General features: G+C 36.7%; 1 protein-coding gene and 1 long non-coding RNA gene across 7 annotated transcripts; one reads left to right on the top strand and one right to left on the bottom strand.

The window, feature by feature from the left end:
* Window positions 1–7270: 7270 nt before the first annotated feature.
* Window positions 7271–135002, bottom strand: OTOGL (otogelin like). 6 transcript variants are annotated; one of them, XM_034644027.1, is made up of 59 exons: window positions 134794–135002; window positions 133714–133753; window positions 132696–132744; window positions 128015–128081; window positions 126254–126352; window positions 124535–124689; window positions 120226–120347; window positions 116762–116967; window positions 111058–111185; window positions 110588–110694; window positions 106057–106163; window positions 105503–105628; window positions 104140–104248; window positions 102924–102970; window positions 102317–102462; window positions 101088–101211; window positions 99179–99356; window positions 95618–95742; window positions 92426–92635; window positions 90224–90389; window positions 89309–89383; window positions 86886–86938; window positions 85137–85299; window positions 81019–81126; window positions 79338–79476; window positions 68801–68935; window positions 63579–63728; window positions 61278–61397; window positions 58323–58418; window positions 57839–57955; window positions 56808–56964; window positions 56140–56166; window positions 52067–52234; window positions 50122–50400; window positions 47810–47927; window positions 43049–43128; window positions 42696–42737; window positions 40456–40535; window positions 37463–37640; window positions 37047–37189; window positions 36799–36822; window positions 36612–36704; window positions 33856–34045; window positions 30916–31130; window positions 27608–27749; window positions 25881–26066; window positions 24062–24274; window positions 23486–23590; window positions 21880–21987; window positions 20384–20485; window positions 19780–19884; window positions 19654–19694; window positions 17465–17528; window positions 16218–16396; window positions 15667–15771; window positions 13100–13219; window positions 11720–11765; window positions 8899–8978; window positions 7271–8231 (listed from the first exon to the last, which is right to left on the bottom strand). In XM_034644027.1, the coding sequence occupies exons 1-59, from the start codon at window positions 134867–134869 to the stop codon at window positions 8031–8033; spliced, it is 7134 nt and encodes a 2377-aa protein (XP_034499918.1). In that variant the 5' UTR covers window positions 134870–135002; the 3' UTR covers window positions 7271–8030. The 6 variants fall into 6 exon arrangements, with proteins under 6 accessions (XP_034499918.1, XP_034499917.1, XP_034499920.1 ...); XM_034644026.1 differs by having other exon boundaries at window positions 40456–40532; window positions 134794–134888; XM_034644029.1 differs by lacking the exon at window positions 52067–52234 and having other exon boundaries at window positions 134794–134888.
* A 69663-nt stretch (window positions 135003–204665) lies between these two features.
* LOC109489225 lies at window positions 204666–212048 on the top strand. Its single transcript, XR_002142179.1, has 3 exons — window positions 204666–204799; window positions 207708–207809; window positions 211949–212048. It is a non-coding gene; the product is annotated as an uncharacterized LOC109489225 (long non-coding RNA).
* The last annotated feature ends 35632 nt before the right edge of the window (window positions 212049–247680 follow it).

Genomic DNA, 247680 nt, shown 5'->3' with positions numbered 1-247680 from the left:
GAGCATGGAATATTTTTCCATCTTTTTATGTCTTCCTCAATGTCTTTCAAGAGTGATTTATAGTTCTAACTCTCCTTCTGGTCTTTCTGGATCTCTTGAGAGATAGTAGCTCCCAGGAAACAAATTTTAGCAGTACTCCACTGTATTGTATGAGTGGTCATTACAAGATAAACATTATAGATGAAGAAGGTGTCAAGAAAAATGAACAATAAAAATGGTAGCCGTGAACAAAAAAAAATCATAGTTTTTCCTGAATTTTGACAATTCGGGATATCGGAGAAGCATGAAAGGAAGTAGAGGAATCTGTCACCTTTGTAGTTGAGAACATTTAGGACATGCTCTCCAGAATATGGAAAGAAAAATAGGAATCGACTTTATCATCCTGCCCTGTAGCTGGAATTATGGGAGTAAAATTCTTACCATTCCTGAAGTGGTAATAGAGGACAACCATAGGCAATCCATATCTAATATGAACAGCCAAAATGACATGAAAATAAGCCATGAGACCTATGAAAAAGTACTACAATGCAAAGAGAATATCTCCTTAAAATTGAGGAGAAAAAGAGATTAGCTATTATAAGCACTCTGATGCAGAATTCAGGGGAAGAAATCAGGAAATTTGTTATTTTTGTCTAAAGTACACAAAATACATGATTTCCATGTAACTGTGGAAAAATATTGAGAGGGAAGAATAGGCTTGTATAAATAAAAATAGCCTGAAGTTAAAAAAAAAAATTAGAGGAGTTAAAAAGGGAATCTGATAAGAAATAAATACGAGGAAACTAAAAATGCATTTGCAGATTTACAGTCTACACTGATGGAAGTAAAGCAAGTATGAATATTATGGAAGAAAATAACTATTATGGAAGAAAAATTTAATATACAATTATACAGAGCAAAAAAGACAAGTAGATGAAGACATAGACAGAAGATGTCATAGGTATCGAAGAAAAACAATGTATACATAATATTTCTGAATGTAAAACCAGATTAAAAAGAAAACATATCAAATAAAAATATACTAGCAATAGAAGAAACATCTTTTATATATTTAGAAAAAGATTGTGTGAAGATCGGAAGATCCAAAAGAATATCAGTAAATAGAGAACCATACCTACACACACTTTCACAACAGTATTGAATTCAAAACTTGAAGGAAAATTATCATCATTCAAAGAAAAAAGAAAAGAAATATACCTATAATGGAACCAAATACTAAAAAGGAAACCGGACTTTTCTTTTGCAGCACTAAATGTCTAAACACAGTGAAGCAATGTCTAGAGTTTTGAAAGAAAACTATGACCTCAGATTTTTATACTCAGCTTACATATATATCAAGTCCTCTCTATGTGTTAAATACTCTAGTAAGTACTTTACCTGTATTAACTCCATTAGCCTCACACAAATCCTATGAGAAATTTGAAAACTGTGAAGTACAAAATTATTATTTAGAGTCGCACAGAAAAAGATATTAGGATTTGAACTTATACCTATTTCATCTGAGGGCCTGAGATCTTAGCTATCATGCTACAGTATGAGTGAAGCCCTAAGAAACATATAATCAATATGCCTTTCTGCAGAAAAATTTCTTGAAGACATAATCAAGCAACCAAGAAATAAAACAAACATAAGAATTCAAAAATGGAGATATTAGGACTGGCAGGAAGGACTACGGTTAATTCATATACGGAACTATTAGGTTACAAAACTGAATTTCTTTTTTTTGTGTGTATTTATGTGCATGCATATATAGCTTTTAATAGAATATATAGACAGACAAAATTTAATTTTGGCACAAAATAAATATGACTGAGAAGGCAGAAAACTTAAATTCCATATCTTTAGTAAACAAAATACAAATTTAAAAAATTTTTATCCATCTCAAGTCTTCTGTGATCTATTTTCTGATAATTGAAAACATTTTTTGTAATATGATGGAATTTTGACTTTAACCAGAACATCCATCTTTCTAGTTAGCAGTTGTTAGTGAAATAACTCTGAAAAGTCAAGTGTTCCCCCCCCAAAGATGCAGTGTAGAGGCAAGATTTCAAGTATCATAGCCATTTATACAACGTTATTAGGAAAAAAAAAAAAAAGAATGCTAAGTCTAAGAACAAGATGATTGCTAACCTTTGAGCAAATTAGCAAAAGATGCCTCCTCATGGTAGATACATTAGGAAAAGGCATAATGTCTGGTGGATAAATTAGAAAATACCTCAGGAATTATGAGAAACAGCTCCTCCCTCTGGGAAGATGCACTCCCAAACGGGTGTTTGGCTTGGCGAGAGGCCAGGGTCTTCACGCAAAGAAAAAGGCATGCCTTTCTCTCGGCAGAAACAGCTTCTTGTCAGGGTACATGACCTGGCTTGAGAAACCTCAGCCAGATTTCAGTATTCCCTCACCCCTCAGAGGAGCACTTCTGTACAGAAACCAGACTGCTGGACCATTCACAGTGACCTTGTCTGGGAATATTAGCACAAATGTGAATCCTAATTCACCTGAGCTGCAAGCCCTCTAGCCAGAGTCTTAATCTTTGTGTATCCTGAAATCTTCTAAATCTGCATATTGTAACCACAAACGTTCTCAAAAGATTAGTTTTAAGAAATTGTTGAGATATCTTGATTTCAACAGTGTTATTTTCTATGTAATGTGAACATTAACCTTGAAACATTGTGTGATAGTTATTTGCCTAGAAAAATTTCAGAAACCTTTTAATTCCTATTAAGAGCCTCTATTTTCTTTTGGACATTAGAGCCTCAAGGTACTATGTCTGTCTTCTCTCCTTTTCAGCTTAAATTGAATGGAATATATCAATAACTTATTCATATTCATCTCTTACAACTAACATGAGTAAGAGGTTTTGTTTTACTACTAACAATTTAATTTTTAAAAACAGAACGAAAAGTCCCAGGGTATATTAACTATAGTACTTAGGGTGGAGACAGGTGAAATAAAGCTTGCAAGGTCATTTGTCCTGAAAGAGCACTCTATAAAATTACCACTAAGAAAATGGACAAAGAAAAAATAGACAAGAGATAAAACGAGTCTACAAAAAGGTTTGAATTCAGTGGCACAGTCAGATATCCATTCTACTATGAGCTGACCTTTTTTATTATTATATCAATAAGGACTTTTGTCTGCTACTACCTAGGGTTGATGATGATAAAGGATAAAAGAAACAAACTCATAAACTTCTTGGGGGAGGAAAAAGTTGATCAGCAGTTATGGAAGACAAATTAGCAAAATGTATGGAAATTCTTCAGCATGTTGATGCCATTTGGTCCTTCAATTCCACTTCATGCACAAGGGTTTATAATAGGGAAAATGAGAAACAAATTTAATATCCATTAATAGACTGGTTAAATAAATCGTGATATTCACTTACAAAAATACTCTATAGCATATAAAATTTCTACTGCTTTTGAGAAAAAGCTGAAAAGCTTTTGAGAATATAGAAATTCTTAAAGAAATTGAGAATTAAAAAGTTATATATTCAATTTAATCCTGGATCAAGAGAGGCAGGGAGAAAAGCGAAAATAAAAAAAATGACAATAGAAATTATTTAGGTAGATGTTTTATATTCATTTTCTCCTAGAAACTGCATGAGTTGGTTTTTCACTCTTCTCCCTTCCACCAGGACATAGTAAACAGCTCAATCTTTATTGATTTAATAAGCTAAAGTTAGCATTTTGTAGTTTTAATGTAAATTTCTGAGCCTGTCAGGAAATATGTACGTGGTTCAAGTACATGCTGACATAGCACATGCAGATATTAAAATTGTTATCTACTGACGTGGGGGAGACTCTGCAAGGAACTGAACTAAGGGAAGTGGGGCAGGAGAGAAACAAAACTAAATACAAGTCAAATTATTCGAGAGTGGGCCACAGCTCACATAGAATACAGATGTATCTGGAAAGGCCAAAGGAACCGAGGCACTGGGAATCGTCCGTGAGGATGAGGAGTGACAGTGAGCCAGTTACCTGCTGGCTCCTGGGCCTGTCTTCATTGCTCAGAGTTTACCTTACAGGATATTTACTCCCCCTTTATTCCAGGCTGCGTTACCCGATTTATCAGGGTAGTCCTGGGGTTTATGGTGCTTCTTCCAAGCCCAGAAGTGGTGTGAGAAGCCAGAGTGCCTATGGCAGGCAGAAAGAAAACGCTGGTCAGGGGAAGACAAGGCGGCCAATGGCTTTGGCTGGTCCTCTGCACATGCGCTGTGCCGTTCCTGCCTCGCTGTTTCAGGCTGCCCGCATTGAGAATTACCATGAAGGTGGGAGCAGGTTCAGGACCACCAGCAGCAGAAACATGAGCGTGTGTTTGAGTGAATCCGGGCATGAGTACATTAGGAGGGGTGTATATATGAGCTCAGTTTACCACTCACTAGTCACCTTTCAACCTACTTGGTAGAGTCTGAATTTTGTATCTCCCACTCCCCACCCCACGTTAAATTCATATGTTGAAATGCTAACATCATGGGTGACAGTATTCGGAAGTGGGCCCTTTGGGAGGTGAATAGAACATGAGGGTGGAGTCCTCATGAATGGGATGAGTGCCCTTAAAGAAGAGACCCCAGACAGCTCCCTCATCCCTCTTGCCAGGTGAGGAAACAGCAAGAAGACTGCTGGCACCTTGATCTTGGACTTCCCAGCCTCAAGAACTGTAAGAAATAAATGTTTGTGGTTTATAAGCTGCCTAGCCTAAAAAATAAAAGTATAATTAAACTTTTAATTGTTTACCATCTTGTAGGTGAGAAATGGCTTTTCAGTGTAAATTGAATGTGAAATGCTTTTATTAAAAGTAGGCTCCATCAGGTGCCTGGTTAGTGCAGTCAATTGAATGTCCAACTCTTGGTTTCACTAGGATCATGATCTCGAGGTCATGGAATTGAGCCCTGCGTCGGACTCTGTGCTGAGCTTGGATTCTGCGTGGGATTCGCTTTGCGTTTCCCTCTGCCCCTCCCCACCATTTTCTAACTCTCTTTCTCTCTCTCTCAAATAAATAAATAAATCCTAAAAAAAAAAAAAAAAAAAGTATGCCAGATTTCTTCCCGTGTCCTCAAGTATTATTTCTTTTTCTCTATAACATCAGTATAAGTTATTGGCCCATTTTTCTATTAAGTTGTTCATATTTTCCTTTTGTGATTTTTTTAGGAGCTCTTTATATAGAAGACTAGCCTTTATCAGTCATACACTGTGAATATTGTGCTTTGGTTTTACATTTTTCTTTTGTTGACTTGTTTTGTCTTGCAGAATTTGTTTCCAGTTTTCCTGCTAAATTTATCAATCTTTTCTTCGGGGCCTTTGGATATTGAGTCAGAACGACTCTCCCCCACTCTAAGGTGTTAGTCAATTTCTCCCATGTTTTCTTTAGAAGTTCTACCCTCCCCCTTCCTTTTTGAACATTTAAATCTCTAATTCATGTAGAATTTATCCACATGTCAGTGGATGTATGAATCCAAATTTCTCTTTGCCCAACTTATTATCCAGTTGTCCCAACACCAAGTTATTGTCCAGGTTATTATCCAGTGTCCCAAATCATCCTCTCTGATGATTTGAGGGCCACCTGTATCATATGCAACATTCCAAAGTTTTGGGCTCTCCTTCTGAACTTTCTCATAGGATGTTTATTTAACTCATGACTACTTTCTCACTAGACTTTAAACTACAGGAGGGTCCGTACTGTGTCTGCTTTATTTTACCTATGTGCTCGGAGCTCAGAAGAGCACCTGCCACATAGCCGGTGCTCAATACCTATCTGTTGTATTGCAGAATGCTTATGATGTTCTAGGACACTGTTTCCCCTGTTCCCCCACAAATAGGTCTAAACTTGATTTAGATTTCTAATTTAATAACATGTATTTTACAGAGGATGAAAATAAAGAAATGTGTGGCACAATAGCCAAATCATGGAAGGAGCCGAGATGCCCTTCAACAGATGACTGGATTAAGAAGCTGTGGTCCATATATAACAATGGAATATTACTCAGCTATCAGAAAGAACGAATTCTCAACATTTGCTGCAACATGGACGGCACTGGAGGAGATAATGCTAAGTGAAATAAGTCAAGCAGAGAAAGACAATTATCATATGATTTCTCTCATCTATGGAACATAAGAACTAGGATGATCGGTAGGGGAAGAAAGGGATAAAGAAAAGGGGGGTAATCAGAAGGGGGAATGAAACATGAGAGACTATGGACTATGAGAAACAAACTGAAGACTTCAGAGGGGAGGGGGTGGGGGAATGGGATAGACTGGTGATGGGTAGTAAGGAGGGCACGTATTGCATGGTGCACTGGGTGTTGTACGCAACTAATAGCATCAAACTTTACATCGGAATCTGGGGATGTACTGTATGGTGATTAACATAATATAATAAAATAAAAAAAAAAAGAAATGTGTGGCAGACAACATACAACTTATGTGCCTCAGCTGAGGTATGTAATAGTTTCTCTCAAGCAATGTTAATTTATTTTAACCAAAGACATTTGATTCAACCTATATGTTAACAGGAGTCAAAGAATACTGAAATGTTAATGTCTAGATGAAACACTTTTATTAAGCACAAATAAGATAAAGTCAATTTTTATAAACAGTAGACACTGGGACTTTGCTGATGCAATGTTCATTTCGTTCTTTCACTCGTTTTTTAGTAACCCTGGAGGTCCAAAATATCTAATAAATTGCATTTTTTTTTCTGGGAAGCGTGATTTTGAAACCAAGCAACTCACCTAGCTGAAATTTGAAAGTAGTCCATCAGGCCCCGCATTTGCTTTTCAATGCACCTTTACTGTTCTCTTGTTGCTATTTGACTTCGTTTGATCCCCACAACAATCATACCAAGTAGGGCATTCTCTTTTTTACAGATGAGGAAATGCCCTACTCAAATAATTCTATACTCTAAGTGGCAGAAAATTTGGGGATTTGCAAAGATCTCAAGATATGTTCCTTGCAAATGTCAATACTAATATTTAAAAAGTGCAGCATTCCATTGCAGAATTATTAATACATTCAAATAATTTTATTTCATTCTTCATTGGCAAAGCAGCAGCATGAAAAGCAAAATAGCACGCAACTTCGATCAAATGCAAATACATATCAAAAACCATAGGTCCATGAGATAGCAAATAATTAAATGTTAAATAGTAACACCATATTTAACAACCGTCGTAATGGTATAAAAAATAAAAGTCCAAGATATCCCTCCACTATTTAGCAACTGATGCAACATTTCTCCATTTTCTATTATTGGGATTACTGTTATATGTATGTATATACCTACATATGTGTGGCATTTTTTTTTCATTTCTTTAAAAGGAATTGAATTTAAAATTCTTGCTTCTATGAAAAGCAAACTCTTAAGAATCAAAGATTCTGTGACAGACACCTTACTATACCATTCAAAAGAAAAGAGCATAGGGCCGAATGCACAAAGACATTTGGTGTAAGTCACACGGCTTCTCCAGTGACATGATACACCTGCAAAATGAGAGGAATTTGCAATAACAGCCCTGATATTCATTCAGGCTTTAAATAATCTAATCCTGTAGTTCTATGTTCTGTCTCTAAGTATCCTACTCTTTATGACTATCCAGATGCAAATTTTAACTAATTACATTTACCAGACTAAACGGTAGCGATGAAAGCGTACTGTTATCTTAATTTGGGTAGCTATGGCAGACTTTGTAAAGCAAAAAAATCACTATTGAGTGCAACTGAAAAATTCTGCAAAAGACTTTTCTAATTGATGAGAACATCCCAGGGCTATGGAAGGTTGCATTTATATACATAACTGCATTTCAGCTGAACAACTTAAAATCATTTGATTCTCTAAAATAGAGTAAATCAATAAATCTATTTTTTCTAGGAAATTGCATATATTTGTACCAAGTGTTAAATTGCCATATCCCAAGAGTGTGAATAATACCTTATTGTTAAATAGTATAAATCTTCCAGTGCCTAAATAATAGTGTTAGAAAGTAACTTCACTTGACATTATGATTATTGCATAGAGTTCCTAGAATCAAAAGTTTAATTCCACTGGCATGTGCAGTCTATAGGTTCCTGGAGGGCATGCATGACTTCAGTGCCATTTCCTGAGCAATACAGAGGCACAGACAAGTTTCTCACTCCATTTTCACGACAACACTTGCAGAATCTGAGATGGCTCTCAATATTGATGTTATATATGGTAGCAGATGGGCATTTTCCATCACAAGATGCAACATTTACCTTTCAGGAGAGACAATGAGAAAAGAATTCTTAAAATTTTTAAAAACTGGCTATTCAATTCTTATGAGAAATCAAAAGAAAGCAAAACTTCATTATCACTATAATAACTCTCAAGCTTTATATGTTAGAAGACTGCAAAAAATACCAGGTTAAAACTTAGTAACTTGAATAAGTCCAACAGATGTTCCACAGTGATGCCCAAGACTGTAAGGCTGACATAAATCGAACTCTGAAATAAATGTGCACATATAAGTAGTCAGGTATATGTAAAATGTTCACAATGATTCTATTGTAATCTGTATTATATCATGGCTTGTGTAGACTGTAGCATTGGATAGGTCATATTAAATGGGGTAAAGTTAGAACTAAGACTATTTCTGCTGAGTAAAATTGCATAGTTATGAAAATATGTAGTCAAATATATTTGGCTTTAATTTCATCTCTCTAGATTGCTATTATGATTCATAACTATTGATTATTTATGCTAAGAATAGTTCACACTTCTTCACAAACAGAATATTTTAATATTAAGATGTATGAATAATCTCAAAGATAAATATTGTGACAGTCAGCATTTTGTTGACTTACAAACGCATTAGTGCTGTGACACATATACTTTTGGAAAGACGCATGCCCTTTATGTAACAAATTACATTTTTCCACTTACAGGGTTTTGACTTATACAGTCTTGTTTCCTTATGATTGATTTAATGATCACTTTCTGGCATATTCTTTCTTCTCGTTTGCCTGATAAAATACAGAATGTATTTTTTCATCAGAAGGCCCATGGCAGATTGTTTCTTAACTCAATTAAACAAAGGCATATATTTAAAATAAAAAATATCTATATTTATATAAAAATATTCCTGTATTAAGGTACACTTAAAATTTCCCTCATATATTTTATGTTCAACATTTAGGTTCACTTTCTAAATAGATTTTCTCATATTTTTTAGCATTATACTTACCTCTTTACCTTATTGTCCTAGAATAATCATAATCATAAATCAAAACATTCTACACATGTAGTAATGCTAACATCAACCTGTGTGTATCATATATAGAGAGAAAATATATATTTAAAAATCTAAAAATGTGAAATAATTTTTAGAATGAAACATCGTATGCAGAAGTAAATATACATGTACATAATTAGGCTTCTATACATATATACATAAATCTATTTTAAAGTTAAAAACAGTTTTAAAACCACTTTATCTTAATAGATTTTAATATAAAATCATACATGAATGTAACTGAATTATTTAGCAACCATTTTGAAATGTACGGATGAGTCATATTATAGTTGATATTTATGACTCTGAAATGATCTCTTAGGACTTCACATTAAAATACTTTGTATTAATTAATGATATATTAATATGCCTCTGTGTGTGTGATAGATGACCACTTAATAATACACCTAAGAATAGATATTTAAACTATATGATAGTGAATGTAAATAACCCCTGAATCAGGATGCAAAAAGACCAAGGTTCTTACTTCACTCTGACATTACTTGCTTTGTGACTTTAGGAAAGTCGGTGAACTCATTCTGCTGAGTTTCCTTGTTTGCAAAAGACTGAAATTAGATCTCCAGTTTCCAAACTAGTTTGGCCACAAAATCTTTGTTTAAGTGCATATATGAAATTCCAACATGTAACATATCTAAAAGTTAAACTACTCCAGTTAAAGCAGAGATGTGTAGTAAAGATTGCCTGAAATTAAACTGTCCTTCTCAAGGTCACTCTTGACCTTCAAAGTGCTAACTATGGAGTTCTCATCCTACTTAACTTCTCAGCAGCATTTGACCTAGTCTATCACTCTCTCCTCCTTGATAAGACTTTCCACACTTGGCTTCTGAAACACCGTTTTTGGTTTTCCTCCATCTCATTCATGGCTCCTCCTCAGAATCCTAATCTTGTCCCTTCTCCTTTCCCTGGCGTCCCAACCATAGCCTGGTTGGAGGTTGAGAGTTGGTGATAGACGGCAGGCTGGTGTGTACCTTATGGTGCTTTCCCTCAGTGGTTAGTTACTTTATTAGCCTTTCTATTCTCATGTAAGGAGAAAGACTTAAGAAAGAAGTCATCTTTAATATGACCTGTAAGGTTCCTATCCTCTTCTTTCTGTCACCTTCATCCCCGTGCTTAGCCAAACTTTGCTACTTCCTCTGCTTTCAACGCTTGTTATCCTTCCTGGCTGGCTTCCCAAAGACATTCAGTCTCTACCCAGATGACATGTCATCACAGAGGAATTCTCTAGTCACTCACTTAAATTAGCAACCCAGCTCCCCACTCTTTATCCCTTTTAGTCTGTAATTATTTTTCTTTATATCACTCATCTTTACCTGACACAGTAGTATGTATTTATGTGTTCATTCTTTCTCCCCCTTCTTCATAATATGCACTAGGCATGCAGGTATTGTTTCATTCACTATCATAGTCCCAGTGCCTAAGAGAGTGCCTGATACATGGCAGGCACTTCATTAAGATCAGTTTGATTAGCTAATTCATGCAATGAATACAACTGGGACAGCATAAATTATTGTTAGCTGGCTGAACTTATTTGTACCAAGAGACATTTCCTATTCATTCCTTAAAATCTAGTGTAACATATTTAGTTTAGCACAGCATCTGCAATAGTATCCAACATCCAGTCTCCCCAAGATAGCCCAGTCACCCAGAAGCAAAGACTGCAGACAAGGATTTTGTGATACCAAAGCAGAAACTATTTCACAAGTTCTTACATGTCAGATGGGAGAAACTGAGGTAGCTTGGTATTATTCTGTAACTTCAGAGAGCTTGGCAGAATTGAAAGGTCCTGGACCCAGGCACTGGATAGGCCTTCGTCCATTACTAATTAGTGCAATCATATTTCTGAAACTTCATTTCCTTATCTATAGGAGAAACCATACCTACGTCCCCATCTACCTCCCAGAACTGTTGTGAAGATTGGTTTCACTACTGTCTGCAGGGGGCTTAATAGTGCCAATGTATGGCAGGCAATAAATGGTAGGATTATGGTCAGTTGCATAGATCTTTCTCTGGCTGCCCTCAAATATCAAACTGTACTTACTTAATCAACGTGGAGCTATAGAATCCAAGGTCTTTATTGAAGTCACAATGCCATTCTCATCATTACCTATTTAATTTTGTATAGCCCCGCACATTCCAAGCAAATTTGACCATAGAGACCTTTTAAATTCAAAACCTATTAAAATCCTATACAATACCTTTTGGGAAATACAACAGTAAAGAAATTTCTGATATTTAGGTTAAAATTCGTCTAAAATAAAAATACTTTATTCATACTCCAGAAGACTAAATTACAAAATAATTAACCACACAACAGACATTTAAATAATAACATTATAAAATGTGCTTCCCTCCTTGCATCATAAGATCTGAATTTTATTAGAAAAAGCATAATCACCATGAGCAATTAAAACTAATCTATCAAATTAATGCATGTAATATGTCCTCACTTACAGATCTTGCAACAGCCTTCATTATAAAGCTTTACAATCCCTTCATTCTAGGAAGAGAGAAGGAATAAAGTCAAAACTCACAATGTTTGTTCATTTCCTCTTGGACTAGAAATAGAAAACTAACTCTCTCGGCATTTTATTTAAATATCACAAAACCTTTATAGGAAACTAAGAGAAATTTAACTATTTCTAACGAGAATTCATTTGTTTTTAAAATTAGGAGCTAATATTTTGTTTAAACTTTTGTTATTTCTTCACTAGTAAGAAAAAGTGCAAAAAGATTAACTTACTTAAAAGAATATTTTTTTTATTTTAAAAAATATTTTAAACAACACAAAAAAATTCTTACCAAAGCGAAATACTAATAGGTACTTTAAATAGAGGCCATTATGTTTTTTTCAACTCCTTGAAATAACCTAAAGTATTCTATGAAACAAGACTAAGGTCCTGAATATAATTGAATGTTAAAATGATGTATCTTTTTCTTTTACATTTTAGTCAAAAAAATCCCCCACTTCAGGATGACTCTTGCCTAAGACTAAATTAAGAAAATTTTATTGATTATCTTTTTGAATTCTTACAGTAAGCCGCTAATGTTTTTAGTAACTTGATAATTGCAATTCAAGTAAAAGAATTTACGCCATAATAATGAATCTGTGAAATAAGATGAGGCCTAATATTGTTTCCAGAGCTGAAATTCTATTACTTTATTATATATGATATCTACCTCCCCAGCCAGCTAGCCACCATCACTAAACGGGCACATCTTGAGAAGAAAAAAATCAATGAGACTATGCTATTTCTGTACACGTAAGAAAAATATTGCCTATACAATAGAACAAAGTTCACTTTTCATCAGGGATTATTATCTCCTGTATAGTTAAATCTACAAAGGATCTTGTAAGAAAAAAGTATCACCTCCAAAAATCTACTTTCCCAGTGGACTCTTCTCTGAGAGAATAAGGAATCGGGGTATCTAAGCTAATGGACCAGCAGTGCTGTGATATATGCCAGGTTCCATCATGGCCTGTGATCAGAGATGTTAAGACAAATTTAGGCCAGCATGCATTAAAAAGGGAATGGTGTCATAAATCTGGCTATGTGTTTAAGAAATAAAATTGGCCAACCTCTAATTGACTATTAATTCATACTGAAAGAGAGGCTAGGTCTGCTGATCACGGAGAATCAAAGTTATTTGGAGCACCATTTAAACTCAAAATGGCAAACTGAAGAAATGTAATAGAGCTTTTATGTATACATGAAAATAAAACATACACCCAAATAAATAAGCCACAATGTATGTGCGTATGACCTTCAAAAACATACTGTTTTCTAAATTATATGTAATACTGCATTTTCTTAGATATGATAAAGTACAAACCATTTTGCATTCAGTCTCATTAAAAGGGGGACAGACCATACTGTAGTTCAGAATCATTGTCCCTTCGTCAGTCTTAACACATTCATATGTGGTACAATTATAATGCCAGGTCCTCCCCTCCTAAAAATAAGAGAAAGTTACTGTTTTGCTTATTAAAATCTGATATATTTCTTAAGTAGAATATTTCCTTTCCAAGTCAAGATGCAGAGAACTTCCGGTGGCATACAATGTCCATCTGGAAATATCCCCAAATTTATCTAAAAGGATTAGAATAGATGGTGTGTGTGCATGTGTGTTTGGTTTCATACTAGAACTGAGATGTAACCGTGAAATAAAGTGATGAAAACAAATAGATGTCTGTTTCTACTACAAGATTAATTATCCAATTTGGTCTAGTGTCAAAGGTCTTGTTCTAAAATTCCCTTACTAATTATAAAACAACAAATCATATTAGTTAATATGCCTCCTTTCTTGAGATTTGTTTATCCTTCCTTCTACTCCCTTATCCACAAAACTATTAAAAAATCTTTGGATGACGGTGACTGTTGACTTTTGCTTCGAGTTTTATATTCCTTATCATTGTTTTAAAACATAATCCTATTCCTGTAACAAATTTTTAAACATAATCACTGTTTATTTCATTCCTGATTTCAGAATTCTTATTTAGAAATAAAAGCAGCTGGACATATTATAATTATCGGGCTGTAGTTGTCGATCTATATTTTTATTTTATAATCCACATTTTAAAATGTTAGCCAAACTCTGGCTTGAAGATTCCTGTGCAGTAAGGAATTTTGATGAACTTCTTTTTCTCCAGATTCTATTTTAACTTACGAATATCTTTAGATCTTCTATGAACCTCAATTAGAAAAGATCTACAAGTTCAGGTATAAGAGAAAATAAAATATTTAAATTCAAATAGTAATTCTAATATTCAGTTCAAATAGTACTATCTTGTTTATCTGAAATCAAAAATCAGTTGTTCTGTAGAAATTAGATTTCTAGATAAGTAAAGCTTATCTTCGAAAGAGCGAGGAGTTAACGATCTTGATGTATATTTACCTTGATTGCATTGCCTGTTGAGTTCTCAAAAAATATCCTGGACATAATTTAGTCTTTAATTTACATTTCAGGCTATCATAATGAATACTAGTCATATACATAGATGGTTCCTGGATTATTGTTTATAGAGTTTATGTTGCCCTTTTACTAAAATTTACCCCAAATTTCTGTGTTTTTCCAAGTAAACTCTGATTCCTTTTCTCTCACTGACACCTATGTCTTCCTCATCATTTTAGAAGCTCTGTTTTCAAAACCCCTTCTTTAAAATAATATATTATAAAACAGAAATATCGCTAGGATAAAACAGACAAACAATATCAACAACACTATTTAAACCGGTAACACTAGTTTGCACATAACTGTGAAACATAGGTTATGGCACAAGAAGACAATTTTTCATCTTTCTTATTTAATAAAATACACAAGTTTGGAGAAATCTGTTTTGGGGGTATGTGAGTAATCTCATGTAATTAAGAACACCAGAAGTAAGACCTCTAGATAATTAAACTTCTAATGAAAAACTTAAAAATGGCAACAATAAACTGGAACGAGTTTCAGATAATGTAAGTTATAAAGAATTAGTGATACTCTTGAAACTGATGACATCACTAATAACTGCATTAATAATAGAAAGTTCCACTTTTCTAGGAAGGAGTAGGTCAGTCTATAAACCTATATGGAGCTATTATGAGACTATAGGAGAATTCTGAATAATTATTTTATTATTTTTGGTGGAAAGATGCAATGTAGCATTACTGACTCTTGAGGTCTTCTTTGTAAAAAAAAAAATTGGCAAAAATTCTAAATCTTTTCTCTTATTTATCCACTGAAATCTTCAATACCTGAAATAACAAAATGTTACCATTGTGAATTTCAGATTTCTGTTAAAATGCTTCATTTTTAAAATTTCTTTTAAAGTTTTTATTTATTCATTTGAGAGAGAGTGAGCGAGTGAGAGCACCAGAGGGGGGAGGGGCAGAGGGAGAAGCAGACTCCCCACCAATCAGGGAGCCCAATGCGGGGCTTGATCCTTGGACTCCGGGATCATGACGTGAGCCAAAAGCAGACATCCAACTGATGAGCCATTCAGACGCTCCCCCTGCCTTTTTTTTAAAGATTTTCTTTTAAAATGCTTCATTTTAAATGAGTGAATAAAATAATGTTTTTTTCCCTTTGTTCTAAGGATTAGAAATAAGCAATTCTCAAAGCCCATTTTTGCTCACATCTGGGGAAAAAATGAGGATCTATACTAAAATAAGTTTGAGAAATGAGTTAAACATACTCCTTTACAGCAGGAATTATCAGAAACTTTAAAGTGTAACAAATAAAACTATGTCTTGTGTGCTGTATATGAGTGTGTTTATTGTATGTAGAACCCTGTGTGTGTCTGTGTGTGTGTGCATGTGTGATATTTTTCAAACTTATTTGACTTAAGAACCTCTTCAGAAAATAGTACAGAAAGCTAGCCTCCAAGGAACTTATATTGGGAACTAAGGAATTCATACCTCATATATAACTGATGTTCCATTTTCCATTTGAAATTTACAGGACACATTTTTGCAGGTACCACAGCAATCATAATCACTTGGAGATGGAGTGTACATCTGGTGCTGGGTATAATGAGAGTACATTTAATTAGCCACATAACAATACCAATATTTTTAATGAATCCATCCTGGAAGTGCTTCCCAATATAACTACATGCTCTCTCAGAACACCTGTAAGCATTTTAAGTGTTGAATTTGAGACACTTCAAATAATAATTGACTGTATATGACTGTATTAGAAAGTGAAGTAAATATTAACCTTTACCTCTAGCAGCCAAGATTCATCAAGCAGATCAAGCAAGCTATATAGATAAATAGATAATAATTCTCAGGATCATACACAGGAAAAGGAAAATATGCATTATATAGATATATTACACATTGATAGATTATTGAACTATTCAAGGGTATACTTTAAACTTATGCAGTATTCACTAGTTAAAATTCTACAGCTGCCATTTTATGATTAATTTAACTCTCCACCAGAATGACTTAAAAAGAATACTTACAATGTCACATTCTTTTGAGCAATTCACCATTGTAAAATTCAGAGTGTGAAATCCTGTATGGTTATCTTTTTCTTCCAGACACTCCACTGTGTAACAAAAGTCCCCTTCCACATACTTGATCATAGACTGGCCAGGATTCAATACTGATACTTCTTGAAATACACACACATCATCCTTTTCTAAGAGAAGAAAGTCAATGAAAAGTACTATTTTGAGTTTTTTATTAATCAATAAATGGAACTTTTATTGATATTTATGTTTTCATTGTGATGTGCAGTTTTTCAAAACCAATAAAGATTTTTACCTCTATATATTGTTAATAACTCAAGAGTTTACTTAATAATGAATGTATCACATTTATTCCTTAACATACAAGAAAGTGATCTGTAAACTCAACTCCTCTTTACTGTTTTAACTGCCTGCAAAAACTATACTTCATAGCAGATTCCAGAATTTTAGAATTATCATCAAGCTACTTGTTATTCTCTCTTCTGGAAACACAACATGGTAATTTGGGGGAGTAGATATAAATGGAAGCAAAATCTATATCAACACTAGTAGGGCTATTCATGGTGGCAGTAACATTTCATGGTTTTTAATGGTTCTTTTGAGAGAAAATTTTCCATTTTGTTGTGATGCAAAATAAATAGTCTTTGTTATCATACTCGATGACAAAGGTAGATGATGCAAAGTAAAAGCATGTTAAGTTAGGCTAGGAAAGTGATGAAGATTCAGCTCAGAAGCTCTTTGTGCCTTGCCAACAACTGAATTTAAACTTTCTTGCATATAAAAATGCAAAAGTTTCAAGCTGTTGAATAAAAGGTTTTTTATTAACCCACTAATACGTAATATGAAGATTTGTTATTTTATAGAAAAATCAATTCTATGCTTTGCAATGTTAACATCCATAATGATAGATCAGTGAGCAAAAAGTCTCCCTTTTAGATGTCTATTTTTTAAAATATTAAATGTATATATTAAAAGAACCATAGAATCAACTTTAAATTCTGCAAAACCTCTGAAAAACACATTCATTTTTCTGTCCCGTTAACATTTTTGTCAGAACATTTAAAGATATTACAAAAGAGGCAACTGAAAAATTATAGTGCATTTTTATACTCAAAAACTGGCAAAATGGCTTAAAATGTGTAATACAACTCAAAGAAAATAATTTATAATTTATTAATAGTGAACAACAGATACCAATAATACACATATCATTTAAAAGCTAGATAAAACATAGTTACCACAGAGATACTGTATGCATCCACAGTCACTCTGAAAGTTACGGTCTATTGCAGTAAATTCTCCCTGTTAGAAAGATATTATTATTAAATATGACTTATACAGCTTATTATACGACAACTATAAAAATATATACACAGTATAACATTTAGTAAATTCCCTACCACACAGCCAGACACATATCAGGTGCTTAATAAATATTTGATAGTGAACAGGCTTTGATTAACCCAGTGGTCATTTAATTAGCAGCCTACAGAAAAAAATCACAATAAACAATATGATTATGGATCACCTAATCTCTCTAAACTTTAATTTCTTTATCTATTAAATGGGTGAAAGTAGAGAAAATGATCTTTATAGTCTTTACTAACTTGAAAATATTGTTGGATTCTGGGCTTCTAGTGGATAATTGGAGATAAGAGAATATGTGCTAATCCTGGAAGTTTTGGTTGGTGCAGATGTTCTTGATCTGTACAGAAGTGGTCCAAGGTTCAGATGTTTGCATGGAGCAAGGCTCCTACAGCACATAAAGCAGGAGCAGAAGAGTATAGCGGAGCGACTAATAGCATAGACTCAGGAACAAGGCTGCTGTGTGCCCATCCTGGCTTTGCTGCCTACTAGCTGTGTGATCTCCGGAAGGTTACTGAGCCAGACTTCTTCTCACTTCCCTCATCTGTAAAATGGGGATAATAACATTGCCTACCTCTTAGGTTTATTTAGAGAAATAAATGGGTAAATTCAGGTAAAGAACTTACAATAAGGAGGACACAAAAGTGTGGTATAATCGTTAGGTGTCAATAAATTGCTATCATACCAATGCTTAAACATTGCCCTGTCAAAAATGGTATAGGTTCCTCTCAGTGTAGTACCAGATGTAAAGTTTCAAGAATTACATTTTTAAGTATTAATTTTTCCTGTGTGCATTTAATTTTCATATGATATCAGTAATAAGATTAATTTGATTCCTTTTTCTGTTTTTTAAAGGTTTTATTTGTTTATTTGTTTGAGAGAGAGAGTGCAAGTTCAAGTGATGAGGCAGGGCGGGGCAGGGGGGAGAGGAAGAGTGAGAAAATGCCAAGCAGACTCTGTGCTGAGTGCAGAGTCCAACGCGGGGCTTGATCTCATGACCCTGAGATCATGATCTGAGCCGAAACCAAGAGTTGGATGCTTTTTCTCAAGGCAAGATAAAGGTCTCTATCTCTCAGCCTACATATCTTACCTCACACTTTGGTGCATTTATTCATGTTCCACCTAGCCTCTATCTAGAATAGTTCAACTCCTTCCATCCATTATTTTAACCTATCACTTTCTTCCAAACTTTTCTTGATGGTTAACTTCCCTAGAAAATTCTCCATGAAGATCTGTACCTTATGGTTAACATTCTGAGTATTGTGTTTATTTTATCTTAATAATTATAGCTAATACTTATTGAGCTCTTTCTATGTGTCTGGTACTATCTAAGTACTTAATTTGTATTAACTTATTCATATGATATAGGTATTGTCATTCTTTTTATATTGCAGATGAGGAAAGTGAAGCACAGGTAAGAAGACTCCAGGCCAGGAACAAAAACAAGGCAGCTTCAACTTGCTTTTGTTCTTGTTTTGTTGTATGCCTGGGCTATAGTTTCTAAAGGAAATGAAAGAGTTATGACAGAGTAGAAAGAATAAAGAAATACACAAAAACACACATGGACATAAAATAACCCTTGGTTTGAGTCCTAAAGATCTCCATCAATCATTTGCTCTCTCTAGACCTCAACGTCCTTATTTACAAAATGTTCATAGATAACTCTTAAGAAAGTACCAACAGTTACATGTTTATAACCCTTCCTCCTTCACAACAGATGCATCACTGGCACAATTTCTTGAAGAATCCCTGGGGACACCTGTCAATATTGAGATAATCTTTCTTTCAATGTTTTGCTTCATTTAAGACCAGTGAAGTGAAGTAGATATAAGGCTAGTAGATTCAGTCACTAGTGGGGAGGAAAATGGATTGCATTTTCTTATCTCAAGTAAATAAAAATGGTTCACTGCTCCCTGATACCAGAGCATGTTACTTTAATCTATTTCAGTATAATTTAATGAGGATAATTTCATTAACTCTGAGAACTGAGAAATTAGAGGGATAAAGGAAGAACAAACTAATTTAAATAATATGACAATTCAATCAAAATATGTGTTCTTACCACTTCACAAGTTGGCATAACAAGGTTTTCACAGCTACATTCTAAAAGGCAAAAATCAACATAATTATATTGGTCAGAATATATCACTGTACTGTGATAAAACTTCAAAGTATGAAAATTAGTTACCACAATGCCATGTTGGACAACATTGACCAGATACATTTTCTTTGACAAGCTTCATATCCTCTGCACAGTTGAGTAGTGGTGCAGGACAAAGATTTGGGTCACAAACTAAATAGAAAAAAATTCCATGGATAAAGATTAGCTTCTCGTAAAAGCTTGTCCTTGCTACCTACAATTTAGTTCACTGCCATTGCTGATATAATGCATGGACTCCTATCTCTCCCACCACTCACCTGCCATATATTGTTGGGAATGGAATATATGACTCCTAAGCACGTACAACAATAGTAGAACTAGGACAGCTCAGCAGGTTAAAAGCCCTGAGAAATGCCAGGTGTGCAAGAAGAGAAAGGAAGTAGAGAACCTATAGAATCACCTGGAAAGCTAGAAATCCTAGGATGATGAGAAAAGTCATAGTAATCTATCTTGAGGTAATGATATTATCCAAGAAGAGCTCTTAGACGTATAAAAACATTATATATACTTAATATATATTTTACATGCTAGAATTCAACAAACATCTGATATAACAGTGTAACTAAGATTCATGGGGCTTCTCAAACATTGGACACATCTCAATATTTTAAATTAGTTAAGATATACTTACCACAATAATACTGTGGACAACAGAAATGTGTGGTATTAAGATCCACAGTGAGAAATTCCCCATCAGTACATAGTGGAATAGGTTTGGTGCAAGATTCACAAACTGAAGGTAAAACAAAAAGCCCGAAGTCACAGCTGAGCTAAAAACAAACTAATTATTAATTTGGATTACTACACACATATAAAAATCAACATGAAATAATGTTTAATAAAATAAGAAACAGGGAAAATAAGGCTTTAACAGACAGATCTCCTTACTTGGTCATGAAAACAGTACTACTAAGTATATCACTATATGCTTCCAAGCTCAGGGACAGAGAAAAACACCGTCTTACCAGAAATACAGAGCAGTAAGATTTCTAGAGCAACTTTCTTTTTCCTAGGATCAAAATGTCATTGGTTTATTTACTTCAGTTTTCTGAATTCGCTACCCTTGATAACTCCAATTTACAGAAGAATAATAGAGTAGGCACCTGTTCTTTTGGGCTGTTCAGTGTCCCTTTCCCACTTCGATGACACTTCTCTGAAAGACCTTGACAAAATGTCCCACCCACACTGTCTTGGAATGACTCTTAATAAAGGTGCCTGACTCTCAGCAGGCCTCTGTGTAGGAACAACCCACATTAGACAAATCAGAATCTCTTTCTATGGCATTTGAATCATAAACAGAGGCACACTGGGGCAGGAAAGGGATGCTGCTGACTCAGTCATTAATGACCGCCATCTGGAGTAGCTGGTGTCTCTCCTTCCCAGGGCTTGGTTGTTCTGCTTCGTCTTGATCTTACAAAATCTTGATCCCCAAGCCTTCCGGTAATTGGTTGTGGGTAAGCTAGCCCAAATCAATCATTTTGCCACCTGAACTCAAAAATCTTAACTGGTACAAAGAGATGTGTTTTGATTTCCATAGGTACATCTGAAACCTACATTAATCACCAGTCTTTGATATGAAAATTCATTGAAATGGAAAATAGAGAACTTTTTATTTTTCAACGTCCATTTCATCAGACAGTCTGTATGGCTTTTGTATACTCTTTTCCCAGACACCTTTCATTTCTACCATTCTCTTCCATCATCCCCATGCTCACACATATATCACACATGATACATGAAATGAAGTTTTAAAGAGGTACTCCAATGGCTTAGCAGAGTCCATTATTTTAGTTGGCTTTTCAGGGAAAGCCAAGGATAAATTTTTCTTTAAAAACAACTGGTACTAGCCTAATTAAAGAAAAAAAACCTTAATTATATTGTCTTGAGAATGTTTTGACTGATATACATAGTCCATATATATAATAAGGGAAAGTAGTGCTAACTGTGATAATTGTCGAGTCATTTAAAATGCCATACCTTCTTTTCAACTGTTCTTATTCAGTTGAATTCCTATCAGTATATCAGCAGAATATTGGTTAGCATCAGTCCCATGAAATTCATATCAAATAAGAAATTTTCCCTACATTCTCTCTTTGGTTCAAAAAAGTTATCTCACAGAACACTCACCACAGAGAGGAGAAAAACAGCAAGGCTCTTCCTGTTGAACCTGAATCATGAATTGGTCTTCTCTGCATTCTGGTATTGAAATACTGGGGCATTTCAATGGGTCACACTCTGCGGAAACACCAAGATATTTGGAAATTTGTATAGAGTGAAATGATAAGATAAATAAAGTAGTATGGTTTAGTTCTCTTTGAATTTATATATGTCCTGCTAACTCAGTGTGTGTTTGGTGGAGGAGGGTTCCCACACAGCACCAAGGAATTCTCTAGACACCAGCTGGGTGTCTTACAATTCGACCCAATTCTGACACTATCTACAGATGCCAGTTACAAGCCCCCCTTGTTACCTGTATTCCTTTCTGGCTGACTGGCTATATCAAACTCTTCCACAACCTCTTCCTTGGGTTTGATTAATTTGCTAGAGCAGCCAGCAGAACTCAGAGAAACATTTTACTTACCAGATCACCAATTTTTTATAAAAGAATATAACTCAGGAGGAATAGCCAGATGGAAGAGACGCATAGGGCGAAGTATAGGGAATGGGTAGAGAGTTTTATGCCCTCTCAGAGCCCACCAGTCCCTGAATTTCCTTGTGTTCACCAACCTGGAAGTTCTCTGAACCTCACTCTCTTGTGGGTTTATTATAGAGGCTTTATTACACAGGCATGACTGATTAAATCCTTGGGACTGAAAAGTTCTAACCCTCCAAATCACAGGGGTGGTTCCCCTGGCAACCAGCCCCCATCCTCAGATTAGCTAAAGGCTTTCCAAAAGGAATCATTAACGTAACAAAAGACACCTTCCCAGATCTCCTCATTTAGGAAACTCCAAGGATTAGGAGCTCTGTGCTGAGAATGGGGTGGAAGACCAGATACCCAATTTCTTATTATAAATCACAGTATCACATCTGCTATTTCCTATATATTTCTGCTAATAAGATTTTTAAGATGAGTTAATTATCTAAATCCATGTGTTAATATAATATATAAACTTAAAATTTATATGTACATATATGTATAAAGAAATTACAAATTAAAAAAGTATCTTGGGGCACCTGAGTGGCTCAGTCAGTTTAGTGTCTGCCCTTGGCTCAGGTCATGATCCCAGGGTCCTGGGATCAAGCCCCAAATTGGGCTCCCTGCTCAATGGGTAATCTGCTTCTCCCTTTCCCTCTGCTCCTTCCCCCAGCTCTTGTTCACTCCCATTCTCTCTCTCTCAAATAAATAAAGTCATGGGGCGCCTGGGTGGCTCAGTTGGTTAAGTGTCTGCCTTTGGCTCAGATCATGATCCCAGGGTCCTGGGATCAAGCCCCATGTTGGGCTCTCTGCTCAGCAGGGAACCTACTTCTCCTTCTGCCTCTGCCTCTGCCTGCCTGCCTGCCTGCGTGCGTGTGTGTGTGTGTGTGTGTGTGTGTGTGTGTGTGTGAAATAAATAAAACCTTAAATAAATAAATAAATCAGTAAATCTTGAAAAAAGAACTATCTTTAGCAAGACAACTCCACAATATTTTATAACAAATCACTTTCTTGTAGACCCAAAGAATGAGAATCTAATCCGCTATTCTGAACAAACAATAAACCTCACTCTTATTTTTCCTAGTTATTACTCACCACATTGATACTGTGGACAACAAGAAAGAGGACTATGGCCAACAACCAATTTTTGACTATCTGTACATGTTGGAATGGCAGTTTCACACAAGGTCATGTCACATCCTGGAAATAAGAAACAGAAGCACTAAAATATTAGTGAATATAACTAAAATCTGGGGTCCTAACTCAAATCAGGGAACTGATTCTCACATTGCATGTTTTTACACTGCAATTAAACACATTCAACTTATAAATGGGTCCTATGTGAAAAGGTAGCAAATTTAAGGTTTATTAAGGATGGTCTTTCACCCTCAATTGTCATAAGTCAAAGATTCCCAGAACCTTTACCTTGTCACATATTATTACTATTAATTGCTTATAGCCAGAATTTTGCATGTGTGTTTGTAAAATCAGCAAAATCATAATGAGTAAAGACTTGCTTTGAGAAGGTAGAATGATATTTATGGCCCTATTTCTGTTTTTACCTCAGCCGTTTTGTTTACTAAACATTATGCATGCCCTGTTCTTTTCACAAATAATATCAACATATTTTGTGGCATTGACGGATGGGAAGGCTTCAGCCTTCACACATACCACAAACTTCCTTTGAACAGCAGGTCCACTTGTCAGTGATGCTCAGGACAACTTCAGCTTCTCGTTCACAAACTGGAGAGGGCTCTTCATCACAATCCGGTTCTATAGGAATAATACTTCCATTCTCCAAACATTTGTAGAGGGCACATTCATCAATGCCCCCATTCCAAACCTCCCCAGCAGTGCGAGGTTGGTCTTCACTATCTGTGCATGCTTAAAAAGATGGACAATGTTACATCACTCATAACCCGGACACTAAAATAAATCAGGCTGTGATGTTTGGATTTCAGACCATGACTTGGCTCAGTGACATAGATAACATGTCACAGATTTATCCTTTCTTATATTCCTCTTTTTATCGGCCAGTAGCTTACATTTTTCTTCCCTGAAATTTGTAATGTAGTCTACAAAACTATTTTGCCCTTCTACAACTTTCTGTAAATTTTCATGTCCTCTTCCATACATAAGATAACCTGTTCATTATTTCTTATTCATTTTGTCTTTTAATATGACTTATTTCACTTGAACAAACTCAGTAAAACAAATGTAAGTTAGTTTTAAAATATTAACTATTCAAACTGAGTGGTATTAGGAAAAAAAAAGTCCCTACCACACAGTTATCATTTTTGTCATATGAAAATTCAAAACATGTCTGCTTTAAAATCTAAATGTGGGAAGTAGCTAATCATTTAGTAACTTATTATTTAGTGATTATGTAGTTTTATTATTGAAGTTTTACTTAATGATAAATACAGTCCACTGGTAGTTCTTTTAAAAATGATAGAGATGAATACAGTGACCACCATATCCCCAGCCTCAAATGAACTTCTTTTGTATTATTCTCCTTACTATCAAACCAACCTCACAGATTCCTAAAAAAACAAGCATGCCTGTTTATTCTCAAAGTCTTCTACAAATACTTTTCTCAATGGCAAACACAAACTTGTTTCTGGAACTATATTTGCATTTCATTTCAACTTGCCCATTCTCTTTCATTATTAGCTTAATCTCTTTTCCTCTAACTGCAATGTTAAGCTCTGTACTGCAACTTTCTCAATTTTGCACTATTTTCATCTGCAACCACCATGGAGACAATGAGTCAGAATGAAACGTTTGAAAATGAAAGTAGAAAAATTAAATGTTTTCTCCCATATAATAACACTATCTGACATTTCTTGAGAGGTTATTTTTCTCTAGGCACTGTGGCAAAATGCTTTGTATTATTTATGTATCCCCACGCTAACTTTATGGGATAAATGCTATTATTTTCCCCATTTTACAGATGCTAACCCAGGCTCAAAGAGGTAAAGATGAATCACTATTACATGAAATGATTGGAATTTCAATTCAGTTCACATCCTATGCTCTTAATTCTTAATTTATCATACCCTCGCCTAGTTATTATAGGCATAGGTAGAGATTAAAACACATCATCACTGCATCACTGTAAGGGGGGTGTTAAATGGGTGATGCGGATTAAAGAGGGCACTTGTAAAGAGCACCGGGTGTTGTGTGTAAGTGTTGAATCACTAAATTCTACACCTCAAACTAATATTACACTGTATGTTCACTAACTGGAATTTAAATAACAACTTGGGACAACAACAACAACAAATCCACATCACCACCAAGGCATCTAATTTGGGTAACTTCAACTGAAATCATTTTAAAATCAAACTACAAACAAACTGGTTTTCTTTCCAACACCTAGGGGACCTGCTGATCAGTCTTTCTCAGCACATGTCCCCAAGATCTAAAAAAGCTTTATTTATTTGCCGAGTCCCTAAGCAGTCATTTTGCACACCACTCTGCTGCTTACCGCATTCTTGCTCTGGAATGCACTGAATTGAGTCTGGCCTATGAAGGATGGTTCCATTTTTGCACACACAATCTTCTCTTAAATTCAGGCATGAGGAATGTCCATAGAACCATCTGTTCAGACATGTTCTTGCTTCACAAGTCCTCACACAGGGTTGATATTCCTTCCCCTCTGGGCAACTCAGAGCTATGAATAACAGAGGACAGAATTTGCTAATGATAAAAGCCACCTATTTGGATTATAGTAAAAGGAAGAAATGTCAGATTTCTTTCGGAAAATGAAGTTTGCCGATTTCCATCTCTTCAAATTTCATTTTTCATTTATTATGTAACCAAGAACTAGAAACAAAATAAGCAATACGTATTTTTGAATATCTTCCAGGGGTCCAGCTAGCGTTATATGTTATGTTATAGTAAGAAAAGCTCATCTGATTTGTAACAAGTAAATATGATCAAGAGGCAGCCCAAATATGCTTGGCATAAATACAGAGTCAACTAGTATGAAGTTACTTCTCTGCGTAGTGAAGAGATACAACAGTTCCACTCAGAATAAGCACAGAAATATGCTTTAAGTATGTGACTCAAGCAAGCCATAAAAAAGAAAAATGCTGTGTGTTTAGGTTTAATCCTTCACTGTCAAAAGAAACTACCATTGCTGAACAGTTTCTAAATGATGTTTTAGAAAATTCTTTTGATTCTCAGTGATCTTAAAAAATCATACTGTTAAAAAATGAACACACAGCTGGTAGGGGTGTAAATTGGTTAAATCTCAGCGGGAACAATTTGATGGTGTCTATTAAAATTAGAAATGTCATACATTTCCTATGAATCAAGCAATACCACTCTTGAATAATGATTACCTCTGGGAGCAAAGAGAGGTAAGGGATAGTAGAACACATCAGGAGCTGCTTTATTTCTGAAATGAAGTCATGTAACTGGTATTTGTGATATATTTTCCTTTCTATATGTATTTTACTTTTTCTTCTAGGGAAAATGAAAACTTTTATTTTATTTTGGAATATTTCACTAATATTCATTTTGACCATATTTTTACCACTTAATCCATTTAATTGCTATTTCTTAAATTAAATTAACAGTATTTTCTGTGAAATGTACCCAGGACTGGATATAGGTTTAATAAAGTTTTTATGAAAAGAATTATAACTCAATGAGAAAACATGAGCCTCATAGATAAAAACTGTCAAAGAATACATACAAAAGAAAAAGGATTCACAAACATGTATTTGGTAAAAGACTGAACCCAAATACTGATCAAAGAAAGCCAGAAAGATTAGTTTCCAGGAAGTGGATACTATGTCAGGAAAGGAGGAAAAGGGAACAGAAAAATATGCATCTTCTTCACAAGCTAGGAGACAAGCAGGGGGGCAAATGAGGCAGGCTGAATTGAGACCAACAAAATGTGCTTTGGGATACAGAATTAAAATCCCTGTTCAATCCCCTGTGATTTCTTCAATATTTCCATTGGTTTTGCTGACTCATATTTTGTGGACTAGGTTTTCTTTTGGGAGGGTTGAGGCTGACCTTAGATTTAGATCAAAATGAAACTAGACGTTGTCCGTGTGGGAGAGCTGACCTCTAACTTCTAGGTTACATTTATCTGCATTTTATTCTTATGAAATTATTTTGTCCTGAAAAAATGAAAAGGGAATGCAAAACATGGAGTGCTATTTGACTGTTAGAAAATATTATTGAAAATGTACTACTTACAGCAGTAATCAGGTGTTCTCCACTGAAGACAGATGTCAAACCTGTTGCAGAGAGCCACGTATGCAGAAAGTGCATCACATTCATAGTTCCAAAAATAGGTATAATTGATCCACATCTTTTCACAAAAGTTCTGTGGTGAAACCTAGAGACACATTTTGCCTTGGGATAAGTTATGTTGTTTTATTTCTCTAAAGACCCTAAGTTAGTCTAAAACTATTCAGAGAATCCAAGGGTAGCAAGTTCATACATATTATGGATCTTCCTTGACCTTAGATTGCAAACTTCAGAATCCTAGACGTCACCTCTGATGTGACAATATTTTTAAACACATTTTAGATAAGGTAAATATTGTCTGCACTAATCTACATAAGTCTATCTTATAAAGATGAAAAAGAAACAAAGTATGTGGACCTATCAAAATCTATTTCTGACATTATACTTTGGGTCACAATCATCTTTTCCATATACTGAATGGGACTTTAATCTATGATGATAAAACCAGAATTTCCTGAAGCATTCCATAATGATACATGGCATTATTTATTAAATGAGGTCATAAATGCTTCTCAAAAACTATGTATTAATATTGAACATGGAATAATTTACATAATTTGACATGCCTCAATTTAAAGACATTTCTCCCTACAGATTGTTTCATTTTGATTTAGAAATGCCTGAAATCTAAATAATTTAACTTGTAGCAACATCTATTCCAATTTTTCTCTCTACTCGTTCATTCAGCAAACATACCAAAGATCTATGTGCAGATGCCAAATTCTGACACAGTTCAAAGGGCCAGATAAAAATACTTCATATTTTTCATATCCCATCCTTTCCTCTTCAAGGTCCATATCTATAAAGACCAAGATTCTACATTCTTTTAGTCTTCTTTATAGCATTCCCTTGGTTTCCAATACTTCACTTCACATGGAATACTTCTGTGGTCAAGAGCAGCGTCATTGTGGAACCCAGGGAACACAGAGTTTCCTTCCTAAAACCCCCTCCTTGGACCTTGAGTGTACTTCATTCTATTGCCTGTTCACCTGTCCAGTGTCAGTTCCCCTGCTGCCTCTTATTCTGAGTGTTTCTCTAGACCTCATCCTCAATAGTCATGTTTACTAGCTACAAACGTTCTTCCTGGACTCATACCACTGTCTTGGGCATGTAAATCTTTTCCTCGGTTTCTTCATAAGTTAAAGAGTTAATCATACACTTACTACTTAAGATAGCTGTGAGCTCATATACAGTAAATGTACAGGGCAGACTCTGGCAGTTGTTGTTATTTTTAAAAATCCACACACAAATAATTCCCCAAACCTGATCCCTGGCCTCCACTTACCTCCTCTGAGCTCCAGAATTATGTTTCTGAGCTTTTTCTGGGTATTTTTGCTTTGAAATCCCATATGACTTAATTTACCCAAAGTTAAAAATTATTTACCTTTCCACTTAACCCACAAAAGCTGACTCTCCTGTATCCCCCATTCATATGTTCACTTATACAGGCTTTCATAATTTATTGAACCCCAACTGCCTATCAGGCACCGTCCTATGCATGAGGAGCATAAAGATCAAAACACAGACCTATTCTCTGCCTGTGGATCTCATAGCTAAAAAAAGTCTTTGAATAGAATCCAAAGGAGTCACCATACTAAAATCAATCAGAGGCGGGAAGTATTCTGGCCGGAAAAACTAGAAGCTTAAAAGCCCACTGGCAGGAAAAACCTTGGAATATTCGAAGAGTTGAAAGGAGACTGGAGTTTAGTAAGCAAGAAGAGTGTAGCAGAGAGGAAGCTAGAGAAGTGGGTGGGCCAGAGTGTAGAGGACCTTGAAAGCCTTGATAAGATGGTTTGGCAGCAACTTTAAGTGTAAGTGAAAGAAACTTCAAATAAATAAATAAAATCTTTTAAAAAATCATTGTTAAAAAAAAGAAAATCGTTATGCTTTTTTTAAAAAAAAGATTTTATTTTTATTTATTTATTTGTCAGAGAGAGAGCACAAGTGGGGGAGGGGGTGGCAGGCAGAGGGAGAAGCAAGCTCGCTGCTGAGCAAGGAGCCTGATGCAGGACTAGATCTCGGGACCCTGGGATCATGACCTGAGCCAAAGGCAGACCCTTAACCAACTGAGCCATGCAGGTATCCCAAAAATCGTTATGCTTTAAAAAGACATTAAAATGATACTAAACTGAGTTTTAAAGTATTTATGTTTTTCATTTTTATATACCTGCTTTTTAAAAACCCATCTGCATCCAAATCTCCAAGTAAAACTGAAGCTGCCAAAAGATCTGCCGTTTTTATCCCATGACTTGCCATCCTTTGCCTTTCCTTGAGGGAACACTTGGGACAGGCTGAGAATTACGGAGTGTAGAACTTCATAGTCTAGCATGGGCCGTGCTGCGCGGGAGCTCCTTCCTGCTTTGACAGTTCCCTCAGCTTCCTTTCCAGGCTCTTCCCCTCCATGTGTCTTACACTCAACCATTTCAACGTCTTCTTAACACGCCCTTTTACACAAAACTTGTTCTTGCACATATTGTTGTATCTGCCTAGGTGTCCCTTCCTCCCTCTTCTTTCCTGGGAAATTCATCCTTCTCAAAAAATCAAATATCTAAAGCTATGAGAAGTCTTCTCCAAACCTGGGCTCCCATATACCTCCAGACTCTATATTGTCATGTATCTGTCCACAGGCTTACTTTCCCACCAGACCTCCTGAGAATAAGGGAGAGTCTTACTCGTCTTTGGATTACAGGAGTTTAACACGGTGCCTTGTAAGTGCTAGATGCTCACAGACTTTTCATTAAATGATTCATGAAATGCTGTATTTGTCTGTCCTGTGTCCCTAACAATGGATTTTTTTTAATGATAGAGATTACTTAAAATATCTACTAGTCACATAAAGTCAGAAAGTTAAAGACAAATAAAGAATGTTTAAATTGAATATATGACAGGCTCTATTACAAGTATACGCCTAAGATGCGAGGATCATAGAGAATGGATAATATCCTCACTGTCTTGGTTTCTCTACTGGGTTATCAAGTGACATTGATTCTTTCTCCTAGAGGCTTTTATTCACAGGACATCATTTCATTTTTCTTGAAAGCTGTAGATACAGCTCTGAAAAGCAAGGTAATTATCCTTCCTATCTCTTTAAGTCTATAAAAGTAAATGATTCTGAATTCCAAAGCACACGGACAGAAGGTTTGGGGCTAAACTATTCTCAGTAGAAGAACATCATGGCAAGAACAGGAATTTATTGGTCTTACTCTCAACATGTCCAACATGACAGTTCTTATTTAGGGTTGCCCTTAACTTACTTTATTATGGCATGGAATGAAAACTCTTCTATTTAATAACTCAATGCATTGACTGCAGTCATGCTCAGTGCAATTCCTAACAGGTCTTCTTGTTGTTACTTCAAATGATTTCTCAATTTCCCAGCTCTCAATAAATAATTCTATGTCTTCCATATTTGTAATAATTGTGCCATTTTGCATCCTTAGATCATCATCTGGATCCTCATTGCAAATTCCTAGAAAGATATGTGACATTTAGAAGGAAAAACTTTTTTCACTAAACCAAAGGTAGGCAGCAGAAATAAATCATCTTAATAATTGATTTTAAAAGAATAAATTATTTACTGAACAAGGTGCCAAATGAATATCCTTTCCCTTTAATGTTGATGGATTTTTTAATTATGTATCTGATTCTTTGATAAAATAGTACAAAGATGTCTTAACCAGATAAGAAAGAAACCACGATCCTAGAAGTCAACAAATGTGTTAAGATGATGAAAATGAAGAAAGAGGAGATTGACTCTGCTCCCACACTCCTTCACTATTACCACTATCTCCTAATTGAAGAACTAGTTCTTAACCTTTCCAAGATATTCCTTAGAGTAGTGGTCATTTGGTGATTGCCTCCCAGGCATCCATTCCCCCAGGAAAAGCCTGCCTGAAAACATTAAATTCTACCTTCAGGAAGTATCCCTGCCCCATCACCACTACAGGAGAGGGCCATGATCTGTGTAAAGGTAGTCCTTACTCCTGTGCATTAACAACTGTTACAGGTAATAAACCAGTCAGGTCAGGCAGTCACCTACACACGTGGATACATTCAACATTTGGACAACCACTGCCAAACAGGATTTGACCTGGGAATTCTAAGACATAGACAATCTCCCTTCCTTAGGATGATGTGGCCTGTTGATCGTTACCATGCTTTGACCTGCCATACCCTCTAGCTTCCTGAGGAAGGCCAGAATGGGGACAGAGCTTACTTTTCATCCAGTGGCATGCAGAGCCAAGGGAAGTGCAGAGAAATAGCCCGGACCCTGATCATACTTGAGCTGAATCCCACTCTACCTTAAGACATATTTTTTCTTAGTCCCCAAGGCTCCAGCTATAAAAGATACAACTTGAACATTTTCTTCAAGTATCAAATCATAATCCTCAAGTGGGCATATTAAGATCATAAAGATTGCTGCTACCATAATTGCCTTGTCCTTGTAAATGTACAAAGGACTGAAGGCAATGCAAAAACAAACAAATAAAAAATAAAACTCGAGTGAAGTGAACTATACTGTCAAGCAGTTACTATTTTTTAAGTCTAAACTTTCCTGGAGAAAAGGTATTGCTAATAAAAAGTTGTTTTTATTGCAGCTCCAGCCACCAGCCCTATAAACTTCACAGTGCTGTATAGAACAAGGTATTTGTACAAACCTCTCCTTCTGGTGTCCCTGCTCAATTTAGGTCATACTCATGGTCACTGCAACTTTTTCAGACCTGACAGCACCCAGATTTCCCTTTTACAAAAACCATTCTTCACCAACTATGGAGGTCATGAACTTTAGAGGGTACCCTCGGTTAGCAAAAAGGTGATCCTACCCCTTTCTCTACAGTGATTACTTAAGAATCCAGTTAGCAAAGTATGTCTGTAAAAGCATGAGCTGACAATAAGTGAAGGAAAAAAATCCACAAACTCAAACAGAAATCATAGCACGTAGAAATGATAAATCATCAGAGAAAATACGCATTCCTAAAGTCTCTGCATATTACTCAATAATAATTATTGATTTATTATATATACTCAATATGATACATACTCAAAAATAACTATTTCCACAGTGATAATCTTCAGTCTCCAAAGAACTCTGTGCTATGTTTAGCATCCTATAAATAGGCAAGGAAATACCTAAACCCTTTTAGCCACATTTTGCATTAAATGCTTTAAGGAAGAAATCTGGGTGTTTTATGTAATTTGTTGAGGGATAGGACTTAGTTTTATTTGTTTTTGCATTGTCAACACCAAGCACTGAGTCTAAACACTCAGAAGGTGATCCATAAACTTTTACTCAATTAATGTTTGGTGAGATTAAAGTAGATATATTTTACTAAGCTAACATTTATTGATCATGTGTATTAAGCAATGTGTTAAGTGTTGACATTAACTTTCACATTCAACCCTAACAACAATCTTGAAGGGAGAATGCTGCTATTCCCATTTTAAAGATGAGGAAACTGATGTTCACTTCAGAGCACAGAGCTACAAAAAGAATAGCCTCCATCAGATATCAAAGCCAGTATTATACTTTTTTATTTTGTTGTGTAAGTAGAGATATTTCTAATTTGTTTCCTTTGGCTTATAACTCTTTATGTGTCTATGTAACATGGTGTGACATTAACCTAGTTGTAAAGATACATCTAGACATTATACTTAATAATAAAACTGGGACAAATATTGAGAACATTGTGTTCCCTGTAACTTTCAAGGTAGCTTAAACAACTAAGTTTTCCCTTATTTCAAATTTTAACATATTAAGGAAGAAACAAACTTTTTTAAGCCTTTAATCTTTCTGTAACTCATATTTCTCACTTATAAATTAATACCAACTTACGAAGGCTATTGTTAGAATTGAATAAGTTCAAGTATATAAAATAGTGTTTGGCACTTTATTAATGATTAATAAAGATGAATATAATAGGATATATATAGAATATAGAACACAGTAGGAGTATAAACAGTATTGCAATAGTAGTAGTAAATATGTATTTCCATTAAACATGCAAATTGAACTGTTCTTTCTTGCTTCTTAGCCCATGTATTGAAAGTCACTGCTTTCTTTAGTATTCACGTGAGGAACTGGAAGTTAACATCACACCTCAAATATGAAAAGTGGGTCATCAGGAGCCAAAACGGTGTCATGTGAATAGGAAAAAAAAAATTAGAAGAAATTGAGATTTGAGAGCAATGCTCACCACAGAGTCCTTCTGTGTAAGATGACAAGTTAAATCGAAAGCCAAAATGGATGTCTATGATCCCTGTAAGGTGAGCCCACTTTATGATTAGTCCAGCTGGAGTTGTGATAACATACATGGTACCAGAATCTTCTATGGACAGTTCTTGACTTGAAAAGGGCAGAGGCACAGCAATAGAATCCACTTCTACCTAAAATAACACAATGAATTTACATCTGTTAGAAAAATATTTATAGGGGCACCTGGGTGGCACAGCAGTTAAGTGTCTGCCTTCGGCTCAGGGCATGATCCCAGCATTATGGGATCGAGCCCCACATCAGGCTCCTCTGCTATGAGCCTGCTTCTTCCTCTCCCACTCCCCCTGCTTGTGTTCCCTCTCTCGCTGGCTGTCTCTATCTCTGTCAAATAAATAAATGAAATCTTAAAAAAAAATTTATATTTCAATATACACTCATTAAAAGTAGAATTTGGATGATTCCATTTCTTCTTGTTGAATATAAACTATTTCCCAAGTTTTTAAATATTTATTTCCCCGCTGCTGCCTCAGCTTCTCACAACTTCTAGTTCCTTTATTATTCCTTTGTTGTATCTTGCTATGTTCAGTGTTTGTTCTAACCTTGTTGCCCCTTATTTTCTTTAAAACTTAACTTTCTTTTGTATTACGTATGCTTTTCTGTCTGTTTCCCTCAATACATGTTGATTACACCATTATCTACCAATATGAACTTAGGGTAATAAAGGTATTTTCAGGATGTTTTCTTTAATCAGGTCCTTTCTTTGATCTTCTAAATCAGTGTTCAATTGTAATGTTCCTCACAATCATCTGTCAAGCTTGGTAAAGATTAAGTTTCCCAGAGATTCTATTTCCGAGGTTTGGATGGGATTCTAGGCTCTGTATTTTTAGCACGTACTCTTGGTAATACAAATGTAGGCAATCTGATGATTATATTTAGAAAAACACTGTTTTAAATAATGACAGAGACATAGAACCAGCAGAAACTTTGTTGGTCGTGTCTCACCAACCATCCAATTTCTCATCTTTATCTCTTCCTCATACTGCCACCTGCAGGCTGAAATATCCTTACTCCTGCCTGGTTAATTTCTGCTTTCTTTTAAGATTTCTCTTAGGTGGGATGTCTGGGTGGCTCAGGGGGCTGGGTTAAGCCCCTGGCTTGAGGAGGGCACATATTGCATGGTGCACTGGGTGTTATATGCAAATAATGAATCACGGAACACTACATCAAAAACTAAGGATATACTGTATGGTGACTAACATAACATAATAAAAAATTATACAAAAAATAAAAAATAAATGAAAAAAAAAATCCACCAAAAAAAAAAGAAAAAAAAAGGTGCCTGCCTTAGGCTCAGATATGATCCTAGGGTCCTGGATTCGAGTCCTACATCGGGTTCCTTGCTCAGCAGGAAGCCTGCCTCTCCCTCTGCCTGCCGCTCCCCCTGCTTGTGCATGCTCTCTCTAACAAATAAAAAATAAATAAAATCTAAAAAAAAAAAAAAAGATTTCTCTTAGGTGTCACCTCCTCCAAAAATACCTATTTGACCTTCCTATAAACTGCATTAAGTGACCTCCTTCCATGACACATTAGTCAAACTCTATCACTATACCTCCTATTGCTTTCTAATTGGTAGACAATTATATTTAAGCCCCTCAAATACAGCTACAAGTTACTTGAGACCAGGACCTTGTTGTTTTATCATTTAAACTCTCAATAAATGATTCTTAAAGATTTAGTTTTTAACTGAATACATGACCAGAGGTGAATTCAACTGAAGCCAAAACTAAGTGCTTTGGCCCAAATGCTCACTAATAGCACTGACCAGATGTGAGTTTAAATTTATTTCCCACCCACTTCCTGTTAATGTATCAACCTGATCAAATCAAAGGTACAAACAAATGCTATCATCCAAACAATTTCCCCATTCATATATTTTGCTTTACTTAAAATTAAGCTTTTAACACCTTACTATATTTTAGGTTCATTTTAATAATTGTTTCCAGTCTAGAATGTTTGGCCTGTGTTAAAAAAGACAGAATCATTTCTAGAAAGCATGTAACATCTCATTTTAGCAAAATCTTTACACGTTATTTTCTTAGATTTTTGAGAGAACCATATAGGTGAAGGACCCAGCTTGTAACTCAGTCTTCTCCAGTAAATATAGATTCCTTGGGATAAAGGCTTTTTGCTATAAAACTAAATGGCTTTTTTCAATCTTTTGATAAAATATCCCCTTTCTTCAGTTTATTTCAATTGTTAAATATTTCTCCATTTTTTCTTATTTTAGCTATCACATATTCATTGCAAAATTAACATCAGCACTTCAAAACTATTTTTCTCTTGGTGGTCTGCATTCTGGTATTTTTAGTTACTATGTTTTTCAACCTTGTGATTCCTCCTTTTTTTACATCATTTCCACTTTGTCTAATTTAAAACACTAATGTTAGCTCTGCAACTAAAAGACTCACATTACCCAAGAGGGATTTCATGTTTTTGACATGGCTGTTATAGTTAATCTCACAAGGGGAGAAATATTTGCAACACTTGTTACATTACGGAAGGAGAAATATAATATTAAGAAACACCATTTTTTACTGTCCATGAAAACAATGATTAAACACAGTAACAATGAAACTCCACTGATATGTTTAATTTCCGCTGTTTTTGGAAATAATTGTGTTTAACATAATTTCTTAATTTTCTCCAATGTGAGGCTATCTTTTAACTTTGTGCTCTTACCTTTCTTGCTGCCCGATTAACAAGTATTTTATGTATAGATATTGTCAAATTTAACTTCTTAAAACAAAGTCCATACATTCTTCCGGAGGATGCCTTAATTTGAAAAAAAAAATTAAAACTTTATGAAGTTAAACAAAACTTTAGCAATGAAGAGAAGGGATTTATGAAACATTTTGCAAATACTCACTAGCTTTTTAAGTGAATTTCCATTCTGAAAAAAAATGTATAAAAAACACTTTAAAAAATATATTGCTTGACTTCTTAAAAACATTATTCAAATTAATATTACATGCCTCTAAATATATTCACATGAAACGTTTTTTAAGTACTAGAAGATAAATCTCAGTGAGTTCTTGAGCCCCTTCTTGCTCTGAGAATATCTAATGTTGCAGTGTACATCATGAGGAAACGACACGAGAATGGATTATGACCTACCTGATTCATGGAACATTTTTCAATATGAGCAACTATAATTTCCCCAGGAATTCTTACTAAGATATAAGAAGCCATACTATACAATGCTGCATTGTTTCCATCAAATGTAATAATGCTCAGTTCTGACAACATGGAACACCGACCTAAAAATAAAAATGATAGAGAGTCGATCATTAACGAATTATTTGTAGTTGTAGTAATGATTGCTCCTTAAAAAAAAAAGCAACTTTTAAATTAGGTTATTACATTTGAAAAGAAGCAACTCTAAAAGTTGTATATTGGAAAATCAAATCATAAATTCAATGGAGAAAGTTCAGCAATAACTTTGGTGTGATGAGTGAGGTGATCGGTTAAAAAAAAATAACAATCTCCTCCTGATTGGAAAATTGCCTGCCATTTCAGAAACGCAAACTTACAAGGACATTCCCACTCAGGGCAGCAGATATCACTGTTCACTTGCATGGGCCTTCCCCGGAAACCACAGTCAGGCATTTCCAAGGCCTTTGGGCAATTAAGAGACCAGTTGTACAACTGCCACTCCATATTAAGGCATATATACTGGCTACAATTATAAACAGGATCAAATTGTTGAGGCTGTTAATAGAAAAGAAAATTAGTTTCCTTTTTTCTATTTTGAACAAATGTTTTCAATTAATTTTTTAATTCCCCATTCACATTGCCCATAGTGTACATTCGCTAAGTATGAAAGCTTTTGAAAGATAATTTAAATGTCACTACAATTTTTGTTGATGTATTCTCTCTAAAATACTCGGCTTAAACTTAAGCTTTACCTTAATACTGATTTGATATCAGAATTGCCCATATACTCAGACATTTGAGGAAACTGAAATCTTTTTCTAAATTGACTTCATTAGTGTTTGCAAAAAGACCTATACAATACACGTCAAGCTTTCATATGTCCTGTAAAGCTAGAATATCATTATAACTTCTGTTAATATCAGTTTTAAAAAATCACTACTTCATACTATAAATATTTCATTAAACATTCAACCCTCTGATTGAGGTACTATTATTTTTTCCTTTTTTATAGATGAGGAAATCAGGAGGATGAAGGTCAAAGTAACTTGCCCAAGACCCCATAGCTAGTAGGTGGTGGAGTGAGAATTTAAGTTAAGGACTGTTACTCTGAAATCTGTGATCTTGACAATACCGCATCTCAGGGGATAGGGAAGAAAATCTAACATCTATTTAGCATCTATTATATGCTGTGTACTAATAGTAGATTATATCCTTTGCTTCTCCCTATACTTTGTGAGTCAATTTCTATCATTCCAATATTATACGTGATCAAAAACAGGGATAAGAGAGGCTAAATACTTTTCTAAACAGTGAGACTATTAAGTAAGTGCTTCCAAATTTAAGAGCCAAAAGGAGGCAAATAGTTGAGTCTGATTTTCCAAAATTTTCTGGGTGCAATTGTATCAACTCCCAGTATTGACCCTGCTTTCCATTTAACCAGGAAAATGAAAGCAGTTAGACAAAAACTAAAGCCCCTATGACATCTAAACTGCCTAAAAGAATCTATTCCTTCCACTCTACTGAAACTGTCTGAACAAGGTCACCAATGAACTCTACATTGCCAAATCCCACGATCAGTTTTCAGACCTCAGCTTCCTTGACCTACTAACATAGTTAGGATAGCCTAGTACTCCATCTTCTTTAGTATTTTCTTTCCCTGGAAAATCTGCAGCTTTCTGATGTCTAAGAGCTATCTCAGTCTTTATGTGGCAAAACTGAACTCTTGATGACACCCACACCAGACCCTCACTTCCCACAATTTCCCCATCCTGATGAATGCCAACTTTATCCTTTAATTGCTCCAGGGAAAGATCTTAGAATCCTTGACGCCTCTGTTTCACTCACACCCCACATCTAATCTTTCAGCAAATTCTGTGCCCTCTATATTCAAAATACACCCCTAACCCAGGCATTTCTCACCAACCCCACTGCTATACCCTGGTCCATGCCACTGTCATCTCTGCCTAAATTCCTACAACAGTCCCCTAACTGCTTCTGTTGACCGTTTACACCCTGCTCGCCACACAGCAGCTAAAATGATCCTAAAGCAAATCAGATCGTGTGATTTCTGTGCTCAAAAATATCCGGTGTCTTCCTATGTCTTTTAAAATAAAAGCCACGGTCTTTATAATCGTCTACAAGGCTTTAAATAATCTCATTTATTTATCTTATTGCTTACTTACTTAATGGCCTCCTCATTATTCTTTTAAAATGTCGGGTACTTTTTTACCTCTGGGCCTTTGCACTTACTGGTCCCTCTGCCTGGAACCCTGTTTCCCGGTTCCCACAGCTCTTCCCACTGCCTTAGTTCTCTGCATGGCTCTGTTTTTGAACTTCTTCAGATCTTTTACTCTTAAGTTACTTTATCCGTGAGGTTTTTCTGAGCATGTCGGTGAAAATAGATTTATGTTTTCCTGAGCAATACCTTCTAACATTTTATATAACTAGTAACTTATTTTGCTTACTGGCTATCTTAGAGCCTCCAGTAGAATAAAAACTCCATAAAGGCATGAATTTTTGCTTGCTTTTATATTGTTTAATCTATGGTACTTAGACAGTATCTGGCCAAAAATTGTGTTAAATAAATATTGGTGGAATGAACAGTTGGCTTATCAAACAAGTGGCAGGTTTGAAGTAAGAAGATAACTAAGTGTTCAAGTCTCAGCCAAGATAATTACAAGCTCTGGGGTCCAATGAGCTTACCTTTTTTGCCTGCCAATGCATCTTTGTTATCTGCCATAGTGCCTAGTGTATAATAGCTGCTTAACAAATGTTTTTGAATGCCCGTCTAAAGAGAAGCCCACATCAGTTAAATTTTTATTAAAGGATCACACTTAAGACCTCATTTGAGGGGCACCTGGGTGGCTCAGTAAGTTAAGCTTCTGCCTTTGGCTCAGGTCATGATCCTGGGGTCCTGGAATCGAGCCCCGCACCGGGGCCCTGCTCAATGGAGACTCTGCTTCTCCCTCTCTCCCTCTCCCTCTGCTCCTCCTGCCTGCTCGTGCATGCTCTCCCCCCAACCTTAAATAAATAAATAAATAAATAAATAAATAAATAAATAAATAAATAAAATAATAAATAAAATCTCAGGGGGAAAAAAAGACCTCATTTGACTTTTGTTTTTCTTAGTGTGACCAGAATCTAATTAGTAAGGCATATTTAAACCAGTTAAGAAAATACAATTATGTCTGTGCCTCAGAGAGGGCACAAAAAAATTGCCAAAATGTAATGCATATTTCTTATTATCTTTGGCAAAGATAGACTAGAGAGCATAGCAAAAGAAGTTTAAGAGCATTTGGATAATGATATAGAAACTTGAACAGATGCAAAAAGGAAATGCAAGTAGCTGGAATAGATTGCCCAGCCATACCTCACATTCCAAACCTGTTGTTGTTGGCGTTAGCATGTCCAATACAGTGAAGTCTGATGGAGTAATCGTTTCTGGACCTGCTAGAAATGAAGATATCCTTTCCATTAGGAGAATGGTATCCATCAGGTATGGAATTTACATGAAGTAGAAACTGTGCTAAGGAATTTTATACAGATAATTTCATTTATTCCTCTAAGAACTTTGTAAAGCAGATAGCAATACTCTTATCATTTTACAGATAAGGAAATGAAGGTATAGACAGGTAAGCTAGGAAGTGTCAGGGCCAGAATCAAACTTGGAAAGTCTTATTCCAAAGCTCAGATTTTTTAGCCACCATTCTGTAGACATCTTCACTGTCTTGATAGTGTCAACACAATTGTGTGAACAGGTAAAAATATCAGTATCACTAAAAAGTGCTCAGGAGTTACAAGTTTTGTAGATGTGATTGGTAAACACATGTGTAAGGCACCTTCAAAAGCTTTTTGTTAGGACTAAAGTTATCTCTAAAGTAGTCAAAGTCTGAAGGACCACAGAACAGCGAAAATGAATGGTTGAACTTTTGTTAAGATATAATTAGTATCCATGGTTGATACTGCCTAAAATGACTATTTCATTTCTTGTTGCTGCTGTAACAAATTATTACAGATTCAGTGGCTTAAAACATCACCAATTTATTATCTTGTGGCCCTAGAAGTCAAAGTCCTAAAAATCAAGGTATCAGCAGGGTTGCATTCCTTCTAGAGGCTCCAAGGGAGAATCTGTTTCCTTCCCTTTTCCAACTCTTTGGATTGCCGGAATACTTTGGCTCATGGTCCCTTTCTCCACCTTCAAAGTCATTGCACGATATGTTCAAATTTCTCTCCCTTCCCCCCTTCTCTGATTCCGTCATGCTGTCACCTTCTCTGACTCTGACGCTCTTGCCACTCTCTTATCCCTTATCCCTTGTTACTGCATTGGGTACATATGGATAATATAGGATAATTTCCCCATCTCAAAATCCTTAACTTATTCACATTTGCAAAGTCCCTTTGCGTATAAGGTCATATTCACAAATTCTTGGGATTAAGAGGTCTGGAGGGCCATTATTTAGTCTATCACAGTGATGTAAAAGAAAACTTACTTTTTCAGTGAAATAAATTCTCTAAGTAACCTTAATTTTGTGCTTATTTTGTAGTTTCTAATGTACAGAATAAAGAACAAAGATCCCCATTCCTTAGTCCTAGGAGCAATGTTCATGATATACAGATGTTGCATCTTCTAGAAAATATGAAACTTAATACAGACTTAAATATTTTTATTCTTATCATCATAAACATTTAACCCATCAAAAAGGAAACAAAGTTCTAGTCCAAAACAAGCACAGAGTCATGGAAAATTCTAAAGACTTGTAAGGATTAAATGTTTGCCAAGTGGTTAGTCTAATGCCTGGCAGGTACTAAGTACCTGATAAATGGGAGCCAATAAGAATAGTGGTGATAGTGATAGTTATAGGGAAGTTTATATATGTCAACTATACTTCAATTTTTAAAATTTTGTTTATTTAGATAGTTGGTTCAGAACATTGTCATTTAAAAATTCTCTTAGCATGGGACTACAAAATCTTAAGTCCTACATAATGTCACAACAGCCACTTGCCTTTTTTAGCAGATAATTTAATTAGAAATACAATTAAACTATGATAATATAACCAAAAAAAAAAAGAATAAGTATCTGAACGTTTCTAAAGTATAGTCTCAGGAAAAATAATATATTATGTTTGTCAAGCTTTACTGCGAATAGATTTGTCACACTCTTTTCTAAGCCAAATTTCATAGAGAGGGAGAGAAGTGAGGTAGCAGCTGGAATGCCTACTCCAGAGGCTGGGACAGAACACAGGAATGGGAGTGGAAGTGCCAAAGGATGACTTCATTTGCATTAACACCTCTTTAGAGTCAACTTAACCCCTGTGATTTAGTGACACCCAAATCCTAGGTTTAAAATGTGAGGGGAATTCCTTGTTATCCATACTACCGAAATGGAGGAAGAGGTGAACCAAATGAAGAAGCCATTCAGAAAACCTGGCGCTCTGAGCCAGTGAGCAGCTACGGAATGAAACGAAGTGACTGCTGGGTTTTCTAGTCAATGGGCTAGTACTGATGTCAGTTAGCTGTTATAAGTGTGCCAAGACTTAAATTACAAAATGCTAATTTCAGGGTCTCAAATGGTAAAAACAGCAGTAAGCATGGGCAGAGATGGCTTACCTGGTGGCGTTAATGCTGGTTCTGTGGGAATCAAAGGTATGCCTACAAAAGAACACAGAGATACACTTCCTTAATCTGTTGTGCTTAAAATGAGGCCCATATATACTTCCTATAGGGCTCTTTAGCATCAAGAAAAATGTTTTGGGAGTGACAACACAGGAGGGATGTTAAGGGAAGATTTATATGTTTTAGAAAGTAAGTAGAAACAAAAAAAAAACGTGGAAGGGATATTAAAGAAGAATCTTATAAAAGTCTTTGTCTAAAACTTCTGTTTACAGCCACTTGTTATCAGTAGAGAAAAAATGTTCAAGTGTGTCATTTTTCAGAATAAATTAGGTAAGGTTCCCACTTACAGTCTCCTGGATAAACACATTTGAGGGTGGTCTCATCAAGGATCATATTTTTAGGGCAGTAGGGCAAACATCCTTCAACGCTTTACATGAAAAAAAATCAAAGTGAAAAGTTCAAAATATAAAAAAAATACTGCATTTAATATATGCAACTAGACATATTCTTCCCAAAAGTCTTCTTTTCTACTTGTCAAGCAGTAAGGAGTGCTCCATTTGCTGCCATTCCATCATACTTCATTTTACAAAATCCCAATCCTTAGGGGATGATAAATGGATATCATTCATGATTAATGAAGAATTTGAACACAGACTTTTCAAAGCATACACTTACGTTTGGGACACACTAAAGACATGCTCTATAAATCACTGGAAATGGAAAAGATCATTTATTGTGTTTTTAATCTACATTTGTTGAACTTTCCACTCCTATATTCCCCCAAATCTCAGCAGATAGAGATCCTTTTTAAATATCCTTGCCTTAAGGACACTGGTAGCACAGCGGCTCTCCCTGACTATTATTAAGACCTGAAGTCATTGAAAAGATAGAGGAATCTCTGGGTCGAAGGTATGGAGGTGGAACATGGTTGTTATTCTTTGAGGACAGGGATGGGGAGGAGCAGAAGCCGTAGTTCTCAAGGGCCCAAATGTTCGGCAGTGCCTTGGAGGATATGGTTGTATATGACACCATAGAGATTGGATTTCAAGTTACAGGATGTTTGGTTTTCCTAAGGATCTCCACTTCTCATGCATGGCACAGAAGCAAAGCAAGGGTGCCAAATTTAAAGAAGCTATGGCTTGGATATCATGGGCCAAAGACATCTGAAGTGCTTTTATCTAAGGGAATGAAGTCAATATAAGAAAGAAGGTTACATTTTCTTTCTTGTCCAATTGAGGCTGAGTCTAATTTATTCTGATTCAAAGGAAATAAATGCATTCTTTTGTGTATAACCAATTATTAGATTCATGCATGCTAGAGAGAATTAATGCAAATATTTTTATACAAAGCCTTGCTTATATGCCTTTCAAATACACTAGATGTTAGTAATAATATTTTTAATTTTTAGACATTTCCAACTGCCATATCTGTAAAGTAAAGAATTTGAATTAAAAATACTCAAGACCTCTTTCCCGTGGAAGATGGAGACGAACTTGACACTAAGAGCAAGTATAGCCACCAGAGGGCACTAGTTTGCGGAAGGAAATCCAGGCAACACTTTAAAAAGCAAGAAAAGCTAATTTCTCTTTTTTTTTTTTTTTAGATTTTATTTAATTTATTTGAGATTTTATTTATTTGACAGAGATAGAGACAGCCAGCGAGAGAGGGAACACAAGCAGGGGGAGTGGGAGAGGAAGAAGCAGGCTCACAGCAGAGGAGCCTGACGTGGGGCCCGATCCCATAACGTGGCCCGATCCCATAACGCCGGGATCACGCCCTGAGCCGAAGGCAGACGCTTAACCGCTGTGCCACCCAGGCGCCCCGCTAATTTCTCTTTTAACATGAGACACATTTAGCCGTCTCTTGGATACCTCCCTCACAGATGATTTTTTTTTTTTACACAAGCGGCTTAGTTTATGTGATCAATTGTTTATTTTATAAAATGAACTTAAATAGTAAAACTTTAACTGGTGTACGATATTCCTATTCTCTAAACTTTGTTAAACAAAACAGAAAAATTAAAGTTACTATATGGATGAAGGGACTAGAGCCAGTCGGTTATCATTAAATTAAATAAACCACTTTTTTGTGCAACTCAATTACTCTGTGATTGTTTTATGCAAGTCAAAACCACAGCCACTTTCTTTAAATGTTTTGCAAAAATCAGTAACTTATTCCTTTAAAAATGCCTTCATGGTCGCACACAGCAGATTCTTCTTTATTTTGTCATCCAACTGATAATCTATTCAACTCCTGACTGATAAATAAACGCCTCAGATGTAGACCATGTCTTATAATAGGTATATTACATAACAGGAATAACTGTATTTACATATGGGTTCTATGGTATGCTAGTTGGCATCTTGTCTCATAGAAGTTCTCATTTCCACTAGATATTTTTGTTTTTAACACTTGCTGTGTGCCAGAAACTGCATCATCTAGAACGAGGGTGGTGGTTCTGTTGGGAACTTGCAGGAGGGGTGTAGAGCTATGTTAAAGCCCCAGCTCCGTACTTGAGTCTCCCCTGCAAATCCAAGAGTGAGCAATAATTACGCACCTTGGGGCAGGGCAGGGGGAAAAGGTGAAAGAAGATAGAGATGAGAAACTGCTTGGCAGAGGCAAAGTTTCATCCTGAATCTCTTCTCTGTATCCTAACCAAAAGAGAAGCTTTGGAATAGCTACAGACCAAGTTATGGAAGCGTTGAAGATCTGGGTTCAGCCGCCTCGGAGACTGGTTATACCACAAGAAATAATAAAGTAGCTAAATGCCACTTCAAACTATAGCTCATTTCCTCCCCTGTGCCAGGCTGGCCGTGCTCTCTGCCCTCTGTCTTCCTTCCTTCCTTGCCCTGGTGCCCTCCTCACTATGGAACGCCTGTTGTGTCCCTTCCTCCTGCTGGCTACTGGAAGAGGCAGGAAGAAGGTGTGTGAACTTGAGAGATCCAAGTGAATGCTGAAGATGTCTCCTTTTCATAAGAATTGGCTGTTCTTCTTTTTAAGAAAGTAAATAGAGGGGCACCTGGGTGGCTCAGATGGTTAAGTGTCTGTCCTCCTTCAGCTCAGGTAATGATCTCCAGATCCCGGGATTGAGCCCCACTTCTGGCCCCCTGCTCAGCGGGGAGTCTGTTTCTCCTTCTCCTTTTCCTCTCCCCGACTTGTGTGTGCTCTTTCTCTCTCTCTTTCTCAAATGAATAAATAAAAATCTCAAAAAAAAAAAAAAAAAAGGAAAAGAAATAGAAATAGAAATATTTCCTTCTCTCTGGCTCCCATTGCACTTCATACCCAGTAGAGGTTCAATTCCTGGCCCCACGACTGCCTGCAAACTGTGTCATAGACAGCAAATTGTGTCACCTCTCTGTGCCTCCCCTGACAACGGGGATAAAGAGATGACCCAATTCACAGCACTCGGCACCATGTGAGTCACACTACAAAGACTACAGTGTGCTAGTTGTCATGAGTGCTTTAGCCTTCTTACCACTGTATTATCAGTGTGGGCTTTTGTTTCTGTCTTCTTCCTAACGGCTGGGAGCTCCCAGAAAGAGGCGCTGTGTCTCATTCACTCACACACCCAGGGCCTTTTGTAGGCCCGTTGTCTATCACAGAAAGGAAGCTCGCAAATGGCTCATGGAAAAAGATCCTTTAAAAAATATTCCCTCCTATTATTGTTCCATCTCTTTGTTCTCCCTTACAGCAAAACTCCTTGGAAGGAAGGAAGGAAGGAAGGAAGGAAGGAAGGAAGGAAGGAAGGAAGGAAAAAGAAAGAGAAAGAAAGAAAGAAAGAAAGAAAGAAAGAAAGAAAGGGAAAGAAAGAAAGAAAAAGAAAAAAGAAAAGAAAGAAAGAAAAAGAAAAAGAAAGAAAGAAAAGAAAGAAAGAAGCTGTTTATACTCTGTCTCCAGTTTGCTTCTTCTTATTCTCTGTTTTGCCAAATCTAATGAACAATTTTCGGTCTCAAATTTAAAATCCTCTGAACTAAATTCCTGACTTTTCCTGCGGATTGCTCCTCCTAACAACCTCCATACCTCAATAAACGGCTACTAAGTCACCTAGTAAGTGGAATCATTTGAATTTGCTATTATTGACCAGTTTTTACTATGAAAATGGTAATTTCATATGGTTCTACCTATAATTTGTTGAGGCCTAACCTTGAATCTAACTCTTTTTTCTCTCATGATTGATATTAAATCTGCAAAACCACGGCCCTAAGTTCAAAATATATTCAGAATCTTCACATTCTTCACAACTTTCAAGGCTATCAACCTAGTCAAATCCCTTTCAAGTCTTATCTGAATTCCTGACCAGTTCTGCCCTGTTCTTCACCTCCCCAACAGTCGGTACAACAGCCAAAAGAAACTTTTTAAACAGAAATCAAATCATGTCACTTCTCTGTACAAAATATACCAGGGCATTGCTCAGAGGAAAAAACAAAGTCCCCACATGGGCCACAAGGCCTTATATGATTTGCACACCACTGTGATTCTCTGGTTTCATGTCCTACTTCTTTTAGTTTTGTTCACTTTGCTCCAACTAACTGACTTCCTTGTTTATCTTCGAACACACCAAACACATTCCCATCCCAGGACATTTGCACTGTTCTCAGACTGAAAGACTCTTTCCCCAAATATTCACATGAGCAGTTCCCATACTTCCGTTATATCTCTGACCACACACTACCTTATTCATGAGTTTTTCCCTAACCACCCTGTGTTAATAGCAAAGACACATATATGCCTTCTGCTCTCTGTCTTCCTTACTTTCCTTTCTTTTTCTCCATAACACCTATCTCCATCTAACAATATATTGTATTACATACTTATGTTTTTATTGGTTTATTCTCTGCTCTAACCCAACAAAGTGTAAGCTGCATGAGGGGAGGTACTTCGTCTGTTTTGTTCAGTACTACACCCATATCAGCCAGAATTCCTGCTACGTACCAGCCCCTCAATAACTACTGCTTAAATAAAAGGAAGTGAATTCTTTAATAGGTATAGAGCACATACAAATTATTCTCAAGAATTGTTTTTTAATTTTAAAATTCTAAAAAAACAATCCATCGATAGAAGAACCTGCTAATGCTGGAAGTTGCTCATTGAATGGTTAAACGACTTACGGTGGAAGAAATTTACATGCTTGTGCTTCAGGGTCACTGCATGTTTTAAAACAAGGAGTGGCACAAGGTTCATATTTCCACTCACACATCCTCCGGTAGGGCACTGCTGCCTGGGTTTCTGGAGAAATAAGACAGTCTCTATTGCACATATTTTTAATGTACAGCTTGAAAAATAATGATTTATTATAGTAACCCTTCTAGGTTTCACCCCTCCTTGACCATAATGTTGTAGAAAAGACAGAGCTAGGGAAAAAGGCATTGCAATTGCTTGGTGATCAAAGTATTTCATGGTTAGGCTGAATATCTAAATGTTAGTTTCCCTTCCAAAGGCTTTAAAAAGCCAGCAGTTGGAGAAAGCCACGAAAATTCAAAATCTTTTCCATTTACGTTCGGTGGGTTCTCATGATCTACATGTCATAATAATACTGAACACTTGTTTGGAATTTTACTTTTTGCAAAGTAATCTTTTGTCTATTATTCCATTTTATCCTCAAGCCTGTTGAGTATTATTTTCATTTTATAAATGAAAAAAGTGAGGCTCAGAGGAGCCAAATGACTTGCCAAGTTCAAACAATTAGGAAAATGGCAAGACAAAAGACATGTTTCCTAACATCAAAACTAGGGAGAGCATTGTTCTTCCCACAGAACTTAGAGCATTACCTTGTACATGGTTAAGTATTACCTGATGACAAAAATAAATGAATGGGTTTTAATAATACATGCTTACAGTTATAAAACCTCCCCTGATTGAAGAGTTTTCTCTTACAAACTCTGCTAGTACTCTCCCCTTCCCACAACAGAGAACAGTCTTTCTGTAGCAGTCCAAAATTATCTCTGAAGAAGAGAGCTCCATAAAGGACAAAGTTAAGGGTAGAGGTTATGTTTCTTAGATTCTGGATACAGAATGCATTCCAAAGTGTATGTAGGAAAATAAAACTTTTTGGAAGGCATCTGTGCATCTAAAGATAAGAGTGGCCATTAGACCTGGGTCACTGGAATTGTGAGTCCTGACAGAGGATTGGTTCCAAGACTAGAGTAGACCCCTAGAGAGTCCTAGTTTTACGAAGCCCACAAAGATCAGTTTCTGACATTCTGATGATGCCATTGGCAACAGTTGTCCAAAACTCAGGTGGGGTCACTGGGTCTGATTATAACAGAGCAAATTTCTAGATTGGAGAGGAAACAAAGAGTCATAATATTCAACTTTTAAGTAAACTCGAGTAAAAATATCATATCTATAGAATGTAGTATAGGCATATCAGTGACTTTTTCTCATGAGTACAGGAACCCTTTTTAATAGGCAAAACCTTGAAGCTCGTCTAAATTTCTATAATCCAAAGACTATCAAGGTTTGCAGAAATTTATCCACAACAGAAAAGGCAAATGAATAAATAAAACAAATGATAGGTTGAAATGAAATAATTTGTTTGGGAGGTCCAAGGCATATGTTAAGCTCCTAGATTTTGAAAATAAAACATGACTTTTAAACATCAGATGAGGCAACGAAGATTCCTCTCTGAAATTCAGAAAATTCAACAGCTATAAAGCTGTAAGGATCTCTAGAAATAAAATCAGGCTTCTGCTGAACCAGGGAAATCTTCCAGAGGTCAATGGAACCAGAAACCCTACTATTCAAAAGACAGAGATAAACATGCTGTCTTTATCATTAAGAATCAGGTTATTGAGAAGCTGCCTTCTAGGAAACAAAAGGTACAAACAGTAGCCCCAAGAGATGTGAGGAACCTCGATTTCCAAAGTCCAGTAGCACTGAAAGTAATAATTGGGGCCATAATTAAAAATAACATTATTTAAGGCTGTTCTAAGCTATTTGCCAATTAATTTATGTAATATAATAACTCTATAAAGTAGGTATTATTATTTTCCCCTTCCTAATTTCACATAAACTGAAGGACAAAGAGGTTAAGAAACTCGCTCAAGGGGCGCCTGGGTGACTCAGTCATTAAGCGTCTGCCTTCGGCTCAGGTCATGATCCCAGGGTCCTGGGATCAAGCCCCGCATCGGGCTCCCTGCTTCACTGGGAGACTGCTTCTTCCTCTCCTACTCCCCCTGCTTGTGTTCCCTCTCTTGCTGGCTGTCTCTCTCTCCGTCAAATAAATAAATAAAATCTGAAAGAAAGAAAGAAAGAAAGAAAGAAAGAAAGAAAGAAAGAAAGAAAGAAACTCGCTCAAGGTCATACAGTTTGATCTACTTGGACTCCTTTAGGAATGACTTAAAAATTAAAATTTGATAAATATTTTGCCATAACGTAAATTGTCTATTGATTCTCCTTTTGAACACCTCAGGAACCATACCTTCTATACTGAAGCTACTTGAATGTTTGAATTCTTCGGAATCATCATATTTTGATGCTTTGACACTAGCATCTGTGAGGATGATGAAAAAGCCTTTCTTGCTGTATAACTCAAATGCACTGTAACCAGGAATCCAGAGACTCTGATGGTGGAAAAATGTGGCTCTCCGATGGAAGGCTGAATTCGCCTGCCATAGTTCCAAACGAAGAGTGTCATCGTCGTGGACGTAGAGAAAGTAGTTTGGCCTTTCAGCAGATTCCAAGGAAACAAGTGCCAATGCTGTAAATCATAAACAGTGTGTTTGACACTCCCCTGGGTTCTCTGGAGGAAGCAGATCATCATCACCAACATTGTCAAATGTATTTAGAAAGTGGACAAAAACAGAGCTGCATGACCTCCATACGTAATTAATACCAATCTCCAAGATTTCAGAAATGAATTCTAAGATCTCTAAAAGGAAAATTAATATTTTAATGTAATGAATTGTTATTCAGCTCAAAAGCTCAAAAAGGTCAGTCTTTGCTGAGTTCTATTTTTTAAATAATTTCTCATGTCCCTGGGGGAAGAAAAGAAATATCAGCTTAGGACCCCGGAACACACAATTTCATACAAGGAATTGAATGATTGATTGAACACATATTTGTATTTGCAGGCTTTAACATTTTCAAATGCACAGAATCTCCAAATGGCTAAATTGGATCTAAAAGAACAGGGAAACAGATCAATTTAGGCATGTCATTGCATTTCAATATCACTGGGTTCTTAACAAGTAGATAGTCTTGCAAGTGATTTTCCTGCATTAAGAAAAAGCTATTTGCTCAACTTTATTGTCTATTACCCAATAGATGATCAAATGGCTAATGAACAACTATAAAACATTTGAGAAATGTCATCCTTTTTTGTTACATGCTTTAAAAAGATTTCCTCATATTTGTAAAACCCATGATGAAGTTTCTTAATTGAGATTTTAGGTTTAATTTCTTAGACCTTAAATTTTTAGGTTTTAATTTTTTTAGTTTAAATCCATTAGGATTTTTCTATTAAAAACATTAATTATTATAATTCATAAAATGAAGAGCTCACTCAAATCCAACATATAACTCCAAAGGCATTGATTATATCTTAAAACTTGCAAGTCCTTCTGCTGAGCACTGGAAGATGCAAAAAAAGAATAAAAGAAATCTTATTCAGAGGGAAGATATATAACAAACATATGAATTGGAACTTCAGACTGTGATAGGTATTTTCATAGATTAAAATAACTAAAGGAGTTCGTTTGACAAGAAAAAAGCAATTCATTCTAGCTAGAAAATCAGGAGATTTCTCAAAATAAATATAAAATTTAAGTCTGATTCATTTAATAAATATTTTCTAAGCTTATACAACACCTTACGCATGATTCTAAGTAGGGCTAGTATAGCAACAAGTAGCCTGATTATCACCAGATCAGAAGAGGACACTAACCACTAGCTAAAACAGGAGCCAAGTGGATGGAACCAGCATAGATCTGCAGATGCAAATCAGTAAGTGTGGGACCAGGTACCAGGACAGACAAGGCCATATAAGAATAACAGACTGTCTAGACTCTGATTTATTTCCTCAATATTTAACTTCTTTGATAACAAATCAAAATTTTGAAAATTGCAAATCAAGTCTATCGTGGTTACTATGAAAATTTAAGTTGTGCTTTATTTAGGACCAAAAGTTCAATCAAATAATTGCAATTCTAATGTACATATGCCAAGAGATATACAAAGAAAGATTTTATATACAAAAGAGATAGTTGGTTCATGTACCAGTGTCTTATTTTATTTCATATCCTTTAGGACACCTAAAAAATGCCATAAACGTATTAGATCCCCAATTAATAGCTACTGCATGAATAAATGAAAAACAATGTAAATGGAAAAAAAAATTCCTATTTTCAATTGGAAATTATACTTACATGATGCCTTCTCTTTAAAAAGGCCTGGAGTGATCATAAAATTAAAAAATAAATTGCCATGAATACTACTCCTTGGCAAAGAGAAAATGCTCCTACTGGTCATATTGGCCCCCAGAACAAGGCCACTCTGTCCATAACTTGCCAGCATGTATGGCCCTTCTCCAAGCCCTAGTTAAATGCAGATAAGAGAATTATATATTGGCATAGGAGTTTTACATTTCCAGCTATCATTTCAATGGGATAGATGTTAATAACAAAGAAATACTCCAAAAATTATTGTGCATTGAAGTTATTTATCATTAATAAAATAAGTGAACTATTTTCAAAACTAATATACTATAATGAATTGGAATATATGCATCATATTTAGATTATATAATTTAAAACATATATGTTTTGTATATGTATATACATATATGTATACACATTTACATATATCTCTATAAAACAGTGCTCCTTAGAAGATTGATTTAAGCTTTCTGGATCTCAATTTTTCTCACCTATATGAAGAAGGTTGTCCAGGTTACTTTCCACTCTAATATTCCATGATTTGAATCTATTCTCAATAAACATAAATTTATCTCTATCCATGGCCAGGGATTTTGATTGTCTTCTAAAAATCATCTCTCCCTAATAGGTTGCATTGCATGAAAACAGAATTCACAGACATGATAGACAATATTTTACTGTTTGGGGAATTACTGATTTTACCAGTGAGGCATGTCTATAAAAAAGAAAATAGGATGAAGCTCAACAAAGAAGTCCAAAGTCTTTTTACTTCTGCTGTTGTTTCTCATGCATTTAACTAGCTCCATATAAAGTAGAAAATATTTACTATAGTAAAAAACTTAGTAGTGTAGAGCCAAACTTGAAACTCACTCAGAATAACTTTTCTGCAAACTTTATCTTATGAATTATAAATAAGTTCACTGATATTCAAAAAAAATTATGAGTTAGGTTTTGTGATAATAAGTTCAGTTTACCTTCAGCCCAATCTCTATGACATTTAAGGGTCTTAGTATAACTGAGAGGTTACAAAACTTTGAAGTTTCTTTTGAATCATCAAAATAAAGTTACATAATTATCAGCTGTATGCTTGGCATACATATATGTATATTTTCTATGTTGTAGGTTATGTAAAATGCTAATATGTATGTAGAAAGTGCTATCCTACAAGATCAATCCAGTTGTTGTCAGTGAATTTCTCATTCCTTCCTTCCTCTAATTTTTATCTCAAAACAATTTTCCTCACCAAGCCCACTGTTAAGATGGAGGGGGAAAAAATCTAAAGAAATGAGAGAAATCCATTTGTATAAAAATCAAAAACTTCTGAATTGTCTCCCAGTTGATTGATGCTTGTGTCTGGATAGTCATGCATTTTCACTAGCAATTGAGACAAAACCATTGACTTTATCATTAATTTTCTTTAGGGAGAAGTATAATTTCACCACCTACTAAAAGCAGTCATTTCCTTCAGTGATTATTTAAACACAATATTAAGCATATCCTACCTAATAAAATCACTCTGAGCTTAAAACTTGCACAACAAATTTTGGTGGAATATTGAAGTCCTTGCTCACTGACAGCAATCACAATAATAAAATCTTAGTATTTTTAGTAAATGCCATAAAATGAACATGAAGATATTACATACACTCTTTGCATTAAAGATTATTGAAGTGATATCAACTGTAACCTCTGAATTCTCCTACTTCTTAAAATTTTCCTCCTATAGAATCACAATTATTTACTTCTGCATTAGCTTGAAATGTTAATAAGTATCTTGATAACACAGTGCCCGATATGTAATAAATAAAGGAAGAAATATATCAGTGCTGAATATCCAAAGAAGACTAGGTAGGTTTAAAATATCTATGGGAGCGCCAGCGTTATGGGATCGAGCCCCACATCAGGTTCCTCCGCTATGAGCCTGCTTCTTCCTCTCCCACTCCCCCTGCTTGTGTTCCCTCTCTCGCTGGCTGTCTCTATCTCTGTCAAATAAATAAATAAAATCTTTAAAAAAAATAAAAAAATAAAATAAAATATCTATGAAATTATTTGGGATGAAACAAATTAAAAATAGTCATTTAAAACAGTTTTCTTTTCACAAGTACTATCACCAATCTCTTCAATTCTATATTGCCCTTCAATCATCTGTCTTCCTTGGATTATTTTTACAAACTTGTACTCTCCTTTGCAGGTTAATGCTTTTGCCTATTATTTTGATCAGAGGAAACAGACTCCCCTGTCACCCCACTGAGTCGATCAGTGTCTCATGGGGGCTAAATGCCCCCTGTTCGCCCTCTGAATATTACCCATATAGTGTTATAGATGACGCCAGAGGAACTGGCTGGGAGAATCCTGTAACACATTAGAAAAAGAACCATCACTAGGAGTGCAGCAGACTTGTTGACAGAAAGCAAAATGTACCAAGAAGCAAAATGTAGAAATTCAATATTCATAGAAAATTCTGCTTTGGGAGCCAAAGGACTGCAGAAGGAATGCCAGAAAGTACAAAGTCACAGATGGAGATTTTTACAGCAGAAGCATGTGAAGCAAGAATTCTTAAGTAAGGAAGATACTGGAGCATTTTTTTTTTCAAACTGATGTCTGTGTACATTGTCTAGAGCATATGATAACAGTGCATGGCAATCTTTCTGAGACTGGGATGTTACAACAGGGCTGTGTAGCCTGGAGGTCAAGCTCCTTGATTCCGAACTCAGATTGCTTACAAATCTCAGTTTACTTTGTTTTTGACTAAGTGACTTTGACCAAGTTATTTTAACCGCTCTGGTCCTCAGTTTCCTTCTCTACAAAGTGTTAATAGTAATACCTTATAAGCATATTTGGAGCTTAAATTATATAATATAGGTAAAGTAGTTAACAATAAAAGCTACTGCTATTATTACTGTTATTAATATTAGGGAATCAGTGTCAATTTAAGCATGACATCCAAAGGATTGATGTGGAGTGTGTGTGTGTGTGTGTGTGTGTGTGTGTGTGTGTGTTTGTGTGAAGTCCTCAACAGGAGATATTTTTGGTTTACATTTTCTTTAACTACCAGTGAATTTTTTTTAATGTTGGGGTTTTTTTCTTCCATCAAACTTCCATAAATGTAACAAAAACAACCCAAAACTAAAATGTCAATTTTCCTTTTAATCCATCATCTCTATTTCTCTAAAATTATCTAGCTTTCTTTGGATATTTATGGCTGACAGATTTCTCCCTAGCTCAGTAAGTCACCAAAAATGCCTTTGATTAGTTGCTTGGGGTTTTTGTAATGGCCCACTTTTCCTGTAACTATTACTCTAATTTATCCCATCATGAGTCCAGAGTTTGTCCAGTCACCGGCAAAATGAACACTGAACACCGTCCTGGATCACCTTACTTGTTTGAATTAGGTTTAAGTGGTTATGCTTTCCTCAATAAGTAGGTTTGACAAAAAAGCAGGCTCCAATTCTGCCATTATGTGGCATTTTCACTGCGGATATAACACTGTCTCTTCTTATATCTATGCCTTAGTTTAGGTAGCACCTATACTTCGACTTCTCACTGTAAACTTGGTTGCTTGATGGGGCTATGAGAGATCCATTATTACTATTAAATCAATAAATTCTCATTCCGATAATATGTAAATAATTATTTTTGCCTACAATGATGGTGAAATAAATTCCTTACATTCTTATCACAGTTTGATATCTATGACATAATGTTGGAATAAAGTTTATATTTATACATAATGGTAAAAGATAAGCGTTTGGTATATGTCTTTCAAACTTTTTGCCTAAAAAGTTATCTATCTTCACTCATTAATTCATTCATGCCATTCAAAAACTATTTTTTGAGGCCTCCTAAATGCTGAGAACTTAGTTCACACTCTTTTTACTTTACAGAGAATAAATTTTGACTCAAATACTTAGAAATTTAGATAAATTTTAGAAAGTAAAGGCTTTTATTGAATTATATACCAAATTATGAACTGTTGTTCCCAGCCACATTGTTAAAAAACTTTTAATCTGAAAATACATCCCACAAAATGCTATAGTAATAGTCTTTATTTAAATGTCACATACCTTCATTGTAATATTCACAGTCAAGTGCTAAAAAATAAAAGAATAAATATTAAACTATATAAGAATCTGACCATTTATCTCAAAGTATGCAAAATATGGCTTATATGTTTATCAATGAGCAAGTGAAAGAACTGTGATGACATCATTCTATAATGACATCATTATTTGGGAACATCCTCCGAGCAAAGAGGATTCTTTAAGAGTGATGTGTTGTAATTAATTAAATTTCGTAAGATTATTTTATAGGTAGGCAAATATATCTGTCTACTTAGAAATGTGAACTAAAGTGTTAAAATCTTTAGATGACTTGCCATCTACCTAAGAAAATTAAAAGTTTAAAAACTCAAATCTGTTTCTTATAATCAGAACAGTGAAATTTCACAGGCATAAGGGGAATAAGTCATAAACAATTTGAGGATGGTATACAATTTATAGTTCAAATGTTAAAGTGACAACAGGCAAATAAAATAGAAAATTTTACCTTGATTTTTATTTTTATAAATCCTTTAGCTATACTACAATTTATCGGAATTGTCAAAGGAATAGAAAATTTAGTTATCTTGAAGAAATTCTATTTGCATGAATTCCATGGTATTTGTTCTGTGATAAGACAAATTAATCTCCTTATAAGGTTCCCACCATGATGGTGTTCTAACTAGGGTACTCACAACAACTAGTGGATGACCGCCAGTGAACAGACACCCCTTCCTGACAACATTTGTATGCATATGCTGCTACGGTTGTGCATAAACATTCACAATCCCCACCAAGATTACAGTTACACGTGTCTTCGTGGCAATTTTTAGCAAAAGAAGTAACATCAATCTGAAAATGAAATGAAAAATGGGTTAATTTCAATAAGTAATTGATTGAAATTCAACCTTCTAAAAGAAAACTGGTAGATTTTCAAAATTTGGTTATTATCAACTTTACACTGCCACCTAGAGTTCACAATATCTCAAACCTCTATATGGACCAAAGGAGAAAGGAATTTATTAGGCAAATGTAAGATCCAAGAGCCAGCAAAACAGGTAATGGGTCTGACAAAATATATAATTTCAACACCTGCAATATAATAACATTTTGATATTTTGTAGAAGCTCATTGTTTCATTATTAGCATATTCACATGGCATTAAAAAAATATTCTGTTACCAATTGTACTTCTAGTGACTTTTATGAATACCTTAAACTATTTTTTTAAACCTCTATTGGGGTCTAAAATTATTATGTTGGGAAGGCATTTAGAAATGTAAATTTCTGAATAAATTACACCCCATCTTGGCATATGCTTTTAAGACTGTTTTAAATGTGCCACCGCTATGAGTTTGAAACTCTACACTGGGTTGAGGAGAAGAACGCCCATGCAGCAATGTTCTCTGAAGAAAAAGAAATACTTATGGCTTCGACCAATCATTTCTGGCTTTGAGGATGTATTAAAGATGCTTCATAAACTAGCACAGAATATTACAAATAATATGTACAAATGTAGGCTGTTAAGTTGGATTGAGGGAGAAAGTCAATCAACTGAATGCATCACTTCTACAGAGAACCAAACTACCCAATTTGTCTTCCTGACAACGGTGAGGTAGTCCACCTGAAAAACCAACTGTTCCTTAAATCATTTGTCCCGTTCATCTCGGTGTTACAGACACAGCAGTACCATGTAAATACAGAAGTTTAGTAAAGTGTTCATTTACCACATTGCGACAAGGAGCAAAAACATCGCTGTACAAAATGGCGCACTCTTTCTTGGCATAAGGAAATTTGTTTTGATGTGCCTCACAGGGTTTAAATAATTCACTGGGGGTTTCACACTGTTGAAGAGAAATAAAGGAGAAGAGAACATTTTCAAAGGGGTGACTTCTGAGGCTGAAACCAGAGTAAACTATTCTGACTCCATCCATTGCAATCACATCTCATATATTCTCCTTCTTTTAGACAGGTTTTACCTGAAGCATCTGTGCTCAGCCAACTCAAAGTATATAGTATTTTTGAAAACAATTAAGCATACTATTAAAAGTCTGGCACTATTAGAGGTAAACAGGTTTTTAATTTGTCTCAAGTGCAGTCATTAAAAAGTTATGTGAGCAAATGATCCTCTTTCCTTTCATTTTCAGCTCCTCCGTTTCTGTCACAGCCTTCCTCTGAGGAGTTGTGCATGCACACGTGTCTCAGGCTCACCTCCCACGTGCTCAGCGATTTGGTCTCTGCCTCTTCTGATCCACCTCCCTGAAACCGCCCTGGAAATGTCATCAATGATCTCTTCATTAGCGTTGCCTAAATATAAAGGCAATGTTTCGGTCTTCATCTCACCTGACCTTTTGCTACCTTTGACTCTGTTTATTACTTTGCCCTTCTTAAATATCTCTCCTCATTTATTTCTTGTGACATCATTTTTTTCTGGGATTCTTCCTAATTCGTGAGCTGGTACTCCCCATTCTTCTGCCACCTCCCTTCTGTGCGAAGCTTGATCCTTAAACCTCTATTTTTCTCATTCTGTACACTTCTCATGGCTTCAACAACCTGTATATACTAGTAACTGCTAAATCCATATTTCCAGCCCAAATCTCTTTCCTGAATCTCAAAACTGGGTATCTCCACATAAATTTCTCTGTAGCTTCTCTCTCAATGCATCCTAGCCTGTACTTATCTCTACACAGTTGGCCTGTCCCCACTTTCTTCCACCATCTCCTCTCCTCTTTGCCCTGCCTCAGGGAAGGAGTACCAGCAATTACCCAATAAGCCAGGGAGGTAGGAGACTTTCTTGAATTCTCCAGATTCATCCTTCCTAAGTGCAATCTTTCAATAGACGCTGATGTAATTTTAATCTTTAATGCCTCTCAAGTTTGTATAGTTTTCTTTTTCTTTTCTCTTTTTTTCTTTTTTTTTTCTTTTTTTAAAGATTTTATTATTTATTCGACAGAGAGACAGCCAGCGAGAGAGGGAACACAAGCAGGGGGAGANACTTTAATGCCTCTCAAGTTTGTATAGTTTTCTAAATCTTCACTGACTCAACATTACCAGCTGGATTATAAAAGCCTCCCAACTAGTTTAGGGCCTTATATCCTAGCACTCATACCTTGCAGGTCTATAATTTGCATTCCAGCTATTGACTACTTCAAACCCTCCAGAACCGCCATATTGAATTTTTTTNTAACCGCTGTGCCAACCAGGCGCCCCTGTATAGTTTTCTAAATCTTCACTGACTCAACATTACCAGCTGGATTATAAAAGCCTCCCAACTAGTTTAGGGCCTTATATCCTAGCACTCATACCTTGCAGGTCTATAATTTGCATTCCAGCTATTGACTACTTCAAACCCTCCAGAACCGCCATATTGAATTTTTTTTGAAATTTGCATTCAGCATCCATCTTCCTGACACCTTTTAATGGGCCTCTCTCTCCTTGCCCTGTTTCCCAGCATTTTCACTTTTCCAGCTCCTGTGTCTTGTAAGATTCAGCCCAATGGCACCTTCTTCCGGAAACTTCCTTTGACCATAATGAAGTCCACACTGTATTCACCTCTATTAAAGTACCTATCTCATATTTTCATTGTTAATTTTTTTACTCCAACTACTGATCTAGACTCTAAATTCCTAATGACAGAGGCTGTGTTTTAATCATAAGGTAGCTTCATATAACTGGAAAACATCTAAGTGCTAAATTGAACTTACCAAATAAAAAAACTTTTTTTTTTAATTTTTAGTTTTGGTCATTAGATATGAATAAGAATACACATAATAATGAGTCTAAAATTCTTTGATTACTCCAACTATTTAAGTGTTATTATAAATTGGTTATTCCTTAATTCATTTTAAAAGGACAAATGTAAGNGCTAGACTCTAAATTCCTAATGACAGAGGCTGTGTTTTAATCATAAGGTAGCTTCATATAACTGGAAAACATCTAAGTGCTAAATTGAACTTACCAAATAAAAAAACTTTTTTTTTTAATTTTTAGTTTTGGTCATTAGATATGAATAAGAATACACATAATAATGAGTCTAAAATTCTTTGATTACTCCAACTATTTAAGTGTTATTATAAATTGGTTATTCCTTAATTCATTTTAAAAGGACAAATGTAAGATAATTTCTTCAAAGACTTCTAAATGCAACAAGATATATGAGAGCCATAATAAAAAAGATTTTGTATCTCTCTATAGAGTAGACAGTTCATATATTAAATAAAATGTTTGTACTTTTCAGCTTAGCACACACTGAAATATGCTGCCTAAATTTTACTGAATTAGGTGAATGTTTTATCCCAGACCCCTTTTGTGTTTTTAAAGAAATCTAGATATAGTAGGTAAATTAGGTAAAGTGGAAAGCAATTAACCAAACAGTAACCAATCAGAAAGCTATAGTTGTGGACACCACTTTCACCTAGGAAGAAAAATAGGCTAAAAAGAAAAAGGAGAAGAAAAGAGTAATACAAATTTCCAATTTGACCTTATTTTCTGAGTTAGTTCAACATTTCTCAAAGTGCGGCGCACAGGACACTACTTCCTTGTCAACTAATACATAAAAACAGGTTTTGTGTCAGTAAGTTGATAAACCCTTCAGATTCATCCCTCCCTTGGAAGCTTATAATTCCTCAAGAAATCCTCCAAAAAAGAAATATGTCTAACTTAATTTATTCAAGTTGCTCCCAGAGGTGGCCAACCACAGATCCATTCCCTACCTATCCCCACCCCACACACAACCATGTCTGGAGAACAAATGTTAAGAAATTCTGCCTTCATTTATTCATTGCTTTGAGTTGGCAAAAGTTACATTATTAGAAATACAAATACATTGATAAAGCATTTGCTATGGAAGGAAAAGTATGAGATTAAAAGATGTGAATTTGAATGTCACCTCTGCTTCTTTCTGGATATATAATATTAGGCAAGTCATTCCTGAGCCTCAATTTCCTCATCTATCATATAGAGGCAACACCCTTTACATTACAAGATTGTCCCAAGCTTTACAGGAGAAGGTAAATGTGAAAGTAATTTGTCAGTTATGAATTACTATACAAATATGACATTAAATAGCATTATCTAAATAAACTTTCCTGTAAGAATAAAATGACTGAGAGAATAAATATACCAAAAAATATTTGTTAAGATCTATAATACATATAATCTACTTACCTGCCCTAATGCCCAACTATCTCCAAATACTTGGGCATTTCTCACTTCTAAGTTATTGGAAGTAGTCATATCATTTGAAGTACATTTGTCAAAGTTCCCACATAATCCTGAAAGTTTGTTCTAAAGTGAAGGAAAATTATCATGAAATATGAATATTCTATTTTTACTTCAACATTTACGGTCTCATTCACAAAAAATTTAAAGCTTTAAAACAGACATTTTAAGAATTTCCACAACCATGTAAATATGTTTCAAGATAATTTCATATCCTTTCAATTATATTTAACACTTATTTTAAATTCTTAACAATGTTTTACCATCTCTCAAACTTTATCTATTCACACTTACATTGATTAGCATTGATACAAGTAATAATGTAAGTAACTTGGAGAAGTATAACGTAGACACCACTGTATGTGTGTATGTATACATATATATTTTGTATATATTCATATACATATTCATTTTTATGATGAAAAACCCACCTCCAGATATGCTTAAGGTTTTGAAACACTATAAATGTTGAAACAATAAAAATAATAAATTTTTCTCTAGGTCATACTTTGAAAAGCCAAAACATTCAAAATATAACTCCTAAAGAAAAAGTTAACTTTAATATTCATGTATCATTAGACACAATAAATAAAAACCACATGTTACCTCACATTTCTAAAGGTTGTTATAGGTTATGAGACGGTTACTCAAAGTACCATATGAATTACTCACTTCAACATTACCCACTGCATTTTCTCAAAGAATGTGAAATACTTTACTTTTAGGGGAGGAAGATAAATCAAAAGTACAAGGAAGAATGATCATCCTTAAACAATGGAAATCCACCTTAAAACATTGAAATTCAACAGTCTACGTGTTCTCTTCATGTATTGAGGAATGGAATGCAGCCCTTAGCCGATGAAGTAGGCTGCCCATGTCTCCAGCAAAACTGACAATAATCCTGGGATTACAACTGTCATGACCATTCTCTCAGAAGCCACAATAGCTATCCAAAGACAATGACCACTTCCACCACTGGTCACCCAACAAGTTAAGGCACCAGTAAATGGGGAGACGTAGAAGAATAATTGGTTAATTCACTCCAAAAAGTAGGGAAGAGAGGATACATAATAAAGAATGGCAGAGAAACATGGTTGAAGAAGTATGGCAATGACTAAATTATTTCACTTGCATCAAAGAGATGCAAGAAGGCAGCAAACCCTTAGTAATAGATTTATGGGCTTTATCTCACTTGAGGGTTGAAAGAAAATTACTTCAATATACAATCATATCTTAAATTTGCAACGTATTAAAATCTTTAAAAATATGTATCTTTTCCACAGTCTTATAAGAGTATGTTGTTACTAGCCCAATTTTTCCCCAACTTGCCACACATTATATCCATGACTCTGAATTTCAATTTCAGATAAACTGGATTTTTAAAAATCTATTAATGTTTCAAAAACAACTTCCATATATAAATTTACAATATTTAATATGATTTAAAATATTTAAAATAATATACATACTTAATAATATTTATACAATATTTAACAAAAAACAGTATTTAAAACAATTTAAAACAGAAACTGCCAAAAATTCTAAACATCTCAGATTGAATTTTCAACCATGAATGAATAAAAAAACTAGCACATCCATACAATGGAATACTACTCAACAGTATAAAGGAACAAACTATTAACTCATTAGACAGTATGGATGAATCTTAAATGTATTTTGTCAAGTCGAAGAAGCCATAAAGGCAAAACTATAGAGATGAAACATAAATAAGTAGGAGTTGACAATAATAATAATAATGGGGCAACATGGGAGAAATCGGGGAGTTGAGAGGTGTGTTCTATACAGAATTCTGATGGTAGACAGACAACTCCATTCATTTGTTAAAATCCATAGAACTCTAGACGGTAACATTTTATTTTATTTTTTTTTAACACATGCTCTGTGGGAAAACTTAAAAAAATCCAGAATGTGGAGGAAAAGATGGAACGCAGAATGTAATAAATGAATCTAACTGTATGACAAACATATTACACAACCACGCTAAAGGGATGTGAAGAAAGAAGCTGACATAAGTAACTCTGGAAAACTGGTGACTCTAAGGTACACAGCACTGTATGCTATAGTAAGAGTTTTCTTCTCTGGGTTATGAATTAGCAATTCTGATAATATAACTTGTTTCTTAAATAAAATATCAATTATTTTATTTCCGTAAAACATCTAAAGGTAAATGTAACTTCATTTCTTACATCTCATTTGGATTGGCCTACCAATCCAAGGTTGACTTACCTTCCACTGGGGTCCAACTTTGATATGAATGGTCGTCTTTTTATCCCAAAGAATAGTGATATCGTTCTCTGGAAAGTATACTGCTATGTAGTACCCTGCCTTCCAAAGCTGGTATGTAGGTTTATTTTCCAGAAAAAAAACTGATCGTTTCTTTAAAAAAAAAAAAAAAAAGAAGAAGAAGAAAGAAAAAAATTAATTCCTTGTTCATTAACCAAAGTGTAAACATTAATTAATATCCACCAATAAGTATCTATGTACTAGTATTTTTGCTTGGCTCTGTCTTTTCCAAATTCTGTAGTAAAAGACAAATAAATGCATACCATATGCATAAAATAGGAAATGCATAAATTGGTAATGAGACACAATCTGATAGATGGGCTTAATATGGATAAATAAGCAAAAGTCTGCTATAGAAAAGAACATAACCAAAGTATGGACACAGAGTACATTAAGGGTAAAGGGATATACCTGCTGACTCAGAAATTCTATGCTGATGATGACTAATATGATTAAGTACTAAAAATATATGATGTTACCTGCATAACTGAAAAACAAAGACACAGGGCATTTGTGTACTCTTTCTCTGTATACGTATCTATATAGAGATAGATTAATAGATAGATCTATAGATACATGGATCTACCTATAGATAGAGCCATCTATCTCTATCCATCTATACCTGTATCTGTATCTATCTATATCGAGAGAGAGAAAGGGGAGATGAATTTCCATTAAAGGGACTTGGAAAGGAGTGGGATATGAATGGATCTGTAAGAGGCCATACATAGGAAGGTATACAGAGCTGGAAATGAGAATGGAGAAGAAATCATTCCAAGCAAAAGTAATAACTTGTATTGAGACTTAGGGGCAAGAAAATACACAATTTGTTCAGGACTAAGGAGAGCACCAAAGGGCTAGAGCATGGATTCCATGGCAAGCATAGTCAGAGACCCTTTTGCAGCCAAGTTATCCCGACAGTCAAGGGCTGCTATTCTATGTGCAAAATGCATTCAATAAGAGCTTTTGAATAGGAAAGTGAGAGATGATGTTTATATTAAAGGAAAATAATTTGTGTGTGATAAATAATAACCTTAGAGAGAAACTAGAGATGGAACCCATTGGGAAAATTAAGAGTACCTTTAGCCTAAAGAGCAAATATGCAGCATTCCTTATGAGCAGCAGCTATATTCTATAAAAGATTACATTAAACCTGACATTGTAATGAACTCATATAATAACTTAAATCAAAGTAAGTAAAGCAAATTTAGCCAGAAGTAAAATAAAAATTTTGAAGTGGATATATAATCCTTTGATTATACAATAACAAATCATAGTTTGGAAATAGTATTTTAGAAACATTCCTTAGGGCAAGGTAAGTAAACTTAGTCATATACATAAAGAGTTTTCAGTCTTCTAGACCAAGCTCAAACTTAGAAGGACTCAGTATATTATATGTAATAGTATATATTAGGTAAACATACATGTGGTTAACATATATATGGTTAACGGACTCTACTTAACCACTTTTCCTTCTATTCCCAAGTGCCAACTTGGAGTTATGGGGCAAGGCCCCGGGTGCCAATGAGGGTCTGCTCTCAACCTGGGAGTATCCTTGCTCCTGAGGGAGCAAGGCCTTAAAAAAAGAAAGAAACACAGAAACACACACACACACAAACACACACACACACACATACACACACACACACACACACACACACGACAGGTCAAAAGAGAAAACAAAACAAAGGGAGAAAAAAAATTTCCTGTTTGAACAAGGGGCATCACATTTTCACTTTTCACTAGGCCCATACAATATGTAGCCTGTCCTGCTCCCAAGTCACTCTCTGCCATAGGACCTATTTTTACTGTTTTGATTATACTTTTCAGTACTCTTCTATTATATGATTTGTCTCTGGCTTTATTATCTGTCTTCTCCCCACCTGAATGTTAGCTCCTTGAAGGATGTACTTTGTCAAGTTTATAGCAGTATCCTCAGCTTCTAGACCAAGGTGTGATTTATATATTCTTAAAACCTTCCTGCAATGGCCTGTTCACAGGTCTCACCTTCCAGCATGATCAGCAAGAATTAAAGCAAGTAAGCGGAATATATGTGGCTTATAGCTCCTTTAAATCCATAAAATGCTTTTTCGTGTATTTTCCTATTAAAGTTCCCTTGGACTGGTTGACATAGCTTTAGAACCTAAAAATAATTTTTGGATAAGGCAGGCAGCTTATCATTAGATTTCTTTCGGGTTGTTGTTGCATCCATTATCCTGATGTAAAAGAGGTATTTTCTATTTGCCTGTAGAAATAAAAATCCTTCATTTTTACTAAACAGGGCAGTTTACCACAAGAAAAACAGTTCTCTTTGGTCAACAGGGGATAGTGCACTCCTTTCTTTTCAGATTAGGAAGTAAAGATGCTTTCCATTAGAAAAGTGAGGGTGTTGTGAATTGCCCAAAATCGAGACCTCTACTTAGGATGAGAATTATAGCACTTTCAACAAACTCTAATGATGTTAGAAAGATGTTATAAATGTGGGGGATGAAAACTTTTAAAGTGAAGCTTAAATAAATTCATAAAACATTTATATCTTAGATGTTTGACAAAACAAAATTGTGTGTTTATTGAAAGAATAACAGTTTTTTTCTTTCCCTCGTTGAGCAATCCATCTGCCAAAAATAGTGGTACTTATTTTCACTTCTGATGTTCAAGAAAAAATATTAGCAGGGGATTTGTTAGGGTCAAACTATTTTTATGACTTTCCTTTATCTTACTTCATCCTTTACAACTGATATGGAGATTCGCCGACACCTGCATACAGGTGAACCCTGGAAGTTGAAAGTTACACTGAACTGTAATTATCACTTCAAAAATGTGCCAAATTGTCTCTACAAGAGCATTTACTATTTTATTTTCAGTTTTCTCTTTAAAAAAAAATATTCTCGTTCTTAGAACCTTCACCTATAAATGAATACCCAGCTACTGGCTATGCCAAACTGCAGTAATTACTTTCAAAAGATGTCAACATGACATAGCAACTCTGTTTTGCCAAAAGCTGGAATGCTGCCTTGTTGGTCTCAATATTTCTGATTGAAATACAAGCTGTGATCTATGGCCCTGATTCTCAAACTTTAGTGTGCAGAAGAATTGGGGCTACCATTAAAAATACTGATCTTCATTCTCAACCTCAGGCATTCGAATTACTGAGGTGAAGCCCAGGAACCAGCTTTTAGAGTAGATATTCCAGATGATTTTAATGCCCATTTACAGACCAAACTGTGAGAAACACTATTCTAAAATCTCAAAGAGAGGCCACTTTTTAAAAGCCATACGTCAGATCATGTCCCTTCTCAGTGTCAAAATTTCTTACTTGTAAAATAAGTTCAAATATCTTACACCATTGAAGAGCTTCCATGGTCTGAAACCAGCCTTCTGTCTACTGCCCTTGTTCCCATGCCCCCTGCTTTAAAGTCGGTCTGGATACTCCTCCCTGAATCTCTTTGCCACACCCTCCCTCCACTATCTCCATATACTTCAACCAAAATCAATCACTTGCAGTTCTCCAAACAAGCCATTTTATCTTTCAACTAGGTTCCTTTCAACATGACCATTCTTCTGTATTAATTGCCTTTCTACTCTCTCTCTTTACCTGGCTAATACCTACTCATCCTTTAAGACACAGTTCAAATCATTTAATCCAAAGCATATCTTCTGAGCCTTGAAAATATAAGGAAGGTAAAGGAGAGGAGAAAGTCATTTCTTGAAATCCATTATCTCATTTAATCCTCCCATGAACCTAAGAAGTAGATTCTATAATCATCCCAAATTTGCAATCAGGAAAGCTGCAGCTTGAAGAGGTGAAGGAAACTTGCCCAAAGTGACACAACCAGCAAGTGATAGAACAAGGGTTCTAGGTGAGTACTGACTGACTCCAAAGTTTTCACCCTTAACAACTACCTAAACATCCAAGGTTGGCTTCTTCTCAGGGATTCCCACACTGTCCTATATGCACTCCTGCTATAGCACAGTCCACGGCACATTCTTGTTTATTTGAATGTCTCCCTCCCCGAGCATAATTCTTTAAAGGCAAGCACAGTGTCTTTTCACTGTTTTAGTCCCAATAACTAACACAGATTTTGGTAGACAGTAGACGAATGAATGAATGAATGAATGAATGAATAAGATGTATTCATTCTCTCAAATTGGGCAGGCTCCAAGAATACAGGAATAAATAAGGGAGACAGTGGTCCCACTTTTCACAGAACTCGTAGACAAATGGACAGAAGACAGACAACCGCACAAGTAATTTCACTAACGTGTGCTATGTGTCCCAACAGGGTGCTTGAAGGTATGAAGAGGATCTCCTGAAGGAGATAAGATGAGACCTATCACAGAAGAATAAGTTAAAGAAAAGGCATATCCAGGTAGGAGCAATGATATTCATAAAGAAACAGAGGTGAGAAGAATACACCATCTGAAGAACTAATGAAAGCTCAGACTTCCGGATCATGGGCTCGAAGCAGAAAGTGAGGAGATATGAGGCAGGAGAGGTGACGATGGTCAGACTGGTAAGGCCTTATCAGGGAACTGGGAAGTCATCTGAAAGTTTGAAGCACTAGACTGATGGGAGATTAGATCCCCGTTTTAGAAAAAAAACCGCCATGGTTGCAGTATGGCAGGGTAAGGGGAGAGGAACCAATTCGGGAAGCTAGGCTTCTAGTGTGAAAGATGGTGCTGAGTCCTCCAGATAACTGGTGATGGCTACTAGGGTCAGAATGGTGACCACGGGTTTGAAGAAAAGAGGAAAGAATTGGAATATGGAGAAGTGGAAAGGAGACCGGGGCGCCTGGGGCGCTCTGTCGGTTAAGCATCTGCCTTCAGCTCAAGTCACCACCCCAGGTCCTTAGGATGGACTCCTGCTTAGGGCTCCCTGCTCAGCGGGGAGTCTGCTTCCCCCTCTCCCTCTGCTCCTCCCCCCTCTCCACTGCTGCTCCTTCTCCGGCTTGCACTCTCTCTCTCTCTCAAATAAATAAAATCTTTTAAAAAAATAAATAAACAAAAGAGAAAAGTCACGTATGATTTACTGAAGCCACATAAAACAACAAAGAAAATCTAAATTTAGTAACCACTTGCGGAAAAAGTACCCTGAATTGTTTCTATTTTGTTTTCAGTATTTTCAGGACAAGTTACAATGATCCTAAAAGAAATAATTTACTAACCTGTTTGTAAGGAGTATCATTCAGGTAAACTTCTGTGTCCCCAACTGAAATCAAAACACTTTTGGAACAAACAATATCGTTGTCAAAGCATTTCTTGTTCTGGGCAATGACAGATATATCTGAATCATCTGCACTCTGAAATGTCAAAAATAACGCATTAATACAAGTGTATACTATCTGTAATTTTTGGCTATTTTTTATGAATAAACCTTAAAGAAGACTACAATTAACAATGGATTGTATTGAAATTAAAATACAGCTTATCTCAAAAAATTAAATAAAAGAAAATACAGCTTATCTCTAAAATAAAAATCATTTTGATCTAATAATGTAGAAAATTTATAAAAATATACCAAAATAGTTCAGTATTTAAACATTTATCTTCAATATCTTCTGTTAAAATTTTGTTCTAATAAAACTTCTTTTTTTCTATTTTATTGTTATAGCTCCAATTTATCAACGTGTTTCTTTTCAACAAATACCCAATGTCACTTAGAGGAATTTTAAAAGAAATATTTCATTTTAGGCAACATCTTTTGTTATATTTTTTAAAAGTTTTCTGGCTAAACAATTATCTGCCTACAGGTTAAAATTGAAATAGATACAAAACTTTGGTAGTGTTAGTAAATAGAATAATGCGTATTATTTGAGGGCTTCCTTTGAACATTACATATGATATTTAATTCTTAAGATAATTTTTAAATTAAGTATTATCTCCACTTGACAAATCAGGAAGTGAAGTGAAGTAGGATTAACTGATTGTCCAAGGTCACTTAGTTAAGTAAGAGCAGAGCCAGAGTTCAAAATCCTAATGTTGTTGTTGTTGTTGTTGTTGTTGTTACACCACTTGTAGAGAAATTAGGAAGGGTCTAGCAATGATTGAGGAGAAAAGTCAATTGTAAGTTGAAGGGAGTTCTTTGTTTTGGAGAATGTTATTTAACCCTGTACACTCTCACCTGGACCCCCTCACTTCCCACCTCACCTCCACCATCCTTCAGCCACTCCCAACTGCATCCACTAAGAATACATTCTCTAGAATCAGGGTTTCTTTTTTGGTATCAGTTTCCCGGCTGGGTTTCTGTGGCTCTAGAGACCTTGGAAATTCATTGTAAAATGTTGTTTTTGATGATCTGTATTTTTCTAAGAAGAAAGGCCATGGTTTTCATCAGATTTTAAAGTGATCCTTATCCCTCCAAAAGTTAAAAGCCACGCCGCTCTAAGAGGGCTCTCACTAACTTGTGAAAGGTGGGGCTTTCACCAGAAAGAACGTGGCATTTCTCTTTGAACTCGATGTCCAATTTTCAAAGGCCCGCACACATTTCATGAATTCTTCTCATTTTTAGATACATGGGTCAGTGTTTATTTTCAAAGTGAAAAAGTCTTTAAATATCTGGAAATCATACAGGTCTTATAAATTCTCTACACTTAGTTTTTCATATCACCAGTAATATGAACACTCACTCAATATTTCTTTTGGTTTGGCCAAATTCTTCCTGTCTTTTAAGTAATTACCATAGCATAGTGCCAAGAGGATAGGTTTTCAATGAATGGTGTTGGCAAAGTAATTAATGTGTCCTTCTGTGACCCATTTTTCCTTCCTTCTTTCATAGGAACTGAAAGCGTTTGCTTCTTCTTAAACAATCCTTTTGCAAAGCATAGCCCAAATTTTGAAAAGGAGAATAATAAATGTCGTTAACATGATTATGGCATTGTACTTCTCAAAAACATCATGCCACATTTTCTGCCTTTACGAACGATTTTCAAAGAAGAAAAAAATATGTAATTCAGGGTTTTGTTTTGTTCTTCCTCTTGAGGAAAGTCATTTAGATTAAAGGATGTGAGAAGCCAGCTGAAAGGCTTTCTATTGTTATTATATTTCAATTATTATTAATTAAAGTTCCTCAATGTTAGATTATTTTTTATATTAAACTCAGAAATGCCATGAAATATTCTATATTGTATAGTCTGCCTTGTAATATCATGTTATTGCTGACAGTAATTTGAAACAATATCAATTCCAAAGAGTCATATTTCTATAATTTTCATTTCTAATGTATTTCAAGTTAATATTAGGTTTGGAGATAGTGGTACAGAGTTGCTAAGCAACATAATAAGTAATGATTATAAAGCTAGAGAGAAAAGGTCAACATCAGTGTACCACATGGATTCCTCAAACCCTTTATTCTGAGGTACTGCAAACATTTATAGAAAATATTCTCCCAAGTGATTGCAAAACAAAATGTCAACACCTCTCAAGGCAGAATATTATTTTACTCAAATGTCAGTCAATCTAAGCACCTGTCATAGCCCCTACCCCTTAAGGGTAAGTATCCCACACAAAGTTCCTGCTAATACAGTAGCCTCAGGAAGCCATGTTTTATGTCCCAAAGCAGTACATTCACCAATGGGCCAACAGAGTTCTGTTCTGTTTTTTTAAATGTGAAAAAGATTTATTGGGGAGACGTTTTGAATTATAAAGGGGCAAAGTAGGCAGAGTCTGACACCTGTGAGGGGGAAAGAGGAAAAAAGGAGGACTGGGTAGGAAGAGTCTCTAACAGCAGCACAGTACCAAGAAAATTCTGGGGAGGCTTATGGGGAGTCCTTGAGCCAAAGTCACCCACCAGGGAAGTGGGCCAGCATACTCACTTACTGCAGCCCCAGCATACTCATTCATTGGCTAATAACAGCTGGGGGGAAGTATGGCTTCAGAAGGAACACAGTGGGGGATCCCATGGGGCAACAGGTGGGGTTCTCTGTCAACTCTGCTTCCCATAAGAGGAGATCTGAATGATGCATTTCCATTGCTGCTACATCAGTTTTTGGAAGTCTTCAGGTTTTTTCATTAATGTTTGGTGGATATAAAGACCATAAATGTTTTCATGCCACCAAATTTTATCTCTATATTTGATAGCTGTCATGAAACTTGTCATGAAGTTAATAATATGTGGCTTAAAAATCAATACGGCATCCTTTTCATTTCCAAGCTCCATTTTGGGTAGGTTCTGGGTCCCTGGGTCCACCTTTTTCTTTGGTTAACAGGATTAACATAATCTGGAATTTTGTCAATGGTACTTTCTCTAAATTAGAATCTTCTGGTGCATCAAAATGACCTTCTGGTAACTGTGGCTTCTTGAGATTGTTTGATGAGTTCAGATTTCTCCTTGAGAACTCATTTTCCTCACACAATGACACAGGAGGGGTGATCCCGCCACCCTCCCAACGGTGGCCGGGACGCAGCCAAGCCACTGAGCTAGACCTGATATGGTCATGGTGCCAACTCGGGCCAACAGAGTTTAATGCAAACATGAAAAGAGACAACTCTAGTCTGTTAGATTATCTCTCATGCTTGATCCAGAAAATGATGGGTTTTTTTTTTTAAGTTTTTTTGGTGTAAGATTTGAGAGTGATTAGACAGAAAGAAGATAGAAGGTAGAGGGGTGCTGAACAGATGAGAGCAAGCTTAAAATATAAGGAAGCAGAAACAGTGATTGAACTGATGCAAAGATAAAAGATACAGAAAATAAGAGTTATACAAGCAAGCCTGAGAAAGAAGAGAATAGAGCAGTCGCACAGAGATCGTCCCAGTTGCATGAATCACAACAGAGCATCGATGAACTCCTGCTGCCTTGGAGGCAAAACTATCCTTCAGGTGTCATCTTTGTGAGGTGTATAGTTTTGGTCAAAGATTTCCTTGGGATGGTATTTCTCTTAGGGTTTTGCATGGAGATTACCACAGGACCCCCTGCTGCTGGCTCCCTGAAATAGAAGGCACTTAACCAGATGCCATGAGAAGAAAACCACTCTGAGGTGTTTCATTACCAAGGAAATCTATCTGAAAATACACTGAAAAAGAAGTGGGTTATAATGGGGTGAAATACTCTAGTACCAATTCCTCCCTCTTCCATGAAACTTTCCTGCTTGCTCTTTCTCTAGTCAAAATTAGTTACAATTCCGCAAGAGGGCTTTCATTTATCCCAGCCTGTTATCTTCTTGTTTATTAATGACTCCCCCAAACATATAACAATTGAGGGTAAAGCTAATGTCTTAGTAATTGTACCCTTAACACATCCTAGCATAGAGTATAAAATTAAAGAGAAAGAAAGAAAGAAAGAAAGAAAGAAAGAAAGAAAGAAAGAAAGAAAGAAAAAGAAAAAAAAGAAAAAGAAAAAAAGAAAAGAAAAAGAGAGAAAGATACAAAAATAATTACTGGAAAACCTATGCTATTCTTGTGGTACTGAGTGCTTTAGAAGGTTTTAATATATAGGGTGTATCATTTAAGTAGGTAAACTATTACAATGCAAAGTAAATACTGAACCTTAACATCTAAGATTAATAATGGAAATCAGTCTTATGGACAAAATATCACAATCATCTTTCCTGAAATTTCCAACAAGGATACAATATTTAAGACTTAGCTTATATGGATGAAGCAGAAAATTAATTAAACACTAATTTTTTGAAAAGACACTGACAGGGACACCTGGGTGGCTCAGTCAGTTAAGCATACAACTCTTGATATTTGCTCAGTGCATGATCTCAGGGTCGTGAGATCAAGCCCTGAATGGGGCTCTGCACTGGGCATGGAGTCTGCTTAAGATTCTCTCTCCTTCTCCTTCTACCCTTCCCCCCAGCCTCACTTGCTCTCGCTCTCTCTCTCCAAAAAAATAAAAAAATAAAAAGATACAGAATTAATTCCATAAACTCCAAGATTTTCACCTTTCTACTGAAATAGTTTAAAAAATACACCGGAGCTGTCCATAAAATTTTGCTCATATAATTTTAAAAATGAAATAAAATTAATATATTTTTCACTTCCATTTAGCTTTGGCAATATTAATGTATCAGAGGTAAAGGGGAATTTTCTTTATATTTTTATCATATAGTTTAATTTGATTATAAATGTTTCTGATTTTCCTGATATAAAAATGTTTAGGAAACTATAAAAAACTGATCGGGTTGAAAATATTCACCATAATATAGACAAGTTATTATCCTAACTATGAATAAAGGTCTAAGGTATTGTCTTTCTGCCTCTGACCCCTTGGTCCTCAGCATGGTTGTCACAAATAAAACCTGCACCTGGAAGACAAACCACACTAAGAAATTCATTTCAGGGAATAAAAATGATTGACTTAAAGATGGTAAATACATGCAAATGATTATTAGTTGGAGAAAATTTTAAATTGGCTGCCTATCTCCTAAGTCTGTAACTTTAAGGTCCCTTTAGAGTAGTTTTTCTTCTATGGGACTAAACTGGAAATAAAGATCGGAGACAATCAGTTTGCTAAACAGGAAGTCAATCAAAATCATCAAAAGATTTTTGTAATAGGGAATACTTTTCCAGTCACCGTTAGGATGGCCAGAGGAAGTGAAAGTAAGTGAAAGGTAGTATATTTATCATTTTTAAAGAAATACTTATATATCAACTCTCTAATGTTTTTAGGATCTCAGTTCGTTGCTTAATTAGAGTTTTGAGGAGGAAACAGACATGGTAATATGGAACTGGTGAGCCCTAGTGTCTTAAGAAATTCTTGAAGAAAGGAGCCACGGAGAATATTGAGGGGTGATCAGAGAAAAGGGACCATCAGAAGCAGTAGAATCACAAAGCACAATTTACATCAAAGGAAAAAAGAAGACAAACTTCTAAAAGTTTAATTCGATTTTGCATTCAGGTCATCACTGACTTTTTCAGTTGAAATTTTATGAGTTTTGTGATTAGGTGGTTATTAACTAACCCCCCCCTCACCACACCCCAGTCTCAGGTTCAGAGGCAAAACCCATCTCTATTTTTGCTTGTCATCATACTTGTACTTCTCAGCGTAGGGCCTGACACATAGAAGACGTACCAGAAACATTAATGGGACAAATGATGGAGAGTGATTAAATTAGAAGGGTTTTCAGAGGCTTAAGGAGAGCGCTAAACATTTGAGATCTGACCTGAAGAGGATGTTGAAAACCTACTCTGAAACAAATTATAGGAAGAAATCAAGCAGTGACTGGGGCTTGTCATAGATTGATAGAAGTAGAGTTTAGCTCTGAATCTGGGTAGTTGGAGTGTTGTATTTCCTATTTTTGCTGAAGACATCCAATGTTCTCTCTTTCTCTTTGAGTTTACAGCCTGGTCAAGAGGTCATTTGGTTTCTCATGTCTTTTTACTATTAAACAAGTCTTACCTCTGGATATACAATTATACCTCTGTCTTAAATTTGCTTCAACCCACTTAAAAAACAACATGCTATCTATTCCATATGCTATTTACAGTAAAGGGTAAACAGCCTCCAAAATGAATAAAATATCAGAGAACCTGAATTTTTAAAGTTTGACAAGCTTTGACAAATGTATGGTGAGTAATTACTTTGTATCTAAAACTAGATTACGTTGAAAACTCCACAATCCGGAGATGAAAAAAAAAGGGGGGGGAGACTTTCATATCTCTTTCAATGTGAGGGTCAAGTGACTTATAAAATAAAGGTAAATAAGTATTAACTTTTAGAAGTCCAATTGGCAGATGAAGAGACATGTTTATGGATAAAGGTACTAGATCCAGTGTAAGGCCCAAGGAAATAAATTAGTTCCACCAGATTAAAATGTGTTACAAATAACAAAAATAAAACCTAGAATTTGTAATACAGGCAGGAGGAAAGAGAGCTGTTTGACAAGGAAGAAAGAATTAAATCCGTACTTCACAGAAATTATTCCTGTCACTGAAAAAAGAGTAAGTAAATGAATGGGCTGGCAGCAATTCTATCCTTCCCAAAGGAAACGCTGATTCTTTCCTCAAAAGGGAAGGTTCTGCTATGAGAGAGCTAGGCATGTGGAGTAAGCAAAGAAATCAAAACCAAAACCAAACCAAACCAAACAAAATTACTAAAAAAAAAAACTGAAGCAGGAAAAAAAACCAAGCATTACGAAATTTACTATCTGACATGAAAAGATTTCAAAACCATGAAAATTAGGTTGTATTGTTAATCACTAATCCATCTTTGATATGAAATAATTATCTGCTCCATGGTCAAATAGAGTATTTCTTGGTTTATCAAGTAAGTGTTGATCAAACTATCCTAATTACTTTGGGGTCTGGTACTGGTTTTACTAATTTTTGTAAAAATGTCCATTACAATATAGTAAATAATTCTCCAGTATAATTCCAATTAATTTTTAATAGTAGTTTTTCTTCTCTTTAATTATCAAATTGAAATTCGTGAAAGTTACATTCTGAAGTCTATCTTTTGTAAACACTTTCTATTTTAAAGAACATTGTTAAAGTACAGGAAGAATACTTCTGCTTTGGCAGAAGAAAAAAAAAGACACATACAATTTATAATTCTAGAACTTGAACATTTAGACTTCTAATAGTCTCCATATCTTAATCTTACTACATGAACCCTAATGACAGATCTTAATCCAGATACTAAATTTGGGATCTAAATTCCATTGCTTACTAAAAGATTGTAAGAATATTTCCTGTGACATGTCTTCTCATACACAGATGGGCATATGTTATTAAAATTTGAAATTGAACATGAGATATTGACTTTTAACAGAAGGATATAGTAGCAAATTAAAGTGATGACTGAAGTCAGGTTTTAAAAGCCTAAAAGCCAAGCTTTAATGGCTCTTGCCTGCTAAGTGGAATGATACTGTTATAGTGAAGGACCAGTAAATAAGTAAATAAATAAATAATTTTTTAAAAGGCTGCTATCATCATTCAGCATCAAATACAAGCACATACTTTCATTTTACCGAGAATCAGAGTTGAGACAAATATTCTACTCGAAATGCTTTCTGCACAATCACTGTTTTAAAATAGGCTGGTAAATACTATGATTTCTCTACTGTGAAGACAAATGAGGGGTTAAGGAAAAGCCAGACAGACCATACAGCTCAAATAAGTAGTTAGTAAGAGTTCACCAAGCGCTCAACATTTTGCAAAATGACTTGGGGGAGGAAAAAGAAATGTAAGGCATGATCCCAATCTTCTCAACTTCAGAATTTTCTTGGACAAATTTGGATTTATTCTTTAAGAAACTTAAAGTTGTTCATAATGGAGGCTGAGAATAGTACCAAATGGGAAATTCAGTGGTTTAAATCATAAACAGGAGTTGTTTAAGTCTGGAACACAATGGATTTCACCGTTTGTTTTTTATTTAATAGAACTAATACAAAATAGGAATGTGTCTACTTTGTTGATATATGCTTAAAAGAACAGGAACACATACACACCTCTAATAACATAAAAGCCTTACCCAGAAATAAGACATGCATTCAAGATAATCACAGGTTACCTTGCTGGAAGAAAAGATGTTATTTTGTTTATTCTCATACTACATTTTTCTGAAGCTTACATTTTACATTTATTTCTTTTTTAAAGATTTTATTTATTTATTCGACAGAGATAGAGACAGCCAGCGAGAGAGGGAACACAAGCAGGCGGAGTGGGAGGAGGAAGAGGCAGGCTCCCAGCGGAGGAGCCTGATGTGGGGCTCCATCCCAGAACGCCGGGATCACGCCCTGAGCCGAAGGCAGACGCTTAACTGCTGCGCCACCCAGGCGCCCCACATTTTACATTTAGAAATTTAATTTTGGGATCAATGATGTCTAAATAAAATTTAGGTATAAAGAAAACCCAAATGCATTAAACATATGAGAAATTTTAAGGATTTTGTTAGGTATACTAAGCCCAGGGTTGACTGCAGTATATCATCAAGATAACCCGTCTAGAATTAAGAATAATGTCTCTTTATTGCTATAACCATAAATAACACATATTGCCCAACTCATGGTTTAATGTCTTGTATTTGTATTCACCAAACTAACTCACTTACTCTACATCAAGCACTATCTAAGAGCTTTACACATTCTTATCTCATTTAATCCTAAAGACTACCCCAGGAGACAGGTACAATGATTATCCCCATTTTACAAATTAGAAAACAGAAGCATAGACACTTTAAGAATTAGCCCATCACCTGTAAGTAATAAAACTTAAGAATGAGTCAATGAAATGTTTACAATTGCTATAACCTTTGTACGTTTTGTTAATGACACGTGGATTTGATAGATTACGTATCAGCCTATTGTTTCTTACATTAAGCCTTTAGACAAGTGCAAATAAAAATACTGAATCATGACATACCTTTATCAAAAATACCTGGCAATCACTGACATAGTCATATTCCAATCCGTCAAAAGAATTATAATGCCGGTCCCCATATATTGTACACACAGCTGGGCATGGGTAGTAGGTGCAATTGAACATCCCTCGTCGACAAACACTAGCCAAAAATAACACTAGTTATCTAAGACATTTGGCGCTAATTAGTGTTTTTCAAGTGGTAAAGACATTGTAAGGTTTGTATTCAAGAACACTCGCTGAGCCAAGAGCCCTTTGTCATATTGCCAATTGGTTCAATAATATTTATTGCACTGACAAGTTAGGCCTATATTTATCACTTTGCTTAAATATATTATCAGACAGCACAACCAAGCCTAAAAAATGGTGCTTGGGTCACCTGAAAACAGATGACAGAATTAANATTTGTTTTTTATTTAATAGAACTAATACAAAATAGGAACGTGTCTACTTTGTTGATATATGCTTAAAAGAACAGGAACACATACACACCTCTAATAACATAAAAGCCTTACCCAGAAATAAGACATGCATTCAAGATAATCACAGGTTACCTTGCTGGAAGAAAAGATGTTATTTTGTTTATTCTCATACTACATTTTTCTGAAGCTTACATTTTACATTTATTTCTTTTTTAAAGATTTTATTTATTTATTCGACAGAGATAGAGACAGCCAGCGAGAGAGGGAACACAAGCAGGCGGAGTGGGAGAGGAAGAGGCAGGCTCCCAGCGGAGGAGCCTGATGTGGGGCTCCATCCCAGAACGCCGGGATCACGCCCTGAGCCGAAGGCAGACGCTTAACTGCTGCGCCACCCAGGCGCCCCACATTTTACATTTAGAAATTTAATTTTGGGATCAATGATGTCTAAATAAAATTTAGGTATAAAGAAAACCCAAATGCATTAAACATATGAGAAATTTTAAGGATTTTGTTAGGTATACTAAGCCCAGGGTTGACTGCAGTATATCATCAAGATAACCCGTCTAGAATTAAGAATAATGACTCTTTATTGCTATAACCATAAATAACACATATTGCCCAACTCATGGTTTAATGTCTTGTATTTGTATTCACCAAACTAACTCACTTACTCTACATCAAGCACTATCTAAGAGCTTTACACATTCTTATCTCATTTAATCCTAAAGACTACCCCAGGAGACAGGTACAATGATTATCCCCATTTTACAAATTAGAAAACAGAAGCATAGACACTTTAAGAATTAGCCCATCACCTGTAAGTAATAAAACTTAAGAATGAGTCAATGAAATGTTTACAATTGCTATAACCTTTGTACGTTTTGTTAATGACACGTGGATTTGATAGATTACGTATCAGCCTATTGTTTCTTACATTAAGCCTTTAGACAAGTGCAAATAAAAATACTGAATCATGACATACCTTTATCAAAAATACCTGGCAATCACTGACATAGTCATATTCCAATCCGTCAAAAGAATTATAATGCCGGTCCCCATATATTGTACACACAGCTGGGCATGGGTAGTAGGTGCAATTGAACATCCCTCGTCGACAAACACTAGCCAAAAATAACACTAGTTATCTATCTAAGACATTTGGCGCTAATTAGTGTTTTTCAAGTGGTAAAGACATTGTAAGGTTTGTATTCAAGAACACTCGCTGAGCCAAGAGCCCTTTGTCATATTGCCAATTGGTTCAATAATATTTATTGCACTGACAAGTTAGGCCTATATTTATCACTTTGCTTAAATATATTATCAGACAGCACAACCAAGCCTAAAAAATGGTGCTTGGGTCACCTGAAAACAGATGACAGAATTAAAAAATTGAATATAGCCCTGATGGGAGCAAAAAAAACAAAAAACAAAAAAACAAAAAACAAAAAACAAAAACCATAATGCTGTCTCCTGTATTTGGAGCAGTTTAAATATACTAGACGTGACATTGTTCATGAGCTTGGAATTTTTTTCCCCACATTCTAAAGAAATCATATTTCAATTTTGTTTTATGGCAGTGTTTTGGCTTATTTACAAACAGAAGACCTTGTATTAAATGTGATCTTCTCTTTGGACTGGAGCATGTATTAATTTCTTATAAACTTGAGATATTTTTTCTTATTAAATTTTCAAGTTTTCACATTTCACCGTTTTTTTTTTCCAGGCTAAACAAATATGCCCCCAAATAATGGTATGATTCCCCTGTAGGTAACAGCTCTCCACCAACTCCTGAATGCCTTTAAAATCTTATTTACTTGGGCTTGATTTGTTTTTTGCTAAAGTCAGTCACATTAAGTAACTACAAGATGATCGAAACTAATACAATTGCNAAGACATTTGGCGCTAATTAGTGTTTTTCGAGTGGTAAAGACATTGTAAGGTTTGTATTCAAGAACACTCGCTGAGCCAAGAGCCCTTTGTCATATTGCCAATTGGTTCAATAATATTTATTGCACTGACAAGTTAGGCCTATATTTATCACTTTGCTTAAATATATTATCAGACAGCACAACCAAGCCTAAAAAATGGTGCTTGGGTCACCTGAAAACAGATGACAGAATTAAAAAATTGAATATAGCCCTGATGGGAGCAAAAAAAACAAAAAACAAAAAAACAAAAAACAAAAAACAAAAACCATAATGCTGTCTCCTGTATTTGGAGCAGTTTAAATATACTAGACGTGACATTGTTCATGAGCTTGGAATTTTTTTCCCCACATTCTAAAGAAATCATATTTCAATTTTGTTTTATGGCAGTGTTTTGGCTTATTTACAAACAGAAGACCTTGTATTAAATGTGATCTTCTCTTTGGACTGGAGCATGTATTAATTTCTTATAAACTTGAGATATTTTTTCTTATTAAATTTTCAAGTTTTCACATTTCACCGTTTTTTTTTTCCAGGCTAAACAAATATGCCCCCAAATAATGGTATGATTCCCCTGTAGGTAACAGCTCTCCACCAACTCCTGAATGCCTTTAAAATCTTATTTACTTGGGCTTGATTTGTTTTTTGCTAAAGTCAGTCACATTAAGTAACTACAAGATGATCGAAACTAATACAATTGCTTAGGAAAAATTTTGTGAAATAAGTGGATCTCATTACCAGGTATAACATGGTGTAGCAATCACTTCTCCTGAAAGGTACTCCCAATCTTTCCAGATACACGGACAGCTTTCGGGAATATAACACTTTCCTTTGTGCTCTGCCATTCTTCCAAATGAAGAAGTAAATGCTGATTAGTTTAAGTTTTTTTAAAAAATCAGTAATCTTGTCCTATTCAACACCATCTGTATTTATTACGGCTGCCCCAGGCATGTTTTCTCTGACCTATGGAGGCGATGGTTCTAATCCTTCACTCCCTCTTTTTCACATAGAACCTTGCATATCACAGGAGTAAATACAATGCCAGGCAAGTGATCATATGCAGTATTTTAACCTTTGTGTTATCACTTAGCACAACAAACAGAAGCTTAGATTTCTGGGTACAGTGAGCTATTCTGAAAACAAATTTCAAGAATAAGTGAGGGCCCCTTTTTTCAATATTTACTGCCTAAGAGAAAAAAATCTGTGGGGGTTAACAATTTTTCAATAAAAGAGTAAATTATGAAATAGATAACATTTTCTGTTGCAGGACAGAAGGAATAATCAAAAACTCCTTATGTAAGTCCTTAAATTTAAAATCCTGAGAATTTAGTTAAGATGTGTTTTGAATAAAAAGCCATTGTATCAAGTGTCTCACATTCTTTATTATTAACACATTTTAAATGTTAGTGTCCTTTGATGTGTTATTTCCTTCTTGAAAGATTATCCCATAAAAAAGCACCTTAAAATATCTATGAATATAAAAATTAAATATCATAATCTCAGAAGAGAATTATCTTTAGTGTATTTTCAAAATATTTTGATTTGAAGATTAAAAAATTACATATTATATATGATACATATTCCCATACCCTTAACATAAATATATACATATATTTTTCAAAATTCCTTAAATCTTTTCTCAAATTTATCTCATAAACAATAATAAAATACTACTAATAAATAAAATTTAAATTATAATAACTAATATAATAATTTAAAATAATAATGATAAAATAATAAAAGCTACTAAAAATAGAGAAAATTAATGAAGTTTTTCCTGAATTTGCTTTAAAATGTTATAATTCAATGCTATCAAACTTAACATAGAAGTCATGAATCCTGGATTCTTGCCTCTTCTCTAGAATAGAAATGATCCCATATGTTTCCTTTTCTGCTTTCCCTCTCACGGCTCCTCAGCACAGCACTGTAATTCCTTATTTAATGTATACGCTGTCCATTAAACCCCAAGCCCCACTCAGGGAAACCATGAATATCCTGATGGCTGTGCCCCAATGTCTAGCACATAGCAGACACTCAATTGTTAAGTAAAGGTGACCGAATGAACTTATCTATATAAACACTGCATTATCTCATTGAGATTTCTTCCTTTCAGACAACAGAATCGTAGAGTCTATATTTTCTCAGCTCAGCCCTCCCAAACTTCTCTCCTTTTCCCCTGGACATCGCCATTTCTCCTCTGCCTGGGAAACCTTTCTCCTTCCCGGCTCTGCCTGAAAGACTTCTCACCATTTAAGACTCAATTTAATATAATCTTTTATGTCCCACACTCCCCATACATAGAAATGTGCATAAACCTTTACTGGAGGACTCATCACAATGAACTGCAAGTACTTCGTTACCTGTCTCACAGAGAAAATAAAAACAACAGCAAGAACCAATATTTGTGAGTGCTCCTATGGCCCAGCCACTATTCGAACCACTTTAAACACAGCACTAATTCACCTATCCTAGTGAAAATTCCATAGGTAGATTCTGTTGTTATCGTATAAACGTATTTTAGCAGTGCCCCCCCTCCCTGTAGCTTAACACAGTGTCCCGAACATTAGCACCATATGACTGGTGCACTGCACACACTCGACCCCCATGAAATAGACATCTGTAGATATACTTTAAAAAGAGGAAGCTGAGATTCCCAGTGGTTAAGTCACTAGCCCTAAAGTACTTCAGCTACTAAGAAGAGGAACCAATATTTGAACCATTTCTATATGACTCTTTTCACTGTATTACTTTCCACTTCTTTAATCCATAGTGATTTCTTTTTTAAAAAAGATGTATTTATTTATTTGAGGAGGGGGAGGGGCAGAGGGAGAGGCAAAGAAACTCAAGCACAACCCCCGCTGAGCTTGAGCCCTAAGAGGGGCTCAACCCCACAACCTTGAGACCATGACCTGAGCCAAAACCAAGAGTTTGACACACAACCAAATGAGCCACCCAGGAGTTCCAACAGTGATTTCTAAACCGAGGTATGAGGATCCTTCATACACGATGAACTGCTGTCACGCTGAGAAGCCCCATAAAACAGGTAATACTGGGCTTATTGTCCTAAAATAAGCCAGCCAAAGTCATACGGAAGACAATCCAAATCATATTACCACGAACAACTTCATAACAGAAAGTTCTCTATAATAAAATTATTTCCAAATCAGTCAGAGGCCTCTTAGGTAATTCCAACTATATTTACTTCAATATAATAAGAGAAGGTGGGAGAGAATTTCTTTAGTTTTTGTAATGAAATTAGAGCAGTAAATAAATAAATCATTGTTGAACTAAAGTCAAAGGTGACAGCAACTAGATATTCTTAAAAAACAATAATAACATCAACTGCAAGCCTATGAAACAAAATTAGGATGCAGCTTTATCTAATCAGCCTTGCGCCCTTGAGTCATCATCAAATCAGGTAAATTAAGCAACATTGTAGGTTTCAATTATTTTACCATAATAAAGGTCATATTTCCCTTGCCCTTTTTTCTAAAATGTCTTCCTCACTCACCTGCTTTATGGCCTGATTTCTACCTGCCTTTATTCTCCCATGCACGGGCCCTTGTTCTTTCAAACTCCTCCCTTTCCAAAGAGATTGGTACAGTCCCAAGTCATTTGGCTCTTCTACCTATTCCAGATGGAGACCATTTACACAAATGCAATTCTCCTGAGAAACAGACTACAAAGCCTCTCTCTTCTTTACTCATGGTTTAGATGACCTGAGCCCAGGAATCCCTCTGTGTGAATATGTTCACCAAGGAAGACTAGGGGACCTGTTTCCCTCAGATGCCCTCTCTCTGTGCACTGCCTCCATTCACTACCAGAGGAGGGAGGGCCAGTGAGGTCAGATGTTATGTGCCCGCAGGAAAGCAGATAGCATCAGATTCTGTATTTAACTTCCCCGCATACGAGGCATTCCTGCTATTAAAGGAAATTTACAAAAATAGATTATTCTGCCATAAGATAGTGATTCATATTTATTGAGTACACATACACACGCACACACACACTATAACTCGCACACCTAATAGGCTTAAAAGAAACTTGCAGAAAAATCACTCAGCTAACATTAGCAGAGCTGAGATTTGAAATCTGGTGTGCTCGAGGCCGGAGTTCCCGCTGTTACCCACTGCCATATATAGCCTCAAAACACCATTTTTTGTAGCAACCATTAAGTAAAGCGGTTGGTGGAATGCCTGGGTGGATCAATTCCTTAAGCATCTGACTCTTGGTTTCAGCTCAGGTTGTGATCTCAGGGTCGTGGGATTGAGCCCCGCATCAGGCTCCCTACTCAGGGTAGAATCTGCTTAAAATTCTCTGTCCCTCTCCCTCTGCCCCTCCCTCTGTTCATGCTAAATAAACAAATAAATAAAATCTTTAAAAAGTAAAAATAAAAAAATAAAGCAGTTGGCATCACTATTACAACTTAGCTTCAACAACAGTAACAGCCCAATATACAAAACATATGCACTCCAAGTATTTTAAATGGATACTGACTCACTATCACTTTCCCAAAATTGCAGTTAAACCAGGAGATAAATGCCAAGTCCATCCTGAAATGATTCTCTCTTCAATTCATTGCACTACTTTAATAATATTGTACATACAACATGTGTGACGTATTTAATCATGTTATATATCATACATCATATTTCAAATATAACATGATATTTACATGACTATAGCAAAATAAGTACAATAGTCTTCTCGTTACCAACTCAAAGTTAACAACAGAACAATTTTAGCTATTTCTGTAAATAATGTTTTTAAGAGCTCTTGCATTTTCTGTCATTTTCTGTCAAATTCTGAATATTTTCAAAAAAAAAAAACAAAACACAACGAAACAAGAGGCTTACCCTGGAGCACAAACACAGCCACTTATACAGGGTGAGGATGGGGCACAAGTGAAGTTCATGGCCAGATTTGCACATGTAGTCTCACAATTTACACCACCAGCTGGTAATTCAGGGTCAGGAAGTCTGCAGTCAAAATACACTTTTCCTTCGGGACAGGCATGAACTTCAGGGAAAAGGCACAGATAAAACACCCTTAACTTTGTATTTGCTCCATAGACAGATAATCATCCCGACAGGCATTTGTCGTCAAAGCAGAACTCACCCAAGAATATGCTACCAGGGATTACTAGCCGGTGCTCTGACTCTGTAATGTTTGGCTGAGGAACTTCCAAACTTTCTGCAGGAAGGTTTTCTATTGTCTCCTGCATTTCAAAAACCTGTTCGGAGTTGGAAAACCTTAGCTGCCCTCCAAAAAGCAATAACTAGACAACTATTATATAATTTTCTGAGGTCAAGAAACAGGGTATTTTGATTAATCCAAACATACACTTTCAATGTTTTGAGGGCTGGTGAGAGAGCAACTAACACTCTTACAAAGCCTTGTGTTTACAATGAATACATGACAGTTTCAGATCTTCACCTCTGAGTCATTATTTACATCAGTCCTCACTAGTGGGTAGAAGTGCAAAAGTAGACATAATTATAGGCAGTGTAGGGGCTACGTAGTCTTCCAGAAAGCTTTTGGCCTCAGAGGGATTAAGTAACTTCCCTTATTGGGGCCAATGGGATCAAATCTTGTGGATTCCTCTGTGAGAAGTTTGGCCACCTGGATTTTCCCCTCTAAATTCGAAGCCACCCTGAAGCAAACAGGACAGGGCAAGGATGGCCCCGTTGCTTCGGAATATGTGTGTGGTCCCTGAACATTGCCTGTAAAGAAGCCTGCATAGTTTGAATCCATATAAAGCAAATCCAGGTCATATAAATCAAAGCTAATTTATAATAATATATAATATATATATATAATATATAATATATATATAATAATATATATATATGCAAATAAAGCAATAGCGCCGTTTTATCGGCCCACACTCTTTCTGTCCATTAAAATCAATGAAAGCCTTGTTGTTTGTTATTTGTCTAGAGTTTCTGCACTGCAACTAAAAACTTGAGGCTTTTTTATGGTGAAAATAAATCATATGTAGGGTACTCTAATACACAGGACTTTCAGGAATGATACGCAAGTGTAAAATAACATTCTAAAGAGAGATGGCAGTAGATGTCATCTTGCAAGCCATGTTTAATTGATGGCTGCTAGTCCTAGAGTCCGAAAACCAGTGGCAGTGGCATTGTCTCAGCCATCAGCAGGAATGTAGAGTCTCGGGCATCATCCTTGACCTGCTGGATCAGAATTAACGTTTTACCAAGGTCCCCACGTGATTGCGTACACATTAGTTTCCCAACTGCCATTCCACAGGCAGTTTTCAACAGATGCCTGGATACATGAGCCTTGACGCACCTGAGGTCGTTCTGGGGCGGGGAGCATGAAGGCAGCATCCCTGGGATGGTCAGCTCTGCCCCCCAGCAGCCTTGTCACCTCACCCCAGGATGTTCTACAAATATTATAATTATCAATGTGAAAAAAACTAAGGAAGCACAGGAGCATTGTTGAGGAACATCCCCAAAGCTATATTCATGAACATTGGCAAGGAGGGCTGTGATGGATTTATGAAAAGTCTTTTCGCAGAAAAATGGGAACAGTGTTAAGAGCTGCGTTCTCTTTAAGGAAAACATCTATCTCGATCTTACCAGTAGAGGGCGTTGCTGGTTCATCACATTTCACGGTCCCGTTTGAACACTGGCTAGTAGAGGTAAACAAATAGTTAATTTATGAGGCCACACCTCAGTTTTTTTCTGTATTTCAAAAACGATCTATTGTGCAAGAATTGATGGGTACATATACAAATGGTATTTTTTCCACATAATTTTTTACAAATTAGTTATTGGCTAAGGTCCAATTTGAAAAGAACTATTTCAGTTCAATTTTTATCAAACATATATGTGTGGGACACTGCAATAGGCATAGAGGATACAAAACCCAAAATTCATAGTCGTCACCCAGGGGTTTATATTCTAGCAAGAAAGACATACAAATAAATAATTTATGCAGTGTGACATATGCAACAGAGAAATATGTTGAAGATAGAAAAGTAAAGCACAGAAAAATGTTTTAAAATCTCTTGGCAACCGACATCAAGACAGTCAAGAAGGTAAAGTCTGGACAGTCTTAAAGAATGGATGGAGGTGATGATATGGATAAAGCAGTAAGGCTATAACACTCAGGGGAGATGTGGTACAGAGCAGTGTTCTGTGTGACAAAGTACAAGGCAAGAAGCGACAGGAGATTCAGATGGCAAAGAGGCCAAGGCCAACTCCATTAAGATGCTAAGACTTTATCCCGGAGACCTTAAAGGGAGAGGTAATAAGGTTGGTTCCAATTCCAGAAAACTCATTCTGGCAGCAGTGTTGAAGATAGAGTGGAGTCACATTTTCCTTGCAACTTAGGATCTAAATTCAGGGCATAAGGCAAACCAAATCAAGCAAGATTAATCTTGAAAATCCCTTAAAAAGATATTGTTTAATTATATCTCCATTAAAAAAAAAAATCAAGGTAGGAAACAACATACCAGTTCTCAACAATTCCAGCATAAACAGCGTTTACTTTGGCTTTGGACCAGACCACGTATTCTATATTTGAGCCCAGAGGAAGAAGCTGAGTCACGTGCAAGGACCATGTTACATGAAACGTATGCTTATGCATCCTGTAACACTGAGCTCACACCCAGAGGAATGAGTCACTCACACTGTGCATGGCAGAGAGGAACTGAGGCAGTCGGGTCTCAGGGCACAGATCCAGATTTTCCAAATCATACTCTCTCTGGGACATAGGCTTTTTGAGAAGAATGGTACAGGAGGTCGCTATACTAATAGAATTTTTTTTTCCTCATTGAAGTGGGATGGTTGCTTTGCTTTTGCCAACTTTACTTAAATAAATCCAATAGCATTAAATTCTAGAGAGATATAACACCTAAGTAGAATGGAAGGGGGCAAGACTAGAGACAAGAAAACCAGGTAGAAAGGTCCAGAAAAGAGACAGTGAGAGATGTGCCTTGGGAGTAGTGAGGGGGGAATGAAGGACTGAATTTCACCTATATCTAGAAAGCAAAGTCTGCTGTGGTTGGGGGTTTCCTGGTTGAGCAGGAGGAAAAAGTCCAAAATGACTCCTAAATTTCCAGCTTGGGAAACTGGCTAGTAGTCCAACCTACTAGAGAAAGATTCAAGAGCCGGTCGCCTTGGTGTCTTGATGGAGTGGTGGAAGGGGGGCAGATAGAGATGAGAATAAAGGGAAATTGACCATGAGCAGAATTCTGCCATATATGCCAAATGAGCTGCAGAGCAAGGTAGCCAATAATGCAAGCGCCACAGAGCCAGGTTTCCTGGAATTGAAAATCAGCTTCTTTACCAAGTTGCTCAACTGCCTGGGCCTCATTTTCCTCACCTGTAAACAGGGACTAGAGCCACAGGGCCTATCTCTTAGGGTTACAGTGGTGAGTGTTTGAATAATAGAGATCGCATACTTAGAAGGGTAACGGGACTGCAGAACGCGCACGGTGATGGTTAGATATCATTATTACCGCGACTGTTAACTATTATCTGCTGTCTATTATTATCTGTGGGTTCCCGTGGTGCAACTGAAAGAGGGAGATTAGGAGTTGAAAGAAGATCAATGCGGACTGTTGCAGGGACATGCCTGCGTTTTTAACAAACAGGTCAGGACAGGAAGAGTGTTATCCCATGAATAAGTGTTATCTCGCTAGGATCAATGTCACTAGGGAGAGGGTTCACTGACTTCCGCGTGTGATACGGGCAGTTCAGTCCAACTAAAACCCCTCAGCAACTTGCAGTATTTCTGTCCGAGAACCAAATTCACCAAAGGGCTTCCATTTTGCTGCATGACACTTAATTCATAACTGTTTTTTGCAGTTATGAGACTTAAGCATTCTATGCTGAACTGTCATATATATATATGTATATACATATATGGTTGAAAAGGCCACGTAAAGGTTATCTGTACATTTTCAATTACAGAAGTCATATTTAAATTTGCAGTTTGGGTTAAAAAATTCTATTAGTACATGTTGTCAAGTACAAGCCCCATCACTGAAATCTACCATAAGCCCGACGGTGTTGGGATGAGCTCCCCAGGTTGATAAACGCTGCCTCTATAATGACACCGGCAGTGAAATCTATAAAAAAAAAAAAAAAAAAAAAAGGGGGGGGGGGGGTTAAGTTAAAAAAAAAAAAAAAAANAAAAAAAAAAAAAGTGGGGGGGAGAGTTAAGTTAATAAAATAAGATATAAGTTTTTTAAAAACACTAAAATTCAAGCAGACCTTATGCTCCACATTGGTAATATCAAGGCACACACTAAAGATGACACTATTCATTGCCTACATGCAATCCTGTTACGTGAATGGCAGGAACCATCTACATGGGGAGTATCGTGTAGCTTCAGATTGTGTTTCTACATACAGATGCTGTGTCGTGTTAGTCGCAGTACAGACTGTGTTGTTTTAGTCATAAAAAAAGTCCCTGAATGCACTTCAGAGAAATATAATCAATATATCACCTCGCCCTCTGTACTAAAGTCTTTATCTCACGTGAGATTTGAGGAAGTTCTGAGCGCTGATAGACAGTCCTGCTACTGAAATTTATCACATGACAGTGAAACATAAACCTTGTTATTAATTTTGACATCAAACAAGTAGAAGTAAACTTTGGGATTAACCATCACATTCCTTAGCTGTTCCTACAGCTATTTGTGAACATGTGCAGGGTTAAAAATAAGTAAATAAAGGTAAAGATACCAAGAAACATTAATGACACAGCTCACAAGCAGATCTTTGCATATATGCACACTGGTCGTAGGGGGAAAGTAGCTGTTCAATAATGGAGACAGTTTATTGTCCAGTAAATGGTACTGAGTCAATTAAATTTGAAAAAAAAAAAAAAGAAACAAAAGAAGCATGCAAGCCCATCTAAGCTGTAAGGACACAGAGAGAGACACCGGATCCCATCAGTGACTTACATGGGCACACAAAAGCTGAGCGTGTCTTCATAGTATTTGCCTTCAGGGCAGTTGCAGCCCTCAGCACAGTCGTCGTTACACTGCTCAGGGGCGGCAAGGGATGTGCAGGAGCGGCGACAAAAGGAGGAGCAGTGATGGTACAGCATGCCCTTGTGGCACACGACACCTAGGATGAAGGAGCATCAGGTGAGAAGGACTGCCACAGGGTGCAGGGCGCTTATGCTGGGTTATAGGTCTCTGATAGACAGTAGCATGAAAAACAAAGATATATTACGTCAGTAAAACTTAGAACATTCCAGAATCCTATAACAGAAATAATAAGGGCACCTGGGTGGCTCAGTCATTCAGCATCTGCCTGGGGCTCAGGTCATGATCCCGGGTCCTGGGATCAAGTGCCGCATCAGGCTTCCTGCTCAGCAGGGAGCCTGCTTGTCCCTCTCCTTCTGCTTCCTCCCCCCTTCTTGTGCTCTCTGTCCCTCAAATTAGAATAACAAGCAAATAAATAAATAAAATGCTTACAGCTGACCCTTGAACAACATGGGTTTGAACTCCGTGGGTTGATCTACCTATACTTGGATTTTTTCAATAAATACATAATTAAATGTATTTTCTCTTTTTAATGATTTTCTTAATAACATTATCTTTCCTCTGGCTTGCATTAAGAAGATACTACATAATACATAGACAAAATACATGTTTATTGACTATATTATCATTTAAGGCTCTGGGCAACAGTAAGCTATTAGGAGTCAAGTGTTCAGGGAAGTCAAAAGTTATACATGGATTTTGACTGTGTGGGTGGGTGGGGAATCAGTGCCCTCAACTCCCACATTGTTCAAGGATCAATTGCATTCGCCTCAATAGAAATGTAACAGATGTATAAAGTATCTATTTTGAAACTTTTTTAAGCGTGACGTTTCGTAAGTCTTTAACAGCCTGTACCATATTTTTTTAATATTTAAGGTATTTTGCATGTCCACACAAACTTCCTGTCCTCACATTTTAAATCTATTACTGCTATACTGACATCATCTTGTTTGTGACATTCTTTAAACCTAAGTAAACTTTAAGTCTTCTACAAATAAGGCAAAACTTCGCTTAATTGATCCATACTCACAGCTCTTATTTTTCACTTTCTGAATCATGTTCATAGTTTTTTCTAAACCTTCCCAATTTCTTTTTAGACCAACCCAAACTGATGATAGTAGGCAAACTAAAATAATCTAAAAACACACTTGTAAAAACAAAAAACCCAGAGGGGTGTCTGAGTGGCTCGATCAGTTGAGCATAGAGTCTACTTGAGATTTTCTCTCCTCTCCTTCTGCCCCCTCCCAGCTTGTGCTCTGTCTCTCTCTTAAATAAATAGATAAAATCATTTTTTTAAAAAACCTAGAAAATGCTAGATAAACATAATTGAAATTATGTTAAATGAAGTATCCTCTGAGAAATTAAATCCCAGATTTACATCCTGTGCTGCTTGATATATGAATTTACATTACTTTTATATTTACATTATTTTGTCTTAGAAAGCCCAAGCTGAGAAATTACTATCAAACCTGGCCAGTGATACCCCTGCAGTGATAGGAAAAAGCTTAATGAAACCTGTAGCAGGGAAGAGGGGGAGTGGAGAGGTAGAGAGAGTGAGGTTCCTGAAACCCAGGCCATAAAAGATTCTAACAGGGGTGGCACATGGGTAGCCCTGATACAGATTAACTCATCCAAAAAGCATAGAACACATAAGAAAGGAAACAGTCTACCATGAATGAGACAAGAGACACTATAAGCCATGAGGTTGAACGGGAGATAATTACCTGTTGTGTAATTTACCTCCTTAACTACAGCTCTCCTGGGCCACCATACCACACCATGCTTTTCCTTACTTTCCAATACTTAGATATGACATTTCTATGATAAAAATTTTTTCAAATTTTTCATATTATTTCTGTTGCATATCTCAAACCATGCAGTTACAACTCTAATTTTGCTTATAAAAAATTGGTTAAAAAAAAAAAGATTGGTCTTATTCAATATAGCTCCAATTTTAAGAAGTGAAGTATTTAATTTGTTTTTCATGTTTGCACACTATAATCATATTCCAGATAACTTAAGCAATATTGACCTTTCTTTTAAAAAAATGCAGTTAATTATACAAAAATTCTAAAATGTCATCGGATCATCTTTACGTGTCATCATCATACTCACCACAGAATGAAATCTGAGCTCTGAAATCGATGGTAACACCGCGCTGGCCACAGAGGTAGGCATAGTGGGCAAGAGCATTGCAGAGACAGGCGCTTCCACACTTGCAAGTGTCATGGCGGCACAGCTGATAGTACAGTCCAGGGCTGATGTAGATGTGGCAAGGAGCAAAGAGCTCTTTGTGGATAACATCACAGTGTGCTGCGTATCCAACTAACAGACAAGCCCCCCCCCCAAAAAAAACTCCATTAGCACTTCATTTACCAGTCTAGATCATACCCCTAAGTGCCAAATTCCAGAACTATCTAAGCATCTTGCTTTCCTAGATATATACTGAATTGCATATTATTTTCAACAAGAATCAATATTTTCCATTTACTCTGTTTTGTTGGTTTGTTTTTACTTTTAGTAATATTGGTCACAGCCCTTACTCCATGTTTAATAATCTTTTAGCCAAAAAAACAGTATTGTGTTATAGCTGAATAATAGGAGCACAGAAGGGTCCATAGAAATGGCCTAAATCACCCCATTGTCTGCAGATCTTCATAGAAAATTGCCCCAATTCTGTTGTAAAGAATTGGTGAGTATTGGAAGGCTTATCTCCAGACAGCCACACACAGTGAGAGTGCTGCCAGATTGTGGATGCCATGGCAACTCCCTGGAATACACAACTATCCAGGAAGGATTGGGAAACATCTCATTCCAATGAAGTCTCCGGGGTAAATGTCATGTGGCAGTTACCATATAATCATCAAATACAATGTCTGCACAAGGCACAGTGTCTGGCCAATATCAGGAGCTGAATAATGTGTGATAAATGAATCTATGAATGCATGAGTAAACGAATAATGAATAGAAATTAGGGATTGGACCACATGCTAAAGGCCATGAAATATAACTACCAAGCCATTTGGGGAGGTTTGGGTGATCATTTCTTGAAATTTATTGACTTTGCCCTAGAATAACTGATCAGATAGAATTATGGAAGTAACCAAGTTTGACAAAACAATCTAGACCCCATCTATCTTAAAAAAAACCTGAACTCAGCCATAAAAAAAGAATGAGGTCTTGCCATTTGCAACGACGTGGAGGGATCTAGAGAGTATTATGCTAAGCGAAATAAGTCAGTCAGAGGAAGACAAATATCATATGATTTCACTCATATGTGGAATGTAAGAAACAAAACAAATGAACATGGCGGGGGCAAGAACCAAGAAGCAGACGTTTAACTATAGAGAACAAACTGAGGGTTGTTGAAGGGGAAGTGAGTGGGGAATGGGTTAAATGAATGATGGGTGTGAAGGAGAGCACCTGTGATGAGCACCAGGTGTTATATATAAGTGATAAATCACTTCTACACCTGAAACTAAGATTACACTCTATGTTAACTAATTGGAATTCAAAGAAAAACAACCTGAACTTATTCTGTTAAGTATTTTAAATATATTTATTATTGGTAAGGAACACATGGTAATTATCTGAGCATTATATTTTGCATTGCTATCATATGTATATGAAAACAAGTAACTTAGACTATAATGACTATAACAGCCTTCTATTGGCATGCATTCTTCTAATCCCCAGGAACTCCAAAGCAAAGGAATACATCAGTGTGCCCTGAAGATTTGTAGATCAAAAAATATTCTTACTAACATTAAGTAAAAGGGTGCCTCAAGAAGATCCTTGTGAAAAAAAATATCCTTCAGAATCCACTTCAGAATTACTAACTTTTATCTATTTTCTTTTATGGGGGATTTTCTATGTTTACCTATCTGAAATTTTTTAAAAAATGGATCATGGCAAAGGTTAAGAAGAATAATATCTAGAATATGTGTCATAGAAGACATGAGATGGGGATAAAATGATAAAATATGTATAATAAAATGGCAGGTAGTAAGGGAGATCATAAAAGACCAGAGGGAAACTAAATTTATCCTTTATACTCTAGTCCAACTTTTACATGTCATTAAAAAAAAACAAAAAATAAAGTTACTGCAATATCAAAGAGGGAATCAAGAAAGTTAGAAACAAACCGAGCAAGACTAATGGAAGGAGAAGGAAATCTATTAGTAGAAATTCGAGGATAGAATAGGGGAGAAAGTATCATTAAATGGGAGTGAGATTAAAACTATTGAATTATGGAGACCACAAGACTTTAGTCTAATCCCCTTATTATATATAGGAAAAATGACCAAAGTGTTAACAATCTTCTACAAGTTTAGAAGCTAGCTTAGATAGAACATCAGCAGCACTGAAGCATTATCTTGTGTTCTTTCCAGGATACCAAAACTGTAAGTAATAATAAGGACCATATGATAATCAACAAAATCCTTTCAAACAACCACTACAAAATCCAGAGACTGTACTGGATTCTTATGGGTACTCAACCAATATTAATAATATATTAAAGACATACATAGAAACAGTAAGTTAGCCAAAATAATTAAAGGAACAAATTAAAATTATAAAAATATTTACTTAAGCACGGTATTAATTTTTTCACGGTGATTTCACTATATATATATAAATATATATATAAATATATATAAATATATATATAAATATATATAAATATATATAAATATATATATAACTATATATATAAATATATATATATATAAAATATGTCTTCTTTTATTGATCAGTGAAATAGTCTTTCACATAAGTTTGCTGTGGCTTTAGTAAAAAAACACAGCCAACATTTCTTGGCATGTTTGTTGCACTGTCATTGCAAATTGGAACTCTGGAGCATGACATTCTCAAATTGTTGCACACTTGATGGTACAGCCTTTCTTGGATCACTGGCTTCTGCTTATGACGCCATAATATGCAGTATGAGAAGGAACTGGTAATGTGATAGTAATAGAAGAATCTGTATGAGCCGTCACACTATGGAACTGAAGTCGAACATTGCAAGACTGTAACAGCATTATTACAGTATTTCCCAAGATTTTTCTGTAGCATTTAAAGAATCTGAAATCTCCAAAATGCTAGCCCATATGTGTGAAGAATTTAGGGATTTGTTAACACCTACAATAAGTACATTGGTAAATGCAAACTAGTAAATAAAATAGTCATTTTCTGGAGTTCTTTTAAAAAATAACCTAGATTAGATAAAGAGGCATATCTAATTCTCTAATTTTATAAGATCACAGTAACATATGGAATTTTCCTCATGAAGGAAGAAGGACTTACTGTTTTGTTGATTAATGTTGCAGGGGTCCACCATAGGAACATGAACAGGTGCAAAACAAGTGGTGGAAACTCTCCAGGCGTTGGCATGAAGTTGTGGGGTACCTTCTATCATGCCTGATGGAGAACTAGAGAGCAAAGATAATATGCATCTTAGTCTTTTCCATTCATTTCATTTGTTCATAGTCTTCAACTATTGAAAAGGAGAATACTATTCTTTTTTAATTTACAAAGAAACTTAGAGCTTAAAATGTTCTATTTTTTAAAAACACACTAGGCATTAGCTTCCTGTTATTAAGACTTCGTAAGGTGTCCCATTATGGTTATCCATGGTTTTATTTCATAATCACCTCAACCTTGTGAAGAAAATACAATTTCCATTTTTAAGAGAAAGCAAAGTAGCAGCTCAGAGAAATATCAACAGTCATTCAGCTGATAAGTGTCAGAGCCAAGATTCAGATTGAGTTCTAACCGTTGTAATGAAACATCATTCACACAACCAAATCACTAATGAGAGTGTGGTCTAGGGCTCATGGGCAGAGGTAGAGGTGGGTAGCTCACACGATTCTTTTTAGTTTAAAGACGAATGTCCCAAGTATAAATAGCTTATATTTCTGATTCAATATTTTGTTTCCATTATGAGCACGGAAATACTGAAGTTACCATCCTGAAGTTACCAAACAAAACAAAAGAAAAGTGAGGGAAAATGGTAGAAAAGCCATACTTCATTCGAGGTTGCTCACTTCTTCAGTTTCCTCAGAAAAACAAAATGGAAAAGGAACATCTGTCCTTCTGAAATCAGGCTTATAAACCACAACAGCATTGAAGAGCCAAACTAAGATGCCCCCTCCAGCAGCCATCAAGATTTACTAACTCATCAACCAATATTTAGCAAGCGACAATCCCTAATGGACACTGTACCACCCACTGTCAAAACTACCTAGAGAATCAGGTTGGACTAGTCTCCTGTAGGAAGCTCTGACCAGGCAAAACTTGACTAATGAAAGCCCCAACAACATGCCCAAATAGTAGAGTAGGCTTTATTTCAGCTTTCTAACTTGTCCTAAATTAACTGCTTTGGTTACCATTGACCTGCCACTAGGAATTATATGGAACTTCTCACCACAGTGGCTGAGAAAGGAGAGTAAAAAGGAGCTTCACAAGCCATTCCACAACACTCATCCCTTGTCCCCACTCTTGCACCTCTCCCTCTCCCTCAAAATTAAACCATTCAAGAACTGTAAAGAATTACGGCAAACACCTAATGGCAAATCTCACTTTGTTCAAACAAGAACACTGAGACTCAAAGAAATTGAAGAGCACTTGCTCTTTGCTTCCTTTCCCTCTCCTTCCCTCTTCACCCCTACAAAGGACAATAAAATAGGTCAAGGTGATGGGTGTAGTCGGGGTTCCCAGGAGGAACTGACTCAGAGCTTGGCTCTCGTATTTCATTGAATTGGCTTGAAACAATAAATACCAAAAAAAGAGGAGGAACTAAAATGTAGACCCATTTACTTATCACATTTTATAAAATACCCCATGGCTCACCATATTTAACTTAGTGTAACAAGATTTTCAAGTAATTAATATTTTCCATTCTACTATGTTTGCAGATTCGCATTAACCTTTATGAAGCAAGGAATTTTACCTGTTTTTTTTGGATAGCTAAACATTGTTCAAAAGTTATCTCTGCCTTTGAAATATTATCCTGCGCTGTTATCACGCCTGAATGTTTATACAGGGAGGAGACTGGTGCCTAATAAAAAGGCAGACAGATCTGCCATCTGTTAAACACTGACTGCTAACCCATTCTGATAAACAAAGACGAGAAACAAGGCTTCAACTTCTTTTCTGCACATCTTAGCCGAACCACTTAATATAGTCTGTTTCATGAGTGTGATAAAGATATTGATATTCTGAGCTACAAATAAATGAAACATAACTAAATAAGCTGAAAACAAATTAGTCACACAGAAGAAAAAATAAAATAAATTCTCTTCTGAACTTTAGAATTTTAAATGCCAGTTCTTCTTGTCCGTCCAAATTCTCTTCTTGGTGCCCTATTAAAAGTCCTACTTCCAAAAAATAAAACATGACAAGACCAGATACACAACCCATAAGAGATCTTGATCTCTTACACTGGAGGGGAGGGAGTGGAGGTATGGGGAAACTGAGCGAGGGACATTAAGGAGGGCACGTGATGTAATGAGCACTGGGTGTTACATAAGACTGATGAATCACAGGCCTGTCCTCTGAAACCAATAGTACATTATATGTTAATTAATTGAATTTAAATTTAAAAATTTATTTTAAAAAAGTCCTACCTCGATGTAGTTCAACTATCTACTGCATATGAGGCTCTACGTTAGTTCCTAAGAACAGAAGGATTGAGGAATTGATCGTTACTCTCAAAGCCCTCATAGTTTCAACTGGAAACCAGACAGAAAAGAGACAGATTTTCATAGATAAGAGAGTCAAAGTTAACTTCGTCTGATGGGATATGAGCTCATGTTTTGAAGCAAATAAATTCTGAATTGGGTTGAACAATATGTAGGAATTCACAAGAAAGATTAGGAGGCGGAAGAAATCCCAAATAGGAAAAATATGCAGAAGGGTTTTAAAAAAAATAGGATATTTGAAAAAAATATATTTTTTAAATGGTATTTGAGGAATGGCTTGTCCATGAAATGTTCCCTAGCTTCCCAGCCCATACTGACCTCAAAATCCCTGCTGTGTTTCTAGCCACCACCACACAACTCAACATTTAACATCTTGAAATTACCTCAGTGTTTTTATATGTAGTTGATTAATACCTTAGGTCGACCTAATTATTTCTTGAAGGCTGTTATCCCCTCCTGACTTGCAATACAAGCTGTCTGGTGATGGAAACCATGTGATCCTGCTTAAATCGCCCCACAGTGCTTAGCACAAGAACAGGTGCCCAAGCATTTTCATTAAATTACACACTGCGTCTTCTCACAGGTGGGTGAAACTGCTTTGCCAGTACAAGGGGTACAACTGTCCTGTATTGCTTTTCTTCTGATGAAACACCAACTATCATAAAGTCCAGTTGACCTAGATGCCAAAAGGTTGCTTTAGAGGTATCATTCATACCAAAGGATATTCATATTTTTAAGGTATAACTTACTATCATTAATACCCAATGATATTGAGTTTTTTTAAAAAGCAGTGCATGTTCAAAAATAAAATACTGTTAAGCTTGATAGGCAACAGGGGAGACAATCAAGGGGTGGTTATTCTATGTGTTACCCCATGGACTCTGAGTCACACCACCCAAATTCAAAGCCCAGCTCGACCATATTTGGGCTAAATGACTTTGAGCTATTTACTTGCCACTTTGGTGCCTCTGTGAGTTCCTTTATCTATAAAACAGAGCTACTACTCAGGGGTTTGCTATAAAATTTAAATAGATGATCACGTGAAGCTCTTGGAACAGTGATGACTAAGCTGTTATTAGTTAAGTAAACGTTTTCAATGAAAGAATTCGTATCCTCTAAATTACTAGACATTAAATCATGTTAGCTGTCCAGAAATCATACTTACAGGAAATCATCCCTTATGTTCCCATTAAAAGTGCCACACAGACCTAGTGTTCTTCTTTTCCATGCACTGGTGAGCTGAATATAAATTCTTTCGCCATCTACAGCAAACAGAATCTTTAAACCAAATGTGGTTTTTAGAAGAATAAATAAGGATGACAGAGTTTGAATTTCAACAATTCCTGTGGGAAAAGAACATACATAAATCAGCTTTGAGATTCATAGGTAGTGTTGTGAAATGCTAGCATACAACACCAGAACTCTTCTTTCAAGAGACCAGGAACTAGAATTTAAATAAAAACTTCAAACATTTTTTAAAAGAGCGAGGAGGGCACAGAGCAGAGAGGCTCCCGGTTCCTGCTCCTGTGCTCCAGGGCCAATTTTTGCCACCTTGTGCTTTCTTTTCTAATGTTTCCTTCTGCCTCTCCTTTCTGGATCTTCAGATCTTTTTGATAGATTACCATGTCCACAGGTAATTTCCGCTGGCAAGCATCTCTTGGCAGGTCTGGACAGTCCTTAGCATTTGAAATCTGTCCTCTTTTTTTTTTTTTTTAACGTGTGTGTGTGTGTGTGTGTGTGTGTGTGTGTGAACTTTTCCACACACTGGTCATGATTCAATAAGGAAATGGAACTTTCCTCAAAACTTCCCCATTCCCTTGAGAATGTAAGCAAAAAGAGGAGCAAAGGACTGGAGATGTAGCGTTTTACGAGACACCTTTAGAGACAAGAAACTTCTGTCCAAGTCTGAACTGATGAGTTATTGCCAGCACAATATATAGGAACAGTTGCTCCTGTATCCGGACCGTAATTTCTACCATCATTCTGGTCACCACACCCAGAAATTGGAGAATCATTCTTTGATCACTTTGTCCCCCTTGTTGCCCTTCCCCAACTGGTCACCAGGTTCAGACCACTTTTTTTTCTAAGTAATTTTTCAAGCTGTCTTCTTTCTATCTCCATTGTCACTGCCCTACATCAGTTCCTCCTCCTTCCCTGCATGCCCTACTTCAGAATCATCCTAATTACTGTCCAGGTTTCCTGCCAGCATCTCTTAAAGCCATTTCCACACTGTTGCCATAGTAGTCTACCAAAAAAAAAAAAAAAAGACTGTATCAGTCTTCCCATTAACACTTATTATTTATTTGGTTGAACCATATGAGATTGTTATCTTTGTACATAAGAGTGGTCAAATAATGATAATGTCATATTCAATTTCATATCAAGTTCAACTTCTTAGCACGACAATGAATAGCATGACCATGTAATTCATAACACAAATTGGGACCTCTCTGGGAGTGAGAGTATTAACAATAACTACGCTGGAACACAGTCAGGAACAAGAAAACCATAACGATGCCCTGCATATAAGGCTTTCCCCAGTCTTCATCCCCACCTATGTCTCTCTTCTCATGGCTAGACAATCTCCATGACCCTCTTCAGGCTTCAGCGGTCCCAAAGTAGCGATGGTTTTCCCTAAACATACCACACAGTTCTACACCTCCTCGTTTTGCATAGAATGGTTTCCCCTCCTCCTTCATCCTGACAGTCCTCAGCTTTGAATGCTGAACAAGACATCACCTCCTTCAGAAAACTTGCCTGACTATTCCTGCACACTCCTGCCCAAGGCGGGATGTGCTGCACTCACTTAGACCCCCAAAGTCCCTGTGCATATCTTTCAGTTTATCATATCTTATGTAAGTGGCTGTTTGCTTGTAACTCTCCTCTTGCAAACTCTAGGCCACTTGAGGTGAATACCAGTTCCCACAAACATGGTCATCTCTGAGGTGCCTAGCTGAGGACCTGGCAACACATAGGCACTCAAATGTTAGGTTAGTCAGCCAATGGGAGAAGACTTCATTCAGCTTGTTTTATTGTTGTTGTTAATGTAGAGAAAGTACATCATTGCTTCTTACCATTCAGATTGAAGCCTTGGTTAGGACTGGTAAGGATCTGTCCTCCCCTACTAAGGGTCACTTGTTTGTTAAGATCATCCTCCAAAATCAGAGTTATAGACTGAAGACAGACCAAGCCAAGGTTCTGCATAAAAATCAAATCATCAGTTAAAAGAATGAGAGGGAAATAGACGTAGAAAGAGGCAGTGATAATGGGAGAGGGGAATGAGAAAAAGCAAGGGAGAGACAGGGGAGAAGAAAGGAGAAAGAGAGTGCACGTAGATAACAATTTCTGGCATGTAGAAGGCTTGCATATAAGTAATATAATAAAGTAATTACCACATTATCTTATATAGCCCCATTCCTAATAAAATATGGATTTATATGGTACATTAAGTATACCATATACATACCTATATTTTACATAGAACATTAAATAAAAATGTTCTCAACAAAGTGCCAATAATTATGTTTTCCATAGCGCATTAAGTACCTCTCCAAATTCACGTAAGTGGCATATTAGACATAAAAAATTCAATAAGGAAAAGAACAAGGAGAATTATGATTCTATATGGAAAGCTTATTGAGATTCTTGATGTATTGCAAAGGAAAAAATCAAACTGTAAAAGAAAGCCAATAAAGAGCTCAGAATTTTTGTTGGAAATAACCATTTCACATTGGAATAAAGCTAGAAAATTAAAGATTTCTGCAAAATTTTGACTATCTGGCTGAAGGAGAGGAAAACCTGTGTATCTTTACAAATAACTGTTGTGTTTATTTGAAGAAAAGTTGTAAAATATTTTAGTATGCTAAGAAATTCATGTCTATTTAGAATATATGAGGTCTACTCACTCCTGTCAAGAATCACCTCTTAAAAGTAGTAGTTTTTGAAATAACCAAAAACTTAGGTCCATTGTGCAATCATTCATGAAATGTTCAAAAAACTATACATACAAATACCATTTTTAGGTAAGAAAATACAATTAAATACATAATATTTAATCTAAAACACATACATTTTCACATTTTAATATCAAATTAGGATGCATCATATAGTCAATAGTAAAACATAGATTACCAACATTTTTTCTTCCTTTGTGAAATGTAGAATAATGATGCATCTTAACAATCATTTTTGAAGAAAATAACTGTACCCATTCATATTATCACTCTTAACCTAGAATTAAACTTGAGTAAAAAAACAAAACAAAACAAAGAACATTCCTCTGGCCATTTTGAGATGTTCCTACCTGTTCACAGTGAGCTTTCTGTAAAGTAATTGTGAATTTATCTTTTCCAGTTCCTTTCACAAGGATGTATTGGCACATTCCAATAAAAGAATAATGTTGACCATCAAACGTTGTAAAATGAGAATCACCCACAACAGAGCATTGAACTACCAAAAAAATAATCACAAAAATAAGAAAAGATTAAAAGAAGAGGGAGAGAGAGAAGAAGAAGAAGGCGGAGGAAGAAATCATGTTTATTGTTAAAAAAGCAGAAAGTTGACTTAGGGTAAATAATCATGCATCAAAAAGAATAACTAAAGTGTCTAAAATGTACTAGTTTGATGAACTTACTAGATTATGTTATTATATTTAACTTAAAATTTATTAAATGACAGCTCTTCCATGTAATTTTTAGGTACTGTAATATTTATACTACTTGAATAAATCTTTACCAGTTTCCTACTCAAAGTTATCCTTTATTCAATTTTCCATTTATGCTCCGAATATCTGGATTTATTCATCATTACATCTCTTGTTATACATGAGATGTGCATAAAAAATCATTGCTATCTTCCTTCAATTTAAAGAAAATTGAGACTTTTTCTTTAAAAACATTTAAAAGATTTACCTGGACAGTCATGCTCAGTGCAGTTCCAAACTCCACCAACACATACACTAAATGAAATTATAAGTATATTAATTACTGGTATAGAGAAACTATATTAATGTTTGCATCAATGTATTGATTGATGTACCAAAACATACCATGTTTATAGATTCAGAATAATCTGACTTGAAAAATACATCGACAGAAGTTCGATTAACTGATAAATTTGGACTGACCAGTACCTAAATTTTCATTTATTGTGAGTCTTACTTAAATCACTAAAGATGATACAAAGAGAATACAGAATGGTCAAGAACAAAAGTCCTCTGCAGACAGAAAACTTCTGTTTTATGTTCTTTTCTCATTGCTTAAACTAAAAAAAGCCACACACGAAAAGTATTTACCTATATTCTTAGAGAAATATTCATGAACAGTTAATATATTATCTCACCTATTACAAATTAAGGAAGTTTCTTTTGAGGATCATCAGACATTAAAGAGAGAAAAGATGTCCTCTTCTGTAAGATAAATTCTGTCTTCTGGTAGCAAAAAGAGTTGGAGGAGAGAAGGATGGAAACAGAGTCTCTGACAGGCAGGAGCTTGAATCTGTATCTAAGAACATGGCTGGTAATCTACCTGCATGTCACTTACGATACACTGACAGCAAAGGGAAAAGGGCCTGATGACATTTATACCTGCTTCCTTATAAGATTTCCCTGGAGGGATTCGATGCTTTCCTAGAATAGTCTTAGTTAGCTAACATAATAAGAAATCCTAAATGTCTCTAATCATGGCCAAGTATTGGCAATATGGAGAGTCACTTTTTCAAGTACCCAATAGAGAAGGCCAGGAGCACCATCAAGTTCTAATAGTAAAAGTACATGCAAAGTATGGGTTATAAATACGAAGAAAATGCAACAGAGAGATGCATTACAGGGGTATATGGTTTGATGGAATTATTACTAAGGGAAGTGAGATGAATTAAATCATAAAAGAAATGGTAGGTATTCTATATTATTTCTAGTTTTTTTTTCTGAACTTGCTTTCATCTTTAAATTATGAAAATATGTATGGCCTGCTGCCCCACTACCTTATAGACTTTAAATAAGATGCAAACCATGTCTTGGAATATTTGGAAGAAAATCAGTGACAAGTATATTCCTTTAAACATATACCATGGTAAAGATATCAACTAGCCAGGTGCACAGAAATAATTGGCTGTACATTAATCACATACCATTCAGTACATTCTTGTTCAATTTTTGAACCAACTGAATAAGCTAATCCATGAAAACTACATGGGCAGTTTTCCAAGGAGATGCAAGTCCCATTGTCCATTATGAGGCCTATTTAAGAAAAATATATATCAAATTCTCAAAAGCAATAACAAAAAATGTGTTATTTGAATATAAGAATTCAACAAAGTTTCATTGAACACCTGCTTACACCAGGTGCTGAAAATAATTATTTTTATTTTTATTTTTTTTAACTTTTAAGAGGTTACTGAAATCTGGTTCTATCTCAATCAGTAGCTACCTTATAAGGGTCTATTTCAGTGATTTTCAACTTTCTCATCCCATGACTTGCCATTAAAAACTACACAAAATAAAGGCAACTAGACAGTATTTCCTTGCTTTCAAGGGCAAAAGGGAGGGAAGGAGAGAGAACATATATTCTTGGTTTAATTTCTGTTCATGTCAAAATGAGAGATTTCCACTATTGCCACACAGATAATAAAAAGCCAGGGAGTGCTACTCAAAGGACCAGTGCAGAGGACCAACCTTTGCTACCTCTCTAATGAGGAAAGGTGGTTGAGCCAGAATATAAGTGAACCATGTTACCGAGAACGTGTTTTGTTCAGCTGATCTTTTTTCAAAGTAAAAATTCCTAGGTGAAGGAAGCATTTACTTATATTTTGGCACATGGATTTTTATTCTGGTTCAAACTTTTTATTGTATCATTGGTAACAAATGGTTCAGGCCTGGCACTGGTCTAAAGATTATGCTTTGAGTAGAAGTGACAGACCAATGGACTGTGGTCAACAGATCTGACTCCAAGTAGTCCTCGCTCATATTAAGTGAGGAAAGACACTTAACATCTCTAGGATTCTATTTTTTTTTAATCTGTAAAAATAAAAGGGTTTGAGTAAATGCTCAGTGTTCTTTGTAAAAGTCGATCAGTATAGCAGTCATTCCTAATTTTAAATCTCACCTGTATTACTTGCTATGTTTCTTCTAATTTCAAATATTAAAACTACATCAGGACTAAAATCTTACACTGCCAAAACATGAGGCTTTTTTTTGAACTTGCTTTCATCTTCAAAATATGAAAATATACAAATTATTAAGTGTCCTTAAATATCCAAGAGAAAAAAGCTTTGTCATGGTTAACTTCAGGACTCTGGATTCCAAATTTCCTGGGAAATGTACAAAGTAGAGAAGCAGCCATCCTTCCTAGTCACTTTGAGGGCCAAATCCTACAAGGGTAGAAAATTGCAACGTCCCTAATGTCCTGAGACAGGACGTTATGATATGATTCTTAGATCACTGGATACTAGTTTCCGTTGAGTACAGACATCATTTCTCTGATGAAGTGCTTACCATCTGCGCAGTAACATCCATCAAGACAATGGAGATTGCTCCCGAGACACTGTTTCTCAAATGTGCAGGTTGGTGGACAACAACTGATACAATCCCGATGGACAAAGCTATCATCACATTTATCAGCTAAAATGGGCAAACAAGGGAGCTGTAAGTCAAATCTACTCACCTCTCTTTCAAAAAAAGTACAGTGTTTCGAAAAGTATGCAAGTTTACCAATGTTACTGTGTCAATGACAAATCCTTGCCAATCATTAAAGTACTAAGATAAACCTGAAATTAACAAAAATACACAGGGTTTAGAAAAATAAGAAGGGGCGCCTGGGTGGCACAGCAGTTAAGCGTCTGCCTTCGGCTCAGGGCGTGATCCCAGCGTTGTGGGATCGAGCCCCACATAGGCTCCTCCGCTAGGAGACTGCTTCTTCCTCTCCCACTCCCCCTGCTTGTGTTCCCTCTCTCGCTGGCTGTCTCTATCTCTGCTGAATAAATAAATAAAATCTTAAAAAATTTTTAAAAAAATAAAGAAAAATTAAAAAGAAAAATAAGAAAACATACTGCATGCTGGAAAGTCATCTCTCCAGTCTTGAATAGGGTACCCGGCATGGGAACAGGCTCTCGCATACTCGGTGGCTGCTCGGCAATAGGTTTCATCATCATCAGTTCTGGAAAGTGAAAAGACAGAACCATAGTCACACGGGAAATATTGACAGAAACCAAGCCTTTGAGCTCCCGCTCTCTAGAAATGCTGAGTGCGTGGTGAATATTTGAGTAAAAATTGATGTCAGCATGTGCATATTGTGTACGATAACACAGAAAACATATAAGCATGAGATCCCAGCTTTAAAGGGCCTGGGCGAATTGCCTTCATCAAACTATTTCAACAATTTGGCCACTTTTCTTTTGATGCAAAAGAGTACCTGTACTGAAGAAATTTTCTATTTTAATTTTGACATTCTGCCCAGAATCTTTGTATGTATCACTTTGCTCCCACACAAAGTATCCCAGACCTTTTAGAAAATCCTATTAATAAATATAAATAAGTTTATATTTAAAATTTACATCTAGAAATCCCATTATAATAGACAAAATTCTATCACAATAAAAGCATCAAATATGGAAATCGTTTCCAAGATCCCATGCTGTTAATAGTCTACATGCTGGAATAAAACCAGTACTCATAAAACAACAGTTTTGAAAGATTGAATAAACAGCATTTAACTTTAAGATTTAAAAGGTTTTTAAATTTTTTTGTTTTTTTTTCTATTTTTAATTCTTTCAAGCTTAAATTGGAAAGCTAGTTACTCTTATAATATTGCCAAGAGTAAATAATCTATCACTGTTTTTTTATAATCACCCTAGAAGTTCCCCCAAACAAATATAAGAGGTCTGCCAATTCCCAAAGCAGATTAACAGGACATCTATAAAATAAGCAGGTTTATAATAAGGGAGTGGACTTGTTTTTCCACCCAATTCAAACTCAAAATTGAATAGTTAAACATCTTACAAGATAATGACCTTAAGAATGTTGTATTTTGTGAACCTTAGCATTTTCAGTATCTGTTGTAAAAGCCACACATCTCAAATTGCACTTCTCCTGTGCCACTGTAATTGGAGCCACGCAGCTTATCTAGTCCAATTAACTGAGCTTTAGAGGGAAAAAAAAAGGACTGAGCATATAAACTTCAGAAGCTCAGAAAATATCCTAAACCTCCAAACAAGCAAATTCTCTGAAACACAGGGTAAGCTAAAATTGTTGAATTCCTAGAAAGATAATAAGTTTCTGATTTACATTAAAAGATGTGTCTTGTTCCTACAATTTCAAAGCCTAATGGAGGCTTTGAAAGTTAACAAAGTACCTGAATATTGGTTTCCCAACCCCATGCAACTATTATTAAAATAGCTACCATTTCTTAAATACATATGTTAACTCTAGGATCCATGCCAGGCCTGAGACAATATGGCATCACATGAAAATTCACAACAATTGGGCAAGAAAGAAATTATTATTCCAATTTACTGAGGGGAAAATGAGTTTATTTGCTCCATTTTGGATATTAACTTTAATAATGAAAATGAGCATTAAATAATAATTGTTTTTAAATCAATTGACTTTGGAATGGCAAAGTTAAGAGCATTTCCCTGCTGCTAGGTTTATCATTCTTTGTTTCAAATTTTTATTTAAATTCTAGTTAGTTAACATACAGTGTAGTATTGGTTTCAGGAGTGGAATTAGGGATATCATCACTTACATATAACACTCAGTGCTCATCCCAGCAAGTGCCCTTCTTAATGCCCATCACCAATTTAGCCCATCCCCCACCCCCACCCCCAGAAGGAAGGGGGAAAAAAAAAGAAAGGGGAGGCAAACCATAAGAGACTATTAAGTACAGAGAACAAACTGAGGTGAGGTTTATCATTCTTAAAAGCAGAAACAGGAGGGCATAAGATCAAAGACTGATATTACAGCATCCTTTCAATTCCAACTCAGATGTCATCTCCTCTGTGGAGCTGTGATAGGCGTTCCCTGACACAGCCAGCAACCCTCTCCTCCACAGCCACAGCACTTCACATTCAGAGCATGAGTCATCACTGGAGATCTGTTTCTGCCCCATTAGAATGTGAGTTCCTAAGACGGGGTCCATATCTAAACTGTTTTTGTTTCTCCAAGAAGTGGCACAATGCTCAGCTCAGAATAGCTGCTAAGCAAATGTGTGCTGAAGCGAATTCAATAGATTATCATAATACGAGCAGGAAATTAATTTCTGTTCAGCAAATTCACAATTCCATTCTCTTGATACAGGATCTTAGTGGTGTCGTCCCCTAATATAAGAAATGAAGAGAATCTCCTTTAGGGGAAAAGGGATGTAATAAGCCTAGTCCTGGATGAAATATTGAGACAAATAAAAGGCTAACTCTGCTAGCTTCTCACTTCCGTTTAATCGAGGCCCACTCACTTGATTTACAATGCCCTTCTTTTGGTAGCGCATGCCTGCTCTGCCCCCAAGCCCAGCCTCTTCACCTCAAACACATCACTTAAGATACCTGTTGGTTTCAACCAGTAAAAGACGTTTCTCTATCCTGCTACTTTTATTTGCCTTGGAGAAAGCAACTGCATGGCAAAATCTAAAGCCTACAGATACCATAATTTCAAAAGACAAAAATGTTAATTCCTCAATGATGAAATTTCAGATGAAGTGAGTATAACAGAGGCTCTCTTTTTGTCTCCAGAGCCTGCTTCTCGTCAGTATTAGAACTCCCAAGTTCTCGCTGAGCATATGGCTGCCCAGCCAAAGACAATATTTCCTACCTATCTTTGCATCAAGGTGTGGCCATGGGGGGCAGGGGGGAATGACAGAGCAATAGCAAAACTGTGTCATTGGAAAACTCATGTAGCAGGCACATGGTATGATCCCAGGACCATGTACAAGCTTGGACTTTATATGAGAGAAATATAAGCTTCAATGTAATTTAAGCCACTGATACTTTGGCAACTGAAGCAGCCAAACAATATCCTAACTAATAAATGGAAAATGACTTTCCCGGATCTGCCAAATAATATTTCATCTCAGTCGACCTGAGAAGTGGGCGCTAAAGATGATAATGCCGAAGGCAAGTGAGAAGACTACAGGAGAATGGCCAAAGAATGAGGTTGTGGTGGACTAAGAACACTTGTTAATTCCATATGCATGGCTAAATCAAACCATCCCCCCTGTAGAGATCCTCAAAAAAGGGACTGAGTAAAAGAGCAGAGATGTAACAATGTAGCACTTAAATAAAAAATAAAAGCAAATAGGGAACAGAATATTGTAAAATACTAAGTTAGGACAGTCCCCAATATTTTAGGCAGATGAGCTCTTTCAAAAGTCCTGCATTAGTTCATAAGTCTCTAAAATTAGAGACTATATATATATAAATATATAACTATACTCCACATTAACAAGTATCCTAAATAAGTTTATTTTAACATCTGAAAAATATCATATTTATTATTTTTATAATAATCTCCATTAATTAAAGTAGAATAATTATAAATAAGACAACTTCATCCTATTTCAACTTACCCTCTTTGTTCTCACCTTTGATAAGTTTAAACTTCTTAACAAACTACAGGCTATAAGATGACAGGTAAGTGGTTTTACTCAATCAAAAATTAGTCTAATCTTTTACAATAAAGTTCCCATGTATCATTTACACTTCTTGACCTTCTTTAAAATATGCAGATTTATTAAAATTTCTTGACATATTCTTGAACATTCAAGATGGTTAATCAAATACTTTTGGTAAATTTTTGAAAAAAAATGGTAGAAAAGACTTCAATAATAGGTAATATGTAGAACATATTCTGATGGTCTCCCTAAATTTGTTCCCTAGACAACCATCTAGTCTAGGTGTTCCTAATCTGGGAGAAAATGTAAGGGTCGGGTGACCTTCTATGGGATAAAGATTACATGCATATTTTCACTAGTCCCCAACTGACATTTAGCATTTTCTTCAATTACTCATATAGAAAACACATCACAATGTTCTTAGCAATATCCAGACCTTGTCAATAATATATCTCCCATCTCAGTTTTTAATGTTATCATTTATTACAGTTGTTACAAATATCCTAAATATTGTTTACACTCATCATTACATCAAACAATAGTAGTTACAGTTAGACTTGAAAGGCATATAAAAAACTGCATGTATCATAAATTCATTTCTTTTATATTCATTTCTTTTATATTTTTTATATTTATATTGATAACTCTATTTCAATATCATTTCTTTTGTAACTTTGTGTGCTTGATTTTGTGCATTTCAAAACATTATTTTGAAAGAACCTATTGACATCTCTAAACCCCAAAAAAACATCAGTGGCACAAACCATATTTAAGAATTGCTATGTCCTGTTCATGCTGCTTCTATAAACCATTTAGTCTGTACATATTATCCAGCAAGTTTTAATAGCTGCTAGTACAGTTTATGTTTTACATTTCCATTAAACTTTGTGAACTGCTGGAGGGCTACATTACAGAAGTGTTGTTTGCGCTTCTTTTTGGATAAAGAAAATTCAATTACAAATACTAATTCTTTCACTTACTTGCAAAGATCATTAACACAGCTGGCAATATACAAATATGGATCAATGTACTCATGGCAGCTCAGAAAAGGGAACTGCAACAAAATCTGACACTTGAAGAAGATGGCCTGTGTGGAAAAAGACGGCAGTCAGCAGGACATATTTAATGACACACGTGTGTTCTCATTTTTTCTACTTATCTATTGGCGGGACCTTCCGTTCTTACCAGGAAAGGGAAGGTAATTTATCCTTATAAGTTTTAACCACCATTTCTCTAACTACATATTTGCACAAGGAGCACTGCTCCCATGAAACTCTTGCATTCACAATTTCTGAAATATCTTCAAGTTATTCCCATAGCAGTTACAACCCCTGAATTTTACAGGGTTTAATTATGTTCTATTTGCACTAGAAGTACTTAATATTAAATATGCAAATACAATATATGTGCATTATATCCACCATGCCCAAACTTTTCACATCAAATTTACCTCAAATGCTGGCATTCCGCTGGAGCACGGATTTGGAAAATCTGAGGGTGTGGGTACACATTTGGTGTCCTCTGGAATTTGCACCGACCAACTATTTGCAAACATAGCAATGTCTTCTGTATAGTCCTCTATTTCACGCAAACACACACACACACAAATATTTGTATTAGCATCACTTTACACAAACACACTTCATCAGCATAAACTGCCGGGTCAAAAAGTTAAATTCAATACCTTTATAATTACCAATGATTGCCAGTTATATTAGACTATAACATTACTTTAGCATAACAACAATACATTGAACAAAGTGTAAGTACCAAATAAAAGTTCCTGTCATTGAAGGCAAGAAAAAGCAAACATCATTGAAGCCAAATGAGGAGGGATTGAAAGTGAATGGTACAACATACACACCAGTAAAGCACTAATTAGCCTAAGTGTGTTGTAGAGAGGAGAAAAATACACCTAAAACCAAGAAACATAAGTAAAAGTTTGGTATGAAATTTTTCTGACAGCCCTCTCATTCTATTTAACATGAGTCAGAACCTTGCTAAAATCGTGGTTCCATTTTTGAGGTACACAACAATAAAAACAAAAAAAAAATCTTTTGTGGATATTTCAGAAGACAGCCACACTTCAGAAAGACTGGAAAAGACACCCAGAGAAGACCAAGAAGTGAATCCATCTCATCTGAATATGATCAGCAGTGTTTCTAAACGTGCTCCGGCCAGATTGTTAAAGAATCGTGCTACTATCCCAGCATTATGTAGGGGCAAGACTCAGGAGCTACATGCAAGCAGCAGCAGACTGACGGTTGGTGGTGAGCATTCTGGGCTCTCTGCTTCAGATCAAGGGGAAGTCATTTTAACACCTGGCCTGAGAACAAGTGCAGGGCCTCATATGACAATTAGCCCTGGCCACATTCAGACAAAGGTTGAACCTAAAATCTCAAAGACGTAGCAGAACCAACTAGGCAACATCTCGACGTTTCATCTACGACCACAGTCAGATGTGAGCTTTAGGTTTCTTGCCACTTAGGTTTATGCAGCCTGCCCCTGATGACAAGCTTCTGCACCCCTAGAATGAGCAATCTCAAGCCAAATGTTTGACCACGCTCTCTCTTGGCATCTTCGAGATACAAACATGCCTGTTCGTTAATACCAATTATTGGGGAGATTGTGGGAGTTCATCTATAAGAATGCTTCACTCTCTTAGTGTAAGATCCCAAACTTTACTGTGGCCTGGAAGACTTCTTTGATCTGGCCCCTGGACTCTTCTCACCCTTCACCTCCTTCACCCACCTCTCCCCCACGGACCCCTCTATATCCTCTACTCCTATCCCTGCTCAGTCTACTCCAGTCATACTGGCATTATACTGTTCTCAACTCAGGCTCATTCCCACATTGCTCTTGCTTTTGCTACCCATCCTTCAAAATTCCCTCCAATCTTTCCTTGGCCCTTACTTCATCTAGGTGCCTGTTTAATAGGACCTCCTCAGAGACATCAGCTCTGTCGCATGACCTGGACTACCACCAAACAAATACTCTTCTAACGCTCTTAATCTCCTTTCTCAAGTTCTTTTTTTCATAGCTGCTATTGCTCACAAAATTATATTTTAATTTGTCTCTATTTCTTTTGTCTTCTACATACAGGGCAACAGTTCGTCAAAGCTGCCCCTATTGCTTACCCCTAGTTTTGTATCTGGCATGTAGTAGGTGATCAAAATACATATGTTAAATTAATGAACGAATAAAAGGGGGGTTGCAAAATGTAAATGGGTTATTAGAATCCTAAAGCTTTCAAGTTTGTCTGGCCCACTTCATTATCTCTAATATTGTTGGAAATGTTACACACTAAACCAAGCATCGGCCTGGTCTGATACACTTTTTTAAAACATATTTATTTGTTTATTTGAGAGAGAGGGAGAGAAAGAGAGTGAGTGTGAGCAGGGGGAGGGGCAAAGGGAGAGGGAGGGAGACTCTCCACTTGACACCCCACCGAGTACAGAGCCCCAGTCTATGCTAGATCCCTGAGATTTTAAGTGATTGTCTAGTTGAGATTCTGGTTCCATAATTCATGTTTATAGCTAGCTACACATCAAAATAGAAGCCCTGGTTTACTCCTGTTTGGAAGAGCTGAAACCAAGGGTCGGATGCTCAGCTGACTAGAAACTGACTAGAAAACGCTGAAATCAAGAGTCAGGTGCTCAACTCAAACCTGAGCTGAAACCAAGAGTATGATGTTCAACTGACTGAGCCACCCAAGTGCCCCTAATATACTTTTTTTAAACAGGAAAAGCTGATGTTCTTTTTTTTTTAAGAGAGGGAGCCCATTCTCATGCTCCTGAGGGAGAGCTGGGAGTAGGGAGGGACAGGGAGAGAGAGAATCTCAAGCAGCCTCCCTGCTGAGTGGGAAGCTGACTTGGGGCTAAATCTCACAACCCTGAGATCCTGACCTGAGCTGAACCCAGGAGTCAGATGCTCAACAAGCTGAGCCACCCAGGTGCCCCCGATGGTACTTTTAGGTAAATTTAGTGCCACATTTCATTTCGAAACATCACCATTTTTGAAAAGTCTATAGGACAGAAAATATTATCCAAAGGCCCATTGATTGCAAGAGCTATGTACAAATTTTAATGTAATTAAACAACCTGGACAATCCCTTAGAGCTCACTTTAATTCCAGTTTATAATCACACACTTAGGTATTTTTATGACAACACATTAATAAAAGAGTCACAAAAGTTGGTTATTATGAGACTTTAAATCCATATCAATTGGTTGTCTGGAAGCCTGCAAAATTAAATTTAAAATGTTTCATATAATATTGCTACAAGTAAAGTAATTTCTCGTACATATGGGAACACTTTCTAAGAGTGAAAATGAGGCATTATTAATTACTACATTGGGAAAAACAAGAGTAAGTCAGGGCAACTATTTTGATGTGTAGCTAGCTATAAACATGAATTATGGAACCAGAATCTCAACTAGACAATCAATTAAAATATTTCTATATCCACAGAAATTCTGAAAAGCCTCATTTCTTTGGGAAGTCATCCCTGAAGGATAGTAGAAATGCAGGAAGAAATACAATTTTTTTTAAGAGCTGAAATTAAGTATTTTATTTTTTAAATTTTTTTTATTATATTATGTTAGTCACCATACAGTACATCCCTGGTTTCTGATGTAAAATTCGATGATTCATTAGTTGCGTACAGAAATACAATTTCAATCACTGTTAAGAAACTATGCATTCAATGGCTTTCAATCAAACTACCTCAGTGCCTCCAAAGTTTTATCTAATCAGCAAAGGACAGGCTGAGTTTCAAAAAAAATACTAAGTACGTTAAAGCTAAAGGAAATACAGCTCATTTTCTTGCATTATTACGGAATGGGAGAAAATCGGAGGGCAGGTTCTGGTCACATCCTTATAAGTTATTGTGCTTGTTTTTTTTTTTTTTTCCTATTACTCTGCTTTACACTGTGCACCAAATTAAACTATGAAAAATCTCTCTTTAGGCTCTTCCTACCTACTTTCCAGTGTCCTTCTTGCCTTCTGCCCATTCAGCCATAATTCAGTCCCCTTGCCTCCCACTGGTCTTCTCCCACCTAGAATCTGCTAACACTCTTCTGCATGCTGCTCAGTTATCTCTCTGAGAGCAACCATTTTATGTTCCAGGTTATTAAAGTCTGTCTGACCCTTAATTCAAATCCTTAGCTGAGTCCCTCTGCCTCTAGCAAGAGCAGATGCTATATTCTATCCTCACCTCTGTACCATGTTCCCCAGACATCCTGGGAGAAGTTGCCCACAGCTGTCTTTTCTAACTCTAACACTGAGAACTGAATTGAATATTATTTTTTTCATGAGGCTTAGATACTGAAGAAAAAGAAATCGATAATGACCATGTCATTGGGCTGCCCGAGTCCAAAACCCTACTTCCTAATATAGTCTCAAGATTGCAAATTTGTGAATCCTTTCATTCTAAATTTCCCACTGGATACACAACACTCATTCATGATGGTCTCAGTACTTGCATCTGTACGGTGCTCACAGACCTTTGAACACTTCCACTTGCATTTTCTCATTTGATCCTCAAAGGCTAGGAAGCTCTCAGCGTCATTACTATTATCTTCATTTTACATAGAAAGAAAATCGACTGCTTGAACCCTGTTCCTTACTCTCAGTGCCAGTAAACTAATCTTGACGATGCATTATCCACCTTGGGTAAAATGTTTGCATTTTAACAAAGACCTCTTAAAGCAATGTCTTTAGTCAAATGTTTTCCTGTTAGCTCCATTCTAGGGTTATTGAGAATACTTGGAGATGATTATAAATTAGCTAAAACATATTCAGCATTAACTATGTGTCAGACACTGGATTAAATATTTTATATGGATTATCTCATTTAATCCTTGCAACTCCATACTATGATTATGTCATTAAGCTTAGGAAGTTTAATATGTGGCAAAGCGGAACTTGAACCCCACAGTCCGACTCCAGAACCCACACTCTAGGACTTTCACTGCCTCTTAAAATATAATATACGCATGACACTTCTCTATGAATTTTATACTATAAAACAAAAATTTGACACAGCACTTTTACAGGTTAAAATTCAGTTTCTCACACATTTATCTAAGCATGGGATTGGAAGCCAGTCAGATCTATAACCCACCCCTGGCAATACCATTTACAAGCTGTGTTACATTGGGCACATGACCTTGTGTCCTCCTTGTACAATTAAGAAAATACCAGTCACCTTCCAGGATGGTGTAAGGGTTGGGAATAATATAGCTACAGGTTCATATTAACTGTTACTGTAAATAGTATCAAGATATTTAGTATTATTACTATTATTATTATTATTACTGACAATACTGTGAGAACAATTATATCTCTATTTTACAGCTAAAAAATTGAGCATCAGAGAGATTAAATGAGTCGCCTCAAGTTATACAACATGTAAGAGTTGGAGCGAGAGTCACAGCTCGTGTGCTGGTATTAAGAACAGTACTCTTTATTGCACCTTGAAGTGTGGACCTAAATCATAACTGTGTCTTGTCATTCTCTTATTCCATTGCCACTGCATACTAGTATCTAAATTGAAACAGAACCCATTTTTAGTGGCTCACTAAGATTAGTTTCATGACTTAGAATGAATAGATAAGTGATGATATGTACGTCATTATACATGATTAAAAAAACTTTCCAAGTTCTTATTCAACTTTTATAAGTTCTGTTCACATTATTACCTTTACAAAACCATTATTTGGTAGTCAATGAATTCATTCCCATGAAGACTGAATGCAAAATATCTTTTTTCTAAAAGTAGATAAGTTTGTCTCAAATAGGTGTGAATCACTAAAACATAAGCTCAGAAAAGTGAGGAGTCTTTGCTTTGTTCACTGATGTATCCCAAGCTCCTACAACGGCATTGGACACAAACTCAATGCTCATTGAATATTTGCTACATGAGTAAGACTTGTATCTTAATTCAGCAACTGTAAATTAGCTTACGGTTTTTAAGAATGACACAAACATTTTTCTATTCAATCTTCACTTAAAATCGCTATAGCAGGCAAGTGATAGCTACCAATTTTACCCAACCTAGGATAAGTTGCACCCTTCTGGATACAAATAGCTTGATCAGTGAAGGAAAGAAGACCTCAGAAGTACCACACATTTCTTTCACTGCACTCACTTACCTTGTTGAATGATGAAATCATCAGATTGAATGCCATTGTAGTTTCCACATAAACCACACGATTTCCCTTTATGCTCCTGAGACAGTTTGAGGTAAATTCCAGATATTCCATCCCAAGCCAAAGAAAAACCAAAGGTTGTTTTCACCAGAATATAGTCAGCTAGTTTCTCAATGAAAACCTGCCCAATAGTCTGAGGCAACATTAAACTTGAAAAATAGAACAAAGGCAATTTAAGAATTATGATGAGGAATTCATTACAGATGATCAGTTTCTTTCTTGAAGTGACTGAGAATTAAATAAAAGATCATTATTATTCTAAATTATTGAATAAACTATACAGCTAGATTTCCCAAGAAACCATCTTTCAGGAAATCTCAACATTTTGAAAAAAATTCAAAATTGAAATAAAAAGACAACAAAAAATGGTACCTGTTTCCCCCACTGGTAAAGATTTTCTACATATAACTGGATGCCTTTTCCAACCAGCGAAAAATAAATTTCTGCTAAATATCAATGATTTTATAAATCTGGAAAACAACCTTGTCTATTTAGAATAATGACAGCTTAAGCGTATTTATTTTTATCTAGAGAGTACAAGATAATCTAATGCTGGTCAATGATGTTGAAATAAGGAGAAACAATGGTGAATATACCTAAACACAATGAGTTCTGATTTTGTTTAATTTTGTTTTAAACTTGGTTGTAAGAAAATAGGAGCATCTGTTCCCAAAATGTCACCCTGGTAGAAGTCATTGTTTTCCAAAAGAAAGATTACTGGGCATGATTAATTATAACTTAGGTTTTTAATACTGCGAAGTACATTATTAGGAATATAAAATACTTTGTCATAGAGTATTGCACAGGGGTTATATTCATATTTTTTAAACTGGATATAATTAGGCCTATTTAAACAAGAGTCACACTGAATATTTGAACTCCTGATCCAATGTCTAGCCTTTCCACTTTTCACAAACATGGACACATAGAAAAGAAGTGGGAAAATGAGAGCATTGAAGAAAACTAAGCAGTTGGACATTTTAAAAGCACAGTAAGTCGCCTAAAATACTTTTGAAAGGTCACTGATGTCCTTCTATCCATGAGTATTACAGAAAAGAACAGGTGCTGATAATTAAGAAAATGGAAAGGAAAAAATCATTTTTACTAAAATAGCCATGCTAAATGAAACGTACAAACTATAATATGAGTGAGGAGGGAGGCTAGTTGGTATATTCATACATTTCTCTCAAAAACTTCAAATTGGTGAGTTCCTTTCCAGAAAGAGCATGTTCCATGGAACAAAAACTATAAAATCAAACCTACTCATTAACAAAGTGATAGTCCCCAAAGAAACAATTCAAAATACGTGCAATGACTCATACAGAGCTGTTTCTGGTAATTTTTTTAAGGAGAATTAGTTATAAGAATAGAAAAATAACTAAACTTTGCACTGGAGGATAAATATGTCTCTAGTGAACTACTACCATAATCTATTCTTATTAAAAATTATAAGCATGAGAAAGTCATATTAAATTCACAGTAAAAGTCAGTCTGAGTAATATCATTTAAATTTGCAAGTTTATAAAAGCTATACTTGAAAAAAGTAAATCATGTTTTTTTAAGGTATTTCTTCACTACAGGATAGTATGTGTATGGAGATGCAGTTGTTCTGCTGTGGCTATTTTTTGGTTTGGTCCTTTGTCATTTGATTCTTTCACAGCAAATCTGATGAAATACACAATTTTTGAAAATAAAAGATGCCTGTGATTATTCAGCTGTGTATAACATAAAAAGATACCAGTAGAGATGGGGATAATAGTAAAAATTAGGTTATCTCCCATAAATATAAGAAAAACTCCATGCAACCTAGCCGGGAAACATTCACAATGCAAACTAAAATGAATGTACAAATTAATGCTGGAAATTATTCATGGGTTCATATGTACCAAAACCCTTCATTTCACAGGTGAAAGAACCAAAGTCCAGAGAGGTAAGGTGCAATTTGCAGAGCCTTGCACGTTTGATTTGATTTGATTTTGGCAAATATTTCTCTAACACCTGCTTTGAGTTAGGCCCTAGGCCAGGTGCAGCATTATTATAAGCAACTTAGCTGAATAATAAGAAAACCATCCTCTTTCCATTACACAAATCATACAAATGGAATCCATCACATAAATGGAAATCCTCAAAGAAATGTTTTCTCTGAGATTTAACAAAGAGTTAACATTCCCAAAAATCTACTTGAATGTCATTTTTGTTTTATTAAACATAATAATTTTTAAAGGGCCCATTATGTTACCCCAAAACCCATATAAGGAATTCTAAATCACTATTTAAATTCAGCTCCAAGAAATACATATGCAATTGCATTATTGTCCCATTCAAAAGACTCAGCTCTCTTTTCTAAGAAAATGAGAAGTATAGAACCCAAATGATCAAGAAAATAAGCGTGAGAGAGATGAGAGACTGCTTGGGGTCCCCTGACTGTGACAAAGCCTAGGTCAGTGCCTGGCTGCCTGGCTGCCTGGTGCTTCATCCAAAACCCTTTATGCTATCACCTGCTGCCTCTTCAGGAATTTAAACTGAGAAAAAGTACATAAGTTGGTAAGGCCATGGTGCTGGGAAGAATCCCGGGGTATCAAATGAATTCTAAATGATAGAATTGTTCCATCCCACAATTTACTTTTTCTGGCATAACTTAGCCAAGAAATCTTTAAAATTGAGTAATCCTATAACTATTTAGATTGGAAGATGGATTATTCCACAGTATTCCTACTTACATGTATAAAACCTTTCTTCAAACTAATAAGCATTCCCCTCCCCCAAACTCTCAGGTCTTATTCTTGGTAGCTAGGAAGGCAAAACTAGGTCTCTCTCTGATCTATTCAAGAAGGCTAGTTATATATTGGCTCTGAATTTTTGTCAGAACACTAAGGAAAAGTCTCAAGTGACACCCAAACCTCATTCATAAACATTTGGAAAAATTTTCCAAAGATTTAGTTTTATTTTAAGTTGCATTTATTTAAGTTAGTTTTATTTTAAGTTCAGGAAGGAAGGAAGGAAGGAAGGAAGGAAGGAAGGAAGGAAGGAAGGAAGGAAGAAAGGAAGGAAGGAAGGGAAAAGAGAAGAAAAGGTTTAAGAAAAAGGGCAAGAATAATTGAAGAGTTGAACTATGAAGATTTCTCCTGAATCTCTCTTAGAAGAAGATGTGATAATCTCATCTGTACCTGTGCAAATATAAGTGTATCCTGCACAAACATTAGGGAGGTTAAACTGGTTAGATTCTGGTCACCTGACTAGCCTCAGAGCTTGCTAAAGTTTTAGTGTCTGTATGATATAACTTTAAGGTTATTGTTTGAAAGAAATCCTCTCTTCCTACTCCCCATAATTCAATTCCAAGCATGAGATGTTTGGAAATTCTATCAACCCGTGGTGTTATTTTCATTATATCATTGATCATATCTTACCTGATTCCATCCTTTTTTATTTCATGCCCATAAATTCGAATTTCCTCTTGGTCTGAAAAGAACAAGCTGATTGACCGATAACAGGAATACACTGAACCATGGCACTTAGGGCTATTATGAACCTGGAAGGGGTGGGGGGAAGAAAGCATGGGAACCAACAACAGATATATAGGCCTTCATTTGAGTTACCAATGTCACAATGCCTGTCCACAGTTCTACAGCACCCTTAGACCTATGCCACTTTACAAGATTACAACCACATTTAGGATTTTCAAGAGAAAAAATAGGTTTACCACAGAAACTGGACAACAAAATTAACTTTATAAAGTACAAGATAATTCAGCATATTTTTTTAAATGAACTGAATCTTTAAGTGTTGTGTCAATATTCTTTTTTTTTTCTTTCAAGATTTTATTTAAATTCAAGTTAGCTCACATATAGTGTAGTATTGGTTTCAGGAGTAGAATTTAGTGATTTTATCAGTTGCATACGACACCCAGTTCTCATGACTTCAAGGGCCATCCTTAATGTCCATCACCCAGGTACCCCATCCCCCCACTCAACTCCCCTCCAGCAATCCTCAGTTTGTTCCCTATAGTTAAGAGTCTCTTATGGTTTGCCCCCTCTCTGTCTTTATCTCATTTTTCTTTCCCTTCCCCTATGTTCATCTGTTCTGTTTCTTAAATTCCACATATGAATGAAATCATGTGGTATTTGTCTTTCTTTGACTGACTTATTATTCTAAAGATACATGGTATGTACTGGAAAAAAAAAACTAGCTCTGACAGAAGACAGTAGAGCACCACAAAGAAACATATTTGTAGTTTTCATGTCTATGTCATGTTAGAGACTCATGAAATGGAGCTTACACAATGCAATACTTAAAGGTTGCAAAAGTGACTAATAACCTCTCTAAAAATAAAATTTCTCTAAAAATAAAATAATATTTTAGGGAAGACAAAGATTACATCTCAGAACTGGATGGGAAAATTAGTTTACTGGAGGGAAGGAAGGAAGGAAGGAAGGAAGGAAGGAAGGAAGGGAGAAGGAAAGAGGAGAATAAAGAAAAGAGAAGGAAGAAGAATGTTAGATTCTCTTACTCTATTCCAAAGTTAATTTCAAAGATTCGAAATTAAAGTATAACTATCTGACCATATTGAGAGGAAATTTATGGAGCTAGAGAGTTTGAAGAAAAAAAATTAGTTATTGGAGTATAGAAAATGTTGCAAACAAAAAATGGAATAATAGCTAACTCTATACAAATGCAAAAGAAGAGAAATAAAATCATAATAAATTATTGGGCTCAGCTCTAAACAATATTTATATGAATTCATATATATATATAATATGTAAATGACAATAATAAACCACATATCATTTAACCTAAGATGGTGATACAGCTCTGTAAAGAGGAGGGAAAGAAAATGTGTGTGTGTGTGTGTGTGTGTGTGTGCGCGCGTGTGTGTGTTAGGGGCAAGAAGGGTGATATAACAAAGATGATTCCATCTTCCATAGTAGGAAATGATCAAGTAAGGCTTAACTTTGAAAGATAAAGAAATAACAGCATATTTTGGCACAAAATATAAAAGCCAGAAGAAACAGCTGAAAGAGTTGAAGTAATTGCCTTTGGGAGCCAATCTCATCTAGGGTTGGGAATAAAGGCAAGCAGGGGCTACATTTTTGCTTCACATGCCTTAGATGAATTTTTAAAACTATGTACATGTTTTATTTTTATAAAAGTAAAATAAAAAGAAAAATAAAAAGAAAAAATAAAAAGAAAAAGAAAAAGAAAAAGAAAATGATCAGGAATATAAAAAGGACATATGCATAAAGATGTTGATCAACATGTCTATTAAAAGACTGAAAATATTTTTTAAAATCTAAATTTCTAAAACAGGGCATAAGTAAAGAATTTGAGTATTCCATAAACTGGAACAAACAAAGCTAACAAAATTTGCTTTTTCAAGAATATTTGACATGGAAGAAAGTTCTTGATGTAATTACCAGGTGAAAATCTAGAATAGAAAATTATACATAGTATGATTTCAAGATTATAAATATGTTTAAAATTCAGAGAAAAAAGAGTAGAAGAAAATATGTAAAGCTGTTAGCAGTGGTTAACTCTTTCTGTTAATTTTTATTTAAATTTTAGTTAGTTAACGTATATGGTAATATTGGTTTCAGGAGTAGAATTTAATGATTCATCACTTACATACAGCACCCAGTGTTCATCATGACAAGTGCCCACCTTCTTGGCCATCACCCATCTAGCCCATCCTCCACCCTCCTCCACCGACCCTCAGTTTGTTCTCTAACCTTAAGAGTCTATTATGGTTTGCTTCTCTCTCTCTCTTTTTTTCCCCTTCCCATATGTTCATCTGCTTATTTCTTAAATTCCACATATGACTGAAATCATGTGGTATTTGTCTTTCTCTGACTTATTTTGCTTAACATGATACTCTCTAGCTCCATCCATGTCATTACAAATGGCAAGATTTCATTCTTTTTGATGGCTGAGTAATATTCTGGAAAACAGTATGGAGGTTCCTCAAAGAGTTAAAAATAGAACTACCCTATGACCCAGAAATTACACTACTAAGTATTTACCCAAAGGATACAAAAATACAAATTCAAACGGATCCATGCCCCCCGATGTTTATAGCGGCAGCATCTACAGTAGACAAAGTATGGAGAGAGCCCAAATGTCCATCGACTGCAGTCTATATAGCAGTAGTTCTAATGCTATTTTTTTAAACTTCTCTGAAATTTTCAAATTTTCTACAAGAAAAGTAAACTACTTTGGGGTGCCTGGGTGGCTCAGTCAGTTAAGTGTCTGCCTTGGGCTCAGGTCATGATCACAGGGTCCTGGGATCGAGCCCCCCATCAGGCTCCCGGCTCAGCAGGGAGCCTACTTCTACCTTGCTCTCTGTCCCCTCCACACACACCCGGCTTGTGTTTTCTCTCTCTCTCTCTCAAATAAATAAATAAAATATTCAAAAAAGAAAGAAAGAAAAGAAAAGTGAGCTACTTCTATAATTAGGGGAAAGATGACATTTTAAAGCAAATGGATTGCTGCCTAGAAAGAAAATTCCACCAGCCAAACAGAGCCAAGTAGAAACAAAATTAGCTCTGGGAGCACAGTTCAGCATTGTGTGCTATTATCAAAGGATAGATTATCTCGTTGACACTTTATTCTTCAGAAGGGTGAGACCCCAGACGAGAACATTTCAATGAGGGAGTCAGAAGGTGTTTGAGTGATAAACCCAGCGAGAGAGTGGAGGAGTAACAGACAATAAGGGGCTGAAAACAGGAGCCCTGTAAATACTGAAGATGAATGACACTAACGTCCCTATCTAAAGAGACAGAGGATTTTTTTATCCTTCTGTCCCATAAGTTAATTTTCAATAGACCTCATTTTCTTTCTGGGTCACAAGGCCTTTGTTGCTCTTAAAAAGCTCCTAGGCCTAGTTTTTAAGATTTGCACCACCTACAAGAGGAGAATTAGGCAACTCCAATTTAAGTTAGAAGGGAAAAAGAAAACAGAGGTTCAAACAAATGATGCTTACAGAGTGAGTTCTACCTTTTGAACAGGATAGCATGGCCATTCCTGACTGATTGGAGACAGCTAGAAAGTCAGGGGAAGAGAGTGAGACAGGGAAAGAGCTCCCTCACTTTATTTCAAGTAGAGCCACTCTGCAGCTTGCATTCTGAGAGTTCTCTTAAGAATTCTTCCAAATCAAGAATTCAGCTAAACACTAACTTTCTGAGCTCAATTATGTAGTATGAACCGACCTAGTAAGTAGCTGCCTGTCTCTATGTCCTCGGGCCTTACTACTGTGCTCTGTAGCCGGCCTCTGATTCACACTCAGGAGTGCCTTAAAAAAAAATTAATCCAGGGGTACATCACAATGGTAGTGTCAGGAAGGAAATGTGTATGAGCAATTTGGTTAACGCCCAAACCCACTCCCTCTTCAAAATGTTTGAATAAGATCTGAAGAATGAGGATATCAACTGGAGTTGGGATTATGACATCTGTGATACAGACATTCTGCATTGCTTGTAACTCTCTTCCACATGGATTCAAACCATTCTTCTCCCAGTCCACAGCTCCATCTCAATAGAATAGACTCATTTTAGCTACAAATTGGGTCCATTCCATTAAGAACCAATCTTTCCCTTTCCCCAGTCAAAGCCCCAAGTATTCGTGCTATGATTATTATATATTTTCCATCATTTGTCCAGTCCTTTAAAAATACAGACTTTGTCAGGAAAAAAATCTTTAAGTTAATTATGCCCTAGGATCACCTACCCATACAGTGTACCGAGGCTCCAAATTACCACAGTCCTTTGCAAAAATGTAAGAACAGTTTCCTGGGAAATAATAGTAAATGCCATCAAAAGTTTCAAAGTGGTACTGTCCCCAGGTTTTGCAAATCCCATCTCTGCCATTGCCCATGTTTGGCACTGAAAAGAAATAGGATAATATTTAGTAGAATAAAAGAAATTATACCCTGCTTCTGGCAAGGTTCAGTTATGGCAGGTGATTCTAATTTTCATTAAAATAAATATTTTCTTCTTTAGTGGTCAATATCACAGAAAGAAATAACTAACATAAAATTATGAGTTGCTCTCAAAACTATTAAACTCTCCTAAAGGAAAACATGGTCTCCAAGTTGTTTTGAAGGAAGATTTTATGTTAGAAACTTCCTTAAATTTTGCTTCCAAAGGAAGACTGGAGGAAGAGACTAGTAAGGAAAATTATACAGTAAAAGAAGGTAATAGTGATAAAACGAACACAATGGCTCAGAAAAGAAAGAAATGTCACCACTGATTGCCCTGAAAATTTGCATAAGCAGCACTAGAGTGTTCCAGACTCTGCAATTCTTTCAAAAATATCTTAATAGTGTCCACAGAGAAAAATAACCACTGACAAAAGAAAGATCATGTTTTTATGTCTGAGACCTTGGGATGGGGAGCATTAGTCATCCAAAGTACGCTGGAATTTAGGAATTCATAGCCTTAAACTGGCCAAATTTCAAGCACTATTCATCTGAAATCATACAACTTTATCTCGTATTGTCTTCATGACTACCTCTCTTCTTCCCTTGTGGATAACCCTCTATTCTATTTTTTTTATTTTCTAGACCCTTCTCTTTAGAATAATATGGAAATCAATGAACTTTACTGAATACTCAATGTAAAACATTTTAACGCACACTATAGGGAGCACAGAGATAAGGCACAATCATTGTGTCTTTTCTCTGTAATTTTACCTAAATTTATCAGCCTTGACCAACTTTAGCCTTTTCAGGAAAAAACTTGGAGTGATTCATTATTCAATCTTCTCTGATAGTATCTCCACTGCAATTTTCATAGAATCTTGTACTTTCCTTTATAGTATGTGGTACAAGTATAATTATTGTGTATCCCTTTTGCTTTGGCCCCTTCCTCTAGACTGTAACCTCCAGGAGGGCAGAAATATGTCTATATTATTCACTATTGTATCCCCAATGCCCAGGCCTGGGAATTAGCTAGAGATTCCATAAATACTTATTAAACAAATTAATATTTATCCTTATTGATGTGGGAGCCTATCCTAGGCACCGTGGATAAAAATATTTTTAAAGAACCCTCTGCCTTTGAAGAGCTCTCAAAACTGTTTTGATTTTATGTACAGAATATTCAATTAATTCAAAGTCAAACAGAATGAGTGGCTCCAAATATCAAATTTAATTTATAAAGCAAAAACAGAAATGGATAAGAACCTGGGTTTAATGGACTAATATCCAGGACGTCCATCCAGGAAGTGGAAAAAACACTTGAGGAAGTAGTAGAGATCAGTGAGAAGGGAAAGCAGACATGTGCATTATCTTTTACATTGTTTCTAAATTATAGGAATGAATTATGGACACTCCAGTTAATACATAAGACAATTGCCCCAACTCCCAGTGCATGAACATTGATATAGCCAATTACACCTTAAAGTTCTCCTTGATTGATAATTCTCTTAAGTACCCCTGAAACTTACCAATCTGGCACCGTGTCCCAAGTGCCTGGAATATTTGACAGTCACATGTACCAGTCTTAGAACAGAAAGCTCCGTTAAGGCATTCATGAGGACAAGAACCTGAAGGGCAAAAAAGTAAGTTATCTTCTGGCATGCATCAGTTCTTATAAACATAATATGTCAAGATTTAGCTCGGACTAACTGTAACCATTATTAATTCAAACAGAACCCTGGGCTTCTTGTCTTGATGAGCTAAAGAATTAAGCCCGTCAAGTCTCTATCTAGTTCATTTCATTATGTGTGCTGTGAAACAAGAAAGACAGGCTTTCACATCTCAAACTACCCTGAGAGCAAAGGTTAGCTTCCTTCAAGCAATTGAAAGGTCAAGTTCCCATGTAAGGAATCCCTGTCCCAAATGATGAGAACCAGAAATGCACAAGCTGCAGAAGATTCCGTTGACAGAGTTTGGCCCCGGCTGCACGTCCAAAGGGTTCCATCTCTAGGAATGAGTGTTGTATTAAAGAATAGTGTCCATCATTAGCTCGAGGAATCAGGCAAAGTATCAAAAAAAAAAAAAAAAGAAAAGAAAAGAAAAGAAAAGAAAAGAAAAGAAAAGAAAAGAAACTCTCATTTTTGAGGAGAAGAATTAAACATTTCATTCGAAATGTGTGTATTAATTAATCTTCAGGCTCAGTTACAAATAATACATTCTTTCTGACCATACTTAATTTTAATGGGGTATAAACCAAAGTCATGACTGGCTGTAACCAAAAATATTCTTTTTCGTGGAAAGAAACATGGTCCCAAAGGATTCTGTTGAAAAGAGGAAACAAGAAACTATGAGCTCCTGAGTGAGTTTTGAAAATGCAAATGAATCACAGAGAAAATTTTTCCTCTAATAAGGAGAGAGGGCAAGAAGCAATTGGCAAATTTCAAGCAGGAAGAATTTAAGTAACACATCAAGAGATTGAGAACACATCTCTGAGTCACCATAAAGTAGTGCCTGTCTGGACTATATTAAGGTCGTGGAAGGCAGTTAAGTAACTGTGATGATTTAACCACAATTCTGTGCAAGTCAAGAATTAAAAAACCTTATTGTCCTTCTACCCTTAAGAGCCATTGAGCCAAAATATCTCTTTACATTTAAACACCTACTACTCGCTAAGTACATCTTACCTGAGAAAAAATGAGCTGTTTCAATTTTGATCATCAATCCAGATAAAAACATATGTTTTTCACAAATTTAAATGCAGTTTTTCCCCTTTAAATTTTATCTTAGATCACAACCTTACATTTTAATAATAAATATCTAGTAAATAAATATCTAAACACCTAGACACACATGTATCTCCTTCAAAAATTTATTTACAGCCCTATTTATTCTCCTGAAAACAAGATTCAAACCAAAACCAGCCAAGAATTACTGTTATTTTAAGTAAAATGAAAATTCTGAATTAAAGTTCAAATTCTCATCAGCATTCTGCTTATTGAAAATGGGAAATGGGTGAGCAAAAATAAGGAATCGAGGAGCCAGTAAATGACTCAGAAAAAAATTGTGTAATACCCAGTGATATTTCTTCCTGATCACGTAGTTATCAGCCTAGTCTAATTGTTTAATTTCCAGATGAAATTCAAATTTCTACATGAAGTGAACTTAGCTATTACTATTATTACCACCTTGGGTCAGTTTCCTCCTTGCATTAAATGGCAACAGTTAATTCAATATAACCCTCAAAGGGACTTTTAAGAAAGCAAATACAAAAACAAAGGTGTGACACTGACCTTTTATTTTGCTCTCACCCCAATTAATAGCTTCATGGAAGAAATATCTTGAAGACGTTGCTTCCAACTTTGAAAGACAGAAATAAGAATTCAAGACAGTTAAATTATTTAATTCAAGCCCAACAATAAAATCAGGAAGCCTGAGAAACAATTACAGATAGAGAAATTATAAAGTGCTGACTCTATTTCATTGGCTTATGGAGGCAATCTCAGCAAGGCTCCCAGAGAAGCCCTTTGTGGTTAGAGGACCTGACCTCAAGGTTTGGTTTTGCCTCTTACCTGATTTTGATGAGCCTTTATCCTCTCTGAACTCATTCTTCTCCTGCCTCCCTGTCCTCCTTGAAAAAGAACCTGGGTGGAATCTAATCTTTGCATTAACTGACTGCTTTGCCTACAGAAGAAGTTCTCTGATATTTCGAAGCGCAGATGGGTCTGGAGAAAATGCATGGGGCGGATGAACCAACAGACAGGGATGTCCGCACTGCCTGCAGAGCCATCTGTGAAGACACCATCCACAGAAGCTTCTGCTGCTACAGTGTAACTGTGTCCCCCTCAGTCTCCAAAGAACTGACACTTTAAAATTCATAGAACATTCAAATATATCTGTTTATAGACTCCCCACCACTTTAGGGTAATGGTTAAGAGGATGAATTATGGAAACAGACAAACCTGGATGAGAGTCCTAATTTTTCCATTCCATACTCTTAGGCAAGTTCCCTAACCTCTTAAAAAAAAAAAAAAAGTTTCTTAACCTCTTAGTGCCTTCTTTCGTTGTCTGTAAAATGGAATGATGGGTACTGACTTAATTGTGCAGTTACGACAGTAAATTAGTGCCTCACACATAGAGAACTAGCAATAAAGAGATTTATATTAATCTACGCAACCCCAATAAACCTTAAGATTTCTGGAGATCAATATAGCGTACTAGCAAAAAATTGTGGATTACCATACCTAATTAACTAAGGGTTTTTATTCAAACTCAGTGACAATTCAGTGTATGGTCTGAAGCAATGTCCTTTCAATTAGAATTTCTATGTTCACCAGAAGAACACAAACTCCCAAAATCTGCCACATAATTGTCAAATTGAGTACCGGATGTTAGAAAAACCGGAAAGGGTGAAGGACAATAAGAAAGGGGTGATAAGGAATGTGACTTCAGGTGCAAAGTCCTACCTCAACAGATCTTGGTCTCCTTCCCACAGAGTTTTATTTTGGTATTCTCCAGCAAAATACTTTTTCTTTTAACAGCCAGAGCTGCTCCATGCCAGAGAAGAGGACTCTCACACTCTCTCTCAACTTCAGCACTCCTTTCTAAACTCCTTGCTCAACACTATGCCTTCAAGTTCACTGTCTCCTGTTCTCATTCCTCCCAGGTTTTATCCTCACTGCTCAATCTCCCCTTTCTGCCTTTGCCTCTATCTTCAAATTAAGTTAAACTCACAACAGTACTGACTTTGAATTCCCAAGACAGCAAATTTTATCCTCTCTGCAGCCATCTTGTTTCCAACTGCCTACCTCTAGCACAGCCACTAATATTCCTGGGCACCAAAATCTGACTTCAGCTCCAGTGAACTATCTGTGACACTCACTCAAAGTGTATAGTGGCTTCAAATCTGCTTCATACAGGCTTATAACCTTGAACAAATTATTTAACCTGCACAGCCTCAGTTTCCCAATCTATAAAATGGAATAAGACTAGAATTGTATTCAATGAAATGGAGTAAGTAAAGCCATAAGAGTAGTGCTGGGCTTCAACAAGGGTTTTAAATATGTTACCTATTTTTATTATTAGGCAAAAATTGAATACATCAGACAAGAATAACCAAGGCTAGAATATATAATTTTTTTTGCTCCATATCCTCTTCCTAACTCAGGCTACACCTCCACGGAAATGACAACTGTTCAACACCCCAGCCTTCCGGCCGCAGAAGCATCCTAGCTACCTTAGCATCCTACTGACCACATGTGCCATGTATCATTTAACATTTCACCGATGCTAAGACAAGACCCATACATAGCTTTTACTTTTTTACCCAACCTGAACTCAGAATGGCATCTTACATTTATAACTGGGAGCACTTTTGTCTTTAAGTCACATAAATAATGGCAAACAATTGACAATGGACAAGTTACACAGAAATGACTTCTTTACTGGCCTATCTTCACTAGGCACTGAGTATCTAGACAATAAGCACTGTTATTCATTTTATGCCTCTAGCACGGTCTCCTGTGTGTCATCAACAAATACCAACTGAACTGAAAATAGGCATTATTCAAATAGGAGTGATCTGCCTGCCAAGCCTTTTCTTTTTCTTTTTTTATTTTTTTTATTATGTCACATTAGTCACCATACAGTACATCATTAGTTTTTGATGTAGTGTTCCATGATTCATTATTTGTGTATAACACCCAGTGCTCATTACAACACGTGCCCCCTTAATATAAGCCTGTTTAGAACCATGATTATAAAAGATTCTGTTGAATCTCCCTCCACATCCTCTCAGCCCACCTGCATCTGGGTTTCTGTGCACTTCAAGACCCTTCAACTTCAAGCACTTGCTTCTTTCTGTCTCTGCCTCAGGGCAGAATCCAAACAGGAAAGACCACAGAAAATGCCTTCCTGGGGACAGAAGATCCCCCAGAGGCCACCCTCAACCAATGAGAGACAGGAATCAGTAGATAAGTACCCCAACTTCCCACATCCCTTGGAGAAACAATTCCACACCTCATTCTACACAGCTCCTCAGGGCACCCCCACCAAGACTGAGCCCCAGAAGCCCCTCCTTAACACACTATAAGATTTGCTCCCTTCCTGGTCTCATCTGTGCACTTCCCCCAAATAAATGACCTGCACCTAAGCCTCTGTTTCAGCACCTGCTTACAGGAGACAACTTTTGAAATGTAATACAAATGTGAAAGAACTCCTTTGGCAAAAGGGCATACATCCACTTAACCGATAAAAGATGACAGCCCATTCTTCCTCCTTGCTGATAACATCGCAGGAGCGTGAGAAGCACAGAGAAACTGTCTTTAGATGAGAAATCTCTGTGGCACAAAATATACCACTGACACAAGTCCGTGTCTCCCCTTTCTTGGCTCATTGTTCATCCCCTTGCCAACATATTTCTGAATCCTTACTTGCACAGATACCTATCCATCAATGCTCCATCTTCCTAGAGCAGGAATTGTGAATCGGTGGACAAGAAGGGCCTACAACAGATGAAATTTCAATCCTAAACAGTGCAACACGTGATTACGACCTCACTGCCCTTCTTCTTCAGGCTTTCTTCTTTTAAAACCTGTTCCGATGTTACATAATGTTGATGCGTGTTCTCTAGCTGCAGGACATAGATGAGCAGGTGCAGGTGGCCTGCTCTTCATTCTCTCTAAAAGGGAAGTCAGGACAAGGTAAGTGTGTTCCTCACTTACTAACTGAAGGTAACTCCTTTGGGGTAAATTAGACAAATTCTAGAAATATCTAAATGGACAACAGTATAACCTCATCCATAGGTCAACTTACGTGACAAATTTTGGGTGTATTTTACAGATTTTTGACACTGGTGGGTGTGCCACAATGCAGTTTTTTTCAAAATTGGGTTTTCTACTGAGTCATGCTGATGTCTTTTTGTGGTCAACATGGTCAACAGACAAACATGTCATTAAATTTCTCAGAGAAAAAACATTTCAACCACTTCACATGATACATAAGTACTTAAATACATAAAACACTCTTTTTAAGGGGAATAAAGTGTTTCCATTCCAATCTTTTGCCTGTTTAAGTATAAAAAAAAGAAAAAAGAAAGATTTCTATTTTGAATAAGAATAAATTAGTTCTGTCCTCTAAATTGTCAAACCCATCTTCAGTTCTCTTTAATTAACACCAAAAAAATATAAAAATTCAGGCATTTACCAGAAAATACTAGCAGAATTGATTGCAATTCTGAATTTGACAAAGTCTTCGTTGAATACATAAGCCATTCGCTATATAAATACCCAAATCACATTAATTTCCCATATATACCTCTAAGTTAGGATTCTCTATTTTCCCAACTTATCTTTTACAGAGAAATATTTTTTAAACCCACCTCTTCGAACATTCCAATCAGGGTTGGAAAATATTGCAATTATGTTATCCAACATCCCTTATTAAGGGGACCTTGGCAAAAGGGCCTTCTCAGATTCAGTGCTACACACTCCTCCAAAAATAAAGGTTACCTGTGCAGAAGTGTCTGCCATGAAGATTTGTCAGACACTATAAAAGCTGTCTGTCAGGGACACCAGCTCGCCTTTGATGCCCTTCTGCATCATGTATACTGTTCTCTGCCCCTGCTTACTTGGGTTTGTTCGACTATCATTGCTCTGACATCGTCCTTAATTTTTAAACCAATTAAAAATTTCAGGCACGTAGATGAGATTAAATCTCCCACACATGCTGTGAGTCTATCGGTAGGTAACTGAGGTGAACAGCAAAAAAGCCTTTGCGCAAACAAGTCAATGTGAACCACGCATGAGGTTGAGGGTTGCAGAAAAGCAGTAGAGAAGTTATTCTGCCTTTTCTCCTTCCTGTCTTGTTTTTAGCATTTTATTCCCCTTCACAAAGGTCTCATTGTTGAAGTGACAGCAGAGTCCCAAAGCAGAATGGATTATTTCTCTGCCTCTCTCCTTCAGAGGCATAACCTACCTGTGCTGCTAAAAGAGCTCTTTTCTGTCGATTTTCACTAAACCCGTTTCTGGAAGAAAACAAAAAGAACTTGTATAGTCAAAGGCCCCTCGGCAACCTGAACAAGGCTTTCCCAGGAGAGAGCTGATGTTTTCCTCCTGATTTCCATCATTTTATCAAAGAGGTCTTTCTTGGTTTAACATTTAAAAGGTCCCCCCCCCACCTCTTGGAGGGGTTAGATTTGGGTGGTGGTGCTGTCTCATTTTACAAAATTCAAGAGTGTCCCCAGATCTCTCCAATCTCTGATGTAAACTGAATTTTAGGAAGGAACTTCAAGATAGAGAAATAAACAAAATCATTTAATATTGTGGCACCAACACGCAGGATATTTTGTCCACATGACTTCATAAAACTGGTGAGGTAAGTATTCGTCAAGAGCACATTTGCTTATTCCAAACGTAATACTTCTCTCCCTTTCCATGTCATAAAGCACGGATTAAAGTTAATGTGAAAAAGTACAACATACATTGTGATCTATCAAAATCAAATGATGAACAGAATTTTGCTTTTCATTAAGCAGATCGGTTTAATCCAAAAAAGATTTTCATTATTTACTGCTAGAACAATTTTATTGTTTTAATCATTAAAAATTGTTTTACTCTATGTTAAGATACAGCACATTTATAATCAACAATGTATATTAATAATAAGAATATAAAAGGGAAATTACCCAACATAACCTCTTTATAAATCTTTGAAGTGAAAGAAATATCTCCTTAGTATCTACAGTCACTGGACACCACCAAGAATTCATCTTATAATTAAAATGAAAAGAAGAACTTTTCTTCATAAATAGGGAAATTAATGACTGATAATTTTTAATTTGCGGAACTGTTTTTAAAGAACTACATCTCATGCCCTTATTTTACAAAGTATCTCATTTATTTTCTTTTCACAAGTAGATACATTTATCTGCTGAGCGATGCTCGTTCCCATTAACTTTATGTTTGAGAGGACAGAAAGAATAAGAAATACTCACTTTGATACTTTCGTCCAGATGGATGATGCAGAAATATATCCTGCCAGAGATAAATATATACAGATAAGAACAGAGAAAAAACTACCCAAATGTCTGGGTCTCATGATCTGGTTATTAAACAGATCATTTTAGCCTAAATTCTAAAACTTAGACTTGAGTTTTGCTGTAAGTTAGTTTGCATTTTCTAGTGGATGTTGAGCAGCCAATTCCCCATGAGACATCAGAGGGACTGTTAATCTGGATAGAAGGAAGAGTGTACCTAGATTCACAGAGACATAATAGGGTGGAAGGAACACAAGAATTGGACTCAGAGATTCAAGTTTTAGGCTTGGTCCTACCCCTTAGTAAATGCCAAGCTTGAGCAAGCTAGCAAACACATCAAAAATGATGGTATTGGGCAAGTGCGTCTTGAAAGTCCCCTCCAGCTCTCAGTGCTCTATGACATTTTCTCCTTGGAATTTCAGTCACTATAAAGATTGGAAGATGGGGTCCATGACCTCGCTAGTCTTACATTTCAGTAATTTCTCCCACCTCTCCTACAAGCTCCAACATATACAGCTCTTTTCAGGGATTAAAAACTAATGTAAATAAATGCTTTCCCCGTGAGAATATTTTATAAACATTAACTTTTAAATAAAATTGCCTTAAAAATAATTGAAAATCAATTCTTAGCCCTACATGATAAAGTCCTTACAAAGAACTTTTTACCACTCTTTGGGTTGATGGCATGAAGAAAGTTTAAGTACTCAATTTTTCTTAAATCATTATAAAATTCAAATGTTTAAGTTATACAGACAACTATTTTAAATCATCTTTTAGAAAAGAAAAAATTAGAATCAGAGTTTCTTTCATTATAGTTGCCTATTGTGATAAAAGCCTAATTTTAATATTTGAAGAAAAGACTCAAAAAATGAAAACTAAAGCCTCAAATTATCTGCATCGCTAAGAATTTTCAAAAAAGGTGGCCCCGGTGCCATTTAGTATATATCCATTCTAATGACTCCAAAGTGCTGCTCCTATCAGTTGCAAGAGAGGCTAGAACACAATAAAATAAGGTAAAAAATCCATAGAAGTTCTTACCTTGTAATGAAAACAGTATATGAAGCAATAATAGACTCCGAAGTATCATTAAATTGAGTTTCCTCACAATGTTCATTTCAGTGGAGCCTTTCTCCCTGAAATGCAACCAAATTGTTGGTCTTTACTATGATGGCATCTTAGAAGTATGCATATGTGTAGAGTGCTCAAATTCTTATAAATATAACTTTGTAATAAAGTAATTCAGAAAGAAATTCCAGTCTTTGTAACTACATACAGCATCTGAAGCTTTAGAGCTTGCAGGCAAGCCTTTGGCTGAGTGTCTCATTAGAGATGCATGGCAGCTGCTTACCTAAGCCGGTATTAGTTACACCCTACCCCACTCCGGCACATCACACACCTTTTTAGGCTATATCCGCCCTTTGCAACTTCTAGAGACCGCAGCCATCAAAAATACAAAAAGCCTGTTGTTATCTCCTGATGTCCCAGAAGATAACCATTATTCCTAATTGTTGGTCTGTTACCTGTGTTTTATTCATAAAATAATTACCTGTCCTTTGAAAAGAGGTGAAATAAAATCCTATCAATCACTTGTCCAATGTCTAGATGTTCTCATAACTTTTCTTTAGAAATTAAAAGGAAACTAAAATTATGTGCATAGATTTTTCAACTCAAGTCCCATTACAATGTAGTTTAAGTTGACATAACCCTGTGTCCACACATCTTCCTGTTAAACATTCTGCAACACAAGTAGAAAATAACACAAAAAGACGATATTCTAATATCTGACTTTATAAAGAAATTAAAGTAATTCACACAGCCCTGAAGACCCTCTCTTCGCACCCCATTTTTCTGTCCTCTCTGATGCGTACCTAATTAGACAACAAAGGAGGACTTCTTACTCCAGCAGGAAGCACACTTTTCTGGGAGCGACTAACTGATTACCTAGCTGGGAATCACAGAACAGTGCGAATATTTCATAATGAACCTTACAGAGATGATCTGAGCTCCATAAATGAGTGAAAGCCATGCTTATATAAGGGGTGCACAATCCCTATAGTGGATCCCATCCATTACCTGCACTATTATCACGCTCATTTACCGGATGGGGGCACAGTAGTAAAAAATGTCTGACTAGGGGCGCCTGGGTGGCACAGCGGTTAAGTGTCTGCCTTCGGCTCAGGGCGTGATCCCGGCGTTATGGGATCGAGCCCCACATCAGGCTCCTCTGCTATGAGCCTGCTTCTTCCTCTCCCACTCCTCCTGCTTGTGTTCCCTCTCTCGCTGGCTGTCTCTATCTCTGTCAAATAAGTAAATAAAATCTTTAAAAAAAAAAAAAATGTCTGACTACACGGGAACTACCTTTGAGACAGGAGAGCACAGCAGTTAATTCTTAACATCTTGTTGTACTCAGACACCTCTTCTGCAATGAATTTTCATTCTTCTGAAAAGTATCCTTAATATCCTAATATATGGCATGCCCAGTATCTATGATATAAACAGCTCCTTGCCTATGTCTCAAATTCAATGATCTTTCACTCTTGTTCTAAATGATCTTAATCCATTTCCATTGCCTACATGATTGCTAATCCCATAAACCAAGAGAAGATGTTTGCCTATAAATTCATGTTTTTAGCATGAAAACACATTATAATTTATTAAAATTATGCATAGCTATGCACCTACTCTACGGGCACATACACACACTAGCACATCTCCTTTTAAAATTTTGCTGGATAGGTTTTAATAATTGAAGTATAGTATATGTTTAATAAATATTTGTTGAAAGTTTATTTGTCATTACTCCTAAACTAATTAGACAGTGAATTAATATAATTCTAAACAGATAGGCTTAGCTATTTACGGTTCCACCCTAAATATTGGTCCAAAAATATGCATCTACTCAGCCACAATCAAAGCTATAAAATATTCTAGATACTTAAGAAGATATGAATACAGAATAAATTAAAAAGTTAAGCTTGAAATTTGTTTAGAGAACAATAATTTTTCCTCCAAAGAAATTTTTACTTTTTTTCTCCAAAGAAATTTTTAAATTAAGAGAGCAATTTTGCTTATGCAGAATGCTTATTGACCCTTTCTGGAAAAGGTAGAAATTCCACATAACAAATAAACATTATTCAGTCCCCTCTTTAATTTGCAATAGATTTTTTTGGCTTCATGGTTTCCTGTATAAGTCAGTCTAAAATATGAAGAATCTATAAATCATAAATCATAATTTAGGATTTCTTTCCCAGTCTATTTAGTGGCTTGACTTTTTTCTTTGAACTTAAAATTTTTCACAAGTGACACACATGTGAGAAAATCCCAAATGGAAACCAAAGTTAAATTTCATGATTCAAAAAAAATAAACATTTCTATAATACTCAAAGTTTTTTTCTAAAGATTACCAGAACTTGATGAGAAAAGGTTAGTAAACAGAAATATAAAGCCATGTAAAAAGTATTTATTTCTAATGTGAACTTTGATATTTTATGAACTTAATTCAAATGTAACAACTCTGAGATTCTCATCTCAAAATTCATATAGTATCTTTAAACTCTTGATTCAAAAGCATCACAGCCATTTTCACTGGTTTAAGTTGGAAATTCCAAGGCCGTATAATCTGGCATTTTTATTACTGTTTTTCTGTTTTGAACTATTTGCATTTAAAAACTATAAATTGTTTTTTCCTGCAGAAGAAAATAATAGAAATTATAACGGAAATTTTCAGGGTGACCATTGTTCTATAGATAGAGGTTTAGTGGATGCCTTTTTTCTCTTCCTCCTCCTTCCAGGCTTACAGTCGGTAGGAGATTAGCAAAGTGGAGTGAACCACAGCAAAGAAAACAATGACAAATCCCAAGGTCTTTTTCAACTAACTACATTATGAACTCATTACACTAAATGGTAGGTTACATGAAAATAGGCAAAATAGACTTCCGTGAATAGCTACATAGAACTGAGAGTTTAGATAAAAGATTAGACCCAGAGCCACAACAAAGGAATTTATGACTGCTGCTACATGTAGTTATTACTGTTAAAATTTAGTTGATAGCTTTTATATTTCATTCTACCATGACAAAGGAACTTTGGCAAAAAGTGAGTCAGCCATCAGCTTGTGAAGAGATATTATGTTCATAAGAAGTTGGAGGCGACTACATAATGCATGGAATAAACAGTTCCCTTTCTGCTACAAGAGCACTGCACATTTTCCCACATGGAATATGATCTTTAGAAAGTTGACACCTGACAGCCTACTGGCCTCAACACACCACATTAAAAAACAACTGGCAAAAATGGGAAAACGTTGGCCTTCTACATCAATAATAGAAAAGGTGGGGTGTATTTTTAATGAAGTTCATTATCTTTGGGCAAAGTGAATGTCTTTGATGATTTATATAGCACTCATTTTTCATTCATTGAGACCAAATCTAAAGTAGATAACATTCTATTCCCATCATATCACATTCTGCCAGTGAAATGCAATTATGCCTCACTTGCTTTACTGAACCTAGCACATTTCAGGTTCAGTGACATTATCCGGAATTTGTTATCATTGAGCAAACAAAAAGAATCCTGTATCTTTGACATGATTCTAACCACTCTGAATTTAACTGCCTTATTATAAGACAGTTTTGCAGTATTCTATTTATGCTTTCAGGAGGTGTGCTGCTTGGCAATTTCTGGGATGTTTCATATCATTTAATTTACAAATGGCATTTGTCTTAGCTTTTCTGAATAAAAGACATGATTATGTGTCATAAGGGATATCTGCGTTGGTCATGATTTAAATCTGAAGCCCACTCCCAGAAGTTAATGTGTTATATTTTACAGGGACATTTGTTTTTCAAGTTGCTATGGTGCCACTGATTTGCAAAACTAACTGATATCTTGAAAGAAGTAATGTTCCTACAACTATTGTTTCTTCTTGTCAACATTTTAATATCATTTTAAGATACAATACCAGGATTTCCTGCAGTTCTCTTCATTCTCTAAACTAGTATAGCATTATGCACTTACACTATATAGTGTAATATATAATGCACTCTATATATATTAAATTAAATTTGTCTCCCATGTTTTCAATTTCATTTTTTATCTTCAATCATTTTAGATGTTCTTATTTCAGAGTTGCTGAGGAATAATGTTATTTGAATTTCTCAGGAGGAGGAGGGATATAACCCTGTGGTTTGTTGTGTTTTCTTCTCACACTTAGGGTGAATTACCTCATGGGTTTTGTAATTTTGAACTTTAGGTCCACATCTGTAGGGTGTTTTCTGTGGGAATCTTTTACTCCAGGGCTGAGAATGTGTCCCACTAGAAAAGATTGCTCTGTCAGTTGCTCCAAGAAATTTCAGTGAATCTCAGTTTGAAGATTCCCAGACTACAAAATATAAATTCAAATCCCAAACCGAAAGTAATAGAAGGCCAAAGTCTAGTTTCTGCTTTGTTTTTGGCCTCTGGTGATACCCCTTACATTCTTCTGAACTCATCCCACCACTTCAATGGATGGCTGTTTTCTTTTATTCAACATATTTAGGTATTTCATAGCTGGCAAATGTTTAAATCATTTAATCTGCCATATTGCCAAAAACAGAACCACCAACTATCAAAAATCTTATGGTCTTAATTTCTAAGTTACTAATTTATATATTTACAACTTATTTTTCCATCTGAATTACAAACATGTAATATGGAGCCATCTACGATTCATAGGTAAATACGTATCTAATTTAACTCTACTAATTTTAACCAAGTTATTCCAAACAAACAAATACAAATTTATAAAGAATGCATATCAAAACATGCCATATTTGGATCAAATTATTTAAAATATGGAAGAAAACTTGCTACGTATCTAAATGTCATGGTTGGATGACTTCATACTACATCAAGGTTCCAACTTAAACACCTGACAACCTGATTTGTGACAACAGCCACTGGAGAGTCAAATATCAGCTTGTCATCTTCCACCTTCCCTAAATTGGCAAGGTTGGTACAGAAAATCTGCCTTTGGAGACATAGCATCACTGTGGTTTTCAGCAGAGCACAGATCGGTATGAAAATATAACTTAGTAGAAACCAAGCCCTTGACTGTGATTTGAGAGCCACATAAAGTTTGGAAAATCTCAAAAATAAATGTTTCCCACTTTATCTTGACATGCCTTCTTCCTTGACTCCCAGCCTGAATTAGAGTCTTACTGAATTACATGCGAAATTGTTATCATTATCTCCCAAAAGCTGCAGTAAAAAATCTCATACTCTTGGAAGGTTTTCTTTAGCTTTCTTGTCTAACAAGGTAAGTTTATCAACTTTACCTTACCATACAGTGATGGTTCTCAAACGTTGTGGGTGCAAAAATAACCTAGTGAGTTTATTAGAAGCACAGATTCCCAAACCCACCTCCACTGCATCCCATAAGTTTTCTGATCCATAAGTCTAACCATCTGTATTGTAATAGAGACTCTTGCTTTGGGGAAATTAAATACTAAACTAGTTCATTGTAGTAGGAGAAAGGAATGCAAGTGAATTACAAATATGGAAGCACTTTTCCATTGGAGAGAAAGATGTAGAGAGCAGAAAAATTAAGTGGAGGTTGGAGGCCAACATCACCACCCTGTAATGAACAGTTCCTTGTTTGGGAAAATAAAGTAGGTATGTTATATAATTTGCCTACTCTTTCCACACTCCTTATGCCAAAACAACAAAAAAACAAAAAAAAAAAAAAAAAAAAAAAAAAAAAAAAAACTCCTCCCAAAGGCAACACATCTTTATTCTCACCATGATAGGTGGGATAATGGCTCCCCAAAGACGTCTATGTCCTAATTCCCAGAACCTGTAGATTTTGCTTTATATGGCAAAAGAGACTTAGAGATATAATTAAGTTAATGATTCCTTTAACTTAAACCCTCATGGGTTCAATGTAATCACAAGAATCCTTATCAATGAAGCAGAGTCAGAAGGATCAGAGTGAAAGAGAGATTCAAAGATGGAAGAAGCAGCCACAGCCAAGGATTTCAGGGAGCTTCCAGAAGCTCAAAGATGCAACGGAATGGATTTTCCCCAGAGCCTCCAGAAAAAAATTCAGTCCTGCCAACATCTTGGTTTTAACCCAGTGAAACTCATTTTAGACTTCTGATCTCCAGAATTAAAAGACAATAAATTTGTTTTAAGTCACTAAATTCGTGGTGATTTGTTACAGCATCAGTAGGAACCTAACACACTCACATTCTCTTGCCCCCAGGGATAGGTGGCATGAAAAGCAAAATAATGTATAGCTGTCCTACAACTGATCCAATTCTCTTTCTCAGGTATTGAAATATAAATCACAGACATAAAAGTCCCACGTAGCCACAAGGTTGTGGGCCTTGGAGCTTTGTGGTCCCAAGAATTAGGGGGCAGCTCTTTTTCAGTCATGTGCATATTGTAAAATAAGCAAAGAAAGCAGTGAGAAGAGAAGTAGAAGTGAGGAAGTAGGAAAGAGCAGTAGGAAAATGGAGCAGGTGCTTAGAGGGAAGCAAAGAAATACGTGATGGAGAAGACGCTTCACCACATCTTGGTTTCTATGACCACATCTATCCAATAACTTTCTTTTTGATTGAGTTAATTTGGTTAGAATTTCGTTCCCTGACATGTAGGGATCCAGGACTGACACAGCGGGACTGAGAAAAAGGAGGATGACTGTGATGGTTGATTTTGTGTGTCAACTTGACAGGGCCACAAGGTGCCCAGGTATTTGGTTAAATATTATTTTGAGTGTGTTGGTGATGGTGTTCCTGAATGAAGTTAACATTTGAACTGGTAGACTGAGTGAAGCAGATTGCCCTTCCCAATGTTGGTAGGTCTCACCAATCCATTGAAGGACTGACTAGAACAAAAAAGGTGAGTAAGGAAGAATTCCCTGTGTCTCTGCCTGACTATCTTTGAGCTGGGATATCGCTCTTCTCCTGCCTTCGGACTCAGACTCAGATTTTGACAAGAACCATACTGGGTCTCCAGCTTGCTGACTTCAGATCTTGGGGCAATGGATTTCTCCTAAAGGATATTATAAACCAGATGGCATTTACTATTCTAAGGTCCCCAGATAATCAACTTGATCTAAGAAAAACTGGAGAACTATTATATATATATATGTGTGTAAAAAATAAGTTAAATTTTCCTGGGGAAATCTTCTTGAAAGGTAATAGATAAGAGGGGAGATGAAAGCTGTGAGCAAGAACCTCAAGAGAAACAGAAATGAGACATTGTGAAACAGTCCCATACTACCAAGCATTGTACTGAGTCTTGACCTCTTTTCTGCTCTCCAAGAGCCAGATCCAGGAGAACCTATCTGTAAGTTAGACATCTATTATAGCACTCCATTGATGGGAGTCAGGATGACTTCAATCACAGGAAAGCTGTGACAAGATTAGAAATTTAGGAGACATTTTTTGGCACGGGTGAAGACTTTCATCTAAGAATTCTACGGTAGTATGTGGATGATAGCAGGTAGGAACACTGTTGGATAGGTTAGATTAGAGTTCCTAGTTCCTTATTCATAGTCTCCTTGTTATAGAATTACATATCTTCCCTTTTTCAATGTGCTTTTGCAATACTTCCCCCTGAAGTAGAAAAAGTATATTTCCCCTCCCTACTGATGTTTAAATGGTCATGTGACTTTCTCTGACCAAGGTAATGTTAGCACACACAACTTAAGCAACACCTTTAAATGTGTTTCAGAGTTTTGGATTGTTCTCTTGCACTTCTGCTATCTACCAGAAAAAGAATATGTCCTGTGTAGCTGCTAGTACAGGGACGATGAAGAAACATATGGACTACAGCCTAATACATCCCCTCAAAGGGCTGACTCCCATAGCTAGAAATTAATGTGTGGTATGCCATTGAGATTTGGGGTGGTTAGTTGTACAATGCTATATTGTAGCATTAATCTGGCTCATTTGGAAGAGTCAGTAAGCAGAGGTGCCTGGGTGGCTCAGTTGGTTAAGCATCTGCCTTTGGCTCAGGTTATGATCTAAGGGTCATGAGATTGAGCCCTGCCTGTGGCTTCCTACTCATCATTGCTCTCAGCACAGTGTATTATATGTGTATTTCTTTATGGTCTGTCTCAACTGCTGTGGATTTTTGAGGTCATAGGACTCATCTTAATCTCTTCCTTTCCTCATCATCAAAAAAATATTCATTAGTTGAATAAATTAATGTGTCTCTAATATAAGACCCTTGTGGGAGTAGAGTTTTCATAGCCTCTTCTCTTTTGCTATTTTAATGCACAACCTCAACCAGGAGACCAGATTAACTCCTCCAGGCAGATAAATCCAAGCATTGCTTCCACAGGTCAAGCTAACATATTTGAGTTCATAAAGTTAGTGAGCCCAGGGTTCAAGGAGACTTGGATGAGGGCTCTCAGTCATTGACAAATACCTGTTCCTTTGAATTCTGAATTAAGATCACAATTACAGCAGTTTTGAAGATGAGGAAGAAGGGAGACTATACAGAGCAATGGATAAATCACAGGACTTATTTTCATGGAGAAAAGCAAACCATTAAATACCTCCTCCCTACCTTTCCTTGTTTCCCAAGAGCCACATTTATTTGTGGAAACATAAAACTAAAGCCGAGCGCTGGTTTGCGTCTCAGAAAATTGCACTCCTGCTCTCAACTACTCTTTGGCACTTACTATTTAATTTATATGGCACCTTTTATGGGCAGGTCTATCATTTCTACTAGATTAATAGGTGATTGAGAGCTGTAAGCCTGACTTATACATCTTTGTATGTCCCCACAGGCCCCCATGCAGTGTTTCATATAAACTAATACTTAATAAATTTCATTAGTGGAGATGGCAATAGTGATGTTTATGATGATCTCCCTCTGCTGCTATGTTCACAGAGTTTGGTGGGCAGGATTGGAGGGTGGGATGGTGTTGAATGGGATATAAGGCTAGAAAGGGAAGCAAAGTCCAGATCATGGAAAGCCTTCTATTCTATGCTAAATACAATGGTCTTGCCCCTGGAGGCAAGGGAGATCTGTTAGAAATTCCAGAGGCCATTTTTTTAAAAAAGCTCTTTGATAGCAGTATGCTCCATAAAGTTGAATTTAACATTTCAGAATCCAACAGCTGGCTTACTTCTTTGAGTTTAATTTCTTTCATCTTCACACAAATATCTCACCAAAAAAACTCTCCTTTTCATATGGATAACAAGACAGAAACCCCTCAAAGCAGGCAGAGGGTAAAAAATAAGAGATAGTAAAAATTATAAATAGTTATTAATACAAGTTTTAAGACCCTTACTAAGGGTAAAACACTATATTAGATGGTATGAAGATTAAAATATAAAGATAAAACATATATAAATCCTCTCTTAAGCTAATTTAATGGGCACTCCAAGTCTAGGCAGAGGGAATAGAGAAATGTATATGATAGCCTCCTTCCTCAAAGATTAAAAGCCAGTGAGGTCAACAACATTAAAAATAATTACTAAATTAAGTATATAATTGTAACTATGGTGTGTGTCCTTAAAGAGAGTACAAGATGCCCTGAGAGAGTCTTGCAGGAAAGGGGAGGGTCAGGAGGAACTTCTAAGAGAGGCTTACTTTGAAATTGAGAACGGAATTAGCAGAAGGAGAACCAGGATTTTACCAAACAGAGAAAACAGTTTATTCAGATGCCTTAAGAAGGAAGGTGCTTGGTAGGTTTAAAGAAATAACGTTTAGTATAGCTGGAGCAGAGAGAGCTAGGGAGGGAAAGGGGCAAGCCTGGGATGGGGGAGCAGAAAAGGAGGTCATTCAAGTGCTTTGGGCCGTTGTCAGAATTTTGGACTTTATCTCAAGAAATACAGAAGCTAGTGGAAAATTTGAAGCAAAGGAGTAAGATAAACAGTATTTTATATATGTGTATATATATATATACACACATATTACATATACATGCACACATATGTAAATATATATTCATATGTACACACATATGTACTTTTACATATTCACACATGCACATTACAGATCATATATATTCATCTATTTGTTTGTTTTAAGATTACTCTCTATCCAAGGAGAGCAAAGGTAAATGCTGAAAAACAGCCAGAGAGACCACGGTTAAGAGACAATAGTAATTTAGACTAGGATGGAAGATGTGGGAGTTGAGAAAAGAAACTAATTCAAGAAGTATTTGGAAATAGAGTCACAGAATCTCCTAGTTCAACAAACATAGCATATGAAAAGAAACTAGATGTAAAGGATGTCATCTGGCATGATTAATTGAGGGCGTAGTGATGGCACTTACTGAGATAGGAAACACTGGAGAAAGAGCAGGTTTAAATGGATGTGAAGTCCATGGAGAACTGTTTTGTTCCTTTATTTACAGAGATCCAGGTACTTATTTAAAAGCTGATAGGAAGGATACCACAGAGAAGTAGTTACTGAAGATACAGACATAAGAGGTTGCCCAAAGTAGACCAGTTCTTGACCAATAGGAGACCCTTCTCTCAAGAAGCTTATAACCCAGAGGGTCAGAGAAATTAAGTATATGTAATGGGAATAATGTTTCAAACATAATTAACATGTTTTTCTCTTTTGCCCTTTCATGTGTACGACCCCCTCTCAAGTTAGAACGAGGCATGCATCCGCCTTGGGGGTTCCGGCTCATTCATCCAGGAAACAAAGAGGAGAAAAGGAAAATGTAATATTCAGCTTCAAACATACAAAGTGGGATTTTTTTTTTTTTTTTTTTTTTTGGTCTGCAGAAAGGCAATAGATTTAAAAGTCAGGCTTTTCCAGGAAGGAAGGAGATTTTCTAGACTATTTATCCCCCGTCTTATATATTAAGATGCAAGACTGAGGGACTGGATCTTGGAGTTTTATATGTTCCCAGTGAGGTAAGAAGACGAAAGGGGTTCAAGCTCATCACCCACAGTCAGACGTGGGTGGAAAGAAAAGAATCAGTGGTAGGAAAGAAGATGGCTCCACAAAGGGCATGCTGAAGGTCGAAGCGGTGTGGAGGAGCAAAGGGAAGACCTGAGTTCAGCTCTCCTGGGCAGCCCTCAGATGCCACTTGACAGATGCGACCACATGCCCCCACAGGCATGCGGTGGAAGGCTGACGACAGTCTGACTTCAGTTAGCAAGAGGGCTGCTCTCTTAACAAAGAAGCACCACCGTAGCAAGACGGCAAGCTGTACTTCGTGGGCTGGGGTTCACAGCCAGACTTCAGAGGGTCCCCTAAAACCACTGAGAGCTGAGGTGGGAATCATCAGGGAAAATAACCAGAAGACAAAACTTCTGTAACCAGAAGTTACAGCAGTTACCATCAGCGGTTGCAAACATCTGCAGGACACTGGGGGTAAGACCATGTGTTCAGAGGTGGCCGCCCCGGGAGAAGCCCAGACCAGCCACTCTGCCCGGCCAGGCGCTCCTCCAGAGACACTAGACAGACCCAAGAGCCAGTCTCCCAAAGACAGACAAAGACAAGTGAGCCACACCCCACCCTATACCTAAATCCCCTTGGGGGAAGGCACTGGCATTCTGAAGGACATTTACCTAAGCCATCCAAATAGAGCACTGGATGGTGGTCATAAGGTCAGCTACAGAAAAGAAAATAAGGAGCCTAATTGTCCATTGAATATATGGGTGTGGTATTAGTACACAGGAGGCCCCACCATATTTACTAAAAGACAATAGGGGCACCTAGGTGGCTCCGTCAGTTAAGCATCTGCCTTTGGCTCAGGTCATGATCCCAGAGTCCTGGGATCGAGTCCCACATTGGGCTCCTTGCTCGTGGGGAGCCTGCTTCTCCCTCTGCCACTGCCCCTCCACTCCTGCTCTTGTTCTCTCTCAAATAAATAAATACATTATTTTTTTAAAAAAAATATCGACAATGAGAGATATTCCTTAAGGTGTGAAGCTGAAAAGCTCTAACATCTCTCTAGAAGAGAGAACTGAGGCAGTGCCGGAGACAAGTGCATTTACTATATGCTTTGAAAGACCGGAAGGGAGAAAATAAGCAAGAAGTAAGGGGAGAGGGGCTGCAGCTCAATGTGATTTCAACAGACTCGTAACATTTCTGCAAGGGTAGTAACTGGCTTTCATGAGCCAATAGGATCTGGCCCCAGCATACCACGCCACTAAGACCCAGTTAAAGAGCTGTGATAGGGCACTGTCTATACCAAACTCTCATTCGAGTGGACCCCAAAACTGGTGAGTTTTTACCTGCCCTTCTACCTGATTAACACACATTGTGATTCTCAAAAAAAACATTACATTAACAAGTCAAACACTAGGTTGAATGAAATCACATAAATTTCATTCTACAAACCAGCCTTCCTATTTTCTTTTTATTTAAGCTAGCTTATATCCAGGAAATTGATTTCCCTTTAGCCTGAGTTTATGTTTTAAAGGTAATTTTTCTTCCATTGCTCTACGAATTTCCCATTAACAAGGCACTCACAGCAAAAACAGAAAAGCCCTCTGCTGGTTCGCTTCTGAAAGCCAGTGTGCGCGCTTTCAGGCTTTAAAGCATTCCTTTCCCCTGCTTTGCCAAACAGAGCTAAACTGAAAATTCTGCCTTAAAAATGTCGTTAAGATAAGAACGACCTAACTGTTTCTAGATTTCATTGTTAAAACATGAGACTTGTCAGCTTATAAATCATATCATACTGCATTATTCCAAGATTAGTTATAATAGCCTAAAGAAGCTTTTATAAACATCAAACTCCTTTTTAAAAATGATATTCTGAGATACAGAAAGGGGGGGGTGGGATGTGTCTACTTGCCGGGTACATTTAATGGAATTAAATTATAAAGAAAAATAAAGTTTTTGTAACACATTTTCTAAATAGCAGAGTTAAGTCAGATGCTTTTGAGAAGGAATTTGAACGGGGAAAATAATTTTAAAGGCCTTATTATTTCACTGTTATTTTAGTCTGACTCACATATTTCTAGGCCTCCTTGCTACTACTTTACCAGTGTGGAGGATTTTTTCCTCTCTTCTAATAGGAGGACAAATAATAGTTTATTATTCATTTACATAATTTTTAAGATTAAAAAAAAACCTGAGCAGGGGCGCCTGGGTGGTGCAGTCGTTAAGCATCTGCCTCCGGCTCAGGGCGTGATCCCAGCATTCTGGGATGGAGCCCCACATCAGACTCCTCCCCTAGGAGCCTGCTTCTTTCTCTCCCACTCCCCCTGCTTGTGTTCCTTCTCTCGCTAGCTGTCTGTCAAATAAATAAATAAAATCTTTAAAAAAAAAAAAAACCTGAGCAAAATAAATCGGTATTACTTTTTATCATCAGAAAAAATAAATGTGAATGCTGTATTAAAATATAATTTTAGAGTCCTCTCTGGTATAACATTATGTAAGGGAAAACTGTTCTTACTTAGACAACAAATATTTATTATAATAGTGTTGTCACATTATTCTTCCTAGAATTCAAAATTTGTCATAGTTCAACAGATCTAAAACAACACTCTGATTATGTTTCCAGTCAAGGTAATTAAAAAAGGGTGATTTCATTTTCCCTATATGAATCAATTTTAAATTATTCCTGATGACTTGAGGTAACTCTGTTGGGTGATTTAAAGTTCTTTTTAATTTTATTTTATTTACTTATTTATTTGAGAGAGAGAGGATGAGCAGGTGGGAGGGCAGAGAGAGAGGGAGAAGCAGGCTTCCCACTGAGCAGAGAGCCTGATGCCAGACAACTTGATCCCAGGACCCTGGGATCTTGACTTGAGCTAAAGGCAGACGCTTAACCAACTGAGCCACCTAGGCGTCCCAGGTGATTTAAATTTCTAATAAGATGGTCTTGCTTGATTGTTGGGTGGATGGTAATTACTGGAATCACTTACGTTTCTGTAGTTCCAAATATCAGAAACTAACTCTGGCCAACTTAAGCCAAAGGGGAATTGTCAGAAGGTTATTAGAGATCTCACAGATCTAATAGGAAGATTGAAGAATCATGCTTAGATTTTGCAATGTGTACATATATCAAATCATTCCATTTTACCCCAACTTTTCACAGTGTTATAAGTCACTTGTATCTCAATAATGAAGTTGGGGAGGAGATCATGCTTAGTACAATGAATATTAGGTTATCACTTAAGATAAATGAATTCCAATTGTTTTGTATTTCCTTACAAAAACTCTGCTTACGATCTGAGGTCCCTCGAGTGACTGATTGGGTCATACGCCTAACCCTTGTCTATAGAGAAGGAAATTCATGGAACACCTCAACTTCCATTACTAGTTCTCCAAGAGTCCATACAGTTGGGGGAATGTAATTCCCAAAAGAAAATTAGTGTCATGAGAAAGAGGGAATGGATGTTAGACAGCTAAAATAAATAAATAAATAAAAATAAATAAAACAAGAAAGCTTCACTACACTGCTGATTCAACTTTGTGCCACAAAACTCCATCGATACAAGAGAAAGACAGCTACTTCTCTGGGTCTCAGTTTCTTCTCTTGTCAAATGAGAAGAATGCATTAGAAGACTTCAAACTTCCTGCATTTCACACTCATGATGATTAACTGGACAGACATTGCAGCAACCTTTGGAAATGCTTCCATCTAGACGAAGGGACCCTTCCTGACCCTTGTGGTTCTCAGACCTCACCATTCCTCCCTCTCGGTTCTACTTAAGTCTTCAGAAGACACCTGCGGCTTTTCTGGCTCTTGCACAGGCCAGAACAAGCCTCCAGAACTCAGTGGATCTCACTTGGAGACCTTGAAAATCAAACATATTTTACTCCAGCACATATGAAAGCAAGTTACATTGTCTAAAATACAACATTTGCTTCATCAAAGAGTAGATGTTCAGGGTAAAATATCCCAAAGTTAAGAGTAAGGTTCTTTATTTTCCGTTCAAAATGAAGTTCTGAAGTTCCTCTCAATAAAAATAAGACTTATTTATTTTACCAAAGAAAAGGCTTGGTGCTCCATCTAGAGGACGTTTTGTATTTTCCAGATTAAGGGAATTGGATTGTCCTTTAGAGATGTCTAATCCTCTAAATCTTGCTGTGATAATTCTACCAACAATTTTAAAACACATTTGAAATAAATCCATACTGTGTATCAGTGAGGAAGACACATCTTATCTCCCAATTTCAACCGATTGTTGAAGTAACAGCTTTCTTTTTATTCATGAAATATCTGGATATATACTAAGAATTTACTGTGCTTGCTTACTTTTGGGAGCTTCATGGTTTAAAAAAAAAAAAAGTAGTATGATTCCTAACAACCATTTACTAGGTTTTTAATAATTTTCATCAATTATCAGAAACTTTTCTTTTTCATTTGACAGATACTCCCCCTATTTTAAAATAATACATTGGACAAAAATATACCTTTTTCACTTAGAATTACACAGCATTTTCCCTCAAAAAGGCCTGCCTGTTCAGAGAACATGCTATTTTTATATTTAGTAACAAGAGTTTCAGTTGGTAATGTTTCACAAAATCTTCCTTTTTATGTGAAACTTCTTTTTTATGTGAAATCCAGGACCTTATTTTAGTGAAAGCAAGGTTTCCAGTGTGGATATTCACTTTTAAAAGGAGCACACCCATAGCCTCTATTTTCCCATAAAACCCTGTGAGAAAGTAAGGTCATATGGTGAAGCAAAGAAGAACAGACCAGGAATAAGAATCTGGGAGAGAATTCTGGGGCGGAGGAGTGGGGAGTGACTGGCTTATCTTGGACTGCGGCCATCTCAGTCAGGACACTGTAGCCAACCACAGCCTGACAAGCAGAGCAGGGCCGTCACGTTACTGAACCGATTGTGTTGGAGGTTAAAAAAAAAACAAAACAAAACAAAATACCAACTGTACACCAAGTTCTGTGAGAACGGAAACAATTGCCAAGAAAATTTTGCTCTGGGGTCTGACTTGCTATACTGGTCTCATCAAAAAGTTTACCATATGTGCTGAGGGCATCCATGAGAGACAAAATAATGTATCAGAACTTCAAGATACATAGGCCAAGGAAGTAGATTTTTTCCATAGAAGGAAAGAGCACCAGTGGTAGAGTATTAGTCTTGATACTTTTTCGCAATTTGCTACAAATTCTTAAGAATAAGTGGTGGTCCTCCTAAGTCACGGGTAATGTAATCATTTGCACAGAGATGGGTTTCTCAAAAACAAATCTGGATGAAATTTCTTTTTAGAATTCCTCCACCGAAATGTAATCTAGTTTAAGTGGGCCATAGTATTTAAAGTTCCTATAAGTGCTCTCTATGCCCTCTCTTGCCATGTAAACAGAGTTGAAGATAACTTGCTCATTGTCACAGAGCTAGTAAGTAGCAGAGCTGGGACCAGAACTCTGACCCTGAGCCATCACTCTTCTATTACAATGTAATCATCACAAAACTACTTTAACAACAAAGCCTTTAAAGAACCAGTTGTCGATAAAGTCTTAATATCCTGTCTCAGGAAGAAGGCAACTGTTTGGATATGGCATTTTTATTTTGAAAAAGAAACAGCAAACTAAATAAAACTTTATAAATTATTACAATGCAGTTCTTTAGAGTAAACTTGAATATGTTAAGAGACACATTAAATGGCTTTTAAAAATTCACTTAGTGCTTCCCTGCCTTGTTTCAAAATAGTATCTGGTCAATATCCAATCACATTAAAGCCACACTGTAAGACAAACTTAAGGGATGTCTTCAGAGCCAGGATGGATCTATTCTCAAGGGTAAAGATAGAGGCCCCAGGCCCACGGATGGAACGACCCAGACTCCTCCCAGCCCTCTGCCCATGCTCACGGAGAGCCAGCTGCATCTGAGAACCAGCCCTGCTGGAGCTGGGCAGATGGCTTTCTTTGCTGCAGCCTTACCAAGGCTCCTCCGCACCAGCCTGGGAAAAGCATGAACTACAAAGCAAAGGAAGAACTATTTTTAAAAAGGAACCACCAAGAATACTAGCACTAAACAAAACTCAGATTAATTCTCAAGCTGAGCTATAAGGGTTCCCTTTGCCCATGGTTTTGGCAACTTTAACTCCTGAATAGATTCTCCCCGACCTACAAACATTGATTTGATGCCAGTGATACCTTGATGTCCAAAAGAAAAAGTAGACACCAGCTTTAATTATTTTTTATGTTTCTCTGAATTTCTTTTTTTCTTCTAAGCATTCAATTATTCAAAAATTGTCCTCATTAAAGTGTGTATTTTACTGGACCGGGGAGGCTCTTTCATAGGTCATTTAAGATGCAGGGCACATCCTGTTCCCAAAGACCTCGGCAAATATCAGTGCGTGCATATAGCAGTCTGACAAGTCACATCCAAATAAAACTGCGGTGAAGATACTTGCTATTAATGCCATTATGTGCCAAAAATAAATCATAGAAACAACAGCATTGTTATATACCCAAATTAAAAATGCAGAATCTAGGATATTTCAACCTGTTATTAAAAAAAAAATGGGGGATGCCTGGGTGGCTCAGTCGGTTGGGCGTCTGCCTTCGCCTCGGATCATGATCCCAGAGTCCTGAGATGGAGCCCCGCATGGGGCTTCTTGCTCAGTGGGGAGGCTGCTTCTTCCTCTGCCTGCTGCTTCCCCTGCTTGTGCTCTCTCTCTCTCTCTGACAAATAAATGAATAAAATCTTTTTAAAAATGGTGCCAAAAGTGTTATGGCCAGGTCTGGCAAGAGCCAAGTTCAGAAGACCCTGCCAACCTAGGTCCCCTACTTCTAATCACCTAAGCTACACTGCAGGTCTACTTAAACCTCAGGAAAAAGTAGAAGCCAGTTTTGGGTGAGTGTTCCCATTACAGTGGTTTTCGATCCCTCCTAAAGACTCCTCTCATATTGTTATCTGACTTCTTAGCTTCTCTTAAAATTATTCTAAACAAAAAAGACCACCCTAGGTGAAAGATGAGAATCCATAGGCTTGCTTTCCTGTGAAATAATGTGGTCCAGGTGCATCATATAGTGATTCTCAAACCCAGCTTGTGCATTTAGAATGATCTTAGAGAGCCCCACCCAGACCAATGAGATGCTACTCTCTAGGTATGGGACCCAGGCATTAGTACTTTGTTTTTAAGCCCCCCCAAGTGCTTCTAATGCAGCTTTGTGGATGGAGACACCCTGGCCAATGTTCTATGACACACCTTTTGTGATCAATCCCTTTTGGTCTTCCAGACAAACATATTCTGCCTAGAAATTTGCTTCTTCCAAGAAATGAATTAACACTAAATGATTTTTGATGAAGGAGTCAGAAGAGGTTAAAGAAAAAAGAAAAACAGAAGAAAGCCAGTTGCATTCTTATGAGACTTAACCAGTTTCCCAGCTGCTGGGTCTTGTTTGGTCAATTGGTCAAAGATTGGATTTTCTTTGTTTTACTAAGAAGCATGCTTCAAAGAAAATAAACATAAAGTTAAAGACAGTGTTGGGTAAAAAGATTATTCAACTGGGATTCACAAAATCTGGCTCATGTTTAGCAGTTAATAGTTGTGGGACGTGGGACTTTGAACTTATCACTCTATTTCCCATTTTCCCATCAGAAAAATGGAATAATATACCGTACTTCCTTCTTCCAAACTCCCTATTAATCTGAGTATCCACTTGTGATCCATTCATCAAAGTAACTTAAAGGATGCCTAAAGTGGTAGGGTAGACCTTTTCCTTACAGACTCCATGAAGACATTAGATTAGGGAAACCAAATTATAAAATCCTTAGAAGATTAAGAACAGATAAAATAACCAAAGCAGGGCTGTGGGAAAACTTTACTCAAACTAAAATACTGAAAGGTCTGTGGAGGATCGATTGTTTATGATCCTGTTCTCTAGAGACTGAAATTCTTTGGATACACCAGATGGTTTTATTTATATAGCGAAAGTTCAGCTCTAGTGAGGTGCCGCTTGCAAATTCACACACAAATGAAAGAACCCATATTTATGGAAATGTGCATATCCTTACTCACAGGAGGGAATTTCCATTGTCTCTTATGGACCTTTAAACAAATTTTATATTTGCAAAGTCAAAGAGACAGCCCACCACATTAAAAAGGAACAGCAGCCTCCCAATATAGCAAAGTAATCCAGAGCCTAAAATTTAACACAGGGAAGTTGCAGACTTGTGTGGCTCTCCTCTACCCAAATGCAGGACAAACCTCATTTAATTCACTCTTTGATGTTCATATACAATCCTATCTCCTCAAATAGCATTCTTGAAAATGAAAAAGAAAACTCAACCGTCTCCCCATCTGAATATTTCAAGCCGCATCCTGTGTCAGCTCCTGGCACTGGGTCAGCCTTGTCAGCCCAATTTAGAGCATATGGCAGTGATCCAACTCATTGTGGCTGTTTGTGGTCCTCAGATCAGGTTTCAAAAAAGAAGGGGCAGCAATCCGGTGACCTTCTCAAGATAGTAGAGAACAACTCTGGTCATGACTGACACCTGATCTTTCTGCTAACATTAGCTCCTCATCAAAGATGGTGCCAAGATAGCATCAGACACCAACCCACAAACCTTTCCATCCTCCTGCAAGAGGTGTGGAGCATCCTGTCACCCGCTGGGTTTCGATTTTAGAATGCCTTTCCCTTTCAGATCCAAGGAAGCTTGGTTTTATTGACATTTGAGATCAAGCTCACGGTCTGCCTTAATCGAGCTTTCCTGGTATTTATAGTGCATGCCTATTTACTACTCATTGTCTTCATACCTAGTGCGGTTCAGTGTGATTCCGAACAATGACATGGTAGTAAAGCTCTGAAATTAACAATCTTAGACATCCATTTCATAATCAAGAATCAACCTCACTCTTTTGGGATCTTTTTCCTGAGCATCTCTCCTCCTGTCATCTTTGCTTAAAAACCATGTGACCAGTACTCTTCCTGAGCTCCGAGTCATCCTGCCCCTCTGCTTCTGGGAGATCTTCGAGACTGGGATCCAGCCAGGTCTACAGAGTACACTTTACCTTCCAGGCCAGGCCCCATTTTTTTTCTTACCTGACCAAATACTAAGTTATCAATGTGAAAAAATGATCTTGGCCCTTGCTTCAGTATCCCTTACATCAAGAAGCTGTCTTTCACCTTACAGGGCTTTTAGGGAATGCTTGTTCTTTGTTTGTCCCCTGAATTTTACATGAAAGTCTGGCGTGGAGGCCTGAAGGTTTTCAGAGCTCTGGAAGTGTCCAAAGTAACTACTGGCTTTACTTCAGCTCTGAGTGTACACGTAATATATGATTTGAATCAGTAGAGTTCCAAGTTTTCTATACAGAATTTTATCTTCCTTCTATCTCCCCAAACAATCTTTGAAGCTAGATGAAATGAGAAAAGAGGATGGAATTATTTCATCCTGCCTGTTTGTTTCCATGAGGGTTCTAACCAAAAGGAAAAGATGAGTCATTCAGCATCATTCCCTATTTGGTGGTTTGGACTCTGGGCCACTTTAACCAAAAGAGGGCAGCACTCCATGGGTTTTGAATTCAGAGGGAGCAACACTTAGATTTTAACTGAACTCTTCACCTTCAGCTCCGCACTGCCGGCGGTGTTGTGTAGAATACAGAGATGAATAAGGCATGAGGGAATTTAAATCTGCAGGAATCACGAAGGAAGAAAGCACTGGGGCCGCAGAGCACAGCTATGAGTTGGGAAGTGGTGAAGGATAAATCTGGAAATAAAAAATGTGTTTAGATTGTAAGGGTCCCTTCAATATTAGGCATTTAACCTTGATTTAGAATGCAATTGGGAGCCTCTCAAAGCTTTTCAGCAAGTGAGTAATATGATTAGAACTCTGTTTGGGGAAGATATACCTGATAGGGATGTACTGGAGATCCTGAATAGGGTGAGACCAAGAGGCAGGGAGAAAAACAGGGAACTACTACAAAGAATATCCAGGAAGGGATGAAGGTCTAAACCAGAGGCATGGTGGCAGGAATGAAAAGGTAAGACCTACTGGGAAAGGAATTGCCAAGGAAGAAAAAACATCTTCAGTGGAGTAGATATTGGGAGAAAGGAACAAAGAGAAGCCCAGAGTTTTATATCTGAGAGTTGGGCATACAGTAGAAAGTTTCACCGGAGCTGGAAAGACAGGAGAAAAGAACTTTCTGAAAACATTTTTCCTTCAGGTAGAGTTAACATTATTATGTCGCCAAAATGCTGGAGGTGCAGGCTGGAAACACAGGAATAACATGGCCTCCAGGACCATCTTGGAAAGAAGAAATAGCCCAAAATACATAGTCCAGTCTTTGTTTTATTCACCCGAATATGTGGCCCACTTACAGATGTAGTGTTGGACGTTATGGCCTATGTTTCTACGTCCTGTTGGCTTTATATGACTCAACTTATCTGTCCCTTTATTGTACTCTATGTTTGTATCTTATGGTAGTGCCACCTCAGATCCTTTTGTGATAAAGCGTAATAAAAGCATCAATTAATTAATAGGTACATTATGTTTTTCTTCACAGACTCTAAAGCCATCCTTCTATAGCAAGCACATAGATTCCCTAAGTAAAATGCATATCACTGACATGTACTGAACAGTAATGTGCAAGGCACTCAACTAAAAGCTTTATGTATATCATTTCATTTAATCCTATGATGAATAAAAGAACGTTATGAGGTCATTGCATTAGTATCCCATTTTACAGATAAAGAAATTGGTACCATGGGGTCAATTAACATGTAATATAGCAAGCCAGAGGCAGAGCTTGCATTATAACCCAGGCAGCCTGATCTCAAAGTCATCGTCCCTAACCATTTTGCTTACTGCCTCTCTGTCCAGATTGCCCTTATCGTTGTGTCATCTCTATTCTCCTGGTTCTTCTCTCCACATTCCATATTCTACTGTAGGATCCCACTTTCTCGTGTTGAAGGAACATTGGCCTCCAGAGCCAGGGTCTTCAGCCAGAAAGCTCTGGTGCCTCCATAATTGGGTATGAATTAGCTGGCTTAAGAAAAGGCACAGTACTCCATTTTTTAAAAATGAATTCATTCTGTCTCTGAAGAGTTAGAAGAGTAATAGTCCTATGCCACTCATTTGAAAGATTCAATTCCTCCATCTATGAAATCATACAGGAATCCTCTCAAGATACCAGGAAAAAAATGAGAGGGAGAGACCAAGGGATGATGCTTACTTTTCATTCTTCCAGTCATCCAGTTTGCCTATAAATAAGTATTCCCATGTTTTTTACAACTGCCAATAGTTAGTGACTACTAAGCCTATGGCTTCAATCTTTCCTGTCTTGAGCTCCAAATCAATATATCTAATTGCCTATAGATAAGCCCACAAACACTACAAATTTAGCATATCTAAAACTAAACCAAATTCATTTCCTAAGTCGCCCATCTAACCACCATCCTGTGTCCTTTTCTTCTACTTATTTTTGTGGATGACATAATTACCTACCCAGTTTCCCAAGACACCCCCCCAAAAAAAGTCACCTTAGGAGTCCTACTACTTCTTCAAATCTTACATCCAGAATTTTGAGTCTAAGTCATCATAGATCACCAATTCCTTGGATTATACCATCCTGAATTACTGCTCTTTGCTTATAGATGGGTGGATAGATAGATAGATAGATGATAGATAGATAGATAGATAGATAGATAGATAGATAGATGATAGATAGATAGATAGACAGACATGTTTGTACAGTTTGTGGTCTACACAGTCACCACACTTGAGATTATTAATGAAGGCATCATTTACATCATGGGCATTATAGATTTATATTTTTTATAAAAATTTTCTCACTTTACAGTAAAACATCTATTATAATCAGTGATGTGACTATTTTCCAATAAATAAACTTGAGAAACAGTACCCTTTTCAAATTCGCATAAGAGTTCCATATGGGTTAACAGTAGACTAAGGTCTCCCTACGTCTAGATATTCCCTACACGTTATTCACGTATGCTGCAATAGTGATCTTTCCAAATGCAGACTTAATCATGATTTTCCTTCAGTGGGGTGCAAAGATCTCCATTTTCTGCTTCAGCCTACCTGCTGATGTGAACCTTCTGCTTTGATCATCTTGAGATTCTTACAATTTACTCGAATGCACCATTGCACATCTCTGCACATGCAATTCTTTCAGCTTATAATACAAATCCAGCCACCCCACCCCCTTCTTCTTGGAGTAATCTTTCTTCCAAATCAACTGGATGTTTCCTTTTTTTTGAATTCTTCTTTTCTCCCTCCTTCTCTACCGTAGAAAAAATGATTACACTCTCTTTTGTGCCTTTGATCTACCTCTCTGTTGGCCAATCACACTGCAATACACTTATTTATTTTCCTAGCTGAACTCATAATTAAGAACTCCTTGGTTTAATATAACCATGTACCATTTAATTTTTCTTTTCCTATGGTAAAGTAAAATGGTATAAAGGGAATTTGTTTGATCAAACACTTGACTAACTGGCTCTACTGACTGCTTTCTAGCATGTTCTTTGAGTGATGTTTGCCGCCTGCTGGCCAGCTTGCACTTTGAGCTGTGCTGTTTTGTGCTGCACTCGCTGAGTCCTATGAAGCCTCTGTCAGAGATTGAACCAACCTAAGTAGGAAGTTTTGATAACTAACATTTAGGGACGGAAGTATGGGATTGGGGCCCTACTTAAAGTGGCTCTTGGGTCATGTATCTTGGACCAGACCTACCTGTATATCTCAGATTGAATTTTGTGTCCGATTGTGGTATAAGCTGTGACTAACGCTAAGCTCAGGAGAATGATTCTTACCCTGTGACCATTGGTTGTATGCCTCAACTAGGAATTGGTTCTAATTCCGTAGAGAGCTCAGGATAAAGGAAGATACAATGTGGAATATACAGGCCCACATAGGTCTTATACAGACCACTTATAGTTGGTCGCTTATGTGCGGAATAGTAGTCACCTTACAGCATGCTGCTGTCACATTCCTAAAAGCAGATGGTTCACTAGAACCCAAAAAATTGCTGTTGCTGATGATATAGACTGTGCGTCTCTTGCCCCAAAAATCCTGATCTTCAGAGTTGTACGGAAAACCTCCATGACACCCCCAGGGCACAACCAAGGTATTAATTCAAACTTGACTTAAACTTGGAGACCTTAAATCCTATAAAACAGCCATTGCCATGGGGATGAGGGGCTGATCCTGATGACACTGATTGTAGACTCTTTGGAGGAAGAAACTTAAGGTAGGCAAATTAACAGAATTCACTACTCCCACTGAAGTATATTCCATTACCACACACACACACACACACACACACACACACACACACAAAACCCTTGGATGAAGAGGGAGAGGAAATAAACTGCAACAGAGATCCATAATTTGACCTAATTGGAAATCCAAAATGCCAAACTAAAAGAATTTTTTCAAAGAAAGATAAAAGGGTGCTGATAAGCTTTTGTGTCTCTACATCAGAGTATCTAAATTACCTTTAACAGCTGTTGAAATTTACCAATTGGCAAAATTTCATGACCTTAATCAATATCGGTGCTCAAATTAGTTAGACTTGGGGATAGCACTAAATTTGAACAAGGTGCCCCCTATGCTCTCAGGAGAGTTATTGAACATAAAATAGAGGGCAAAGCTGTATGTCTCATTTTAGCCATCAGAAAAATTGCCTTGCCTAAATTCCCCATCATCATGGCATACTGATGACTTCATCCTCCAAGGAGATTCACTTGATATTCTCATTCAGGATGTACAAATACTCACAAAGGAATTCAGGCACAAAAAAGATGGATCATTGAGCCATACTTTGTACATGGACCTTGGTTAAACTCCTGAAAATCAGTTTGTAAACTAAAGGCCACTCCATCCCTCCTTATTGTAGAGGCTTTAGCAACCTCCTCTAATACCCGTTAGAGTCTATGACCCAACCATGATGACCATAAGCTTCCTATGGACTTCAGGAGTAAAAAGTTGATCTCCTCAGCTACACGCTATATGCCATTAGAGGGGCAATGGCTGACTGCATATTGGGTCATCACAGGAACAAAGGCTCTCACAGGCCTTGACTGACTGTCCATACACAGCTGTTCATAATGACTTGGATTATAAAAGCAACACCCCACAAACCTCGGCAAGGCTACCAAGCCTCCTTGCTAAAACAGAAATAATACCCACAGGATAGAACCAAGCCTCGACCTTCTGGCAGAACTCACCTGCATGAGGGGGTGGTGTCTCCTGTCTTCACTTCCTCATCAGATGCCTCAGTTCTGGAGGAATTCATCCCTCTCACTGACCCCTTGCCTGCCTGGGGAGCCTGTTGGGAACAACAGTGAAAAGCAAAGGGAGTTTGTATATTTTATGGGTAACAGCACCACCACATGATGGATGCTCACTGGAGAGCTGTCAATTTAACTAGGATAGCCACAAATCATGGATGGCAGCCAGGGGTCAATACAACTGGCCAAATTTCATGCACTGGATGCCCTGGCCAAACTGGTACCATTTGTGCATTTTTACAAACTCTTAAGCCAATGCCATTGGCTGGTCCATCTAGTCTAGCACAACAATTCTTTAATCAACATGGCCTTGTTTAGGGTAAAGAACTCTGGGAATCATTTGTCTCGTAGATACCCAAAATATAAATCAAGATCCCCCATGTCTCCACACATACAAAAGCCACAATATGAGGACTCACTAAGACACTCCCTCTATCCTTCCAAGTTCCAAACATGACTAAAAGTGAGCAAAGCACTCATTCCACTTCACAGAATACACAATGGTGAGCTCTTGAAAAAGACATTTAATGAAGCTTTCCCCTCCCTTACTGGCCTCAGGCTACAGGTCTTACAGAGTGCCATAATGAATTACTTCAGCAAGCTCAAATTCAATTAAATGAAACATGGCCCATTTCAGTCACCAGTCAAATATCAGGGGTGAGTTGTAATTAAGAGTCTGACTCCATTTGTGATGTTTGACTGCTGACAGTTTCAAGCCTTACCACTCGCGCTTTCCCATATGTCCCACATGTGGTTACTCTGATAAGAAAGCTCTGTCCTTTAGCTCCAGTGGGAAGTTCACAGCATGTAAGCCTGCCCCAGTAAGATGGTGCTTTACACCAGCCCCATCATAATCAAAACAAAAACCAAGCCAGTCCCCTCTCCCTTGCTCTCGAAAGCTATTTTCAGACCTGTCTGGAAGCCTGCCTTGCTCTCCTTAGAAAGCCTCATTGTGTGAGTAATAAACCTTTTCACACCCACAACAGTTTCTATATTGTATCTCCATTCTCTAAGGAATTGGAGTCTTATCTGCAACTCCTACCTCAAAAGTAATAGTTAAAATAAAAAGAGTCATCATTTCCACACTAGGTAGAGAGAAGTAGCTTTCAAAATAAAAACGTACACATGCAAGAAGATAAAAAGAGATGGAAGATTTAAAAAGTAATATTATCCCTGCTCCCAGCAAAGTTGGAGTAAACAGAGACCAGATTGAATTTATGAACTGAAACAACTAAAACCTGTAAAACAATTAAACACCTGTGCAAAATATATGAAACAATGGCTTTCCAATATTGGACATCAGGCAACACTGAACAGTGATCACTGAGAGAGGAGGAATAGTATAGTGAGCATTTCAGCTGCCCCAGGATACTCCTCATGTGGAGGGGGGTCCCAGATCAAGTCAGGTAATCCCCATGAGTTGAGGAGACAGGGCAGAGAGATGGGAGAGGCCAAGGCAGCCAGAGTTTGCAAGGCACAGTATAGAAGAGTGTAGGGCTGCAAGAGAAAGCTCCAGAGATCTGTAGAAAGTCCCCCTTAAATATTCAGTTAAGTATTGGTTAGTACATGCATGTACATATAAACTACGTGATGCTGGCAAAACAAAAAACAAACAAATAAAAACACCAGCAAGGAACTAAGGAAGCACTCACCAAAATTCACATAGGGCTAGGAATAGTTCATGCTCCCATAAGACACAGTGGAAAATCTTGTAATTCATAGGGCACTAGGTAAAGTATTCAGAAGGGTATTACCTCAGTAGTGGAGCAAAATAACCCTAGAATAAAACTTGCTATGATTCATCCTCACAAAGCATAAAAACAATCTCAAAAGGACGATATATAATATGTATAAGACTTATACACTAAAAACTTCAAAACATTGCTGCAAAAAAATTAAAGACCTAAGCAAATAGAGACATATGCCATATTCATGGATCAGGTGATCAACATTGTTAAGATGTCATTTTCCCCCAAATTGGTCTATAGATTAAATGCAATCCAAATAAATCCCAACAAATATTTTTGTAAAAATTCAAAGGTCTAATCACCCAAAGAATACACGAACACTAATTCAAAGGGATACATGCACCCTGATGTTTATAGCAGCATTATTTACAATAGCCAAGATATGGAAACAGTCCAAGTGTCCATCAATTGATGAAAGGATAAAGAAGATGTGATATCTATCTATCTATCTATCTAAATAGATATATAGACTTATATAATATATACATTATATATAATTTATATATATAATCATACATAATATATAAATTATATATAATCATACATAATATATAAATTATATATAATTATACATAATATATAAATTAAATATATATAATTATTTTTTTCTTATAAAAAATTACAAGATTTTCCACTGTGTCTTATGGGAACATGAACTATTCCTAGCCCTATGTGAATTTTGGAGATTTTTTCCTTAGTTCCTTTCTGGTGTTTTTGTTTGTTTGTTTTTTGTTTTGCCAGCATCAGGTAGTTTATATGCACATTCATGTATTAATCAATACACATTATATATATATATGAATTATATATATTACATATATAATTTCTACATATATACATATATAATTTTTATGTTTCATTTAATTGAATTCGAGCTTGCTTAAGTAAGCCTAGATAGATATAATTACATATATAATTGTATTACATATATAATTTATGTATTATGTATAATTATACATATCTTCTATAGAGAGATTATATAGATAGATATGTTTATATAACTCAGCCATAAAAAAGAATGAAATCTTGCCATTTGCAACAACATGGATGGAGCTAGAGAGTATAATGCTGTGCAAAATAAGTCAGTCAGGGAAAGACAAATACCATATGATTTAACTCATGTGGAATTTGAGAAACCAAACAAGCAAAGGAAAAAATAAGAGAAAGAGAGACAAATCAAGAAACAGTCTCTTGATTATAGAGAACAAACTGATGGTTACCAGAGGGGAGTGGGGAAGGATGGCTTAAATAGGTGATGGGGATTAAGGAGTGCACTTGTCATGATGAGCACACAGTAATGTACAGAAGTGCTGAATCACCATATTGTACAACTGAAACCAATACAGCACTGTATATTAGCTAACTGGAATTAAAATAAAGACTTTTTTAAAAGACAGGTAATAAAGAGGGGAATACTTTTTAAATGAATAATAATAGTATATTAATAATAACTAATAATATATCAATCCACAAGAAGCTTATAAAGTTATATATATGTTTTGTTAGTAATTTAATAAGATAGGAGATCAATAAAAGGTTTATAATTACAAAAAAGGATAGATAATCAACAAAACTTTGATAAAGATGAATGAAGCTGAGGGATTTACCCTTCTGATTCCAAAAATTAAAAAGTTACAATACCTAACACAATATGATATCATTACAAAGATAGACAATGAGATCAGCAAAATGAAATAGCAAGTACAGACATAGACCAGTACATATATGGTCAATTAGTTTTCAACAAACCTGCCAAGGCAGTTCAATGAAGAAATGATAATCTTCTTAACAAATGGTGTTGGAACAATTGGATAGCCACATAATTAAGAAATGCACCTCACCCTTTATCTCATGGCATATACAAAATTAACTTGAAATGGACTTTAAATTAAGAGTTAAAACTTCTGGAAGAAAATTTAGAAGATCTTTATCACCTTGGTTTCTGCAAAGATTTCTTATATATAAGACAGAAGACACAAACTATAAAGTCATTACATTTGTTCTTATATTGTAGTAGACAATCTACTAAAACTCATGCAGGAGAAAGAGATAACCTAGATAGTCATATATCTATTAAAAAAATCAAATTCAAAATTGTTTCAACAAAGCAAATTCGAAGCCCAAATGGTTTCACTAGCAAATTATACTAAACTTTTGAGGAATAAATAATACCAATTCTGCACAATCTTTTCCAGAAAGTGTAAGTGAAGATAATACTTTCAAACTAATTTTAGTAGGCCAGCATTACTCTGATACTGAAAAGATTACAAGAAAATAAAACTATGGAACAATACTGTCATAAATTTAAACACAAAGATTTCCAAGCAAACATTAACAAATTGAATTCAGCAATGTTTTAAGAAGATAATATATCATGACTGAGTGAGGTTTATCCTGGGAATGCAATGCTGGATCAACACTCAAAAATCAATACAATGCATCATATTAACATACTACATGATCATATGAAGAAATTCAGAAAAGGCTTTGACAAAATTCCCAATTTTTTCATGATTAAAAAAACTTTGAAAAGTCAAAATAAAAGGAAAATTCCTTACCACAGTAAAGGGAATTTATAAAATGCCAACAAATAAGATAAAAATGCTGAAAAACTGAATGTGTCCCTTTTAAGATAAGGAACAAGGCAAGGATGTCTGCTCTCATATTTCTTTTCAATATGCCTGAAGATTTCGACCACAGCAATAAAACGAGAGAATAAAAAGGAAAGGCATGCATTCAGTTTGAAAAGGAAGAAGTAAAACTATCTCTATACACAGGTGACATCGTTTTCTATGTAGAAGAATCCCAAAATATATTCAAAAAATTGCTGGAATACATAAGTAAATTTAACAGGGTTATAACATATAATATCGGTATAAAAATTCATCTCTGTTTCTATATATTACGAATGTACAAATGAAAACTGAAATTTTGATAAGTACTACTTAGAACTCCAAAAAAGATTAAATACTGAGGTGTAAATCTGGCAAAAATACATGCATGGTATGTATGCTGAAAATTTCAAAACGTTAATAAAAGAAACTGAAGAAGTCCTTTAAAAAATGGAAAGATATACAATATTCATGAATTGGAAGACAGAATATTGTCAAGATGTCAATTCTCCCCTAATTGGCCTGTAGATTTAATGAAGTCCCAATAAAAAAAAAAAACCAGAAGTATGATTCTTCTTCCTAGAAGATATAAAAAGCTGCTTCTAAAGTTTAAGTGGAAAAATAAAAGAATAAGAATAACCAAAAGAATTCAAAGTCAAAGGAAGATCAAAGTTGGACCCACAGTATCTGATTTTTCAGACTTACTATAAAGTTACAGTGATCAAAATGGGATGGTATTAGTGAAAGGACAATGATCAATGGACTAGAACAGAGAATCTAAAAAAATATAGACACAAATATTGCCAGTTCATATTTGACAATAGTGTGAAAACAATTCGGTGGAGATAGGATTTCTTTTCAATAAATAGCATAAAACAATTGACTATCTGTAGGCCAAAAAAAGAAAAAAAATTGACCTTAACCTATACTTCACTCTTCATACAAAAGAATAACTCAGAATGGATCATAGACCTAAATGTAAAATGTAAAACTATAAATTTGTAAAAGACCAGGAAGGAAGGAAGGGAAGTATAGGGAAGGATGATGATGACAGAATCGTAACTAACATCTGCTACAAATGCATTTTCATTTTCCTAATTGCTTAGAGAAGGTTCTATTCATCAAACTGAAGAAGAGCTTCTCAAAATCTCTCTGTCCACTGAAAGAAGAGATAGGAACTTCCAAGATAAGGCAGTTGGCATTGAGTTTCATGACGAAGATGTCCTATTAGGAACATACTCAGAAAAATCTATTAAACGATATTCTCTAAGTCTGCCAGGAGTCATTGCCAAAATAAAGTTACTTATTGCCTCATATTTTTCCAGAACAAACTTACTATAGCCTTTGCTCCATTCTTTTTAACCTCATACTTTTATAGCTATAACTCTTATTGATGACATGGTGCAACCTGATCAGGAACATTAAAGGCTATTCACAGTTGACCTTTACCATTTTCATATCTTAAATCCCCAGTATAGTTACTCTGAGACCCTCTCAAAAAAATTAGCACAATTTAATTTATGAAACATGACATGACCCTGGTTGCCCTCTATTTGGACAAATTATCTATCTTCCAAGGGTTCTTACTTCATTAGGTAAATCAATGTTTCCACTTTATTGGCTAAAATTTTTTTAAAAATTAATAAATAAAAACAAAAACTCTCAGAGTCAAAGGCTGTTGCTAAGTCAACAAATGAAAAAACTACAGTAGAATGAGTTGAACATTTATGTAGTGGAGGAGCTTTCTCCTTATTAGGGTTGAAAACAGTTTGTAAAGTATTATGAGAGGCAATTCTCGAGTGACTGGAAGATACTTGCAATTGCTCATGCTTCTTGCATTTTTTTTTTTTTAAACTAGGTGGTGACATGCTAAACAAAATCAACTCTGTGGTTTCCTGCCATTGATTTTCTGGAGAACAAGAAAAGCAATGTTGGTCGGATAAGGTGCCATGTGGTGGAGGTTTAGTAAAGTTGCCCTTTTATAGCTTAACATTTTATAACTTAACAAGTCAAATATTAAAAAGTAGAAGATAAGATGATGATTTAAAAAAAAAATCTTGTCTAAGGGAGCTGTCCTCAAAGAAAAAATTAATTCTGTACTTAACAAGAGAAAATTCTATTTCAAAATTAAATATAAGATCAAATTACCCCTCATACACTATCTAGCTTTACTGATTTTATTTAGGTTTCCAATATTCCTTATCTTGTTTGATGAAACCAACTCATAGCTTATTGCCATGTTCAAGTCTTGCCTCCTCCACTCAGTACTTTGTAAAAAGATCTCTCAAAAATCAAATCTGATTTTAGCATTCTTGATTTTTTCAAAAAGATTTACAATGACTCTTTCAAAAAATCAAAACCAGGATTTCTAGGCTGTGACCTAGCCACTTCACAGTCCAGCAGTATCCCTGTCTTTGGATAGTCTCCACCCCCGCCACTGTTCCCAACTCACACCCTTCGCTCTACCAAGGCTGGATTGCCACTTTTTGCTGGAAAAGTTATAATTTCCGACTCAATGACTTACAGAAAAAGGACGAAAATGAGAAGAGCAAGGTGCTTGCTTCAAGCACCAAGCTTAAAGGGGTCACTAAAAAGCTCAGGAATCAAGTCAAATATTTTAATGCAATACTTTAAAAATCTAAATCAATGCAAAAAATTCGTAATAAACAAAAATAAAAATTTTAAGTAAAGATAGTATCAGTTATCCTTCCTGAATTTCATTCTGCTTAAAGAAGCCTTACTTATATTCAAAAAATAACTTGAATGTTATCTCTCTAAGGAAGATTCTCCTGCCTTCCCAGAGGATGGCACTTCTCTCCGCCCCTGCTCTACCACCATTTAACTCTTCTCTAATTGGTGTCATACCTATCCCTCCACTTACAACCCTTCCCAGTGAACTGTGAGACCTTTTAAACTATCCCTGTATTCCACCAATTACTACATATGAGGAATTCCCCAAATATCTCCTGTATGAATAAATAGGTTATGGTAAGTAGAGAGTGAGACACAAAATTTAGAGTCAGAAACAGAAATTGCAATTCCACCTCCACAACTGATATATTTATCAATTTTTTAATGCTGGGTATATCTCCGAGCATCAGTTTTCTTACCTTTGGAGTGGGAATGATCTTACTGCCACAGGATTTTTGTAAGCTGGGTGTTTATCAAATGTTTTAAAAGAGTAGTAAAATAAAGAGAATAGACATTTATTTATTCCTATGAAGTGAATAAGGTGAAGAGAGAGAAAGGGGACTGTGGTTCACCCAGCTAAAAGAACTACATGTCTGAAAACAGAGGCAGGAAAAGCATCAGGCATGTTGTTTGGGAAACTGCAGGTGGTTTAGCAATGCATCATGTGAATAGCAACAGAACATCATAGAATAGATAGGAAACAAAGTAAGCAGAATCCAGACCCTGGGTGAAGCTCTTCTCTGATATTACATCTGAGAATGGCATAACTGAGTTAACCTTTAATTAGCAAGATGAGTTTCTGTCAAAATTGTAAATAGGATTCATGGGCTAAGTTGAGTTTGGCTAGGGAGAAAAACTTAAATTAAGCCATTATACATACAAGTTTAGGAACAATTGTCTATTTCAAATATACCATGGAATAGGATTTAAAGAAGATTGTACAGTAGGGATTTAAAAAATAAACCCTGAGATATTGGGAAATTAACTATAAAAGATTTGGTAACAGACTGCAAGGAGGCAAGGAAGTTATTGCAAGTGTGTTTTTAGATTAGAAGTATAAGTCATGAGAAAGTATAATACTTAAATAGAAACACCAGGATTTAAAATTTTTCTAATATAAAATGGGCACCAAATTTTCTGGCTTTAGTGGTAATCTCTTTCTTCAAAACACCAGGTCTATTGTTTTGTCCAAGCCTTACTTAGATTTTAAATGTCTTTCTTGTCTTACTGCACATAGCAAGTAAACACAAAGAAGAACCAAGGGAGGAAGGAAGGAAGGAAGGAAGGAAGGAGAAGGAAGGAAGGAAGGAAGGAAGGAAGGAAGGAAGGAAGGAAGGAAGGAAGGAGGGAGGGAAAAAGGGAGGAGGAGAGAGAGAAAGAAAGGAAGAAAGGGGAGGGAGGGTTGGCGGGAGGGAGGGAAGAAGGAAGGGAGGAAGGGAGGGAGGGGAAGGAAGAAAAAAGCAACTATAATTCAGATAAAATCATTTTCCAAAAAAGGTAAATGTATGAAAATATATATTAAAAAATAGGATATCACTAATCCAGCAAAACTTGCATTTGAAAAGAAAGCATATTAGCACCACCTGTTTCTCAATTTATATATTGACTCAACAGTAGGAAGTTGTATCAGGGTCTTGACAGAACACAGATGGCATAATCAAAAGGAGTAATTGAAGAAGGTTTAGTGAAGGGGCTATCTACAAAGATATGGGTTGATTAAGGGAAACTAACAAGTATTGATGAAACATCCCAAGACTAGAAGCACTGCGAAGCTATTACTAGCTGTAGGCCAAGAGAGGGAGCGGTTACCAGAACTCAGGGGAAGCTGTAGCTTTAGCCCTAGGAAAGGGCTGCCAGATAGAAACTCTGACTTTGGGAATGGAGCCATTGTCAATTGTTATGGCTGCAGGGCAGTAATCTAACTCTCACTTCCCAGTCTCTAACAACCTGCCGGTGTGTCCCATTGACTGAACTAGTGGAAGCCAGAAGGCAATAGAACTCAGTTGATGTTCATAGAGGCCAGTCTTAGACACCGCACGGGGGAAAACAGTGATTAGTGGGAGGTGGAGGGAAATGGAGGATATCCAGCTCCCTGATAGCAGAAACCCTTTGTCATACATCTCTGTACACACATCTCACCACCACTACTTCATCACCTCTCTTTAGCATCAGATATATGATGCACACACTTAGCCTTCAATAAATGCTTATTGAATAAAAATATAATGGCATATCCGTTCTTAGGACTAGAATAAACAGTGAGAAAAGATCAGAAGACAGGAGGAAAGCAAAGCACACCTAAACTCAGCCTCCTTGGGTCCTCTCTCCATTTTACAAATCTATTAAGAACCCTAGAAGACAAGGTACCAGATGGAAGCGAGAGAAGAGATATTTTTCACATTTTTTAAGCACCTAGCTGGGACAGGCCTTTTTCCCTAGTCTCCCACAAAAGGGGAAGGCTCTATTGTGGGATGACCTAAATATATTCATTTTGACATCATCTCCACATTTTTCTAATCCCCCTCTAGCCTTGGAATACCCTCTCTAGTCCTCTCCATTAATCTTCATGAATATCCTCTTCAGGCCAAGAATTTATTCCCTTATTATATTCCTTCTCTATATAACTACACTCTATCGTGTATTTATTTGCTTTTTTTCTTGTATTTTGTATTTTTATTTTTTTTTATTTATAATAGCCTTCTTGTTTTTTAGGTATATATACCCTGAAATAGTACTCTGAAGGAGAAGAGGAAAGAGATGTAACATAAATTCAAAATATACCACATGACAGATGTTTCATAAGTGCCATCTCTTTATTCTTCACAATTATCCAGCAATACATATACCTTTAATCTCTACTCATAGATAAAGAAACTGAGGACAGCCCATTTTCTCAAATCTATGCTATAAAGCCAAGACTTAATGTACCATATTCTTGCCATGAAAAAAAGTCACAAACTCCCACCCTCTATTCTCACTCCCCAGTATTCATTATTTGTGGTAGATTAACAGCTCCAATCCTTCATAACCCTGCCCCCCACCACATCCACGGTCTTTGCCACATAACTTCACAGTTCCTTTCGTTAAAGAGGGAGAATATATCCTGATCCAGCACTTTGGATTCAGCCTTTTGGCTTTACCAGTGGAATATTAGCAACATGACATTACCAAAAGCTTGGAAAGAGCTTGCGCAATTGGGCTTGCCCCCTTGCTCCTCTGAGAACATATTCAAGTTGGCCCAGTGGTACCAGAAAAACGAGAGACACAGGGAGCAATTCAAATCAAAGCAAGCCCAGCCTAGATCAGCTGACTTCCAGACCCATGCGTGAGCTCAAATAATCCCGAAAGAGACATCTGCTAAACCAGATGAGAGCAGCCAATCCTCAGCTAACTTGCAGATCTTCAGAATACATGATTACTGTTAAAAACAACAACAACAACAACAACAACAAAAACTCTGAATTCAAAATGCCCACTTTTCTACTATCCCACGTTATTCTTAGGCCAGATACTAACTTCATCCTATGCTCTCAGAAACACTGATCTCTTTGAACCTCACTCTCTATTGTTTTAAAAAAAAAACACTAAACTTCTCTTACAAGGATCCCCAAAGTGTCTAAATTGTAATGTTTTATGATTTTATTTCAATTTTTATAGGGGATTCTATCATTCCAAGGTTTCCTCTTTTCTTCTCCCCACATGATAATGCAATGGTGTAGAACAGAGTGTCATTTGTTCATTAGTTTATTCATTCATTTGACAAACTTACTCTATGTTGAACATAAAACAAAGCCCTGTCATCATAAAGATACAGTTAAGTACATAAAAATTAATTAGGACAAATATTTAACTAAAATAAAAGTAACTTTCTTAAAAGTTTTTTTCATAATGAAGTTATTGCTTTTACTCATAGGGAGGCATTTAGGATTTATTCAGGCTCTAATTTTTTGGAAAGAATATCTTTATTTTAGAAGTAAAGAGGACTCAGTGAACAAACAATCATTTTTCAATTGATCATCAATTTTCCGCTTTGAAAGAGGTATCTAGGCCAGCCCATCAGCCAGGAGGTGCATCCATCTGCTCAGCAACTAACTCTCAGTCCAGTTTTCAAGATACCCCACAACCTTTCCTTATGTTGTAATGGGGCCTAGGGATTCATGAGTCACAGGGACACACTTATGATGAGGTGTTAAATCACATTCCCCCAAAAAAGTTACGTTAGAGTCCTAGATCCCAGACCCCAGAATTTGACCTTATTTGAAGAAAGGATCTTTAAGAGGTAATCAAGTTAAAATGAGATCATAAGGATGGGCTCTAATCCAATATGACAGATATCCTTATAAAAGGGGAAATTTGGACACAGAGGCAGACATGCGTAGAGGGTAGACAATGTGAAGAGACATGGGGAGACAGCCATCCATAAGCCAAGGAGACAGGCCTGGGACAAAGCCTTCCCTCACAGACCTCACAAGGAACCACCCCTGCTGACACCTTGATTCTGGACTTTTAGCCTCCAAAACTGTTGCTTACATTTCTGTTGTTTAAGCCCCTCCGTTTGTGACATTTTGTTATGGCGGCTCTGGCAAACAAATCCAGGTGTCTTTGTGCGCACTGACCACAATGAATCCACTCTAGTCATAAGGAGACCCCCTTAGTAAAAAGGAACTTGTTGTAAATTTGAACACTGTGTTTGCCTTTAAGCAGGACACTTTGTAATTAGAGAAGCGCATCTGTTTCCATGACACTGCAGTTTCAGTGGCACTTAAGCACTGATAAAAATATGACTGTGGTTTTGTGATTGACAGTTTACAAAGGAAGGGGATAAATGTCTATTTAATAAACTATGTTTGCAGAATAGGAATTTTCATATCACCTCAGAGTGGTAATTCCAAATTCACCATAAGTCAAAACCCTAAAAATCACTTAGGAATTTCTTTTTTATAATTGCGTACTCATTGAATTCAATGTAATTCGATGTAATCGTGAAACTGCAGCATATGTGCTGGGAAAATGAATTGTTAATATGAAAATAGGAATTTCTGGTTTTAAAGGATATTTATTTAAATTCTAGCATTGGCAAGTCTTTTGTTTTGAAGAGCTTTACCAAAGCAAATCTATCAGTTCTGAAGTCAGGTTTCTAGATGTTAATTTCAAATGAAGAACAGACGTGAAATTACTTTTCTCACAATTTCATGAATCCATAAATGACAATAGCAAAGTTGATGGTTACTTGCGATCTTCACAAACATTCCATCATTTCCACATGGCTTTAATATTTGAATCTGTCAATTATGTCATAACTTAAGCATACCATCTTCCCCCCAAACCAGCTCCTCCTCCTGTCTTGCGTATTTCTGCTAATGATAGCACTATTCTTTTAATTGCCCAGGCAAGAACTTAATTATTCTAGGTTTGCCTCTGTTTTAGTCAGGGCTCACCAGGAAAACCAAGCCAATAGGATATATATTGATACATAGAAAGGTACATTATGAGGGATTAATTCACCCAGTTACAGAGGCTGAGAAGTCCTGCAGTCTGCCATCTGCAAGGAAAGCCAGTGGGCCAGGAAAGCCCATGTTGTAGCTTCAGTCCAAAGTTCTGAGAACCAAGGGAGCAGGTAAGTCCTAGTTCAAGTCTGGAGGTCTGAGGACTGGGAGCACCAGTGTGCGAGGGCAGGAGAAGATGGGTGTTCCAGCTCAAGCAGAGGGCAAATTTGCTCTTCCTCAGCCTTTTTATTCTATTCAAGCTCTCAGTGGATTGGATGGTGCCCACCCACAATGGTGAGGGAGATCTTCCATACTCCATCTACTGATTCAAATGCTAATCTCTTCAGAGATACACCCAGAAATAATGTTTCACCAGCTATCTAGCATCCCATAGCCCAGTTAAACTGACACATAAAATTAACCATCACACTTTCCTCTTCTTCCATACCAGTCCAGGCCTACAGATTCTATATTTGTACTTTGCTTTGCATGACACTACAGTAGTTCCCCCTCCTTTTCTCTGGGGATACATTCCAAGACCATACTGGATACCTGAACCTGTGGATAGTACCTAATCCTATATATACTAAGTTTGCTCCTATACGTACATACCTATGATGCATTTTAATTTATAAATTAGTCACAGTGAGAGATTGACAACTATAATAAAATAGAATAATTATAACAATATAGTGTAAAAAAATTATGTGAATGTGATCTATCTTTCAAAATATCTCATTGTTCTGTACTCATCCTTCTACTTGTGATGATGTGAGATGATAAAATGCCTACGTGACGAGACAAAGTGAGGTGAGTGACGTGGGCATTGTGATGTTGTGTTGGGCTACTGTCGACCTTCCGATAACTCGTCAGAAGGAGACTCATCTGCTTCCAGACTGCCCTTGGTGGTGAGTGACTGACACCATAGAGAAGGGGGGGGCTACAGTACCTCCCTTCAATTGCATTTGCTCACCCTATCAAAGCAGCCTATTGAATGTATCCCCACCTGTAGAAGTTTTTCTTTATGCCGGCCTATCCAGTTTCATGTTCCTTTAAGCACAATGTTAAGTTACTCTTCAGCACAAAATTCAAGGGGTTTCCATATTTTAAAAAAAAATCCAACATTTTAAGATTTTTTTGTGATTTGTATCCAACTTATTCTCTCTTCACTTCCTCCTACTCCTACTTACCATTTTCCACATTCACCTCATTTTTCCCTTTTTCCATATTTTTTTCCAAAACTTTCTTTTTACTCAATATGCCCTTATCTCTACCAACTCAACAAGGCCCATTTCAAAGATAACTTTGTCCTTTTCTTAAATTTTATACAGTCACATGCTCCCTTGTTCTACACACTTGGGTCCAATGGATTTCTGAACACGGAATCTTTTGGAGTATCGACAAAGAATATGTGTGCCGTCCATTTGTTAGGTAACATCCTCAATAGAACCTGATCAGTCTCTTGAGATCAAAGACATCAACTTTTATGCATTAAAACATAAATAAAAACACACTGAATGGGATAAATAAATATTCCGGATAGCGGCGTGTCAATTCAAGTCAGAACTTGCAATTAAATGAGTTTACCACAAACTTATTTTTTAAAATTCAAGTCTTCATAGCTTTATAGATTTTAGAATTGTGAATAAGGAGTTGTGGGGTTGGGGTTTTCTCATACTTAAAATGCTTAAGGATTTACTAATTTCTATTTGGTTTGTATTTGTTCATACCCATGTATAAGGAGACTTAAAATTGGCCAGGTGCTATACTAAATATTTCATACCCATGCATCAATTTATTTGTGAAAGATAATAATAGTGCCTTCCTTATAGGGTGTAAGAGTTAAAGGAACATATTGTATCAGCCTGCTTGTTCCTATACATATATACCTATGACAAATTTTAATTTATAAATTAGGCTGTGCATGGGAAAACAGAAACCACTTCAAGCGTTTACAACAGAGAGGGGCGCCTGGGTGGCTCAGTTGGTTGAGCATCTGCCTTCGGCTCAGGTCTTGATCCCAGGGTCCTGGGTTTGAGCCCCACATCCCGCTCCCTGCTTGGCAGGGAGTTTGCTTCTCCCTCTCCCTCTGCCCCTGCTTGTGCTCTCTGTCTCTCTCTCACTCTCTCTCTCAAATAAATAAATAAATAAACAAATAGAATTTACAACAGAGAAAATGATTCAGGGAATTTGATCATACAAATGGCTAGAGGAACTGAGAGCCAAACAGGGAAGAATGCGGTCACCCAGACAGCAGCAAGAGCAGGAAGTTACTGTCACCCTTAGGATGGAGAGACAAAGGAGGAGGCAATGTTGCAAAAGCCCAGGGATGGGGGACACCTGAAGGAAGCAGGAAGCAAGGTGACTGCCCAGCAGGAGCCACTGTCATGGAGGAGATTTAGAGGCTGCCTGAGGATATCCCCAAGCAGAGAGGAAAGGGGAAAGATGCCCTGGCTTCTCCTTTCTTTCTGCACCTCCAATCTTCCACCAGCCAGAAGCCTGTTGACACGGGAGCCTGGGAAAGGCAGCCTGGAGGAGTCAGTCCCTCTGTGATACAAGGTACAGCTGGGGAAGGGCAAGGAATGGACCTGAACACAAACTATCCCAAAGCAGCCTGACACAATATGTTCCTTTAACTCTTACACCCTATAAGGAAGGCACTATTATTATCTTTCACAAATAACGAAACTGAGATACAATGAGGTTAGGAACGTGCAGAACTAGTCAGCAACGGAACCACAAGGCCAACGCAATTCTGTATCCAGGGCCCATCCTCCTAAACATCGAAATGTCCTGGAACTTAGTAGATACTCAAGATATTTCTTTATATTTTTTTTATTTTTTTAAAGATTTTATTTATTTATTTATTTGACAGAGATAGAGACAGCCAGCGAGAGAGGGAACACAAGCAGAGGGAGTGGGAGAGGAAGAAGCAGGCTTCCAGCGGAGGAGCCTGATGTGAGGCTCAATCCCATAATGCTGGGATCACGCCCTGAGCCGAAGGCAGACGCTTAACTGCTGTGCCACCCAGGCGCCCCTCAAGATATTTCTTTATTGAGCACTTACTTCCTGTGCAGAGTCCAGGGATACAAATACATATGAAAGCATGAGGTTAGAACACTATTGAACTCAACACTATTCAGCTCAACCAACATTTCAGGCAGCAGAAAAAAATAACTGTTGACCCTTCATAATTTTGACAACAGTTCTACTTACTAGCACATTCAAAAACTCCATAGTCGTGCTACATTTAGACATAATGTCAACTCTTTATTTCATGTGAGGAAAAATTGCCAGATAAGTAGTGGCAACAGCTGAGGACCACATTAATTTCTCACTCAAAAACCAGCAATAGTTTATGGCTATATATAAGAAAAACCTTATTTATTTACTGCCTATAAAATGCAAGTCTCAGAATGAATAAGATTTAGGAAGGCCAAGCAAGCCCTCCTCTGATCACATTAGGTCTGATTTCCCACTCTTTACAATAAAAAAAGGGGGAAAGAAGGAATGCCAATAAGAAAAAAAGCTGAGAGAAAAAAATAGGAAAACTCTCTTCTTGAGCTAAGTAATACTTATAATACAAAAGATAAAGTAGAACAGAGCCTTATTACTAACACGACCCACCATTGCATGGAGTTTTCTAAAATGAACAGTCAGTCGTCCCACGTGGTCCTAAAGTTAAAAAATATACTGAGATGTAGAAAGCCATGGGGCACCTGGGTGGCTCAGTCGGTTAAGTGTCTGCCTTCGGCTCAGGTCATGATCCCAGGACCCCTGCGTCAGGCTATCTGTTCTGTAGGAAGTCTGCTTCTCCCTCTCCGTCTGCCTGCCACTCCACCTGCTTGTGCTCCCTCCCTCTCTCTCTCTCAAATAAATGAAATCTTAAAAAAAAAAAAAAAAGATGAAAGTGTTTCATGGCTGTTGTTACCCTGGTCTCAGCAACAGTTGGGGGTCCTTAATTCAACTAATAATAACAATATCCAAATGTGCCTCTTTTCTTCCCTCTTCTTCTCTGCAGGTCCTCTGTCTTCCCCTGGTGTTCAAGTGCCATGGACAGATAAAGCAGGGAGCAGAAATCCAGTTTCCTTTACACGTCAGTGTTATTTAAGAAGAAGGGGGGAAAAAAGACATTTGAAATTTCTATAGTTGCAAAAATTCATTGCCTTAATTGTTGCATTTTTACAACTACCAGAAAAAAAAATGCCTTTTTACCTACATACTGCTTTTCTTTGAGGTAATGTCTCTATTGTTAATACCTATGTAAGAATTCTTTTCTGATTCTGGTAGTTTCACAGGTTGACTGAAAAATATTAAATACAAGACCTTACATCTGTGTACTTGGAAGTTTCAATTCAAGGCCATTCTGTCCTTCTTTAGAAATTCTAGGGAATGATTTCTAGCTTAGCAGGACAGAAAATAAATAAACATATATTTTCCTGTAACCCTCATTCAAAAACTAGGACTCCTATTTAGAATAAGTCAATACAACATCATCTCTTAAATTACCTGAAAGAAAAAACTAGACTAGTTTGTAGGATAAATGTTAGAAACTACTTCTTTGCCTGCTTTCTGACAGCGCCATCTGAGCCCATTGGGAGCCCTTTGTTGTAGGCTCAATTATGCTAGGAACCTGGGGCATGTTTCTGCTTTTTTGCTTTAAGTATAGACTAATTTTCCTAAATAGTGTTGTTTGTCAACTGTGTTTTTAGGTTTTGGGTATTGATCTGTGATTTTGTTTCCCTAAAGTATTGGTTTTAACTTATAATAAAAGTCCTTGAATAGACAGGCTGCTAAGTCTATAAGGATTTTTATGGAGATGTCTGAGTATTCACTGAGCTTTCTGGAAATCTAATAAAAACAATTTGAAAAGTCAAAAACATAATTATTTCATAATGCCTTACATGAGATACTCAATGAACATTTATGATTAATTTTTTTTTAATAGAAGAAAAAACAAACCAATGCCAGATGTTAAATTTTTGTAATAGGGGATTGGATTTGTTACCTATCCTCAAATTCTAGACACACTCAAGAGTCATCTGTGCCTATAAATTGCCTTGGACCCACAGACTGTTTTACTCTTGAGTTCCTTCAGAGGAACTCTGCTCTACTCTTGGATGAGTGCCCTCCAGTCCCAGCTATTTATTTGCATCTAATTTGTCATTAGGTTTAGAACATACTGTGCCTTTGTCGCTATTTATTCTAGTACCCCTGACCTCTCAGCTTCAAGCTGGAATTTGGGAGGGAAAATCTTCTTAGCATCTTCCTTAACAAAGAATGAAGCACAAAGTTGACTGGGTCTCTGCTTTTTTTTTTTTTCCCCTTCTCATTCCTAAAGACCTCTTTCACATCATCATCAAACAGTGCTCTGTAGGATTGGGCTCTGACACAGTTGAGCCATAAGGAAATCTATTTTCTTCATCCTTTGCTACCAAACTCCCAACTCCCAAGAGCCACTGCTCTTCACCACACCCCACCTTTCATTGCTTCTCTCTGACAAGAAGCCTGACCTACTCACATGACAGTGATCCTTTCTGGTCCTAGAAGAAGTTAGTCTAATCTCACAAATTCTCACTGGTAGTGACAGCCAGACCAAGAGGCTGCAGGGCCAGGTGACTCTGATGTGGAATGTACTGTTCTTGATTGAGCAAAAAGAAGGGAAATTGGAAACTCGGATTGAAGTCCCAGATCTATGAATCCCTTCCGGGATTGGAAGGGCAAGTTATTTGACCTCTCTGATCTTAATTTTCTCCATCAAAAAACATAAGAATGGTAATGGCCATTACCATGCGTGGTTGTAAAGATATCTATGAAAAGTGCCTACAAAGTGAATTTCAAGGTAATAGAAAACTAATGTTTAGATATTTTGTATTCTATAAGGCACAGAATTTATGATGCTCTTAAGGTTAATATTAATTTTTAAATGTCATATGAGTTGGAGAGCCATTCACAGTGATATCAGTAATTGGCTAACCACTTGCCCCATGTCTCATACCCACCCTTCCCTCCATTCTGGAGCATCTGCCTTCCACAAGAAGTCTATCTAAAGGGAACAGCAAATGTTTAGAAGTCCAAGGCCGTGCTCTGCAACAGCATTACTAAATTAGGTACAAATAAAATGGCTCTATTCCCACAGATTTTTTTCGGATAGAATTTTTCTTTTAATGTCTGCGGATAAAGTGATATTTTAGATCTTAAAGACATCCCGAGATGGTTTGTTTTGGTCTACTCTGTCTTGAGAGGATTTTGAAATTAATCTTATCATGAGTCCTATAATTTATTATTTCAGGCACACACAATTCCTGAATTAAATAACTGAACATTTTTTGTCTTCTTTTTCTTGGTAATTTATTTAAGATACAAATATGAAACAAAGCATGATTTTCAGAAACAGATTTTAAAACTTGAAAAAAGAAATAAAGGGCATCTATGTTTACATCTTTCTCTTTTTAGACTTATCCCAGGTTATAGATATGAACTTCAGAGGACCCACACACTTCCCTAAATTATACACAATTGTTGTATGTGCATTCATTTTTCTGGGGAAAGGGTCCTTACTCTCCATTGACAATTCATGACTCAACCAAGGTGAATAACAACTGCTCTCCATGGCCCTTAAGTGAAAACCAATGCCAATGGATGTCTGTGAACTTAAGACCTACTTCGAGTTTTCTTCCATCTACCATGAAGCAGCAGGTCTTTCCTCCAGTAATTATTGTATTTGTTTGCTTCCTTAGAAACAGCAAAAAGTCAGTGACTGGCACATCTCTAGCTGCTCAGATGAATGATATATGTAAATGGATGAGTCCTGAATATTACCCTTTGATTTCCCAGCTTGCTGGGGTATCTCTCTGGAGTTTTCTTTGTAGGGCAGTTTGGAAGTTTCTTTTGAACAGCTTTCTTTTTTCATTTTTATTGGATAAGAAATTACTCTACATTCTGTTCAACAGGGAACACATTATTCTGTCAAAGCTGCATAGAAAGAGAAGCATTTTCAAAATGAGTATCACATAGAGGAGAGATATAATTCTTGAAAGAAGTTTGGCTCAGTAAGATAAACAGAAAAAAAATATTCTGGAGAGATTTATGAGGAACAATGAACTTCGGTCATGTCCGACTTTCTATTTGAGGGAGAGCAAGCTCCCTTCTATAGTTATTGACACTCGTTTTTGTTGTCGTTGTTTTCATCAGGCATTATATTAAGAGACTTAACAAAGTGTCAGAGTATTTAGGATGCCTCTGAATATACAGAAGATATATATACCTCTCTCCAGCCAGGTAAATTATTCTCTGAGGGTAAATTGAGCCCTATTTATAATGACATTAACTCTTTTAGCATGGAAGAATCTCTAGAAAGAGAATGTTGATAGTACACCTGAACAGCATACTACATAAGCAGCTTACTTCTCCAGTAAGATCAGAATCACTATGCTAGAAATAAAATAGGACAGATGTGTTACTTGGAGCACATATTTACTGCCTATGTTCTGCCTTCTTCATCCCTTCAAGAGCAAGCAACACACTTAATCAAATATGATGAACCTGAATCAAATCTCTTCTGCTCAAAAAAAAAAAATCACAAAAAACAAAAACAACAACAACAACAAAACACCTCTGAGATGAACTTCTGAGCAACAGCATCCCTTAATTAGAGATTCAAGAGTTTCTCCCTACTATCCAACAATGCTAGAATTCTATATTGGGAACTATACACAACCTTACAGGACTCCAGAAGGTAGAGGACAAACAATGAAGAATGGAAGAAACGAAGGGAAGGGAAGGAGAGAAGGAGCCTTGGTTCAATTAATGAGAGGAAAGCGGTGTGTTTATCAGCAGAGATCACTTTAAACAGAGACAACTCAAGCAGTGAACTCTAGGCCATGATTTGAGGTATTCTAGAAAAGCTTTTCCCATTCATCTGTTCCCCATCGCCACCCCACCCCCAATCCAAATTCAAGCCCACAGCCCCTTACTGGAAACCCAAGAGGCCAGCAGGAATTTGGAATTCTGAATTTCTTGTACTTCAGGAATTTGATAAAAGTACATATACTTTATATTATGTAACACCCTATAGTGGAGTACCATCATCAAATACATTAATATTTCTGCTGCAAAATATATGAATATCCACCCTAAATGTGAAAACAAAGACCATAAATAGTCTTATGTCAATTCATACCAGGTTTGGACCCAATTAGATCAGGTAGGCCTTTGTCACCAAATTATTCTTTCAAGTTGGAATACGACTATTTTAATTCATCCCAGGCAGTCTTTCCCAGCTCTCCCACCCACCACACCTTCCATAGAAATCACTATTGCTTGAGTGACCCTAAGCTCTCCAGATTTCATTTTAATATTTGAATAAAAATGAGTCAAGTTCTCCTCCAATGAAGAATGGGAAACTTCCTGCCTGCCACCCCATCCAATCTCCAAGCCTTCTGATTTGTCCTTTCTGCCATGTTCCCATCTCCCTTGCATCTGGCTTCTGATGTCTGTTTCGTGTTCTCTGCTTTGTGTGACCCCACTATGGCATATAACCTCTTTTCCTTTGAGTGTCCATTACTAATAAAGCAAAGTGGGGATAGACAGGAGGAGAGCGATACAGGTGATATTAAGGCTGTATAATGAATGGGACTTGGCTTTACAGGCTCCCAGAAAAGGAGAGACATTTTGTTTCTGGCTTGGGTGAATGCTTAGGAAGCACTCCCTACCAATATAGATATGAAGAAGCTTCACTGAAAATATCTTATATTCTATATCAGAATTTTACCAAAGACATAGGGATAATGGGAGTGGGGATTATATCTTAGCACAACACAGAAAATGAATGGAAAATGGAAACTTCAGAGCTTTTCTCCATTCCCACCACGTGGGACTTTAACTGCCTGTCTCTTCACAGGACTCCAGACTCTGGCTATGATTTTTGGCGCTCCTCTCATTGTATCTGTGCCATCCAATACAGTAACCTACCAGCCACATGTGCCCACTGAGCTCTTGAAATTTGGCTAGTCCAAATTGGGACATGCTGTCAAGGTAAAATATATTACTAAAATTAGCTTCACCTGTTTTTTTTCCCCACTTTTTAAATCTAGCTACTGGAAAATTTAAAAGTATATGAATGACTCACACTATGTTTTTCTTGGATGGTGCTGATCTAAGTCTTTCCCTTATCTTTCTCCCTCTCAAGAGTCTCTCTCCTCCTCTCTCTTGGTCTTCTTTCAAAACTTCTTTCAGAAGTTCTCCCATTCAGTATAGGAAGCAAGCAATACAGCTCCCTCCTGATCTATCTTATCTTGACCAAGCCCACTTGAAAACGAGGGAGGACAGGGTGAGGGAGTGTAGGGGACAGTTTCCCATTTCATTCTCAGAGTGGCTGTTTGGGTACTTTCTTAAACATGGTTTATTTTTATTCAAAGACAAATTGTGTTCTGACCTTAAAATATAAAAATCTTCTTTCTACTACAAACATATACAGAAAAAAATGTATTTACCAGTCATCAACTCTGAAGACTCTGTAGAACTTGAGCCACTTGAAATGTTGACTTTTGGTCTCTATTGAACTGATGTGAAAAATCTTGAATAGCAACTGATTCTGTGAGTCTCAGAGAACCCAAGACTGGGAAGCAAAGCAAGAGGAGGTTGACACCCCTTAAGGGGATTTCATCCAGAGCATGGCAAGGTGTGATGAAACAAGTCTGCCTGTTAGAAAACACCTCTTCACTTAATCAGTGCATACATACTGAGCCCTACTGGAAAGGAACGATGCCAGGGCTGGGCAGTAGGTGCTCATCACACTCAAGTTCCCTGGAGGCAGTGTTCTCTCCTGGACACTGAGTGCCAATAAGTAAGTGTCTGATATTCTCATCTCCATACTTGAACATTGTTACTTTCTGATGGTGTAATGTGATGGTAAAAAAATGAGTCATTAGGGGCGCCTGGGTGGTGCAGTCGTTAAGCGTCTGCCTTCAGCTCAGGGAGTGATCCTGGCATTATGGGATCGAGCCCCACATCAGGCTCCTCCACTATGAGCCTGCTTCTTCCTCTCCTACTCCCCCTGCTTGTGTTCCCTCTCTTGCTGGCTGTCTCTATCTCTGTTAAATAAATTAATAAAATCTTTTTTTAAAAAATGAGTCATTAGTTTTATCTTCCCATTAGAGGAGAAAAATAAAGATAACACTGATGTTAAGTTCCACAAATTAATCTAAAAGACAAGAAAAAGAGAAAGATCATTCCACAGCCTACTTTTATTAATATAGCTAACAAAAATATCTTGCCTTTTTCCTTGAAATGACCAGCCTACTTTATGCGATTTAAGAACTCAGGAAATGTGACAGAGTATAATTACCTGCGCCTGCCTTTTTTTTAAAAGAGGTACCAGAATAAAAAGATCATCAAGTTCTAATAAACACCTGCAAGAGCTGTAGAAAAATCAGTGGTTATTATGATTCTCGTGGAGCATGCTACTTTTTATTAACAATTACCAGGATAACTTAAACTTTGTACATACACTATTTTTCTGAAGATAAATTTGGTAGGTTAAGTGAACTTTTAAAAAGTTATTCTAGGTATGTTTATTTCATAAATGTAAAGAAAAGTCCCTCAATTATTAACATCATTGAAGTCCACATATATTCCCAGAGATACCAGTTCTTCTCTCTTAATTAGTTGGAATTTCGCATCATTTAGATACTTTAAAAGCTCAAATTCATGTTTAATAAGTAGTAAAGATAACAGCTGGCACCATATATTTACTAAGTGCTAAGCACCTTTCTAAGTGCTTTGCATATATTGAATTATTCAATCCTTACAACAAGATTTAGAGGTAAATATTATTTTCCACATTTTACAAGTGAGGAAACTGAAGCACAGAGAGATTAAGGTACTTGCCCAAGGTCATCAGGACATTAAGGGCAGAACTTGGGTGACCCCACCCAGTGAGTCTGATTCACTTTTCAACCTTGTGCTCTACTTCTTAACAAAATAATAACTAATAATAGTAAACGATATTTGATGTGGCTGTTTAATTAATAATGTTAAAACTGTCCCAAAACACATCTTCTTACAAAACTGAGCACAAATAGTAAACAAAGCAGACATCAAAATCAATCTACCTTAAAACTAAACTCCAGGTACAGTCACTCAAAATGATCCTTACACACCAGCAATTTACCTCCGCACATCATATGCAGCTGCACCGACCCTGAAGTTGAAACATAGAAAATTGTTGGTAAAGCTGAAAAACAGCTGAAAAAATGTGAGACTTGCTACCAAGACCAGCATGTGGTAGTTGAAGGGGATCAGTGCTGCAGTCCCCATGGGAAATGAAAAAGACCAAAAATGGCAGTAGCAGAGGGAATGAAGAAAGGGGGACAGGAGAAGTAGATGGAACTTAGGTGGAGGTGATTTGGCTACTGAATGGATGTAACAAGAAAAAGATACATATTTGAGATTATTGCTCAGGGACCAGGCTTGAATGAGGCTAAGAGAATGAAGATGCCTGACACACTTTATTGTAGGGGGCAGGGAAGAAAAGGCAGGTTTGAGGGTATAGACAGTGAATTCACCTTGGGAAGTGCTTGGTTTAAAGTGGGTTAAATGGATGAAGGGTAATAAGGAGGACACTTGTGATGAGAAGTGGGTATTACATGTAAATGATGAAACTAAATTCTACTCCTGAAACTAATATTACATTGTATGTTAACTAACTGGAATGCAAATAAAAATTTGAAACAAAAAAATAAATAAATAAAGTGTGAATGGGATATCAGATGATAATGTCTGGGAAGTGGCTGGAGGATGAATCTGAAGTGCAAGAGAGAAGTCTATGTTGAATATAGAGTGGCCATCAACACATACATTATAGTTTCAACTATAGACACACTACCCCTACCCCTAAGCATAGTGTTTCTACAGGCAGTCTTCCTAAAGTGATTTTATTAAAACTCTCCTCATATTCATGAAGTACCAACTGTAACTATGGCATTGTGATAAGTACCGTGGAAATTCAAAAAGGCCTGTACGTACATTTTAATTTTACACTCCCTCAAAGAACTTGCATTTGAACAGAGTTAAGAAGACGAACTCATAAGACAGAATCTGATGAAAATCATCACAGAAGCACAAAACCTTTTAGGGAATAAAATAAACCACATTAGTTGGTGAGATCAGGGAATATTTAATGAGGGAAAAGGTATTTGACCAAGACAAGGTAAAAAAAAAGATAGGAAGGATGAGATGGAGGTAAAAGGAACCACTTCTAGGGTTAGTTAAAGCTTAGTTGCAGAGGATAGAATCCACACCAACCTCTTTAAATCGAAAGGGGTTGCTCTAATTCCCAGGTATTTAAAGGTGTACAGAGAAAATGGAAGAACTAAATAAACAAACTCTGGGCAGAGTGTCCAAGAATAACTCCCAAGTTTCCACTGTGGGAATGGGCTTCCTAGACACTGCCTCACCTGCCACCATCAAGGAGCCACCACTTCCAAGGCCAGAACCAGTGCCATTTGCCTCTACAGCAATCTGCACCAGCCAAATGGATACTTTTTGCCCTTCATCCCTTTATGGCATCCCTTTATGTTCATCTGACTGACTGGACCTAAATCGCATCTGACACCCTTGCTAGGAGGTGTGATTTTTAGCTTTCTAGTCTCTGCAGTACTGAAGGACACACTAAAAGGAAGGTGGAAAAGATGGTAGGTAAGACAATCTACGTATCTGCCACACTGGACATTTTGGCAACTTGTGATTAGGCGAGGAACCAACCATCCACCTACCAATTCATTTGCTCATTCACCCAAAAAAAAATTTTGGTGTTAACAATGTGCTAATACTCAATATTAATTTTACATTTCTACTTTTTTTTTTTAAAGATTTTATTATTTATTCGACAGAGATAGAGACAGCCAGCGAGAGAGGGAACACAAGCAGGGGGGAGTGGGAGAGGAAGAAGCAGGCTCATAGCCGAGGAGCCTGACGTGGGGCTCGATCCCATAACGCCGGGATCACGCCCTGAGCCGAAGGCAGACGCTTAACCGCTGTGCCACCCAGGCGCCCCTTACATTTCTACTTTTACTCTAACTTTTATTCTCTGAGAACACATCAATTCCCTATTCAGCTACAGTCTGTTATTGTACTCTTCCACTTTATAATCTAAAATATGACTATAGGGGAGGGAGTTAAGATGGTGGAGAAGTAGGGGACCCCTTTTTCATCCAGTCCCCGGAGTCGAGCTGGAGAGGTACCAGGCCATCCTGAACATCCATGGAATCAGCCTGAGACTCAGGAAGTTACATCTGGATCTCTACAAATGAAAATCTCCAGCGCTGAGTATTGAGGTACGAAGTGGGGAGCCGTGAAACAGTGCACAGATATCAGAAGATAAACGGAAGGGGGAGGGAGCTGCCGAGTTCGGGCGCCAGGAAGCGGTAGCCACCTGCACGGGGGAGCGGGTGGACTCCCGGACAGCACCCGTGAGAGAGCGGACTGAGACCGTGAGCCGGGATCACATGCCACGAGACATCTCATGGAACTCCGGAACTCCAGTGTGCTCACTGGAACCAGACTGAGACCAGGAGCACGAGGGGCAGCTGGCGGCTGGCGGGGTTAGAAACACAAAGGACAGAGACCAGAGATACGCCGGCCCTGGAAGTGAGGGCTGGGACGCTGGGTGTGGGGCGCACAGCCCAGGATGCTGCAGGGTTGAGCAGCACCAACAGAAACAGAGTTAAAGTGGCCAGAAGAGCCCAGTGGAGAGCGGACTGTGATCCCTCTGTTCTGAGACAGAGGCTGGGATTTGGCCACTGCTGCTCTGACTCTCAGAAGAGGCAGAGCAAACCACCAGGGAAAGCTGCCAGAGAACAAAAGCCTGGAAATACTGGCTCACAGTGTGCCCATCCCTATCCCCCCTCCCAGGGGACACAGAGACTCTACCCAAGCAGGGTTGCCTGAGTATCGGCGCGGCAGGCCCTTCCCCCAGAAGGCAGGCTGAAAAATCAAGAAGCCCACATCCCTAAGGTCCCTATAAAACAAGTGCACACTGTCTGGGTCCCGGTCAATACTTTGGGCTCTGGGCAACCCTGCAACCTCTCCTCATCAGAACGACGAGAAGGAGAAATCCCCCCCCCCAGCAAAGAAAAGACAATGAGTCTGTGGCCTCTGCCACAGAACTAATGGATATGGATATAACCAAATTATCAGAAATGGAATTCAGAGTAACAATGGTCAAGATGATGTGTAGACTTGAAAAAAGATTAACAAGAATATAGAATCTCTAAGGGCAGAAATGGGGCGAATCTGGCAGAAATTAAAAATACTATGAATAAAATGCAATCAAAACTAGATGCTCTGACGGCCAGGGTGAATGAGGCAGAAGAACGAATCAGTGAATTGGAGGATGGGATGGTAGAAGAGAAAGCTAAAACAGAAACTTGGCTCAAAAAAATCCAATCTCAAGAATGTAGGTTACGGGAGATTACTGACTTAAGGAAATGTTCCAATGTCAGAATCATCGGCATTCCCGAGGGGGTGGAGAAAAACAGAGGTCTAGAAGAGATATTCGAACAAATTGTAGCTGAAAACTTCCCTAATGAGCAAAGGAAACAAGCATTCGTGTCCAAGAGGCAGAGAGGACCCCTCCCAAGATCAACCAGAACAAACCTACGCCACGTCACATCATAGTGCAATTCGCAAATATTAGATCCAAGGATACAGTATTGAGAGTGGCCAGGGCAAAGAAATTTCTCACGTACCAAGGCAAAGGTATCAGAATTACNCGTACCAAGGCAAAGGTATCAGGATTACGTCAGACCTGTCTACAGAGACCTGGAATGAGAGAAAGGCTTGGGGGGGCATTTTTAAAGCTCTTTCAGAGAAAAACATGCAGCCAAGGATCCTTTATCCAGCAAAGCTGTCATTCAGAATTGATGGAGAAATAAAGAACTTCCAGAATCGCCAGTCACTGACCAATTTCGTAACCACGAAACTAGCCCTACAGGAGATATTAAGGGGGGTTCCATAAAACTAAAAAGGCCCCAAGAGTGATACAGAACAGAAAGTCACAATCTATAGAAACAGACTTTACAGGCAACATGGAATCATTAAAATTATATCTCTCCATAATCACTCTCAATGTAAATGGCCTAAATGCTCCCATAAAATACCACAGGGTTGCAGATTGGATAAAAAGACATGACCCATCCATTTGCTGTCTACAAGAGACTCATTTTGAACCTAAAGATACATTCAGACTGAAAGTAAAGGGATGGAATACCATCTTTCATGCCAATGGACCTCAAAAGAAAGCTGGGGTAGCAATTCTCATATCAGACAGATTGGATTTTAAACTAAAGACTATAGTTAGAGACACAGAAGGGCACTATATTATTCTTAAAGGATGTATCCAACAAGTGGATATGACAATTATAAATATATATGCCCCCAACAGGGGAGCAGCAAGATACACAAGCCAACTCTTAACCAGAATAAAGAGACATATAGATAAAAACACATTAATAGTAGGGGACCTCAACACCCCACTATCAGAAATAGAACACCCTGGCAAAAACTAAGCAAAGAATCAAAGGCTTTGAATGCCATACTCGACGAGTTGGACCTCATAGATATATATAGAACACTACACCCCAGAACCAAAGAATACTCATTCTATTCTAATGCCCATGGAACATTCTCAAGAATAGACCGTGCTCTGGGACACAAAACAGGTCTCAGCCAATACCAAAAGATTGAAATTATCCCCTGCATATTCTCAGACCACAACGCTCTGAAATTGGAACTCAACCACAAGGAAAAACCTGGAAGAAACTCAAACACTTGGAGGCTAAGAACCATCCTGCTCAAGAATGACTCGATAAACCAGGAAATCAAAAAACAAATTAAACAATTTATGGAGACCAACGAGAATGAATACACAACGGTCCAAAACCTATGGGATACTGCAAAGGCAGTCCTAAGGGGGAAATACATAGCCATCCAAGCCTCACTCAAAAGAACAGAAAAATCTAAAATGCATTTTTTACATTCTCACCTCAAGAAGCTGGAACAGCAACAGAAGAACACACCTAATCTATGCACGAGAAAGCAGTTGATCAAGATTAGAGCAGAGATCAATGAATTAGAAACCAGGAGTACAGTAGAGCAGATCAACAGAACTAGAAGCTGGTTCTTTGAAAGAATAAATAAAATAGACAAACCACTTGCAAGATTTATCCAAAAGAATAGACAAATGACCAAAATTAATAAAACTATGAATGAAAAGGGAGAGATCACAACCAACACCAATGAAATAGGAAGGATTATAAGAAACTTTTATCAACAGCTTTATCCCAATAAATTAAGCAACCTGGAAGAGACAGAGGCCTTCCTGGAAACCTATAAACTACCAAGACTGAAACAGGAAGAAATAGATTTCTTAAATAGGCCAATTAACTATGAAGAAATTGAGTCAGTGATAAACAACCTTCCAAATAATAAAATACCAGGGCCTGATGGATTCCCCAGGGAATTCTACCAAACATTCAAAGAAGAAATAATACCTATTCTCCTAAAGCTATTTCAAAAAATAGAAACAGAAGGAAAGCTACCAAACTCATTCTATGAGGCTAATATTACCTTGATCCCCAAACCAGGCAAAGACCCCCTCAAAAAGGAGAATTACAGACCGATTTCTCTAATGAATATGGATGCCAAAATCCTCAACAAGATCCTTGCTAATAGAATCCAACAGTACATTAAAAGGATTATCCATCATGACCAAGTGGGATTCATACCTGGGATGCAAGCATGGTTCAACACTCGCAAATCAATCAATGTGATACATCATATCAACAAGAAAAAAGCCAAAAATCATACGATCCTCTCAATAGATGCAGAAAAAGCATTTAACAAAATACAGCATCCTTTCCTGATTAAAACCCTTCAGAGTGTAGGAATAGAGGGTACATTTCTCAATCTCATAAAAGCCATCTATGAAAAGCCTACTGCAAGCATTATTCTCAATGGGGAAAAGCTGGAAGCCTTTCCCTTAAGATCAGGAACACGACAAGGATGCCCACTCTCGCCACTATTATTCAACATAGTACTAGAAGTCCTTGCAACAGCAATCAGAAGACAAAAAGGGATCAAAGGTATCCAAATCGGCAAAGAAGAAGTCAAACTGTCTCTCTTTGCAGATGACATGATACTCTATATGGAAAACCCAAAGGAATCCACTCCCAAACTATTAGAAGTTATAGAACAATTCAGTAAGGTGGCAGGATACAAAATCAATGCCCAGAAATCAGTTGCATTTCTATACACGAATAACGAGACTGAAGAAAGAGAAATTAGGGAATCCATCTCATTTACAATAGCACCAAAAGTCATTCGTTACCTTGGAATTAACTTAACCAGAGACGTGAAGGATCTATATTCTAGAAACTACAAATTACTGTTGAAAGACATTGAAGAAGACACAAAAAGATGGAAAAATATTCCATGCTCATGGATTGGAAGAATTAACATAGTTAAAATGTCCATACTACCCAGAGCAATCTACACTTTCAATGCTATCCCGATCAAAATACCGAGGACATTTTTCAAAGAACTGGAACAAATAGTCCTTAAATTTGTATGGAACCAGAAAAGGCCACAAATTGCCAAGGAAGTGTTGAAAAGGAAAAACAAAGCTGGGGGCATCGCAATGCCAGATTTCCAGCTGTACTACAAAGCTGTGATCACAAAGACAGCATGGTACTGGCACAAAAACAGACAAATAGACCAATGGAACAGAATAGAGAACCCAGAAATGGACCCTCAGTCTTTGGGCAACTAATCTTTGATAAAGCAGGAAAAAACATTCAGTGGAAAAAAGACAGTCCCTTCAATAAATGGTGCTGGGAAAATTGGACAGCTACATGCAAAAGAATGAAACTTGACCCCTCTCTCACACCATACACAAAGATAAACTCCAAATGGATGAAAGACCTTGATGTGAGACAGGAATCCATCAAAATCCTAGAGGAAAGCATAAGCAGCAACTTCTACGACACCGGCCACAGCAACATTTTCATGACACATATCCAAAGGCAAGAGAAAGAAAAGATAAAATGAACTTGTGGGACTTCAACAAGATAAAAAGCTTCTGCACAGCTAAGGAAACAGTAAAAAAAAAACTAAGAGGCAGCCTACGGAATGGGAGAAGATATTTACCAATGACACTACAGATAAAAGACTGGTATCCAAGATCTACAAAGAACTTCTCAAACTCAATACACTAGAAAAAAATAAACAAATCGTAAAATGCGCAGAATATATGAACAGACACTTTTCCAATGAAGACATACAAATGGCTAACAGGCACATGAAAAAAATGTTCAAAATCATTAGCCATCAGGGAAATTCAAATGGAAACCACACTGAGATACCACCTTACGCCAGTTAGAATGGCAAAAATTGACAAGGCAAGAAACAACAAATGTTGGAGAGGATGTGGAGAAAGGGGATCCCTCCTACATTGTTGGTGGGAATGCAAGTTGGTACAGCCACTCTGGAAAACAGTGTGGTGGTCCTTTAAAAAGTTAAAAATTGAGATACCCTATGACGCAGCCATTGTACTACTGGGTATTTACCTCAAAGATACAGACATAGTGAAGAGAAGGGCCATATGCACCCCAATGTTCATAGCAGCATTGTCCACAATAGCTAAATCATGAAAGGAGCTGAGATGCCCTTCGACAGATGACTGGATTAAGAAGATGTGGTCCATATAGACAATGGAATATTACTCAGCTATCCAAAAAGAACGATTTCTCAACATTTGCTGCAACATGGACGGCACTGGAGGAGATAATGCTAAGTGAAATAAGCCAAGCAGAGAAAGACAATTATCATATGGTTTCTCTCATTTATAGAACATAAGAACTAGGAAGATTGGTAGGAGAAGAAAGGGATAAAGAAAGGGGGGGTAATCAGAAGGGGGAATGAAGCGTGAGAGACTATGGACTCTGAGAAACAAAGTGAGGGCTTCAGAGGGGAGGGGGGTGGGGGAATGGGATAGGCTGGTGATGGGTAGTAAGGAGGGCACGTATTGCATGGTGCACTGGGTGTTATACGCAACTAATGAATCATCGAACTTTACATAAAAAACCGGGGATGTACTGCTTGGTGAGTAACATAATATAATAAAAAATATTATTATAATAAATAAATAAATAAAATATGATTTTATATATTTCCTTGACATTTGCTTTCATTGCCTGAAAATGCTAATTTAGCTGCTGGCTTTCTGTGTTGGAATCATGACTATTAAAGTAGTTGATACTCTTATCTTGCATCTGGTAGCAAAGACTCTCATAATCTTTGAAATAAAGAAGATGAAAAAACTTCCTCACCTATTCCCATTCATCTGGAGAACATATGCTCGCATCATCACTTAATCATCATCATGCATAATGGTAATAAGGAGAAGGAGGAGGAAGATGAGAAGAATAGCACTAACAATTTTGTAGTGCTTACCATGTGCAAAGCACAATGCTAAACATTCAAGTTAGCTTATTTCTTTTAATTCTTCCAACAAATTTATTAGAGAGGTTCTACAATTATCACTATGTTACAGATGAGGAAACTAAGAATATGAGAGAATAAAATAATCCTGTCGACCAATTGGCAGTTATAACTGAGTATAATTACACTTCTAAGCCCTTCTTTCTAACATAAAGAAAGGACCCCTTCCTGAAACTATAAAATTGCATGTTAGCTATACGTCAATACTTTTTAAAAAAGAAGAAAGAAAGAAAGAAAGAAAGAAAGAAAGAAAGAAAGAAAGAAAGAAAAAAGAGGAAAGGGGGAAAGGAAAGGAAAGGAAAGGAAAGGAAAGGAAAGGAAAGGAAAGGAAAGGAAAGGAAAGGAAAGGAAGAGGAGGGAGGGAGGAAGGAAGGGAGAAAGGACACAGACAGGGGTGGGGAGAGGAAGGAAGTGCTTGTCCAAGGGCAAGATTGAATAAGAATTGCCTGTACCTATAAGGAACACATATATTTTGATTCACAACAGGTTACTCCACATCTGTATAACTGAGTGCTGGGTGTCTAGAAAAGTGGTATCTAACTTAACTCTATCCTCTTTGAGAAGGAAACTCCAACTCTAATTTTACTTATAAACTGTAATACTCCATTGTACTAACATCAAAACATGTGGTACTCTTTTTTTTCATTGATCCTATTATATTAGCACCTCCATCTGAAAGGTTGAACGTCATCAAGAAGATAGTTCTTCCCAAAGAACAGAAATACAAAGTAGAGCTCCATTCTTTAATCAATGTGAAGCAGGTCTTGTCCAAGATTTTAATGGGAAAGTGTTCAGTCATCATGGCAGCAGCCTCAGAAAATAAATCATGTTCCCCAGGCCTGGGTTCCTGTGACTATCCTGGCATCAGATCATGACATTAATAAACTTAGAAACATGAGACAAGAGTGCCTGGCATACAGTCCCAGCTTGCTGTTAATTTGTGATGTGGCTTTAAATAAGCCATTTAACTTCTTCTCTATTTGCTTCCTCATCTGTAAAATCAAGATTAAAAATAAATTCTCAGAATTTGGTCAGCATTAATTAGTGTTTTGAAAGCATATTAAGATCTGAGCACTGAGTAGGATAACGTTAAAACGTCCAAATCAGTGTCCTGATGTGTCCAGGGTCAAATATCTAATTTGGCAAGAGATTTTGGTCAAACCCATTTCTCACAAGTTCATCAAAGTACTGTCCAGGCAGTGATCTATTTGAAACACTATACCAATGTCTTTCATTGTGTAAACATGAAAATAAGTATTCACAATCGATTGTACAATAAGATTATAGAACCAGATGGTAATTGAATTTTTACTAAAATATCAATTCAGTGATATTTTTTCTTTGTTGCCTAGAAATTTCTTTATAACATGAAATTATAGTAACCATTGGCATTTCATTACAAAAGGGACAGCTACAATTGACTTAACAGAATAAAAATGGAAGATTAAATATATCTTGCTGATTATACTTTAAACAATCCTGTCTTACTGTCCTAAAAAAAAAGCTTTTTGCATTAATAAGATCTCATATATAAAATCGTCCAAAATTTGCACTTTTTTCCTGTGAGTAGGAACAGTAATCCAGTCAACAAATATGTATTTAACATTATCATGTGCCAAGCAATATTCCTGGTATTGGGAGTAAAATAGTAAGCAAAACAGGTCAAAATCCCTATCCTTGTGAAGCTTACATTCTAGTGGAATGTGAGGAAAGACAGAAACATAAGAAATAAACATAAATAAAATACATGGTAAGTCATGAGTGGATAAATGTTTAAAAATAAAACAAGAGAAAAATCACAAAGAATGATAAAATATCTGGAAGGGTTGGAGTAGGGCAAGGATAGCAATTGTGAACAGGGTGGTCATAAAAGCCATCCCTAGTAGAAAACTTTTGAACAAAGACCAATAGCTTTATTTGTCTGTCTGGAGAAAATATATTCCAGGTAGAAGGAAGAGCAAGTCCAAAACCTTGAGGCATTCCTGGAATACTTGGAAACCAGCAGGGAAGCTAGGATGGAGGAAGGAGAGAAAACTAGGCACTGAAGGTCAACAATATATCAAGAGGTATACCTCTGAGGTGAAAAAGGTATTATATTATCCTCTATGTGGAGAATAAATTGTATGAGGACAAGGTGGTGACTGGGAAACCTGGTAAGAGGTTATTATACTAATGCAGATAAAGAATATGCTGCCTAGGACCAGAATAATGGTGATGAAGGTACCTGAACTCTCAATGTATCTTAAATTTACAGCTATGAGAATTTACCAAGCGACTTTTTGGAATGTGAAAGAAAGAAAAAAGAAGGAAGATGTTAAGATTTTTAGACTAAGTATCCAAGATAGAATGGCCATTAACAAAGATGGGAAAAACTTCAAGAAAAGCATGCTTTGGGGAAAAGCAGAAGTTTATTTTCAGGCAGATTTAATTGGAAAATGATATTAAACATCCAAAGTGAGACATAGAATAGACACAGGATATACAAGAACGGAATTCAAGAGAGAAATTCAGGTTAAAGAAACAAATTCAGGATTCATCAACCTATAGAGAGAATGTTTAAAGCCATAAGGAGCTATGAGACTGTATGAGAGTGAGAATAGCAAAAAAGCAGACAAAATAATTCAGAACAATTCTTTTGTTAAAAACTAAATGTTTAACTATAGTGATTTGAAGGGGGACATACACCCCAATGTTTATAGCAGCAATGCCCACGATAGCCAAAATATGGAAACAGCCCAGATGTCCATTGACAGATGAATGGATAAAGAAGATGTGATACATATATGTGACATGTATATATAATGTAATATTACTCAGCCATCAAAAAGAATGACATCTTGCCATTTGCAATGACATGGATGGAACTAGAGCGTATTATGCTAAACAAAATAAGTCAGAGAAAGACAAATACCATATGATTTAACTCATATGTGGAATTTAAGAAACAAAATAGACGAACATAGGGAAAGGGAAGGAAAAATAAAATAAGATTAAAACAGAGAGGGAGCCAAACTATAAGAGACTCTTAACTATAGGGAAAAAACTGAGGGTTGCTGGAGGGGAGTTGGGTGGGGGGATGGGGTGATGGGCATTAAGGAGGGCACGTGATGTGACGAGCACTGGGTGTTATATGCACCAGATGAATCACTAAATTCTACCCCTGAAGCAAATAATTCAGTATATGTTAACTAAATTCAATTTAAATAAAAAATTGAAATAAAAATAAATGCCCAAATTATAGGGAAAAAAAAGAGTTGTTCTTACAGCAAATTTTGAGTATACAATATGAAATTCTCAACTAGAGTCACCATACTATATATTACATCCTCAAAACTTGTTCGTCTTATAAATGAATTTTTTAAAAATTGTGAATATGTAAGGTGATGGATGTGTTAATTAGCTTGGTTGTAGAAAAACCATTCACAATGTATACATATATATATCAAATCATCACATTATACACCCTAAATACATGCCTTTGTTATTTGTCAACTACACATTGATAAAACTGGAAGAAAAAGTTTAAAAAAACTAAGTGTCTAACTAAATATAAAAACAATTTTATCTTCAGAAAAGCAACAAAGATCACCCAGGCTTCAAATCATCTGAGTAGTCCAGAAAATCTCAAACCTGACACTGAAAAGGTGATACTAGATGATAATGCCCCCAGGAACTTGGCAGAAACCATCAGAGTCCTTTATTGAGAAATATAAGATACGTGTAGGCCTCAAAGTATTTCTATAGTCAATTTTCCATTGTCATATTTGATAAACAATCAAAGGTAATGAGGTACACAAGAAGATATGGCAAAAACAGCAGACAATAGAAAGAGATCCACAGAGACTCCAGATACTGGAATTTCCAAAATTAGACTCTAAGATAACCATGCTTACTTTATTCATGGAAAGCAGACAACTGAAAACTCTAAAAAAAAAATCATAATAAACTTGAAAAGGGCTAAACATATAATTATCAAAATTAAGAAGTCATGGAAGGATTTAAAAGCAAATTATATCTGGCTGAAGAGAGAAATAGGGAACTAGAAAAGCTCAGAAAAAAAATAATCCAGAAGAGAAAAATCAAAGCATGTGGTTAAGAGAGCTAGAGTACACTGTGAAGTTTGACATATAACTGGATTGCCAAAAACAAGGGGACAGAGCATTATTTGAAGGGACGAGAACTAATAATTTTTTTAAACTAATGAAATGTATCAATCCATATATTCAAGAAGACCACTAATTTCTAATCAAAATAATCAAAAAATAAAGAGAATATTTTCAATGACTAAACCCTATAGAACTTCAGTATTTAGAAATTGGAGATGTCTATAGATGAATGGATAAAGATGTGGTTTATATATACAATGAAATATTGTTAGCCATGAGAGAGAAGGAAATCCCACTGTTTTGACAATATGGATGGACCTTGAGGCATTACACTTAGTGAGATAAGCCAGACAGAGAAACACAGATACTGTATATTTGCATATAAGCAGAAAATTAAAAAGCAAAACTTCTAGAAACAGAAAGTAGAACGGTGGTCACCAGGGGCTGAGGCACAGGGGAATTGGGAGATGTTAAAGTCCATAGGAAAATGAGAGCTCATCAGTTGGGAGGAAGATAGCAGTCTCTAAAGAAGGTAGCATTTGAGATGGACATCAAAGGATAGATAGAATTTCAATAAATGGAAATAAACTACTTATCTGAACTTTATTTGGAGAATAATATGAAATCATTGAATGTTTTAAAACAGGAAGAGTAATCTAATGTGGTACATAAAATGAGTTGAGAAGACAAGAAACTAAAGGTTGGAAGACTTCTCTTGGTGGTCTATGGCAATAGTCCAGGTGAATAGTGAAGGAAAGAGGATGGTAGCATCGAGAATGGAAGGGAAAGAAAAAAAAAAATGAAACCCTGATTGTATCAGTAAGCTATTGCTTCAATGATGCCATTTAACAAGCAATGCTGAAATTCAGTGGCTCTAAGAAACAGTATTTTTTCTTGATCAGACATCTATACTTGGTCTAGGGTTTAGCTGATCTAGTCTGGGCTTGATCAGGCCTAGGTCCAAGTTGTAAGTTGGGTCCAAGTCTGCCCCATGTGTCTCTTATCTTCCTTGGACTGGTGGAAATAGAAGAAATGAGAGAAATGCAAAATAGTTTACCCTGGGGAACAAAAAAGTTAAGGAAAAAAAATAATAAACCAGCTGAAAAGTTGATTGGAATGATTAGGCTGTGGAGAGACCAATGACAGGTGGCCACAGAGTTTTTGAAGCTACGTTAATTTCAAGTAAATCCCATCTGTAAGCATCTCCAATATGAATCTCAAAATAAGGAATTTAACAATACAGGAAAGATATAATGATACTTCATTAATTTAGAGGACACTCTTTCATTCATATATTCAGTAACATTGATTAAACACTTACTATATACCAGGTGCTAGCACAGGCACTTACCCCAAAATAAGTAAGATAACAAGCTTTTTATTGAGCAGTCCACAGTCCAGAAGAATAGGCAGACATGTAAATAAATAATTATGATGTAATGTAACAATATAGATAAGTAGAGAATGCTGCTGTACCACAGAAGAAAGAATAGTTAACTTTGAGTTGGGGGGATTGGTGGGAGGGACATGGAATTCTTGAAAGAGCGCTTTGTGTGATTGGCGCACATGTGAGGAGTAATTGAGGTTGGGTTGAAGAGGAAAGACATTCCTAGAAGAGGAATTATCACAAGCAAATTTTTTTTTTAAAAAAAGCAAGAAAGATTATGTGCCAAAATCAGTAACACGGTGGGGGAGAGTGAGGGTGAAGAGAATTGGTAATAAAATCAGTAAGGAAAGTAGCAAAGAGCCAGCTTATAGGGGTCAGAGCAGTGCCAGGCCCAACTTGGAACTTGATTTTCTTTCCCCACTCACCCTCACTACCAAACAATCAAAATCACCACATCTTAAAGATTTTAATTCCCATGAGTTTTTTCAGTCTGTATCATCCTCTCCATCTCTATAGTTACCAATCCAGTTCAGATACTTTTTGAACTATTTTTATAAATAGCCCTTCAGTTGCTGCATTAGTTATCTATTGCTGCATAATAAATTATTCCAAAACTTAGACACTTAAAACAATACTAAACAGAATTTCTTTAGTTCAGGAAACATCAAGATACTTCTTTTGGTTGTTGTTGTTGCCGTTGCTTAAAATGACCTCTGGGTTCAGAATGTCCTTTTCCTATAGCACCCATGCTCAGCCCTACCCTTCATCTTTCTCCCTAAATTACCTTCTACTCATCTTTCAAGATTCAGTTCAGGAGGTATTTTGCCCAGCCAGTCCTTCCTGAGTCCCTTTTCCAATTTCTGCTCCAGAATCCTATACTTTTCCTTAATCCTTCCTTAATACTGTGTATATTTTTATCCTCTTACAAATCACATTCTAGATTTATTGTCCAATTTACACCTGTCTCCTCTGCTAAACAGGGAATATTTTGAGGTTTTAAATCTTGTCATAGTCATACAAATATTCACAGAACAAAATGTCTAAAAAATAATAGACACTCAATGAATATTTGTTGAATGAATCATTGACTAGATTTGCATGGTGGAAAGATTGTTTTAACAGTGATAAAAATATATGCACTAGAGGCTGAAGAAAATGAGGTCAGGGAAACCAGCTCAGAGGTCATTTAGATACTTAGGCTGAAGGAAGGGTAAGTCAGGGATGATTAAGTGGTAAGGATAGATTTAAAAGATGTTTACGAAGTTGAATCAATAGAACTCAGAAATTGTGAAGAGGGAAAGGATGAAAGTCTCAGTGGAAAGAGATGGTTGAATGTAGGATTACCAAGAAGAGAATAGATTGAAAAAAAAATTATGAAGAAGTTAGTACAGTTTCTGAGACAGAGTAAGTGCTCAACCAATGTTTGTTGGCCTTTCTTTCCTTCTTTTCCTTTTCTTTTCTTTTTTCTTTTCCTTCCTTCCTTCCTCCCTCCTTTTCTTTCTTTCTTTCTTTCTTTCTTTCTTTCTTTCTTTCTTTCTTTCTTTCTTTCTTTCTTTCTCGCTTTCTAATCAAAGTGGAGCCAGGGGCAGGGAGGGGGAAAAGGGAGAGAAGTGAGGGGGGAAGAGGGAAGAAGAGGTTGAGCTGAAAAAAGAAGAAATAAAGAAAGGAAACCTTTTTTATCAAGCAAATTGTAAATACAGAAGCAAGATCTTAGTAATAAGCATTAGGATTGTTTCCTTAGATACAAGAAAAATAAGTAACTAAAACCTAATCTTGGTAATTTAGATGAGTTTAGTCACTTTACTTGCATTTTAAACTCAAAGATCCAAATAAATAAACTGACTTTAAGAGACAAGTAAAATGCACCAGGGAAATTCAAATCAAAACCACACTAAGATACCACCTTACACCAGTTAGAATGGCAAAAATTGACAAGGCAAGAAAACAACAATTGTTAGAGAGGATGCGGAGAAAGGGGATCCCTCCTACATTGTTGGTGGGAATGCAAGTTGGTACAGCCACTCTGGAAAACAGTGTGAAGATCCCTTAAAAAGTTAAAAATTGAGATACCCTATGATCCAGCCATTGCACTACTGGGTATTTACCTCAAAGATACAGACGTAGTGAAGAGAAGGGCCATATGCACCCCAATGTTCATAGCAGCATTGTCCACAANTGCAGCATTGTCCACAGTAGCTAAACCATGGAAGAGCCCAGATGCCCTTCGACAGATGACTGGATTAAGAAGATATGGTCCATATAGACAATGGAATATTACTCAGCTATCCAAAAAGAACGATTTCTCAACGTTTGCTGCAACATGGATGACACTAGAGNAGCCCGGATGCCCTTCGACAGATGACTGGATTAAGAAGATATGGCCCATATAGACAATGGAATATTACTCAGCTATCCAAAAAGAACGATTTCTCAACGTTTGCTGCAACATGGATGACACTAGAGGAGATAATGCTAAGTGAAGTAAGTCAAGCAGAGAAAGACAATTATCATATGGTTTCTCTCATCTATGGAACATAAGAACTAGGAAGATCGGTAGGAGAAGAAAGGGATAAAGAAAGGGGGGTAATCAGAAGGGGGAATGAAGCATGAGAGACTATGGACTCTGAGAAACAAACTGAGGGCTTCAGAGGGGAGGGGGGTGGGGGAATGGGATAGGCTGGTGATGGGTAGTAAGGAGGGCACGTATTGCATGGTGCACTGGGTGTTATACGACTAATGAATCATCGAACTTTACATCAAAAACCAGGGATATACTGTATGGTGAATAACATAATATAATAAAAATATTATGAATTAAAAAAGAGTCAAGTAAAATGCATTCTTGATATAAATGTAACAGGAGGGACGCATAAAGAGAGGAGAAATTAACTGTTCATCTCCCCCTTTCTGACTCATTTCCCTGTTGAAAGCTGGAGAAAACATTCTCAAATCCTAATATTATCTTGAAAACCACCTCCATAATATTCAATTTGCTAGATATGCAGGTGAGAGGAACAGTACAGGAAACCTGCATTCACTTGGAATACATACCTGGTCCTGAAGAGTGTTGCGGCTGAAATGATCAGCAGAGAGTTTTATGTCTTACAGAAGAGAAGATCACATTTAATTGGTATACAGTAAATCTGGAGCATCTGGGTAGATTTTCAATGAATCCAAGGCAAGCTGGAGAGGTGTAGAGTCATAATTGACTTGTTGACATCCTTATTGATACTCTAGCAAAAGTTGGAAGAGAAGGCAATGTAAAATTACTGGCTAAAACATTTGGCTCCTCTGACAAAGGGTATAAAGTAGCGGAGATAAATCTTGCCTGCATGGATTAAGTTTTATTTCTCATTCTGTTTTCCTCCTGGTAGATAAAAATGCCCAGGACACTGAGGCCCATTCTAGAATATGGTAACCGGCATTCACGTAGGCATGCTCTCTATACAGTTTTGTATTTTTAAATTTTCAACAAAAGCAGCCTTCAGAATAACCAGATAAATAAACTAAAACTGGAAATTGAAAATATAAGAGTAGCATTTAAATGATGACATAGACTACAATAAGCAGATTATAGGGGTTCAGCATGACTTGTATAGGTATAGATCCACATAAAGGCACAGACAGTGAGAAAGAATATAGGTTAGCAGTTCTAACCTTAATGTACATTAGAAGCACCAGAATCTCTTTTGCTAAGAGATTTTGGGGCCCTACCTCCAGAGTTCCTGACTCAGCAGGTCTGTGGTGAGGCCTAAGAATTGGCATTTCAAGCAAGTTCCCAGGTGAGACTGAGGAAACCGGAGTCGAGTTAATGGTGAAGGGGATGAAATCTTTATTGAAATTATATGTTTGTTCAAACTTTATTTTTGCTTTTCCAACAACGCAAAATATTAAAAAGGCTGGAGAATCAAACTGAAATAGTTTCAAGTTCCAGCTCTGCATGGATCTGCTGTGAAACTTTGGGAAAGTTACTAAACATGTCTAACCAACAACACCATCATCTGTAAAACAACAAAAATAGTGAGACCTGTATCATGTGGTTGTATGAGGATGAAATGAAATTATGTAAATCACTTCATTTCATGCATAGCACATAATAAAGCCAAATAAATGCCACTTGTTATTGTTATCATTATTATTACAAGAGCAACTATTCTGCACAGAGTACATGTGCAGAAAATGCCAGTTACCCTCTCCTGGTTCATCCCATATTAAATGAAATAAAACAATAAGCTGATTCTCATAGGACACCATTCACTGGAAATGAAATAGTTGGTCAATGTCATCCTTTAAAAAAAATTATTTGATACATGGCGTGTGCAAAGTTCTTTGTTGACCCTCAAGGTCTTTCCATCTTCTTTAGGGGAAAGGACATAGAGAAACAGTATTAACTATTGGGAACTACACCCCAAAGTAATGGCTGAGGAAAAAGTTTGAAGGAGCAGCGGTGGTTCCTTTGAGCTGGGGTACAAAGGAGTGATTCGTGGGGGAGTTGGACAGCGGAATTTGTCATTTGGAGGCTCTCCAGGATCTGACTCTCCTTTTCCTAACAATATTGAACCCTCCCATTTGGGAAAGCACATGGTGTGCGTACTCTTGATGGGAGCTGCTGTTCTTTGCACACTATGGAAACAGAGATCCCTTCCACAAACTGGACAGAACAAATAGACATATGACTTAGTCTGGGCCAAATGGATGCTCTATGCCAGGCCTTGGAATTCTGAGGGGGATGTGAGTGATAAGAGGTACTTGGAGGTCAAGGTCATGACAGTGGCAGTGACCGAGTCCTTAATGGACTCTTCTTGCTGTGAGATGCTTGCCATGTATGTCTCCTCCTTCTTGACCTTCTAGAGCTTTCTTGGTTCCAGCTGCCCCAAACTTATCTTCCAGCCTCCTGTGAATTCTGTGAGTCCTTCTAGTAAATTCCTTATGCTTTTTGTGGCAGAGGGCAAGTAGGGCTTAAGTTAGCCAGTGTTCTTTTTCATTGCTTTGAACCAAGAACTAACTGATGAGAGATCAAACATGCATGAGTTTTCAAAGAAAAGTAAAATTCACGAAAGCAGAGAAGAAACATCATGGTTTGCTAGGGAATATGGCAGAGATGCAGGAATGGGCTTGGGAGCAATCACTAGATTCATTTAGTTAAAACAAGAGTTTGATACAAAGGAATCATGGAAAAACCACTCTTCAGCTAATTAGCCCAGGAAATCCTTAGCCTCTCTCCTTAGACAATTCCTAAGCCCGTTCAGCACAACTTTACTCCTTAGGCAAAAATCACAGGAGAAAAACCATAGAACTCAGGGTGGCTACCTCCCCACTCCCCCAACCCCCACCACCTCCACATCTCTCTATTAGTATAACAACCAAAATTTGCTTACCCTAGTCTATTAATTGGCTATTTCCTTCGATCACCTGTCAGAATATCTACCTTCATCTGTCCTCAGACTGTCTGATTCTCTCTTGTTTAGAGTTCCTAATATTCTTCAACCCATTTCTGTATTGGCTTCATTTCAACTACCTACCCTTCAAATTGCCTTTGACTGCACATCTCTGATCTCTAGCTCATGCGACCCGGTCTAAGCTTCAGACTAAATTGCTCTATGTCAGTATCTACATCCAAGACGACCACTGATGTGTTTTCTCTACCCCTTCACTGGATGTATTGGTCTAATTTTAAGAGCAATATATCCTCAGAACAGATATATTCCCACCTGGCTTAAATCCAGCCACTTCCAAGCAGAGAGCATGATGGAGTGACTTGTTCAAAAAAATTGTTTGGATGAAAAAATCTGGCAGTAGCTTAGTAACAGTTGGAATGAGGAAAAAACTGAATACAAAGAGACCAGTTGAGAACAAGCATGACATAGGACTTGGACAATGGTGGTAACAGTGGTACTTGGAAGGAGAAAAGGAGATAGGATATTGCAAAGGAGAAACAGACAAGACTGAGTAGAAAAGGGATGGAGATGAATCCAACATAACTTTCTGGTATGAATCCATGACCAAAACAGAGAAATAGAGAGTATCTGCCGATTTTGAGAAACTGTTTTGTATACTTTCACGGATATTAAGAGAAGAAAGGAAGAATTTCAAGGCAGTGAGGGCAATCAACAAGGCAAATGTTATAGGAAAGTCCAAAAAAATGAGTCAGTTTTTTAAAAGGCTTTAGATCTGTTTCCTAAAAGTTCACTTCAGAAAAAAAAACTTCAGGAAAAAAACTTCAGGAAAAAAAACTTCAGGAAAGTGATGGGACTGAATTCGTATCACAAGAAAATAAAGAATGAATAGGCGGGAAATAGAGGTGTCCAATATAAACTATTTTAGGGAAGTTTGGAAGTGAAAATAAAGCTAAAAAAATGAGGCAATGATTCAAGATGTTGAACTTGAGGAAGGCTGATACCACCCTTGTTACAAAGCTGTAAGGAAACTGTGCGATGGTCTTTTCCGCTAGTATTTCAAGTCAAGATTTTTAACCTTAAAAGTCATTGTATTCTAAAAGGGACTGGCACAGTCTCTTGCTGTTAACACCTGTTGGCTCAGCAGGTTATAACATAATAGTCGATTACATAGACTCTGTTTCAGAAACAGAAAAAAAAATAATTAAGGCACAAAAAGGTGGAGGTGCTGACAAGTCTTATTCACACCTTTCCACTGTCTAAATGAACTTGGTTTTGTTGGATGTGAAAGCAAGACACAGAGAAAAAGGTTTTTAATTCAAAGCTTACACTCTCTCTCCCAAGAGTATGTTTAAAAGTAATTGCTTTATAAAGTCCAGAGGGCAAGCGAGGACTCAAGTTGCAGATCAACTACATGGATTTCTGCGTTTGGAAACTTGGTCTTTCCAAGTCATAGAAATGAAAACAAAGCATATATGAAAAATGACTGTCCTGCTCTTATTTGAGTGTTTGCATACTGTTTCCCATAAAGGAGCAAAAACCCAGTGCCAGACTTGTGCATACTCAGAAAGGTAAAAAAGATAGCATCTCCGGAATGAGACTGGAGAAATGTGACTCATCTCTTTTGTTCCTTGCCAAGCTTACCTTGACATTTACTTGTATAAACATAGTCAGCGAAGGCTATGCAAAAAAAATTATCTTCTGAAACTACATCTGGATTTTTTCTCCACTGCCACATCTTGACCAGCTGGGAGAATTTTCCCCTCTTCCATTACGTACTAATGCTAGTAATTATCCATGCAGTGGACCTTGTAGTGTACCCTACTTCTAACTTCCTCCTTGCCTGCCAGCCTCATTTCAACTTTGCCATAGCCCTGTGAAATGAACTAAGGACGATCATTTTTGCCTCCCTTTGATTATCAAGGTACGTCACGATGGCCATGTAAGGGCACAGGGGCACTTAATATTATTTTGTTGTTGGGAGACAGTACACTTCTTTTTTTTTTTCAATCTTTCAGTGTTTTGGGGTTTTTTTGTTTTTTTTAATTCAATTAGTGAACATATAATGCATCATTAGTTTTTTATGTATTGCTCAATGATTCATTAGCTGCACTTCTTTTGTTTATACGTTGGAATGCATCTTTGAACTAAGTTCATAACGTCGAAGTATCTCGGTATATCAAGCTTAAATGTGATCTCAAATACCTTTTTTTTCCTTTGAGTCATCTACATTACTCAAAGGAAATTAATAGTTTTGACAATTATTTGTTTTAATCAACCTAAAAAGATTCAAAGATGATCGTATGAACCTCAGATGGATTTGGGCTTGAATTCTTTATATTAGTTGAATGATGATTTTGCCTGTATCTCTTGCTTCCAAAATCATGTTCTGAAACTAGTACAAATTTCAAGTGTGTGTCATCCCATATACTCTCTGTGCATTTCTTGCATTCTTACTCCTCAGCAACTCAGGCACACCTCCAGTTACTGGAACTCAAAACAAATTGTTCCTGTTTAAGATTACTGAGAGATAGATAAAAAGATTGGTCACTGGCCGCACAAACCCACAGAGAACTTCCCACTATGGACATATACCACCCTGTCATCCTCCTAATGGCAGCTAAGCTCCCTTAGCCTAAGCGTCATATTGTAATATTAGACCATCTACATGATACAAAGTGGACAGTTTTAGTGTCATTTATTCTATTTACTTGGTCAATTTAGAAAACCAAACAAGATCATTCAAGCTGCTGCCATGATTTTTTTTTTTTTTTTTTTTTTTTTTTTTTTTTTTACCTGAAGTGGTTGAATTTACTTTGTGTTGTATGGATTCTCCCCTCTAGGGAGGAATGGGAGACTTCTATAGGATGGTTTCTAAGGATGAGGGGGTTGTTGTAGATATTTAATGTCCACACCTGTACTAGGTTAGAGTCAGGACTTTCTCTTCCAGAATATCTGATAGAAGAGCTTAAGGGGCAATAGTCTGACTGAAAGGTAGGCCTAGGAGCCTCATCTTAAAGGCTTGAGGTGGCTTTAAAAGGTTGTCATGAGTTGGTTCCTGAGCCAAAGATTTGCATACAGGTTGTTTATTGTGGGGTACTCTCAAGAACAACACATACAAGGGAATGAGGGAAGCAGGACAGGGCAGAGGAAGGAGGCGAACTGTGGTACAGAATGAAGGCAGCATCTGGAGAAGGCACCACAGCGCCCACTAGAGGGTGGATAATGAACATTGTAGAGGTGCAAAGGCCATCCCCTTTCCTCAACCCCAAGTGATCCCTTGTTCTGCCACTGCCTGAGGACCCCAGAGTCCAAGGACAAATTTGTGAATGTGTAAAACTTTTCCTGTTTGTGATTTTATGTTGATGGAAATCTTTTAAAAATTCACCTTACCCCATTTAAATCTAAAACTTCTCTTTTGTAGAAATAATTCAAATTGAAGAACATTTTCATAGAATAAAACTTCAGTCTCTTAAATCAGTATTTCTCAAACTAGGATTTTTTGGAGAGACCCTTAGGGAAGAGGGGATCCTTAGGACATTTTTTTGTAAAAAGATTATATATTATTCACTGTAAACAAATATAAGAAATGCTCTTAGCAGGTGTTATAGCAACTCTAGGCCTCATCAGTTACCCGTGCAAGAAAAGAACCATGATGTTAAATCACCAAGAGGATTTTCAAACAAAGTAGTTGAAAGAAAGAAGGAAGAAGAGAAAGGAAGACAAGACAATGGGAGTGGTGGGACTATCTGGGCTCAAGAATCAGAGAAACTTGGGATCAAATCTCACATGTGCTGCTGTTTACTAACTGGGTGAATTAGGGAAGTAATTAAGGTTTTTTTGAATCTTTTATGCTCTCATTTGTAAAATGTGCCTACTCACAAGGTTGTTGTGAAGATCAAATAAAATAACCCAGCAAGGATTCAGCATAGTGCCTGGCATATTTAGAAACACTAAAGAAATAATACATTATAATTTGTCAATAAATCTTTGCAGTTCCTTTCATATAACTTAGCACACATCTTTTTTACATTACCTGAAAAAAGGTGTTAATAAGGAGATAATTAGGAATCTATCACCAAAGCTATCCCATCCCATGATCGGCCTAATATGGTGGTGACATAATCAAGCCAAAGACAAAAACTCAAAAAAACCCAGCATTTTCAAGCTTTTTGTTGTTTGGGTGGAAGCAAGGGTGGGGGGGGCAGTAGAGTAAAAAGTCGGAAGAGCCTCATTTAATGAGATCAAAAGAATTGTAGTATTGCTTGTAAGAGAAGACTAAAACTGTGTTAAAAGGAAAACAAGCAAACAAAAATCAACCTCAGTCTCTAAAGAGAGCTGGTGAAAGGATATGTTATGTCTACAGAATCCTGAGTCAGGGAGTTCTAGACATAAAATAGACATTCAGCAGATATTCCTTGAATTGAAATACATCATGTGAATAGAGTGAGCAAGATCTTGTTTACTAACATCTTAAAATGGAAAAATATAATGAATCCCTACCATGTACCAAAAATATATATATTAAGGGCTTGACTATATAAAGATAAATAAGACATAATCTCCACCTTTATGGAGCTCACTGTTTAGGTGTGAGAGTCATCTGTCAACAAATCAGCACAAGACAGTGCCACAGTGCACTGGAAGCACAGGGAAGACACTACTAACATTGATGGGAAGGGTCAAGCTTAGGGATTTTGACATTTTCCTGTAATCAATAGCAAGACAATAAGGACTTATAAGCAAAGGGGAGGCATTATTTGAATTTGTTATTTTTGGAAAACGTTGCATTCATTCATTTTTTGGCGTTTTCATTTATCTGTTATTGCCAGGTACCATCCAGTGAGCAAAACAGACAACCCCTATCACTCCCATTAAAAATGCTGGCAGCAGGAAGAGCTGAAGCCAGGTGAATCCGGTGGCCAAGAGACCAGGTAAGAAGCTGCTGCATTTATCCCGTGCAGAAATGATGGAGAGGAAAGAACACATTCAAGACATAGTTGGGAGAGAGTCCTACATTCTTCAGAGAATTCAGAACCATATTTCATTCGCCTTAGAAAGATGCGTCCCTGGTGCCTTTTGATCCTAACTCGAAAATCTTGGATTCTGTGGCTGTCAGCTGGGTCAAAAGGACAATCCCTTGATGCTGTTTCCTCTCTTCTTCCCACTGTCTTTTCTGGAGCATAAACAATCACGCTCCTCACATTCCCATCAGATAGGAAATTGTGATTCCAGGGAAATGGGCCAAAATTAGCCCGCTTCCTCCTTAGAAGCAGGCCTCTTCTCGGTAAATAAATTCTATTTACTTTGAAACCAGAAACTTTGTTTAATATCCAGTATCAATATCAAAAGGCAATCTTGTTCCTTTTCTTAAAATGACCGAAAAAACAGATCTAAGACTAAACACTTCTTAAGACAAGAGTTTTAGGACCTCTCTCAGTCAGACTCTGCCTGATAAAAATGACTTCTCCAGGATACTATTTTTAGCCTTCATCTTTTTCCTACCAAAATATGTTCTTACTAGTACAAAATGTCAGCTCATATGCAATAAGAGTCATTTCTCCCAATTTTGTTATTAGTAAAAATAACTCCACCCAAACAAAGCAAATGATATCTGAGTTTTTGAAATGATGTCAATTAAACAATATTCATATTACTCTAAAAGGCTGTAGTACAGATTTACTGATTGAGCCACTGTTCACTATATTCTGTAAATGCAATTGAATTTAGAGTTTGTTTATAATTGAGCATTTTTGGCACATGAGATCCGATGTCATCTTCACCTTCCTAAACCACACGAAGACCCCCACACAGTCCTGCCAGTTTGCCCAAATCAGCATACAACGTAGTTAACTGGCTTTGCAAAATTGGTTAGCATCGGTCTGTCTCAATGATGCTTCATAGCCTGATGGCAGCTGAGAAAGACCTTTCTACAAATTTGTATGGTCAAAGAGCTCAGGCAAAGAGAACAGAATATGGATATCTTTGCAGCATAATTAGCTCTAATGTCCTTAATCTGAGCCTGTCAAATTTACCTCTTCCCTGCCTGGGGCTAAGCTCTGAAACTAGACAGCAACTCAGAGGATCCTGTGGCTCCAATGATCGAGCAGGCACATGTCCCCTCCCCTAACACACCTCCCCCCTTTAAAGGAGAGTTAAAAATAGCCCAAATAAGAAGAGAAGAACACCAGTGCAAGAGATCGGCTAGTGGCAGTGATGAAAACAACAGGCTTGAGGGTACTGCCTAGGCTTCCTGAAGGGGGTCGTTTAAAAGATGAGCTTGGAAGAGGGATGTTTTGGAAAACAGCAGTAGTAGAAAAGGCATTTCAGATTGAGGGGAATATGAGCAAAGAATGAAATCAAGAAAGCACACTGTGTCCAGGAAAACCTGTGAGACCCAATTTGGCTGATATTGGGTATATGGATACTAGTAAAACACAACCAGGTAGATAAGGTAGGCTTATTAATTTCTGGGTTGTTCTAGATCCTACAGGGAAAAAAAGGATAACTTTAATTTGGTAGACTCGTGGCAGCAGTTGATGTTATAAAGCAGAAAAAAACATTATCAGATGCTTTAGGAAGGTTATTCTGGTAAATAGTTTTCAGAACAAACAAGAGAAAGAAGAGGCAAAGAGTAGGGAAAACCTCAGGGGGATATTTCAAGCAAAATGTACTCAAAGCCTAAGTTAAAGTGATGACATTGGGAATAGAAACTGACAACAGATTCAGCAGCCATTGTGGAGTTAGGGTCTACCTAACTAGGCTTCTTACTGTGACTGCAGAAGCAGCAGTAATCATAGATAACTCCAAGGTCTCAGCTCTAAATTAATTGAATAATTCAAATGTCATTAATGGAAAAAGCAAATTAAGAAAAAGGACTTTTTTGGGAAAACACATGATGAGTTCTATTATATTTATATTTATTGATGGCAATTAAGATGGTAACTAAGATTCAGAGGCAAAAATGATTATGTCAGATACCCCCTTAAGTGCCACACTAAATACTCAATCTCATTTGTTTCTGGGTTCCTTGTCCAACTGGTCCACCTAAGCCTTCACTTTGATGACCAACTCGATGTAGGCTCCAATAGGTACACCTACTAACACCTGACCATTCATGCCAACGGATACACCTTTGTCTTCAATCTCAGGGCTTCTCTGTTACCACCGAGATGTAAGACTCTGCCTTGCTGACTCAGGACACACACATACACAACCAAAACTCAGGGAGGCTAACACTGTATGAAACACCTTTTTGAGTACTGGGAGATAAAAGCTGATGGGTTATTTCCTCTTCCCAAGATGGACTGTCCAGAGATGCAATAATCTGGTATGGCCTGTTGGAAGGGGGCTCCTCAAGAGTGAGTAATCAGTTGCATTTGATACCAGCCAGTACCAAGGCCAGCTCAGAATATATCCTCCTTTGGCTCAAATTCCTTCTCTGCCTCATTCTCCTTTTTACTCAAACTAGCTTCCTATATTCTCTAATAAACAGTTCCATATAAGTTTTGCCTAAGCAATCTAGTCGAAGAGAATAACGAAAGCCTTAACAAAGAGTGATTGGACATTTGGTCACTGAGATGGTTGCGATGGTCATCAGTGATATTCCACTTACCCTTCTAGACATGTGGTTACATTTGCACTTCTCTCATCCTTTGAAGTTGAGTGTGACCAGTCAGGTGTTTCTCTGGCCAATAATGAAATGTGAATAGAAGGGATGGGTCAACTCCAGCTTTAAAAGCTTGAAAAGGCAATGTGAAGTTTTCCGTGTCCCCATAAAATAATGAAGTCTTCTCAAACCCAAATTTGTCTAAGCATCCTTTTAAAAAAATCATACACATCCTCAAGGATGGTAAATAAAACTTACAATGCATGTTTACAGCATAACTCAGGGAGAAAAGATAAAATATTCTGAACTTAAAATTGCATTATAAAGGGAATGAATAAATGTTTGGGGAACGATAGTTCTCGCTGAAAGAGAAGGAAGATGCACATATGGAATGGAAAAAGTTAAGGAAGAACTCTACGTTGCTTGATTTAAAATAGAGGTGGCAATATGAACATATTTTTTACATTTTAATATATTTCTAGTTCTGACGGCTGCAAGGGCCTAAAGGCAACAACAGCATAGTAGCAACGAAAACACTTAGTGCTAGATCTAAACACCATTCCATACTCAGTCTCCTTAAAGAAGTGAATGGTCCAGATCTGAGACAGGGAAAGCCCAAAACGAGCCTGCAGCATTTTATTGTGTCATAAAGCAGTGAGGAGCTAAAAAACTGATAGAGATAGTCAGAAGGACACAAGAGCTATCTTAAGGCTAAATTTGGGGTAATTTCAGCACCAGAAAAAAATGATGATAGTGAAATATTAAAAAAAAAAGAATCTACGTGTCCAAAGTGATACTAAAGAAAAAGGGGTGCAAGAGAATCTCTTTATAGAAGAATGCCAGCTAATAAATGTAGAATGAATGTTAGAATTAGAAAACCAGCTTCGTGCAACCATCAAAGGTAATAATCAATTTAAACAAAAATCATAAGGGATGCTAAAACCATTGGTGAAAGTTTGTTAAGATACAGTATATTGACATATTCTCATAGTATCTCTCACACAGATTGCTATGGATTATGGAGAGAAAGAAGTGATTGAGCAATGGGAAAATCTGCCAAATGCCACTCGAGCCAAGTTATCAAATTTCGCATCACTGATGATAGGACAAACTGACCATACGTGTGCATCCTGAAATGATTCACAAAACTTAGAATAATTTGGGTTAAGAAAGCTGGATATGATTCCACCCACTTGCCACTACAGAAAAGAACAATTACTCAGAATTATTGCAGAAGAAAAAAATCAGAATTACTGTAAAGCTCAAATGATATAATGTATCTGAAAGGGGAGCAAGTCAGTATGCCAAAAATCAAATTTTCTAAAGCCAAATCACTGAAAGTTAATTAGCTAAATGACTAAATTAAAAGGCCTGTTTCCCAACTCCCCAATATTAGCAATTTATAAAAGTCTTGCTTCTTTTGACCATTTGAATAACATTTCAATAATTTTATGTCATTTTTAGGGCAGCAAGCCGTCTACACGCCACACGGCACAGTCCGCATCCAAGCCACCCTCTGATGACACATGCTTGAGCAAGCCCAGCCAACATCAGCAGATGCTAAACACCCTACCCGTTATGACTTGCTATGACAATTACCAACATTTAAAAGACACTTATTTTTGGCAAATTGAAACAATAGGTAAATTTGTCAAATTGGCAGTTAAACACCTTTTTTTAGCAAACTCACTGAAGTAAAACAAAATGCTTCAAAAACATTATTATTTTCATTATAGTGTTGATAAAAAATATTGTCCTTTTACTGCTGAATCAATAAAACTAAGTAGGAAGATAGAAACTACAAAAAAAAAGAGTTGAATGTCCACCATTACATTATCTTCTCTATGGTAACGATTAAAGCTAAAGCATTCGGGAATATGGAAAAATTCAATCCAAGGCATTGTACATAATGAGTTCTTGTGACAAATGGGGTATAGGATTGCGTGTATGTCTGTGTGTCTTTGTGTATACTTGTGTGTTTGTCTGTGGGTATGCTTGTGCATGTGTATTTTTCACAAGATGGCTGCAAAAATCATCATGTCCTATAGACTATGTTCTAGTTGCCTGGAAATCTAAGTGTGTATCAGCTTAGGAAATATATGGAGAAGGAATTAATAAAAATATATAGAGAAGAGAAGAGGAAAGATAAAGGAAAGCAAAATAAAGAAGGTGGATATTCAGTCTTTGGGAAAATAAAGCAAACACAAGGGTGACTGCTCATCCACTGGGACATAAACCTAAATCAGACTATCACAGTCCGTGAAGGTCATAGTCACTGACCATGATCATGGATCAGGCAACGGCGTCAACAAGAGGTGGTTCCTGGTAATGTAAAGGCCATTGTGTCCTAAAAGAAGACAGGAAGAAGTGATGATTTCATGAGAAGAAGAAGCTGCCAAGAGCTGAAGAATCTTCCTTCATTGTCTCACGCATAAATTTTGCCACACACAGACACTGACTGATGGCATCTGATTATAACAGCTGACGAGGTTCCATGGAGCCAGCAAGTGTTTTCATCCATACACCCCAGTAGTTGTGATTTCATCCATTCATCCTTGTTGATCTTGGAATAATTCCCTTTTATTTCTAATGATATGATAAGATATTTGCCCCTACAATTAACTCTGAACATACCCTCAAAACAGTCTGCTCATGTTTTGATGGAAACGTTTTTATCACAATGCACATGGTTGATGTTATTTTTCCCAGTACCTTTCAGAATCAAGCTGTTCATGATTTCCATTGCGTGCACCCCCATATATTGAGAGCCAAGTTCCAGTGCTTTGTAAGCTTTTCCATAATTCACCTTCAGCAAAAGTTATTGAAACAACCGATATCAATTTACCTTTTCTTATCCAGAATCTTAAAGTCTGGGTAGGAAAAGGGGTGTACGGGAGGGGGAGACAAGATTTGGGAAATAGGAACAAAAATGTTATCAATTTTCACTTTTTGTGTTAACATCAGGGTTCACGACACTTGTAATTCCTGATATATATTCAAACTTTTATATAGATTGGGTTAAAAACTAGTATTTTTACTTTCCAGATAGAAAGTCTTAGAACAATTTGGATACTAAGAACAATGATAATATATAGTGCAAACATAAAATCTCCATGACATCTTGACATAACACTTTCTGGATTAATATCAGTAGTTCTGTTTCTTTTAGAAACTTAGCTGGCATGTGAGAAAACTTCCCAAAATAGCCAGCTATGTGACCTTTGACAAGTAACCTAACTTCTCTAAAATGAAGGATGACCCCTAGGATGTCTTTGCCTCTAGTATTTTATGACTGAGCAATAATTAAATTTATTTTGTTGTGACTTCCTCTCCACAGATGTTTAAAGCCCACAGTTACTTCTACTGCATATCTTCTTAAAATAGCTCTAAATAAATTTTACTGAAAGGCAGGATATTACTAATCTAGTCACAAATTTTTTCTCAATGTATTTTCTTAATTTTAGTTTTTATTTTCTAATATTTTGGGTTTCCTAATTTAAAAATGCATGAAGTTAGCAGATTTTTTAAAAGACTGATGATGCACAATCATTACTAAAACTTTTTGTGACATAATCTATAGGTACCTAAAATAATGCCTTGTATGTAAGACATGCTTGACCAGGCAGTCCCTCCCCCCAACCTCACCGGCAACCTTGCTTTCACCACCCTGATCCAAGGCCTGCCTTCTTGAAGGAATAAGGAAGACAATGAAGAACGAAGACACTGTGACCATTTTATTATTAAAGTCTCCTTGGCCCTAACTAGCCAACTGAGTTGGGTCTTTCCCAAGTTACGTTGGTGTTCTGTTCCACAGATAACACAGAATATGCCCCCCTTGGCATCTCTAATTTAATTTGTCTCGGCTGGGGCCCCAGTATATCATCTTGTTGGAGCTCCCAGTTGATAATGAGCTGCAAGTATTGAGAAATGGAAAAGCTTGAGGCTAATGGCTTTTCTAAACACCCCCTAACAGAGTCTGGGTGGGGCAAAAGCTGTAGGGTTGGGACATTTCTTGGTGGGTGGGGGTTGACCTTGAGCTTCCACATGGTATATCTGTCTTTGCCCCATTTAGAGGTTATTGACCACAATAACAAAGGGATGGAATTGTAAATATTCAACAAGTATTTATTGCATGCACACTCAACATAGGAACTATTTCACTTGTAAAATAATCATATCTTATGGCACCCTACCCACCATCAGATGATGTTATATGTAGGATTCAGAATATTATTAATGTCAGCCACACAACACTGATCCCCACACCATCAGGGGTAATAATGCAAGTCACATAGGGACATTTCTAAAAGTCAAAATCTCGGCCCTACCACAGATCTACTGAATTTGGATATTGAAGTGCTTTTCTCATCTCCTTTACTAGTTTGTAAACTGCTTTCAGAATAGGTTCTTCGTCTCATACAGCTCCATATCCTTCACAGCATGGAACAGGGTGCTTCACACCTAATAGTGTTTATTTAATAGTTTTCAGGTTAAAATGGGTATGAACACTGGAAATCCTTCCCTTTGTAGTCCAACTTCCACAGGCGATTAGAATAAATCAATAGAGCTAGTACCGAGTTATTTTATATATGAACTAAATTCGAATTCAAAACCTCAGGCCAGGAAAAGTTAATCATACTTGAAATAATGCCAATGAATCTTCAGAAGCAAGGCAAAGTAATCATTTATCAGGTGCCTAGAATACAATATTATCTTGAAACCAGTTTCGTAATTATAGAGGCTTTAACTCACAACTCTGAGATCAAGACCTGAGCTGAGATCAAGGTTGGATGCTTAACTGACTGAGCCACCCAGGCACCCCAATAAGCCCATTCTTTTTGCAAAGAGTTGTATGATAGTTTTCAAATGTGTGGGCTTTTGAAACATACTAATAGTACTTCCATTTTATGCCACTATTACTGAGTTTTAAATAGAGAAAGTCATTTAATAACTATTTGTTGAATGCCAAATAGATGCAAGGCATGCTGCTGAATAACAGGTAAAAATAGCTAATTCATTATTTCATTACATTTGAAATAAATGCTATTAAAGAGAAATACAGAGTGGTGTGAACATATAACAGGTGCATGTGATTCAGTCTTAGTTGAAGGTATTACCATTTGAGCTGAGTTTTGAAGAATTAATAGAAATTAACTATGGGAAGAGAAAAGAGAACATTCTGACATGAGGAACATCAAGAAGACTCTACAGCCAGAAAGGGTGTGAAGCCTACAAGAAAACAAACAAGGCCCTTGTGGTTGGAGTTCAGAGAGCAAAGACCGTGGTGAGAGATGGCTCTGATGAGGCCGTCAGTCAATAGGACCTTATTAAAATTATAATTGTCGCACTCACGTCAAGAACAGTAGCAAGCCATAACAAGATTGAATTTGAGGAGTCACACAGTCAGACTTGCATTTTTCAAACGACCCCAACTGCAGTGAGGAAAATGGATGCAATTAGGAGTAGAGAGAATGAACAGAGAGAGACTTTCAAGAAAGTTATTCAAGTAGTCAAGGTAAAAGAGATTGTATCTCCAACTAGAGAAGAGACAGTGGAGATGAAGAGAAGTAGGTTGATTAATGAAAGCTTTAAAGCTCAAATCAACAAGACTAGGTGACTGATATCATGGGGGTGAAGGAGGGTAAAGAATCAGCTGATGCCCAGTCCTCTGGTTTGGACCCCTGGGCAACTGCATGCCAGGGCAGGTCACCCAAGGAACATATGAAGACTCTAGCCTTGGGGAAAAAGTCATAAGGCTATCTGGGTGATGAGCAAGCAATTACATAGCAATACTTCTGTACCTGGCACTATATATATGTATATACATATTTTTCTTTTCCCCAAAGCCTCACAGCAAGTCTGTCAGATAGGTTCTATACGATTCCAGCTTACCAATGAGGAGCTGCTCAGTCACACAGCTAGTTCATGGCAGAGTCCCTCAACCACAATTTTCATATTTAATGACCTACCTGTATTGAGTCTGAGGTGCCCACGAGGCATCTGAGTGGATTTATCCATCAGTCATGTCAGAGGAGGTCATTGAGAGGATGTGACCGCCAGCTGACCCCTGAGCTGGACGCAGAAGATAGGAGGCTCCTCACCTCCAACCCTGTCCTTAGAACGTGCATTCAGCCACCATCCCCACAGCCGGAGCCATATTCAAGGACACAGTCCTGAGAGGGAACGTGTTGTGGAGACCATCTGAACTGTACAGTGACTGAATCCAGTTAAAACCTCTGTAAACTGAAGATTCTGGCCAGCAGGCGCAGAGATCTGCTTGTCTTGTGAATGTAAGAGACAAGCCTCGTGTGTAAATTCCCTTGCTTATTAAAACTGCCACGCACCGACCCAGAGCTGTCTGTCACTTTCTTTGGTATCTCCTTGCCCTCTTGTACCCCGGGCCAGTTTGCAACCTACAAGTAAATTCATGTGTCTGGAACTAATTGAAGTCTGGCTGGATACATTGTTACATAAGAGAACATAAGGTTGTGTTAGCAGAGTTAAGAACATTACTTAATTTCAGTTGATCCTTGAAGACCAAATAACCTTTCTCCAGAATAAAAAATCTTAAATGGAGCAGATTAATTTTGGAGCCCTTCTCAAACAATTTTCTGTTTAATTGCACTGAGGACATCAACCCCATACCATTTCCCCTTCTTTACATATATGGTGTGGGACTCAGATAAGCACGGATTCCAACCCCAGGTTTCCCTTGTAACTAGTTCTGTGCCCTTGGAAAAAGCTGCTTTACCAGTTTGAGACTCAGTTTCTTCATCTATTAAATAAGGATTAAAAAAAAAAAAGAACTGCTTTCACACATATAATGATTAGGTGACGTAACATAGACACAGGACCAGGCACCCCCTTCTACTCTCTCCACATGGCCTCCTGAGGAACGTGTTATAGCAAGGCTGTAACGTAAATATTTTCCATATTTTACGTTAATTGGATTACAATGCAGTTGTAAGAGATTGTAGACTGTAAAGGAGGGGTGAAAAGAGTCTCCACTTAGCCTTGTATTTTTGGTGAGCATCCAAGCGCTTAACATCAGACGGGAGGGTATTGCTGGGGAGGGGTGACCAGAACGAAAATGTTCCAGAATGAGGAGGTATGTGACTACTTTGACTCTTACACTGAAATATTCAAAGTACTTAGAACTCTTTGTGTTAAGAAAACTGGATATGTATTCCACCCACTTACCACCACAGGAAGAATTTAGAGGCATTTGGCCTGTGTGGACTTGTACCACACCATTTTATTTGAACTCTTGTGGTAACATCAACCTTTCACGTAGGAGGAGCAAGCAGGATTTGTTACAAAGAAAGAGCAAGAGATTCTGCAGGAACTTCTTAAGTGCTTTTAAAGCAAACATTTGAATCATTGCAAGAGACACTCGCTTTTTAAAATTGGGGCTTTCCATTTTACTGTTCATTGGGTGTTTATTCATAAGCACACAGGAATTATAATATTTTCTTCAAGCTCTTACTTAATGCTTGGGCAACACCAACTATGAACCTAGTGCTTACTGTGGGAATATAAATGTAAAGAAAATCGAATAATTCTTGAAGATCATGGAGCTTCCATGCTGGAGAGGGGAGTTTAAAAACATTTGCCTCGGTAACTGAAAAGAACTGTCTTTTAATGTACTATGATTTTCTCCATTTGAAATGGGAAGCAGCCACAGAGGGAAAAAGTGAAAGTAGAGGAACTGGAAAAACAAAAGTAGGAAAGGATTTATTCATCTCAGCACAATGACTGCAGCCAAACTGAATCATTCTTTCTTTTTATAAACATTCTAGAGTTGTAAGATTAGCTCATACCCCCAACGCCAACTTGAAGGAAAGGGAAAAGAGGTTAACTGCTGCAAAATAATGAGCTTGTTACTGGTTTTCCATTACACCTAAACACAGGTTAACGTAATGAATTCAGTCAAATTATTTTCTAGCAGTTTGAAAAACAGGATGTTTTTAAAAGTTGAAATCAACTGCATCCGTCTGCACGGACCTTCACTACTACTAAGGTTAGTATAAACTCTATCTTTAAAATAACAGTACTTGCTACCAACAGAACATCTAAAATTCCTAAGTTTCTAGACAATCTTTGAGAGTGTCAATCACTCAATTATAGGTGGAAGGGAATCCCTATTTTCCAGGCTGTGGGGGAATAGGGGAATTCAGCTCAGGAGAAAAAAGGAAGTTGGCAGCAGTCATGTGTATAATTGAACCTTTCAGAACTGACTTTTGACTAAAGAATATTCCCATTAATGTAGAAGCAACAACAATGGCCACAAAGCACAGGTCCACAAGTGGACCCATCAGAACTACCAATTTCCTTTCTGGAAGGTGATTAGAACCAAATCACAGATTCTCTGACTAAGTGAACCTCCAGGGATTCTTAGATTTATCAAAGGGTAAAATATCCTGTAAAGGGAAAAAAAAAAATAAAGGTCAATCTTGAGCTATTGGTTTTAATAATGATTTTTAAAAGTTTTCTAGCCCTTAGGATAGAAAGGATATATTGAAATGCTTCAAAGGATATATTGTAAATGCCTCGTAAACCTCCCATTTCCATTAAACCATTTTGAGTAGAGCAGTGAACTACCATGACTTCTAGGTTTACTCTCTTATAACCACTGTGGCCTCTGTCCTCCATGGCTTATAAGGGATGCCCTGGCTGGGGCTTAATCCCTTAAGGATTTTATTTCTAGAGCTCCTTTTCTGAGGGTCTGAGAGCCCTACAAGAAAAATATCCTTATACACTTTCTGCAGTAAAGAAAAAGAGCAGTGGTGAATCACTTAAAATATCAAACAGCAGGTATAAATCACTCAGTACCTCATCCCCATTTTGCTGATGTAAAAAGTCCATTTCCATGGAAACAAGGATTAGAAATAGCAACCTATGAGAAACACTGGGTTTATTGGAGCACATGGAAGTTTTAGTTTGGTTTTCAGCCAAATCTTGAAAAAGAAAATCTTTGACTAATACCTACATGCTATTTTTATCACTTCGAGAAGCAATGTTTGAATTTTGGATTAAGGGAAAATCATTTTTTTCCACTTAACGACAATCAAAAACAACATAAGCTAATTTGGGGATTGGAAAACATTATAGGATTTGCAAGGCTCTCCTTCGTTGTGCCCCAATTTTCTATCTCTGTTCGGCATAATGAAAGTGTATGACAAAAAAATGAGAATAATCTGTCATGATTTGCAGATTTAATTGCAGGTTGAACCCAAGGTTTTTAATTGATATCTATTCCTAAGTAAAAACCTCCAGCCCATTTTCATTCACAGACAAAAGAAGTTTACCTTAGTTATGGAAAGACACCTAACAATACTTTATTCTGTAAGTGAGATGCCTCCCTGTGCTTGATTATGAAACTGCTTCTTTAATAAACAGTAAAGTTCAAAGATTCGGCTTGGGAGACAGCATGGTATCCCAGAGTAAGCAAACAATTTGCAGGAGGAACGTAAGAACACATGGGAGACTGGACCCCATAAGGGCCTGCTGCATCTACCCATCTATCTCTCCCACCCTTCTTTACTCATCCTGCAAGGGCTACCTCGAAACTCTCCTCTTCCATGAAGTCAGTCCTCCAGGTTTACAATATACATTATTAAGTATTTGCAAATTCACCTACTGACTACAGTGTATTTGTAACCCCCAAAATCAATAGCTGTGGTCCTTCTCCAGTCACTCAAACATGTGGAGAGCAGCATCTTCCCAGGCAAAGTCAAACCAAGCAATGCTCTGCCTTCTTCTTTCAGCTGTCATATTATAGACAAGTGGCCTTTTGGTCTTCTATTTAATGCTGTGTCTTTTACATATTGGTGCTTTCTGTGGGTGATTTGGCTATTTAAAATGGCCCCCAAGCACAGTGCTGGAGCGCCGTTGAGTACTCCTATGCATAAGTAAGCCGTGATGTCTTACAGAGAGAATGTGTGTGTTCGATGATCTTCCTTTAGATGTGAGTTATAGTGCTATTGGCTGTGAGGTCAGTGTTGATGAATCAACAATGTACATTAAGTAAGTGTCTTTAAATAGAGACATACATAGAACAAGATTATGTATTGATCAGTGATGAAAATGTTGTAACTGCAGATTTACGGTAACCTAACGCTGTATTTCCCCTAGAAGCAGAGCTTACTTACTAAAGCAGTTAGCTTCAGTATTCCCTAATTCAGTGTTCTCAGCAACTTTATAGATCATAACTTTCAAACAACAAGAATTCACTATAGCTTAAACTTATTGCTTTCATTTTAACATAGCTATACTAACTAGTCCCTTATTATACATGGCCTTAGACGCTAATTGTTGCTATTATACTGTTTAGCTCTTTGCTATGTACTTTTTGATAATTAATAAAATAATAATATTAATAATAATAAAACATCTGCTTTTAGTGATTAAGGTCCTACTGTGTGACAGACAGGGTACTGAGAGCATTACAGACATTATCCCATTTGTGGGTGACTCATATCTCAAATTAGATGGCAAGTTCCTTTATAGTCAGAGACCTCATCATTTTTTACTGCATAATATTGTCTAACACAGAGACAGGCACATAAAACTTGCTGGAAAATTGTGATTTTGCTATTTTCGTTCTTGTTACACATTTCCTTAAATGATTATTTTTGAAAAGTGACTTAATCCAAGTAAATTTTAAAATTATGCTTAATGATTAAATCATAATTATCATATTTCTCATCTCTATCATGGTTTGAGCACTTAGGACTTCTCACACGCTGCATTTGGTGTTTTGTCTCTATAATTTCATTTTAATTATTAAAAGCATCTTATGCAAAACTGATACAAAAAACTTGAAATAACTTTTCAAAGTCATAGGACCTAAGGGATGGAACTGGATTTGAATGCAGAAGGTCTTACCTATTTCAAGTATTTTCCCTCTTAAAATCAGAATGTTTCTTAAATTCTCTGCAGGAGAGAAGTTATAATAATAACTAAAACTTAAATGTTGAGTCTGAGCCAAGTGCTATCTAAGTAACTTGCATGGATCAATTTATTTAACCCTCATAGCAAGCTTGTGAATTCAACAGTGTCTTCCTTCTGTAGGGAAAGACGCTGAGCCCTGGAGAAGTGAAGTAACTCGCCCAATGTCTCCTAGCTAGAAAGTAAATAGCAAAGCCAGGATTCAAATGCAAAATGTTCTCCCTCCAGAACCTGGGGTCTTAACCATTGCACAATACTTTCAACCTGTGGGTCTATTGTCTCAACCTGTTACTAGATAAAGACAAAAGGAAACTAATTTTATTAAAGATGTAAGTAGGTTTATGACTTATTAATCATAAAATCAGCCTTATATTTTGAAAAATAGGCATAGGTGAATGTGAGAGATACCTTGCTTATTCTATAGGCATGTGACCATAGAATACATGTGACCAAACAGAGTCATGGTTTGTCTACCACTGGCTGACATATGCTTCAAACTGAATAGAATGTGCTAGAACCAGAACAGCTAAACACATCAGCTGTTGTGTTGACTGCATAATTCTGGGGTCAGACAGACCCAGGCTTGACTCTCAGCCCCATCATTTACTAAGTATGGCATGTCAAACAACTGAATCACCTTCCAGGGTCTTATTTTTCCACCTTCTCCTCAAAATTACTGTAACGCTCTCCAGCTCACAGACTTGCTGTGAGAAATAAGATGAAAAATATGAAGAATCTAGCATAACAAACAATAGGTAATCAATAAATGTAGGTTCCAGGAAACTCTCACTCCTCTTCCACTAACATAGGGCACCTGGAAATCAAAGCCAACTCAAATCAGGGAAGAGATTTGATTTGATTCCTGAGATTTGAACCGCTAGCCACTGTCATAGTCAAATTTTCACAGGAATAGTTTCTGTTCAAGTACTGTAGAGCCCCACCACCATCCCCCACCCACCATTTTGCTTTTCCTGGTTTCAGGTGGTGAACCACGGTCAGGATGCAGGTGATCCTTCTTCTGACGTATCTTCAGAAGGTCGATAATAGTTCAGCACTACGTGATAATGCCCATATCATTCTCCTCACTTCATCTCATTATGTAAGCAGTTCATCATCTCACATCATCACACAAACAAAGATGACTACAGTACAGTAAGATATTGGAGAGAAGGTCACATTCAGATAACTTTTATTACAGTACATTATTATAATTGTTCTATTTTATTACTAGTTATTTTTGTCAATCTCTTCTTGTGCCTAATTTATAAATTAAACTTTATCATGGGTATGTATTATAGGGAATGACGTAATATAGATAGTGTTCAGTACTATCTGCAGTCTCAGGCACCCACTAGAGGTCTTGGAATGTATCCCTCATGGACAAGGGGGGACCACTGTATTCTAAAATTGATTTTTATGACAGTTTCACACCACCATGAATATACTAAAAACCATTGAATGTTACACTTTAAAAGCATGCATTTTATGCTGTGTGAATTATGTGTCAACAAAGCTGTTCAATTAATTTTAAAGGATAAGTAAGTAAATAATCAAGGCCTTACATTTCTAAACCAATAAATGTTTTTTAAATCTTTTCTTTACATTAAACCCCCCAAAAAGTGAGTTGAAGATAAAGAAATAGAGATAACTAATTAAATATCAATACGGCACTTGTCCGTAAAGGGTATGAGAGATGGGGTTACAACTGAAGTGTTGTAAAGAGAAGAGCCACACACTTCTTTAGAAATTTAATATAAGAGAAGACATTAAGCTGTTTAATGAAACAACTCTCTTCAAACAGGTCCTCAGTGTGAAAGCACACCTAGAGATATGGGCAACAACTATATAATATTTTCAATTTTCCAAAGATTGCTTATTTTTTTAACTAATATTCATCTTTTTATCTTTCCCAGCATTATAAAACACACTATGAACTCATAAGTATCGAGAATCATTGGAACAGTCTTGTTATGTCATGGTACCCCTCAGAGATATTACATTTCTGATCCTGAATCCTGTCTTGGCACCTAGAACCATATCACTCTCCAAGGCCGATTCTAAGACTTCGGAATACTGAGTACCACCAACTCTGGACCTCCCAGTCCTGGTGTCCAGCAACCTACTGATAATATGACTCATATTCACCTTTTTCTTACTGCCGGTTATTTACCAGATCTGTGACTGAAATTACAGCTTCTCCTTCAACACTACATTTTGTTCTCCAGGATGAAATTCCTCTGCACACAGCAGTTACTGGGGCAATTCTTCCAGCCCAGGAGTAGGTATAATTTCTGATCCAACTCCCAACACAATCTCCACACTATCTTAATTAACTAAGCGTTCCAAGAACCCCAGGATCTAGTTAATGACATTGCTACGCTTACTACTTAAACTCAAAAATTCTCAGGTAACTTGGACTCTTTATTGTTCACAGTTGAACAATGAGTTAATCACTGTGGTAGTTATTTTTCTGTTTGGCAGAACTCAGATCTCCTCTACTCCCAGACACACAGAACAACTGCATTCCCCTATCCTATGAAGTGAGGCATGACCTCGTTATTTCCTTAGGTCAATAAAAATGGTAGCAAAAGTTACCTTGCAATAGAAGTATTTAATTGTTAGTGCCTGACTTTCTAGCTCATTCTTCTCCTGTCACAGTGATCATAAAAGTGCTTGTTGATATAGACGAGTAGTAATATCAAAGAATCTTGTAATGCTAAGCCAATACATGCAGGACAACTGAAGAATCACCTAAATCTGCAATGTGCCTAAACAAGAAATACATTTATGTTGTAGCAGGCACGTGAGACTTCAGGTTTGCTTGCTAATGAAGCGTAATTTGGCCTATCCTAACAGAGATAGTCACCAAGTTCTATTTAACTGAATATATACAAGTATATTTATTGCACCTGTCAGTAATGAAAAACTAGAAACAATTTCAATATCATTAGTAAAGGATTGATTAAACAAATTACAGTACAGTGGAGTAACGTGCAGTCACTGGGAGGAAACGTAATATCACTGAAAGATGTTCAATAAAAAAATACAGATTCAAAGGGGTACAGCACCCAGATGTTTATAGCAGCGTTATCAACTACAGCCAAACTATGGAAAGAACCCTAATGTCCATCGACTAATGAATGGATGAAGAAGATGTTGTACACACACACACACACACACACATATGCACACAATGGAATATTACTCAGCCGTCAAAAAAAAAATCTTGCCACTTGCAATGACATGGATGGAGCTGGAGTGTATTATGCTGAGAAAAAAACAAATACCATATGATTTCACTCATATGTGGAATTTAGGATACAGAATAGATGAACATATGGGAAGGGGCAAAAAAAAGAGAGGAAAGCAAACCATAAGTGACTCTTAAAGATAGAGAACAAACTGAGGCTTGACGGAGGGAGGTGGACGAGGGGATGGGTTAAATGGGTGATGGGTATTAAGGAGGGCACTTATCATGAAGAGCACCGGGTGTTATATGTAAGTGATGAAACACTAAATTCTGTTCCTGAAACCAGTATTACACTATATGTCGACTAACTAGAATTTAAATAAAAATTTGGAGAAGAAAATAAAAATAAAAAATAAAATAAAAATCCAAAAAAAAGAAAGATGCCCAAGATATACTATTAAGATGGAAAAAAAAGTCAGTTACAAAGCAGCATATATAATGTGATAGTTTTTGTAAAAGAAAAATATATGTACATAACTTACACATAACATAAATAAAATATGTGCATGCTAAGTATAGATGTAGGCTATATTCTATTCATGCTACTATATGCAGAGAAAAATCTGTAAGAATGTTTACAAGCTAAATAGAATTATAGGATACTTTTGCTCTTTAATATGTTTCTGTATTGTTGGAATTTTTTATAAGGATCACAGTTTACTCTTATAAAAAGAAAAAATATATAATTTTTTAAGTAAGCTCTAAGCCCAGAGTGGAGCTTGAACTCAAGACCCTGAGATCAAGAGTTGCATGGTCTACTGATCGAGTCAGCCAGGCACCCCTATAATGTTTTTAATATAACATTCATGTTTACCTTCCTTTCTATCTCATCACCTTCAAGAGTTACTACATCTCCCACAGGCTTCAAAAAAAAAACCCTAAGTAAGAACATAGAGTGTTTTGGGTTTTTGTTTTGTTTTGTTTTGTTTTCATTCCATTTGTTTAAAAATACCTATTCACCAACAGAACAGACACGATGTTCTTGTTTATTTCCATCCCTGAATTCTATGAGACAATTCAAAATTACTTTGTTGATATATTTAATGCTTTCAATGCCACCTTATTTAGTTGTTTGGTTGGTCTTCTTGAGAATTCTTTTCTAGACTATATGAAATATATGCATTCCTGTTTGCTTTTGGCATCCAACATTGCAATGCTTCTGGTTAAGTATTTTAATTAGGCATAACTTCAAGCAAGAGAAGAATTCACTACACAGCTGATACTTCATTGTGTCCAAAGTGAATGTTTAAAAATGCAAATTTTTAACAAAATACTAGAATAGATTTATTAAAGAACAATTGACTCATTTGATTCTCTGTGTAACTTTGATTTGCCAAATTTATGTAGTTCTCTTTTTTTAAGAATTAGTATTCTCAATTACTGTCAATTTAGCAAATAGGAGAAATAAATGCCTTTTTATATACTTCATTGGCAAAGATGTTTTCAAGTATTTCAACATAAAAAATAACACATGGAAGCCTTATTTAAGCTACTAACCATATAAGAAATGCAAATTGAGAAAGGGGTAATTAATGGGACAGAAAAATTTGTTTGCTTGTCCATACTGGTCCAACCAGTAAACTATTTTGGGAAGTTTCTCAGAGTCCTAAGAACAGGTTCCACAGTCAAATTGCCTGGATTCAAATTCCAGCTCTGCCATTCACCGACCAAGTGACCTTGGGCAAGCTACTTGATTTCTTTGTCTGCTAAATGGGGATAATAGTATCTAATCACAGGGTTATTGCGCAGATTAAATGAGAAAATGCAGATAAAGCAATTAGCATGGCGCCTGTCATTTGGCAACAACTCAATAAATGTTAGCTGCTGCTAGTAGGTATAGTTGATAACAACATTGATATTGAAATTGCTGATGCTTTGTTTTGTTTTTGTTGATTTTTTCCGTTGGAATATTTCTCTGAGTGGTAGTGTCCATCTAGCAAGAAACTAACAATATCAGTTAAAAGTCTAATTTACCGATTCAAGTTTTATTTTTTCATTTTCTCAGACAAAGTCTATAATGATCCTAATAGAAAATCAAGACTTGAATATCTTACTAAATGTCTAAGAGATAGTACTGAAGATTCATTTTATTTAGCAAATTTGAATTTACTCTTGGTTTATTAAAGAAATGCAGTAACAAGAATCAAAATTGAACAAGATAAATAAGAACTTTAATCAGTCTTTAAAATTCTTAAGTACCATGGTGCCTGTAATGATTCTTATATACCTAACATCTCCTTTTAAAACTACTGTGATATTGTATTTATAAATTTATGGCCATTTAGAAAATTACATCAGCGGTAAAATGTCCATAATCAGCAGCATTCTTTCCAGGAAATCCATTTTATACATTTTTTTTCCTTCAAAGTGTGCATTCTTTTTCTGCTCCATCACACCTTAATGACTAGCAGACATGTTTTCATAAATTTTAATAAAATGGGTTTAAAGACATCTATAGTATCTGAAAGGAAAATTCTGTAAATCATTATTTCTCAAACTGATCCTTGGGAATTTTTTCAAAGGACTAAGAGTGCTCTGTGGATTTTTTCCTTAATGTCATGTGTTCAGTTTGATGTTAAAACAGCACAATTAAAAAGAGATTGTGGAAGATTAGAATAATCTTATAACTGAATATTGTCACTCAGTTTTAGGGCCTGTGTTGTTGCCTGTATTTCTGAGTATACCATTAACAAAGGGCACTGCTTTAATTGTCACTAGTTAATGAGAAAAGAACAGAGATCGACTTAATACCTAAATAATGAGTCTGTGCCAAGTGAAGACCAAATGCTATCATAGCATGCTGTGCAAAGATTTCTTTATAGCCCAAATTGTAAACATGGTGACAAAATTAAGTGATCATAAAACATGTTATATTACAGACATAGCAAGCTCGAAAGAGCCTGTTCTATTAAATAGTCAGTATTCACATAACAAGTAACCATTTCTTTTCAGCAAAACCTCATCCATCACATAAAATTAATATCACTAATTTATATTTTATTGGTTTTGTAGTTTTGTACATGAGTGTTAGTTCTGTTGCCATTTAAGAACCATAAGCATTGGGAGTTTATTTATTTATTTATTTTAGCAGTGGGAATTTAAACTGGCTGAAGATTTATATGTATTTAAATAATGAGATTAAAAATAGATTGTCAACGCTAAAAAATACTGAATTTGAACTTTTTATTCATGTTTGAGGACATTTAAAAATACTGGTTAGGGGCGCCTGGGTGGCACAGCGGTTAAGCGTCTGCCTTCGCCTCAGGGCATGATCCTGGCGTTATGGGTTCAAGCCCCACGTCAGGCTCCTCCACTGTGGGCCGGCTTCTTCCTCTCCCACTTCCCCTGCTTGTGTTCCCTCTGTCGCTGGCTGTCTCTATCTCTGTCAAATAAATAAATAAAATCTTCAAAAAAAAATACTGGTAGTTTATTTGTCTTAAAGAAAATGAAAACTTAAGTTTTATTGATTCTCATATTTTCTTCCTGATGTTTGAGTTGAATCTAATAAACACTTAAGAGTATTCATAGCACCTGTATCAAGTTGAGTGCTAAACATGCATTTGTATATTGTTAGCCATTGTAGAAACGATTAAGTAAAGCAAATAGGAAGAATGTCTGCTGTCCTTTCTTTGTAGATGCCATTAAAGCAGAAATTTGTCAAGTAGAATCTGTCTTTAGCAATTAAAATTATTTAAACAAATTTGACTTTCGATAGCATTGCCCCTATCATTTAAAAATAAGTGATCATAACCATACAGTCACATATTTTTCTTATTTAGAATTAAACCTTGGGGCACATAGATGGCTCAGTTGGTTAAGCATCTGTCTTCGGCACAGGTCATGATCTAGGGGTTCTGGGATCTAGCCTTTGGCAGGCTCCCTGCTCAGCAGGGATTCTGCTTCTCCCCTCCCTCTGGGTTAGGGTTAGAGTTAGGGTTAGGGTTAGGGTTAGGGTACATGATCCAAAAGGATACAGTTTTGCCAAACTGATGGCCTGTTTGCTTAGCCAAAAATAGCATTGGCCACATCTAATATAGTATATCTAATGTTCAAGAATTAAAAGTTTTAACCACTGCAGGTTTATAAGAAATGTAATATGGAGACTGTGCTCATTTTAAAGCTGAAGTCTCACTTTTTTATCTTTAGCAGGAATGATTTACGGATAACTAACACACACGATACAAGGAAAGCGCAAATAATTTAAATGATTCAGTGATATCTTTGTACCAGATCGCATACATCTATAAAGTCTGAATTGTTACCCTGACCTATTAAAAATAAAATACATTGTTTAATTAAGTAAGGCATTTGAGTATTATTAGTCAAGGATAACAAAACACCATTGTGTTTTTAGAAATATTTATGTGGGGGCACCTGGGTGGCTCAGTCGTTGAGCGTCTGCCTTCGGCTCCGGGCGTGATCCCGGCGTTCTGGGATCGAGCCCCACATTGGGCTCCTCTGCTGGGAGCCTGCTTCTTCCTCTCCCACTCCCCCTGCTTGTGTTCCCTCTCTTGCTGGCTGTCTCTCTCTCTGTTAAATAACTAAATAAAATCTTTAAAAAAAAAAAAAGAAATATTTATGTGAAAATATATACATCAATGGAGTAAATATGTTCCTCTTAAAAAGAGATGAATAGACAAAAATTTTACATTAATATTATTTCTGGTATTCATTCAAAAGGAACTGAAAATAGCTATGCATTCACAAAATTTCCCAAAGATTGAATTATCATTACTCTTTAATTCTAATAAATCACAGAATAGTCTTCCTTTCTTTTGGCTGTGACAAATTTATAACAAAATTGACGTTTTATCATGTGTTTCTTTTTTTTTTTTGCCTTTCTTTCTTCTTTCTTTTTTTTGCTAGTAACTATAATCACAATTAATAAAACAAATGAATAAAATCATTGTAACAGCATATTTAAGGGCTTTTTTATAGTCTCATTTCTCCTATTCCTACAACACTTTCTCAACTGCATTATCCCTATAAAAACAAACTGTAAGGACATTTATGATGCACTTAGAACACTTTGTACCTTTATATATGGTTTTTATCAATTATGTCTGATTTAATCTTGTCTTAAGATCATTTGTTATGCGTTCTTTCATTCATTGCAAAGCACAGTTCCAGATAAGGGAGATCCACAATGAGTATGACACCTTCCCTCCCATTCTCACCGTCTTGCTATCTCAATAAAAACAATAATAATCACCACTTATTGAGCATTTATAGGTAAAGTTCACTGTGAGATGTTTCTGTTTTTAATTCCAGTATACAGTGAGGTGTTTTTAATAGAATTATCCATTTAATGCTCACAAATTGACCTAGCAGATAATGGACAGTGTGGTAGAGTTCCACTCATCTTCCAGCTCTGCTATTTACTAGATGTGTTCCTTGGGTATGGAAATTAACCTCAGCTTAACTAGGCCTCAATTTCTTTTCTTTCTTCCTCTCTCTCTTCCTACCTTCCTTCCTTTCTTTTCTTTCCTTTCCTTTCCCTTTCTTTTCTTTCCTTTCCTTTTCTTTTTTCTTTCTTTCTTTCTTTTCCTTTTCCTTTTTTTGTAAAATTTGGATGATCATAGTATCTTTCCTTTAGCTATAAATCAGGAATAGTACATAATAGTGCCCAGCACAAGGAATTCTTGTGAATGTTGCATTAGTTGTTGTATATCACGTGCATAGAATGGTGCCTGGCTCAATAAATATGGGCCATTATTATAGCTGCTGTTTTATCAATGAGGAATCTGATGGATTTAAGCTCCCTGAACATAAGTGGCACAACCATCAAGAGACTAAAGCAGGATCTCAAAACCCTGGCGTGATTCCATGGATATCCAAGTGAAATTATAACTGCACCAACCACAAATCTTGAACAGATTTTGTGCTCTCAGGAAAACTGAAGCATAAAAAAGAAGAAAACATTACCTGAAATGAAGCTAAAGAAACAAGAAACTCTTAAATAGTTTAGTTTTCTCAAGTACAATAGTAAGGAAAATACCAAAGATTCTCAAATAACTTATTGAAAGGAAGAGAGGAAACGAAAATGACAGAATATTTAGAGTTACGACGAAAGTAGATAACATAGAGGCAAGAAATTCCTGTTATTCGCTGTTTACTCCTTTGAACGCAGGTATTATTAGATACCTGTCACAACATGCAAAATTAGAAAAGCAAAATCATGAAATCACGGACTGATCAACAGACACAAGTAATTCAATCTACGCAAAACAAGCATAGTCAAAGCCTAACTCTGGCTTTTTGTCAGTAGAGCCGTCTTGAGCCAGTATTTTGATATTTAAAGAGAATGAATCAGTCACATTTTAAATCAATTTATGAAATTTCTCACTTCTTACCAATTTCTGGAATCACAGTAAATGTGACATTAAGCTTAGTTTTAAAAGGTGAAAAGTGATTTCCCTTTTCCCTTTCACTGGAGACATATTATTCCACATTACTTATATAGAAAAATTATTTATGGAACCCTGAATGTTGACTGCTACTGTATTACATCACAACGCCTCTATGTATGTTTTTATTTGAGTATAGTTGGTATGCAATGTTACGTTAGTTTCAGGTGTACAATTCAGTGATTGGACAGGTTTACACATTGTGCTATGTTCATAAGTACAACTACCATCTGTCCCATTACATCATTATTACTGTGTCATTGACTGTATTTCTTATGTGCTGTTTTTTATTCTCATGCTGTAACTGGAGACCTGTATCTCCCTTTCCCCTTTACCCATTTTGCCCAACCTCTGACTCCCCTCCTGTCTAGCAACCATCAGTTTATTCTCTATATTTATAGTCCTGATTCTTTTTGTTCATTTATTCATTTTTTAGATTCCATTTATGAGGGGAATCATAGGGTATTTGTCTTCTCAGTCTAACTTGTTTCACTTAGCATTATATCTTCTAAATCCATCCACGTTGTTGCGGATGGCACAACGTCATCCTTTTTTATGGCTGGGTAATATTCCATTGTGTATATACACCACGTTTTCCTTATCCATTCATCTATTGATGGACACTTAGGTTGCTTCCATATCTTAGGTATTGTAAATAATGCTGTAATAAACACAGGGGTGTTTGTATCTTTTGAATCAATGTTTTCATTTTCCCTAGATAAAAACCCAATAGAATTATTGGATCATATGGCATTTCTATTTTGAATTTTTTGAGAAACTTCCATACTGTTTTCCACAATGGATGTACCAATTTACATTCTCACCAATAGTGCAAGAGGGTTCCTTTTCTCCACATCCTTGCCAACACTTATCTCTTGTCTTCTTGATTTTAGCCATTCTAATAGGCATGAGAATATCTCATTGTGGTTTTGATTTACATTTCCCTGATGATTAGTGATGTTGAGCACCTTTTCATGTACTTGTTGATCATCTATATGTCTTCTTTGGAAAAAATGTCTATTCAGGTCCTCTGCCCATTTTTAAATCAGATTGTTTGGGGGGGTTTTTGGTATTAGTTGTATGAGTTCTTTATATATTTTGGATATTAATCCCGTATTGGATGTATTATTTGTAAATATCCTCTCCTATTCATAGGTTGTCTTTTTATTCCATTGATAGTTTCCTTCACTGTGCAAAAGCTTTCTATCTTGATATAATCCCAATAGTTTATTTTTGCTTTTGTTTCCCTTGCCTTAGGAGATACATTTAGAAAAATGTTGCTGTGGCTGATGTCAGAGAAATTATTGCCTATGTTTTCTTCTAGGATTTTTATGGTTTCAGGTCCCACGTTTAGGCCTTTAATCCCTTTGGAGTTTATTTTTTGTGTATGATGTTAGAGAGTAATCCAATTTCATCTTGCATGTAACTGTCCAGTTTTCCCAGCACCATTTATGGAAAATACTGTCTTTTCTCCTATTGTATATTCTTGCCTCCTTTGTCATAGATTAATTGCCCATACATGTGTGGGTTTATTTCTGGGCTCTCTATTCTGTTCCATTGACCTATGTTTCTGTTTTTGTGCCAGTACCATTCTGTTTTGATCACTATAGCTTTGTAGAATAGCTTGAAATCTGGAATTGTGATACCTCCAGCTTTGTTCTTTCTCAGAATTGCTTTGGTTATTCAGAGTATTCTGTGGTTCCATACAAATTTTAGTTATTATTTGTCCTAGTTTTGTAAAAAATGCTGTTGGTATTTTGCTAATGATTACATTGAATCTGCAGATTGCTTTGGGTAGTATAGACATTTTAACAATAATTGTTCTTTTGATACATGAACGTGGAATGTCTTTCCATTTGTTTGTGTCATCTTCAATTTCCTTCATCAGTGTTTTATAGTTTTCAGAGTATAGGCCTTTCACCTCTTTGGTTAAGTTTATTCCCAGGTATTTTATCCTTTTTGGTACAATGTCTCTATATTAAGTCAAAGCATTTGTTCTCAACAAAAGATTATTTTTCCCCAAGAGGTTAGAGATCATAAACTATGTATTTGTAGAGCACTTACTTAAAAACTGCTTAATATTACATATCTATTAAATAAGTCCTGAAGATCTAATATACAATATGGTGAACATAGACAGTGATATTGTATAATAATCATCAAACTTGCTAAGAAACTAAACCTTAATTATTTCCACAACAAAAAAGAAATGATAATTGTGTGATGTGATAGAGATGTTAACTATCACTACAGTGGCAATCATATTACAATATATAAATGTATCAAATCAATACATTGCACACCTTAAACTTACATTATGTTATATGTCAAATGTATTTCAATAAAAAATTATCTATTTTTTCTTTATTTTTTTTTTTAGAGAGAAGGAGAAAACACAAGTGGTGGGGGAGGGGCAGAGGGAGAGGGAGAAAGAGACTCTTAAGTAGGCTCCATGCCCAGAGCAGAGCCCTATGGGGGGCTTGATCTCATGATCCTGAGATCTTGACCTGAGCCAAAATCAAGAGTTGGATGCTTACCCACCTGAACCACCCAGGCACCCCAAAAATTACTTATTTGTTTGTTTATGAGGAGTCCCATGGAAGAAGAATAAAGCATAGATGATTTTTTTCCCTGCTTTGATAAACACAAGAGTAGGAATGGATGCCTTGGCAAGTCTTCACTTGATAAAATGGATAGAAGGGACAGCTGGAGCATGAGTGATGCAAGAAGTAAATGTAAGTCAGTCAAACACATGAGGATATTATCTGGGGCATTTTTGCTTGCATATGTTCACATAACATTGCAGCTGGGTAATGCTGGGCTTTAACTTATGCATATCTGTGGGATAGAGGAATCTCTCAAAGAATGAAGAGAGACTTTATTCAAAAGTGTACAGTGGAAAATTAATCCTCACAATGGGCTTCCTTTATAGAAAACCACTGGGTTAGCAGTATGTATTCCATCACACATGATTTTCTAGGGTTTGATTCAGCTGGTCCAAGTAGAAATGACAATTAGAGCACTGTGCAACAATCATTGCTTGCTGTGGCACTAATCACTTGCTGTGGCACTAATTGAAAAAAAATCTCCACCCCACCCCCAAGGAAAGATGTTTATGCAAAAGGATGTGACTATGAATCTTTAAACTATGTCCATGAACAATGTTTAAACATGGGCAAATGGAGCAACACAATAATGTAGCAACTTTGAGATGATATGCCCACGCCATTTGGATAAGAAGAGAACAAAGCACATTCGAAAAATATTTTACTCAGACCATGATTCTACTTTGGGGGTAAATAAAGGAGACAAAATTTTCAACCAGTATAATAATAAATTTTGAGACTGGAACAAATGAAAATATCTCCATATATATAAAAATAAATTCTGGGTAAAGGGTATATGTAAGAGATATGATCAATAAAGAAAGAAAAACCTTTCTATTCCCCTGGGAAAATAATAGGCTTATTTTTGGGCCTATGGGAACTGAAGCAGTCAATCATTAAGATAAAATTAGCTGGAAAAATCATTGGTTAGTGTCTACTAAAACCAACATAGGGTGCCTGGGTGGCTCAGTTTGTTAAGCATCTACCTTTGGCTCAGGTTATGATCCCAGGGTCCTGGGATCCAGTCCCACGTAGGGCTCCCTGCTCAGTGAGGAGTCTGTGTCTCCCTCTCTCTCTACCCCTCCCCCCTGCTCATACTCTCTCTCACTCTCACTCTGTCAAATAAATCAATAAAATCTTTAAAAAAAAACATAGGCATGCCCCCAACCCAACAATTCTACTCCTAGATGTATAGCCAACAGAAGTGTATATAATGTCCACTGAAAGATATATACAAGAATATTCATAGAAGCACCATTTGTTTTAGAAAAAAATACAGGAAACAACCCAAAAGTCCATTCAAAAGTAGAATAGATAAATGGTGATATAGCTACACAATGAAGTATCAAAATATAACTATGTAATAACAGTGAATAACTTTTTCTTACACAAAACTTAATGAATGAATCTTATACCATATACATATCCTGTATGAATCCATGACCCATTTATATGAAGTTGAAAAACAAGCAAAATATCTATGGTGTTAGAAGTCTGGGTATTGGTTACCCTTTTGTGGGAGTGTTGTGGTAATATGAGGGGGCTCTAAAGTACTGGGAACATTCTGCTTCTTGATCTGTTTGTGGGTTACACAGACGTGTTCACTTCATTAAAGTTCATCAAACTATTCATTTTTCTGTTTGTATATTATACTTCATTAAAAAGTTTATTTAAAAATACAAATCAAGGATGGGGGGTAGGTTGCTCAGCTGGCTAAGCATCTGCCTTCAGCTCCCGTCACGATCCCAGGGTCCTGGGAAGGAGTCCCGCATCGGGCTCCTTGCTCAGTGGGAAGTCTGCTTCTCCCTCTGCCTGCCACCCCTCCTGCTTGTGCATTTTTGCTCTCTCTCTCTGACAAATAAATAAATAAAATCTTAAAAATAAAATACAAAGCAGACTCTGGATCAAGTCATGACTCCATTTCTTACAAGCTGTATGATCTTAGCCTCAACTTTCCAATTTGTAAAATATAATAATTATGTAATTATTTATGTAAATAATTATGTAAAACATAAGTAGTGCCTACAATTACATAGGCTAATGGGCCTGCCCCAAAATAAGTATTTAATAAATTTATCATGAAGTAGTGAGCTATAGAAGAAAATAACCTAAGAGCTAAGAGGAACATCACTAGAGAGAAGGCTCAAGGCACACAAGATAAGGAAGAAGACCATTTGAAAGCAAGAGCCATCAACAATGTCAAATGCTGCAGAGAGCTCAAGAAAGACAGGGAGAGAAAAAATTTGGCAATATGGAAGTCATTGGTGACCTCTATCTGAGTGGATTGAACCAAGATAAATGTGGAAGTCAGACTGTTGTAAATCAAAGCACAGAGGAGAGGTGAGGAAATGGAGATATGTAACTAACTCTTTCAAGAAGAGGAAGGAAGGAAGGAAGGAAGGAAGGAAGGAAGGAAGGAAGGAAGGAAAAAAAGGGCCATAGGAAGAGAAGGATATAAAATTAAAGATTATTTTTAATTGGTGAGACTATACACAAAAGAACAAATAGACAGAGATTTATAACACAAGAGACAGGAAAGATCAACAGAGTGAGGTCCCAAAGGAGGTGAAGAAAATGGAAACCAAAGCACAAATAGAATTATCTTGAGCAGGAGGAAGGACATCTCTTCCTGTGTGCCAAGAGGAAAAGGAGAAAGGATGAGTGCAGATTCTGAGCTATTGATAGGCAGGTAGACAGTATCACCGGATGGTTTCAATTTTCTCAGTGAAGTAAAAAAGCAGCATATCATCAGCTAAGAGTAAAGGTAGAATTGGTAGGATAGATATTTTAAAATGAAATTAAAATAAAACTACTGAGTAAAATGGGAGTCATTCTAACCAGAGATACAGGAAAAAAATATTGCCAAGTAGCGTTGAGGTCCCAACTCTGCTGTGAACCATGACTGCTCCATGACACCAACCTACTAGTTCATGTAATCTCCACCAGTACTTTGTAGCTCTTAGCTATTCTTGTAAGGACTCTACAGTTATTTTTAAGATCTCAAGTGTATAGGGATGACAGATTATTAGATTAATCTAGATATGAGTTTTTTGAAAGTTTAGTACAAAGAAAAATTCATGGCTTCAAATGACAATAACCCAACTCAAGCTAGTTTAAACGCATAAGAAAATTGATCAAATTGTATAACTGGAAATTTCAAAGTATATCTGGTTCCAGGGGCTTAGCCACTGTCATTGTCTTTTTCTCCAGTTTCTGACTCTGCTTTCCTCTCTGTTGTCTTCTTTTTCAGGAAAATTCTTCCTTATTGATGGCAAAGTAGAACACTTGCATCTTAGTCCATTGTTACGGAGCCATCCCCCTCAAAAAGAGAGCACATCTTTCCCACTAGTTTCAGAAATTATTACAGAAATGGCTCTTACTTGTCTTCTTGGGTCACAGGCCCATCCCTAAATCAATCATGTGGACAAGGCAATGGAGTACTGTGGCTACCCCTGGAGCCAGTGGATGGAGTAGATCCCATTCAAACCACATGGACTAACAGTGTGTATGGGAATCCTTATCCAAAAGGAAGAGATGCAAGGCTGACAAAATGAATGAAAAGCAAAAACCCAAAAGCATGTCACTTGTCTTAATTTTAATTTCCAAGTGTCCCCTTTGCATTCAGACTAAGCATCATTTTTGTTTTTTAAGCATCATCTTTTAATGCCCAGACCTAAACTTATGCTTTTTATATTTCTGAATACCCAAGCTTAATCTTTTATTTTTCACTTTCTCCTCTACACATTCTCATCATTCTGTTCCTTGGTCTCACCCTCTATTAATCTACATTCAAAATGCTAATCTTCACTTCCTAAAATCCTTCATCAACCAACATTGTTTTAATATTTAAAAACCAAAGCTATTTTAATTTTTTCAATGATTTCAAATTAATTATTACTCATTCTCAAAATGGCGATGGGATCAAAATTAATTTACAAAATATCTCTTTATATTTAAGGACATAGTATGAAGTAAAAGGTGTAGATACCCTGCATACATATATTATTCCACAGATAGTTCAGTGACTATATATTGGCAATCTAAATGTAATCGATGTTAAACTTAGGAGTTAATGCAAATTGGATCATGTTTCCTTCTGCTTAGAACCCTTTAGTATTTTCCATTTCTCTGAAGGAAAAGATCAAACACCTTAACATGGCACATGGAGCCCAGCGTGGTCCAGATCCTGCTGCCCCCTCATCATGTCATAGCCCCTCTGGGCTCACTGCACTGCAGACTCACTGGTCTTCTTTCAGTCCTTCCTACATACCAGGCAACCTCCCACCACAGAATGCTCTTACAGGCTCTTATTTTTGCCAGACAAGTTTTTCTTTTTTCATCCTTTAACTCTCTGTTCAAAGTTTCCATCTTCAGAGAAGGAAAAGCCTTCCCTGACCTCCTTGACCACATCATTTCATCCATTAGATTAATTTCAATTGTTGTAACACTGCAAACTTGACTTCTCTTGACACAGTTATAGCTTTACAGTTGTTCGTGTGACTACTTCTTTATAGTCTATCATAATCACTGCATTATAAAGGCTAAGAAAGATAGGGACTGTTGTATTTCTAATATCCAATACATTGTCCTGCACATTGTTGTCCTGCACAATAAAACAAATGTATATTGAATGAACTAATCTATTTATAAATTATTTTTAAAAAGATTTTATTGATTTGAGAAGGACAGAGAGAGAAAGAGCGAGCAAGAGCTTAAGAGCAGGGGGAGGGAGAAGCAGACCCCTCGCTGAGCAGGGAGCCCAACTCAGGGCTCGATCCGATCGCACAATGCTGGGATCATGACCTGAGCCAAAGGCAGATGCTTAATTGACTGAGCCACCCAGGCGCCCCTATTTATAAATTCTTGATATAAAAAAATAAACTCTTTTCAGCTGATTTCTTAGTTTCCCAAGAAAGAAAGAAGACTACAAGATAAACAAAAAGAATTTTTACCAAGTTCAAGATTTTATTTTGGGCGTAAGAAGACTCATAAATAAGTATTTATTAACATTTATTTTCTAAACATTGTTTGTTTATATATGTTCAACTAGATTTTTTCCTAAGCCCTTTGAGAGACAAAACTATGTGACGTACTTGTCTTCTGTCCAATATCACCAGGGAGTTGTTCACAATACAAAAATAAAAATTCGTGCATAATGAAAATTCTAGACTTTGGTCACTGCTTAGCATCATCCGATCATACACAGTATTGTTGTCTATTTGATAGCAGACACTATATGTATTTTGGCATCAACATTATTGTTTACGTATTACTGATTCTCCATGAAAAACATCTCTTCACTTTGTACCCTAGAGGACTCATTATCTCTCCAGGGGCAGATGGAGATTTATATATAAAAATTGGTAATGACCCTCTTTGCAAAATTAAAGATGTTGGCCAACTCCTTTTTTGGCAGTTGTCCAACTTGCATAATTGCATTTGCCTTTCTAAATTTCCCCAGAAGCTTCAGTTGAATAAGGTGTTCTTTTGAATTTGCATTTTGAAAAAGCTTAATCGTGCAGCAATATACAGCTGCCCCCAGCTGCAGTCTCAGACCTGGTTGGTATTGGTAAACTTTGTGTGTTAGCAAATCACTTTGAGAATTTTCCAGTCAAATGAAAGCCATTAGTATTAGTGCACTTGTATGAAAAAAATGTTTAGACTTTGTGCAATGTCAGTTAACTGCAGTTAACATTCCTAAGGTAATTTTCCTACAGTACTCAATCAGAGTTGTTAATACATTCAACAGACTTGCTTACTAAGGATTTGCTTAGAATGGTACTACACATAGCAGTCAGTAAGGAGAAGTATGGGTAGATTTGATTCCTCTTATATCCACCGAACACTCTTATCTAATATCATGTAATCTCTAATGTAAATATACTAGAAGTTTAACCTGAAGAAGAGGTTCTCTTTCTCCAAGACCGGTTGTACCCACAGGCACCTTCTAAAAAAGCAACCACATGTAACTTCTACTTCAAGTTTGGTTGAGGTTGGTTGCATGTGATTGGACTACATATACCTCAACCAATTTCTTCCCCAGAAGCAACAGATAGGCTGAACTAAGAGCCTGTTAGTTAGCCTGGAACAAAAATTTTACATGATGGGCTCCATATTGAATGGCAACTAATAGTCCTGGCAGGTGTTCTAGCTTAGGACATATTTATTCATTCAATAAATGCGTATTGAGAACGTACTCTGGGTCAGACAGTGCACTAAGTACAGCAGTTATTGAAGAATGGACAGTGATTTTCTGTACTCATGAGACTTACTAATGGAGAAGTCAAATAGTGGTCAGATAATCACATGAACAAGTATACATTTACATTCTAATGTATGCGCTAAGAAGAAATAAAACAAAATACTTTGAAAGCCTGACTCAATATGAGAGGCTTAAGGAAGTCTTACTTGAAAAAATGAGGCTTGAGCTGAAAAATGGAGAAGAGTTAACAAGCCAAAAAATGAGAAAGGAGTATTATTAGTAGAGAGAACAATATCGTGAGACTCTTGTGAACCCATTAGAGAAAATTTAAAAATAAATAATAAATCAGAGCCACTGGAATACAGGGACTGAGGAAAAGAGTACATTGAGGTTAAGCTAGAGACACAGATAGGAGCCAACCAAGAGAAGCCCTTGAGGTCTATAAGCATTATTTTGGTCCCTACTTAAAGCAACAATGTTAAGTCCATCAAGGTATGGGCTTCAGGTATAAAGAGGAGGTAACATACTCAAAATTGTATTTGAAAAATATTGCTCTAGTTGCAATATAATAAACTGATGAAAGAGGTAGAGTGGATATGGGAAGACCAAATAGAGTGAATCTGCAGGAGTTCAGGCTAGAGAAAATGGTAGTGTGGGCTAGAACAATAGCAGTAGAAAAAGAGAGAGGTGAACAGATTCATAGAATATTAAGATTTATTATGGGGTTTAGACACACTGAGCCTGAGAACTCTTTGAGACACTCAGGTAGAGATATCGAATAGGCAATTCAGTGTATGGTCTGGTCTGGTCTGGACTAGAGATATAAATTTGAGAATCATTAGCCAATTGATGAAAATGAACCATGCATATGGAAAATACTGTCCAAAGAGAGAATATGTGATAGACACAAAGATATACCACTCACATCTCCCAACAGATATTTTTCAGCTCTCAACTCCTTTAGCATCTTTTTCAGCTAAGAGAATCTTCTTGAAGGACCTCATGCCTTTTCTGGGCACCTCACATCTGGTAAATGAGTAAGGCAGGAGTCCGAAGGCTCAGCAATTTCAATTTAATGGTGGATGAACCCATGATTCAGAATGTCCCCACACTCATTCCCAGATTGGCCAAAGCTTGGTTGGAACTGTGTCCAGGTTCAACTTCTTTTTCACATCTCTGCTTTCTGTCCACAGGTGTTGGTTCATAATGAACACCTTGCACCCCAAACTCTATCACAACAACATCTGATCTAGAGAACCCAACCTATAACAGAATATAAAATGGAAAGGGAAAAGTGCTCAGAACACACCAACCAAAGAAGGGTGTATCTGCAAAGTAACAAAGAAGGAAATGTTAGAAAAGTAAGAAGGAAAACCTGGATAGCATTGTGTCCCAGGAGACAAAATTAACACAATACAAAAAAACTTAGAGTGGGCAAGAGTGCTTAGAGATCAGAAAAAAATTACTGGAAAACATCCACTGGATTTAAATTATGGAGGTCATTGGTGGCCTTAGCTGCACTTGTTTTGGTGCAGAGCTAGAAACAACTGTCAGTTGAGGAGGTTAAAAAAAAAAAAAAATGGACTCCAAACAATGAAAGCTCTTTAGAAAATTTCAGTTTTAAAGAAATGGGAAAGATTGAAAGGAGTTGGGGGGGAAAGTGGGAGTCAAGAAAAGATGGTTGTTTTTAAGATAGAAGAGACATGAACAAGTGTAAATGTAATTGGAAACAATCCAACTGAGAAGGATATGTTGAATAAATAGCAGAGTGGAGGTGATGAGGAGGAATGGATAATGTAAGGTCTCCGATAAGACATGAAGGGACGAAATCCAAAACACAAGTGGTGAGATTGGCCTTAAATGATCAGAAGACTACATCCTATGCTAAAATAGGAGGGAAAGAGAAGAACATGGGTACAGATGGAACTGTATGAATTTGGTAGCAGGAAGCTGAGGGAGTTCCCATCTGATCCTTTCTATTTTCTTCAGGAAGTAGGAGGTGAAGTCATCTGCTGAAACCGAGGAAGAGCTAAGAATACTTCAGGTTCGAATAGAGTGTAGAATGTTTAAAACACTTTTTGAAAATAGAGGGAAAGAATTTACCAGAGGAACAAAGAATTGGCAGACTTAAAGGGCCCAACGTATTGGCACGAATCTGCCCTGGTGGGTCTTTTTGTGACAGTGCCAGGTTGTTCAGTCATAGACATAGAGGGAACATAGATGCATTCATTCAGAGTTAGGCTTTTATCACATAAATGGGGGGGCACTTAAAAGACAAAAGGACAGGGAGTTAAGACTATTGGTGAAAGTGTCATTCAAATAATGGACTGTGGGATCTAAACTAAATAATGACGGTGAAAGAATGAAAACAGATGAGAAGAGGGGAGCAGAAGGGCAGAGAGAAAGTTAAGCAGTTAGCACATTGAAGCAACACTTGTCCACATCTGAGGGTCTTGTTAGTATACAGAATATGATTCAAGTCTGGAGAGGGGACCTGAGATTCTGCATTTCTAACAAGTTCTCAGTAAATGCTGATACTACTGGGCTGAGGACAAGATTTTGAGTATCAAGTTATTAGAAGTTCAAGTAAGATCAAAAGCAGTTTTGAATTAGAGAATGAGAGAGAGGAGAGAATAGAAGAAGAAGTAGGCAGAAGCAATAGCGGAAAAAAAAAAACAGTGGACAATGAGTCAGAAAAAGAGAGAAGCAGAAATTAAGGAAAGCTGAGATATTAGAATTTGAGAGGAGCAATGGATGCCCACTTCTGAGGGCAGGCAAATGAGTGGGTCACCAAAGATGCTATTTAGATCTCTGGAGCCACAGTAGCTGAAGGCTGAGCAGTGATGAATGGGATTCCCATGAAGGACACCGTACAGCTGCTAAGGAGGTGTTCATCCCTGCCTGTCTTTACAAAACAGCCCCATTTGTGTGAGGTTACCTGAGCCATTCTGTGTTCTGGCCACCTGAGAAGTCCAACTAACAGAGATGCCTTGCGGGTCCTGGTCAGGTAGGTTGTAGTTCAGCGTGGAAGGCACACCCACACTATTAATAGAGAAGAGGAAAAGGCAGGGCTGTTTTTTAAGAATAACTCTATTGCACAATATAATAAAATAAAATTAAAAAAAAAAAAAAAAAANTCTATTGCAGTTGCAATTTTAAGATGAACTTCCAACACATCCCAAAGTCTCAAAAGACAGGGTACCCCAATCTGTAGAGTGATTTAAAAAAATATGGAGGGCTTTGAGCTTGAAACATATGTCCACTGGGGTGTCTGGGTGACTTAGTCCATTAAGCATCGGACTCCTGATTTCGGCTCAGGTTATGAGATCAAGCCCCTTGTGGTGCTTTGTGCTGGGGCTGAGTCTGCTTAAGATTCTCTCTTTCCTTCTACCTCTGCCCATCCCCCACTCCCCTCTCTCTCTCTCCCTCTCTCTTTAAAATATATATGTATATATACATATATATATTTATATATGTTACAGTAAGGTAGGGAAAAGGAAATTGTTAGAACTGGAAAGGAAGAGCCTACTCTGACTTAAAGGAGACTCTGAAGTCTAGATAGCTCAAACAGGATTACCTAACCTTAGGCTCAGGTGATATAGCTAGGTCCACAAAATCCATTTTCCTATTCCATTCTATGAACCATACCTTCCCAAGAAATTGCAACTTATCTTCTAATTCCTAAGCAAGCAGCTAAAGATTTCCTCAGATGCTGAATGAAATCAACCATCGAGACTTGTATTCAAACAACAAAGTAATAAAAATTATAAATGAAAACATTTGTATTTCAAGGTGAATTGATCCAACTCAAGTTGAGGAGAAAAAACAAACTTGGATTAGACAAATATAATTAATATCTAATTTTATTGCTCACTTTTGTGCTTAATGTTTGATTTTCTTTAAATCTTGCCCCATGTGACTCTTCCTTGGAAATGTAGAGATTAAACATTAATAAATGTTTTGAAGGAATTCTAACTTTTGAAAGGGAAACAACAATTGAACAGAAAAATGGACTACAATTAGAACTTCAAAAACATACTTCAAAAATTAAACTATCTGGACCACAAACAAGCCCCCTTACCTAGGCACAGGTAAGAATTAAGTAAGTAATAAGGTAAGTAGTAAGTAAGTATGTCAGTAATAAGTAATAAGGGCATTAAGTTTTCCTGCAGAGTATTCAGAAAATAGTAAGCAGCATTGTGTAAACCACCCTTGCGAACTTGAAATCTATAATGAGATGACAAATGGCACAGACATAAGAGGATGTATTTGCTATTCAACAACAGCTTCATTGCATCAACCTGAATAAATCAGAAATATCATCGTTTCAACACCTGACTAACTGGCAAGGGAAGCAGGAAGAGCAGTAGGCTTTTCTGATATTCTACAAATCACATAAACTAGGCAAATGTCCATTCCATGGTTACACTTATACAAACTTGCACATTTGGGGACAGGTCACTATTCAGTATAAACCAGAAATTTATAATTCAAGAAGTATAAAAATGCTTGAAACTGGCCACAGATTATTCTGGGAAGAATATCTGCAGTAGTCAGGCCAAAGGAGCTGATCGCCTAGATTCTTGTATACATGAAAAATCTGTTTCTCATAACCACTGAGTTCAATTTAGGAAGAAAAGCTTGTAGTATCATCAAAAGAGTTAGTTTTTTCTTGAATTGGAGAGATCTTATAGACACCTTACATTCTCAGTGCTGTGTTACTCGCTGTGTAATGGCATCACTCAATTCCGGGGTATTCCCTGATATAAAGTTTTATCCAAAGGAAACTTATTTAAGGGAAGAAGCCTGGCCTAAAATGGAAAAGTGCAGATTTAGTAGTCTTGGAAATTTTGGGCTGGAAGAGATAGGAGAAAAGACTTGCATTAGGGAGAAAAAAACATAGAATGTTCTCTCTCTCTCTCTCTCCATTTCACACTTACTATTCAAAATAAAGAATGTGTTTTGGGTTTGGTGGTGTTTAGTTTTTAAACTCTTAATAAATTACCTGATGCTTTAGTTCATCATATACCCAAAATAGCAGTCACAAATTAAAATGCCTACAAGGGTTAGGCAGATAAGGCAAAGGAGTGAAATCCTCTCCATCAAGTTAAGAAAATGTCTAGTGGTGAGAACTTGGCAACCTGTAAAGTACTTGACCCACTGAAGGGTCTTAGTATTTACTTACCTCCACTACATTGTCATATGCAGAAATATAGGCTGAGTGTTGCCAGATGTTACAAATTTTCAAGATAAACTGTAAACCTGAATTTTTATGTGCTATCTCCTAGATTTTAAATTTGGCAATAATTCGAACGTTGTTTGGAAACACATGGGGACTTCTAGTCAAGATGGTTTAGTGAGATCATAAATTACCATGTCCTCTCTGTGCCAAACCCTCAGCCATGATTGGAACTGTATAAAAAGATAAAAGCCCAACGACATTAGCTGGGTACAGAATCAAGATAAAAATCTCCACAGACCAGAAACAGAAGAGAAAGGCAACGAAGTGAGCCAAGAAGGCTCAGGAGATGAGCAGCCAGAACCAGGCATCCTGCCTGAAGCAGCAGCTGCGTTGAGAGTACCATGAACATAGAGGAGGGTTAAAAAAACAATTCACTTGATGGTAGTGACTGTAGTTTATCAGGAAGTGTTGGACCTGAGAAAGTAGGGGAAACAAAATACAATCTTAAGACCGGAACTGATTCAAAGGACCCCCAGCACCATAACTATCCCAGCATTATCTCCAGCATCACCAGGAATCAGGAGCCCCCAAACAAAACCACTCTAGAGATTTTAGAGATGTTGTCTACCAAACCACTCTAATACCTAATCACGCAAACTTTTTCATTAAGCAACTCAATTATTTACTCAACAACTATTTATTGAGCAGCACTACGTGCCAGGCAGCATTCTAGGTCCTGGAGAAAGATGAGCGAACAAAACAAAGTCCCTAATGTATTAAGGTTACATTGCAGTTGCAGGGGTGGGGAGGACAGATTGAGAAACAGATCACTAATAGACGAGAGAGTGTATAGTATTTCGGGAGGTAAAAGTCCTAGGAAGAAAAAATAAACTAAGGTAAGGAGGATGAAGAGCACAAGAGTGGAAGGAAGGATGCTATGTTACAGATAATGCCAGAGAAGACTTAATGAAAAGGTGTTATTTGCGGGGGCCAGCCACATAGATATGTAAGGGACAAGTATCTCAGGCAGATGGCACAGAGAGTTCAGAGGCTTTGAAGCAGGGGCATGCACAACACATTTAAGGAACAGCAAAGAAACAGGAATGGAATAAGCAAGAAGAGTAGTAAGAGCAAAGTCAGACTTGTCACAGAAGTCCAAATCACATACAGCCTTCTAGGCCACTTGAAAGTCTTCACTTTTACTCCCTATGAGGTAAGAAGCCAGCGAAGGATTTTGAGGAGACAAGACACAAGATGTGACTTACATATTGAAAATATCACTATTACAGCCTTTCTCAGAAAAGACTGGAATAAAATGTGAAGAGCAAAGAAAGGGGCAAGGAGACTAGTTAGAAGTCTATTCGAGTAGTCCGGGTGAGAGATGANCACTATTACAGCCTTTCTCAGAAAAGACTGGAATGAAATGTGAAGAGCAAAGAAAGGGGCAAGGAGACTAGTTAGAAGTCTATTCGAGTAGTCCGGGTGAGAGATGATGATAGCTTAGGCCAATGTGGGAGCAGTGTGGGTGGTAAGAAGTGGTTAAAATGTGAATAGAGAGAGAGAGAGAGAAGAGGATTGCTGTTAGATCAAATGGGGAGTGTGAAAGAAAGGGAAAAGCCAAAAATAACTCCAGGCTATTTGGCCTCTGTAGCTGGAAGAAATATACTATTATTTACTGAGAATGGAAAGTATGTGGAGAGGTCAGGTTTGAGGTTGGAAGTTGGGTGAGAATCAGAGTTGGAGGTTTGGGCCATGTAAATTCTGTGATATATAGAAGATACCCAAGTGGAAATTTCAAGTAGGAATTGCAAGGAAGAGGTCCAGGCTATGGATAAAAAAATTAAGAGTCATCAGTGGAATTATGAAATTTAAATCCACAAGCCTCAATGAAATGAGCAAGGAAGAGCACATAGACTTACCCATTAGTCCAAGGAGCATATTTCAACCATACAACCTGAGAAGAGTCAAACAAAGTCTATTTTAGTGGTGTGGCAGAGTTTAGGGTAAAGAATAATGGGGTAGATGCACTACCCCAATAGCAGGGAACCTAAAGGGGTAAGAGGAGGTAGGAGTTCCTGGAACATAGAGGAGGTGGCTGAATGGAAAGGGCTCCCTGACAAAAGCTATAACTTTTAGTCAAGGGAAACAACACAGCAGTTAAGAGGCTAGAGGAATAAATAGCCCAGCTTCACCCTCTTCCCAATGACCAAAAAGGAAGACAAGAACAAGGGAATTTGTTTATACAGTGTTCTCAAATCACCTCTTAGGGCACAAAGCAAAGAAGGGAAGGGAGAAAGCAAATGTAGAGAGGCAAAAGATAGCACAACAGACAAAGGGACACAAGAACTGAGTCCCAAGGAATTACAATTTTAGAGATCAAACAGATAAGGAATACAGTAGAGATAATTATAAGATGACTCTTATGATTTCTACCCTTTGGTGTTTTGTGCCTTATAGAATCCCCACTCTTCATGTGCAGGCAAGACCTATTGCTTCTAACCAAAAGAATATGGCCAAGGTGAAGATATTTGGGGATGTCCCAAATCAATTTGTTCTGGGTTAATCAAAAGTAAGATTATCCTGGTAGGCCTGCTTATCA

The sequence above is a fragment of the Ailuropoda melanoleuca genome, chromosome 15, assembly GCF_002007445.2.
Source record: "Ailuropoda melanoleuca isolate Jingjing chromosome 15, ASM200744v2, whole genome shotgun sequence".
Classification (NCBI taxonomy): domain Eukaryota; kingdom Metazoa; phylum Chordata; class Mammalia; order Carnivora; family Ursidae; genus Ailuropoda; species Ailuropoda melanoleuca.
The sequence above is the reverse complement of the archived record's forward strand: the minus strand, read 5'-3'. Positions and strand labels throughout refer to the sequence as shown.

What these genes read in the sequence shown, in the direction of transcription:
- OTOGL (XM_034644027.1), bottom strand. Translation starts at nt 134,869, where the DNA reads ATGAACATTGTGAGGAAACTCAATTTAATGATACTTCGGAGTCTATTA. An exon ending in TGATTTCATCATTCAACAAG is followed by an intron (nt 111,186 to 116,761) that starts GTAAGTGAGTGC and finishes TGCGTGAAATAG; the next exon opens with AGGACTATACAGAAGACATT. An exon ending in TGGATGTTACTGCGCAGATG is followed by an intron (nt 104,249 to 105,502) that starts GTAAGCACTTCA and finishes TTTCTTAAATAG; the next exon opens with GCCTCATAATGGACAATGGG.